The sequence below is a fragment of the Onychostruthus taczanowskii genome, unplaced genomic scaffold (genome assembly GCF_017590055.1).
Source record: "Onychostruthus taczanowskii isolate IOZ18803 unplaced genomic scaffold, ASM1759005v1 scaffold25, whole genome shotgun sequence".
Taxonomy (NCBI): Eukaryota; Metazoa; Chordata; class Aves; order Passeriformes; family Passeridae; genus Onychostruthus; species Onychostruthus taczanowskii.
This window is the reverse complement of record NW_024499796.1, coordinates 9,139,725-9,409,801: the sequence shown is the minus strand read 5'-3', so window position 1 is coordinate 9,409,801 and position 270,077 is coordinate 9,139,725. Positions and strand designations below refer to the sequence as shown.

At 47.0% G+C, this 270,077-nt stretch overlaps 6 protein-coding genes and 1 long non-coding RNA gene across 16 annotated transcripts in view; 4 read left to right on the top strand and 3 right to left on the bottom strand.

Moving 5' to 3' along the window:
* Positions 1–4,058: 4,058 nt before the first annotated feature.
* Positions 4,059–40,306, top strand: TTLL11 (tubulin tyrosine ligase like 11). The gene is given in 10 exon segments (XM_041406947.1): positions 4,059–4,360; positions 4,363–4,532; positions 9,781–9,877; positions 11,241–11,374; positions 16,396–16,971; positions 17,526–17,621; positions 18,140–18,258; positions 33,126–33,335; positions 35,348–35,454; positions 37,223–40,306. Coding segments are annotated over 10 exon segments (2,034 nt in total). The 5' UTR covers positions 4,059–4,143; the 3' UTR covers positions 37,531–40,306.
* Positions 40,307–47,413: 7,107 nt separating this feature from the next.
* On the bottom strand, positions 47,414–205,976 carry LOC121337134 (DAB2 interacting protein). Of its 9 annotated transcripts, none has more exons than XM_041407005.1 (16): positions 205,920–205,976; positions 157,768–157,871; positions 140,555–140,673; positions 84,103–84,256; positions 78,897–78,995; positions 76,187–76,741; positions 68,305–68,449; positions 66,025–66,169; positions 62,818–63,054; positions 61,150–61,351; positions 60,813–60,991; positions 58,399–59,272; positions 55,967–56,119; positions 52,937–53,139; positions 52,270–52,357; positions 47,414–50,723 (listed from the first exon to the last, which is right to left on the bottom strand). In XM_041407005.1, the coding sequence occupies exons 1-16, from the start codon at positions 205,957–205,959 to the stop codon at positions 50,556–50,558; spliced, it is 3,465 nt and encodes a 1,154-aa protein (XP_041262939.1). In that variant the 5' UTR covers positions 205,960–205,976; the 3' UTR covers positions 47,414–50,555. The 9 variants fall into 9 exon arrangements, with proteins under 9 accessions (XP_041262939.1, XP_041262941.1, XP_041262936.1 ...); XM_041407007.1 differs by lacking the exon at positions 205,920–205,976 and adding an exon at positions 198,742–199,097; XM_041407002.1 differs by lacking the exon at positions 205,920–205,976 and adding an exon at positions 172,767–173,196.
* Positions 112,197–115,630, top strand: LOC121337135. The gene is made up of 3 exons (XR_005952851.1): positions 112,197–113,090; positions 113,437–113,629; positions 114,514–115,630. It is a non-coding gene; the product is annotated as an uncharacterized LOC121337135 (long non-coding RNA).
* Positions 205,977–231,579: 25,603 nt separating the features above from the next.
* Positions 231,580–241,680, top strand: STOM (stomatin). 2 transcript variants are annotated; one of them, XM_041406443.1, is made up of 9 exons: positions 231,580–231,718; positions 234,891–234,994; positions 235,836–235,908; positions 236,805–236,887; positions 238,603–238,806; positions 239,299–239,433; positions 239,885–240,065; positions 240,960–241,085; positions 241,171–241,680. In XM_041406443.1, exons 1-8 carry the CDS (start codon positions 231,670–231,672, stop codon positions 241,082–241,084), a joined length of 954 nt encoding a protein of 317 aa, XP_041262377.1. In that variant the 5' UTR covers positions 231,580–231,669; the 3' UTR covers position 241,085; positions 241,171–241,680. The 2 variants fall into 2 exon arrangements, with proteins under 2 accessions (XP_041262377.1, XP_041262376.1); XM_041406442.1 differs by having other exon boundaries at positions 240,960–241,680.
* A 137-nt stretch (positions 241,681–241,817) lies between these two features.
* Positions 241,818–251,749, bottom strand: GSN (gelsolin). Its single transcript, XM_041406441.1, has 17 exons — positions 251,528–251,749; positions 250,211–250,412; positions 249,522–249,676; positions 248,529–248,690; positions 248,176–248,325; positions 247,839–247,928; positions 246,810–246,942; positions 246,496–246,584; positions 245,988–246,203; positions 245,277–245,410; positions 244,709–244,799; positions 244,343–244,513; positions 243,542–243,716; positions 243,148–243,272; positions 242,905–242,982; positions 242,425–242,485; positions 241,818–242,189 (listed from the first exon to the last, which is right to left on the bottom strand). Exons 1-17 carry the CDS (start codon positions 251,660–251,662, stop codon positions 242,020–242,022), a joined length of 2,337 nt encoding a protein of 778 aa, XP_041262375.1. The 5' UTR covers positions 251,663–251,749; the 3' UTR covers positions 241,818–242,019.
* A 16,745-nt stretch (positions 251,750–268,494) lies between these two features.
* The window catches only part of RAB14 (RAB14, member RAS oncogene family), a 14,338-nt gene continuing 12,755 nt past the window's right edge, over positions 268,495–270,077 (top strand). Inside the window, exon 1 of the mRNA XM_041406347.1 lies at positions 268,495–268,676. The gene's annotated coding sequence lies outside the window, so the exon portion shown is untranslated. The remainder of the gene's footprint in view (positions 268,677–270,077) is intronic.
* The window catches only part of CNTRL (centriolin), a 41,891-nt gene continuing 40,567 nt past the window's right edge, over positions 268,754–270,077 (bottom strand). The window contains exon 45 of the mRNA XM_041406342.1: positions 268,754–270,077. This exon is cut by the window's right edge and continues 3,615 nt beyond it. The gene's annotated coding sequence lies outside the window, so the exon portion shown is untranslated.

Here is a 270,077-nt window from a genome sequence, read left to right as displayed (position 1 = left end):
GAGATTTTGAATGACAAATAAGATGTGACATAGGAAGAGCAACCAGACAGACATCCAGTAAAGGCAGACAAAACTTCTTTTACAGGAGAGCACTTCCATATCACACACAAGAGCTGTGAGGTCTGTGCCTGCTTGCTGTCTTAGGAGATCTGGGTTTGTCGTGCCACTTTATCAACGTCATTAATATGTACTTGTGCTGGTGCGATTTTTAGAGCAAAGCCTCCAGTGCACTAACACACCAGGAGACTTCCTAGAAATGCTGCTGTGGGATGAAATGTGGGGGCAAGAACAGATAAACCAGCTGCTGTTGACTAAGTTGTGTGATGTTACTCCCTGATGCATTGGGGATTTCAGGAATACTGAGAAAACTCCTAAACAAAATCTTTGAGTCTCCTGAGCTGTCCCATGGAGGGAAATCAGAGATGGCATGTGGAACTCATGGTTTCAGCCCCCTCAGCAGAGCACTCAGAGTGTTCTACGTGTCCTCCACGAGCAGAGGGGCTGCTTGGTGAGATGGTTGCACCAGATTTGTGTTGCTCACAAGAAACAGAAGCTCGATGTCTCGGCGGTGCAGCTCCGCAGCACGGCCAGGCAATCTGCCCGTCAGGGCTGCAAGCCTCCTTCATGCATGGCCAGCTCCAAAGGCTGTGCAGCAGGACTTGGCAACAAAAAATGTCATCTACAATTATGCATATTTTCGTCATCTTCTATCATGCAAATCCCCCCACCCCAAATATGCAGCAAATGTTTTGTTTGCGTATGTAGGTCAACCACAAATCTGCTGTGGTCGAACATAAACATGGGCAGCACGGAGTGATGTATATGGATTTAAATCCAGGCTGAAGCATAAGCCCACCACGGACGTTTTCCAAGTGGGGTCAGTTTGCTAGATTTGTTTTCTTCTGACTTTTCATTTTATAGAGCATTGCTTTCTCATGGATTTGTGAAAGAACAACTGGCAGGAGATACCATCGTTGCAAGAGGAACTATTAACTTCAGACACAGATGGATAGTTCTTCATGAGTAACTTTTTTTTTTTTCTTTTAACAATAGCTTAAGGAATGTGTTCTTTTTCAAAAGGGTACGCTGAAGTATTTCTGCAAATTTGCATTTGGCGGGAGGCCAGTTTTATATGATATTTTAAAAAGATGGTATGTTCTTTTTGCAAATTACATGCTACTTTGTTTTTCTTATCTCGGCTGTCTTTAAAAAAGAAAAGTATAGAAAAAAAGTTACTGCCCTTATGATCCTACATAAAAGCTAAAAATGTTGATCCCAACTTGGAAACAAAAATGCTTACTAGAAGAAGGGAAATATATTAGTAGAGAAAAATGTTACTAAGAAAAATGATAACCTCATAAGCTTGACATGTTCACATGCCCAACTCATGGATTCCATGTGCCAAGGTTGGCAGCACAGCTCCCAGTGTGAGCTGTGGGATCAGCAGGGTGTCATGAGGGAAAACTGTTCAATTTGCTGCATCTGTAAAACTGCTTTATTCCTGGACTCCTCTTGGACCTGGCACTTACCTGTGCACACTCAGACATCAGGTAAGTGATGGTTTTGGGTAAATGAGAGTGAAGTTGTTAGTTTGAGAGATGAGTAAAATGCTGTACAATCAAACAGGATCCTTCCCCACTCCCATTAAATTAGGCCAGTACCTCTGCTGTCTTTGATATCCTGAATTTAATTAATGAGAGCATAGGGACATTACAGTTCTCCTGGATGGAATCCACATTCTTGTTCACTTATTATCAGAAGATAGTAACAATCTGTTCTTATCAACAGCTCCCTCTGAGCAAGGGTCTGAGGAAACAGCCTTGTGTTTAAGAGCACCTCATAACCAAATTTCCCCTCTCCTCACAGGGGACAGATGATCTCAAGTTTCTCATTTCTCTCCTGCTGCTGGACCCAGCTTGCTGTATTCAGCAGGAGTCTCCTTCTGCATTACCCTGTGCCTCAGTGCTGGCCAAGCCATGCTTTGCTCCCCACCTTGCTGAACCTGAATGCCACGTGCAGCCCGACCCCACTGCAGCCCAACTCTGTTTATCCCAACAGGAAATGAGGGTTTTATCCACACAGCACAGGCAAACCAGGTATGGGATCTATTATTACAGCTTCTCTGTAGAGGAACAACTAGTCTGTTATTAGCCTGTAAGAAATGTGGATATATGATAATTAGATATAAAAATATCTCCCCTTTGCACTTTGGTATTTCCCATGCTCCAATGTCTCTTAATGCTTTGGCCCATCTTAACTCTATCCCTGGCTTTCCTTCAGCACTGCTGACATTGGTGAGGATAAATTTCTGTGTTAAAAATATTCATCTGGGAGTCTGGCAGTAAAATAAGAGACAGGCAGAGTCAGGTCACCACTTTAAATCACACTCCACCACCTCTGAATTGCTTTTCTTACAACTGAATTTTTATGCCAAAGTTGAACACAAACAAAATATTAATTTTTCTTTCCGATTTGTACCTGCCCATGGAAGAGGTTTGGAATGAGATCATCTTGAAGGTCCCTCCCAGCCCAAACCTTTCTGTGATCTGGTGGTGAAGCCAAGGATGTGCCTTCAGTGATGGACATGGAAAAGACACCACCCAGACAGCTCATCCTGCCAACATCACCAACCCCTCTGAGCTCCTGCTGGAACATGGAAATGCTCCCAAGTTTTTAATTAAACACTGTCACAGCTATAAAAAAAGAATGTACATCTTTTAATAGTAACATGAGAGTACCCAAGAGTGAGCTACCTGACCTCAGCCCTCCTGGTCACTTCACATTGCAAGACATCACTCTATTTAATTAATTAATTAGTTTCTTCATTGCCTGCAAGGGTAAATGATGGAAGACTGGTGAGACACTGAAAAATAATCTTGACACGACCTTGTTATTTTATCTCGCAGCTAACTGGCGGTGCCAACTTTTTCTGCATTTATTTAAATTTTCCTGTAGTTTAAACAATTTCTGCTGATATCCCGTTTCAGCCCTGCTCCAGATCACGGCTCTGGTGACCGCTCCTTCACACAGAACCCTGATTATTGGTGTTTTTTCCCCGAATCCCGGCGCTCGGATTTCCCGGGGCGCAGCGCCACCGCCTGCCCGCACCCCGCGCTCCCCCGGTCCCACAGCCGGGGCTCTGCTCCAGCAGCGCTCCACTGACACCTTCTCCATTTCATCGCCTCATTGCTGCATCCCGAGGGATTCATGTAGAGTTCTGCAATTAGTAATTAATCAGAGAGTTCTGGAATGGTTTGGGTGGGAAGCGGCGTTAAAGATTACATAGTTCCAACCCCCTGCTCTAGGCAGGGAACCTTCCAGCTTGCTCAGGTTGATCACGGAGCTGCTGTTCAGGTTATTCATTTTGTCCATTATGTTATTCATAATGTCCGTTACTGACAGTGTAAAAGCCGTTTTCGTATTTCCCTTCTGTGCCTAAGCGAGCTCAAACTCCGCAGATGGGCTCCCTCAGCACCGATGCAGCTGAACCCGAACGGTCCATGGGAACATCCTTTGCGAGAGGCAGCGCTTTGTAAGGGCAGCCAGAGCCCCGTCTCACACGAGAACCTTTTGGGCGCACGGTAAGGGGTGGACCGAGCGCCGGGGCCACCGGGGCGGTTCGGTGGCGAAGGGCACGGCGGGCACCGCGCCCGCCCCACAGCCCGGCCTGAGGCGGCGCCTCGCCCGCTTCCAACATGGCGGCCCCGCCCGCCCCGGAGGCCATTTCGGACTGCGCGGGGCGGGGCCTGTGCCCGGTCCCAAAATGGCGGGGGCGGCGTCAGCGCCTCACGGCGGCGGGGCGGAGCCAGCGGGTCACCGGCCGCGCCGCTGCCATGGCAACGGGCGGGGAGCGGGGGCGGGATGGAACCGGCGGGGATGGAGCCGGCCGGGCTGGGGACAGGGACAGAGGGGATAGAACCGGCGGGGACAGGGACGGGGACAGAGGGGATACAACCGGCGGGGATGGGGACGGAGGCAATAGAGCCGGCTGGGCAGGAACCGGCCGGGCTGGGGACGGCGGGGACGGGGACAGAGGGGATACAACCGGCGGGGATGGGGACGGAGGCAATAGAGCCGGCTGGGCAGGAACCGGCCGGGCTGGGGACGGCGGGGACGGGGACAGAGGGGATAGAACGGGCGGGGATGGGGACAGAAGGAATAGAGCCGGCCGGGCTGGAACCGGCCGGGTTTGGGATAGCGGAAATGGAGCCGGCCGGGCTGGAACCGGTGGAGATGGAGGCGGCCCGGGAGGCGGAGGAGCCCCCGGGGTCCCCGGCCCTGCCCGCTGAGGCCCCGCGGGGCGGCCCGCCCGTCTCGGGGGAAGGGGCGCTGCCCGGCCGGGAACGGGAACGGGAACGGGAACGGGAACGGGCGCAGGAGAGGGGCCGGCGCGGGGCAGGGCCCGGCGGACCCCGGGCCGCCGCAGCGGGGTCGAGAGCGCCCGGCGGCCCGGGGTCACGGTGGACAGCTCCAAGGCCAAGACCTCCCTGGAGGCCCTGAAAATCAGCCTGCGGCAGCTCCGCTGGAAGGAGGTGAGCGCTCGCCGGCGGGACCCTGCGGGGCCGCGTCCCCATCCCTGCCCCTGCTCCGGCCTAGCGCCGGTCCTGCCCACACTCCGCTCCCTTGTCTCGGTCTGCCCCCGGCAAAGCCTTCCTCCATTCTCCTCCTCCTCCTCCCGTGCCTTCTGAGGGCCGCTGCAGCCGGGGGTGTCCCGGCTGTGCCCCCCGACCCTCGGGCTGTTTCTAACCAGACGCCGGGTCCGGAGCTGGTTTGATTCATGATCACCATTGCCACGGCCAGTTACGCAAGCCAGAACAGGGGTAATCGGGTATTGCTCTTCCGAGGTTAAACTGATCGGGGAAAGGGCAAGAAAGAAACCTGCTCCCACGGGGAGGCCTTTGACGTCTTGTGCAGATTTGCATTTCTTCCCTCCCACCTTCCCTCAGGGACCTGGGCCTGCCCGGGGCAGCCCTCGTGTGGGAGAGCGCGATGTGTGAATGCAGCGGTATTAAACCAGCTCATAACACACACATAACGGGCTTTAGCCTGCTAATTTACTTTATGTAGAGCAGCTATAGCTATTTTTTTTTTTCTCCTGCTGCTCGTGTGTTTTCTCATTGCTTTGTGAGGATTTCTGTGACTGCCAGGATGTGCTGGACTGGAATCAGGACAGAAGGGGAGCTGGCACAGAACTGATGCTTTGCAACTCCTTATTTAAATCCTGGAGAGATTATATCTTACTATAGATGGTAAATTGTTCTCCAACTGTAAAGATTTTCTTTACCTAATGGCTTTATAAATGGCTTTGTAGAAGTTGAGATGGCTTCTAAGAGCTTTGTGAGGAACGTGTGTAAGAAAAAGGGTATTTGTAATCCATTTGTGGGAGGGAAGTTGGAGGGAAAAGGAGGAATAACACCTGAGGATGAGCTGTTTCTCACGTGCAGAGCTAGGACAGAGCTGTTTGATCTCTGACCTGCACCTACTCCACTTTACAAAGCTGCCTTTGGGATTCCCACTTACAAGATGATATTTTTGTGCACCTGATGCCTGTTAAGCAAAATCTGTACAGACTTGGGGTAGGCAGTATATTCTGTGCTGTTCTTAATCTCAGAGTTAAATACTGCAAATTTATTTTCTGGAGGACTGAGTGGCAGTAAATGTTGTCTGTGTTTATTCATAATGTCCTGCATACCTAATCCTGCAAGGACATGTATCCTCCGTGTCAGGAAGAGTAGTGCTTTCTCCTTCTCTGACTTAATAAAATTCCGTTTCGGTATTTTTGTTATTTAAATCCAGTGGCAGGATTTCAAAACCGCTTTGCACCAGCGCCCCAGTTCTCAACTCCTGCTTGTACAGCAAAATAGTAACAACATACCATAGCCTGGAATTTTAACCTGCTACATTTACCTCTCTTAGCCCTCAGTGCACCTGTGGGGTGTCTGTCAGCGGCCTTGCTCCATGTTTTATGCAGTGACATGCACAGCAGGGGCACTTCACACTTCATTTCTTTGTTTTTAGGGTTAAGTTTTATGTTCTGAGGGCGGGGAGCCATTCCAGAGAGGGTTTTTGGATCACTAATATCAGTTAGCCTTGCAGATTGTGCTGGGAATGAGCCACACTTACTGGTAATTTTGTCTTTATAGTTTCCTGAGACTTCACTGTTTTGCATTTGTCTTACACTTGATAGCCTTTCCTACTAATTGACTTGTTTCACAAGCTCTTGTTCCTCTCATGAATCTCTGTGCTGCATTAATCAGCTTTTTCCTTCCTGCTTTGCATCTCCCAACAGCAATTGCTGCTGCCTTGACTTCATCTCTCTTTGTTCCCTGTCTCCCTCGATATCCTCTCTCCTCCATCTCTTTCTTGGGTCAATATTTTTCATTTAGTTTGTTGCTTCCTCCTCTGGCCACTTTGTCTCTTAATAAAGAAGGGGCCTAATACAGAATTTTGTGATGCTTGACTGCATCACAAAATCTGGGTGGCTGGTAACTCATTCCCTGTAAACAAGTCACTGTCACATATTGCTGTGTATCTTCAGCTTATAAATAGGTTAATAAAAGCTGGTCAAGATTTGAAGAGAAAAATTAACTAAATTGAGAAGATAAATCCAAGGAAAACTCTTTTTTCAAGCCACATGTAATTCTGAAAGCTCTCCCTTTCAGACGTTTAGAGAAATAGCAGTAAAATCCTTTTTCAGGCCACTGTGAGGGATGGCCAGAGCCTTGGAGCTGCTTGCACTGTTACAGCAGGACCAGCAGAGGGAACACGGGTGTTGCTTCCAGCGTCCATGAAAATAATGCAAAGTCCTGCAAATAGTACAGAAATGCATGTATTTTAAATACTGATGTGTCAGGGACTGCTATTCTACTGTTACCCCTTGTGTAATACTTTTGATCCTTTTCCCTCTCTACTTCTTTTACATTTTCCTATTCTTGCTCTTGATTAATTTCTGCTGTTTGCTGCTGGATGTGTTGGCTGGAATATTTTGTTGGGAGGAGACAGTATAATGTGCTTTTTCAAGTAGGCACCTTTTGATCCATAACTTTTTCTGTCTAATGTATAGCATTCTTACACTGTCACATATCCATTTTTAATTATTTTATTATTCATTAGTGAACTGACATACAGTAAATGTCATTATAAGATGCACAAAAAAGGGAAGAATGAACACTGGCAATATTGACATATTCTGTGGCGCTGATATGTGGGGAAGAGGTGAAGGAGTGCAAGACAGCAAACTGACCATTGAGATTCTATTCTCAGAAGCAAAAGACAGAAAAAAACCCCAATTTTTTTTTCAGCTGTAGGAATTTTGACTGAGTGAAACACTCAGGTTTGGTAGGGCAGTGTGGGTGGACCTTTCAGGAAACATTGCAGAGTTCCCCTGCGTGTGCCAGCTCTGTGCTAGGCTGGACCATCTGATGCAGCGTGTCACATTCTTCAAATGAACATGATATGCCAAATGAAATAATGGGCACAAATTGAGCTTGCATCTCGAGTTTATTCATCTCTTAATAAATTATTTCTTCAGCAAGCTTTCAATTACCAGGAAAATGGAAGAAGCAGATGTCCCAGGCATCAAATATCCCAGCGTCGAGCGTTTCATTTGTCTCGCTGTTCCGGAGCTGCGTAGGGAGAGTTTCAGGTTTTATGCTGGGAAAAGCTGAGTGGAAGACGAGTCATTTAACTTGTCATTAAACATGATGGAACAGACTGATGTGACCTGTGAGACAATTTAAATGATTGGCTTCTAATCCAAAGGTGGAAATGACCTGTCAGGCAGATTTGACTGTGATGGATTATTAATCATGTCAAAGCTGTGGAAACAACTCTATTCTCTTTATGGCTGCTTGTTTATTTTTTTCTGACAAATGTTGCCCAAATCTGACTAAAAAAGATTTAAAAGATTTTAAAAAAAGGATGGCTCCAGCCACCTTTCCGTTTCAGCCACTGTCCCACACCAGGCGTTGGGAATGTGGTGCAAAGGCCCCTCCCAGCACTGTAAGATTAATTAATATCTGCCTGGCACTGCCAGAGGCACCAAATAATCAAACTTGTTGGCTCCTCTCCAAACACCACCCTTATGTAAAGTGTAGCGCAGAGGTTACAGACTCCAGCCCAGCTCATTCAGGAGGTGAGTTTGATCCCATTGTTGGATAAGTCCAGATAATCTTGATTTCTGAGGAGCAGGGCCCTTGCTGTGCTGTCCCAAATTTCCAACAAGGGGGTGCAGTGCTTCCATCTTCCTGTCCAGAGCTGCTCACTCCTCATCTGTTGTGAAATTACTTCTGTGCAGTGTTTGTAGAGAGCTTTGATATCCTCTGTAGTTGAAAGGTGTTATATAAATGCAAATTTTGTTCCTTTCATTTCAATTTCTTTTAATAAATAAATAAATTGTTCAGGTTTTAGTGGGAAGGGCACTCTGAGACCGAATGCTGCATCTGTATTCTGGATATACCTGTGGAGAGAGGTTAAGGCCACTGATTGTCTTTCAGAGCCCAACAGAATTAATTTTCACTTGTACAAAACCAGATTTTGCAGGCTGAATAATAATGAAATAAGTGCAGAATCCACTGGCTCTTGTTAAATTGGGTTTCTCATCCCTGCAAGTAAGGAAGCAGAAAGGATGCATTGCTCAATTAGCATTTTAAATTAATTTTTCAAGGCTATTTACTGAGGAAACTGAAATTTTAATTAAAGTAGCAAATAAAGTAATACACTCAAAAGGTTTATGCAATTTTTTTTTCTGTCATGCTCAAAGAAAAATGATCCATTGCATAAAGAAATGTTTTAAAAAAAGAAAAATTACATATCAAGTAAAGAACAAGAAGTTTCTGCAAAATACTGTGGTTCTTCAATAAGTAAATGGCACTGGGTGATGAGGGTGGTAGATATTTAATGCAAATGTGTCCTAAAATGCTAAATATAGCAGATTTATTTGAAAAAGATGTAGCCTAGTAATAGAAGCTATTCCTGTGACTGTGTTCCATATGGTAGTTAAATGGCATCTTCATGGAGCTGCAGATAAAATGGGGTTTTTTGGATTGATAAATGGGGCCGTGTCAAAGAGAATAAGCGTGAAAAAGAGCACCTTCCTTACACAAAACTAATTGGGTTTTTTTATAAACCACTTCACTACTATTAGAAACTTGCTCTCAGTAATTGGCAGTGCTGCTTCTGAGCTCTTCAGACTGCTTCAAAAAGGTGATCTTTTGGATAATAGAAAACAAACTGCTGTTTTCCAATTTACAGTGAAGTCTTGCATGAATGGGTAGAGAACCTGGAACACTTAATATTGTTGAAATAATCACCTTAGTTCTTGACAGTGGGAAAATATATGCTCAACAAATGATTAATTGAATTGCAAGCTTTTATTTTAATTACAGGCTATTAGTACCAGAAAGGAATTAATACTGTAGAAATTAATACTTATAACTGGATATATATCAATGAATAATACACTTATTGCACTTAAATATCCTGATTTGAATATCCACTTTATAACTTGACTGTGGTTGATCAGAAGCTCAGGGGTTCTCAGTACAGCCATGCCTCAGTCATTGGGTTTGGATTTTAGAAACCTCTCTTGCTTTGTTCACTTTAAAGTCTTTGAGCTGATCCAAATATTCTCAGTTTTACAACCAGTATACAGAGCTTGCTTTCTTTTGACAGTCAGAAGACTGTTGTTGAGTGGTTTATGCTTAAGATGAGTGTTGAAACCAGACAGGAATGAGGAGGTATTCCCAGATTGCTCCAAGCTTTGTCCGCTCTCTTTGGCAGTTTCCGTTTGGCCGCCGCTTGCCGTGTGACATCTATTGGCACGGGGTGTCATTCCATGATAACAACATCTTCTCAGGGCAAGTCAACAAGTTTCCAGGTACTTCACTTCTCTTTCTATTTAAATAAAAGCTTTAAAAACAGGGTTGCTGGACCTAGTTCTGTGTTTTGGTGGCTTTTAATGTGAATTATCTGCCTAATCAGCTGATAGTATATTTGGCATATTACTGGGTTTGGTGAGGGGGTGAGGATATCACAGTGGGTGTCTTGAACAATTTCTGAACTGAAATTTGTTTTGGAGAGAAAGTGGTTTTGTTGAGAAGAATACTTCATACACGTGAAGTCAGGAAAAAGAAGAGTGTTAGGCTATAATTTAAGTGAAGTGTACAATTACTGACTGTTATCTGGCACTGATAACAGTTCTGTATCTTTGGATTTGGTTTTGATTCTAAGTGGAAAAAATCTGTTTTGTTTCATACTCTGGCTTATCTCAGAAGCTCAAAGCAGAATTCCTTAAATGGATTTTTTAATATTGAAGAGTTCATGTCAGTCCTCATCTTATGATGACTCTCCTATTTTTTTAAGCTCCTTTTTTTCTCATTTAATCCCTGTTGAGATCTCTCTAAATAAGAGCTAAGAGCTTAGGTATTGACTTATCTAAGCCCTTTACTTCAGATTTATGGCTGCTGTTAGTGTGCTGTGAGCACAAGAACCTCAGCTATTGAACTCCAGCTTTATTTACCCTGACTTCTCCTGCCTGAGGGAAGTTCCCACTCAGGTGTACGATGGTGTTGTTTTCTGATGGTTTAAATCAGTGTTAGGTGAATGTTACCTGTCTTTATTTTGGCTTCTGTCTGGTGAACAAGTGGCTGCACAGGAATCAAACCAGAGCCCTTCAGAACTAGACCTGATTTCCAGGAATGTTGTGCTAATTTGATGCAGGGTTTTCCATAAAAATATCTTTTTAGCCATGTTCCCAATGGACGTAAGACTTCAGCAAATGTTTGTTTGGCTGTTCACAAAATAACCTGTTCTTTGTGATGCAAATACTTAAATAACTGCAAAGTAAACCAAATTGGCTGATTACATTTAACTTACATTTGTACCTATTCCTGGAATGATAGGTTAGAAAAATAATTTTGGATTATGGCAAAGGGACTAGTAAGTATTTGACTAAAGATGTCTTATATTCTGAGCTATATTTTTGAGAAATTTTTTTTTCTAACATTGTACAGAAACACATGCAGTAGTAAATATGGCAGGACAATGGCACAATTATTGTGTCAGGTTTTAAATCTCAAAAGATGTTCAGCTTTACTGACAGCAATGACCAGAGCACCTTCCCAGCAGAGTGAGTAATGATACTCTGAAATGATTCATTTACTGTTAGGAGGAGGCTTCATTGTGGGGTTTTTGTACCTTTGTTCTCTTCCCAGGTTTTTGTAACTTTGTTCTCTTGCCAGGCATGACGGAGACGGTTCGGAAGATCACCCTGAGTCGGGCCATGAGGACCATGCGAGATCTGTTTCCTCTGGAATACAACTTCTACCCTCGATCCTGGATTCTGCCAGAAGAACTGCCTCTCTTTGTGGCTGAGGTACATAACTTTGACTCTCAGAATACTGTAACTTGTTGGATATTGTATCCATGTCATTCTGTAGTCTTCTATACCTGCCAGATTATTTAAAATCACACCTGGGGACCATGCATGACATCTTTTCCAGTTTGCCTGGGTTCATGTTAGCTTTGTTTGTTATGTTCTGGAATAAACTTCAAATCTCTTGCTCTGCTGTGCCAGGAGAGGTGTCTGGAAATTGAACCTGGTAGAAACATCAGCCCTTTCCCTGCATGTTCTGCTGGCTTAAGGAGGTTCCAGTACAGTGTGGGTTGTGTGGTGCTTCACCAGATTCATTGTCATTGAAATAATTTTAGTCCACTTGGCCTGTTGTAACCCAAACCCTTTGAAGAGCATTTTGCTTTGTTCATTGTTAAATACTCTCACATCATCTCATGTCAAACTGCTGTTTTGTTTAAATATTCAGAATGTAATAAAATGCCAGTATTTTTCAGGATTATATTTTTTTAGTGATGCTGTGTGTTGCTGTTTGGTTCGTTATTACAAATATTTTTAAATATTATATGTGTTTGTTTGACCCTGTCTGACCTGCCCAGGATGTTCTTGCATCCTACAGTGTGCTGTACTTGGAAATATGAGAGAAAAGAGGTCTGGGCTTTAATAGCCTCTTACACTGGGTGCAACTTTTTAGCTAACTACCATATCCATAATCCAACCAAATTAATTAACATATTTTAATAGCTACTCTTCAAGTGAGCTGGATCACTGCCATGGCACTGCTGTAAGACCAGCCTGTAAAAGGGGCATAAACGACCCCAGGTAGATGAGTACACAGACCTGGAGGCAGAGCGTGGGGAAGATGCTGGCTGGGATGAGCCAGCGAGGGGAGGTGTTGGACAGGGAGGGTGCACTGGGGCTGGGATGAGCCAGCGAGGGCAGGTGTTGGACAGGGAGGGTGCAGTGGGGCTGGGATGAGCCAGCGAGGGGAGGTGTTGGACAGGGAGGGTGCACTGGGGACAGGGATGAACCAGCGAGGGGAGGTGTTGGACAGGGAGGGTGCACTGGGGACAGGGATGAGCCTTTGGGAGCACGGCTGCAGGTGACACGCTCAGCTGTGAGCTGGCAGCAGGTGGCACTGCGAGTTAACGCTGCTCTGCTCTGCTCTGCTCCCTGCGCTGCAAACGCTGCCGCTCGTGTTCCAAGAGGAACAGATGTCCACTAACACACTCCTAGGAGTTTCCTTTGCATATGTTCTTCCATCTGTGTTGGAGAAAAGCATAGTTCTTGTTATCAAACATTATATTTTATGTTGTAAGAGTTTATGTTCTACTTAACACAAGTTTGGGATGTAACCCCTCCAGAATGAGAAAAAACACAACCCAAAACATTCCAAACCCCCCTGTGAACCATAAAAGGTTCAGAGCACTTTTCACTTGCAGTTGGGTGAGTTCTCAGCAGGAGTTCTCCAGTCTTTTCTGTTGTTTATTTGCTCATATGTGGTTTTGTTTGCTTTGCAACCCTCATGATGCCAAAACTGTCAGCTCTCTGAGCCTGCATTTCAGCTTGTTCACAACAATATGGGGAGAGCTTGGGTGGTTCCTGCATGTCAGACGTGTCCCTGGAGGAGCTGGAACACTCTGGAACATGTTAATTATCAAAAGTCAAATTGTATCAGTGCAGGTGTAGGTTAGACACCAGAAGATGGTTTGGTGCTGTTTGTAGTGTAGAATTCTGTTGCAAAGGGCTGGATGAGAAATGAACACCTGTGAGATTTTGGCTGTAACAGAAATGATTATTGAAAGAAGAAACTCCATGAGAATTTAAATCTTGCTGCCTCTCCTGATGCACTACAACATTTCAAAACAATTTATCTCTCAAATATCCTTGTTGTGCCTCATTTCTGTAGTCATGAGAGTGAACTTTTTCATACAGATCTATCCATAATGAAATCTAATGCTGTCAGCTCTCCCCTATACTTAGATTCAGGTAGAAAACACTGTGCTTTGAAAGCCAGTAATTGAGAAAACTGCACTGGAGTTGTGGTGGATGAGCTTTATACTAGAAATACCAACAAAAAGGTAGATCCCTTAGTGTCATTTGTATTGAATGAGATGGTGATAGGTGTTTTCATCAAGGGCTTAAAAGTTCATTTTACTAAATAAATATCTAGTTAGCTATTCTCAATACTCACCAATTTCTTATTTTCTAAAATGTTTTGTACTAACATGTCACTGGAACAAAAGATGGATTACAGATAAGCAGATCTCTCAGGTGTTGCAGTCATTGTTCCTTCACTAGCAGGGAAGAATCTGTTGGAATGGGTGTGCTAAGGACTTACTTCTAATATGAAATCCCAATTTCTGAAGAGTAACTAGCTGGGGATTCAAACCAGGACTGTGATTGTTCTCATACTTCCTCCTTTGTGTTGTCTGTGAGGATGATGAATAGGCCAGTATGATTAATTTTTAATAAGAATCTAATTTGGATGGTCTAATTTCCAGCACAGCATATTTTTGGTGGTTTAATCAAGTTTTCAGCTTTTGGATACCTCTTAGGCATAGGCATGAATATTCCAGTCTTTGTGCTGTCAGATCTTATAGCACATTATATGCATTTTTTCCAGAATATTATATTAATTCAGCCTGTGTTTCCTCATGAAAGCCAAACCTGCAGATTTTCACCAACTCTTCTCTTGTTGTTAACTGTAAATGGTTAACATGTTTTTAAAAGATAATTTCCTTCTGTCAAGCAAAGGACACAGAAATATCTCATTTCATATAAACTCATTTTCCTACATGACTGAATTTTCTAAGTCTGGACAAGCCCCCTCATAATGAGAATTTGAAAGCATATAGTTGAGGGGATTGTGGAGAATTTGAAGACGACTGTTGGGAATTTCCTTGAAGATCAAGAAACCATCTGTTTCTTCAAGACAGTAAATCTGCTGAAAAACAGACTGAGACTGACTCTGGATTACTATTCCCCCTTTCCCCACCAGCCTAGCCTAGCTTTATCTGCCATGTGTAGGTTTTGATGGACTAGAAAGCCTGAATAATATCCATGCCTTTTAGTCCATTTAAAAAATGGAATAGAATATGATGGAGAAAATAATTTGCTTTCTATTTTAAGAGAAGAGAGATCTCAGAGACCAGTGATTGTTAGAGTGAAATATTTTTAAAAGGCAGGTTCTTTTTCATCTTCAGCAATAGTCCCTGGAAAGCATCATCTCTTTTGGAAAGCATCATCTCTTTTGGAAAGCATCATCTCTTTTGGAAAGGTGCTGCTGGAGCAGAGCAGAAGCAGCCTGAGGGGTGAGCAGCAGATGTGGGACTGGGGAGCAGATTCTTCCTCCTGGTGCCACAGAGGTTCTTCACTGTTTTCTGCCCTTGGAGGGCACAACTGGCACTCGGTGTGTTCAGCAGGAGTCACAGAGGGTGTGTTTGGTCACGGAGGGTTCAGACTAACCAGGTGTCTCTGTGGTGCTGACTTTAACAACAGTGAACCAGAGAACTCCTCTGCTCTGCAGGGTAATGTCACATCAGGGGAAGATTATTCTATAGTGGTAAAAAGACTAGGACATAAATCCTGCTTTCCTTCTTTGCTCATCTACGCCTGCTGATCTACTTGGACCTATTTATCCACATGCCATTTATGTAAGCCTGACTTCCACTGAGGCGTTTTATCCCTCTGAGTGACCTATTTTGCAGAAGGATCTTTCACTGAGTCAGTGTGACACCTGTCCGTGAGAAAAATCCTGGTCTGGATAATGGATCTTGAATTTCTGCTGCAGCTGGTAGGAAGGCTTTTAGCAGTGTGACTCTGAGTGAAATAAATAACTGGGTGGGGTGGAGCCAGAAGTCCTTGAGGCCTTGGGAATGGCACTGCTGACAGAGCTGGGCCTCTCCTGGGGGTCAGCAGCCTGATGTTACAGCAGAGGTTGCTGCTCTCACAATGCTCTGACCATGCTCAGCCTTTTCCTGTGGGCTGATTTTTTCCTCTTTCGTTCTCCAGGGCTGATGGTGGCAACTGATTTGTTCTTTCTTTGTTAGTTTTTGTCCTCAGGCTTCTAAAAGTCAATCTCCAGTTGTTGCTGGTGAGCCCTAGGGTAAAACCAGATCTCTGTCTGGCTCAGCATGTGCCTGCCTGCAGGGAGAGGGAGAGCAGCTTCAGGTGGGACCCTGAAATGTGGGAGTGCAAGAAAGGAGTGGTCAGTGCTGGGACATCCCTCTGTTTTGGGAGGAAGAGGTTTGAGTGCTTTATTATCCTGAATCCCATGAGTAGCTGATAAACCTGCTAGCCTGCATCCTGAATTTCTTCAGCTGCTTTCTTTGTTAGGGCTCCCCTTTCTTTCTCAATTTCATTTCTGAATGAGGCACCCCCATCTGTGCAGTTCTGACTTTTGCTGTACAAGTAATAAATCAGAATTTATTTAGGTGGTGGGAAATATGCATGTAACATGAAAGCTCTGATATTCAGCAGATGTGTCAGTGACATAGTTATACCTGTGCTTGGTTCAGCATTCCCCAGTTTTATTAACACTGACTATCTGATGGTGGAAAAAGGTATTGTTAGTGACAAATTTTTACTTCAGTTTTCCATCTTCTGGTAGTATTTGCATTCATACCTCAATAAATAAGGCACCTTTCCTTAAGTTAGTGATTGTCAGTAGTTGTTCAAAATGCAGCATGAAAGTTTAACTTTGCAGTTTCATATACATTAGTGACTACTAAAATGGATCTCATGAGATATACCCCATTTCCTTCTGTAAATTGGAACAGAACATTAAAAAGAAATTCCTGACATTATTTATACAGTGGCTTGTTAAATAAAATTACTTTTTATCTGTATTAGTAATTCCCTACTTTTTTGTTTCTCCTTGTGCTTGTCAGCACTGTTCATCTTCTGCCTTTTTTGCATGGTGTTTACTACTCTGGTGATGTATTCCTGCTATTTTTATTTATTTTTGTTGACTGGCTTTCACAGGACCAGCCCTTCCTCCCTTCCCCAGTTAGTGCTTCTCACTGTCATGCTTTTCCTTCTAGGTTCGTATGATGAAAGACAGCAATCCATCCTGGAAGCCCACTTTTATTGTAAAGCCTGATGGAGGCTGCCAGGGGGATGGAATCTACCTCATCAAAGACCCAAGTGACATCAGGCTGACAGGGAGCATCCAGAGCCGGCCAGCTGTGGTGCAGGAGTACATCTGCAAACCTCTGCTCGTGGACAAACTGAAGTTTGATATTCGCCTCTATGTCCTGCTGAAATCCTTAGAGCCCTTAGAGATTTACATAGCCAAAGATGGACTTTCTAGATTTTGTACAGAGCCCTATCAAGAACCCACTCTCAAAAATTTGCACCAGGTTTTTATGCACTTAACCAACTATTCACTAAATATCCATAGTGGGAATTTCATCCATTCTGACAGTGCAAACACTGGCAGCAAGAGGACTTTTTCAAGCATTCTGTGCAGATTGTCTTCCAGAGGAGCTGATGTCAAAAAGCTCTGGTCAGATATAATTTCATTGGTGATTAAAACAATTATTGCACTGACACCAGAACTGAAAGTTTACTATCAGTCTGACATACCAGCAGGAAAACCTGGGCCAACTTGCTTCCAGGTAAGTTGGAATCTCTGCCAGGAATGCAGTTATTTTTATGCATAGATTAATTTTCTGGGTGTTTAATGCCTTTTCTGAAAGGTTTCTCTAGTTAGGGTGCTGCTCACTGATGGGAGCTCAGAGCTCCCACCCGAGTCAAACCTCAGTCTCCTGACCTGGGTTCCTGCCAGCCCTAAGCACATACAGAGAATTTTCAATGGGTGTAGTTTGTTGGTGACAGCTTTCACTCCAGATTCCATCTTCTACACGTTAGAAGTGAAGCTTTGCAGGTTCCTAACACCGTTTTGATCCTGGCAATTTGAAGACCCCCTTGCCACGGGTGCCACGATTCCATGGCAGATGCAGTGTTCAGGGATGGGGGTGGTGTGAAAGGAGCCATTGGAATGGGAGACAAGTGGCTTCTGGAGTTCTTCAGCGCTGTGGAGACTTTCTCAGTTACTTCTTTTCAGCCCCCCAAGTGTTTATTCCTCCTCAGTGTTGCCATATGGACAAACACTGCATTCTGTAGAACACCCTGAGTAGAACTGAAGTAACATATTGCTTGTTATGCACAGATTTTAGGGTTTGACATTCTCCTGATGAAAGACTTGAAGCCCGTGTTGCTGGAAGTAAATGCAAACCCCAGCATGAGAATAGAACATGAGCAAGAGGTAAGAGTTCTCAATGTGATATTGGAATGAAATTGCTTAGGTTGGGTTTTCTGGGCTTTTCTCCTTGTTTGAAAGATGAAAGCTGTCTGCTAATATGAAACCTCCAAGGTTCTCTGTAATTTTCTGCTTTGAAATCATTGCTAATCTTATACATAGGAAATATGACTTATTGGAATTGTGAAAGCTCTCCATCATCTCTGTCATAAATTCATTTATTCATCATCTCCTGCAGTCGTTAATTGTGTTTAGGGGATTGTTAATAATCTTTTTCATGTTTGTATACATAATATAAATGATAACATCAGCAACGATCTTTTTTATAATATTTCAGTTTGCTAGAGGAATTTGTTGTAGCATCATACTGAAAATGTGCAGGTATTTGTGCATCCTTGAAGAAGTATTTTGTAATCCATCATCGTGTATTTAAAATATAGATGAAGTGCATGAAGTTTGAGCAAATGTGGAATAAATCACCCTTAGTTCTGTAGTGAATGATTGTATCCCTCTGTGATGTAAAGCTTTCTCCTGGAGTATTTGAAAATGTCCCAAGCCCTGTTGATGAAAAAGTGAAAGTTGCTGTCATCAGAGACACTCTGCGGCTGATGGACCCTCAGAAAAAGAAGAGGAAAGATACTCAGTAAGTCTGCTGATTTTCCCTGATTTTCATCAGTACCTTGTAATAAACAGAAAAATGAGATTTTTTTTTCCCAGAGAAGGTCCACAAGCTGATAGTAAATCAGGACATACCAGCTTCCCTGGAATATTTTACTCTTAACTGGTGCAAACAGTTTAGTAACTCAGATTTATTTATTTATGCTGCTACTTGGGGTCTCTTTTTTTTATTCAAAACAGTAATGAGACATAAATTTGTGTATTAATTTGCTCAAAAGTCACAAATTACCCTGAATGAATTGCCCCATTGGAGCTGAAAAGTATGAATACTGTATTTAAAAATTGCTTCCTTAATCTGTGATAATAAACAGAGTTAAATCTATGATCTAGAAATGAGAAGAACTGCCTGCAGCAGCTTGCACAGGAATGCCTGTGGTGGGATCAGGCTGACAGAAATCATATCTTTTTTTTTGATGAAACACTTCATTCTAAGCAGTTTTGAAGACATGAAAGGGTGGTGGTTTTTTTCTCTTTTACTTTTTCCCTAGAAATTCTTGCTCATAGGTCTGCCTCCATGCTAAAGTACCCATTTTGCTCTTCTCTTGGCACTTAGTGGTAACCTGAAATGTTACTCACACTCTGTAATGATTTCAAGTGCAAATTTGCTGTCCTTTTGTAGACAGAGGCCCATGAACAAGACATGACTGATCATTCTAACAAGTTCTGTATTACTGCAATATTATTCTGAGATCAAACTCCTCCTTCAGAGGCAGAGCCACACAGAGAAGTTGCTGTGGTCAGAGTACAGAACGTTTTGCAAAGCAATTTATACTCTGTGTTGCCTGTACTTAACCTCTACCCTTAAAGATTACTTCAGTGCATGGAGCTGAAAAAGATAATTTTTTAACCTGTAATTATGTAACTAGTCGTGGTGGTTTTTCAGCTGAAGTTATGTCAGGCATTCATTAACTTCATATTAGATATGGAAAAAAGGCAAATGATAATTACAAATAAATTGCTAGAGGATGCCAGTGTGTGGGGAAGGCTCATTCAGCTGAGGATTCTTCTCTGATACATTTAGAGTGCTAAATAATTTCTAACAGGATTAGTTGGTGATGAGATAAACCACTGGCTCTTCACAGCAGGAATTCATCAGTGGTTCAGCTTTTCTTCCAGGGTAATCTGGTTAACAGAGCATCTTGGAGATGAATATTTGTGTGTGCACCACAAGTCAGCCTGCCCAGGGCAGTGCCCTGGGACCTGCTGGGGAGGATGTGCAGGAGCTCCTGTGGCAGCTGCCCATCCTTCCCCTGCCTCCAAGTGCTTTTTATTGAACTGGGGACAGTGTCTGGAACTTCTTGACCAAAACTTGGCCTATAGACAGAAAAAACAAATCTGAAAGAATTGCTGTTCTGACAGCTAACCAGCAGCAAGCCTCATAGACTCAAATTTGGATGCTAATTAAGTAAGGGGCATTAATCTCAGTAAGGTTTTAGCAATATATGTAACATAGAATTTGAGTACACAGGGGAAATACTGAGAAGTCTGAGCTGCATCTCAGGTAAATATTCTGCTGTGGAGAATTTGATTTCCTTCTAATTATCTCCCAGATTAAAATAAATGAGGCATCTAAATGAAAGTGAGTTTTAGAAGTCATCCTGAAGTACTTCATTATCAGGAAGGATTAATAGCTCAGAATTTTTTTGAGTTTAATTTTCCCTCATCTTCCTGGTGTTTTGATATTATTTTCCTCCTTTCTATCATGTGATGTATAATATTGGAAAAAAAAAGTTAAGCTGAATAAGATCAGTTTATCATTCCATACATATCTCTTAATTTTTCCATCACAACTCCAGTCTTTACATGCAGGGATTGCTAATAACTATCTTGGCACTGTCAGCAATTAGTGATTGAAAATCTGCATTGATACATGTTCAAATCAGAGTAATTAAATATACATAGTGGCTTTCCTTCCACAGCAGAAGTGGCCTTTTCCTAGTTTTAAGTCACTTACTGTGGAACTCAAGTTTTGCTCGTCATTAAGAAATGAAAACATTTAATAAAATCTCATGGCAGGTACTGAGGTTTGCTCTGTCTGTGTGGCAGTGCTGTCCTCATGGATTTTGAGGCTTGAGCAGATGATGGCAAACATCCAGGCCATTGACATGCTGGAGCTAACCCAGTGATTTGTGTGACTGAAACTTGTCTGAAGCTTGTGTAGTAATTATTAAACTTGCTCTGGATTCACTCCTTACAACAGAGGTGCTGTTCACAGCCTGCTGAAGGTGGGAGAAGGCTTCAGCTAAAGGAAATTTGCACAATTAAGTGAATGGTCTAATGACACCGAACAACATGTAAAGTAAATCAACATTACTTATGTAAACAGCAGTTTAATTAAGGTAATCACTGATGCAAATCATTGTGTATGTTGTGCCTCCAACAGAAAATCCATTTCTAAAGGCTTTGCAAACTTCTATTTTTCTGTGCCTAATTTGGAATCTTGATAGTAGTAAAACGGTTTTCGTTTCACTGTTTGTTTAATTATTAGCAATTTATTCTTCCTCAAATAGCATTAAATTGGAGGAGCAAAAAGGAGTCTCAGTCTCATGTAAATGCAGTGTGTTCTCCACTGGATGTCAGATGTTTGGAGGTATAAAGGCAAGCTGGCAGGATCATTGGAGCAGGAGTGCTCAGCATGGTGTAGGAAGAACATTTATATCATCCCAAAAGTGCTAATGACCCACTTTCCTGTCCTGTCAAAAATATTTATGTCCTGGTTTATTAGTGCTAATTAATCCAGCAATAAGGACTCCTTTGTATTTCGGTTGCTGTTGTTTACTCTGTGTCCTAGTGTGATCTCTTGCATTTCCATGCCTAGTTTCTCACATATTTCAAGACAGAAAAGAGCCATTTTATTCTTTTGATAAAGGAATCATAGCACTATGGCACGTGTGTCATTAGAAATATGAGTTGCTCATGGAATAAAATCTGCTTTTTCCCTGCTAGAGATGATGAAGATGCAGCCCCCTAAGTAATATAATGACTTTTATTCAGCTCTGAAATAGCCATTGACAGAAGAAAGAATTGAAACACTTTGGAAATGAAATGTAATTTAATCTGTGGCTGTTACAAAAACAATCCATTCCTTGTGCCCTCCAAATGGAATGCCTTTGGTTTATTACCTATCACACCCATTGCTAGTTTATCTTTTCTTGGGTGCTGTTCTCTGTACATGCCACTGCAGTGCTTTTTTCCATTTGAAACCAGCCTTGAAATTTATTTGTGATGTTCTGATTTTTTTTCCCCCTTTCTTTTTAAAAGATGTCAGGTACAATTCTCTTCTCTGGGTCCTGTGGCTCTAGCAAATGTCAAATATGATTAACTAATTTCCTGAGCAGGAAGAACCCCAATGTGGTTGCTCTCAAATTTTTGCAAGATCAGCATGCAAACATTGGCTAATGTCACTCTGTTCTGTGAGCACCCTGTAAATATTAATGTCTGTCAGACTGACTTTTTTATTTTATTCTTTTGGTGTTAGGAAGAAATTCAGTCAAAACAAGGTTTTGTAGAACTTGCTGCACAAAAGATCTTCCTCTTTTCTTGCACAAAACAGGGTGGTTCATTTTTTCCACTGTGTTGATTACACAACTTTAGCTCTTGAAATGATTCCTTTCCGTGATAGAGGAAAAAGTGAATAGTTTCTAGGAGAAGAATGGGATCTGTATTTAATGAAAACATGAATTAATTTCTGGTCATTCTTTTGTATGTTCCAAAGATATTTTCCAAATCCTAATGCTGTTTTTAATTTCTTGATGTTGAGGAGCAATTTTGTACTTTCTTAAGGAAAGTCAGGAAATCACCTGTTCAGATGTATTCCATTTATTTTCCAGATATTTTTCTTCAGTTTCATAACCTCCCCTGATGTTAGAGTCATGTTTAATGGAAAAATGAAAATACACCGTGCAGAGATGTCTCGAGAGTATGATTAGCCTAGATTTTGTTGGTGATAAAGTCATTCTTGCCATTTATTACTGTGTTTATCTCACTATCCGCATTGTAAGGTTATGATTGCGTGACAGGGGTGGTTGAAGAGGGTCAGAAACTCAGTGCACAGACATGTGGAGAGGCTGGATGGGGGATGCTGGTGCTGCAGCTATCACTGATCAGAAAATAATGACTGTTCTCCAGGCTGGCTGTAATGGATCTTCGTTTCCGCTGCTGTGAGCAACTGTATTATGTTCCTCAGGGATTCATTACTCAGGGTTGTCAGTGCCTTTTGCATTATATGGAGTGAGTTTAGTGCCTATCAAAATAAGCATGTAATAAACCCAGCTATGGAAATATCAGTGTTTGGGTTTCCATTTGCTAATTGACTTTATGGGCTGACTGCCAGAGCTTTTGGTTGATTCCTGCGTCCCTCTGCCTGCAAGTCTGCTCAGGTTTGCAGCTATTCAAATGCCTCTCAAGCACCACCTCTTCACTCCAAGCCTCCTTTCTGCCTGAGACTGTATAAACTCATATATGTGTGGCTTTCTTGAGATTGATCTTGCTCCTCTGGTTCATTTTGGAGACTGACACAATTCTTTTCTCCATCAGTCAAAATGACCCAGCGTTCATATTCAGGCTCATTCTGCCCAAGCCCTTTGGAAGCACATTGAATTAGCCCCTTTCTCTTTCCTACAGGGCTTTCTGGTTCAGTCCTTCATCAGGCAATCTGCCAGCTCCACTATCAATTCCTGTCTGTTACATTAGCCTGGGCAGCTTTTGATGAGTTAGACATGTGAGGGAGACTTTTAAATGTGATGTTTGTCAATGTTCCTTCAGTTCAGATTACTGAAATGTTAACTTGGTTTTTCTGTAGTTGAGAGTATTTATTTCTGCTGCTATTTCTCATCCTGCTCCAGAGGAACTTGCCTCAATGACTCCCTTCAGTTTTATGAAGCAGATGTTGTGGTATCTTGATCCTTGCTCTCTGTTCTTGCTTTTCCAATTATTTACCTGTTACATCGTTAAGAGCATTTAACCTTTCTCCTATTGATTAGGACAGGTCCTGTTGGAAATTCTATGAACTACAGTGTGAGATGTCCCTCCATAAAGGAAAGGATCTGGTAGTGCTTGACTGACAGAATAGACCTACATTGGTGTTAAGAGCCATTTACGTTGTGCTACAACAACAAAAAATACACTACTGGGTGCAGAACACTGGCAAATAATTTGAATGTGCTGTGGCAGGAGTCCCAGCACAGAAAAGATAATTAAATCTGATGATAGATCTTTTAATTTCTAAGTGGTTACAATCTGAAACATAATCTGAAATGTTTTATTTTACTAAAAAAGGGGTAATAATGGGTAATAATATTTCTTTAAAAATAGCTTAAACCCCATCCCTTGCATAGGTACAGATGAATTTATGAGTATTCCTATTTTAGCCTTCACCACTGCAAAAAGTGCTGTTATTCCCAGTCCAGTTTTGCAAGCAGGTCTGTGTTTGCTCACACACTGTATTCCAAGCACTCACATCTTGGCTGGACAGGCTGTACTTTAACTTGCACATAAAGAGTGAATTCAGTCTTATCCTGAATCTCTTGCAACGACCCCGTATTGAGGGACAGCTGGAAGTGCTTACAATGTACTCAGCAAGTGAGTGGATGACAGGCCCAGCTCATTTGGAAATTTTAATGGACAAGAACTGATATGGGCTGCAGGACTTGAAAAGGTTTCATTTTCAGCACTGTGGAATTAATTGGCCCAAGCCCGTGGTGTGCTTTAGCAGTAATTGGTGTGTGCAGTGCCCCTGGCTCTGGGGTGAGCCCAGCTCTGGGTCTGTGCTATCAAACTGGGACTGGAGACTACTTTGGCCAATTAGACTTGAATCACAGTGTTTTGAGATGCAGCTAATCTAATTAGTTTTTTATTGACATCTCTTTTCTTTCTTTTTTCTCTCTCATGAGCAGTAGAGGAAGGAATGGAGATAAACTAAGGAATGTGACCTGTCACAAGTGTCTCCATAAAACCTGAACTTTCCCAACATTTGAATGTATCAAAACATGTATTAGTAATTACATCTCTTAAATAGTCACACCATATTACATTTTAAGTTGATCATTTCTCTTAAATAGTCACACCATATTACATTTTAAGTAGATCATTAAGAAGGGTTTTTTTTTTTGCTTTTTCCTGTCTTACAATGATTCCTACATAAAAAGAAAGCCTTTGTGATAAAATACAGAGAAAAGGAAAACTATGTCACTTTTCTGGAGTTTTTGTAGCGCAGCCACAGGAGTTGCTGTCATCTCCACAGTTTGCCCAAAAAGAAGGGAGGTCAGGAGTGGAGGGATGCTGCTTCATCTCCTTCCACATGGCATCAAAGTGAACATGGAGGCAGCAGGTCTGAATACATCTTTGGATTCAGTAATTTGATTAGAGATTGTCAGTGAGTGCTGATGGTAGGAGAGCCTGGTTTCAGGCAGGTTGAGATGCAGTTTGTGTCCCTCAGCACTGTCCCAGCAGCTCTGGCTGGGGCTCAGCTCTGCTGTCAGAGCCTCCTTCCCAAAGTGCCACGTGGATCTTGGAGCTCCCCTGCTGTCTGCTCCTGCTTTGGCTGAATTCTAACAAAGTAAGCTGCTTTGTGTTGCTTTGCTTTGTTTTTTAAACCATGAAGTCAGCAGGACTTCAAAGCATCCCTGGGAGCTGTGTTGCATGCAGATGTTTGCTGTAGCTGGGCAGCTTCAGCTGGAACCAGTGAAAATTCAGGTTAAATATGGCCAGAAATGTGCTTGAGTTACATTGGATAGGATATAAAACAATAGCAATTCTGACCTTATTCATCAAACACTGATGTGTTTACTTAAGTGTTTGGTGGAGTCAGCCTTCTGCTGGAAGGGACCTTGGAGATCATCTTGTTCCACCCCTATAATTTCCTCTTTAATTTTCAATACAAGAAAGCTGTTGTAGTTTGAAGTTAAAACCACTTTTCCCCCCGTCTCTTAAAGCTAAAGGCAACATCTGTGTGTGCCTTCCCTGTCCAGGGGGGTTCACTGAATTTCTGTGTTCATACAGGGAAGGGCATTAATAGGTTTGTGTGCAAAGTGTTTTTTCCTGACACTTCAATATGTTAATCATTTGAGCTGAGTTTCTGCTATCAGCAAAATTATCTTCACCTCTAGGTAGCCTGTAGCTTGCTAACATAATCTAGTTTTTGGGTGGTATCTTACTGCAGGAGCAGTGATTCAGCTGCACTCTCGACTCTAGAGTTTTTTCCTGGCTTTTGTATATGCACAATTTCTATTACTAATCTTCAGTTAAATGCTTCTTGAATGAAATTTGATTTTCAGAATATTAGCTTAATTGCCTTGTCTAAAATGAAAGATATATGTGTATTTAATTTGACATTTTTTCCCTTTCACCTTCTTGAGTGTTTGTGCTGCACAGAAGCAACTCTGCCTTTAAATCAATTTTCCCAGTTGCTCTGTAATGTAAACTCCAATAACTTCTAATTTTCTGTAATCTCTCTTATACTGAATTGCTTCCCACCAGATAGTTTTCATAGCATAGGTGTACAGGTATATACCACAAACAGAAATTGTAGTTACACAGTGTGTATTTATGTCTGTATGTACAGCAGGGCTACATGTATATGGTATAAAAATGTCTTATTTCTTACCTTCTCCTTGACATCTTTCCAATCTCTGTCTTATGTGTAACTAAAACTACAACCAGCTGTGAGAGTTTTGTATTGAACATCTGGGATGTCCTGGTCTCCAGTTCCTCATGTGGCTCCTGAGTCGTGGCATGTACCTTGTGTTCTCTCAGGAACAGCACAACCCATGAACAAATTGATTTCAAAACATCAGATTTCATGCAGCCTGGAAGATGTTAGAACCAATTGATCAGCCAAGGGCAGGCTGAGGTGCATCAGGTCCTAGGAAAGGAACAAATCACTGCTTGGAGTGGGGCTCCTGGGCCCCATCACAGACTTGGAGTAGGTAACAGTGAATGGAATAATGAATGTGCACACACAGATTATATCCCTGAACACCACTGCAAAGTCCTTACATGCAGGTGCCTTGTAAGAATTAGAATTTAACATAACATGGATATAAATGACAGCTGAAATATCTTTTTTTCTTCGACAGTACTCTGATTTCTTGGGATGAAGTTGAAAATTTTGTCTTTTTCTGGCAAGGTGTTTACATTTCAAGTCTTTTTCTTCCTGTTATAATTATGTGATAAATGCAAGCATTTATTTTTGCTAACATTTGGTTTTAAATAGACATGGAATGAGAAATGAAGGAAAAATGGAGACTATTTCCCAGATTTTTTTTTGCAGGAGGTTTATTATTCTCATTAGCTTCAGGCTGTCAGAAAGTTACATGTCTCAGGCACTGCACATAATGAGGGAATATTGGATCATAAACATATTTGAGAACTGTTTGCTTATTGCCCTGTTCATACTCAAATAATGGTGAGGGAGTGCAAAGCAGGTTTTTAAGGCACAGCAATATTAAGTGCTTGGATTTTGTTTTGACTTAAGCAGAGGCATTGAGCAGAAAAATAACATTTTCCCTCTTACAGATATCCTTCAGGTGTCAGTTCTGCAGGATCCTACATCAATCACAAGCAGCTTAAGGCTTCCAAAACATAGTCACAGACAGATGTTGAGCCTGTCTGGGGATTAGAAATATCCTCTTCCATTAAGTATAAATTAACTTAATCACCAGGTATGAAAGATAAGCAGCATAAACATCATTCCCTGAAGCTTTCATTAAAATTAAAATTCTATTTAAAACTAGGCTTGTACTTTCTATGACTTGATCCCCCTTCAAAGAGATTATATCTGCTGTAAATTTTTACAGTGACAGAGTGACAGAAATTAATGTATTGGGGGCAGTGATGTTCTCTATAATTTAACTTCTGCTGCAAGTCATCTTTCAGCAAGAGAGATGATTGGCTTATTTTTAAGTAATAATTGGTCTCTAGTCTCTGAAACACTGAGAAAGCAATAAAACTGCCTAGCACCCAGTAGCCACAAAATGAAAGCATGAAATCACATGACTTAATAGCAGTGTAATCACCAGCAGTGTTATTTTGTGTATGAGAATTCACCTGCTTTAATAGGAGGATTAAGGCTGATAAAATGCAATTGCAGTGCTGCTTTCTGCTCCCTTGGATGACAGGGTAAAGCTTCTTTTCTGTCCCAGCATAAGCACAACTGCTTTCTAAGAATAATTTCCACATGGGAAGAAATATCCTGGGGTTTTATTTTTTTTTCTGTTCTAATGTAAGACACTTGGTGGTCTAATTTCAGTGTATTCCCAGGCTTTACAGCTGGTTTGCCTTTGCACTATCCTGCATTATTATTTTTCAGGCACATTTTTCTAAAGAAACAAAAGAAACTCTGGAGAAATAATGAGGCACATAAGTACCTTGAAAGCAAATAGTGAACACAAATAAATCTACTAGGAATAATAACAGCTACCTCCACAGAAAATAAAGTATTGGGGACTATATTTAATGATCTTTGTTCTGTAATAATTTTTGCTACAGTGGAACAAAGTCTTTGGATGCAGGATTTGCATTGCTTATCCATTATTTCATTACAGTAATGCCATATTTTCTGCTGCACTCATAGCTGACAGGTAATAACATAAGCATTCACTGCTTGTGTTACATTAAGAGTAATAAATCTGTAGTGAATACAGAATGATACCACCATTATTCTTAAGAGGAGAAAGTTGGAAGTAAAGAATCTCAATTAATAATTAGGAAATAACTGGGTTTTTTCCCAGCACCTGAGACTCCTCAGATGCATTTCTCCTTTAATTATTTAAACTATGAATTAGGGAGGGCTACAGAGATCAAACCACAGCTCTAGACTTCTCTGCATATGAAATGAAAATGTCAGTAATGTTCTCATCCCTGGCTTTGTGTCCCTGGTGTGGAGCAGAGCAGGATCCCTGCCAACTTTCTACATCTTGGAAACACTCATTAACACTGCGTGAAGGCAGCAAACTTTCCAGTCTTCTGTTTTCTGCCAAAAGCTATTTAATCTTTAATGAGAAGTGTTTATTTTTATAATAAATCCATCAGTCTGAAGAGGCAGTGAACCATCCTTCTCGGGAAGGGGGCTGATGGCTGTGGCAAACAAACAGCACTCCAGGGACAGAGCGGGGAGCTCAGAGCTGCTGGGATGGCTGCTGCCAGGCTGCAGGGCCTTGGCCTTCCCTTTTCCAACACTCTCATCAATTATTTTGGTTTTCTTAAGCCAGTGGCAAAGCTATGGAGTACATTTTACCCATGGATTCACCTAAAATGTGTTTGCAAACTCTCTGCAACAAGCAGCGTGCTCTGTGCCTTTCACCCTTCTAGGTGTCAGGCCTGGAAGCTGCAGGTGAAGTTTAAAATCTAAGAGAGGTGATTTACCCAATTTATTTATTTAACTGAGATACAGGTTTGTTTTTTTTTTCTCTCAGAGAGAGATGGAAATTCTGCTTTCAGCATTTTCTGCTTCCCAGAGACAGGACAGCTGCTGTGTTTTCAAAATGTGTTTGGTGTGATCAGAAGTTCGTTGTCTGCCAACACCGTGGTGATTAGCAATCCTTATGTTTGATTGATTCTGCTCTTTGAAATATGGACTCTTTACTGGGGTTGCTCTGCCTGCCTCAAAGCATTCTCAAAGCGTTGAATAAACTCTATGTAAGAGTATAATAATACTCATAATTTTTCCAGTATAATGTCAAAAATCTCTTACTCTGTGGGTTTAACATTCTTTTAATTCTTCTATCTTCGTGCAACTATATTATTATCTTGAAAGGTGGAAATTCTTGTGCTATTGATGTTTCTGTACTTTGCCAGAGGGTGAAGAGGAGATGAATATTCATTTTCTTCAAATGACACTCAGAGTAGCCAGAACAAAACAAAAACTGATTGCTCACACACATGCAGGCAAACCATGAAACTGCTTGCTATGACATCCTGGGAGTGCTGGAAGTGTGTTAATAAAATAATGGGATCAGTTCATAAGAGCAAATTCATGAATGGTTGATAATGCAGAGACAGTGCTCTGGCTTGGCCTTAGTTTCCAAAATGATTTATTTCTGTGAATGAGCACATGAATATATTTCCTTCCTACATGCTCCAGGTACAAACACTTACCTGTTCTTTGGGAGGTCCATATTCTGTGGTGATAAATGGGTGGATAGATAGATTTGTAATGCAAAATATTCTCTGCTTTTAACTATGTTAACATAGTCCTTGCTTGGAGAATAGAGGCTCAGCTGAGGGAATAATTATAGCTTCAGAATCCAGAACATAGTATTTTCTTTTATTAGGTAAGCAGTTGTAAGCTGATACTGAAATTGCTTAATTTATACTTCTAGCAATGCCCTAAATGTAAAATACATCAAGTAAGCATTCTTAGAAATATTAATATTGTGATTCTTACCCCATTTTACTCTGAATTTGACAGCTAAATTTTATATACAAGTGTACAAAATGCTGCAAATTTTGAAGCCTTTAATTAGTAGTTGCAAATTTGTTTGTCCCTTAGCAACTTGTATTTGCATAAAGATTAAGGCTGGTCAGAAAGAAAGGAATAAAACATAGATGGAGGAAATATTAATAAATTAGTAATCATATATAAAAGATAAGTAGTCTTAGATATAATTTCCATAAGCTTTATTAAAATTTAATTTTTTTTAAAGCTGCACCACAGTTGATCATTTCTAAAGTGTGATCTTTCATAAGCTGCAGAATTAGAGAAACTAATGTATTGAGGTCAGACATTAGTATGTAAATTGAAGCTTTGCTTTTTTTCTGTGTGGCAACAGAAGCATTACCTTATATTTGACCTTTCATTCATTTGCCTGACTCAGCTGTGTCAGTCAAAACAATTAATTCTAACGAGCAGCTTTAAAGCGTGGGGCTCAGCTCTCTTCTCCTCCCCTGGCCTGTTGGAAATCCCACGGGACAGGAGCAAATGGAGGAACCTGGGCAGGGTTCTGGGGCTCAGCTCTCTTCTCCTCCCCTGGCCTGTTGGAAATCCCACGGGACAGGAGCAAATGGAGGAACCTGGGCAGGGTTCTGGGGCTCAGCTCTCTTCTCCTCCCCTGGCCTGTTGGAAATCCCACGGGACAGGAGCAAATGGAGGAACCTGGGCAGGGTTCTGGGGCTCAGCTCTCTTCTCCTCCCCTGGCCTGTTGGAAATCCCACGGGACAGGAGCAAATGGAGGAACCTGGGCAGGGTTCTGGGGCTCAGCTCTCTTCTCCTCCCCTGGCCTGTTGGAAATCCCACGGGACAGGAGCAAATGGAGGAACCTGGGCAGGGTTTTCTGGAGCTGGGGAGCTCCTGGTCCCTTCCCCACTGCAGTGAGTCCATGAGGTTTGCTGTGCCTGCCCCTTCCCTGGAGAGTTCCAGGAGCAGCCTGGGACAGGGAGAGGTGTCCCTGCCCATGGATGGACCTGGATGGGCTTTGAGGTTCCTTCCAACTCCAACTGTTCCATGATTCTGTGAGATTTCCAAAATGAGTGCTTCTGTGTTTTCCAGCTGACTGCTGAGCTAAAGGTAGACAGGGAGATGAAAATCCCCCTCACATTTTGTGCTGGACTCAGAGCTGTATTTCTGCTCTTTGTAGCTCCTTCCTCCTGCACTCCTGACATCATCTCTCCTCTCTGATTGTGGTTTTTTTTCCCTTTCCTTCTGCTGTGCCCTGAGGAAGCTCTGACGCTGTTTTTGGCTGGGTGACCCCCGGGGAGTTCAGCCCCTCGCGGTGTGGCGCTGGCAGATGGCAGCCAGACGCCGGAGAGCACGAAATGGGGCACTGCAAGGGGTGCACTTTGTGTGAGTGCTGAGGAAAAACGAGCTGTGCACCCTTTTCCTTGGAAAATATGCAATCCCAGTAAAATTCTGTATTTATAGGCACTGCACTTGGCTGTATGGACCTACCCAGGTCGTTTGTCTTAATTAGTCACGTTGAGACCACACCGAGGTGGGGGCACACAGGTGTGTGAATAATACAGAAAATAAACTTTTATTGAGGTAGTGTCTGTGGTAGCATGGAGAATTGTACCCTGAATATAGGCAGTGTAAATCAGGGAAGGTAAGTGTGCAGAATAAGCAGGTTTGTGGATCAATTCATAGTGCAGACACAGGCAAGCCCTTGTGCAGGTTTGCTTTGGAAAGTGTGAGTTTTATTAGAAGTGCAAAATATGTCTTTCACTCTAATTCAAATTGTATGATCATATTAATTGGGCTCTAGTGTTTTAAAAAAGGCAAAGTAGGGAAATCTTGTCGGGGAAGCTAAAGAATGAAAACAAGTCATTAAACTTAATAAAAGTCCTAACCTGCAAAAGCAAACTAAGAAGTGTGTTCCCTTTTTTTTTCTTTTTTACTGAATAGCAGTACAACATTTGGCAATAAAGACTAGATTAAGTTTTCTTGTCCTGATTTAAATATTTTACAGACTTTCCCAATGTATAAGTGGAAAGGAATGAGACATGGTAGCATACAAAATACCACTGGTTTTAATTTTAAAATACTTTCCAATAAGAAATATGGATTTAAGAGCTCTCTCCAAACTTCAGTAAAAGTTTGAAATGGGATGCTGGTTCTGAGCTTTATGCATGACCTCAAAGACAGCTGTGGGCTTTTCTCTGTAGAAAGGAGAGGAAGCAGGAAATTCTAGGTGGTAGTTTAGAGCCTCTGCTTTATTGCAATCAAGAATATTTTTTCTTTGACCAAAATACAATTTTTTTTAATGCCCTAAACCCAACCAAAGATATTTTTGTAATTTGGCTGTGTCCATTCCCCCTCAGCCAGGGAGACAGAGTCTTCTGTGGCTCCCAGCAGTGATGCTGTGTCTGGTGTGGGTGTTCTCTCTGTGCCATTTCTCATTGCTGTGGAGGATGAAGGTTGAAAAATGAAGAGCTGAAAAAAACCTCCTTTAAAATACTTCATCAGAAATTCCAGGGCTGCTGTTCAGCAGGGAAGAGGTGTGTTTGGGGAGGAGCTGCAGGTTTGCAGAGGAGGAGATGCTGTTCCCAAGCCCTGTTTCAGGGAGCTGGGTGGATGGACAAGGCTCCAGCCACGCTCTGAGAGTGCTGGGCAGAATTCAGGGCTCTGAAGCTGATCCCTTTGATAGTCTCTTTAGTTTTGCTATAAAATGAAATGTCCTCAACTCTGCTTCTGCCTTTCAAAGCAAAGCTTTATATTTTTTTAACTAAAAACATTAATGGTGAATGAATAATGTACAATCCAAAACACTGTTGAATTTAGAATGACAAAGGGTTTGGGGCTTCCAGGCATCATTAAAATGAGAGTTGTGTTACAAACAGCACAACTCCTCTCTGCTGAGTACAAGGTTTCACATTTGGTCAAGGTCTGGTTCAACTGGCTGAAGATTTGAATTTTTAGATTAATAACCAGGCCTTTTAAGATTAAAAATAGAAACCTGTGTGCTTGTTGTTTGTTGGCTGTACATACTCTTGCTTTTTTGGCAGGTGTTCAACAGCAGTGACACCCCATCCCATCTTACATGAGAAAGAACAAAACTAATAACTAAACTTTACTTAACTAACGACAAAAATAACATTATTTTTCTAGTTTGCTATCTGCACCAAAGAGGAACATTATCAAAGCGCTACCTAAGGTTGTTATTCATTTTTAAAGGCTTTTTAGGCTTTTATAAAAACAGTGATCACATTTCTAGACATTCAACCTCTTGCAGCAACAGTCTTAGAAGGCCGGGTGCTTTGCAAACCGCAGTGCCACCCCAGCAGCAGCGGCTTGGTGTCCACGAGCACCCTGCTCTGTGGGAGATGCCCCCGTGGCAGGGGCTGGGTGGGATGAGCTCTGAGCTCCCTCCGAGCTGACCCCAGCGCGGTTGTGTGCTGCAGGTGCCAGGGAGCGAGCGAGGAGCCGCCGGACGCTGCCCCCAGCCCCGAGGCTGCGCTGCCCTCGCTGTGCCTCAAGCAGGTGTTCCCCAAGTACGCCAGGCACTTCAGCTACCTGCGCCTCGTGGACAGGGTGGCCGCCCTGTTCATCCGCTTCCTGGGGGTCAAAGGGACAACCAAGCTGGGCCCCACGGGATTCCGCACCTTCATCAGGTCAGTGCGTGAAGGCTGGCCCTGTTAGAGGCACAGCCTCAGCTTGCAGGCTTTGTGATCCTTCCAACGTGGAGCCAGCGCCCGTTCTGTTCTAAAATAGATTTTCATCAGTCCAGGCTCCTGAAATACCTGACCTACGAGTGTGTGTCTGGGAGGAAGCTGGGTCTTTATTTGACAGCGGATCAGTGATACTTTGGCAGATACAATTTGCCGTCTTCGTCAACATGTCACGTTCCCAGTAAATGGTAGAAATATCATTGTGAGGAAGTGACAGCTGAAATTGGGTCACTTGATGTGATTCTGTCGGCTGTGGGGACACTGCTGGCCGCCCCAGGCTGCAGGAAGGATTCCCAAATGCCAGCTCCTGATGCACCGTGCAGGGAGGATTTGCATTGTGAAATTGCACCTTGCAATGTCAAGGAACTCAATTTATTTTTTCACATACTTTTTCTTTAGGAGGGTTTTTTCATTGTTTTTATGGCTATATCTGTTCTAGTCATGGTACAAATACCTCATTTTCTGTCTTTCATTGACTATGACAAAAGAAATGAGCAGCAGCAGCAGATGTACTCTTAAAACACAGATCCTGTTTCTATGCAGATGCATTTAGCATTCAGGAATGAATATAAAACAACTTGGTTTATACAAATGATGATATATAGAAAATGTCTGAAGGCATCTGCTCTATCCACAGACCAGCACAGGATTGCATCCAGTTCTGTATTTTTTGTAGTTTTATCCATCCTTATTTTGGCACTTGTCGGAGGAATACAGAATAAATGCCAACATTTTCTTTTAAGAATATTCAGATAAATTGCCATAGCTCAATGAAATAGCATTTGCAGTTTCTTAATGCATGTTAAATTAAACTTTTTAATACTGGCAGATATTTTTGTTTATTTTCTCCCAGAGCATCTATGCCAGCTATAAGGCCCTTTTTTGAAGAGCTGTCATTGCTGTTCATTTCAGAAGGAAGGTCAGGTTTCTGTGTGTTGTATCACTTTTCAGGAAAAAAATGGTACACGAGTGGGATTTTTTGTGTGTGGGCAGGTGCTTGCAAAGACTGTCCACCCAAATTCTGCCTCATCAAAATCTGTTCTCCTTTTATGTTTTATTCATTCTAAAAAAGTGGCTAGAAGGGAAACTGACTATCTCTAGTCCTTGCTTGGATGCTGCCTGGGAGGTTTTGGGCTATCTAGGCAAGGCCTTACTTTATTTTAAGGGAGCTCTATTGAGGCTACACTAAAGAGTGAGATTTGCTTCAATTGTCTGAGTTTGGGGTGGGGTTTTTTTGGTTTTTTTTGTTTCTTTTCTGGCAAGAAATTTCGGCCAGCTCTTTGGCACGGGCAGTGGTGGCAGCCAGGCTGCCAGACATCTGGAAATCCTGGACACAGAGCTGTTCCCAGGGTTGGTCAGCACCACACTGCACACTCAGACACACACAGTCCCAGCTGCACACCCCGAGCTGCATCCAAAGCTGCATCCAGAGCTGCTCTCCAGGCAGGGCTCCATTCCACGAGGGGACATCCTGCCGGTGTTGAGGCATGGAGGAGCAAGGCTGTGCCTGAAAGCTTCCTCCAGCCCTTTCCAAACAGGATCAGTCAGACAAATAATAAGGAATTTCTCTGTGCAAACCCTGCCTCGTGCAGATAGTCTGTGCAGATTTGTGGTGGGTTTTGCAGTGTTCCAATTAATTCCATCTCTTACAGCCTCAGAGTACTGGCAATGTACTCTCCAGAGTACCTGGGAGAAAGCTCTGTGTTGTTACAGGTCCTATTTTTAATTGAAATATTCCGGGTTTGGGCCTGTTCCATTCAGATAGGAGCACTTAATGAATGCTGGTTTGTTTGCTCTCTGCTGTGTGTGTTTTATTAGACTGAGCACGTCACAGTGAGTCTGTACACATGACATGGGTAAACTCTTCTCCTGCAAGTTGCCCTTGCAGAATTTCTCCTAACTTGGGAGTTTGGATGTAACGAGAATCTCATCTTTATTTTGTTTCTTTTTAACAGAAACTGCAAACTGAGTAACAGCAATTTTTCAATGGCTGCTGTAGATATCCTATATATTGATATCACAAGGAGGTGGAACAGCATGGGCATTGACCACAAGGAATCAGGTAACCCAGGTTTGTATTCAAAAACTATTAAATCTGACTTTTGGGGTTATTTTTTTTCAATTTTAGTTGCTCAGGTACACCTCAAACATTGATAGAAATGGGAAGAAGCCATGTACAGCTGAGGCATGCATATACACAACCAATTCTCCTGGTTAGTGCTGTGGCAGTTACCCTTCAGGGTAGTATTACTTTAGGTATGTAAGGGTCACCTCAATTTCACAGCTATATAAAATCTGAGTATTTGCATTTAGCATTTCAGGGTGGGTATAAATCACTTACGTGGTTGGCTGGTAAGGCAAGCTGTCCAACTGTTTCTGTTGGCTTTATGTTTAGCCCACTCCAGCTGTAACCAAGACAAGCATGATTCTGTTGTTCTAGAACAGCTTCTAACTTTTTTCCTAATATGCTGCACATGAGTGTCACTTCTGGGGAGAAAGTGTGTGTGTTACCAGAGGTGCTTTCCCTGCCTGCAGCTCACCGTGACTGATAAAATAATTTACTGAGCTGGCAGCTGCTGCTTTCAGATAACTCAACAATTCCTTTGCAAGCTGTTCTACAGCCAAGATCGTAAACAACCCCAGCTGCAGCCTTGGTTGAGAGAAATTATACCTCAGAATGTAATTGTCATATTTTGAAAAGGTGCCTTTCCTACAACATCAATAAGCCAACACAGTTAAAAACCCCAAACCTTTCAATATCTCATCCTAAAATAATCTTCTTAAGTGTATGTTCAGACTGGGAGAGCTTGTGGCATTCTGCACAACCAATTGGGGTCTGGCTTCTTAATTAAGAATTTGAGTAGGTATTACATCAAGGTTTTAAATACAATAATTAGTGTTAATACTCATCTCCTCTTCCCCTTGGCTCTGGTAATGTGCTATTAGCGAGATGTGATCGAACAGCAGCTGAAGAGTCTCCCCTGCAGCATGGGGCTTCTGCAGGGGACTTCTGTGTGGGAAGGGGTAGAGCAGTTGCATTATAGCAGAGACATTTTTTGGCACTGCACACTTCAGCTGTTTGTTTTTCATTCAGTTGAAACAACTGTTGTGGAGTTGCTGGGTATGACTGAAAAAATGGCCTCTTCACCTTCAAAAGGGTTTGCACCTGGTACAGGCTGTGTAGGAGGGAAAAACAAACTCATATCTTGCTAAGGTGATACTTGGTAATGGGGTTACCTTCATAGTGCTACAGGCTGAAGTAACACACTGGTGTGAACTTTTGGGTCAGATCTGTCTCCAAAAGACTCCATTCAGCTGCCGACATAAGCTTGTTTTTCTCTCCAGCTGGATTGTTTTCCTTGATGCACAGTATGTTACTGTTGTCTCATTTGGTTTCAACTTAATAATTTTGGCAGCAAAAATCAAGGCTAATACTACATCAATGTAATGGTGTCATATCCTAAAATGGGTTCTTGCTGTACCACTTTGCCTCTGGATTGCAGGCTGAGGTCTGCAAAGCCAGAAGCTGTCACAGTGATAGAGAATGTCACCCATCTGTAACCCAGCCTGGGCTTACCCTGCCCTGAAACACCCAATGAGTGTGACACAAATAAACCTTGGCTTTTGCTCTTTGAAGGACAATTTCTTTGCTTTCTGAGCATTCCAGATTGCTGCCATTTAAATGAAAAGATGTGAACTAGCACAATTGTGCGTGTTCACACCCATCACACACACATTCGGCCCTGCTGCCACAACAAACAAGAGACAGCATTACCCCTAAGGAATGCAGGCTGCTAGAAATGCCTCCTGTGAGCACCTTTTCCTTGCAGGAATGTGTCTGCAAGCCTTCGTGGAAGCTTTCTTCTGCCTGGCCCAGAAGAAGTACAAGGCGCTGCCGCTGCACAAGCAGGTGCTGTCGCTGATCGAGCTCTGCGAGTGCCGCCTGGCTGCCCTGCACGGGAAGCGCCTGGTGTGGGGCTGCGGGCTCGCCGAGCCCCGCGGGGCCCTGCGGGCCACGGGGACCGCGCCCGGCCCCGGCTGCACCGGCCCTGCCCGGCCCCACGGCCACCAGGTGCTCAGACTGCAGAAACCATCGCAGCTGAGGGCGCTGATGTGCCGGGACAGAACGGGGAGTTAATCCCCAGCCAGGTACGGGTACTGCTGGAGGAGGGACTGGCGTTGGAATCCCTTCATTTCAGTGACAGCTGTTTATTTCAGCTGGATTTTTTATTTATGCTTTTCGAAAAGTCTACTGCAACTTCCCGTTTTCAAATAATGACTCTGGCAATGGCTATTTCTTCACCTCTTTGTGGGATTTACGTGCACATCCCGTGACAAACTGCATTCATGCTGGGTGTGTGAAAAGAAGAACCAAACCACAGGGGATGATAACCAGCATCATGGGATTGACTGAGGCACACTCGTGTCAAAGGAATTACATTGCTTTGTGTGCACAGGACGTGCCACAGCAACCAAGGAAGGAACTGCAGCCACAAATACCAGACTGGAGAACTGAAATCTGAAATTACACTTGTGGTCAGACTTCAGGCCTTGACTCTCTTCTTTCCATGGCTTGGACTGTAGGTGTTGGAATCAATACAGATTTGGTCAATATCTATGTACTTATTTTTTAAAGTCAGTCTTAAAGCACTGAAATAATATTTTGGCTTCTACTTCTTTATACATGTCTTTGCCATGACAAGTACTGTTAGTTTTTTAAAGAAGAACTAAAACTGTTTATCCTTTTGCTTCCACAGAACCAATAAGCTCACACTTATTCACAGAAAAGATTTACTTTCTTAAGTCGAATTTGGTGAATCAAGTGGTGGTTTTGTCTTCAGGGATTCAGCACTGCTTCTGCAGAAAGCTGTACAGTGTAAAGGCCTAAGAGGTCATCTAAATTCCAGTGGAACCAACCCTGTCACTGACTTTAGCCTAAACTAACCATATTCTAGGTTTGCTCATTTTTTGTCTTTTGCATGCTTGTTACCCTCTTGGGACCTGCAGTAACATCTAGAGCAGATCATCTTTGTGTCTTTGCTCATATTCTTCATTTTTCCCTTAAATTACAGTGTAACTCTGTACAAACTAGATCTAAGGATGTTGTGTCAAAACTGCTGGAGTTGTACAGAGTGGTTTTATTATCCAGGAAATGAACCATGACTTCCGTGATCACACACTTCTTGTGGACATGAGACTGGCTGGAAGGACAGGACTAACTTGGAACTTCAGGGGTGTGGAGTGAAATTCTTTGTGGTCTCCCATTTATTACAATAATGAATGGCTACATCTGAGCTTGATTTTCCTCCTTTGTTCTACTCTTTAATGTTAGTGACTTGGCTTATGTTTTAGTGTCCTCCATGCTATCAGAAGTGGCAAAGCTGTAAGATGGGCACTGAGCTTTGGGTTGGAGAACATTCCCTGAGCTCCATGTCAAAATGTTCCAGTGGCTGGTGCCCCTGAAACGTGCTGTGTCACTGAGGGGGAGTCCACCTGTTCCAAGTCAGGGACTAAATGCACGCATGGTGCATCAAGTGAGTTTCCACTTCAGGGAATGTTTGTAGAGTTTTTTTCATGATTTCAGTTTTAAGCAGCATGTGTTTTTCCCAAGTGGCAATAGCAGCATGGCAATGCAATGCAGGAGTCAGGCTGAGCCCACACAAAACTAGTCCCCAGCATGTGTTAATCTCAGATGTGGGCATCCCTTCTCCTTATCCTTTTCTGTAACACAAATAAAATAGTACTAGATGATCTTTTTTAGTTCAACGGCCAGACTTTGAAATTTTATGTATTGTACGTAAGAGGACAATTGTAGACTAACTAATGCCACTGCCCTCAGCCTTGTTCAAATGTCATAAAGATTATTGTAGTATGAAGATAAAATGCAGAACTCCAAAGTCTGGCACCTGTCAGAACAAATGAAGCTGAAAGGGTCATTTTTTTCACACTTTCATTGTAATATATTTGAAGACATTCACAGGTTGAAAAATGGTTACTTCTCCTTTTGTGACATCTGACATTTGTCTTGCGATTGGCAGTGTGTTACTGGAAAATAGCTTACAGTTCCTCTCATCTCATGATTGATGTCCTGTAAAGACAGAGTTACAGAGGAGTCAGATTTGAAATGCAACGACTGCGAATGCCTTTCCCTGCACCTTTGAAGTACTACGATGTGTGGCCTGAAATATCCCGGTTTTGCAATTGTATAACTTACCCTGATATCAGTGGAATAAATTAACTATTGTATATTGAACACTGATAAGATCTCTCTCTCTATGGGAGACCTTTATACTCTCTGGATCTAATAGAGGTTTTTATAGCTCATGCATCCACAGGCTGATGCTGCATGCTCTATTCATCTCCCACTTCAAATATGAAAGGTCCCTTGTAGAATAGTCAAAATATTCAATTATCTGCCTCTAGTAATCCACTGTTCATGTATTTATATAATTGGAAAATTGAATGCTATATTATTCTTGGGGAGGGGGGGGCGGGGGAATAAACCAGGAATGTACTTTAGAGATTTAATGGCAGTCACATTTCTCTTCCCTCCTGTCTAATTCAATTTCCTCTGAATATTATTTAGCATCCAATTGCATAGAGCCTTTAAGTTACCAGTCTGTGCCCATGCAAATGACCAGAGACACTTTATCCAGGATATGAATGCTAATGCACTGATAATCTGTTAATCCTGAGGTACCTCTTGAGCTAAAGAAACAATACAGGAAAGGCGTTGGATTTTTAACAGCACTTTTGTATATATTCTCTTCAGAGAATACCACAGCACTGCACTCATGGTTCTATTTATGACATAAATGATATGAATATTGTATACCAGTGAAATCTTTCTTGTTATCAGACACACCGGGTCTGGTATTCCTTTCTGAGTAGAAATCAGAATAAAACATCTAACAAAAATCTGAGGCGAGTCCAGAATTTTAACCCTTTTCCCTGCAGGCTTGTGTGCAGCCTGAATGTGCCCAGACTTGCTCAGTGATTCCTTGTTGCATTTGTGTTTTTTCTCTGCATCAGGCTGTTGCAGGTAAGGCACCAAAAACCTGCCCTGGGCTCTGGGCACTCCTTGTCCAGTCCCACACACGCCATCCCTGCGGAAAGTTCTGGAGCGCTGGACAGACCCCACAGCGATCCACCGGCCTGCCACACACCTGTGGCGCTTTCCAGTCCCACACACGCCATCCCTGCGGAAAGTTCTGGAGCGCTGGACAGACCCCACAGCGATCCTTAAAGCCTGCCGCGCACCTTAAAGGGAAGGGCAGGGCAGGTGCTGGCTCATTACTGAGTTTATGACCAGCTGGGAGACTCCAGCCCACCTGCACCCGGCTGGTGCCCTCAGCGCGGGCAGGGTGTCCTGGTTACGGGCTGAGCCCTCAGGGCCCTCAGGAGGGCTCGGCCGCCGCCCCGGGGACGGTGACGGCGTGTGGAGCCCCGGCCATGAGGAGGGATCTCTTCCCGCTCCGGACCGAGCCTGGCGGGGCAGGTACACCCTTCCTTGTCCTGGGTGTTCGGTCAGGCGGGGATTTGGGGTGACTGGGCCGTGTCTACTTTACGTGGGAATCCCCAGAGGCGGTGCTGGGCTTGTTGGAAAATGAGAGCAGGCCCGCCCCGCCCCGCCCTTCTGCAGGGAGGGGATGGCGTCCGGTGCCTGGGATGCCCTTCGGTTTCACGGAGCCGAACCGTGGGGCTACTCCTCGGTCAGATCCTCCCGATGGAGCCCCATGGGCATCCGGGAGAGCCCTGCCCAGGAAAATGTCCCCGGGAGGATCCCGGGCGCGGGCAGAGCCCGGCGTTTCCAGAACCTTCCTGGCGACAGAGCCGTGAGGGCGGGAAGGGGCCGTGAGGGAAGGGGCGGCCGGGGTCGCGGAGCCGCGCGGGTTTTTGGGGCACACCCGGGGTGAAGTGAGGCGTTTCCATAGCAATGTCCAGGGTTTCCCCTCATTGCGCCGGACTGAGCCCTGTCAGTGGCCCGTGGTGATGAGTGTCAAGGAGCTGGTACATGCTGCGCTTTGTGCTTTGTTCCACCTCCCGTCTCTGTCGTCGTGGAGGTTTACTGGAACCTTCGGTGTGGGGCACTCTCATCACACTCTGTGCACGGGTAAGGACACCTTCCTCTATCCCAGGTTTCTCCAAGCCCCGTCCAGCCTGGCCTTGGACATTTCCAGGGATTCAGGGGCAGCCACAGCTTCTCTGGGCACCCTATGGCAGAGCCTGCCCACCCTCCCAGGGAGGGATTTCCTCTGCTTTCTCAGAGGTCCTGCTGCCTCTGCAGACACCTGGCTGTGCCTCGCAGGGATCCTGCAGCTCCTTGTTGCCCACCTGAGCAAGAACTGCTCCAAGCAGAAGCTGAGCACTTGATTTTCTTAGGTGCTGACTCAGCTCATGGAGCTGCCCCTCCTTTGGCCACACTGACAGGCACTGCTGCCACACCTCAGCCTGAGAGAGCACGCTGGCTCTGTCCCTTTGCCCGCTGCTTTGTCCTGGCTGGATGAGAGATGGTGTTTGCTCCAAATTCCTGCTGAAATAGCAGTGAGGTGTCTACATCTGCCCAGCTACGCTCGACTTGTCTCGCTCTGCCCTCTGGTTGTTCCTCCATAAGGGGAAATTGATAAAGTATTTATTTTTCTCTGGCTGTTTCCATCTGTACTGCCTTGAGAGCATCCTCCGGCTCGCTTGGTTTGTTCAGCAGGATGAGGTCCCAAGCTCCCGCTATCCCTTCCCCAACCGCACGCAGCCCAGCTCGTGCTTTTCTCTCCGATTATTTCTGCCTTACTTACCTTCACTTCACCTTAAGCACACACACACACACAAAATCATCAGCACTACCCAGATAAATCCATCTGGTCTCTGTCTCAGCCTCATTTAACCTCCCATTGAAGTGATGGTATCACATGGTATTCAGCTGGAACCTATTACCTTGCATGCCCAAGCATATCACATTGAATTACCCTGGCCCACAGGCCTGCGGTGTTTGCTAATAGCTAATGGCTGCTTTTAACTTAGAGGTGATTTATTCGAGCGCGTTTCTGTTCGCAGTGCAGCGGGCGGGGTGTGGCAGTGTGTTAAGCAGCGCTCAGCGAGGGAGCGCGGGCGGGCTCAGCGGCACGGCTGAAGGCAGCCCGGCTCCGCACCTCCGCCTGCTGCTGGCGCTTCCCGGTATTCCCGTTCCTCACCGCTGTCCCAGATGCAGCAAGTGTCAGGGGGCGGGAGTGAGTGCTCCTGGCTGCGCGGGACGGCACAGTGCCTGCCTGTTGTCACCAACCTGAGTGCCAGGGGACATGTGGCACATCCGTGTGCTCAGGAGTGGCCCGGGAAGGGGGCAGTGTCCCTACATCATGTCCCCTGCCCTCTGCCTCAATTGCCTCTGTGGGAGAGGAATGGTTTTTTGCAGTTCTGATGGCAGAATTAAGTTCACTTGTGTCATTGCTGAATTTACTGCAGGTGTAGTGTGAAAGTGGTATGAAATTGCAGTAAAAGACAAAATTGAAAGCCTGTTGTGGTGATGTGATGCAATTTTCCCTCTTCCTTTGCCTCATCAGTGGAAATACAAAAGCCCTTCTGCAGGTCAGGTTCAGATACATTGGTGAACGAGCAGGAGGAAGGGAGAATGTGAGTGTTGGAGGCAAACCAGCTCCCTGATTTGTGGTTTGCTGAGTCTTGAGCCTCATGTTTGTTGTCCCATCAGCCCAGGTCCCCCAGCACCCAGCTCTCCTCACTCGGGGTGAGGAGGGACCGTGGCTTTCAGGGGGAAGAATAGTTAGTGACTGTAATAAATCAAAGTCAATCAACTTGGGAGCTGTGTTGTTCAGGCTTCACTGCTTGATGATGTAGCACAAAAATCAAATGGTTGAGGTTATTCAATTATGGCTCATACCACCAATGGGGAAATTTGATCATGTACGGGGCCTGCATCAATATCATTTATGTGTTGAGGGGCTGTGCTGGCTGTCAGGTTGGAAATGGCAGAAATCCTACACGTGTCCAAGTCCTTCTCTCTCTTCCTTTCACTTAATAACCAAGTAACATGATCCACTGTCTGTCAAAGATCAATAACAGCACAGGGCACATTGTGGCAAGCTGGGAAACATTTTTCCTGAGTGTCTCAGGACGCTGCTGAGGTGACGGTGGGGAAGGTGGTGCTGCCTGGCACAGGACACAAACCATCTCCATCCTGGCCTGGCTGTGGGCGGCACTGCCGGCCCTTTCTGCAGGATGTGGACGAGCGTGGGCAGCCAATAGACATGGATAAAATAAAGTTGTGAACAGCAGCAGGAGCTAAAATAGCAACATCAATAGCAGTTTCCAGATAATGATCTAATTAGCACAAACAACAAGTTTCCACTAATGACTCTTGTTCTTCCAGCTCCTTCCTTTCTGCTCTCCTGTTGTTATTGACTCTCCGGCAGGGAGCGGCTGCGCTCCTGTCTCTGGGGCCGAGGCTTTGGAGGTTTGTTTACTGCCTGGCTTTGAATTACTTCTCCAGAGGATGTTTGCTCAGGAGCCTGGGCTGCCTTGGCGTGGGATGGCTGCGTGCAGAAGGTGGTGGGGGCGGAAGGAAAATCAGCTGTTTGGCTTTTGGGAGGCCCTGGGAAAGTTGTGCTCCTACTGCATGTCCCTGTTGTAAAAATAAGGATGCTGACATTCACCCACTGCAATGGAGTGGGAGCTGACTGCTTGTGAAGGGCTTGGGAAACTGTGAGGGAAAGATGCTTGTCAGGAGCAGATTAGAGACTGTTATTGGAGGAGCCAACAAAGCTGTTCCTGTCCCTTCCCTCCTAGGTATGAGCCTCATCTCTGCACCTCCCTGCCTTCCTCCCACTGAAAAAACAAACAGGCTCTTCAGTGCTCTTCCAGCCGCAGCTTGGCAAGTGTTGGCTTAATGCTGTCACTTCCTCAGTGGCCACTGTTCTGGCTGCTGCTTCGTCCTCATTGTGATGGGTAGGATTCTTGCATTTTGAAGATGCCCAGTTCTGACATCTGCCAGTTGCTGCTGGGCTTTGTTGGGACAGTGGTGTGGGATCACGGCTGCACCCCCTCAGCCTTGCCTGAGGTGCTGCCTGGCACCAGGAGCAGCTCACGGGCCAGTGACTCTCACTTACTGAACTCAGAACAAACCCTGTACTTGTAAGGGTGCAATTACTGGAACATCATTATTGCTGATGAGTCTTGTGCTAAAATGACTCTCCAGATTAAAAACCTCAAGCAAACACATCTGCGCTCCCCAGCCTCCCAGCCCCGTATTCCCGTGGCTGTTCTGGCTGCTGATCTGCAATTCCGAGTCTCGCTCCTCCCAGCCCTGCCCGTCTGCCAGGGCCCGCTGGGAGCGGCTGCAGCCGGGCTGCGGAGCCGCAGATGCTGAGAGCCGTCAAGAGCACAGAGACGTTCTGGGTGTTTTCGGCTCAGAATTCAGCTCTGCTCTAATGAAGCCGAGCAGCCGCTAAGGAGGTTTTATTCAAGTCAAGGTGGTTTTGACTAATCCCTCCTTGCAGCGTTTTCAGAGGTGCTGTGTGTTTCCAGGGCTGCATTTTTCTCTCAGCCTTCAAAATCAACAGAGTTTAGGGGGATGGCAGAGCCCTGAGAGGATTTTGGCCTGGGTGGGTTTTGGCTTCCACTGGGCAGGGGTTGGTTCTTGACAGGAACAGGAGGAGCGTTGACCCGGCCCAGTGCCCAGCCCAGCTCCAGCACTGCTGAGCACAGGAATAGCCACAGGTGCTCTCCACATCCCGACTCATTTCAATGCAGCCAGCGTGTCTTCCACCTCTCCCGGAGGAGCTAATTATGATTATGTTAATGAGGCAGAGGTGCTGATGCAGCCCAGGGTTTTAATGACTTTCCACCAAGTTTTCTTTTACTGGAGGCAGAAAGGTGGTTTGTAAGGAGGACTGGTGTGGACAGGAGCAGGCCTGGCTGTCAGACCCCCCAAGCAAGCAAAGGGAAAGTGATGGAGCCAGGTCAGGGCTAAAATTCTACTGGGAGCAAATTTCAATGATCTCTCTGGGGAGGCAGATAAGACACGTTTGTGTGTGCATGTGACATGTGCCAGGATGCTCTAAAAGCTGGAAATGACTGAGTAGAGGTGCTGGAGCACTTATGTAAAATATCTAAATAAATCTTTAATATTTCTAATTGCAAATGTACATAAATTGCACAGCCACATCATTTCTTTGAACACCAACAACTTTCTCTGTACATTATTACATAGTTTAAAAGGAGCTGAAGGAGATTCAGCAAACACTTCCACTTTGCATTTTTGTTTTTTAAACATACTTACAAAAAAAGATTTGTTTTTCTTTATAAGAGGATATAAAACATAGCGACTGCTTATCAGGAACAAGTATCAGCCTAAGCAGATATACAGAGAGAGGTATATCTTAAGACACAGTGATGTATGATAAAGGAATATGTGAACATGGAGGCTGCACTCTGGGGTACTGGTAGCTGATGCAGAGCCACATGGCATTTACAGCAATGTCACAGCTCAGGTGATCTGTGAAAGTCAATGCTTGAATGTGACACCCTTTTCAGAAGCATGGCTGTTTCTGGATGTTGTGCAACGCCCTCAGCATTGGATTTGGTTTGGAAAGCCCACGAGCTGCGTGCTCTCATGCTGCTGTTGTCCTCCCGCTCCCCCACGGGGCAGAAGGAAAAGGCAGCAGTGTGTCCGTGTGGGGTCAGAGCAGGGCGGGTGCCACTGTCTGAGCAGGGACTGTCCCTTCCTGTGGCCACTGCAGGGAGCTCCTGGTGGCCATGAGGCCGTGGCTCTGCCCCACACCAGGTCCCAGTCCTGGCCAGCCTGGAGGCCTGGATTGCTTTGAACGCAAACCTTTGGGAGGAAGCGACCCCAGCAGTCACTGCAGGTGGGAAGGACGGAGCGTCCACCTAGGAACGGTGTCACAGGTGTTCCCTTTGGACTTTTGCTTTGTGCTGTCCAGGCAAAGCTGTGTGAAGGACAGGGCAGGGACCCTGGTGGAGCTGCTGGGCCCACTGGTCACAGGCTGCTCAGAAAGGCCTCACCCCAGGGCTGCTCCCCCTGCCCTGGGATTGCTGGGGGCAATGAGCCCCTCGGAGATCAGACCCCTGGGCCACAGCCTGTGCCTGCCCTGGCTGAACACATCAATGCATCTGCCATCTGTGACTGGAAATCCTCTCCTTGTCCATCACAGAACAGACCTCAGCACATTTTCTATTGCATCTGGGTGTAGACATTAGGAACAGGAAAAAGCTTATGAGCTATCTGAACTTTGGGAATGATTGATTCCTTGCTGATTGCTTTCCTAGGAGAGCCTGTGACACCTCACTGAGGTCCAGCAAGTCCCTTTGCCCTTTAGGAGTATTCATAGTAGCAGAACCTGTGTCCTGCAACCTTGCAGCAACCTCTGGGACTGGCTCCCAGACCAGAGGGTTCCACGTGTTCTCACAGTGCAATCAGTGCTTTACAGCTGCAAAAGCAGAAAACAAAACCAACCAGACTCAAATGACAATGCAAAGTGACACCAGACTCTTTGGATGGCGGCAGGATTTGCTTAAACTGGTGCAAAAGGGGCTGGTGACTACACTGTAGTATTAGTTGGCATGGGGAAGGACTGGGGTCCCTCCCATCTTTTGGCACTGAAGCCATAATCCCTGTCCAAAATGATGATACTTACAGTCTGCAGAGACCTTGGGACACTGGTCAGTCTCTCATCTCCCTTCACACAAAACCGCTCATTTTTTCAGGAGCGTTCACTACAGTTTAACAAAACCCCAAATCAAAACTCTAAAAACAGAATCTTTGAGGTGGGCCCACCACAAATCTGGATCCATGGCCTTGCTCCCTTCCCTCAGATCCCCGAGGGAGGAGGCTGGAATCAGAACATGGGTCTGGATGCGGATTTGGCAGCCCGAGCCCACCTCTCCAACACAGCAGTGAGATACAGCCAAATCCCGACCGAATAAGCAGCACCAGAAGTAAGTTACTATATACAACTGTTAGTGAGATAGATACGGTACAGTAAACACTGAGAACATTTACAAAAAAATATTAAGACTTGTATTAAGATAAAAATTGGAGTGTTTTTGCTTTGTTTACACTTTGACGAGTTTGCACTAGAACAGCCTCTTACTGTAGAAAGCGCAAGAACCAGGAAGGAAATGGAGCCGATCACAAAACCTTGGGGACAGTGGTGGTTTGCTCTGGTGCTGCAGCACCTCTCGGGATCCAGGTATTGCTGTGCCAGCCACCAGCTCCGAGGCCATGGCAGGGAACACGTGGGGCTCCTGCACTCACACACACACACGCACACACACAGAGAAATGTACAGCTTATAAATAACAGAAACACAAACTGAAGGAACAGAACTGAGCCTGGGCCTCAACACCTGCCCCCAAACCTTTTTAGGGGAGAGTCATGGTTAGGTCCAGTTGTTGACAGTTGCAGGAAAAGGAAACAGGGAAAAACAGGGGGGAATCTCTATGTAACGAGACTTCATCCTGATTTAAATTTCTTTTAGTACTGGCTCGGGAAACTAAGCATCAACTCCAGAAGGTGTTGGCACTGGAACTTTTAAGATTTTAATGACTGGCTGTGGAAGAATTTAAGCATTCCTGCTATTTCAGCAGAACAATGTGTTCAGTATTGCAAGTTTGAGGGTAACCAGGAGTTTGTGACAGATCAGGGTGGGGAGGGAGCAGTGCCTTGGCTTGTGGTTGAGGAGAAGATTAAGATGTACTGTGCTTAGCTTCAGCACTAAACAATTGGCTTGTGGGTGTTTCTTTTTCCAGCTCTTACGGAGAGCACTGACTGCATCCCAAAATTACTTCCATGTATGAATGGAAACGTCGCTGCTGGGGCGCCCGCCCCATGCCCTGTTAGCGTTTCCATTCCTCTATGTCACTTCTGTCTTGAAAAACTCCAGTCTCTCGCAACATAAATACTTAGAATTCAAAACAATCGGCTCTAAACAGGCATCTTAGGGCAAAAGCATTTAAAATAGTCTTTTTTGCAGGGTTCTTATGTATTTGATTCTGAGACAGTGGCAGGTGTAAATCTACGTACCCAACGGTTCACAGTACCCTGTATTTTCCTAACCTGTCTGGGTCTTTCTCCAGTTGTAACCTTGTCAGATTTGTGAGGTTCTTCAAAGCCATCTGTGCTAGTCTCCAAAATTCAAAGGTGACTGTACTTGCCATAAGTACTGAGTTATGACATTGCTCTGAGGAGCTCCGTTTGGGGTCTGCTGTGTGCTGCACCCCTCGGCAGGTGGTGGTGGGGTGTGGAGACCTCAGTGCAACACGTTCGCTCCTCCTGGGCTTGGCCCAGGGCTTCCAGGGACCAGAAAAACGTGTAGGAAAAAGAGCATCTTAAATTTTGCAAACGATTGCATGAGGAAGAATGCTGTTAAGGAGCTTTATGGCTGTGGGGCAGCACGGCAATGCAGAGCTTACTGGCAAAGTGTCCTGCTCAGGCAGCCTGGGAAGTGTGAGGCTGGAGACGGTACCTAAGCAGAGCAGAGCTCAGGGAACGTCCTAGTCCCTTGGGCTGTACATTTACACATGGCAGGAGGAGCTAGGACAGGCGTTGAGCAGTGTGTTAACCTTTAGAGGGAGCATAGGCAGATGTCCTGTACACTGTACACTGTCCGTATCTCAGAGAAACCTCTGGCTCTCGGTACGAGGGACCTGCTCTGAGAGTGGGACTTGCGAAGGGCTAACTGCAAGAACCACAAAGCCACAAACACACCGTGGCGGCAGGTCGGCGGCACAGCCCCCGTGAAGGGGCGCCCCTCCGCCGAGCACAACGGGTCTGTGCCGAAGCTGGGAAAGTCTAATCCTGGCTTATGCCTGCACAGTGCTCCTGACAAGGGGCCTTTCGGTGGTGGCTGCTGTTCTTGGTGGTTACTCCCTTATGACCATGTTTTACATTCTTCAAGCCGGTTAATTTCCATGCAGTGCTCATTCCCAATTTAAAGAGGACAGTATTCCAGAAAATGGGATCTTTTTTTTTCTAATGCATACTGTGAAAGAAAAGAAATACAATTACCGATCTTCATGGTTCTTCAGGGCTTTTTCTTGTTTCTTTGTCTGTTTTTCTCCCCAGAAATAGTAAAACTCTCAGCACAGAGCATTCCATCCCCACAATGAACCCTTGATCAAGCAGGAAGCTGCCACTCCACGTAGCCCCCTCGCTCCCCCTCTACCACAACAGGCACCAGCAAATCCAGCCCCTGTCCCTCAATCACAGCTCAGGGACCAAGCTCAGGCAACATTCACTTTATTCTGTGGCAGGAAGTGTGCGTGGGACAGTGCCTGGGGCTATTGCTTACAAAACTCTTCCCCTTTATTTGTGAGAGAGCAGAAGCTGTCCAGAGGAATCGAGTTGCCATTCACCAGGCGCCAGCTCCTCCCTCCACTCCTGTGCCAGAGCCTTGGCCTTGCTCTGTGCCCCTGGGCTGCCCAGGGACCCCCAGCAGCACCAATCCTGCCCCCCTGCCACCGGGGCTCCCCACACAGCACCCCTTTGGCCACCACACCACCCTGACCTTCCATCTGCACTGTGCTCCCTGGATGGGCGGAGTTAATTAAACACTAATTAGCTGCATAAATGCCCTGCGGATGCTGTAAAAGTCAGCGGCCTCACAAAAGCCCCCAGGAAGGATGCTGGGCTCTGCTGGGGTTCACTATGGGAGGGCTGTGCTCCGGGGGGAGTCACAGGAGGAGCCGGCCAGGCTTTGCTGCCGCCCCTCGGACGCTACATCCAGCAGCACACTTGAACTGGACTTACTGGGCCCCTGCCTGCTGCAGGCTCTGCCCAGCTCCCTTTATTTCGCTTACTGCAATGACAAGGACGTTACTCCTTGCTGGGAGGGGTGAGGCATATCCTTTGGGCAGTTTAGAAGGAAAAGGTTACTTTTGTTTAAACATTAAACACTGACTCAAATCCAACAGCGACAGCGATTCTCAAATATATGTTATTTCCTTATGCCACTCATCTCACACTCGACATTCCCGTCCCTCAAAGTGCTGGCAGGACATCTCCCAGCAGGGTCAGTCGGCGCCGTCCGCAGTAAGGAGCTGGTGCTCGGGGAGCAGCCGTTCTCTGAAGCCGCGGCTCACGCCTGCTGTGCACGGTCCCTCCGGCCAGGCCTCTCCTGCGGCAGCGCCCTCCGCGCGTTAACAATTACTGCTGTTTCTGAATTCTCCATTCTCTGTAATCTGCAATTTAGTTGGGTTTGTGGGGGAGATCCCATTACGTGTCTGCATGCTGTACCTCTCTTTCAGCTGAGTAAGGGCACTCATTAGCCGTGCGTTGGCAGCATCCAGGGAAGCGATGCGTTTCTCCTGCAAGCAAAGGGGTAGAGGGCACGGTCAGTGGAAAGGCACGAGCCCTGTCCCTCTGGGATGTCAGCCCAAGAAGGGACCCAGAGGCCTTTTGCACCAGGACGTTTCTCTTTGGCATGCCTACGTGAGGGGTTTTTAAGTACTACACAGCACTTTTTGAAAACTGCAGGGCTACAAATATCCCCTGCCTGTGCAATGTGAGCTACATTTATTTTAGGATCCTGATGAAAATGGAGGTAACACAGTTGCTCTAATTATTCAGTTATACACTATACTGTTTGTTCTAACTCAGCTGTTACAAAAGATGGTAGGGTTCAATTTCTAAACTGAAACTCTCCCAAGGTAGTTATTCCTGTCAGTATTTAATTAGTATAAATTAATAGTTTAAATGACTTGTAGCCTCCCAGGCTGTCTTTGATGGCAGCTCTCACCGATTACAGCATTGAAAGGATGGGAGCAAGAGCTTCCATGTTGCAGCCTGATTCTACCACTCCTGTTCTTTGTGACACTGAACAAGTGTCATCTTCCTGTGACTATCACGAGCAGAGGAACAGAACCAGCTCAGGGGCACAGCAGACACACAGCTGCTTGTGTGTAACTCTGAAAGTCCAGCAATGAACATGTCCAACACGTGTACAGCCTGAGGTGACCAAAAGAGAACAGCAGAGAGCATGCAGGGGCATGGTCAGAATCTCACATGTACCCCACGAGGTGCAAGGGACAGAAGAAGGTCCCAGAGCTGCTGGGAGGCTGCAGGTACCACCAATGACATTTTAGGGACACCCTGGGTCTGCTTGGCTCTGCTGGAGCATGGAACAGAACAGGATGGATGATTTAGCAGCTTTGAACAAATTCCTCCCCAGAAAATCTGGGGGTTTTTTTACAAAGTTACTATTGTCTCCTTTTTAATTAGCTGTACAGTGAATTAGTCCTGAGTAGTGATCAATAGGGTTGTTAAGTGTAAGGCCAGAATATCCTACCACTTCTAAGCTACAAGTTGTAGGGAGGCCTGGTTGGTGAGGACATGGTGGTCTCTGTTAGACAAACTAAAAGATTATGGGCTGTATTTTCATATTATCTTTTCCAGGCACAGTGTTTTGCATCTATCATGTGATGCCCCTCTTCCAGTGTAACTGACTGCAGCAACTGAGCTTCCCAATCCTGCAAATCACAACCTAAAGACTGCAAAAACATGTTGTCTTGGCTGTGGGCAGGCTGTGTGTTCCTTGTGCCCAGGTCCTGTTCTGACGATCCAGGCATTAGTGGCACATGAAGCACCAAGCAATGCTCCAGGGGATGTGATCCTTTCACTAAGCTGTGGGCACAATCCCTCCCCAGACTGCCACCCCACACCCTCTGAAGCACCAAGCAATGCTCCAGGGGATGTGATCCTTTCACTAAGCTGTGGGTGCCACCCCACACCCTCCGTGCCTCACTCCAAGGCTGACACAGCTGTGACAGTCACTGTGTCCTGCTGCAGCTGGGGACTGCGTGTTGGGCAAACCCACCCTGAAAACTGCAGCAGCCTTTGGCACGGGGCACTCACCTGTGCATCAATAATCTTCTGCTTGGAATCCACAGCAGCCTGCATTTCAGCGTGGTCCTTCTTTAACTCCTCCTCAACTGACATCAGTCTGGGAGCCGAGCACACAAGAAAAAATTACATTGGCTGGGCTCTGCTAAACCCAGGTATTACCCTCACACTCTGCCTCCTCCTACCCACAAACCAAGCTTTTTTTCTTGGCTCTTACTCTTCCCTGGAGCTCCTTCTAGCAGAGTGCCCCAAAGCTGAACTGACAGCACAGTGAAGGCTGACCCAGGGGTGAGGGCTGACTGAAAGCACTAAGTGGGCTTGGCTCATGTAAAGGTGAAACTGCTGCACTGAAACAGTCTTGGACAAATGTAAACCACTTTCCACTGGGTGGGAGAAAGGGATCTAGAGTTACAGGTAAGGGATGGTGATGAGATCCATAGCTATATGAACAGAACAAGCCTGCCAGACCCTCCAAGCTCTCCCCTCCTGAAGTTCTGCCCTTGTTAATCAGGAAAACATTAGGGTTTTCCTTGTCCCAGGTAACACTGAAGGGAAAACCCATATGTGAAACCTGCCTGCACCTCCAAGGAACCTTAATTCTCCTGGGAAGGGGTGAGCTCTAATGCCAGCCAGGCTGCCCTGCCTTACTGCCACCCCCAGCACTCCCATCTCCCTGTACCTGCTGATGATGCCCTTCATCTGGATCTCCTTATCCTCCTGCTGCCTGCGGAGCCGCTCCTCGCTCTCCTCCAGCCTGGCCTGGTACTCCAGCACCAGCTTCTGCGTGGTCTCCTCCTGGCATTTGAAGCGAGTCTCGTATTCCTCCAGCTTCTTGTTGGAGATGCGGAGCTTGTCCTGCAGCACCACCAGGTCCTGCTGGTACTGAGCGTGCAGGGACAGACACAGGAGGAGAAAACACACGTGGCACGTTACCTCGTAGGGTTTGCCCTTGCCAGGGTTTCCCCCAAACCCCTCACGCCCCTCTCCTCGTATCAGACTATAGCTGCAAACCCGTATCAGACAACCCCGCTCGCCGACACCTCCTCTTCCGTCTTCTCCGCGGCGCCAGGGGCGATGCCGGGTCCGCGGGGCGGGCAGGTCGCTGGCAGGTGCAGAGAGTGGGCTGTTAGCAGAGTCTGGCATTTCACAGGGGAAATGCAGGTTAGAGCAGGCCCATGGCAAAGGCAGCGGGCAGCTTCTCACACTGACGGCGCGGGGCTCGCACAGGCAGGGAGGCTGCAGCCCTGGGATTTGGGTTCATGCAGGAGCTCTTCGCTCTGCAGCAGTAAAGGGGGGCTTTGTGCAGGCTGGGTGCCAAGCACGAGGGGCAGTGACAAATGCAGGACACTGCTGTCTCAGCACCCTTCATCGAGCCAAAGGCACTGTGCTGGCTGAGCAGGGCACAGAGCACTCCTGCCTTTTGGGGCTCAGCACTTAACTCAGATCTCAAACCAGGGCTCAGTCCAAGAAGAGCTGCTGCATGAAGCCAAGACCCCACAGCTGTACTGTTCACTTGGGTGAAGCTATAAATTAGCAGCAGAATTACATAAAGCAATTTTAAAAATTAAGAGCTTTTGAACTCGGTAAAACTGGGTTCAACTATTGCGGCAGCACAGCGTTCAGTAAACTTGCTTTGCTAAAGGAAAATCCAGTGAGTGTGTGCACAAGGAAACTGCTTTAATTTCAAAAAATTATATTTGGACATAGTCTTTTAAAAAAGCATCTCAACTGGAGTAACTTGAGAATAATTAATATGCAGCTGATAATGTGGCAACCTGCTTTTAAAGTCAGACACAGGAAAAAGGTTTCCATCTGAGTCATGAAGGCTGTTAAAGCTACAAGTGTTATTAATGAACTGAGAGAAGTGCACTCTGTTGTGTCTCGACTTGGCCTTTCCCCTTTGGCCATCATACCGGGGTAGGCACTGCAATGAAGGGCTGGGTCATGTCCCAGGTCTGAGAGTCCTCCCGGACTTGTGACTCCAGGCCAGCTCTAGGGAGAGGGGAGGGCAGCCAGGCTGCTGCTGGGGACTGGCCAGCACTCCACTCAAAAATAACTGCAGCTCCCAAGGATTGAAAACTTAGGAAGCTGATTGTTTCCTGAACTGCAAAAGTACTGGAGCGAGGCGGTTTTCCTTTAGCAAAGCTCTTACTGCAGCACAGGAATGACACGGTTTGCACATGGAACCTGAAGCAATGAGGGAACAAAGCTGCACAGTAGCACTAAAGTCAGACAGCAGGGAGTTGCTTGAACAGCAAAGATTAAATACCTACCCTAGCCTTAAAATAGGAGCAGCGTAAGTGAGCTCAGAGGAGAGCAGGAGAGGCCTCAGAGCCCGAAGGAGTCGCTCCTGTCTCTAGAACACTTGTCTCATTCTCAGTTACCATTCAGGTCTTACAGTGATGGGGAGAGAGGTTATGCTAATGGTGATCTTCAATGTCAGTGACTGATGGGACAGCAGAGTAAGGAGGATGCTGCATGGCAATGAGACAGCCTGGGCTGGGCTCCCACTGGGCTTGGGGCAGGCACTGGGATGTTGCAGTGCCATCGGGGTTTGGAACCCCACCACTGCCTGCCCAGCACCCAGTCAGGATGGGCTGAACCCACAAAACTGCCCTGATCTTCCTGGGGCAGCTGGGAGCTGCTGCCTTGTACCTCCTGGCTCCTACAACACCTGCCCTCAGCATTTTCCTTGGGTTTAAGAGGTGACAGTCCCCAAATGACACAGCAGAGCAGAATGAGCACAGGAAGGCTATTGGAACAAAGCCAGAGACACGTCTGTGCTGGGAAACAGGGTGGGGGCTTAGGGAAGGATGATGTCTGCAGTGCTGGTGTGACAGAAGAGAAGCACATTGAGGAAACATCCCAAATGCTATTGATGCTCAAGTGCCACAATCCTGGCAGAGCCAAGCTGCTGAGAAAGAACCTTGCAGAAGCAGCAATCAGCAAAGATGGGATTTTCCCAGATTCTGACTGTTGGATCCTCATTTTTATCCTTCTTTTTCATCCTGACCAGGCCTACTTTGTCTCTTCTCAGCTTCTCCCACCCTAGACTTGCCCAGGAAGGAGGGGAAGGGAGCAGCCTCTGCTTCAGAGGGCCCAGGGGTGAGACTGAATACTCTGCACATGGCTTCCTGGTCAGGAAGATCCCTGACTGGCCAGGCCCTGATGTGTGCAACACTTCCATAAGCTTCTGGAAGTGCCACAAAGTCACCCCAGGCACCAGTGCAGTCTCTGAGACCAAAATTTGGACTTAATTTTTAGTTTAGTGAACAGCTTTCTGACAGGGAGGCTGCTTCCTGCTCCATGTCCCTGTTCCAAGGCATGAGGCTGCCTGTGCCTTACTCCACCTCTTAATCCCCTTTTTAAGCTTTCTTCCCTGCAGCTGGGTGAGTTTGAAAGGGGAGAGTAAGAGGCACTGGCTGGCTGCAGAGTTTGTTTCAGGGCAGCATCAACACTTGATTCCTGGCTCCTGTCTTTCTCACTTGCTTTCATCAGAAGGTGATTCCAGTCACTGAGTGTGTGAAAGCCTCCCAAACGTTCCCCACAAGTTCCCTGTGAGGCCAAGTAGGACAGGGAGAAACGTGGCCCTTCTCTCCTGGGCAGGGACCTGCACACAGCCCACCTTCTCCCCAGGGTGCTCAGGGAATGACATTCAAGGAAATCCTCTCTCTATTCAGAAACTTGTTTCAATCCAATCAGGTTTTACCTTTTCTGCTTGGCTGAGCTCGTCCTTATTCCTGAGCTTATCCCTGTGCTTGGAATCTGGGTCAATGCTTTCATCTTCTAAAAACTGCATGTTCATATTCAAAAGCCAAGCAGCAGTGCGGTCCAGGGCATTGGGGTTCACAGGAGAAGGGGCCTACAATGAAACAATGATACAACCATGACAAAAGAAAAACCTGTAACACAAATGATCATGAGGCTGGAGAGAGAGAGTTTCCTTCCATCAGACCCTCTCCCATGCTGCTCAGACAGCAACGAGCCAGGCTGAGCTACCAGAGCAGCTGGGGCTGGAGCAGGGACAACTCCTGTTCTGCAGCTGGACATTACTGCTCGAAGTCATGGCCCCGGTGTCTGAGCAGATCCTGTCACCTCACAAGGACACGACCTGTGAAGGTGCTGAGCTGCAGGTGAGCAGAGTGGCTGGATGTGTTTTTTTCATTTCATGAGCAGAGTTCTCTCAAGTCTTCATCTTGTTATGAGCCATCTTTGCTTCCATGGATTCCATAAAACAAGATCTGAAAACTGAAACTCTCCTTATGACCGAGCAGGTGCCTTCTTGGAGAACAAAAGTTTCTTTTCAGTTGAGGCTACACTAAGGATGCTGTAGAGATCTAAATGCTCAGTATCACTTACAAGCAGTGATGTTCCATGGCCAGTGAGCTACCATCACATCTGATGCCTTTCAGTCCTGGCCTGGGCAGGGACTGCCAGTGGCACTGCCTAAATATTTTCCAACCACATTACAAGGAAGTCACTCTTCAGCTATTTCCCCTCCATCCTGCCTGTTATAAGCTGCAGTAAACAGTGAGATGAACACATGGGATCTGCATGAGTTGGTCATTCAAGTTAATGACTTGGGAATTCAAGTTAACAAATTGGAAATGTCAGAAACTTTCTCCTTCATTCCAATCTCTGGATAGAGAAGCCCAGTCACTGTCAGGCAGCAGAACAGCAGGCTCTGTCAGAAGGAATGGGGACTGGTTTCATTTCCTCACTGGGGTCGGGGGCTTTCCCATGCCATCTTCCAGTCTGGTCTTCTACCTCCAAAATTTTGAATCAGAAGCATCAGACGGCTCATGAGCATCGCTCACTGGGGTCGGGGGCTTTCCCATGCCATCTTCCAGTCTGGTCTTCTACCTTCAGAATTTTGAATCAGAAGGATTACACTTGGCTCATGAGCATCACTGGCTACAAATCCTCATGCTGCCAACATGCAAATAAAACGTGCAGAGTGAGGGTGGGAGAGGCTTCTGAGACTTCAGGTCTGAAGAGAAACTTCGAGAGGACCACAGGTGTGGGTGGAGGAATCTTCTGCAAAGAGAACCTGGCCAGGGCTTTCCGATGGCCACCTGGAGAATCCTTGTCTTTCTGGAAGAAACCCTGCTGCATCCAGGCCTCTGCTCGTTGCACAGCTCTGTGCCCTCTGTCCCTAACGAGCATTGATTGTGTTACACAAAGGCTGCTGCACAGAGCTGCTAATCCAGCGCTTACGGATCGATACCGGAATCACGGAGCGGCCTCAGATGGGAGCATGAACAACCTCCTGTGAGCAACACTGACCAGGCTCCACAGCTGCACTGAGGGCTGGAGAAGGGCCTGAGGTAACTCAGGCTCTGGGTGCAGTGAGCTCTTGCTGCTTGTCCAGTTTCTGTGTTTGCTTTTCTTTACAATTCTCCTTTTAGGCACAGAGGTCTTACGGTGATAATGTTCTGTAGGGCTGGTTTTGAAATGTAGAGTGAATAAATGAGGACTACAAAAACCATTTGTCCATGCCAGGACATCCAGAGGGCCTTAGGCCTGTGACCTACTGCCTTCCATTTTACCTCCATGGACAGTGGAATGGAATTCTGTGCAGCCCAGCACGTGGTCTGGGACTGGGATCACTGCAGAGCTCTGCACAGCGGGAATGTCACTCCGGGCTCCTTCCTCCCCACTCCTACGGGAGGGCCTCACAGAGCAAACAGGAATGTCCAGGAATGCCACGGCCCCACTGGGACGGGAGCAGCAGCAGGGAGGCTCTTAGTTACAGGAGATCAGGGTCTGTTCCAAGCCTGGGAGATGGCACGGGGTTGGCTATGGCATGGGATGAGAGCCTGGGCATGGAGAGGCAAAGCAGTGACAAGATGGTAGCGCAGGACAGCGGCATGGCTGCCACTGCCCTCGAGCCTCTGCCACCTACCACCAGTGTGCCACGTGACAGACACCGGGAGTGGACGCTGCTCTGTGTTCCTGTCCCTGAGGGCCCCTGTCTCAGGCCAGAGGTGCCAGAGCCAAGGAACATCCCCACAGGCGATGCCACTATGGGGTTGGCACTGACGTGGCAGCTCAGAGCCACATGCCCTCCCATGGCAGCAATCTCCACGGGTAATCCCACCTGGCCCCTTCAGCGCCAGGGCCTGGACAGCCCGAACTCACCTGTTTGTGCATCGTGCGCTGCTTCATCTCGGGGCTGTCACCCTTGGAGGAGGAGGACTGCTGCCGGAGTCGCGCCCCGCTGCCGGGCCAGTCGGGCGATGAGGACATCATGCTGCCGCTGGAGGGTCGCTGGTACTGCACCGTGTTCAGCAGGGAGGGCGGCGTGCGGCCGCGGGTGACGGGCGGCGGCGGCGGGGGCGGCTGGTCGATGCGCCGCTGCGGCCCCGCGCTGTTCTGCCGCGGCATCGTGGGCTGGCCGCCCTTCTCGGTCAGCGACAGCTGCCGCCGGGCCAGCTCCCCCGGCCGGCGCGAGAAGTCCTCGCCGGCGGCGGGGCCGGCAAAGCCGTGCTTGTTGGCCGTCAGCTCCTCGCTGTTGCTGTGGGAGCTGAGCGAGCTGTGGCACTCGGAGCCGGAGTCGCCCAGGCCGCGGGGGGACAGCGGCAGCCCGGCGGCCATCTGGTACACGGGGTTCTGGAAGGACAGCGGCGCCAGCAGCTGGGGCCGGCCGGGCGCGCTCTCGCCGCTCGGCGTGGTGGGGGTCTGGCCCACCCGGCGCACGGTGGCCATGCCCGTCACGCTGTTCTGCTGAGTCCGTGTGGTCCATACGCCCTGCAACTGCCCCAGGGACGACTGACTGTCATTGAGCGAGTCAGCTGCGCCGGGCGCGTTGGCCCCGCTGTCCAAGAGCCGATTGTCCTGCAAGTCCACCATGGACAAACTCTTGCTGCCATTAGACATCTGCACGTCGGGCTCATTGGCCTCTGAGTAACTGGAGCTTCGGGCAGGCGAGGGCTGGGCCCCAGCAGACCTTGTGACAAAAAACAAGTCCTTGTTTTCAGGGGTTGGAGATGGTAACCGTGTGAAATCTATCAGACTGCGGGGAAGTCAGTGCGTAAGAAGAGGAAAGGAAAACAAAACAAAAAAGAAGAGTTGTGAATGCTGCACCAGAGCAGGAAAACGAAATCACTCAGAAATCAGGGTGGCGCAGCTGTGTGGGACAGGGATGGGGACAGGGACAGGACCCAGCCCTGGCAGGAGCAGGGACAGGGCTGGCTCAGCCAGGGACAGCGTGAGGAGTGGGGAGGGTGCTGTGGAGCCCTGGGCTGGCCTGAGAACGGGCAGGTGAGGGCAGGTGAGTGAGGGCAGCGTGTGCACACAGGGCACTGCTGTCACCAGGCTCAGGGACACACTCATGGTGGCCGCTCTGCTCTGGGTCAGTGCGTGTCACCCTTCCTGCTCCCAAAGGCTGTATCCATGCCAGTCCCGTGCCCCTGCTTTGTACCTGGGCAGCAAGCTCCTGTGGGCACACTGGCCAGGATTTGGACAGCACAGAACACCATAGGGCTGGGTCCACACCAGGCCTCCCAGGTCAGTGAGCACTCACACAGCAGAGCTTCAACCTGACAGCTGAAGGTTATCCCCCCACTCCTGCTGCAATGCACATTCATACAATATTGATTTCTTGGGGATAAGAAGAAAGAGCTTTGCAGTAGCTTCATGTGAATATTCTGCTGATCAAAGATGGTGCATTGTAAGCAAGTATTGGGAGGGAAGCATATTGTCAGAGATCCTCCACAGCACTGGATTTAAATAACTGCACCTCATGCTGGGAGGCACTAGAGATGAAAGCTCTGATTAGAGCAAGTCCAGTGCCATTGCTGCCTTTCATTCCTAATTAAACTGTTAAATATTATGCAGTTTCCACTTACAAACTATTTTACTAGCACAGTCTTTCTGTCTGTGTGGGCTCCATTTCATTTTCCACAAACAGAAACATTGGAGGTCTGCAAAAGCCTCATCCTCCCCATGAATGAAGCTCCTTACTTAATCAGGCTAAAAAGCAGATAGGTGACTGTGCCTGTGAATCACTGCTCAGCAGTGAAAACTCCCAGCATTACAAAAACTGGACAGAGTAGACTGAAATTCCTTGTGAGGTTTCCACAGCTTGGATAGTTCCAGAACTATCCAGGTTTGGATGTCAGTGCATTCAGCACACACCGTACTTCGTACAAAGATGGGCGAGGCCAATCCTGAACATCTCTCATAGCCCTTAACACCACCACCCATCACCTCGAGGTCAGCACGAGTCCTCAAAGGATGAACACTTTGCTTCTGCAGCCACATCTCAACACCTGAGCCCAGAACCACCAGGTTCCTCATTTCCCAGACCACATGCCCAGTTCTGGCTCTCAAGGGGCCCCGTTTGGAGCCATGGACTGGCACCACCACCCACTGCTCTCTCCAGAGTCAGAGCTGAACCACATCCAGCATCACTTCTGCAATGGGAGAGCCTGGTCAGTGCATCAGGCAACGCCACACTGCGCTGTCCTGCCTGTCCCCGCATGTCCCTGCCTGTCCCTGCATGGCTGCTCCGTGTGTCCCTGGTGCAAGGCCAGGCCCCGCTGGTCTCTTACCCAGATAAGTCATTCTCTATGACCATTTTCTGCAGCCCTGCAGAGATGCTGTTGCCAGCACTGGGCGTGGAGGCGGCGTGGTCGGCCGTGACCGACACCTGCACACAGGCCGGGTTACTGAGAGCGGCGTTGACGTCCCGCAGGATCCGGGGCAGAGGCCCCAGTTTGGTGGCAGTGCCCTGGGCAGAAAAGAGAGAAGAATTACCACCACCATCCTGTGCTTTTATATAGAGAACTGTGGGCTTTGCCACTTGCTGGAGAGTCTCTTCAGAGGATCACATGAACAACATTTTCTCATTTCCTGCCCCCAGAGCTGCCCCTGTCATCCCCTGGATACCTGCTCCAGCTGGGAAATGACTTCCCAGAGTAGTGAGTGCAATGTGGACAGTTCCCGGCCCAGGTCAATGTAGCCCTCAAAGCCAGCTGTGTTGGAGATGGTTTCGGGATTGGAAATCTCCAGAAGAAATCTCTGCATGTTAGTCCATTCATGTTCCAGGAACTGATTCATAAAGGACATGTATTCCTCTTTGCTGCCAAACCTGTTGAGAGAGCAACACAGGTTTCAGTTAAATCCAGGGAAAAAAACTGCAGTTCACAGAAAGGGCAGGTACAACACAGCTAAGAACCTTCTTCTGACATCTGAACCCTTCCAAGCCTTTGGGACCCCTGGGCTGTGAGCAGGCACCTGGGACACCTGCTGACCATGGAACCAAAATTAATCCCAGCCTGATCCAGCTCAGCCCTCATCAGTGCGGGATCTACACATCAGGAACAAAGGTGAAAGCAGGAGAAACAAAGGAGTTCTTGGTAACCCAGTGTCTCACTGCTGGGTCAGGACACAGCCTCCAGAAACAGGACCTGTCACTGGAAATCAAGATTCTGTCACAGCAATCACTCTCAGCTGACTGGAGCTCAGTGACAGATGGGGGCAGGAATCCTGCACTCTCCAGCAATGCCAGCACAACTGCTCTGGGATCACCCTGGAGAGCCACCCCTGCAGCTGGGCCAGCCCCACTGTCCCCTCAGGCTGCCTGCCACCTCCTTCTGCCCTCCAAGCTCATCACCCTCAGATTTTGTCTGATTTAGAGCACAAGAGGGAGGGCCTCGTGGTTGGACTGTCCTGGCAGCAGCTGGTGCTGTGCCAGCGGTTCCATGGGACAGGCTCGGCCCAGTGCCATGCACAGGACAGCCTGGCTTGATCACTGCAGCTTGACTAATGTCAGCTTAGTTAAAGAGCCTTTCCTGCAAAGTGCTGGAAATATGAAAACCCTTTAGTTAGGGATTGGTCAGGAATACAGAGAATTTCTGTCATCTAGTGTAACACACTTGTACATCTCCTGCCGGTGTCCGCGGGCGCGTCTGTGCGTTGCTGACTGTGAGTGTGAGCACTAAGCCAGTTTCCAGATCTAAGGAGCTTTAGATACAAACTGTCCATTCATGTTTCAGAAAGCTCATCATTTTGTTATCAGAGCTCAGGATAAGTAGCTCAGAGCTACAGCCAGTGGAAAGATTTTCAGAAATCTCTCGCTTTGTTTCCATCAAACCAATGGGCTTAGTTAGAAATTGAAGGTGTCTCTGTTCTGAGGCCTTCCCAGTTCAGTCAGCTGCATTTTAATAGCAGGGAAGGTCCCAGAGCTCAAAGGAGGGGTGGAACAGTTCCTGAGCCGAGCACATCGCTGCTGCTGATCAGGTTCTGGTCCTACATCTGCAGGACATCACAGGACAAAGTCCCCACTGCCACCCCGCTGCTTGTCCATGTGGTCAAAACAGCCTGTTTTCCTGCTCATAAAACACGTCCTGTTTTGGAAACTTGAATGATCTCCCTGACCTGACAGTGAGGGAACAAGTCCCAGAGAGATGTGGGGAAAAAGCCAACAGGAAGCAAACAGGCCCTTTCCAGCGAGGAAAGGAGTGGCCAGCGTGGGACTCTGTGCCGGCGCCGTGGCTCTGCCCACACACCCCGAGGTTCTGTCCCCTGCCCTGCCCTGCCCACAGCCTGGCTTACTTGGCGAAGTTGGCGAGGTTCTGGGTGACCTTGGCGATGAGGGTCAAAGTGCGCGCGGTGCGGTCATCGGGGTACTCCTGGAGCAGGCTGAACAGGGACGGGGACATGATGGCCGGGCACAGGAACCGCAGGAACAGGGACGCGCTGATCAGGCGCTCGCTGATGTCGGGGCGGCCCCGGTTGCTGCACTCCTGTCTCCACGAGGCAAAAACTTCTTTGAGCTCTCTTGGGAAGACGCTGAAATGACACAAGGACAGGCAGTGTCTGTCAGGGTGGGAGTGTCAGGAGTCTCAAACCACCTGGGGAAAAAGCAAAGCTGCTCTGTAAAGCTGTGAGAGAAGCAGCTTCTATTGGACCTTATGCTGGATGCCAAGACCCCAGAAAACTGGGAAGACTGGGATATGAAACAAACTGTGCACAGAAGCTCTTCAGCACTCAGTGGCTGTGCCATGGGGTACTCTGAGCTAGAGGAAGCTTAGCCAGCAAGGAGAGCATCTCCTGAAGAATCACCAGCAGCACTGGAATCTCTGGCACAGCTGGAGCTTGCAGGGGGAGCTGTGCAAACTGTAATACTCCTGTTCAAGCACCTGGATCAAATCCCACTGTGCCTAGTACAAACACAGAGCCCCAGTGGAGTTACTCCAGCCTTGTAGCTGCACAGAGCTCAGCCTGCCTTTCCCGGATGCCAGAATCCCCTGGGGGCCAGCAGACGCTCACTGCAGCAGCCCTTATCGCTGCAGAACTGCTGCCTGTTCCTGCTCAGCCCTCCCCAGCTCCCTGCTCCCACCTTATCCTGTTCCCAGCATGTGTTATTTATTCAGCTGGAGACTCCCACCCGGAAGCAGGCTGGCACTGGGCTGGCCACTGGTCCTGGTGTCCCTGGTGTCCCTGGCACACAGATCCCACTGCCCTGGCCAGGAACCACTCTGTCCTTGTGTCACACCCAGAGCTGCTCCCCAGCAGCAGGGGTAGCACAGCACCTGAGAGGGGTCAGGCTCCATTTCAGGCCATCTGACCTTCTGACACAGCGATGACACTCCATGGAGGTGCCTGGAAAATGCTGCCATCCCGTTCAGCTTCTGCTCTGTGCTGCCTTCACACTTTCACCCCATGAGCTTTATTACTCTGAGCTCTACAGATAACATTAGCCAACGTCTTTGGCTGGATAAATTCTCCTCTGTCTTTGGCTTGATCCACACAATTGGACAAAACCCTTTCACTTCATGGTATTTGCCCAGAAACAGGAGAATCCTTTAAGCAATTTGAGGCTTGAATGATCAGGACAGGTTGTGCAGTGACTGGAGCAAACCCCTGAAATGCAGCACCCGCACGTTCCCGTCACAGGCTGGAGCCCGTGGAAGCTGAATTGTGTCACAGCGGATGGAATTTGGATCATTGGCTTTATGTGACAAATGGGCCCATAATTCATTACACAACTTCCCAGTAACGAGCTTCCACATGCTGAAATTCTGCTTACACTGAAACTTTCCAGATGTCCAAATTATGTCATAATTATAACAATTTTTGGTTATTGTGAGCCTCTTTCCTCTCCCTGACTCTCTGCACGGATGAGCACACACACTCCAGTGCTCTATTTAAAGCAGGATCGTTGGTTGTTGGGATACCTTGGCCAATCCCAACACTCATCAGCCCAATTAATTCCCAAGAACCGCTGAGCTCAAAGGACTCAGGGGGAACCACTCAGAGCAGCAGCTCAGCTGCTCCAGCCTTCCTTGGAAAGGCAGGATGAGAGGAACAAACTTCTCGTGCATTCCTGACTTTCCCTGGGTCACTTTTCAAGTCTATTTTTAGAGTGACCTTTGAGTGCTACTTTGGGTATTTTTAGGAAGACATTAATTCAAACCATTATGATCCACTGCTGACTAGAAGTGGTGAATCCCTCCTGGGAGAGCAGGTAAACGCCATTCCTGAGTAGAGTTATTAATTGGCCAAGGATAAGGAATAAGATACCTGTAAAGAACCTGCCCTTTGTGTACCTGTGGCAGATAATGGCAGCCTGAGTAAGCCTCTTGCTCCTTGCTCTCCCCCTGAGCAGGATCAGTTCCCTTCCTGGCTTCCAGGAGGGCACATTCATTATCTTGGGAGATTATTTATAATAAGTTTTCTGACCTCAACACAGTAGCTAGGAGAGGAGAGAAAACAAGAAATCCTCATTATCAAAGACCTCCTTCCTCCAATATTATCGCTCGTTGATGCTTTGCAACAACAGTGTTGCTACAAATACATTAATAAAAAACTAAGCCCATATATTAAGCAGGAAGGCTGGAAATCCAGCAGTTAGACAAAAAAGCTCCTTCTCTCATGATAAGGACCAAAGACTCTGGGTATGCTAGCAAAAAGCAGAAAGAAAATATTTTTATTTCTCCAAGAGAGTCCCAAGACCATCTTTTTCCCCTTTGAGGTCACCTCTGCAGGCAGCAGCTGTCACAGACAGGGACTCTTGGCTCCTTGGCACAACAACCACCTCCTCAGCAGGATCCAGTGCCCCACAGCAGCCCTTTTGGGATATTCGGGCCTGTCCCAACCAGTTGCAAGAACCTTTACCCTGAGAACAAACAACTCGGAAATGCCTCCAGCTGCATACCAGGCCTTGGGCCAAGGAGGCAAAGGGCTCCCATCACCCAGCAACCGCCCAGGGCTGCGAGAGAGAGGGGTTCATCCAGAGGAATGTGGGATGCTGAGCCAAGCAGGGAGAACAGCATCCTCCTCCCAGCTCCAGCACTCTGCAACCAGAGAACATCTGCCCAAACAAAAGCTGCCTGTGCTGGGGCAGCTCCTCACAGGTGCCACAGCCCCTGCCTGCTGCAGGACTTCCGAGCTTTGCCGGATGCTCCTGGAGGTGCAGATCTGTCACTCCCACCCAGACTGACTTGTTCCATGGGTGGAAGACCCAGGACATGCATCTCCGCCTTTTATTCCAGAATTTCATACACATTTGGCATCAAGTACCTCTGAATCAATCACACTTGGTGTTCCTTGCCTCCACTGCCCTGTCCCTGTGCCCCAGTGACCCTGGCACCTCTGAAAACAAGGGTGCCAGAGAATCTGGGAGGGTGCCACATGCCCAGAGCAGATACTCCAAACTCTGGCAGCTCCCCCTCCACAGCTCCGCCAGAGCCACAGACCTCCCAGCTCCTGCAGACTCAGCTCTCCAGGAGGAGGCAGTGCCACTCCCGGGACACCCACCAGTAGGAGTTGATGATCTTGCAGAAGGCCAGCTCACAGCACATCTTCAGGTTGCCCTGATGTTCGGGGAGGTCCGAAGATGAACATTTGCTGGGATCCACCTCACAATTTTCATCTGATTCATAAAGTGCCTTGATGAACTCCCCTGTAAAACAGAGTTGGAGATGGGTTTGGAGACAGGTTTGGAGACATGAAGTGCAGCCTTCAAGCAGCTCTATTCCTAAGCCCCAGTGCCCGAGCAGCTCCCTGGCACCCCATCCCCCTGGGGGAAGATGAGAGGGACACAAGAGCACGTGGTGGCCCCTGGGGCAGCTCCCAGGCTCTCCATGTCTCCAAGAGGACCCAGGAGAGCCTGGCAGTTCCTTGGGAGCTCCTGACACACCCAGCACATTCCATCCTGCTCCCAGCTGCAGCGCTGTCCCTGTGGCTCTGGGATTTTGCATCAGGGCTGCACTGCCCAGCACCTCCCTGGCCCCCCTGCACCAGCTCAGAGATGCTCCCTCAGGCTAATCCAGGAGGAAGGATGCTGGCAGGCCCTGTAATTATTGGCAGCATGGCCTGCTACTGCAGCCTGTGCCCTGGTGCTGACAAACCACTGTGATTCACAGGAGAAATAGGTAATTAAAGGAAAGAACAATTTACTTGGCTTATTTTGAGCTGAACATGACATAAATGAAGTTAAAATATTTCCTTGAGTTTTCCTGTGCTCCTCTTTGCTGCCTGGCTGCTCCTCCTCACCCTTGCAGAGGCTCACACTGAGCTGCTCCACCAGCTTCTGCTTGTGCCACCTTTCACCCCAGGATAGCTGGGCACAGCCCCTGCACTCAGGGTTGGGGGGTCAGTCCTTCATCCCAGCAGTGACTGGGGAGATTGGGGACAGTGTGACAGGGATGAGGAGGCAGCATTTAGCTTGGGTGACATTCTGGGAGAACGGTTTGCTTTGGTTTTCTTCTAATTCCAGTTGGTTTGCTCCTAGCTCCCAACTGTCTTGGATTTTCCCATTCTGTTTTTTCCTCACTCCAATCTGCATTCCTTCCCTATTGCCAAAACAAATTTTAATTACACACTGGAGAGCCTCTCCAGTGTATTTTCAGCTCTGCCAGGGAGCTCTGGAGCTGCTCTGCTCGCCTGCAGGTGATGCCTGCTGTTCTTCCCTGGCCCCATCACCTGCTCCATGGTTCCAAGGAGAGTGCCATGCTGCCCTGGGGCACCTTGTGACATGCAGGTGATTCATCTCCCTGGGAAAAGGTCACTCAGAATCAAACCAGCACCCCACAGTGAGCAGGAAGCCCAGGCTCCTCCTGCACAGATGGAACAGGCCTGGCAGCACTGAGCCCCCAAAAGGGAATATTTCAAAGTTCTCTGATATTATTAATCTCCTGGCTTTTGAGAATTTTTATGAGTAATCTACTTACAGACTTGCCTTCAACCAGAAAGCATTACAAGACAGAAATAAAGTAATATTTCTTTTGCTATTCTTGTGGGTTCTCTGCCTGAATTTGCTCAATTATTTCCCTTTCCTCAAGGTTTTCATTATTATTATTATTATTATTCTCTTAATAAAGTATTTATGCTTCTCTGCTCCTTGCTAAAATTATACAAATCCACTAGCAGGAACCCAGCATACTGAAAAATTAACACCTCAATAGAAACTCTGCTCATCCTGCCCTGGGATGTGGATCCAATGGAAGCTCACAGAGCTTCCACAGCAGCCTCTCCCCATCCTCGTGCTGTGTTCCCTGCATGCAGCAATTCCTTCCTGACCTGCCCAGAAGCAGAAGCTTCTAATTATTTTCATTTGCATCAAGAGAAGTATTTTTGGAGCCATAAACAGAGGCAGCACTTGGGAAAAAAAAAAACACCAGGAGGGTTCCCAGTGCTGGATGCTCCGGGAGGCAGCGCATCACTGCGACGTGGGAGATCTCATCTGACTCGGGAGCGCTGCAGGACCTGGGCAGCGACTCTGGGGGGGCTGCAAGGGGGGAGATTCAATCAGCCAGCGCTGAGACAGGAGCCTGGCAGGCAGCAGAATGCCTTCAAACACCACTGCTTATCTCCTCTGAAAGCAGATGAAGGTGCCAGCTCTGCGGTCACCTTCACCTGGCAGCAGGGAGCTGCCCACTGCGGCCACGGCCGTGTCCAGGCTCGGACCTGCTGCCAGGGAAACCCTCCAGCAGGAAAATGCTGAGGGCTCTGATGGCCATCAGGGCTCAGGTGACATCCCCACCATGCAGCTTGCAGAACTTCTCTGGGCGAGAGCTGCCAACGCTCGGTACGTACCTAAGGCATCTTGTAAGTATTTCTGCCCCACCAGCTTCAGGTATTCTTCAATTGCTTTGGTGGCCAGTGTGTTCTCCCTGAAAATGAGATGCTCATTCTCACCACAGCGATCAACTTCAGACATCATCAGGTCAGTCAAGAAATCCTGGAAAGCAAAGCCCATGGTGGGTCACCACGCACTGACACCGGTTCCACAGAGCTGCAGCTCCCCAGACCCGAGAGGTCCCAAGGGACTGAAGAAATCCTGGAAAGCAAAGCCCATGGTGGGTCACCACGCACTGACACCGGTTCCACAGAGCTCCCCAGCCCAGAGAGGTCCCAAGGGACTGGAGGTGCTGCAGGTGATCCTGTGTGAACACACTGCCTCACCACCTGCCCAAACTTCCTCAGAGATGAGGAGAAATAAACCTCTGCAGAGCCTCCTCTTGCACCCCAACAAGGACTCACCCCAGACCCAGCTCCTCTCCATCGGTGCCGCTCTGTGGCTGCTCTCGTGTCAGCCTCACGTTCTGTGGGCAAAACCTTTTCTCCCCTGTTAAGCACGGCTGTGTTTGGTGTCCAGCTGCACTGGCTGCAAAGGGCCATGCTCCAATGTCATGAGTTGTGTCCAGTTAATGGCTGAGACACAAGCCTTAAACATGCACTGAGATACTCAAATTTCCCATTTCCTCCCTCTTCATGGAGACAAACAGCACTGACAGTGCCCATTTGGGCACATTCTTGGTCTGATGTGCACACAACCAAATCCATGGGATGTGGAATCCCTTGTGCTGCAGAGCAATGGAAGGGATGAGCAGGAGCAGGCCCTGACAGCTGCCCCTGCATCAGTCTGGTCTCAGCTGCAAATTGCAGAGGAAAACCAGAATTTTAGAGTGAGCTCCAGATCTGCTTCAGCCACAGCAGTCACTGAGCAGGGGTCAGGAGCTCCTGGGCACGCTGCTGATCCGTGTGCTGCAGCCAGGCCTGATCCAGGAGGAATGCCAGACACCTGCTAATGCTGATGCATGTTCTCTGCACTGCTAATGGGCAGAGCAGCTCTGCCTGGCTCCTCCTCGCTGCACCAGGTGCTGAGGTGTCACCACTCACCTGAGTGACAATGGAAAGAGGCCACTGGCACTGTACAAATCACCCACGTTAACCCTCTGACTGCCTCCCGTGTAGGAGAGAGAGAAATGGTGACACACACATTCATTCACCTCCACAAACAAGGGCACCTTAAACGCCTTTCCATTAAAACAACATCACCTGCTTAGTAATAACCTTCCCTAAGAAATTCTGCATTTCCCCTGAGGGTCACAGCCCATTCCTGGCAGGGGCAGCAGGAGCACCCCAGGGTGCCACACAGGGTCCCAGGTCCTGTCCCTGATGTCCCCAAGCACAGCAGAGCTGCCATGGTCCAGCCTGTTCCAACCCACACTGAGGAGAGGGGACATCAGGTCCTACTCCCTGCCAGTGGCTGGATGGGAGCTTTGCACCAGATGCAACTTGCTCTGTTTCATTTTTCACATGGACATCTCTGCACTGGAAGTTTAATCAAGGTTCAACAAACAGCTTTCCCTGAACCCAGGAGGCCCAGATAATTTAATGCACAGACCCTCCATCACTGTGCCCCTGTCCCAGGCAAAGGCAAACCCTGGGGCAGGCAGGTACATGTGTGTGTAAGAGCACATGAGGAGGGGAGGTGACCCACTGCTCCCACATTCCCACAACACTCTGGGACCAACACACTGCCTTGACCTTCCCCCAAGGCCCTCCAAAAAAGCCAGAGGAGGAGCTTTGGGCTAAAAAAAAAAAGCCATTTCCATTATTTCTTTAGCCAGAAGATGCCCTTCCTCAAATCCTGCTACGTCTGCAGCGCTCCGGCAGCTGCAGAGGCAAAAATCCCTCCTGGAAGCAGAGCACGTGCCTCCCTCTGCTATTTTCTCTCATTTTGCCCTTTTTATCAGCCAAGCTGGAATGAAACTTTAAACCCTGCTCAAATCCCGTTAGCTGCTATCTGGGTAACTCTATCACCTTTATCTTCCCGGGGCTCTCCCAGGGTACGTTTCAATTCCAAGCCACCGCTCAGGCTGACACAAGGTGCTGATTCTTAATTAGCAGCCGCTGACCTTGGCTTTACTTGATTCTCTTTCCTGTCACTTTCCCAACATACTAATTATCTCAGGAACACTGAGTTTTACAGCCTCTCTTAGCCAAGTGTTTGCTTTTCCCCCTCTTGTCAGCTGAGCACTGGCTGCTGAGTTCTGGAAACCCAGGGCCAAGTGGGAGCCAGAGTTAATGTGAATTTGGGTGACTTGGGCTGATCTACAGAATTCACTAGAATATAAAACGAGGCAAGATTCCATGGCAGGACTCAACACAAAGCCAGAGAAGATCCCCTGGAAAGCTCTGCTGCTGTTATTATTCCCTAGGGAGCATCTGCAGCTCAGCAGCTGGGAAAAGGAGCCCTTGTCTCTCAAGTGGAAAGGAAAGCTGCTAAAGTCCCAGAGAATTCCATTATGGCACAGCACCCAAAGCTGAGGAGTAACACTGCAGAATCTGGCCTCACAACTGAGCAGGGAAGGAGAGGGGAGCCAGGACACCCAGCAGCATCTCAAGGGTCAGGATTCTCCCTGTTCCTGCAGGTCTGGGTGCAGGACCCGGCCCTGGGATGTGTTGGGGGTCAGAATTCCCCCAGGCAGTGTCCTTGGGCGAGTTCCTCTGCAGGGACTGCTCTGGGCAGCTCCGTGAGCCCAGGGAAGGGCGCCTCAGCTGCGGGTCACTTCCCATGACATCCTGCCATCCCTGTCCCCCACACTGGCCAGACCTTCCCTTCCCTCCAGGGAAAAGCCACATCAGCTCTGGATCACACTTCTGCTATCTCTGCCCTAAGTACTCCAGCAGCCAGCACTCAGAAGACACAAATGGAATGCAAATACTTGTGGAATCCCTCCGGGGGCCTCACTCACCCACATACAAGGTCCTGAATAAAATGCAATAACTAAAGCCAATAAAACTCCCTGTTTCTGAGCAGCAGAGATCAGCAGGGGGTTGTTTTCAGTTAGGGCCCCTGGCAATGGAAGAAAATAAGATGCTTTATTTCATTACATCAGAGTCGAGAGGGGAAGGAAGAGGTCTACAGTCAAAATTAAGGGCTGTGGCAGTGTTCTTGAGGCTTGTTCCCATGTTTATTTTAAGGCTTTTTGCTTCAGACTGGACGGATCTGAACCTGTGCGACCCCAGTCGCTGCACATATGCTGATAAAGAAGAGCAATTCATAAATGAATAAATTCAGAGCATGACAGCACAAGGCTGCACTGGTCTCCACTTTGCACATAAACCAGCCTGTGCTATTCCAAGGCAGCTCCTCCCAATGCAGGCAGGAGCTGGCAGCCCCAGCCCCGAGGGGTTCCAAGTGCTGGTCCCTGTGCCTGGGGGTGGCAGTGCCTGGCCCTCCAGCTCCTGAGCCCCGGAGGCAGGAGGATGGAGCCAGCTGGGTGCCTGGCAGAGCTGTGGTGGGAGCAGGAACACTGCCAAGGGAGCTGACAAGAAACACAAGTCTTGTAGGACGTGTCCTGTCCAAACCCAGGAAGGATTCTGCACTTTGCCAGCCCAGGAAGGTCCTCCCAGCCCAGCCTCTCCGGGATGTGTCCAGAGCTGGAGCATGTGGAGTGCCAGGGAGCTGAGGACACCCACGGCCCTGCAGTCCCCGTGGTGTCACACACCCTCTGGGCTGGAGCTGATCATTCCTGGTATTGTAACTGACTGATGGGCAGATTGACTCTGAAATAATAAGGTTCTCCAAATCACAAGCCTGATTAATAGGATTGACTTAACCTTAAGAGGATTGAATTGATAAAGGTAATAAGATTATTGCTTATTTCGAAGACTAGCTCAGAGTCCAGCTGGGCCCTTATGCAAAGGTGAAAAACACCAGTGGTGGGTAGGGCTGTAGCACTCAGGTGCAGGAGCACTGGGACACCCCCACGGGGGACGGAACTGCGGCACAGGAGGCTGAGGAGAAGGGAAAGGAGAGCAGCAGAGGGGCAGCAGCTGGGTCCTGGGCAGATGCTGTGAAACCAAGGACCCCAGCCCCAAGTTCTCGACTCTTCCATCACACAGTTCCTCTGAGGATCTGCTCCAAACACTTCTCTGCCAGGGAACACAGCAATGTTCCCTCTTTTGAACCCTGGAACTCATCCCACGGCACTTTTGGCCTTTTCTAATTCTCCTTGGGAAAAGGTGGCGAATGGCAATGTGAGGGTTAACTCACAGCAATCCGTGTCCATCACCTTGCTCAGGGAAATATTCAAACCTGAGGGATACAACACTGCCACACCGAGTGACCTCTCATGTCCCTGCCTGAGCCCAGCAGTCACTTTTCAGCCCTGTGTGGAGCCTGCAGGTCCCAGAGCCCTGACCCAGCCCTGCCTCTGCCCCTGAACGTGGGGTTCCAGCAGATCCACACGGGGGGAGCAGCTACATCTGCTCACAGCACAAACAAACAGGGACACATGTTTATTCCTCACTCCATTCCCAACACCATAAATATTTATTTCCAGTGAGCAGCTGGTTAGTTAGAGCTTTGTCTAATGCTGGGTTTGATCTATCAGTGTTCTGGACAAGAGAAGTTTTTTGTATATTTATGGTCATGAACTGAGCTCTGGGAGCTCTAAGCAGCCCTGAAACAAATCTAAGCATGGGAAATATTCCGGAAGCATCAGAAGTCCTTTGGGAAGGATGCAGCCACCTACCCACAACCACATCACAGGGCCACACCAAGCCCTGTAAGGCAGGACTGAGCACTCCTGGTAACTCCAACCCTGGCACCAGAGCTGCTTTATGACTTTGTGTCTTTTGTCTGTGGGTTGCAAAACATGTGAAAACCATTGGGCATCTCCACATCCTTACAGGGAACAAACATTTCATCAGTGCTCTCACTAGGAAAGTGAAAACAGGTAACAAGGGAAAGACTGAGCTGAGAAGCCACATCTCTGATTCAACCACCAAAAATCCCTCTTCCAGCCTTTCCTGCCGTAAGAGACAGGGGACATCTCTGTGTGCCAGGAGCTGATGGATGTCTGTCAGATTTTCCAGTGGGCTGGGGCAGCTCCCTCCCTCCCTGAGTGCCTGCACTCAGAACCTTATCAGAACCCTCTTCCCCTCCCCTCCACCCACTGCCTTGGCAGCTGCTCAGGGCTTTCCAGGCGTGCCCCGTGCACACCAGCCCAGCGCTGCAGGGATGAAGCTCTTCCCTTTCCCACACAGACATCAAGGGAAGCACAGACTCCAGAGGGGACTCTACTTTCATGCTCCACTTTTCAACCTACTGTGATACAGCTACAGCCCAGGAAGAAGCAGAGATTTAGGGAAAAAATTAACCTACAGCCCTTGTTCCACCTGCAGCCGCAGGCGCCCTGCCCCCCTGGCAGGAGGGACTGTGGGTTTAGCAGCTCCAGGTGCCCACACCTGGCTGGCAGGGTAGGTGGGTACCGAGGTGTCCCTTGGTACGGGTGGCTGTGGGTAGGGATGGCCCTACCTCCCCAGGGACGCTGGCACCCGGCCGTGTCTGGCACGTGGCACCTCTCCTGCCCAGCCCCGGCCCCATCCCGGCCTCATCAAGGGATTACCCCGTATTTACAGCAAATCGCTGCAGGAAAACACGGCCCGAAACAGCCCAACAGCAATTAGCTGCTAACGAATCTTCCGAGATAATCTACTGGACACTTGTTTCACCGACCGTAATTGCTGCTTTAGCTCAGCTCCAGCGGCCAAGAGCCACAAAACGCCCTTCATCAGAGAAATCCATCCGTGGCTGCCGTGGCCACGGCCGCAGGGCAGGGGGGGATTTTGAAGGTTCGCTGGGAAGGCTCCTGGTGATGCACAAGGATGAGGAAGCCACCAGTCACCAGGGGACAGAGGCCTGGAGAAGGGGGGGTCCCTGCCCTGCTGTCCCTGCACTCAGGGGTCAGGGGCTGGGGAAGCCATGGGGAGCTCTCCTGAGGGGCACTGGGGTGCACCCATATCCCCCAAGCAGGGCTGAGGGGGTTCTTGCTTCTCTCATTCATTATTTTTCTACCTTTCTGCTGCTTTTCCCTCTCCCTGGCTTGTCCAGGCCAGGATGCAGCACCTGGTTCCCATGCTCCAATAAATCCTGTTGCTCTGACAGCTCCCCAAACCCTGCACTAATGCTGATGGCAGATGACAGGCAGCAAAAGCAGAAGCTCCATTTTAGGGGAAAAGTCATCAAGTCTGTTTACTGTTTGCTGTGTCCCCTGTGTAAAGCCTCTGGGATCTCAAGCACTGATGCAGACACATGTCTGGAAACACACTTGCTCCCTCTGGAGCCTCTCCAGTACTGAGAGGCAGAGGAAAAAGGCTGGAGCAGTGACAACCACTCTCAGCCATGCCCACACATGATCCATGGTGATTAAGACTGGGATGACACTTGAAGCCTTTTGCACCAGAACCGTGTAAACTGTGACAGGGTCTTCCATGGCAATGTTATTCCCACAAAGCTCTGGCATTATAGCTGCAGGAGCCACAGGAGGGGCAGCAGAGCTCCTGGTGCCAGCACGAGGCAGGGCTGTGCCCAGGAACCAGGGGCTGACAGCTCTGGAGCCCTGGAACAAGGAGTGAGCAGAGACACCAAGCACAGCTCTTGTGCAGCCACAGCGTTACTCCCCACGGGTCCTGCCCTGCACTCCCGGGATCAGGAGGCTTTAGCAGGGCTATTTTCTCTGCTGCTGCAGCAGCAGGCCCCCAGCTCCCAATCCTCTCAGGGAGCTTTGCCTGCCTTGAACTAGATCAGGAAGCCAAGGCACTTCTCCGTCCGACAGATGGTAACTAAACCTAATCCACGAGCCCGGCCACGGGCCCTGGCAGCTGCCAAGGAAGCAGAGCCTTGTGACTGCCCCTCAGGTGAGGAGCTCACGTTCCTCAGCACTGCAAAAGCTTTGGACATCTTGCCCTTCCCCAGCTCTCCCCTGCAGAGTGCAGGGAGACAGTCACAGAAAAACAGCGATGCTTTAACTCCTGCAGCCCTGACACGGGCACTGCCCGCTGTGGCTGTGCCAGGCCACCAGGGATGGAGGATGCTCTGCAGCAGGGCTCACTGCCTGCCCTGTGTGCTGGGAACCTCAGCAAGGAAGGGCAGTCTAGCTCTGCCTACCCTCCCTGCTCCCTCACGGATCACAACCAGGAGTAACTCCCCCTCTCTGCCTCCTCCTGGCCTGCAGAACTGGCAGGGCATTCCCAGCCAGGAAGGAGGCTCAAGGTGGTCCACAAAGGCTGAACTTCCACCATGTGCAAGTCAGTGGCATCAATCTCCAACGAGCACTGTCATGGGAGCACCCCTGAACCCCCTTCCAAAAGCAGCAGGACAGAGCCTGAAGACCAAGAGCTGATTCAGAGACATGCATGCCTGCAGGCACTTTGGTCTGGAATTCTGGAGAGGCTGCTCCCTCCTGTTCAGCTGCACTGTGCAGGGTGCTCAGCACAGAGGGAGCAGAGCATGGAACCCAGGAATACCCAGCACACACAGGCTGCACAGCTCAGGCCAGCACTGCTTACATTCCATCCTGGAAAACTGCCTTCTTGCTTACTTTCACAACTGTGCCTGTTTATACAGAAAGAGCCTGGCCCCTGAGCCTCCAGAAGGAGAGAAGTGAAGGAAAGTGGCTCAGTTGGTGTCTCGTGGTCCCACCAACCTCTCTGCTAATTAAGCAACTCGTGCTGTGTGTGCTACCAACTCATTTGCAATCAAAAGAAAAACAGAGCACATTAACAACGGCCCCAAGCCCAGCTGACGAGGTTCCCCAACCCAACCCCAGAGTCTGCTCTGACCATCTCTGGGGGGCACTACAGATGGCAGAGGGACACTACAGGTGGCAGGGGGTCCTACCTTGGCCTTGCCCGTGCTCTGCAGGATGTGCACCAGCGCCGACGCCATCTCCTCCTTGTTCTTCACGCTCAGCGAGGGCTCCAGCACCGAGCACAGCACCATGTAATTGTTGGTGATGTACTCAGCAAACTCCTTGTACATCTCCATGGGAAGGATGCTCATGCTCTGGTAGCGGGATTTGATGCGGATCATGGGCCCTGGGGACTTGCCCTTGCCAGGGTTGGGGCTCACCACTGGGTACCATTTCTCCACGAACTGCCGGCCCGTCACCGAGCTCACGGGGATGTTCACCTGCCCAATGAAGTTGGTCTTGTCCTTCTTCTTCTTCTTGTCAGTCTCTTTGTATAAGTGCACAGTAATGTTTTTGAGCGATGGGAGGTTATTAAATTCAAAGTGCTCCCCCCAAAAGACATTATCAGTTTTCAATTTACAGGTAGTTCGTGCATAAAGAACGTCATCTAGGCATAATTCACACAAGTACTTTTTCTTAGCTGGCAGGTCCTTGGCTTCAATAATCCATAACTTTAACATATTCTCTACCCTTCTGCTGTTGTCCTGAAAAAAAGATGCAAAGAAAGAAAGGTCAATAAAAAACCCCACAAAGCCAAGAACAACAAAACTGGAGATATGAATTAATTATTTCGGATGTGCTAAATGAGCGGAGGCTTAATTACACTTTATTTTAAGGAAATACTGGCTCTCAAGAATTTGCATAATAACACTACTTATGTTAATTTTCCAAAATATCATCGTGCTCTCCATGTCTGTTGGTGCCAATTAATATAAGGAACAAGGAAGATAAAACCCCTCCAAATCATAAATGTACCATTTCCCATTCCCTGCCAGGAGGGCCTCTGAAGAATCCAAAAGAACCTCACTGGTCCTGAATGGTCTGTGCAAAGCAGAAGCTGTTACAGCTATCTCACAGCCTCCTCTGTTTTCAGTAGAGCTGCTTTACAGCAGCACTGAGTTCATGATCTTTCCTGTAACACAGCAACACAAAGGGTCCTGAATGCACACCCAGGGATCATCACCTCATCCACGTGGGAATGCCACCACCAATGGCAGGGAAAAATCTGTTTGTAAAACCTCACCATATTTTAGGGCAGAAGTCCAGAGCACCCAAGTTAAACACTGAGAGGAATCACGGGAGAAGGTGTCCCATGGGAGAGTCATGACAATTCAGAGACAGAAATCTGCCTTGGGTATCTTTTAAACAATAACAGAGCCAAGAATACTGTGGGTCTTTCAGAGCTCCCTCGTGATGCTGACCTCATCCTGGAAGAACATCCACAGGGGATTTGCTGCAGGAGTCACTCCAAAGATAAAGCACTGGCAGCTGCACCACTGCTGGGATTCTGCAAACCCTGTTTTGTTTGGAAAGCCCTCACTGAAACAGCAGCCACGGCTTACTCTGCTCAGCCCAGGAGTCTGGGCAGGAACACTTCTGCTGGAAGTCCACAATGGGGTACTGTAGGTTCAGGAAGTACACACAGGAACTGCACAAGAACACTGAATTCCTGACAGAAATATCAAGCTGGATACTGAGAGTTTATTGTCTATGAACTCAAACAAAGATGGAAAGTCAGCCATCAGTTACTGCAGGTTTTGAGATGATGGAAACATTTCCAAATGGATTTCCACTCAACACTGTACCTTGAAACCATAGTGACACGTCCAGCCCCAGCTTGCACTCCCAGGAGTTCTCTCACGCTAAGTGTGACCACACAAACCTTACACAGCCCTCTCAGGTCAGGATCACCAGGAAAAGCCCTGGGAAAGTACTGGAGCAACCGAACTTCACTAAGGAACAGGCTGCCAGAGGCAGAAGGCCACCTCTCCCCTCCACTGCTCACACTCTGATACTACAGGAGACCTTTCATTCTGACATTTGGCACTGTGCTGGGAACAACAAAATCTGAGACTGAGGGCTCCTTCAGAACCCACCAGGCCTGGACTGAATTAGCGTGCACAGCCAGGAGCTCACAGGATCCCATCACTTGTGTCTTCTCTGACCAGCAGAAGACGACTTGGTTGAGCTCATCAGCTGTGGAATCCTGCATTAGTCCTGACCAATCTTTGCAGCCAACTCCAGCACAGCAGGGAAGAAGCAGCTGTACGTTTTATTTTAGGACGTACTTAGTCTTAGTGGGCCATAAAAATGGATATTGGGTGTCCCTGTGTTCTAGTGAAGAGAAGGATTTGTTCCTGTAAATCCCAGGAGATGACTTTGCACCTCGACTGGCTGGAGAAGGGAAAGCTACATTCCACTGTCACCTCTGAAAATGGAATCTGAGCTACTCCATCACTAAAGCAGACTCTGTGTCAGGAGCTGACACGTGAACTCTTCAGACTGCTCAGCCTTGTGACTTTGCTGGCAGCTACCTGACATCTGTCCCAAGGCTTTGGGAGGTGACAGTCCTATGGAAGTGGCAAGTACCATCAGTAAAAGCAGCACTGAAGATTCATCAGGTCTGATCAATTCTCAGCAAGAGCTGAAGCAGCATGTGCTGAGAAGAGAGGGGAAGGAATAACTGGCACTTTTCTGTAAATATAATTGTGGAAGAAAGCAATATGGAAAGAGGCTGACCCGGAGCTCCACTTACTCACTCCAATGACAACACATCCCCTGCTGCTCCCCTGCACTGGGCTATAAAATGTAATAACAAGGAGCTGAACCAGAGCAGAGGCAATTCCTCATGGGCACTACCTTGTTGGGGTGCACGGCACGCCGCAGGTTCTCCATCCATTTATCTCGCTCTGCAGCCGAACGACACGAGAAGCACTTACTTCCTGATGAAGTCGTCACCTACAGGAAAAGGAACAGGATTATGTCTTGACCAGCACACTGCAGAGTGTGGTTGGGAAGAGAGGGGGGATTAGGGAAGGTACCACTGGATTTTATTATTTTTTTTAAGTAAACAGCTTTACCCAAGCATGAAGCAACAGCCCCCAAGGCTGGTGAAAAAACAGGACAACTCTGTATGTCACAGAAATAATCATAGAAGCAAACTCCAATTACTTCTCCTCTTCCACACCAGAAAACACTAGATAATGGGCCCCATGCATGTGATGCTTTAAACCACCAAGTTCCACAACTGAGAGAGTGCAAATCCTCAGATGAACTAAAGATAAATTGGAACTCTGAGTGCTTACTTGGCATTCCTCCAGGCTCAGCCCGAAGCCTGCGACAGTAACAACCCATTCCTTGTTTCCAGCAGAACACTGGGCTTAAAAAGCCTGCTTTCCCACCTTCCCCCTTGGTGTCCTGTGGCTGCTGGAGCCCTTGCAGTGAAGATGATGGGGACAGGTCTGCACAGCCCACTCCTGGCCGTGGTACAGCTCGTGCCAGCTCATGGCCCAGCCAGGGCACTCAGAGCCCACAGCACCCATCCCCAGCTGGGGAGAACCAGGGGAGCTTCCCAACCTGGACACAGCTGGAAGTGCTGCTGAGCCCTCCTCTCACCTCTCATGCTTCCAGGTCAAGGGATTTTCTGCAGTATTTTTGTGACTTTCTCTGGCCATTGGGAGTTCATAGCCAGGGTTTAAGAAGCACACTCACAGCAGGGACATTTCCACTCATTGCCCCTTATTCCTCATCACATTCCTGCTGTCCCAAGGAAACTCAATCCTGCTGAGCCCAAGGAAGCACCACTGTCTGGCAGCCCAGAATGACAGGCACCAAATTTCCTTCCTATGCCCCCACATCAACCTTCCTGGGCATCTAAGCCAACAGCTCCCTGCACCTGCCCTCACACACAGATATTCCCCAAGTTGCCATCTCCTCCACTCCTCCTGACCACCAGGAACGTGGCTCCAGCTCTCTGCCCTTTGCATTTCTTTTGCCCAGCAATATTCACCATGTACAGCTCTGCTGGGAGGCTGAATGGACCTGGCTGGTACTTTAAATAACTCCCCTCTGAGCTTCATTTCCGCCAGTCTCAACCTGCAGAGTTATTTGTGAGTGCTTTATCATCTCCCAGTGTTTGTGTTTACACACTGTGCACTGGGTTATCAGCTTCTGGGAGACACAATCTCCTTTAATTTCATGTATCTCCCAGAAGCCCAACCTGTTCTTACAGCAGAGCTGGCACTTGCTAAGATTTGTCATTAGCAAACCTCAGTGATAAGCTGAACACATCCTTTCCTTTGAACACAGACCAGGGCAGGATGAGAAGAGGCCTGTTCTGTCTACACAAAAACGCAAAGAATCTTCCAACTCTTGATATTCCAGAGGCTTTCTCCTTCAGACAGACATTCTCCCAGTCCTTGCACACTTTTATACTCTGCCTGTAAAATACATTCTGCTGAGCACAAGCTCTCCTGTAGCTCCAAGAACAGACTCCATACTAGCAGGCACAGCACTGTGATCTTTCCAGCATCCTTTCATGCTCCAGAGTATTTCCAGCTTCTTCAAAATCTCCCATGACAAACCCCCCCTGCCTCATCTCCTCTCCACTGCTGCTGATGCTCCTGTTAACCTCCATCCCTGAGCCTTCCCACATGGAGTTCTGCTGGCACACAGGATTGTCACTGTGTTTTCTTGCCACACGCAAGTAAACACACGCATTATCATGGCCAAATTCCTTATTCAATTTTAAACCAATTATAAGTTAATCTTTTAAAACCTAAAAAACCTGTAACTGTCATACTGAAGTAAGAGAAGAAGAAAACATGCGTCAGGTATGAAGTATGTCTTGGTCTGATGGGAGCTGAAGATCACATCTACCACGTGTGACCAAAAATGCAATTTCCCCCAAATTTGCAATCAGATCCCAGCTTTGAGTTCTGACTTAAATATCATATGGCATTAATAAGCTTTATGAGATATTAATTAACTTTATAAAGAGAGTATTCTGATCTCATCAAGATCTTGGATATGTTAATGTACAGGACAAACTCCATTAATAAAACTCATTAATTCCTGAAATGTTACTTTTCCTATTAATTATCCCCAGTCCTTGGATGGACAATCTGTCCAGATAAAATCTTGTCTTTTTAAGACAATCCTAAGGTGGAGGCTGGCTTCACTTGCAGGCACGTGCATGGAGGAACAGGGGATGATAACTGAGCACTGGGGGTGTCACTCCATGTTCAGAGGATTTTCCAAGGCTCACCCAGGGCTCAGCTGCACCCCCGGCCCCGCAGCCGCTCCAGGCGTCCCAAGGGCCACGCGAGCCACGGCCAACGTTTGCACAGCTGGATCAAATTCAGTGCTGCTAAATTTAGCTCCCCTAAATTCTCCCTTGCTGAGGCAAGGCCAGGATGAGACAACAGGCTCAGCTGTATTGGAGCAACCACAGTTTGCCTTTCCCTCAGCTGTGTCCAGGGACTGCTCAGGCACGACTGTGCAAGGGGACAAGGTTTGGCTGCCAAGACCTAAGAGAGCCCCTCAGCCCTAATGGCCCCCAAAAACCAGGGCCAGGAATGGGCTCTGGGAGCCTGGGCTCCGAGCCTCTGGTACTGGCTGAGGTGCCCACTGTATATTTAGCACACGCAGCACGTGCAGTGGCACGGGATGATTTGCTGACTGAGGAGTCTTGCAAGGAGAAAGAAGATGATGCTGAGTAATTTGAAAAAAAAAAAAAATCAATGAAGGAAACAAGTAAATACCGACTGCCAAGTACTCAGCAAGTGAGAAAAAAGCAAATTTCACAAAACTAAGTAAGCAGAAAAAGCCAAAGGCAGCCTGTGGAAAAGCCCTGCCCTGGTGCTGACTGTGCTCCCTGGCAGAGCTGAGGGGAGCAGGGCCGAGCACGTCTTAATGCAGGGTGGTGGGGACAGAAGGGAGGAACAATTCCCTGCACCTTCATCCACCAGCTGCCTCCCAAGGAGCCACTTGGTTGTTTTCCACTGCAGATGGCTTTGGCACCTCTCGCTTTTGTCTCTGTCTGGGTGTGCTGCCAGTTCCTCTCCCAAGCCTCTCTCCTCCATCTGCAGCCGTGTCAGATCCTCCTGGCCTGCTCCCCGAGGCTGCTGGGGGCAGGAGCTGTGTCAGGTGAGCACCGATGGCCCCCGGCCAGCTGGGGATGGGAACAGCTCCCAGGCACTGTCCCTGCCCCGCCACCCCAGTGTGGCAGAAGGTGAAGGATTGAGCAAGGCTGGCACTGCCCAGCAGGAGCTTCACTTCCCAGCTGGAGACACCAGCCTGCCTGTTCCCAACTCATCTCCCGAGGGAACAGGTCCACAACAGCCTCAGGGGGCAGGGATGAGGCACCACCACCAACTGCAGCACCTTCCCCATCCACTGCACAGACAAGACCTCAGCTCCTGTGATCCTGGCAGGGCCTTCTCACCTGGCACTCCTTGGTCAGAGCTGCTTTTCCAGGACATGCCCTGAGCTCCTTGGGTCCCTCAGTGGTACCTGAGTGCTGTGGGCTGCAGTCAGTGCCTGGCCCCAGCTGGGATCCCAGGAGATCTGTAACCTCATTCCAGTGCTGACCTCACTCCCAGCTTCTGGAGGCTCTTGGGGGACACGAGACCAAGGCACTGACACAAAGTGCCATTTAGCTCTCACCTCGGTGCCTCCTGCTGGAGCTTGCTGGTGAGCAGCCACCAGTGACAAATCAATGTTCCTGTTGTTTCCTGGCATTCTTCCTCTCCTCTGCAGGGTTTGCAGAACAGCAATTAACACGTTCTTTTTTTACAGTGTGACTTCTCTTTATCCAACTCACTTAACCCCAAAATTTTCTTCCTCCTTCCAAGTGCACGGCTTGTATAACTTCCCTCTCACTCAACTTTCTACAAGTTCTGTTCATATCCCTTCCTCTCCTCTTGTGGGCTGAACAGAATTGGTAAACAACTCTTATATTATGGATGTCACATCTATTTTCCATCTAGCTTCATTTTATCTTTCTTGAGTGGAATGTAATAGAGGACACATAATTTACAAAACTGTTCCCCTCCTGACCCATTGCACTTGCTCAATTCCACAAAGAATGAACAGCAAGGCAAAATTTATACTTCAGCCAACTACAGAGTTTGTGTTTGAGGCTATATTTTTGTAAGACTGTTTTCACGTTACCCACTTATATTCTAAGAAATAGATCTTTTAACTCACTCATTTCAAAATGTGCTGATTTCAGTAAAGAAAAATATCTTTATCTTTCCAGTCTGACTCCTCTTGAACACTGACATGTGTTCTCATCCAGCACTGCCCATCCAAGGACAGCCTGCAGCCCCTACAGCACAATCCAAACACAGCTACACCATTTATCTGCTTCTCTGTGTCCAAGCACAAACAGGTGTTACCTGCTCTTGACAGAAACACAAATATCCACTGCCTTATTACTGTAAGAAAACCATTTCCCAGTTCTGTACCCAGCCACTGCCATAAGCAATAATACTTTGCCATCCACAATTCAGGACAAATGATTCCCAAGATATCCTGTACTGAATTACCCAGCTACAGCCTGGGTTGTACGTGCCCTACTCCCTCCTGCTAGCACAGACCTTACCACATGCCATAACAGATGTCAAAGTAATCTGAAATGCTCACAGATTTTTCTATTTACCCAAACAAGGGAAGCTTCAGTTTTCTAGACAAAGTCCTCCACACTCCCACTGACAGCAGCAGGCTGGCTCTGTGACCACATGTAATGTCTCTGGGAACACTGAGTAGGGATTAGCACTTCCCAATATCTGCATGAACATAAACTGTAGGGGCATAAACAAATTCATGCTCTGCTGATACACAGCCCTAAGCAGCGCAGCACCTGTGCCAGCAGCTCTGCTTTACAAGGAGCTCATTGCTCTGATTGTGTGGATATGATCCTCCTTGGAAAGATGGGAGCAATTTTCTGCCTATGAAATGGTCTCTGTGTAGCAATTCTGAGCAGCAATGTTTGGGAACAGCCAGGCCCCAGATGCCAGCCCACACCTGGCTCCCCAGGAACAGCCCTGGGATGGCTCCTTACCTCAAAGCAGTAGTCTTGTCCCAGGATGCTACTGTGGACTGGCTTGATGACCACTTCCTCCTCCATACTGAGATCCAGAGCCTCAACAGCACTACTGGGACTGAGCAGGGACTCGTGGGAGCGCGATTCTTTCAGCCTCGGCATTAGATGGGATCTGGAGGAAAAACGGCACGGTGTCAGAGGATGCTCTCCTTCCCAGAGAAACCTGTCAGCAACATCTGCTAGCAACAACTGCACAATATTCCTGGGAATGTTCTGGCATGAAATAACCAAGGGCCCTGAAGAGCAAGGCCTGCTACGCTGTCCCATTTGTAATTTCTACTCTAAAGGTTCCGTAGCAGGCAGTATGAGCAGTAAAACAATTTTCCCAACTCCGATGCAGTGAGGAGTCAATTCTTTACAGGTTTGCACAATGTGGGGTCTCTGAACTGAATCAAACTCTAAACAGCCACCACACCTGCTGAGGGAGACTTCCCAGGTGTGAGGTGCTCCTAAATGAGACTTCCCAGGTGTGGGGTGCTCCTAAACAAGGCTTCCCAGGTGTGGGGTGCAGCAGTGTGGGTGCATTGGAGGCCAGCTGGCCACAGCACCTGCTGCTGACTCAGCAGCACCACCCGGTCCACAGCACCTGGTGCTGAGCTCTGGTGCTGCCAGAAGCTCACCAGAACACTCACATCTGGATGTGCACTCTGTCACCAACAGCCCTTGGGCTCATGAGCTCTCTCTGATTGTCACACACACATCCCTGGGATGGGGAGAGTTGGAAAATAAGGCTGTGATAGCCCTATTGATTGATCTAAATGCTCTGGAGTCCCACTGGCAGCATTTAGCAGCGGGGAGCCCACAGACAGTGAGCAGAGCACCATTTTTGAGACAGCCAATACAATCAATGGTGCTGTAACTCTTAAAGCAAAACCAGAGAGCTCAAGGGGAAACAAAAAAAAAAAAAAAAAAGAAAGAAAGAAAAAGAAAGAGATAGTTAGGTACTCCCAGGGAAAACACAACAAACCCATGAAGTGGCAAGGGAAAAAATAACTTGAGTGCAAAGGGAGCAGCTGCCTTCTCTACAGCCTGCACCACGTCAGATGTTCCTAGGCCAGAGCTCTGATCCTGGTAACTCTGACCTTTAAAACCTCTGGCAAGCACTTTGGGGGCTCCCAAAGAGACCAAGTGTCCCTGTCTGCAAAGGGGTGTGGCACCTTCTCCAAAGGCACAGAAGGACAGCAAGAAGGGGAGTTTGTGATATTCTCAGCGTGTTCTTTCATGAGCCAAACAACAATGCTCCCAGTATACTCCCAGCTTGCTCTGATGTGTGTGTTGGGTTTTGTTGTTCTCCAGAATGAAGCTGACCAAAACAGAGAGAAATGTCAACAGTGCATGCAAAATTCATCGCTTCCAGTGAAGCACACACCAGGCTGGATCCAGAAAACAGCCCAAGGAGATTCTCAGATAAACGGCAGCAGCAGATGAACAGGTGCTTCTCTAGATTTGCCATTAAGATTCAGGCCATGCATGAAGCCCCAGGTGATAACAGAACTGCCTGTGGCTGGTTCCCTGCCTGAGCTGCTCCATGGACAGCTCTGAGCGCTGGGGCCACCTCCTCCCCAGGGCCACCCAGCCTGGGGACACGCTGCCAAGGGCTCCAGGACACCCGAGGTGCTCCCTGCACCTACCAGGCACCAGCCAGGACCAGCTGTGGTGACACCAGTAAAACATCTGCACAACAGCCACCAGCACAGGCTTTCTGAGGGGACACCCTGCAGCCCCCAGTGCTGAAAGCCCTGCTGGGGTTGGCACAGTTCTGTGCTGGATCAGAAGCCCTGAGCTCCCAGCAAGGCTCTCCATGCCATTAGCCATTCTCTCAGCTGCCCACTCACCCCACATCTCTGTGGCGAGTAAATTGATCTTTAGGAACCCAGCACTGCCATTTCCCAGTACTTTGTGGCAATTTTACACTATTTTCAGAGAAAAGGGTCCCTATCCTTTTCCTCTGAATGATACTGTAAATGAACTCTAATACAGGCACACAGATCAAGTTACCTCTGGATGCTGAGTGCAGAACTAATATCCAGCAGCTCAGGAAATGATAGTACAGACTTCTCACCCAGCCCAGATAAGCTCAGAATCAAGGCATTTCTGGTAAATCTTATTTCCATATTTTACAGATGAAATTAGAAAAGGTAAATAACCAAGCTGAGACTTGCATTCTTGCGTACATAAATATAAATACTGATAAAATAAACCACGACTCAGTACATCACTGAGTTGCATCGCCTCATGCTGGCCTAAGAATTTTTTGTAAAAAATTAAAACAAAACAAGTCTACTTTTCATTTAAAATTACTGCAGCTGGATGGCCCCGGGTGGGAGTGCAGATGTGCTATTTGAAGGATTACCAAGGGAGAGTTTCTCAGGACATACTACGCTCTCACCAGATTCAGCAAATGTGTGTTTATATCCCTCCACACTCTGCCGAATGCCTCTGGGGATCCTAAAATGAAGGGGACTTTTTCAGGGAGGATATTTGTCAGGCCCTTGCCTCAGCAGGATCTGCTCCCACGATGTCTCTCCCTCCCTCCTGGCCGCTCGGATCCAGCCCAGGTCAGCAGCAGGCACGTTTCTCACCAGATGCTGCTCTGTGCAGGGGGAGCGCTGCAGGTCTCAAACCAGCCCTAAAAACCCAGCATCTGCCTGTGTACCAAGGGCTAAGTGGGGAGATGTCATTAATTAGAGCTGTTGGAAATCTCAGCAGCAGGGATGAGGATCTCTCTGCCAGAGCAGCCCTGGCAGGGCAGCACGAGCAGAGCCCCCGTCCCAGGGCTCTGTCCCATCTCTGTTCCAGTGCCCTGCCTTCAAAGGGCACATGATCCTTTCACTTTAATCCTTGTCCCAGGGCAGAGAGCACTCGTGTCCCTCGGTGACATGGCACTGTGGCAGGAGCCCATTTGGTGGAAAACATTTGCCAGTCCCTGTTGCTGCTCCACAGACTTCCCCTCACACCAGCAGTATGAGAAAGGCCACAAGCTGCTCTCCTGAGCCTGAGAGCAGCACCCACAGTGACAGGGACACCTGAGTCCCTGCAGACCTGTGCTGGCCATCAGCCCCCCAAACAGGCAAACACACCTGGAACACCATCTGCTGACAGTGAGCACACACTTCCAAGATGACAGAGGTACTTTGCTCACATCCATCCCCCTACCCTCCCTGTGACGATGCTGCCTGTGGGGCTGTCTGATCTCTTGCTCCAGTAACTTGCTGTGTACTCCAGGTCCTGTCCTGGTTTACGTCAGCTGATCCAATTCCAATCCTACACCTTTGTTTTAATATGCTGGGAACGGCCAGCTGCCCAGAGCCATCTCACAACAGGAACCCTCTTTCCAAACAGCACATTCAGTTCTTTTTGCCAAGGGCCTTTTTAAAATCTCTTTTTACTTGCCTAAAGTTCAGTTGAAATGAAGGGGGAGGAAAAAAATCTCATAAAAGACCACATTAGTTCTAAAGAGAAATAACATTACTGCTACTGGCACTGACCTGGCGAGTCCTGCGGAGCAGCAGCCAGTCTCTGGTTATTAAAGAAAGAGCTCTGCTGCCCGAGAGCAATCAGAGAGGATTGTTGTGCTAAATAATAAAAGTCATAAAACATTACCACGTGAAGGGATGTATCCCCTCTGCCTGTGCCCTCCACAGCCACTTGACTGTCACCAAATCCAACCAGGACCACGCGGACTGCAGGGAAGACTTGCAAAACCAATGATGGAGAAGCAATCCATCCTCTCCTCACCCAACTCCAGGGCTGGGTTTTGAGCAATGGAGGCAGCAAACAGAGCTGCACGGAGGCAACTCTGTCAGTCCTCATTTCAGAGCCTCACCCGCCTGAAACCACCCGTGTGCTGCTCCTGTGGTTTTATGATGAAAACGTTCCTGATTATTTCTGAGAGAGAAACAAACAGAGAACCTGGTGGGTGGCTGCAAAGGGATGGAGCAGACACAAAACGTAACACTGAAACAAAGAGGGGGAAAATTGAAGAGTCTTTCTTAAATTTCCTACTGTTCTGCTCACAGAACATGAGCAGATTGGGGAATTCTGAAGGAAGTCCAGGCCCTAAGCTGAAGAAGCCCCATTGGCACCAGCTGCAGAGCTGGCAGCGTGCATACTTCCCCAGTGTCAGAAGGATTTGGTCTCCCAAATTACATTTGACTCTGTGACACTTCTCCTGGCCAGGAAAGATTTCCTGTGTGTAGCTTTTGAGGCTGACAGTTCTTTCCTGAGCCAGCTGGGGCAGGTTCTCTAGGGCAGCCCTGACCCCCTCCCCTGCCCTCGCCCGCTGCAGGGTCCTCCATGCCCAGGTGCAGCAGAACAGCCCAGCAGATCCACATGCAGCACAGACAGAATCTAAATCTGTCTCCAGCCCGGGGATTAGGGGTTTGTTATGACTGAGAACAAAGTGCACAACTCCAGTAAATTGATTTGCAGCATCAGATGGGAGAAGGATTGTCACAGATGGGAGTAAATCACCCAGCACGCTCTGCCAGCTCCGGCCGGGAGCTCTGCCCGGTGCCACTGCCCCTCCTGAGCCTCACTGCTGCCGGTTCACCCTGGGACTACACCCTGCAGGGCCCAGACTGCTCCCATTTGCTTCCCACTCTCCTCCACAGCAGCTCTCCCCAGGGCTCAGCAGTGCCTGTGTGACCCCCCTCCGCCAGGGCCAACTTCCCAGTGACCTCCCACCACTGCTGGGAGTTCTCATCCCTTCCTCCCCTGTGCCTCATCCTGCTTCAATGTAACAAATAAATATGAAAGCGATGTTGTGGGAATAACCACCACCAACAGCACACAAGAGAACTCGCAGGCTTCCAGAAGATGAAGAATGTTGTTTTTTTTTCCCGTAGAAGAGGACGTGGGGATGAAGTCTCAGCATGCAGCAGCACACCCTTCTCCATGTTCTGCTGCCCTGAACTTTCTCCCGCCGTTCCCCAAACCCCAGCTGCTGATCTCTGCCTGGGAAACTCTGCTCAGCAGACTCAGGATGGGAACCTGGCGTTACAGGTTGCCCTCACTAATGCAACACCTTCCCTGAGCAACACAAAGGACGTGTAATTAAACTTATTAATGCCTGCCCTTGTTTTCAGACTGTTCTCAGTTTCAACTGGCAGCAGGATTAATTACATGCAAAAGGACTCTGTCAGCTCATACCAGATTCCAAACGTTGTTTTTGCCAGAGCAAACCTGAAGGATGATTTTAACCTGTGACATTCACCTGAGCATGGGTATTTGTTTAACAACGGGCCACTCCAAAGTTTGTCAGGGGCAGCCTGCAAGCCCAGCACAGGACAACCAGCAAGGACACCGATGGCATTTGTGACGTGCAAGAAGAGAGGGCATTAGGGGGTAAAGGGCATCAGGAGCAGGATGCAAAAGGTGATCAGAAATATGCATTAATTTCAATCATCAAAAATGTTTTCAAGGAGCCCCTTTCCCATAAGCATAATGGCATCAACATGACACTTTCAACAGAAATGAACACATCAAAAAAATTCCTTTTATCACATCAGCCTAAACAGTGCCAGATCTGGGGACATCCGATGCAAACAGCACTGACAGAGCCACCACTCCAATCTGAAGCCCGAGTCACAGCACAGCCCTGGGAACAAGTTATTCCCGCAGCACCGGCCCTTGGAGCGAGCAGGGACCGTAGGGCCTCAACAAACACCGGGGACACGTCCATGGCAGCAGAAGCAAAACCGGGACGCAGGGACCGAGGCAGAGCCCCCTGCTCCCTGCCAGCACTCACGGGGTGCTCCCAGCTGCACCCCAGAATCACCACCATCCGCAGGGGGAGCAGGCTGGGGATAAAGGGTTTCATTTTTATCACCTAAATTTTGCGTAACATCAATCTGGAGGCGGAATCTGGACAAGGCGGCAAAGGCGAGGCAGGATGTGTCCTCCTGGACCAACCACACGGAAATGGAGCCGCAAGGCCCATCTGCACAGCGCGGCTGCCGAGCCCGGGCACGGATGATGAAACGCCGCCCAGGATGGAAACAAACCGCGACTGCACGGAACGAGGGACGGAGCGCGGCCGCCCATCCCCGGGCCGGGCCGGGAGCGGCTGTCAGCGCCGGTCCTTCCACCGCCCCGGCCCCCCCCGGAGCGCGGGCTCGCCTTGGGGGGCAGCGGGTGCGTTTCGCTCTCCGTCGCGGCCCGGAGTACCCCCGAGCCGCCCAGCAGCGTCCCGTGCCCCGCGGTCCCCGAGCCGCTCACCCCTCGTCTCATGCCGCCTCTCCCGCCCGTCGCCCTCATTCTGTTGTGATAAACCGGGGTACACGCAGCTCTCCGGGAGCCCGAGTCGTGCGGAGGCTGCCCCGGGCACCGCTGGCCCCGCCGCGTCCCCCGGCCCGGCACCGGGAGGGGAGGGACGGCGCCGCCCGCCCGCCTGTCCCTGCCCTCGGCCGCGCATCGCATTCCTTTCCCGTTTCGGAGAGCCGAGTCACTGACCTTTGCAGCAGTGCGATCCACAGCAGGGAGTAGCGCCTGCAGCAGCAGCCGGCGGCCCCTGCGTGAGCCATGGTCCGCACCCCGCACGGAGCGCGCCCGCATCGGCGCGGACTTCACCGGGGGGCTCCGGGCCGGGCTCCCCGGCCGGGTCCGGGGGCGCGGGGCTCAGGCCCGGGCGACCTCACGGAACGCGGGGCCCGGGGCAGCAGGTGAGCGGCAAAGATGTGAGGCAGCGGAGAGGAGACGGAAAGGCTGCGCGGCATGGTCCCACTGTCCCGACTGCCACCATCCTCAGCCAGCCCACGCCGACACGTTCCCAGAGCCAGACTGCTGCTGTCATCCTGGCGTATTCAAATGCCTCCATTACTCATCAAGAACAAAGTAGGACTATCTAGTAAATGAAAAACCACCACATGGCACTGTCCCCTGCCTCTTACTGATGGCTGCTTCCTCTTCCACTTTTCAAAGGCTACTGTCCACGTCTGCAACAAAGCACAAATCCAGCAGCTCATGCGAGGCAGCTCCGGATCAGCGGAGAAAGCCGACACCTGGGCTGCGAACGCTGGTCAGCTTTGGAGGGGCAAACACCAACAGCGATAAACATCCCCCAGGTGACAGGAATACTCGAGGTTCCCCCAGAGCACAGGAGAAGGAAGCAGGTCTCAGAGTGGGAGGTCACAGGAGCAAATCCTGCCCGAGGCAGCAGGCACAAGTCTCGCCTCCTCCAGGGACACACAAGCCGGATTCCCAGACAGACCATTCCTCCAGCCAGAGCCACCGGGAACGGAACCGACAAACCAGTCAAAATTCGCAGGTTCTCTGCCCAGTTCCAACACTAACTCTGCACAGCCACCCCTACACGTCTCCTCCTCAGCCAGAGAGGTGGCCATGACCCTCTCACTGCCAAAGCATCCAGAAAACGTGAAGCAGCATTATTACTGGGTTTGGCTAACAAGGAGCGCGGTCACCTAAGGCCAGTGGGGTCCCTTCTTCCTTCCAGAGCAAACTGGTCCCCAGCGTGTGCTGGGGACAATGGCACCAGCTCATCAGCCACGCTGGCAGCAGAACGCCCCAGTCTCTGCCTGTCCCTCCTTCCCTCCTTAGTGGAGGACATGCAGACCCCCATTCCCTTGAAGTCTGCAAACAGCGCTCTGGATTTAGCACATTTTGCCTCATTTTTGCCTCCCCCATTCCCCCCATCAGCAGTTTGAAGTTTTCTCACCCTTTGCTGGCAGATGCCATGCAGAGAGACAAGCTCGCTGTCCTTGATCTGCTTTTCAGGGCTTCTATAAAGTAGGGCACCAGCATCAACCCAGCGTCAGGTTTTTGATACATTGCTGGAGTAGCCAAAAATAATAACAGGCAGCTTCAGTCAATCTTCTCCTTCTCAAACCTGCAGCAGCAGCAGCACGGGGGTCCTTTGTGTGGCAGAGCAAAACGACAGTGCCTGCCAGGCTGTGATGCCAGTCAGCAATCCAGGGCCATTCCCGCCTGCCAGCCAGGCTGCCCCGAGTCCCACTCGTGGCTCCTCACACGGAGCTCTTGCCTTGTGGGGTCCCCTTCCCCAGAGCCATCCGTGTTTTGCTCTCCGTATTTCCTTCAGCAGCTTATCTCTGCGGCTGCTACGAAATGCTAAGGTCAAGTTACAGTTTTACCAAGCCTTTTATCTCCCTGGCAAGGCACGAAAACGCAGAACCTGAACTTTGGAACGAGCCTTCGCACCTGCACTGGGTGGAGAGCGGAGCAGACCCAAGGCAGTGGGAGAGGGAGAATTCAGGTTCTCCCTGCAGCCCAGCACTGGAACAGACTCTGTTGCACATTCAGACACTTTACTGGGACACTCTGGAAGGAAGTTCTGAACCCACCAAACCTGTGGCAGCTCCAGCTGACATAAGGACCCTGCACAGCTCTGCTACAGCTTCCACATGACAGCAAAGACCAGCAGGACCCAGTGAAAGAGCTCTGTCTGCTGGGAACTGCCCAGTTGAATTCCCCCTGTCCCAAACCTGAAATTCCAGATGGTTGGTCTGTGCAGGACTGGGAAGTGAGCCAGGCATCAGGGGATGAGGTAACGCTTGACCTTGTAGCTTGTGGGACTGTTGTGCTGCACATTGATTCTCCACACTCACCTCAGCAAATGACAACTGTGTTTTCCCAAAGTGACATGGGGAGTGTCACTGTGCCCCTGTCCCACTGATCACTCTGGGGTTGGGCTGGTGTCTTAAACACACAAACCTGTTGGGACACAGATCTGGAATGCACAGGCCATTCCTTGCCCTCTCCCTCTCTGTGGTCTCTGGACTGAACACCTGTGTGGCTCAGGAGATACAGAAAGAAACTAAAACTCTGCAGACCAGGGCCTTGGGGTCTGCTCTGTCCCTGTCCCCGTCCCCAGGGAGTGCCAGGCAGTGAGGAGCCACATTCCACTGACTCAGTGTTCAAACACTGCTGCAGGGAGCATTTACTGCCACCAAGAAGAACTTGCACATCGAAGGCTCAGCTCATTTTCTCCAAGCCAAGGTTTATCCAGCTTCCTTCCAGTGAGCTCGTAGCTCACTCCTCGTGTGCACAAGGTGTTGTTTCCCTGCAGCCAGCTGTTCCCTCTGTGCAGCAGGTGATACAGAGGTGCATGGCACAGCCAGAGCTGTGACTGCCCCTGCAGTGCTGGCACTGTCCCCAGGCACTGTGTGTGACCTCCACCCCACCCCTTCTCCACATTTACACCTCCTGTTCCTGACAGGATCCCAGCACCACCCACCCTGCTCTCTGCTCAACAAATTGTGAAAGGAAAGCCACTGTGCCCAGTCAGGGCAGCTAAAGAGTATTTTTCCATGGGTTATTAGAGGAAGTTTTCCATTCCCAGTTATTATTTGTATTATTTTTAGTCCCCTTTTCTTGGGTCACATTTTCTCCTCTGGTCCCAGCCAGGCCTGGCTGACTCTGTTTTCTTGGCTGGTCAGAGCTTTGCCTCCAGCCTTTCCACACTCCAGCCGTGTTTGCCTTTCAGAGCTATTAAACCCAGATATCTCTCACTTTTTATTGACTGTGAAGCCACTGCTTTGTGCTTTATGACCACGCTGTCTATCACTGGGAAACAAACAATTTCCTAAGAACCTCAAGGAGTCAGCAATGGAAGGGATTGTGATTACCCACATCTACTCCAAATTTACAGTTGAATTCAAATAGCCATTGATGTCATAAATGCACTTGTTTTCTAAAGTTTGAACAATCCCATATTCCAGCACAATTAACATGATGATACATGGGTTTGCACGGCTGTTACTGATTGCTGCTTCTCCCCCTGCTGCACTGACCCCCAAAGCTGAGCTGCAGTCATGGGGCAGAGTTGACTCAAGCACCCCTGAAAAATGGGGCACTGTTTCAATAGTGTTTATACTGAAAGAATATTTCACTCTGCCTCCATCCCCCTTTCACAGCACCCAGGCATCTGACTGGCCAATTTCTCTTTCTGCTTATAATTAGCTTCACTTTTCTGCTCTCCTGGATAAGCATTAGGCTTTCCTCTAGGAATGTAATCCCAATCCACAGGAAACCTGTCTTTATTGAGATGCCACTCGTCTTTTCTGCAGGTTTTATTTAAAACAGAACATTGTTATTAGCAGCAGATTTTTCTAAACCTTTTTGTGAGGTCCCATTCCTGCAAACATCCAATATCATTCCGTGTGATTAGTCTCGCTTCAGAGACACCACTTAACATTCAACCACAATTTGAGCCAAGGCATTTGCAGGAGTCAAGTTTTGAATTTCAAATCAAAACTACAGAGGGGTACCAGTGGCGAATGACTTTGAGCCTGACAAACACAAATAGGTGTTTTAGCATCTAAACTACATTTTCCTGTGATTTGTCCTTCTGTCTAACCATACTGGCCTGTATAATGGCTTCAGTTTAATAGGGAAGAGCTGACTTTGGAGGCTGAATGATGTTCAACAAAATGATGTTCTTAAAAAGCAATATCCAAAGAATGCAAAATTTATAATCAGAATAAAGTTGGGAAAATATTCTTTTGCTGAACTTCCTTTAAAGAAAAAAAGAAGAAAAGCTCAAAGCATTTTAAAGTTTGTTTGTGGTTTTTTAATCCATAGCTGGCACCAGGATATAAAGCTAATTTCTTCCAATTGCTATTTGCCTTTTAGCCAGATAGGTTTTAGTGTCTTCTAGGGATGGATATAAAGCATATCATTCTCATGGGAGCCTTCTTTTCAGATGGATGAGAGCTTCTTTTTCTATGGCCTTTTCTGGGAATGACCCCTTTGCTTCCCCCAGAGCAGAGTGAGGCACAGCTCTGCACCAAACCCAGGTCAGCCCCAGGACCTCGCTGGACCATCCTGACTCTCCTGGACCATTCCAGACTCCATGAGCAGGGATTAAACTTGGCAGTACTGGGGTGCACTGCATCACTTCTCCAGCTCATTTTTTTAAGTGCAAGTATCATTATTGCATTCTCCATGCAATGCCAAGGGCTGCTACTTCCAGAGCTGATGTAAAAATTGTTATTAAAACTTAGAAACTGTGAAAAACTCTTAAAGAAAGTCCAAATCCTGGCACTGCCCTAAATTAAATTACAGCCAGGAGCTGCCAGGGGTACCTGGATAAGCACAGAGCCAAGCGTGCATGCAGTCCTTATCCACAGCCCACACCTGCTGCTCCCTCCTGGAAGTTTCACTAATGAACACAGTGTACAGCCCAGAGGATTTCAGATAAGGGAAAGGTCAGGGTGAAGACTCAGGAGTGAAGAACAGATTGAGCGGGGTTCATAAATGAAAACCCCATTTTAAATCTAAAATTAATTTTTTCAATAAATTAGGGCAAGAGAGCTTACCTCCAGCTCAGACAATGCAGCTTTCCCTGGATATGGACCACTGGCAGCAGGAGGAAGCACGTGTGCTCAGGAATCAATGCTAATACCCTCAAAAATTAATCTCTGAAAACTGTTTCAATGGAATAGAAACGATTTCATATAAATCTCGGCATAGCAAGAGCTGACAGAATATCACAGTGATACCTGGAGTAGGTACAGACTGAAAAAAAACAGGTTTTGTCTTTTCTCACACAGGGTTGGTGTGGTTGCTCTGCCTTTGTGTGCCTCAGTTTCCCCACTGCAGACACAGGCAGGAGTCTGTGAGAGCTGCTGGGGTCTGCTAAGAGCCAACTGGGGTTGCCCAGGGTGGAGGTGGCTTCCCCAAGATGGAAACACTGCCCATCCCTGGGAGATGAGAGTCCTGGCTTGGCTTTGAGCACACAGCCAGCACTGCTCTCCCCAGGGAAGGGAGGCCACGGGAGCTGCACTCGGAATGTGTCTGGGAATGGCAGTGTCTGTGCTACCTGCAGGACCAAGGCAGCCACGGTGGCAACAAGCTTTGCAGATATAAATCAGCCCTCAGAAGAGCAGAGTCTCAGCCTGGCTGAATAATGCATTAATTAAAAGAAGACAATGAGCAGAGTGTCAGCTTTGCTGCTGACAATTCACCCGGGGAGCTGCAGCCCCCCCTTGGCTCCAGCTGAGCTTCCAGGGGCTCCTGTTGCTCCTGCCCCGAGCACCCAGCCCACAGCTTGGCACAAATCCTGGGAAAGGGACCCAGAGCCTGGCTGCCAGCAAAAGGAGAAGGAGCTGCAGAGCCATTCCTGTAAATGCCAGGCAGTCAGACCCAGTAAATCATCCTGGCCTGAAACACTTTTTATGTTTTTCATGTGGATGTGGAGAATCCTGAATGAGTTCTCCCCATGAATATCTCCACCCTCATCTTCTAAACAAGGGAGCCAGAGGGAGGCTTGACCTAAAGCTTCTCCCTGTGGAAGGGGATGGAGGCAGGAGCAGGGGCAGGTGAGCCCCAGTGAAGGAGCTGTACAGCAGAAGCAACTTTCTTTTCTAGCCAAGCTATTTTAAAACAATCTAGTTAGACAGATGCAAAGCACTGACACAGATGCACTGAAACTGGTTTGATCCTTGCCTGAACAGGATTAACTTGCCTCAGTTATTAACCAAATTAAACCCAGCTCATCATCATTGCAAAAATGACTTTATTTTACACTCACAGTTGTGCAGAATTTTTGTAGACAGAACCTGGATGGATTTTCCTTTGTGATGGGTGTTCAAGGTCACCAGAGAGCTCCCCAGAACCCAGCCCAGTCTCAGTTAACTCCCTGAGATAACCTGTGCCTGTCTCACCTGCAATTTTTGTCCATTCTTAATGTCTAAACCTACATTTTAGGCCATTAGCCTGTACTGATCACAGGAAAAGTTGAAACTACTCAGACACACTAAGAGCCTGAGTTGATGTAAAGTAGATTGAGTTAAAATAAAAAGAGTTGCACAGACACTTTCCTTTCTGTTGGGGCTCACTCCTGACTCCCAGTCCAGGCTCTGCCTTTTCCACTCACCACACCACTGGCATTGCTTTGCAGTTCCCAACTCTGCAGGGTAAAATCTGCAGGGCAGAGCCCAAAAATCCTTATTTTACTTTCTTCTGAGAAAACGCAAAATGTTAAAAATGTTTGGATCTGGTTTAGATTTTGTTCTTGTATTTAATTTCTCAAAACACCAATTTCCACAAATATTTTCTCTTCCTCTGACGGAATATAAAACTATCATCCAAGTGGGAAGAGCCAACAATCCCCTGTGCCCTGCTGCCCATCCGCTGAACTGCTGCTATGCCGCTGCACTAAACCACTTTTTCTCATCCTGACAGATGCTAAGCTTAGGTCAAATCCCTGGGAATACGCAGGGCCAGCGTATGTTCTCATAAACAAAACTGCAATCTGCTCCTGAGCTGATGAGGCTGCCCTGGATTTACACCGTGCCTGGAACCATGCACAGCTCCATGGTGAAAACTGCACAGAATATCCAGGTGCTGTGGCCAGCAAGGAAGGCAGAGAGGGGAGCAGGGGGTGCTGGCCTGGGTGGGCACAGCCCGGGAATGTCCCATCCCAGAGGCAGGGAGGAGTGTGGCTCACCTCCCTGCAGTGACAGGGGCTGCTCCTCCTGTCCCTGCCTGGCTCCAGGAGAGGGCCTGGCTGCCTTTATCTTCCATTCCAAACTGAAAGCACCGGGTGAGTTTCCAAAAAGAGCAACTGTGCTCTAAACACAGCGAAAAAGCAAAGTCCATCCTGGTCTGAGCAGCCCCAGCTGCTTCCTGCTCCATCACAAACAGCAGCCCTGAGCCTCTGATGTCACCATCCTGCACCAGCAGCATTAAAGCCTAAAATGGCTCCATAAATCAGCTGGAGCTGTTTGAAAAGGACATTCTGCGTGGCCCTGGATTGTACAGTCCTCTCCAGGACAGGACCCTCAGGCATGCCCTGATGTCCCTGTCACAGGGTGGGAGGCAGAGCAGGATTCACCTGGGAGGACACAGGCACAGCTGAACGCCAGGGATTCAGCTGAAGCTCTGAAACAATTTAGGTGAAAGGGGAGCTCATTTCAGCAAGAGCTGTGCCACCTCCCCAGCCAGGAGCCCAGCCAGGAGCTGTCACTGCCCCACAGAGACGTGTCCCTGCCCTGGGCTGTACCCCATGCAGAAGAGTGGGGTACCCACACTCTGCCCCAGCCAGAGGCCACGTGGGGCTGCCAGGGGGGAATGGCTCTGGGGACCTCACCCAGTGCCACTCCTGTGGTGCTCCCCAGAAGCAGCAGGTCTGCCCTCCCCTGCCCATTTGGTCTCAAGCCCTGAGGCACAAAGCTCCATTTCCTACTACCAGCCCGGTGTTCCTGCTCTGCCCTGCTGTGTTTGCAGCTCCCTGACTCCATCCCCCAGCCCAGGCCAAGGCTGCCAGCTCCAAACCCAGACACACACACAGAGCCACAGCCACACAGGGGACTGGCAGTGGGCTCCTGGAGCTGGGCACGTGCGCTGTGATTGATTCTGGAGCTGTGCCTGCCCTGCCAGGGCTGGCTGTCCCCAGGGAAGCACCAGCCTGTCAATTCCAGGGACAGAGCCAGCTCCTGGGAGTGACCCACACGGGCTGGGACCGAGCACTGCACAGCCTCCAGTCCTGTCTCACTCACAGGGCACAGTTCAGACTGCTGGGCTCACAGGTGGCACAGGGACAGGCCTGGCACAGGGCACGCTGCTGAGAGATTAAAACGACTGCCAAGTGAGAAAAATGTTCCATGATTTCTTCACTTCCTTGGACACTTGAAAAAAGCACAAGTGATGAGGATCTGGCTGGCTGATGCGAGGAAAAAGCAGGAATCTTCCCTGGGATGAAGGATGGGTTAAATGCTCTGTGCTCTCCAACCTACAGCTCTTGCAAAACCCAGATGCACCAGCAGCTGCCACACAGAATACAGAGAATTTGGGAAAAGCTGCCAAGTGCCTTGTCTGTTAAGTGCCTACAACACTCACATCCATGTTGCAAATGATGGGATAAAAACTTAAGATTTTTTGCTTATGGATATTTTTTTTCCTTAGCATTGTTTTTTTTTTTTTTTTAAAGCGATTAGAGCTGAAGGAATGTGTTAGCCCTGGGATAAAAACTTAAGATTTTTTGCTTATGGATATTTTTTTTCCTTAGCATTGTTTTTTTTTTTAAAGTGATTAGAGCTGAAGGAATGTGTTAGCCGAGTCCCTGGACAAAAATCAGTTTCAGTTCTGGGAGCTGCAAGGATGCAGCAAAGGAGTGAATATTATACCCAAATCTGAACATTGTGGCTTGGGAGAAGGCAATAAAAACCTCCCTGCATTAGGCTGATGTGCAATTCCTGAGTACAGTCTTGGCCTGCCTTTGACATGTGGCTTCCCTTATTCCATCCCTTAAACACTTTATTACTTTATACACTTTAGGAAACAAAACAACTTTTAAATTCCTTTGCCTGTAGAAGTGTGAAAACAACTCCTTCCTAAATGCAGTGAGATCCCAAGTGGAGCCAGGAAGCCACTTGAGTTGTGCACCATAAACACTTCCACAATGTGAATTAATAAGTCTCTCTGAGGAGCGGGAAGTGTGCCACATGCAGCATTTCTGAGTCCACAGCCCTTTTATCTAAGTTGTTTTTTCCTTTATCCTTGTCTCCCTCCATGACAGTTTGGAGATTTTTGGCATCCAAACTGCAGCCTGGCTTGTCAAGCTAAGCATCAACTGAGCCTTTATATGTACGTGAGAAATGAGAATAGAGACAAAAATAGTTATTAACTGTGCTTTTAGAATACTGAACAAGCAAAATGGCTGTGTGCCAGTAAAGGCAGGGTTTGGAGCAGTTCTGATCCACATCTGTTTGACAGCGGCCAGCACTGCCAGCTCCAGCAGAGCTGCTCCTGGGGCTGGATGGGAGATTGTCCTTCTGCACGGTTCTGTCACCTGAGGACGCCGTGTTGGGGCAGTGACCACATCAGCAGGTGGCAAGGGGCAAGTTTCACACTGCAGATTGGTGCTGCTGCACTGCCTGCACCGTGGCAGGACGGGAGGCTGCTCCTGGAGCACATCAGCGCTCCGGGCGCTGCGATGCTCCGTGCTGCAGACCAGTCATGGTACATGGGGACAGTGGGGAGAGTCCCCTCCCAATGCACCTTGTGACACTGGCAGGGGTCCTCTCAGAGCCCTCAGCATTCCAAGGAAGAGCCAAGCCCATCCCTTGGCTCTCAGAGGGCCGGAGTGCCCTGCAGGGTCCCTGCTTCCAGCACAGTGACGTTCCTTCCCTCAATCACATCCACACAAACTGTTTCTCAGAGATGATCCCAGCTTGCTGCAAACACGAAAACAAGTTTGGAAACACTGGGAACACTGGACTCCATTAAAAAGAAGTGATCCATGCCAAGGCTGAGAGAACAGGAATGTGACCCAGCGGGACAGCCTTGGCTTGCAAATGGCTCGTGGACAAAGCTCGCTCTCTCCCTTGCTTTTCACCACTGCCAAGCAATGCCTCGCTCCCTTTATTCTGGCAAGTGCCTTCACTAAAATGTACAAGAATTTCTCTCCATGGAGGGAATTTTAGAGGAGAAAATGGAAAACGGTGCTGGGTGACCAGCTGGAGTTCAGCAAGGTGCTGGAACAAAGTCCTGCAAGGCTGTTATGGATGGCAGAACACCCAGCCCAGGACTGCAGGATGCTGCAATACCTGTGCCACACTTGGAATGGAATTTTAATTATAAATAGAAACAATAGACATGGCCCAGATCCTCACTCACTGCCTGGTGTCCTCCCCACGCTTTGAAAAAAAGCCACTAAAATCAGAGAAGCTCAGCTCCCCATTACAAGACTGCTAAAAACTCCAGTTCCTTTAGCAATTACTATAAAATACTTTCAGGCAGTTTTTAAAGGCATTAGTGAGATAAAATGAAGAAAAGAAATACTGCTGTTAAAGCTATGTTAACCATTCCCCTTATCATCCAGCCACTTTATTTTAATGAGGTTTGTTTTACTTCTGCTATTTGCTTTGTCACACGGTGCAAGTCTCTGAGTATTTCTGGGTGAGATAAATGACTTTGGAGCAGGTGGGGCTGGCAGAGCTGTGGCCTGGTGGATGCCAGCCAGGCTGGGCACGCTGTTGTCACTCATGCCCTGTGTCACAGTGGGCAGGCAGAGCCTCTGCTTCCATCCCAGCACAGCTCTGAGGGATGAAGATCAGAGGGCTCGGAGAGAGCCGATGCCACGAGTGGGAACACAGCTACAGGAGCTTTATTTATGGTGATATTAAATATGCAACAATCATTCCCCAACATCAGAGTAATAAACATCACTGCTCCATCTGATCTGGAATCAGCAAGCATGCTTCTCACATTCACAGGGAGAGACAAAATGCTGAATTATTTATGCTTTGACTATGAACAAATATAGAGAAAATAAGTGAGTTCGGTACAATGCAGCAGAGCAGATTCAGGGCAGATTATTGTACATCTTTCAATCAAAACAGACTCTCTCATTACTCTAAACAATTGTTTCTCCTCCAAAAAAAGTGAGTTAAGGAAGTCTAATTAAGGGATACAGCAATTCCATAGGAAGGCAGGGCTGACTGACTTCCCAGCACGTGGGAAGATCCATTTGGTAGGAGCAAATGTATTCCCAGCTATGTTCTATGAACTCCTTCTAAACCAAAAGAATTCGATGTGGTCACCAAGTACCAAAGCAGCAAACACAAAACTGGGCCACTCTGCCTCATATTTGCACTTCTCATCATGAGCCATACTGTGCCAGGCTTCTGTGGGAAGCAGAGGAGCTCTCTGGACGTGGAGTGTGTGGCTGTGCTGAGCCTCAGCCCTGCCACAGACGGATTTTAAGTGTCCCTGGAAGCTCTGTCATTAAATGAATGAAAGGAGGATACTCCAGAGCTGCACAGACACCTTCCTACTTTCCATATAAATGCAGGATCAGTGTTACACCTTCCACTGCCCTGAGACCTGCAGCCAGAATTAGCTGATGTTTGCCATGCCCCGCTGACATTTCAAGCTTGGCAGGAATAAAAATCCACAGCGAAAGTGGTGCAACTGCAGGAGGAATGACAAGAATTCTGGGACAGGAATGCCCTCAGAGCCTGATTTTCAGCAGCCACATCAAGCCCTTTGCTACCCACATGTGTATGCATGTGATAGGGAAGGGGATGAGATGGGAAAGAGGGGATGAGAGTTGTCCTTCAATTTCTCAACAGTTTCTTAACTTAAATCCTTCATTCTGAGCATAAGTACTAAATCAGGCTCAAGGAAGGAAAAACTTAATTAATCAGAGGTAGCCAAGTTCAAAGTGCGCTTGGGGTCAGCTTTATTGCTCTCCTTCACTTTGGAGGTACAGGGTTTATGGATAATCCCTGTCTGCTGCAGAATGTGGTGCTGAGTATTATTTCCTGGCAGTAACTAAATTTGAAGGTGTCCTTTCCTTCCACTCATCTTTTTAAAGTTTAATATTGTCACTGAGATACAACTGAGGGCCATATATAGCACAAGGGTTTAAAATGCCATGCCCAGCCTGCTGACACCTGGTTCCAGCTCCACTCCCCTCACCAAGGCTTTTGATCCCAGTCAAACTGGGAATTACTGGAGATGAAAAAGGGCTGTGTGGTGCCCTGAGGTAACAGGCCAAGCAAGCCCTCTATTGTCTGCTTGCTGGGTACCTCCACATCCAGAGCTCTCTGCTCAGTCCAGGGAACTGTATCATCAGAAAAACCACTTGATTATCTCCATAACAAACACTTGATTTTCTCCATGCACGGAATCACTCCAGAATTTAACCAATACCAACAGCCATCCATTACCTGATTAAACACCAGCAGTGACAACACCATCAAAAGCAGAATCAGGTGTTTGTGGAGCACCCCCTTGGCAGAACCAGTCTGCAGAGCTGCCCACACACCCTGCACCAGCCCGTGGACTCGGGGGTCTGATCCTGCCCTGAACTGGGTGTTCCCTGCCCCCAGTGCTGGGAGTGAGCTGCCAGACATTTCCCTTGGTCTGGAACAGCCCCAGTTCCTGTGTGTGGGGCAGGGGGCACAGGGTTCTGTGCCCAGCAGCCCATTCCCCAGCCAGGGAAGGAGGATTCTCCCACAACACACTCAGAACTGGCTTTTTCCTTATTCCCAACCAGCTGGCAGCAGGCTGGGGGAGTTATTTTGTCAGAGCTGGACATGTTTGGTCATGGATCATCATGTTCACTCTGGACAGAGAGCCCTGCTCCATCAGCCCCAGCAGGAGCAGAGGGATGAAGGAGCTGCCTGGGCCCTGGCCAGCCTGGGCAGGTGCAGGGGCTCCCCAAGGGCTGCCTCAGTGCCCTGAGGGATCTGTGCCAGAGACCAGCAACTTCCAGGGAAGCATTTGTTGAGCCTGGGATGGGGAGTTCTACCCCATGCCTAAATAGTAAAGCCAGCATTTAGTTCCTTCATCTCCACACGAAGTATCTCATTTCAATTTAATTTCACAGTTGTAATGGATTTTTCAAAAATATTCAAGAACATATTTACTTTCCAACATCTTATTTCCTTTCACATTTGAAAAAACTTTCTATCTAATCCCTCAAGTCATCCTACAGTCTGAATAATTTCAGGTTTTTAATCAATAGCTGTCAGACTTGTCAAATTACTTTAGGGACCACAAAGCAATTTTTAAACATTCATAAACCCTCGTAGAACAGTTAAGTGCACTGAATTTTAAAAGAAAGAGGAACTGAATAACACTGATCAAATAGGATTATATTCTGGCAAATTATAAATTAGTTTTTTTATGAATTTTCTCACAGCTACTTATCTAGTGTCAGGCTTCTTCTACTGCAGGAAGAAGTGACTGTTCACCTCTAGAGAAAGAAACCTTTTCTCTCCTGTCTCCAAGCCTCCTTAGCAGGAACGGGGTGCAACGCCTTTTTTGTTGTCTTTTTTAAAAGCAACACCATTACCCAGCCAGCTCCCCAGGGGTTCTCTCCACCATCCTGCTGCCTGGGCCAGAGATGGCCAAGCTGCTGCTCCGAAGCTCTGCAAATGCATCTTGGCTCCTGGCATCCTTCCCAACACAGTCTTTGCTTCCCAGTGTGCTTCTGGCATGTGCATCTGTCTGACACGTCAGTCTAGAAATGAGGGTCGCCAAAAGTTCTCCATTTATTGGACATCTGTACCAAAGCACAGCTTGAACTTTTTATGGGGCTGATTTTGCACATTGCATTAAGGCAAACTCTGAGGTGACTGTGGGAGCCTGTGCTGCTGTTGCCTGTGCTGTGTTTGCTCTGGGAGGAGAGATCAGGAACATCTGAAGAAGTCAAACATGTTTCTCCAGAAATGACTTTACACACCACAGTCCCACGTCACCACTGCAGCGTCTTTCCCAAATTTGAGGGATGTGGCCTGAACAGGGAGGAAGAAAGGGAGCTTCATAGCTACATGAGAATGTTGGAAGTCCTCCAGGAAAAAGTGCAGCTCAGATCAAAGAGGAGCTGAAGGATGGTGAGAAGAAAGGAACGCCTGGCTGGCCACATGCAAACAAACAAGCCAGAACCCTCCATCCTCCTCCTTCCAGCTGAAGTGACTCCTCTGCAGCCTCAGAACCTCCCCAGACACAGCTGCCCTGCTCCTGTCCCCGTGGGAGGCTGTGTCCCCCGCTGGCAGCACCCCTGTTCAGTGGGAAGAGCTGGACACCAGGCTCAGAGCTGAGAGCTCTCTCTGTGGCACTGGATCCACCACGACAGCAGGGACATCCCTGTCCCTTGGCTGCTGAGCCCAGGATGGGCAGGACAGAGCTTTCCTGGGGAAGAGCTGGTGCCAGAAGGGATCGCTGCTCAGGCAGGGCTGAGGGAGCAGCACACAGGCAGGACATGGGGTGCTGAGTGCTGGGACTTGCACTCTCTGCTGCTGCTTCACGTCCAGTGTGGAGAGAGCCAAGAGCCAGGGCCCAGGCCCCTCTGGAATGCTTTACCTTTTCCTGTGCCTTGTTTCAGCACTGTTTGTCTCTCTGCCCTTTCCCAGTGCTCCTCACACAGATTTGTGGCTGGTCAGCTCTGTCAGCCCTGCTCCCACCCCCTGCATTAAACACACGCCCAGCTCCCTGCATCTGCTGGAGACGTCCTTTGCCAGAGATGTGCAATTTTGTCTGCAAAGCCCCTACATACCAAACAATGGCTCCTTTCAACCTCTACACTGGTTTCTGGTTTCCAGAAAGACTCTTGCTGTTGCCATCTCCATCAGCTCAGCACTGACAGCAGCAGGGGAGCCCCATCCTTCCGTGGTGCAGCTGCTGCCTCCTGCCCAGGCACAACTGCCCTGGAGCTGGAGATCAGCAAACACAGATTTTTGATATCCAGCTGACCTAGTTTTGACAGTGGTTCTGTGTCTAAAGCATTGCTCTGGGAGCTGAACCTGTCCCAGCTTTGGGAAGCCTCGTTCCTGGAGCCCAGGTGGCCAACATCTGCTCCAGCTGTTTCCTCAGCCTGCAGCCAGGCCTGGGGCTCAGTAACACCCAGGGCCCCGAGGAGCTGGGAAAGGGCACTGCAGGAACTGCTGGGGAGTTCAATCCAGCCAGAAATGTGCCATGTCTGGCTGATTCACAGTTGCTCTTTTTTGTAGTTCAAGTTGAAGACACAAACATTTTTTCTCAATGAGAAAATCTCGGCAAGTTCTGAGGTTTTTGAGGTTTGCTTTGCTTTTCTTAGCGAGGTGCTTAGTGGGTCTGTCAAGCTTGACATCACAGACATCAAAAATGTGATATTCTCATTCAGTTTTCTCTATATTTAGCTTGTTTTCCTGTATTTAGCTGATTGCTGTTTGCCCAGTGAAGCAGAAACCCAAACCTCAGAGCACTGTGATCAACAATTTGATCTCAAGACCTAAAAAACCAGTAAATAATAATAAACCTAAATAAACAGGAGCAGGACATTGAGCAGATGAGTTCAGTAAATGATGGAGCAAACTTCTTCTTTCAACTGAAATGATTAATCCCCCTGAATTACACTTGATAAGGATTCAAGCATGTCATTACTTTGCATTAGTAATAATAAAAATAATAAAATCCAAGTACCTTTTGTTGTGAGATACCCTGATCAGGGATTTGTTATTTCATTAATTTCAGGGCTATTTCATTAAATGTAAAAATTAAACTGAAGACAAGAGGCTGTGATTTGTGGGGGGAAAAGTAACTGGGGAAAAAGAGGCATTTACAGGATCTAAAAAGAGATAAACACCCTAAAAAGAAGCACTGAAGAACAAATTGTCATGTTCAGAGAGAGAAACCTGCCTGGAACCTCCCAGGACAAAAAACTGAGACAAGCCAACTGAATAAAATACCACCAGACAAGGGGGGAAAGCTCCAGAATTTGAGTAAGAAAGTTGAAACAATTACTCCAAACATGAATGTTAAGTTGTGGTCAGTGTCCTCAATCTGGTTCCCCATCCTCTGGGTGCATTCCCTTCCCCAGAGGGCAATCCAGAGGCAGCAGGGAGGGGAGGCAGGGCTGGCCTTGCCACCACACTGGTGTCCCTGTTCCCCCACCACTCCTGGGTCTGCCTTCCTGCAGCTCCTGCAGAATGTTTGTTTTCCAACAGCTCGTCCTGATCTGTGTTTGTGAAGAGTTTCAAACTCCATCAGTGCCTCAGGGAGCTGTGCCTTGGTCTGCATGGACTGGAGCTGGGAAAGGCTCAGGAACTGGCTGGAATGGTTCAGATCCTGCATGTGGAGGGGTGGGAGCTGATCCAAGGTGGGTGGGAAGAGAAAAATGATCAAACAGAAAAGCTTGGATCTCTCTGAATACATCGGGTTTCTCTTAAGCCAGGCTGTATCTTCTCTTTCCAGAACATCTCCCTCACACCTGCCAATGCGTTTTTTAACTTTTTAAACAGTTGGTGCCGCTTCCAAAATGTGTCTGCAACACTTCCAAAACTGATAGTTTCCCTAATAAGAAAAATAAATCCCTTCCTGACTGAATGCTGTCACGAATAACCCTTCAGTGTCGTGCTGGCCTCCTGTTATCCCCAAGAGCCACTCGGTGTGTACCTGCCGGCTCGAGGTGCCTCTCGGAGCCCAGCTGTGGGACTGGCACTACAGGGATCCCACCCAGCTGGGCTGCTGTGGGCGCTGGTGCTGATGGACAGAAACACCCCCTGCTTTCAGACCCCTGAGTGCTTTCACAGCTGAGTAACTCAGGCACCAGCCAGGCCGCAGCTGCGTCGGGAGAGAAAAGGGAAAACGCCGCGCGCCCCCGAAAGTCTCGTGCCTGTCATGGTCTGTGACAGGATGCTCTGAACTGAGATCAGCTGCCAACACACACAAATTAATACCCGTTTTTAAACTCCACTGAAGTGCTCAGCGCTGCAGGAAGATTTCTAGGCAGAAAAGGGGAGGAAATGTCACGTGAAGGGGTAAACCATGAGGACAGTCCTGCTGAGGAGAGCATTCCAGCACGGCCTGCGAGTGGGACTGGGACAGGGCTTGGAACTCCAACACCACCGGAGTTATCCTGTGTTACACCTCATTCCTCTCATCAAAACAACAAACCTGGTTTAGGAATACAGTTCCATAGAAATACCAGCAGATCTGGCCTTAATACACAGGTTTCTAATTAACACCAACTTTAGTGTCTTGTGTGAGCCAAGAGGTCTCTGGGGTCCTTGATCAGGGAATAATTCTGGCCTGGATTGATGCAGCTGTGCACAGGGGGCTCAGGGCTCCAAGACTTTGGTTCCAAAGCACTTTTAGGGAATCTTCCCATGGCACAGAGGGCACTCACAGGGCTCCTAGTGATCCATGAGGCTGCCAGGACAGGGTAGGGACTAAAGCATCTTTTCCAACCAGCTCCTGACAAAGCAGGAGGAAGAAAGAGATATGGAAAATACCCTGAGGTTGTAAGATTTTTTTTTTTTTAAAGTTCCATTGAGAAATTATTCCTGGGATTTGATTTGTTGCCATTCCCATTGGCATCTCTGGGAAATTTTCTTTTTATAAATAAAATATATTTTAAAGTTAAATGTCTTGCTTCTAGGTTTTCTGGTGCAACCCAGTGAAGAACACTGCCTAATAGCTTTGTAGAAAATAAAGCCCAATTATCTAATAGGCCTTGGATCTGTGCTGCAATTGTAGCAACGGGATGGGCGCCCCAAGCAACAGGAACTGTGCAAATACAGAAAGTGAGCAAAGCCACAGAGATTCACCATTTCAAACAAAAACTGCTGCAGTCATCCAGTCACTCAGCTCTGCAGCTGTGGGATGGAATATGGTCTGGAGCTGCTGCCTGCTAGAGAGCCCAAAATTAGACAATTCAGAGTGGTTTGGGTTGGAAGGGACATTAAAGCTCAATCAATTCCACCCCCTGCCATGGGCAGGGACACCTTCCACTATCCCAGGGTGCTCCAACCTGGCCTTGGACACTTCCAGAGATCCAGGGGCAGTCACAGCTGCTCTGGGCATCCTGTGCCAGGGCCTGCCCACCCTCACAGGGAGAAATTTCTGCTGTGTTTCTGCTTTCACTTTGAGCCAATTACTCCTTATCCTGTGACTACACTCCCTGATAGAGAGCCACTCTTTGATGCTAGGAGGACTTATACAAGAGTAATTAGAAAATATTATCTATATGTGTTAGATGCTGCTGTTCCAAGAGCATTTTCCTGTGTGCTGCTGGGAGGCCTGGCTGGCTTTGTGGCCTTTGGCAAGATTCTTCTCTGTCCTTTCACTCCTGTTCCCTGCTCAGCATCCCAGAATAAGCTCCAACACGGGATCCTGCCTCAGCAGGAAGGCAATCTTGTTAACAGAGGGAGAACACAGTTCCTGACCCTTGAAGAGCCCTGAAACTTTGGATTTATTCTTCTTGCTGATGTTGGTTGCTTAGCTACAAATATTCTCAATGCTCATAAAGGCCTCTCTCCATTAGTCCTCACCGCAAGGTTTTAAGTCCAGCCACAGTTTATTTTTCTTGAAACCTAGGTGATGAAATTTCTCCATCTGAGCTGGAGAATGCCCTGTTCCCTGTGCAGAGCCTGACAACTGCTGTTAGCACGAGCAGGAGCAGAGGAGATGTCACCCTCCAGCACCTAAGATGGGCAACAGAGCCTGGCTCTGATGCAAGAGCACGCTTAAAAAAGGAAACAGAAAGGGAAGAAACAAGTAAGAGCCAAGACTGATGAACCAAACAGCCTGCAGCTCAACCAGAGCTGCTGGCAGCTCATCCTGTGGAGCTCTTCTGAGGCAATGCCTTGAAACGTGATGGGTCTGCTCAGCATCTGCTCCCAGCAGCCCGAGGCTCCCAGCTAAACCAGCCGTGGGCAAACCAGGCTGGATGGGATCAGCTGGTACAGGTCTGGCACAACATCCCCAACACATGATGCTGTCCCCACAGAGCTCCCTCTCCCCAGCCCCTGACGTGTGTCCCTCACTGCCTGAGGAGCATGTGGCTGTCACCAACAGCTCTCCCAGTGCTGGAAGGTGGGAGCATTCCTTAACCTGAGGAGCACCAGCTCCATCCCACCCTGCACTGCCTCTGAGGGACAGGAAAAGGCCATCAACAGGTGACGTGAGTCACTGGGAAATGATGGTCTGGTCTCAGGCAGGGAGAAATAAAATTACTGTGGAAACAATCACCTCGAAGAGCTGCCCGGTGGAGAACAAAGGAAGTTGGTCTGGGTAGGAACCTGGGGACAATGGTGGCACCAGCTGTGGGGACAGGGCAGGCAACAGAACTCAAAAGTGGGCTTTTTCCTGCCGGCTGAAATTAGAGAACAATGAGCAAAACCTCTGTGGTAGGAAAGGGAAGCAGCTCAGCAGGAACACACAGCTCTGGCACCCAAGTGCTTCCAGCAGGCCAGCAGCACCCAGCTCCTCCCAGCCCAAACTGGAATTCTGTAATCCCAAAATTACTGGATAGGAAGGAACAGACAAGCACACAGAACTGTGAGTGCTGTCACATTCTGATGACTAAAAGCTGGAACACTTGAACAGTGAAAAGCACCTTCTGGGCTCACAGTGCCTCATGTTTGGTGAGCAGGTAACAGAGGAACACACTGGGAGTCAAGGGTCTCTTTATCAAACTAATTTTTTTTTAACAAACAACCTTGCAATGATGCCAAGAGAGAGCAGAAAGCTCCCAGTCAGCACTGCTCTGCAATCAGCGATTAATTTGTTGCCCGATGCTTTGCTTGCTGCCCATGACAGAGCTCATAAATCCTCATTTTTATTGATGTCCTGGCCGAGGGGGCAAGCTGGAAAGGGCTGGCTTGTGCTGCAGGTGTCCTGGGCAATCACCTTGCAGGATATGACAAACTGCTTAGAGGCTTTTGTGAAGCCTTTTAATCATTTTACCAGTCTAATTCTTGTTTTTATTGTCTTTGCTGTAAATCCATGGCAGCAGCTCAATTTGCATCCTGCTCTTTCCGGGAAATGGAGCGTGAGACCATCCCACAGCAGCAGGGCAGAGGCTGTCACCTCTCAGTGCCACAGCCCCAGCACAACACAGAGCATCTCCAGTGCCACCAGCAAGGTCCCAGTCAGGCCCAGTGGAACTGGGGCCATTCTCCCCTCCCCATTCCTGGATGCTGGTGTTACCACAGTGGAGGGGATGACATGAAGAAAAATCGTGCCTGTTTAAAAAAGGACAGAAATTTCCTATATGGTGAAGAGGTGGAAGAAGGAACCAGTGCTGGGGGAAGGGAGACTCTATTGGAAAAAGTTTTCAGCCATCAATGTCTACTGGACAAGTGTGTAGAAGTATTGAAGTCTGGGTTTTAACAAGTCTTAAAATCTGGGTCTCCAGCACCTAAAATTGCGACTGAACAGAGCAGTGCCTTTACATGTTGGTATCCCAGGTGATACAACTCCAAGTTCTGTGAATGTCTCCTCTCAACACAAGTGACAATTGTATCTTATTAAATCTGTCATCAAATTGCAGGTCTCTGAAACGGTGCAAGTCAAAGAGAAGCAAAGCAGGGGGGTGTTTCTGTACAATACCCAGTGGAGCTGAGGGAGCCTTTTACATAAGAAAGGTGTTATTTCTGCCACTTTGAGCAGAAGGAAACTCAGGGAATTACTGAGTGCTTTCTCATCCCACTCACGATCTTCCCAGCTCCCCCAGTGCACTCCAGGACAGCCTGGTGTGGGCTGGGGCAGCACCAGGCACGGGGCTGTGGCTCAGGGAGTCACTGGAGGGAACAGAGGCTCTCCTGGGGAACTGGGGCTCCCCTTTGTCTCCCATCTCCCTGTGCCAATATTGGCACTCCAAGGCCACAGGAGGCGGCTCAGCCTCACCAGAGGCTCTGTTATCTTGCCAAGCCCCACAGCAGCTCTCTTCTCCCGAGCTCCAGTCCTGCCCAGGGACACTTCCCACTAATTGCTGTGCAGTGGGAAGGAGGGTGGTGCCAGGAGGTGCAAACAGCCTGCAAGGTCACACGTGCTGCTGGCTGGGCCTCTCCAAAGATCATCCAGACCCAGCCCTGCTCCATCAGTGCTGCTCAGAAGACCTGAAGTCATGGCTGGGAACCAAGAGGAAGCAAGGAGAGTCCTATCAGCTTACCTCTGAGCATTAACACAACCATTAATTACCACTTGCTCGTCAAGCTACAGCTTAATGAGGACCAATAGAGATGGGGCCATGACCTTTTCTCCCTCCTGCACACTCCTTTCCTTACACCCATGCTCTGAGCCATGATCCCTGGTCCTGCCTGGGGTAGATGCTCAGCATCACTGCTGGGACAACTCTTCAGCTGTGACCAGCTCACAAATCTGAATGAGGCTTAAAGCAAGCATTCCCTGCTGTCATTCTATTTAGGTGTTCCTAGTGCAGGTATCACAGAATCCCAGAACAGTTTGGGTTTGAAGGGCCCTTAAAGTTCATGTTGTTCCAAACCCTTGTCAGAGGCAGGGAACCTTTCACTAGACCAGGCTGCTCATATTATTATAAATATGCTTTGTTTTTAAGCTTTGCTGGGATTATTATTTGCTGCATTTATTGGCCAGTGCATGGCTATGAGGGCTAAGAGGGATTCCACTGCTGTTTAAGGTACTGCAAGTGACACTGGCCACCCTGCAACTTTTGGGAAAAAGGAGATGGGAGGGAAGAAATGTGTCTGAAGCCTAATGAGGACACAAGCACTTGCCAGATTTTAATTTCAAATTCTTTCTTTTCAACCATATCCTTTTCCGCTGGGCTCTGCAAAGAGCAGAGTTGGACAATCGTACAGGAAACTGGGAGAGACTAACAATGGAGGAGGAGTGGAGAGGGGAGTGGAACCAGCCTGTCTCCTTGTACTCAAAATGAAACATGATAAAGAAACAAACTGCATAAAGGATGACTAACAAAGACAGCTTTAAAAATCATTCCAGGGTTAGTCTTCTCAGGTTGACAGCAGGAAAGGACATTCGGTTTCACACATTACGTCAGTTTTAGTCCATCTCCCTTTCAAGTTCTCTGTCTGCTCTTACCACAGATCCAGCCACCCACACCCTCTGAGACCGCCTGCAGAACCCCAGGCACGGCCACTTCTTTACAGTCACACAGATCTTTTACAACGGCTTTGGAAAACCTCTGCATTCTGCCTGGCCCCTCTGCTCCCCATGGATGGGAGGGAATTGCTTGCCCAGTGTCCGTGGACAATCCACCGAATGAGCAAACCCTTCCCACAAACCCTGTCACCAGCTGATTCCTGCACGCTCCTCTCTCCCGCGATGCCGGAGGGAGCGCCGGAGGTTCCTTGGCGGCTGATGGAATACCGAGGTTGGCTCCAGGCGCAGCTGCCCCGACCCCCACGGGCTGATTCCACAGGAAACAGCGCAAACATCTGCACCGCCGAACTGCCTGACAGACCTCGGCAGAGCTCTGCTCCGGCACTCCAGCCTTTGGAAATCCAGCACACTGCAAGCTGCCGTAGCCCCAGCAATCCCCACCAGCTGAAACAACGGGCTGGAAAGTCTGTTTTCTCCATATCTGCTCCCTGTCCCTTTTGAAAATGCAGTATATCAATTCAAACGATTGTAAAGGTCCAGCTTTTCCAGTGTGGATCATCCAGTTCCAGAGCAAGCTCCCAAAGGCGCAGGGAACACTGTCATTGCAGTGCCATTGCACTTGGGCAGATCCTGGTGAACCACCGAAGAGAAAGGTAAGCGGAAAACTACCAGGCACTTACCCAAGCCTCCACGGGACAGGGAAATAAGATCAGGACAGAAGAAAAAGTTCAGGACAGAAAAGCAGTGCTGAGGTCCCCAGGAAAGTCAGCTGCTCCGGGAGCAGAGCGAGTCCATCCCCCGGCTCCCTCCCTCGGCCGGCTCTGCCCGGTTTGGATCCAGCTGCTCTGGAACCGCTCGCAGACTCCGGGACTGAGAGACTTCCTCTGCAGCTGATAGCGGGGTTATGAAAGTAAACTGACTATTGCCCTTTGTGAGAGGAGGAGGGGGCTGGGAAGCTCAGCCCCTTCCCTTCCTTTGTAATTCAAACCCCTCCTCGAGGCTCAGTGTTTTGGAGGAGAGGCATCTGCTCCAGCCCCGTCCCGCTGCCGAGGAGCTCACACCGGCCCTGGAGGGGAGCCAGGCTCGCAGACTGCGCTCGGAGTTTACATGACAAAGCAGCTCATTCCTAATTAAACTTCATCCAGCACTTTTCTGTCTCATACATAATTAGCGCAGAACAACAAACACAGAGGTAAGAAGGGAGAGTTTGAGCGCGGGCTGCTCTGTCTGCACCTCTGATTAATTTTAAGATTTCCTCTTTATTTATGTAGTAACTATCTCCCATCACTTCCAAAACATTCCGTATCCACCATCCCTGTTGGGCGCACTTGGCCTGACACCACTGCTAAAGACTGGGCAGGGCTGGGAGGAGGGATGGGAGGATGGATTCAGCAGTGCACATTCCTGAGCCCTCCCTGACACGGCGCTGCTCCCGAAGCCTGTCAGTGCTTCCATAGGCAACTGCACCAGGATGGGGCAGCTCTGATCTTTATTATCTTTATTACTCCCTGAAAGCAGTTAATCTTTAAAGCTCAGACTATAACTGCTGTCATCTTAGCTCGCAGCCTCCTTCTGTTGGTATTTACAAGTTACATTTTAAATTGTAAAGAAGTCCAGGCACACGGGAGTTTGTCCACAAACCAGACAGACGGGAGTTAAAGCACATTCTCTTCAAATCTGCCTGAAATCTAAACTTTTATTATTAGTCATCCCCAGTGTGATAATAAACTCTAGTCCATGACAGCAACATATGGATCTCATCTCCACTGTAGTCCAATATTACAATAATCCATAGTGACCTGCTAAACAGGCTCAATCCAACAGATTTTACTTCACCCTGTCAATGAGAAAGTTCTGGTATATGACAGAAATAAAAGAAAAAATCTGGAATATTTTGTTTCATTTCCCACAACGCCCTAGGACTCCCAAATATGTGTGTCTGTATTGTTCTAAGACACAAGGAGCTTGTTTTTCTTCTAATTACACTGGTTTGAAGTAATTATTCTCATGTATTCTCCATGTACATGAGCATATCAAAATAGGAATTGACCCAGTATCAAATATTCCCTGTTTCAGGAATTATTCCAGCTGCTTGTAACACTGAAGGTCCATGAGAGCCTGGGAGAATGTATCCACATGCAGGCTTATCTCTTCATTTCAGACCATTCATCATCCCTTGCCTGGAAGCAACAGTTAATTTCCAACAACTCAGTGTCAAGATGGCAGTTTAAATCCTCTTGAGGATTGCCCCAGGAGAAGATTTTGTCCCAGTTCTTTTGCAGCCACTGTAGAGTCAGCCTCTTTTGATGTCACTCAGTTTTAGAGTGTGATTGAAATAAAGAAAGAGTGAAGATCTGCTGGTGACCATCCCAACCCAAGGAAGGATCAAATCTCCAGAGCCTTCTCTTGGGATTTCAATAGGGACAGAAATTAAGAGTCAGAATGGTTTGGGGTGGAAGGGACCTTAAAGATCACCCATCTCCCTCCCTCCTGCCATGCTCAGGGACACCTCCCACTACCCAGAAAGGAAAAATACATCCTGCCAGAAAATGCTGCATGTCATGGAGAGGATTTCCTAGGGTTACCATTTTCTCTGGATATAGATTAGCACAACTCTTGCATGAAGTAGGAGATACTTCCAACTTAGAGTGGGGGAGAAGGACCTGAGCCAACACCAACACACTGGACCTTTCTGAAAAGGCCACATCCCAAACAGACCTGTCCCCCACACCTCCCAAACAGCAACCCTGATAAAATCCCCAGGAAGAACCCGCAGAGCAGAGTCCTGACATCCCCTTCTCCCCTTTTCTCTTACATTTATTTGGATTCAGCTTTATCTCTTTAAGGACTCTCTCAGCACATTTTACTGGTGTCAGTGCCCCTTTTACCAAGGACAATCTGCATGGAACATTTTGGAAAGCAATGATTTAAGAAGCTGCAGGCAGCATGGCAGAGTGGCTGACGAGCCATCTCTGGAAATCAGAAGGTGTCTAAAGAGGGTGTTTACAAGCAGAACGCTGCTAAAAGTCTGCCTTGGTTGCAGATAACAAGGCTGAGACAATGACAGATTTCCTTCCCCTGGCAGCCAAGAGCAGCTCCCCGTGATTGCCTCGCCGTGTTTATCCAGGATGCTGGGAGAGAGCAGGCACCAAATATGCAATTAATTGGCAGTTTGCAAGAGCATATTGCCTAAAGATAAACAGAGTGGGTGATCGTGTCGTATGGAAAACGGCTGAGTGCTGCAGATGTAGTGTTGACCCAGTTAAAAAAAAAAGAAGTTTTTTTTTGTTCTCTCGGAAAATAAATGTACTGAAATGAATACTTTCTTTCTTTTTGCGTGGTCCCTCCGGCTTTTGAATATTTTGTGTACGTAAACCATTCCAGGTTCTTTCCTAATCTGGAAGTACATAGTAAATTATGAATTAGCTGAAAAGTTTTCCTGCTGACATCAGAGGAGCAGGAGGGACACTGTGACACTGAGTTAATGGCCTTCACTCTTCACAGAGGGGGTTTTGTGAGCAGGACAAGACACGACTGGATCTAAGTGGGAATCAGGTGATGTGGAAAGGAACAGAACTGCCCAGGTCAGTGGATGTGGAGATCAGGTCCAGAGAGAGGAATGGTTTTTCCCAGAATCACGGAATCACAGAATGGTTTGGGGTGGAAGGGACACCTCCCACTGTCCCAAGCCCTGTCCAACCTGGCCATGGACACTTCCAAGGCTGGGGCAGCCACAGCTTCAGGGAGGATCTGGACCAGGATCAGGGGCCTGGCAAATGGAGAGTGCTGTGAGTGGGAGCGACAGGCTCCGGTTTCCAAATACAGATATTTCAGACAAAAAGGCACAAAGATGACATGAAACCCAGAGTCAGGGAAGGAAGAAGATACAGGAGAAGACTGAATGCTACTGAGGAGCTCAGGATAGGATACACACTGTGGAAAATACTCTGAGGCTGGAAAGGGAAGAGGAAAGGCAACCTGAAGGTGATGCTGCTCAAGCTGGGAAGAGACAGAAGAAGGGATATCTGTGACACCATCAGGGCAGCAGAACAAAAGCTGTGGATCAAGTGCAAGGCACAAATGCTAAAGAGAGAAGCTCTCACTTTCAGGAGATGTAATTCATTGGGAGGAAAGTCCTGATGTAGAATTTCAGACTGAATGTTCTGCAGTCCCATGCAGCAGTAGCAGGCAATGAAAATCAGTGCCCTCACAGGACAAAAGGACACTCTCCCCTCTCCTTTTTTATATTCAGTGCTATAAAACTCAAACCCAAAGCACATGACAGATCTCTCACTTCATTTTACTGCAACCACACTGACCTTACCAGCACTGGTCAGATCCAACAGGAAAACAAGTCACAACCTGGCAACTTCTTTGCAGGAATAAAGCACCGAGATTGTATCTGGCCTGACCAACGTGATGACACCAAAAATGCCTTTAGAGGAATTCCTGATCCCATGGGGAGATTGCTCCAGCAGGCTTGGACTTGTTGTGTTGCTGGATCCTCTCACTGTGCCCTGGGCCCAGGCTCTGAACAGAGTGGATGGGGTGCACTGCACATTCCACAGGTGAGGACCTTCCTCCTTCCACACTGAGGTGATTCCAGGTGAACTCTTCATGCAGGACTCAGTCCAGATTTCCTTTGCATTCCCCCAAAGGCCAGGCCTCAAGAAGGAACTGGAACACCAACACAGGAGCTTGGTGTTTCAGAAGCATGGCAAAAATTCAGCAGCTTTTTTAAAAATCTTTTGCTTTTAGATCAAAGTTTCTGTATTTGGGTACCTAAAATTAGCTAGCAAAATAAGTGACATTTTATTCAGAGATGCAAAATTTCCATTGATTTTAATGGATTCAGCATCCCAGAAAACTAGGCCACTTATTTATGTACCTACATAAGCATTTGAATCCCTAACTTGAAGGAGCCAAGTTTGTAAATGATGACCTTATGTTTTAAAAATCATGAGACAACTCTGCATGCATCAGTCTGTTATTCCCTTTATTTTGTCAGCAAGGCTCATTCAGAGGTAGATTTAAGCTGTAAAATGTGCCTTTAAAGTTTCCTGCAATAAGGTCTCCTCTATTTAGCAAAACACTTAGGCACAGCTTAATGTCTTCCTGAAGAGAAGCACTTGAGTGAATCAAGGCTAACAGCTTCCTCACAGTCCTCTTTGAGATGAGGAACGAATCTCTGTCTCCCCACAGAAAATTGCTGATCCTGATGGGAATGGCTCAGCAGCCTTGAAGACTCTTTCTGCCTCATCACTTCACCTAGGAACAGGCTAACATTGCACAGCACTTGGGTCTACACAGCACAGCAAAGTAACCACACTGAAAAAACACTCCACGGGTGCTCCAGGCCAGGCTGATGGGACTTGGAGCAACGTGGGACAGTGGAAGGTGACCCTGCCCAGGCAGGGGCTGGGACTGGGTGAGCTTTAAGGTTCCTTCCAACCCAGAGCATTCTGTGGCTCCAGGATTCTGCAGGGATGTGAGTTTTGGGCAGGGCCGGGGTGGAGGGAGGGAAAGGGCAGCAAGAAGCAGCCAAACCCCAAGCAGGAGGTGTCCCTGGGGAGGGCAGGTGTAAAGCAGTGAGGCACCATCCCTTTCCTGATGCAAAACCTCAACCTGTTCCTTACCTTGTAACTCCTCTCTGGTAATCCTGTGCCCCTCAACAAACTGCCACGTGGCTGCTTAAGGAAAGAGCTGTATAATTTATCTCTGATTGTTTCAAACACTTGGCAGGAAACAATAGATAAAAACTGACAGGACCTTCACAGTTAACAATGCAACCTAATGAAGTGAAATACTGCTCAGAGAAATATTGTGACAGGTATCCATGGATTCAAATAAAGGAAAAGATGTGGTGGGGTAGATTGGGCTCTGCAGTCCTTCAGCCCTGACTGTGAAGAGGAGTCACCAGATCTTCCTTCCCTCTGCCTCATTGTGTCAGGCTGGTTTGGTTACACAGCACTGAATGCAAGTTTGTGAAAGCACAGAAGGTAAAGAATTTCCCAGAGAGGAGCTAAAACGAGCTGAGCTCCATTCTGCCACATTTTAACATTCCTGCAGCTGTTTCCAGCAGGAGTTCACCACTGGAATGACACGGTCCATGGGAGAGAAGCAACGGGGGAAAACCCTGAACTTGGGCAAACACAGGAGCAGGAGTGAGCTGCCAGCAGAAGCATTTTGTGAGCACCACGGGGACAGTGCTGCAGGAGCTGGGCACAGGGGCTCCAGCCCAGCTCACTCCTGAAGGCTCTGGCAGGACGTGGAACCTCTGGAGGAAGAGTTACTGGCACTGCACACAGCCACAGGCTCTTTCTATTTGCCTTTATCTTACAAATTGCAGCTCAGAGCCTGAATTATTCAGAGCAGACTCCAGTGACAGTTCCTTGGAGCAGGGGGGACACAGGCACAGATGGTGGCTGCAGTTTTCCCCTGCGCAGGCGTGTCCGACCCCCAGGGGCTTTGGCTGGACAATTAGCACAATTTGTTAAGCAGGCAGGAGGCAGCGAGGTGGAGCACACGGTGGGGGTGGAACCAGCCCCTCTCCTCGTGCTGTCCTCACAACAGAGGATGCTGAGATGAGCTGCACCCCTGCCCTGGCAGGGGACAGACCCCAGGATGTACTGGGCTGGTTATTTGTGGTGTCACCCACTGGCTGAGCTAAAATGGCATTAGATACTCCAAGGTTTAATGACCAAAAGCACTGTCAGGGAGCTGTTCCCTGTTGTGATCTTCTTGTAGGCAAGGTACAATTGTCTCAGTGTGCTGTGAGGAGGCTCTGTGCACAGAGCAGGATCAATAACTTGATGATAAATCTATCTATATCTATATCTACACACTGCTGACTGTGACACAGACCTGGTCACCCCTCACAACAATGTTTCTGGCTGCTTGGTCCCCCTCCATGCTGCCAGCCTCCTTCTGCCTTGGCCACAATGGAGAGAGACATTAGGCTGCAGCCTTCCCAAAAAATCACAGGCAAACAGAGCATCTGGACTTTGAGGCAAGTTAAACACTGGGAACTAATTTGGTTTCCATGGTGAAGGGCTGTGAAGTTTCACTTACCCTAGGAAGAATGGGAGGTTTCCATTTGCTGGCCTCAGGTAAAAGTACAAAGAAAATTACATCTGGATTGGAGTGGAGACAACTGACTGGGAGAAAACTAAGGAGAAAATGAAGGGGGAAATGGTGCAGCTCCAGCAGCACTGCCTGTGTAACACCAGTGTCATGTACCCTGGCCAAATTTTTGTTATTACCTGTCCAACTCTTTTACACAACTCAATAAAGGACACCCTGACCTACAGTGGGAATGTGCTCCAGCAGCTCTGAGGAAACAAACAGGCAAATCCCTGGCAAGGCAGGAGAAGGGAATTGTGATGTGTGGAGGCACTGGAGCCCACGCAGGGCTCAGAGCCCAGGGTGACCCCTCTGTCCCAGGGGCAGATCCTCTGCCCCCATGGCCACAGTCCCTCTGCACATGGTGAGTTTATCTGCTCTGGACAAACCTAGAGAGGGAACATTTCAAAAAGCATCTGGTCTGCTCTCAGCAGTCCCTCCCAGCACCAGGATGCAGCATTCCCCAATAATTTAAGCTAAAGCTGTTCAAGGGAATGTGAGACGTGCCAGGCTCTGTATTTCTAATGGAAGCTGACACTGCCAGCACTGGAAATCAGATGGGAAGAAGCCCTCAGACAAGGAGACTGATTAAAAAACATAACTGACAATGGCAAATAGCTTAAAGGATTTAAAACCCCCAAAATTAAATCCATCCTCAACCCAAAAATAAAACACACAGAAAATCTTTACTTTTATGCAAGTCAAAGTTAATTTAAAGGCAAGGCAATACTCTAAAGGTCACATGGATCCTTCACGTATCCACACACCTGATAGTCAAGGCTCTGTTTTCGAACTGCACTTGAAATTAATTTAAAATTTACTGATGATTCTGAACTCATTAAACTAGAACTTCACAGGAGAAGGCAAATAGGGGCAACTGGATCAGATCAAACATCATTTTCTGGGTGGCAAGAGGGAAGAATCCTCCTGCCTGGAGCACTGAAAAGATGCCAGGAAGTCTTTGGAGGAGCTTCCCCTCTGCCCTGTCCCGAGGGACCTGCACCCAGCACCAAAGGCTCTGCAGGTGTGTCTCCACTGCCAGCTCCAGCCCCCACTGCCTCACAATTCCCTGCATGGCACAAATATTCCCACCAGGAATGGCACCAGTTTTGTCTTTCAGCGTGTTGCTCTCTCTGGGTTAAGCAGAACTTATGTTCCATTCACAGAAGAAAGTCACTCTCTGTGTGAGAAAACACACAGCAGGCTCGAGTGTGACACTGCTGTTACCACACCCCAGCAAAGATGAAAGAAACAATAATAATAGTAACCAAAAGTTTAAAAACATCTCTATGCATATTTCACTGTGACAGAGATTTGCATGTTCATCTCCAAAACTGGGTGAAAAGAGTCTTAAAATACTGTTTTTGCTATTTTAACTGTAAATACAGGAAGCTTTTTCTGTCTCTACCTACTCAATGACACCATTTCGAGACTTTTTTTTCTACATTTTTGCTACACAGAAAGGGGAAAAATAGAATTAAGGGAAGAAAGAAAGTCCTGTCTTTTAACTAGTGAAAACTCAAAGCAGTCAAAGTTATATAATAATCCTATGAAAGTGGGGGAACTTATTAGCATGGAGTGAATCAGAGGAGGTTCTGGAAAAGCTGCACAGGGGAAGTGCCCCTGAGCTGTGGCTGGAGCCAAGGACAGCACTGAGGAGGGAATCTCTCTCAGCCATCGTGTTTGAAGGCTGCAAACAACCTGGATGTTCAGTTTGGTGACTCACAGCTTGTGGCAGCCCATGAAGACCTTTGTGTGATTAATCTCTCAGATACAGCCCCAAAATTCAAGTTTCAAAGGCCCCTGGCTGCAGCTCTGTTGGGTCCCTGGGGAATGAACGCCCCAAAGCTGCCCCTCCTGCAGCTGCCTGGTGTCACCAGGGGAATGTCCCTCACCAGGAGCAGCAGGGCTGTTTAAGGCAGGAGCTGGGCAGCTGGGAGGGATCAGGGCTCTGGAGCTCCTGCACTCATTCCCTCCCCTGTCCCCAGGCTGAGCGCGGAGTTCGCTGCAGCCACCACGACACAATCCACCAGTGCCGCGTCCTCCGGATGTCATTAATAAACACTAAATGAAACCACTCGCAAAGAGGGAGGAAAAAATCTATCTCTGATGTTTTGGAGCACACTGAGAGGCCAATAGCAGCTGCAGGCCCGAAAGGAAAATTCTGAGGGGCTCTGGGGAGCAGCAGCTTTGCAGTGTCACACACACACAGGTTTGCTGGCACTCCTGCTTCACTAACATGCCTTGTTTCACTGGGATGAGGGTGGAACAAATCTGCTTCCCACCAGCTTTCCCATGTTTGGGCTGTGGGAAGTATTATTTCTTAGAGGATGAGGCAGTTTATTGGCCAGGGATACTTCCAGTGCATTTATTTTGTTGTTGTTTTGAATTTGGATTAGAGGCATCTCCTTCCTCCCCACAATTGCTGGCAGCATGCTGTAAAGATATGATTAATTAAAGTGTGACTATGAATCCACTCAGAGGCTTAGAGTTTTCCTCCTCTTAAGACTAAATAGAGAAAGGGCCACTTTACAAAGTTCAGACCTTGAAGCAGATTTCAAAGTACACTCAGTTTAGCTCAGCAGTTTAGCTCAGCACAACGAGGAGGTTCAACCTTCAATATTTAAAAGCTATGAGCCCTTAGAGAGAAGAGACTTCTGCTTCTGGTCCAATCCCAAACACAGAAATAAATAAATAAGAGATAAATAACCAAGCCCTGCTCAGAAAGGACTCCAGCAGCACGGCAGAAATACCCTGCTCACCTGGGGGAGTCCTCTTTAGCCTATGTGACATTTTTACCTTTGTAAGCAGCTCAGCCACGGAACACACACAGTCCTGAGGTTGCAGATTAAAACAACAGTTCTGGCTCTTGCTCTGCAAGAAGCCACTGGAAATCCTGGAAGACCTTCAAAACTGAGCAGTGTAGTACTTGAAAAGGAGACACAGCTTGACTAAATTGAAAAATCTGAATTTCCTAACATGGACTTAAAAGGTGCTACTGAATCTTTAATGACTGCAAGACAGAGCTGGCACAATCTGAGCAGGGCTCAAGGTCTTCTTTTGAAGAAGTCAAACTTAAAAAAATGTAAAATAAGAAAGATGTCTGCTACATTCTAAGGTCACAAAGGGTCCCATGAAGCTCTGCATCTCTCCCAACTCTGACTTCCTAAATGACAGTCACTTGTGAATCCCGAGCACCCACTTCAACCCAGCATAATTAGCTGGGGAAGGAAAACACACCAGCCTGAAAGAGTCCTTCTCTAACAAGAGGTTGTGAGGGGCAGTGTGCTGCAGAAACAGATGGAAAATGGGGCTATTTATTTATTTCAAGAGCACAGAATTCCTATTCATTAAATGTTACTTTTAAGCTGTTTGGCACCCAGTTTTCTGACTGACGGATGGCTCGGAGGGACGGATCGAGAGTGGGAAGCACAGGTTTTGTTGCTCACTGGTATCCATGGGGTCATTCCCAGCCCACTTTTCCAAGCTCTCACACTAATTTCCCACCACCAGTATTATCTTCAACCCCCACAATCAGATTCTCTGCATCACTAATTCTGTTTTAGACAAGAACTCTGGCTCTTCTGTTTCAGACAAGACAAGGCTACAGCGAAGCACCTAAACAGACGAGCTGTTAGGCACAGCTGTAAATTTAGATGGTGCAAGACCAAAAATATAAATTTAAAATTAAATATTGAAAGTGTAGGTGAGGGCAAAAAAATAGATAAACTCTTTGAAAGAATAGCCATTATTACAGATTATAAATCTGCATGCTAATTTATGTGGTTACTATTGACATTTTCTTTCTAATTCAGCTTTTAGCCCTTTTCTTGCATGCAGATAAATTCTAGTTAAGAGCATTGTGATGTGCAGAAGGCTTAATCCAACAGAAACCCCCTAATATGCAATTTAAGGATCTCAGGTTCATTAATAGTCCTAGGAGCAGCTTGTTTAACAGATTATTTCATGGGGCTGATTCCATCTGAGACACTGGGGACAGGAATTGCCTTCCCACAGCCACCCTTTGGAATGCCCAGGCTCCTGTGGGGATGGAGCTCCTTTCAAGGGCATTCTCCTCCCTCAGTCCATTTACTGGACAGGTAAAAACTGCAGAATCCTGGAGAGGTCTGTTTCCCAGAAATCCCAGCATGATCTGTCCTCTCTGCAGGCATTTTGATAAGAAAATGAAATGAATACCCAAACACTCTGCTTCTCATCAACCATTGATTCACCTACTGGCACTTTCAGTAATAAATTAGATCAATGTAATTATTGTGTGCGCACACAGATGTCAAATCACAATCACTATGATCAGATCAGCTGGGTGTTTCCAAGAAAAACAGTATTTATCCATATTTGATAGAGGAGAGAAGGTTCATCTGCCCATCCAGAACTCGAAAGAGACAAGCTTCCCAATGAGGTTTTGACACTGTGTTTCACAAACTAAATCCTGAAAATAATTCACTCTGGGAAACAAATGCATTATTTTTCTATCCAACCACTTCTTCTTCAATACATCCAACTATTAGAAAGGCCAAAAATCCCCCAAACTCTGTAGCTGTCAATGTCCTGGAGCAGGTCAATATTTTGTGGGCACAATGCCCGCCTTTGGTGTTGACAGGCAGCAGCTGAGCTGGCACAGAGACCCCAAAGGAAAGCACCAAGACCCCCAGAGAACAAACCCTGTCCCCACAACAGGCCCCCAGACATCCTCCCCCTGCTCCCCCATGAACCTCCCTGCTCTCAGATCTGCACTGGGATCCTCTGGAGCCACTGGGAAGCAGAAGAGACCTGTTGGGTGCTTGGCTCCTCCAGCACATCCTCCAGGCAGGGCCAGGGCTGGGCAGCTTTCCCTGCTTCTCCAGGCAGCTCCAACTGGCCCGTGGGGGCAGGCAGGTGAATTCCCAGCGCCTGGATGCTGCATCTCCCCACCTTGTCTCCTGTTTACCTGTCAATTATCCACCTGGAATTCTTTCACCTCCCCCTGCTGACACCTCGGATGTACACGGTTACGAACTGCGCGCTCTGTTATCTGTCAGCGACCCAGATAAGAGCCCTGCCTGTGCTCCACGCTCCTGCAGCAGCTCAGGAGCTCATCCTTGCCCAGCCAGAGCTGCTCCCCAAGCTCTGACTGCGATGTGCCAGGGCTGTGCTCAGATCACACATCAGGGCCTCGTCAGACGCCGTCCCGAGGAGCAGCCACCAGGGCCCGAGCCTCCTTTGCTGCCTCCAATTTAGCTTGTTAACCATTCCCAAAAATGAGTATATTTTAATTACTGTTTTCTGAGAATTGGGATTATTTTCCTTCTAAATATATTCGTCTGATTATCTCCAGGATGAAATTCATTTGGTTAATTACCATCTTTTTAATTTGTTTAAGACTGTGTTTCAGTTTCCTGTGCTGTAACACCTCCCTGCCAGCTCTGCCTGCATTTATTCAGTCAGACAGATTCCTATCTCAGAGAAAAACAGAAGGTTTCCATAAAAAACATGCAGTGCCCCAAGCCCTGCAGCAGGCTGTGATCCCACCTGAAATCCAGGGGAAGGAGGAGCAGAATTCAAACGTGGGACCCTCTCAGCCTCCAGTTCCACTTCCAATCCATGCACTCAGTCCAAGCCCTCCTGGCAGACACCCCCTCATGTAACATCTCATTTATCAGCCAAACCACAGCAGTTTGTACCTGGATTATTCTACTGTCATCTTATTACTACCCCAAAACAGCAAAAGACAAATTCCAATTTCATTACCAAGACCTTGATTCCAGTCACTGATGCATTTACTGGAAGAACCCAAATGTAATTTTATTTCCAGTTTCCTAGACTGTCCCAATAATAAAAAATAAAATCTTCCATGGGTAATGCAAACGAGACCAATGGAGACATCAGGAGAAATTTCAGACATTCTTAAGCCAGTAGAAAGCCCACCCAAAGGGAAAGGTCATGGCACCTAGTTAAATTATATACATGGGCTTGAACAGCAGGAGAAACAGGAGAGCATCCAAAAGCTTGGGAAAAGATGTTTACATGGAGAACAGTGACTGTCCCAGCTGGGGGGACATGGACCTCCCTCTCCCCATGACCTCAGCCATGAGGCTGATTCCCTCCTCAGTTTGCAGGGATTTTGCACAGCAGCTCAGGAGGCTCTCCCAGGGCTGCCTGGAGTCCCAGGGCTGCCCCAGCCTCAGCTGCACCCACGTTTCTTTTCCATGCCAACATATTTCCATCTTACTCAGAAAGCTGTTTGTCCCTTAATAGGGCACATTTTCCAACCAGCTTTGTTGTTCTGCAAATTATGGGCTTTAAAGAATTAATGGTGGAATATAAATCAATTTAGTTCACTGAGAGAGTGTTTTATGTGGTAGAGGTTTTCAAAGAAAAGTAATTAGTTGATTTGGCATTTTAATCTTCAGAAAAATAAAGAAGCTATTTTTCTCCTAAGAGGATGTGCTTGAACACATAAACATATGCTGCATTTTCTGAAACTATATTAAGAAATATTATTTATTGGTTAGATGTGGCTGATAACTATTTCTATTGTCTCAGGAAGATTCTTTGTGATAAAGATTTCACTACAGGGACTGCATTTCACTTTCCAAAATGCCTGACCAGAGGCTTTAAAAAAACAAAAAGCCAGAGAGGTCCAGTTTGCTTCTCTCCCAGGTATGTCCCTTTCCTAGGGATGTTCTCTCCAGGTGACCCCTCCTCTGTTTTGTGGAGATTCCACGGCCACAGGGCTGACCTCTCTCCCAGCAGCTCATCCCTCCCAGCTGTACCAGGCACTGTCCATCTGGCCACGTCCATAAGCAGCAGACAGGCACCAGGGATGCTCAAATCCTGCTCTGGTGTGTGTGTGAGGAGCAGCTCAGGCAGAGCTGGGCTGATGGAGAGCAGCAGCCCCCTCCCGGGGACTATTGCATAAGAAGCCTCTGCTTTGCAGTTTGTTCTCTGCCTGGCTGCAGCCCGAGTGTCTGAAGCCAAAGGGCTGGTTTTGTTTTGTGCTTTGTGAGAGAATAAGCCTGTCCCACTGGTGAGTGTCATTTGCCCTCTCAATGTCTGTGCCACACAAAAAACGGACTCCACCTTCCTCCCTTTGCTGAATTTCCCACATTAACACCCTGGGTGTGTTCAGCAGATCCAAAGCAAAGCCAGCCAGCCACGCATCTGAGTTTGCTTTCCCCCTGCTCCCCCAGAACAACTCATTTAACAGCAGCACAGCAATTAGAAAATCGATATTCCATTCAGACATGACTGTTTTGGCTGCAGCATCGCTTAAGGAACTTCTCTGGCAGCCTCATCTTTGCCTGGACAAAGGATAAGGCAGGAAGGACATTCCGGTGTTGGGAGATCTGATTGATTTAAGATGATTTCTCTTAAAGCCCACACGGTATTTGCAGACTGCTTCAGGTACAGGCAGTGTGGAGATGACATTCTCCTAATAAGCAGCCCTGTGCCAGGAGTGTGCGTATAAATACAGCTGCAGAGAAATGCAAGCTTGCTTTCTTGTTTAATATCACACCACCCACCTGAATAAAACAGAACCTGACACATGTCATAAGGAATTACTGGAAGAATGCAAGGCCCTTAGGCACCAGAGCCCCATTTGTATTCCAGTCGTATTAACCAAAAATAAAATAAATAAGTAACAATCACATATTTGCCATGAAAGGATTTTCCAGCCATTCAAGCACTTACTATGATGCTGCTACACATTCCCGTGCTGGAAGTGCAAGGGCAGCAAAGGGGAGGGAAAGACACACAAAGCAAAGAGCAGAAATCACAATGGAGAAATTAGTGAGATTTGCTGCTTTGGAGTTCATGCTGGAAGGCTCAGCCCAGCCCAGCCCAGCCCAGCCTGCTCCAGCCCCGCTGTCTTCCCCAAATTCTATAATTAGTATCAGTGATTATTCCAGCAGGATTCAGAACCCTGCCCATCTGCAGAGTGCAGGGTTGGAGCAGCCTGCTTTGTTTTCATGTTATTTAAAATAAGAACCATAATTGCCAATTGTTGTGGTGGAAAACCACTCCCTTATGGAGACAGGCACGATGGAAAGCACTGCGTGGGCTCCACCTTTCCGAGCGCTAGGGAGAGTGGGAAAGCAAAAATTCCCCAAACTCTGAGCAAACCCACCCACCTTCCCCAGAAAAGTGAAAATCAGATATATGGTTACTAAATTAAGGAGCAGGAACTCCTTCTGCAGGGAACACGAGTGCTGAAAGCCGTCCAACACAGGCTCCATCCCACATAGCAGTGCCTGGTTTGTTTGCCTGTGTGTGCTGTTGTGTAAGCCATAATTATGCAATCTCACAGTTTAGCACTGAGGACATTCCCAGCTTGTTCCAGCTCGGTAGCAGCAGCTCATGGCCATAAATGAAAAAGCCAGACTTTTCCCACAAATTTATTGACATGGAATAATGTGACCTCTTGTAGCACGGAAAAGGGCAAAGATGAGCTCTGGGAAAAGGGGGCACTGCTGGCCAAAATTACCAGCAGTGAACTTCCAGTTAATGCAAAATGAAGCCAGCCATGGCAGGGACATGTGGAACCTTTAAACTGGTTCTGATGAGGTTTCCATAAATTGGATGCCCTGACACAGCAAAGTGGGAGATCTGTGACCTCAGGAGCAGCACAACAAACAGAGAGACACTGCACTGAGAGAAAGCATTTCCCAGTTCACTTTCTGATGGAAATAAAATCCCTGGACAAAACAGCCCATCCTCAGTCATCACCACAAACTGCTGCACTGGATGACTTTTTTTGGGTCATTAGTCACCCAAGTAATTTTTCAACAAAAAATGAAGATTTCTCAGTTGACTTTTTCAGGCAAAATGAGTCTGATTTTGGAGATTCACAAATAGTTGTAAATAATGGTCAGATGCCAGGAACAGCTGTAATCAGTGTTTCAAACTATTTCATCTCCAGAGGTATCCAATGGGTTTTGAAAATCTCTTTATGTTAACAAAATTTTAGAGCTGAACACAGTTAGGAGGAGTCACTTCCTCCAATGTATTGTACTGACACCCAAGTGTTGTTCTTTACGTCCCAAACACCAGGAGCAAAATTCAAATTGAATCCTGTGCTCTTTATGCACTGACATTTATGGAAAGAAAAAGGAAAGGAAAGAAAGAGGAAGGAAAGTGTCCACAGCAGCACTCAGGGCTGAGTGATGCCTTGTCAGCTCATCAGGAATGGGACAGTGGTTTCACACCTCAGAGGAGATCCAAGTGCCAAGATGCAGGTGACAGAGCACAGGAGCTCTGGAGCTCTGACACTGCTCCAGCCTGGGCTCACTGCAGCTCTGAGAATGCCCAAGTAGGGTAAAGGGCTGGGAGACATCAGGGGCTGTGGAATTATCACAGAATCCCAGACTGGGTTGTGTTGGGAGGGACCTGAAAGCCATGGCAGGGACACCTTCCTCTATCCCAGCCCTGTCCAGCCTGGCCTTGGACACTTCCAGGGATCCAGGGGCACCCTGTGCTGGGGTGTCCCCACCCTTACAGGGAAGGATTCCCTCTCAATATCCCATCTATCCCTGTGCTCTGTCAGCCATTCCCCCTTGTTCTGTCACTTGTAAAAATCCCTCTCTTAAATGTTTAAGGGAACTTGATATTTCCAAAACCTTCAGACTTACAATTGGACTGGTGGAATTATTTAGGTCAAGTCATGCTTTGCATGTTAATTTGAAAAAATAATCAAATCTAACGTGAGTTTCAGAACAGCAATGCCAGGACAGCCAGCCCAGGAAATTATTGATGAGCTTTCAGAGAGGACTGAAGCAATTAAGAGTCACTTCTGGTTGCCTGAAAGCAGCTTGGAGACCTGAGTCCAGCTGTGGGGCAGAGAAAGGAAATCCCTGAGCTCTCCTTCAGGGCCACATTCACACACAGGATGTTTTTTTCCCATTTCTAGAAATTGTTATTGGAAAATGTCACTATTCATTGCAGGGGTTCCCAGGATGCAGCAGCTCTCATTACACCTAAGCCCTCTCAGCACAAAGTAGCCACAGATAACCTGGATGTCTTTGCTGCAGCTGCCGTTCCAGAGGCTGCACTCCCATTCCGTGGGGGGATTCCCATCATTATTGGCTCTGGTATTTTATATCTCATTCCTCTGTGCAATGCTGACTCCAGATCCCTTCATCTGAACAAAAGGATGTGTTCCTCTGACACCACGAGCAGGGATGGAGTCTCAGGGATGGAAAGGGAAAAGCAGGAGCTCATGACGTGCCTGGGCTGAGGGCATGGAGCCCTGGAGCCTCTGGCTCTGGGGGAGCCCTGGAGCCTCTGTCCCAAAGGAAGCCCTGGAGCCTGTGTCCCCATGGGAGCCCTGGAGCCTGTGTCCCCCTGGGAGCCCTGGAGCTGTGTCCTCCTGGGAGCCCTGGAGCTGTGTCCCCCTGGGAGCCCTGGAGCTGTGTCCCAAAGGAAACCCTGGAGCCTGTGTCCCTGCTGCTCACAGACAGCCTGTGTCCCAAAGGAAGCCCTGGAGCCTGTGTCCCCCTGGGAGCCCTGGAGCTGTGTCCCTGCTGCTCACAGATGCCCAGAGCAGACTTGCCAGTGCTTTCAAGGTGTAGAAAAGATGTTTCTTCCAACAACATAATACTGTACATGAGCAAACACACTGAGCAGGGAATGACTCAAAGTGATAAAAACCATGGAGAACAATTCAAGTGGAGTGTCTTTAGCTGGAAAAGACAAGGAGACACAAATAACACATGGTAGAACCAGGAATGAATTGCCTGTTTCTATTTACTGTCTTTTCTAAAATGGCCAATGAATAGATAAGAAAGATGAAAGATAACAGACTTTATTAGATTAAAAACTCTCAGTGCTATAAATTATGTATCAGACAGTGCCTGTCTGTGGCACTCATTGATAGGAGATGTAATTGAGACCAAAAACTTCACACCACTCAAACAGGATTATTGTTATTTTTTGAGACAATGGAACTTTTTCTGCCATTCAGAAGAGAGAACAAAGCTCCCAAGGCAGGGAATAGCAGGGAGCTGGCCCTGGCTCATTGGCCACCCCTTGGACAGGTTGGAGTCCCTGTGTTCCTCCCTCCCTGCTGTCAGTGTGTACCTGAGGGTGTGTGGAGGCTCTGCTTTGTGTGAGAGGTTGGGACTGCGATTAATAAAGTCAGGGAGAGCCTCAACATGAGTGACTTTATCTAACAAGGGTGAGACACCCTGAACAGAGAGAGAGCTTCAGATATAAAGGCATCAAGGCAAACTTCTCTCAAGTGTGTGTCAGAGCAGGTACAAGAGGGCCACGATAATGAAAAAAAAGACAAATAATTCTCTGCCCTTTTCTTGCAGGCTTCACTCAAGGACTGGAATTGCTCTATGAATACATATCACAGAGCTGCCAACAGACTTGGGAGGCAGCAGTGTTATACAAAGATCATAAGCCACGCTTAAGAGATGAGAGTTAAAAAAGAATCCAATGCTGCAGTCAGCTGATGATTTTTCCTATCTTATATCTTCTGTTAGAACATGTTTAAACAGAATCAAAATTATTACCTGCTCTGTAGGGCTCAAATGCCCGTGTAAATGAAGCTGGGAGTAACTAGTTAGAGGAAGAAGGATTGAGGAGATTAATGTGATCTACACTCACTTCCCTAGATGGCTCAGAGAGCTTATAACAGAATTGGGATGCTGGAAAGCAATTAAAAGAACTAACTTAAATAAATCTCTAGTGCTGAAGGTTTGCCAGCATATACCTCTAAATTCTCCTCTGATGCAACCAGGCCCCTTCCTCCAGGGATGTTCTAACAAGCTCTCAGACATCAGGATAATTATTGCAAAGTGTGACCCAGACTGTGGTTACTGGTATAATCAAAAAACCCCTGGAGGTTTCTAAATTAGACACAGTCTCCCTGGTGGAGCAGAGCTCCCAACTCTTGGTAACTGCTGTAATGACTAAACTTCCAATGACACTGTCTGCGAGTGGGACAGCCCTGGTGGGCTGGGGGTGACCTGGGGGCTGCTCACCCTCATGGGTTTCCCTCCTCCCAGAGAGGGTTCCTGGCAAGTGGCAAGGGGAGACGAGAGATAAGGGCTCACAGAACCACAGAATGTCCTGAGCTGGAAGGGACCCACAAGGATCATCCAGTCCAAACCGTGGCCCTGCACAGGCACCCCAACAACCCCACCCTGTGTGTCAGAGCAGTGTCCAAACACTCCTGGAGCTCTGGCAGCCTCGGGGCTGTGCCCATCCCCTGGGGGGTCCTGTTCAGTGCCCCACCACCCTCTGGGGGAAGAACTTTTCCTGAAATCCAGTCTGAATCTTCCCTGGCAGAGCTTTGTGCCGTTCCCTCAGGATCAAGAGACAGTATCTAAATGCAGTTATTGTGAGGGTAGGATATGGCTGGTGAAGTCCCTGCTCCAGCAGACCAGGCACTGCTGTTCCCTCACACCATTTTCCAAGCAAAACATGTTTCCCTGATATTTCAACTTCTCAAAGAGAGTATTTGATCCCTTGGGGAAGCTTAAGGACTGCAGTGGATTTGCTGGTTTCTGGTGCACAGGGAACTTCCACTGCTGGGATGTAAATCCTTGCTTGGTGCTAACACACAATTCCAATTTAAGCAAACAGGGAGCAGGGGAAGAAATGAAACACTAATTGCAATCCAAATTGCTCCATCTTCCATCCACCCCCTGCCAACCCTGCTCCCTAATCCATAAGGTTTGAGTGATGATCAGTGAATAATTAATTCGGGGGAGCTGGAGAGTTTCCTGCAGAGCCTCTGTGGATGAATATCCTGTTCAGGGATGGCACCTCGGGGTGCCCAGTGCCCTGCAAGGCACCCCCTGCACATGGCCCTGTGCCACTCACTGATTACAGCTCGCTGGACAAGCCCTCTTCACCCACACAGCCACAAACAGCTCCTGGGGAAGGGCAGGAGATGCCACAATCCAGGGAAATCAGGGACACTGCCCTGTCATGAGAGAAACCATTCACATCCTGATGGCACTTGGCCTTGCTTGGTGCCCAAGGGGATTATGCCCAGGCAGAGGATAAACACCAGACTCCAAGATGAGCAACAACAGCCCTGGGCCTTTCATTCCAATCCTCAGAGCCAGGCACTGGTAAAAACTCTGCTCTCACCAAAAGAATGTAACATATAAATCCTTCTCTCCCTCTCTCTCTCTCTCTCTCCCCCTGGATTCCCATCATCTAAAGTGCTACTATATAGCAACAAACACATCCCTAATGGAACAAATCTCCCCACACAGCCAGGACAGCAAAATATTAATAATTCAAGGTACATAGAGCTGAGTTATGGAAATCATTTGGGATCTGCTGCAGGCCTGCTCTGCACAGGGATTCCTGCAGAGAGGCAGCACTGGGGGCTGGGATGGGCAGGAATCCCCCCTGGGCTGGGGGGGCAGCTTAATCCCAGAGACATCTGTAAACGTGAGCAAAGGGATGATGGAAAAGCTCTGGCTTTCTTATTCCTACTGCATTTCCATCCTTTGGAATGAGGGAATGCTGCCCTCCTGCACATTATCAATCACACACAAGGCATGCCACAGCCCTTTCTCATATAATTACTTATATAACACACGTGGATTAAAGCTAAATTCATATTTCTGGCTTTAGTTCAAATCAATTCAGTATTTTTAAACAAATTACATTTTAATTCCAGCTAAAATGCATTGGTTTAATTCAATTAAAATCAGTTTTTGCTTTTTTTTTTTATCACACCAGACTGAATTGTGTGGAAGAGAGCCTAAGTGAGACATTCTGTAGTTGTACTGAAGATTTAAATTGTAAACACTGCCAACCAGATAAGCATCATAATATCACTATCATAAAATACCCATAGGTGAACAAACTACTTGAAATCTCACTAATAACCATTTCAGAGGCACTACAGCCTAAGGTTTTATTAAAGAACATGGTAAGGAGGAAGCATATTTTTTCCTTAATCTGGTTTTTGCTCTGAGCTGATGGATGAACTTGACAGAGTTATTTGGTATTCACAAGTCCTGAGCATCATTACAGGCAGTGCTCTGTACAAGTCAGAGCCAGCAGTGAGCTCCAGCTGCTGCCTCCAGCTACAATCAGTGGATTTTAGGGCTTGAGCACTGCAATAAGAGCTGGGATAACAAGGAACACACGTCACACATCGGCTTCTCCAGCTCTGAACAAAGGCTTGGAACCCTTCCCCACCTCACTTCCATGCTCACTTGCAACTCTTTATCCCTCACACAGATTTTCCAATTGAGGTCTTGCAAGGTTTCAATAACGAACAGAGCGGAAGTTGGTTTGAAAAGTTTTTTTTAAACATTCCTTCCTTGCTTCCAAGAGAGAAAACCATTTATTACTAAAACTAATTGCCACTAGAAATGACAGAGTAGAGGACAGCAAAGTGTGAGCCAACATGCAATGGATCTCTCCTAGGAGATGGGAAATTCCATGGAAGATGGAAACTGGAGGCAGATGCCAACTGGACATCCCTCCCCCAGGCCCACACAGCACGAGGGGCAGAAACTGAGAATACAGTTACATCCCATCAAACACAGCTGCACATGCCAGAAACAGGGAAAGTCCCTGCTCTGCCACCTTCCCACTTCTCTGCAGCTACTGGAGCTGGTTCAGTGCCCCAGCCAAACAGAAAATCACCCCTTAAATAATCATTTCCCACTGAATCCACTTGCTGCCCTTCCCAAGATCATGAGATGGGAAGAGGAACATGTGGGGAGGGGAGAGCAGGACTGCTCCTCTCGGTGTACCAGTGATGGTTTCATCAGGAGCAGTTTTCACTGTGTGCCAGAATCACAGAATGCCAGACTGGTTTGGGTTGGAAGGGACTCTAAAGCTCATCTCATTTCATGCCCTTCCACAGACCAGGTTACTCAGGGCTGGGGGAGGTGTCCCTGCCCACAGCAGGGGGATGTTTCAGCCTGAGATAGAAGTATCTCAGTATCTGTTGTAAACAGATGATAATTAGAAAAGCAGAGAAGAGTCTAGAAGGAACAGAAAGCATCCTCTGGTAGAAAAGCTGCAGTGATGGCATTTTCTTTCTCTTTTTTTCCTTTGAGGTTATTGACATGAAGAGTAATGCTAATGTAATTGCACTGAAATTCATGCACATGAAAACCTCACCGGGGCAAAGTCAGAATAAATGGTCTGTTTGGAAACAAAAATGATGCAATGGAGTAGCAGTATCTGTCTTCCACCTGAAGAGTATCACGACACCACGGGCCACAGCTCAGCGGAGCTGTCACCCGGGCTCAGCCTGTGCTCGAGGGACACGAGCAGAGCTCTGTGCTTGTACCCCTGAGGTGTGCACTGCTGCAGCAGCACATCCCAGCTGCCAGGCAGTGGCCACACGGGTCAATAATGTGTATTCAGGCTGGGAGAGCAGCAAAATGAAAGCAAGCATCCTTGTATCCATTAATCAACCTGATCCTCAGCCGCGCTTGTAATGCCTGGCGATTGTCGGCGTTTCCCAAACATCCCTCATGTGCTAACCATCTGCAGCTGGAATACAATGCTTTGATTACAAACGTCAAAAAGATAGAGCAGAAAATTAACTTCTCCTTATTTAGTAGGTTTGTAGAAATGTGGCTTCACGCTACACTAATTCAGTGCCCTCGGTATGAAAACTCCCCATTACGATGTCTCGTCAAATTAGAGCCGACGATCCAACGATGTCATCTCTCTCCTCACACAACGCTCTATTTTGTAATTAAGCAGGACAGGGAAACAATGGCCTTGCGTATAGAGAAAAGGTCAGGGATGCAAAACATATTTTTGCAAGCTAATTGTAAGATGCATGAAGCCAATTATCCCAGCAGTGCTGCATATGCCGGAGCAGGAAGGATTTTCTAATTTTGCTCCGTGACTCCGAGTCGAGTCAACGCGCCGGCTGCACCCCGTGGGGCAGGGCTGTCAGGAAGCAGCGAGTGCAGAACGGGGAAAAAGGCTGTGAAAATTCTGCCATGATTCTATGAAAATCATTCCAGCCTCTTGGCCTTTCCCCTGATGTTTATTATGACTTGAGGAATTAGCAGGAGCTAATACAGGCTTTACTGAAAGCTTTAGTATGACCCTCCGTTCAATTAGGAAGTTGGTTTGGATGCGTAGGATAAAGGAAAGTGTTTCTGTATCCTTTGAGAATGGGGAATGCATCTACCTCAGGCAGCCTCTGATACATGTTCACAGGTATCTGCAAAAGTCAAATTAACAGGAGGAACAGTTGGGACCTTGCTGCTGCCTTGGGAGAAGCTGAAAGGCCCCACATTGCTTTCAATCCATCTCTGTTCCTCTGGGAGTTATTATGATTCTTTCCATGCCTTCCAGAAAAGTCCTTTCAAAATGCCCTCTTTCCATTAACAACATTCTCCTTTTTAAAGTGTCTAAACTTCCCGATACCATGAGAAGAAGATGAGGAACATCACATCAGTTTATGGAGAGAAATGGTAATTTCTTCCTGCATCTCTCCTTCAAAGCAGCTCTCTCTGATTTTACTCCAGCCTCTTAACATAGCCACTAATTAGAGATCAGTAATTAACTTTCTGGTTCAAGAAATATTTTGCAAAGGAACCCCATTAAAAGGCTGATTTGCTTATTTCAGGACAAAGCAGCCTTGGTATAAATGCAGGTACTGCATGAGGCCAGGCTGAATTCTGAGACTCTCCTTGAATCTTGATTTCTCTGCTGAAATCTGTTCCCTGATGTGGGAGAAGTGGGGACAGGCACCACCCCTGGCATGAATGACATGGAGTGTCACACAAGGGACTGCTGCATGTGCCTGGCTGTGCAAGATGTTTTATTCTGCATTTCAGTCACTGCTGATGGGGCTGGATGGCTCCCCTACACACACTGCACAGTGTTTCCTCAAGATCTTCATTACAATCAAAACCAGAGCCTGGCTGTCTGTAGTGAGGTGTCAGTGCCACCCTCCTGGGGTTCCCTCTGGTGTAGGTTTCCCTACTCAGCCAGCTTCCCTGGATAATACCATTTAAGCAGGAGCCAGAAGAGGCAGCAGCTCTCCAGCACTTGCTCACACAGATCTGAAAGCCCTCCGTGGTTCTGGGGTCTGCCAGTGTCCTACTTCTGCAGCATGAGTCATTCCTCTTTCCAATTCCAGAGGAAATAGAGCAACTTCATCCTTCACCAAGCAGCACTCACCAGATTCTCAGCAAACTTAACCAATTTCACCATGCCTAAAAATATTTGGCATATCAGGTTTGTTGGGAATAAATAAATGAGATCTCCAAGAACTCCCAAACTAAGTTTGCTGCAGGAGCAGCATCATTTCCTGGTGCACCAAAACAAGCTCTGTGCACATGGAAAGCTCCTACAACAGACAGCATGGGCACCAGAGTAGAAACTAAATGTGTTGCAGTACAACTTGTATAATTCCTCTTCCCTCTGGGGGTTAGAAGCCAAAATTTTGGATGGGCTAAAGACAAAAATGAATTTAAAGAGGAAGTCTCAGTAGTGCAAGTTGCTGTTGTTATTAATGCAGGGCTGTACCCCTTCCAAGGCTGAGGCTCACTTAACAATCAACCATATGCTCAGGCTTTTGTAGTGCCAATAAAAGCTTAAATAGAATGTTATCTCCTGGAATTATAAAAAACCAAAAACCTTGCAAAATAATCAGGAAATGTTGGTACTCCAGAGTCCCGTAGCATTAAATGGATTCTAGGTGCAGTGAGGAAAGGTGTCTCCAGCAATGATCAGAATTGAGGAAAGGTGTCTCCAGCAATGATCAGTTCAGGGATTCCATCAGAACACAGAGCTACCCAGAGTACCCATTTTTCACCAAATCAAGACAATCTGAAGGCACCTGTCCACACAGTGTTACTGTGGCCCTGCCCTCTCAGTGCTGGTGTAAAATCACCTTTGCCACTACCAGAAAATCATCAGCAATACATCCCCACCAATAATTACCAACTGCAGCAGAACAACCTTCTCTCCCTTCTCTGGCTCTATGCCCTGTGCTCCATGGCCAACCCAGAAATTTTCTCCATCACAAATTTTGTAGGAGAAATGTGGGTCCAATTAAGAAAAATCCATCTGCCAAATGCTTGATTTGTGGCTGATTCCAGAGGCCACTACAAAGCCAAGCATTCAGTGCTCTACGATAAAAACTTAGTGAGCTGCTGTAATAAATCAGGAGGCAGGAGACATTGTTAGCAAAAAGCCACTTCTTGGAACCTTTTTTAGCTCTAACAAGCAATATAACCAGCCAGCAAATTGAAAGAACAATCATTCCACAATCCTCCTTTATATCTCATATTTACATACTCTGATTGTACCATATTAATGCACCTCTCATACAGAAGGTGAGTTACACTTGCTGTGATTTTGCTTCTTTTACTATCAGTAATTGTATTACTGTTACTGTAACAGGAAAAAAACCAGTACACACAAGACTGGCAAAATTTGGCCAAATCCATCCCTGTGAACCCCACAGTAATTCAGTGAAGTGTATTTGTTTACATTCTCTGCCCCACACACAAACCACATCCGTGTTACTATCTGCCTGAACATGCATGTGCACAGTTCATGTATTTAAAAAATTCATCTGCAGGATAAACAGGACATGCAAGGAAGGGGGGAAAAAAGGAACTAAGAGGCAGCAAGAGTCCCAATTTAGATACAAAGAAGCCATGTAACAGAAGCATTTACCATCTACTCCAGCTCAATATTTCAACCTGGAGTGTTTTGACTGAATTTACTGCACTATTCATTTTGCTGTGGCATTCCCACAAGAACTGGCCCACGCTCCAGAGCAGAGCACTGTTACAATGGTGACTTCCACGAGCAGAGGAGTGGCTCCTGAACAATCAGCTTCGATACAAGATGGAGTCAAGAATCAAATATTTAAGAGGTGAATATTCCAATACCAAATGCTTCTCTGGAACAGTTCTTGGATTACAAGCAAGAAAAGCACAGCAGCAAATGCATGAGAATGATCTGAGAGACCTGAGCTCTTTCATATACATTGTGCACATACAATGGGATGGGAATGTTCAGAAAGATAAAATTATCTTCTGTAACCAAAGCCTCGCTGCATGACTGAGAGGCCCAGCTGCTGCTTTGCTTTCACCTCTCTGAGAGCAACAGTCCCTAAGGCCAAGCTCTCCTGCAGAGGACTCCTGCTCACCTGACAGATGTGACACTGCCATGGCAGCAAGGGACGAAGAGCCTGCTGTCAAAAACCTCTGAGTCCCAGTGTCCTGCAGCTCAGGGATGACTGCATCATAGAGGAAATGCATTTTTGAGAGATGCCTGCCTAACAGAAGGTCTGGTCTCGGGTATCATGAAGGCATAATTCATTTTCAGTTTCTCATACTCATATAAGCAAATCCTTGGTTATTCGAGGCTGCCGAGTGCCACTTCTCCTCTAATCCACCCTTCAAGCTCTACACTGCAAATGCACTACAGGATTCCCCGAGCCTCTTTAAGGAGAACTTGCAGTACATCTGGGTGTGGGAAGCCCAGCCAGCTCCCGGGCTGCTGTGCTGGGAGGGCAGGGAAATGACAAGGCTTAATTTGGGAAAATGACTCTGGCTGCAGGGCCGGCCAGAACAGTTAATTCCCATGTCCTATCCTGCCAAGTCACAAACGAAACAAAAGTCATGCAGGTAGAAGGGAAACCTTGCCTAATGTGCCTGTTCTTGGAGCAATCAGCAGCACCGGTGGCACATTCCCGGCCAGCCGGCTCCGCTCGCTTCCCTCTGGAACACAGTGCCCTACTTCGAACGTTTGGGAAAACTGCAGCACAGGAATCAAACCAACTCTGTCTGCCCAGCTAGTAATCCCTGAAATCTTACTCGGCACTAACCAGCACAGTCATTTCACTTGCAGAATCCAGAAGAAAAAAGCTTAGGAGGCTGCAGTAGGTCAGGTAAGGAAAAATCCAGATTGACAATTGTTGTTTGTGAGCTTCAAAAGCTCATGCCCCCTCCAATGAATAAGTACAGCTAAAACAAAGTAAGCTGTCATTGCTTTTCAAAGTGAAGCATTTACTCAATGGGTTCTCAAGTACCATCCTGGTGTATTAAACTGCTCTGCTCCGAACTGGTTACATCAGGTCCAGCCTGGAGGAATTTTCAGACACACTTTTCCTAGCACTTCAATATTTCTGTCACTCCCCAAAATGATTTGTGTAAGGTGGAAAGATCTACCTTTTGGAAGCAAACCACTGGTTTGTGGTTGGTAAAGGAATCTGTCTTCCCCAACCATGACCTTGATCTGCATGTGAATTTACACATGAATTTACCTTGAACGGTGCCTGTCTCACGCTCATGCTAACAATCTACACAGACATAAATACACACAAATCCACTAAAGAGCTGTTCTACTTTCTAACCAGCTGAAGAATCTCAAAGATCGCATTTCTCTTCTATTTTACTTGCAATTTGCTCCAATACTGGCCATCCCACGTGAAATGCTTTATCAGATCCATCTGCACATTTCCTGCAACACATCCCTCCTGGGCTGAGCTCCTGTCATGGCTCGGGCAGAAGCAGCAGCTCCGGCCACACGCCGGCTCCATCTCCGTGTAATGACGGCAGACAAGGCGGGATGGACACGGACGTGTGTGAGGGGGAGACGGGGATTTGGGGAGATTATGGTTGTTATTGTTCCACGGCATTGTTCCTACCGTGTGTAACCCAGTTGTGATCGGTGCAGTCCAGTGCGGGAGCATCCCTCCCTCCCTCCCTCACCTGCATCAGTCGGCTCTGGCTGCTGCATCTCTCTGCTATTTATATGCCGGTGCCTCAATTTAGGATTTATTGGGGAAGAGAAAGAGCATTCAGGCTTCTCCGCACCTGGAATTTAACCTGAAAAGGGAGGGCTTGCACCGTACCCACAACAACAAATTAAAACTACCCCTCTCTTGCAATTAACCAAGTCTGCTTCTATCAGAGATGCAGCCCTTGCTCTGAATAAGATAAGCAAGATCTTAACAAGAACTGGAAAAATCAATATCCTCCTCTCTCCCCACACCCTCCGCGAAGCGTCCCCTTACCTTTCATGGTCCACACTCCTGAAGCCAGGTAAAATGTGCCGGAAGCTGCTGTTCCTATCGAGCTTCGGTTGGCTCTTTGTCCTTTTGATGGAGCCTTTAAGCCGACGGCTGAGGAACCCCTGTGGGGTGAGACAAGAATACTAAATTACAAGGCAGAGGGGAGCGGGCAGCGGCAGCGGAGCCGCCCGGGCACAGCGTCCTCGGCAGCTCCCGCATGAGCGGCGCTGGCAGCGCCCGGCGTCAGCCAACATCTGCTCCCGGCGCTCCCGGCCGCGGCTGCGGCGCGCCAGACTCCCCGAAGCCTCCGTTGCCCTGGCAACCATCAGCTCCCATAAAAATCCCGTCTGAAAGACGAGACTGGCACATGGCGGCTCTGACGGGAGCAGGGGATGGCCGCGGCTCCGGCCGCCCCAGCGCAGACGCCACCCACGCCGGGCACACGGGCACGGCAGCTCCGTTTTACCTGCTCGGAACCGCCCGGATCCCGCACAGCCGGGCTCAGCTGCTTCGGCTCCATGGATGGAGCTCCATAAAGCCCGTCCTGACACCGCCTGTGGGCTCGGGGTACAGGCACCACCTTCGGGAAGAGACCCCGGCTCGTTCCTTCCCCGCCGAGCCTCCTCCCTCACGGAACATAAGTCACGGCTCCCGGAGAGCTCCACAGCAGAGCCAGCACCGAACGTTTTCATAGCAAAGCTTCTAATGTGTTATTTGCTTATTGTTAGGAGTTAATGTTCTACATAATCTGAACATTACATTTAATCTCTCCGCTAAATAAGGCAATAAAAGCATAATACTACTGTGCTGGCCAGCATCTGCAGTGTGTGAGAACGGGGCGAGAGGGTCAAGCACTTTGGCCAGGAAAAGTGGGGGGCATTTTAAAGAGAAACCAGGATTTTGGGGCAAAGCATGATGGCGTGTTCCTTCTATGGACCATCACACTAAAGAAACAGATAGCTCCACATGAACAGCTCAGCAATCCCTGCAGAACTGAGGTTCTGCACATATCGCTTCCCTTCCCCAGCCCCAGGAAAGGGTGGAAAATATCCACGGATCAAGCCCAGATTCTGACACGTGTGAGAGTACCAGAGCAGCATCCCAGCCATGCCCACAGCACACCCTCTGCTCCAGGCAGGAGCCTCAGGAGTTTCTCCACTCAGCATACAGGAATGGATCCTTAGCAGCTCACTTTTACAAATGAATATCTTTAATACGTCTTGCAGGGCGATAATCACAGTCCAACTTCCATGGAGCCTGTCATTTGCTCGTGCCATTTAAACACTCCTTCCCCACCTCGGATATTCACGCTCACATTATGTCTTTCTCAAGCTGCAAAATCTCCCTGGGCACTCTGTGTGGCTCTTATTATGGAAGTGACTTCCCTGTTCGTAAGTGCACCAAGAATTTCAAACATCTAGATAACCAAAGGTGTTTCACATTTATCAAGTGCCACTTTACTTACAAACGAGCTATGTAACATGCATCTGTGTGGACTGAATATTTCTCTGGGAGCTATTTGCATGACTCAAAATAGCAGGAGGTATAAACACAGGCCATCACATTGTACACTCTGTCATGCTGCACAAAGCCAACGTGGGAGATAACAAAGGCCTTTTCAAAAGGGTTCTGTCCCTGAGAAATACCTTTAGAGAATTTTATAGTACAGAGAAACATGGCTGTGAAAAGCAAATTTGAGGATTTGCATTATCTAAAGCATTGTTAAGATATTTCCCTCAGTCCTCAGACCTTAGCCAGCCTCCTACTCATGGTATCACTGTGGTATCAGCCCCACACTCATGGTATCACTGTGCTATCAGCCCCACACTCACCTATCAACTCCCCATGCTCTTGTTCCTCTGACTGGACCAGGCCCTGGCTGCCTGCTGTGGACCCTGGCCAGTATTAGCAGTGAAGGGAAAATCCAAAGTACACGACTGGCCAAGCAGCTGATATTGCCCTAAACTCTTCTGGTGAGAAGGTTCTGGCCCAGGAATGAGAGATTGGAGTTCCTTAACCACTGCCAGCCCACCCACAAATATGTCCTCATTTTATCAAGCCCCTTCTTCAATCCAGGAATAGCTTTGAGCTCTGGACAGGGCATTGATAAAGAAAAACCCAAATGTCTTCTACAACCAGCGGTGACATTTTTCTTCCTCAGTTGTGTATTCCACATCTCCACAACTGTTCCGTGATTCATGCAGGATTTGGAAATTAGAATTTAGGGCTGTAGCAGGACATTGCTTTTCTTCTGTTTGCCATTGTTTTTACATTTGTTGCCACCAGAAGGAGATCACACAGAGCCATTTTCCATTTTCATTGCCAGCTTCCTTGGGAGAATGAGATGTCAGAGATTTTAATGCTGATAAATTATGCTGCTAGAGTGATACTTTGCACCTCCACAGTGCACACCAGAGATCAGAAAAGCCTAATGTGTGAATTAATACCTTCTGTAATTTTTAGGTGGGGTAAGAAAAAAAGAGAGAAGTTTGTCTGTGAAAATACAAGAAAGAGATTCTGACCTGGGGTGTGACCGTCGAGCTTTCCTAGTGAGATCATAAGGACATGATCCATTTCTTCTTCATTTATGACTTTAAACAACATTTGATTCTGATCTCCAGACAAACAAGGCTAATCCCACCCTCTGAGCATTGCCTGTTCCTCTAGCTGAGCTGCATTCTTGGCACTTCCAGCAATTAAAGTGCTGCCCTTTGCATGCATGTTCTTTATACACTTTAAAGTTTATACTGAGAGCTGTCTAGGGCAGAATTGTGTCTTCCTGTGTGTGGGCAGCATTCACCACCAGTAAAAATATCGTAGCAAAGATTAAACTAGTAACTGAGAAAGGTTTCATTCAGAAGTTAATAGTCTCTATGAAATGATAAAAAATAGAAATCTGCAGAGCCCAAGAATCCCTTCAGCTAGAATAAACCTTGAAATATCTATTACAATGGGAGCAGAGGTACCAGCTATATAAATTCATCCCTGCACAGCCTAAGGTCTGAGCAAGAGGAGATCTTTTAGGCTCTTTAGAGACAATCATTGTGGTCCAGAGTACAGCCCCATGCAATCCCTGAAAGCCCACAGAGCAATGTGGCACAGAACTCATCAAGCCTGGCAAGAAAAAGGTGTGAACCATGGAATCACAGAGTGGTTTGGCTTGGGAGGACCTCCAACAGCACCCAGTGCCACCCCTGCCACGGCAGGGACACCTCCCACTACCCCAGGGTGCTCCAAGCCCCGTCCTGGGGGTGTCCCAAGCCAGGCCTGGGACACTCCCAGGGATCCAGGGCAGCCACAGCTTCTCTGGGAACACACAGAGCTCCCAGCGAGCACTGATTTCACTTTTCAAGGGCAAGGGCGTTGCTTTTCTTGCTTTGTTTCTGCTGTTTTGCCTCTGACATCTCCAAGCCCGGAGTACAATCGCTCTAATCACAAGAGCTGACTGAAGTCATAATAAGACACAAAAAAGGAAGGCAGAAGAAAACAAAACAAATCCTTTTGAGGAACGGCTTAATCACAACCACAGCAACTTCAGCTAAAACAGGATGGCACCATTCAAAACAGCACAATTAAATCTGCTGTGATTTGAGCTCTTTTCTTACATATTTCACAAACCCAAAATCCAATGCCATCATCTCACTGCAGACTGAGAAAGGTGGGACTCTCATTTACATTTTTCTTCCTTATAAAATTTGACCTTTTCAATTACTCTAGAACCTGGAAATAATCCTATATTCTATTATAATGTTTGAATATTTTTGGTATTATAATACTTTTAAAGCATATGTGCAAACCCATCAGCACCATATGCCTTTAAGATGCAGGAACTGTAGAATTCCACACGCCCTGGGGCAACACGAAAAAAAAATTAGAAAGGAGAGAGAAAAAGGGAGGGGGACAAAACTGAGCAGAGTGTTAATGACAGCAAAATCTGGAGCTCCTGTTTTATTAAACATAAAGTAATGATGCAAGTCTTGTGTCTGGAGCTGACTCCCACACCAATAATGTTCACTCACAGAGAACCCATAGGATAAAGTTATAAAGGTAAAAATTCAGCACCATGGAAACACAATAGAGATGAAATTTTAAAAATGATACATCAATAAATCAGGCTGGATGCCTCACGAGCAGCTTTCTTTGGAGGAGTCCTGGCAGCTCCCCGTGCTCTCTAAGCCAGGAAAACAGGGAGAGGCTGGGGCAGAGTGAGGGTCTGGCCTGGGCTCTGGGGGGGCACTGGGGGGGCACTGGGATGCTCAGACAGGAGCACAGACACAGACCTGGCTTCTCTTACCCCAAACCCACAGAGAACAACCCCTACAAAGGCAGATCACAGGAACTACTGAACAGATGGGGTTATTTTTCTAGTTTTTCCACATCTTTTTGTTTTAGTTCAAGCAAATCTCAACTCTGGGGAACATGAGAGGACATTAGGATTTTTTTCACTACTCATCATAAGGAAACTGCTATAAATAAGTGTTTGCTGTGAGTACAAGTGTGCAGTGCAGCCTTTCACCCCAGGTCTCCATGTGTCCTGCTATGTCAGGGATAAGGTATAAAACTGGGAGTAAAACTTTACTACCAGACCCATCCTTATTCTGAGCTTTACAATTTTTATTTTTTAAATTAAATTGAATTTAATTCTGGAATTAGTTTGGGTGTTTTTCTCTTCCTGCACAGCACATGGAAATACCCTCTTATTGAGGCTCCACTGAATGGATAATTAATATTTGTATTTGTGAAACAAGTAGAGCTGTGCCAACACTAAGCATCCTTTTATAGCCATAAATGTTCCAAACAAGTGAGTTTACCCATTTCTACAATTACCAATGTTAGTCCCAGCTTGCAAAATAAAAGAGAAACGTTTTTTTGGGGAACATCTGATACCATTTGTTACAAGCTAAGGACATCTATGTGCACAATTTTACCCTTCTCTCTGTTAGAACAGGACTGCATTGAGCTACCCCAGGAATGCAGAGCCCAAAAGAGCCCTGAGGGTGAGTTTAGGCACCATTTGTGTCTCTGGGAAGCCCAAGAATAGAAATAATCCCCTGAGTGGTCCCTGGCACTGAAGCAGGGCAGGAAGAGAATTTCTGTACAGCACTGACCTTTATGGATCAAATATTTTTCATTTGTTCAGTGTTAGAGGCACAGGGCTGGAAGTGTCTGTAGCCCCTCAAACACTTCATATATCATTTATTTCTGCCAGCTATTTTTGATTTGAACTTTGGCATTGTAAGTTGCTTTGCCATCCTGCAGCTCTGCTGCTGCCAGGTGTGATGGAGGGCTATGTGCAGGTGATTGAGCACATGGCCCCTGTGGAATTCCCTTCCCAAAAAGTGCATTTCCAGGATACACGAGGCCTGCATGGGGCTGGTTTGAACTTGGGCACATGGGAGGCAAGAGAGTGTCAAGCCTGAGGCTGAAGACACCCCCAAACTTATGAGAAACCTGCAGAAACCTCAGGAAATGACACTTTTGCAAGTTTAACAACTAACACCTCCACATCCTGTTTACATGGCAAACCCCAGCTTGCTCTGAAGATCTGCCCAATGCAATCCCAGGGAAAGGGAGAAGGAGAGAAACAGCCTCCCAAAGTCTGTGGAGCAGGAGAGATGTGAACTTCAAGGGAAAACCAAGAGAGTTTATCCTCTCTGGACCTAGAAGTGCACCCACACATTAAGGTGTGTTCTCCTGAATCCATGACTCTTTATGTGGGTGCAGAGTTCCTCAATCTCTTTCTTCATTTAATTTGATGACTCTCAGGACTGTTCCCAGTCACACTGTGAGCCCTAAAGGCAGAAGCAGATCAGAGAATCATGGAATTGTTAAGGTTGGAAAATACCTTTAACATCATCAATTCCAGCTATCAACCCAGGAGCACCACCCTGGTCACCACTGAACCACAGGTGCCACATCCACTTCCAGGGATGGTGACTCCCCCACTCCCCTGGGCAGCTGTTCCAGCACTGGACAATCCTTTCCATGAAAAAAAATTCCCAGTATCTCCTCTAAACTTCCCCTGATATCTCATTAGGAACAAGGAACCACCACCCTAAAACCTTATTCTAAAGGGGTAAGGAAAGCCCCTCTGAGACAGAAGTGTCTTGGAATTAGGCTAAATCCCAAAGGAATGACAAAATAGCTGCAAATCCATTGCATGGCCAGAGGTAACTAGCAACAAAAACTCCAATCCTGCTGCTCCACACTCTGTGGTCAGACCCATGCTCTTGTTAGAGGATAGACATGGGGATCCAGCACTCAGGATCATGAGAGGAGCTGTCTGGGAGCCAGGCCATGGAGCAGCCCCAGAATGTGAGAAGCAGCTCATGTTGTAAACGCTGCTTAGCAACACTGCCCTGCCATGGCCAGAGATGAATCAGATCTGCAGTGTCATTGCAAACACACAGCTCAGCACAGCTGAAAAATCAGATGAAGATGCACTGATGTCCCCCAGGTCACCCAGGGGACAGTGTGGGTCTGGCCAGGTCAGGAAAGCTGGAATTACATCAAATGAGAGGCACTGGGGGTTAATTATGAATGTGGCAAATCTCACACATGTGAGTATCAGCAAATCACAGAGAAGCAGCAGTAACAGAACACATTAACACACAAAACCTCATCTCTTTCCCACCTCTGGCCAATAAAGGATTGCTGCTTGAACTCCATTTTCATAAAGATTTTACCTATCTTGTTGAAACTGCCTTGGTCATGGAGTCTTCTCCCACTGCCCTGGACAGAGAATTCCATGGACTGGCAGCTCTCAGTTCTGGACATTCTCCCTGATATTTTCAGCTAACTGCTTCTTTGCGGAATTTCACTCTCTTCCTCTTCTCTTCTGGGAAGATTTCCTTCCCAGCCTTTGGTAAAGTAAGAGAAACCTTGGGAAGTCTGGGTCTGGATTCTCCAATTAGCACTGATGACTTCCATGGAACATGGACAGGGAACAGGTGGGACATTAATAAAGGATGAAGGAATTCAAGTGTCAGGAAGAACCCAGATGACAACCACACTTCAACAGTTGTTGTTATTCAGGGATAACTTGGTTCTTCAATTTGGGTTCTTTTGTTCTCCTATTAAAACAAACCCACACTGCTCTGGATTATTTGCTCCCAGTTCTGTAATTATCAAACTGTCAACATTTCACATCCCAACAAGACAGATAAATATTCCTTGGGAAGGAAGGAGAAGGGTAATTGAGCAATCAGGGATGAAAGATGCAGAAACAGAGACACAGGGAGAATGCAAGTAACCTTGAAGAGCAAACCCAGTGATCCACCTAAAGACAGCAGAACTGGGGACAGCCTGACGCGGGGACACCAGGCCAGGATGGCACCTGCAGGAGGATTTCAAGGGAAGGAACAGTTTCCATGTTTAACAGGCACAACGGAGTCCCCAGCCCAGAGGAAAGTCTGCTGTATCCAAACTCAGAAACATCCTGCTCCAGGTCCCTTGGGGTTCTGCCAAGGGCTAAGGAGCCCAGGAGCTCTCAAGAGCTGCACTTTGGAGCAGTTTCTGTGGGGCAGCATTCAGCTCCAGCGGGTCACCGGGCTCACTGCAATTACACCAGGCACAAAACCTGGCTAGGAATAGTTGGCATCAACCATTGTGCTCTTCTACTTCAGGAAAAAGGTACTTTTTCCTATAAAGGAGATTAATTTAATTCTTTCCAATCTCAGAAATGAGAATATGCCTTTTAAAAGCCAGTCCCCAGGCAGATCCATGCTTCAACAAGCTTACTGTCCAAGGAGGGGGGGACGGGGGCAGGCTGGTGGAGGTGGCAGAGCAGGTAGGAGATGCTGTCAGAATGCAGGGTTTGGCAGGCACAGAGGGAGGGTGTGAAGGCACAGCTGCCCAAGTGATTTGCTACACTGACTATGCCCAGATAAGCTGCAAAGCCAGGATTACTGCTCAAGGGCTCATTCCTACACCAGCCCTCCAATCCTGGTAAAACAGGTATCAGAGCTCACCAGGATGAGCAACAAACACACAGGGGAGAGGGGCAAACCATTTCCATAAATCTCTTTACATTACTGCTCCCTTTTAAAGTCCACTTTTGGGTATGATACAGAGTAAACTGCTTGATGAGTGGGTTTTATCCCTGTTTTCCCTACTTTGATGTATGGTCTTGGAGCAGCACACATGTCCTGCTGTGTCAGGCATCTCCCTGCTCACTTCCCCCTGAAACCTCTGGGCCAGAGCAAATCCTGGAAGGGAGAACCCCATTTTCCACAGTATTGATGGCCAGCTCTGAGTCTGCAGGAAGGTGCCAACACCAAGCTGCCTCACTTTCACTGACAAACCTTGTGTGCTTTTAGTAACACATTTTCTACAAAACCAGCTGCCAAGCCAATAAATTTTAAAAAGCAGTTGGTAGATGATGTGTTTAGAGTAAAAAAAAATATTATTATCTTTTGAATGTAGGGATTCATTGTGTAATTTTGTAGTAAAAGTTACTCATTCAAATATGAAGCTCATGTTCCAGGCAGATGCTCTTGGCTTCAAAGACTTTCCCCACATTTCTGCAGCTTAAATTGGAACATTTGTATTCAGCAATAATTACAGCTGCAATCAAACAAAAATGCTCACTTTTGTGAAGGTGTGGGGAATACCAACTGGAATTCAGATGATACATCAGCCCTGCATTTCCCCTATCTACCTCCCTAGACAACTCACTTCCCAGACACTGTGCAAATACTGAAGATGAAGTTCATTTATCCTCATCTCAGAATTTATGAAAATGACTATTTCAGTTTGATTCACCTCCTACTTATAGCTTTGGAAAAAGGGAGAAAAATTACAATGGAAGGATAAATATAACAGACATATGATATTTCCAGGAGTACCAGCCTGGCTTTCATGCTTTCTCCATCCTTCAGAACACACAGATCAGAGAGCTTTTTGATTAAGAAAGCTCAGAGAGAAATGAAAACCAAGGCAAGACTACTCCCTGCTCTTTTTCTCCACCTTTACTCCTTTTCTTTCCCTCCTCAGCTCGTACTTTGTGTCTGATTTTGGGCTGAGGTGCTGAGGAAGGTGATGTGAAGCAGCACAATTGGCAATTCTCTTAAAACACTCACATTGAAAGATACAAACCAAAAAGAATATCCTTCAGGAACTGGAGGCAAAAATTAAGTTCACTGCTGGTTTATCCCTCAAAATAATAAGACAGACATTGCAAGTGACAGATCCTATTTTTGGGTCTTAGCAGTCACTATTTCTTGCCTAATTATTAGCAGTGGATTTACTATCTTTAAAGCAGAATTTTGCCACCCCGCAGGAGATTTCAATTCTATCAGGCAGATTTAAGTGTCATTCACTTCTTCCTTCACCATTTTTGACTTGATTGCTAATTATCAAGGAAGGCTTTGTTCCTGGAGGCCCCGAGGGCAGGGCCAGCCGTGTCCCTCAGTCACAGCCAGTGCCACACCAGCTGGGACACTCCCTTGTTTCTCAGGAAGGGAGATGAAGGTCTCCTCCTCCACCCCCTAAGAACAGCAAAAAAAAAAAAATTTCTTTTTTGTCTCTGAATGTTCTCTGGCCAGGAGCAACCTGTACCCATCACTCCTCCCCTTTTCCATGGGACTCCTTGGGAAATGTAAAGTAAATTTCCGTACTCAGTCCAGGCTGTGCCACCATGGGAATGCCATGGAGATGACCTTGTGAGAGGCAGGAATGAAGGGAGGGACAAGGGCAGGGACAGGGACAGGGACAGGTTACACTGCTCAGGTGAATCCCATTCTGCAGAGCCGTGTAGGGAACTGCACGGAGCCATCCAGGAAATAAAGACATGATTAGTTCTGGAGCTAATTTCCTTGGTGCTTTGAAAAATGTTGCAGGGAAGATATGATCCACTGTAATTATGGAGGAAGATAAAGACAAGAAAATTTCTGGCAGAGTGCCAGGCCTGGGAACACCTGAACACCTCAGGAGAAGCAGCAGAGCTTCCCCACTCTCTCTCAAATTATCCTTGATGCCTGAGCCATGAATATCACTGGGAAAAAGAGAGTGGGGAGGACAAACACAGCCTATTGCTTATCAGAGTGCCGTGCTCAGGAAAAGTGACAGCACGGAGGAGAAAGGGAATCTTGTTTCCATGGCAACTAAAGTTTGAAAAAAGTATCTAGAAATCAATGTCATCTTCCCATGTGCGCTCCACCCAGAGCCAGGAATGAAAGTTCTGCAGCGGCAGTGTCCTGGGTCCCTGCAGTCACCAGGAGAGCACAGAAGCAGACCTGCTGTGCTGAGCAGCTGCACTGGCTTTGGAACAACAGTGTCACCACCTGGAGAAACTGAGGTTTGGAGGGGAAGAAGAAACCTCCAAAACAACTTCCAAACAATGCAGTCAAAGGCCATGAGCTCCTCCGTGTCTGTTAAAGCTCAGCCACCTCCACGGGTGACAACACAGACAAGATCACTGCCAGCAGGGATGGGGCATCTCTCCCATGATTTCATTATTACCAAAGTCCACAGGTGCCATGTGAACCATCTGCAGTGAAAAAACAAGGAATTATGGCTCAAAATATATTCTGGCAATTAAGGAGAAGTGTCTAGTCTAAACTAGGGGAAAAAAATCTGTTTCAGAAACAAAACTTGGTAGAAATGTATTGAAAACTGTTCAGGGTGATTGTGGCAATGACACAGATTTCTATGAACTCCAGTGCAATGAATTCAGCATTTAAGCAAATACTGAATATCTCTGAGCTAAAGCAGTACAAATCCCCAAGAGAAGAAGTTCAGAGATGAAGGTCCTGATGCAATGGGCACTCGTCCAGTCTCCAGGAGATTCAGATAATGCCTTCCACTCTTTGACTTGTTTTCTGAAAGCACAATGTCAGTGCTATTGAAAGAGGGAGAATGGAATGTGTTTATTATCCTACCTTTCATATCTGCAGGACAATTCTTTATCTGTGACCCAGAAACAAATTAAAGGGACACTGTCATGTTGGATATTCTAATGGCCCTCTTTTCTCTGTGCTACCAGCAATGTGAGAGCTTTCAGTGCCCAGAGGTTTAAACAAATTGAAGCTTTTGTTTGTTTACCTTCTGCCTCTCATTCATTCCACAGAAATGAAACCAGTCAGGTCCATTTGCCTCCCTACAGCCTATCAATTAGTCCAGGCTGTTTGCACTTGGGCTTCCTGGGAAGAGACTGAAACAATATCAAATGTTTTCCTGTAGTAGCTTTGAAATGAACATTTCTGTTCGAATCATCCTTTGGAGATGGAAGTCTCTAAAGAATGGATGTGGATCCAAGTATGCTGCTGAAAAATCCAGGGAGAATCTGAGATTGTTTCTCTGTCTTTGTGGGAGGAATTCAAACAAAAATACACCAGAGCACACGAGTGCATATTGAATTGTTAAATTACCACAAAAAATGCCAAACAAACATGTTTTGGAGACTAAAGGTCAGTCACCTGGCTGGTTTAAACCACTTTCCCCATTTATAGTGATGCCTTGAGTTGTTTTGTTTCTTATGAGATGACCAGCAGCAGTACTACACAGCCCTGTTTCATACAGATTTTGAATGATGGGGAAAGTGGTATCATCCTCCCAGGCCTTAGTTTCCCATTTATTTTGAGGCATTATGGTAAATTGCAACCCTCCAGTGCCTGCAAGCCTGAATTCATTCAGATTGGCAGAACACTTTAACAGCTCCAGATGAAAGGTGCTACAGAAGTGCCAAGTACTATCACCGTAATTATCATTCAATATACACTGATCAAAAGAATGAAATGTGAATTAGCATTTCCTATTAGCCCTACTTACTGCCTAAATGTTAAATATTCCTCCCATGGGCTCTCTCCATGAAAACACAGAGGAGCTGTTGGTATTTCTCATCTGGCTACACCACTGCTTCCCCAGGAGTGGAGGAATGGAGGGATCTGAGGAGAGTCATGAAATCAGGAGAACAACACAAAAAACTTGCTGAGGCTTTCTGGGGAGAGGGAGTTTGGAGCTGCTTTGTCACCCTCACTCCTTCCCTTGCTCCTGGCAAAAGGAATCTGTCCCACTCCAAGGATTTTCTGCTGTTCACCCTGGGACCCTGAGCCCTGCCTGGAGTCATGGGTTTCACACAGCCCAGAGGGATCAGTCCAGTGTCCTCAGAGGCTGAGAAAGTGTAAACATCTGGAGTAGCTGAACAAAATCAATGGAATTGTGCCAATCTGGACCCTCTGCAGAGCCAGGCAGCTTCCTGAAACATTTGTTTTCCCCTTTCCCACTCAGTATTTGACTTTTATCTTCCCCAGAAGCACAAATTTCCTTGTTTATCCACTGCCCAAGCTTCACACAGGGAGCAACAACGTGAGCTCCTGCCCCAGCCCACAACACATCTCCTCAGTGGTGCTGGGGCACAGAAATCGGGTGATTTGTGGCATTTCCCTCTCAGTGGAAGCTGCAGGTTTCCCCAGGGCACTGTGAGGATCCTCACAAGCCTCCTCAGGATGCAGCAGCACCAGGTCATGTCCCACCCCCTGCTCACTGCCCACAGCAGAGCCAGCCCTGCCCCAGGAACCCTCTGCTGTCCAACCACCCTGGTGTGACAGAATCAAAAGCAGGCCAGAACCCCACAGAACCTACAACAGGATCACTCATATTTCTGTAGAGAAATGGCCTCAGTGTGTGAATTAAGCTGTTGATGAGCCCCTATGCTCTTCTTTTCTCTAAAACTGTCCTTTAGACAGCTGCAGGCTCTGACAAAGAGACCTCCCTGGAACACACTCAGTTCAAAAAGGGAAAAAATCCATACCCTGCCTTGCTGAGCCCCTTTCAGTGAAGCAGGTCATAGCACCATGTCTTTTATCCTGTCATTCTTGTCTCCTGCTTGATGCACATCATAAATCCTCAGTGGTTTGGACTGCAGCTCTGTGCTGAAATCTGACAGTCCCTCCTATCTCTAACCATGCTGCCTTCCAGTGCTCCCCAACTGGAAATTCCAGGTTTACTTAAAAAAAAAAAATTCAAGAATTAAAAATATCTTTACAGTCAGGTTCACTTTCCAATCCCTGTGCTATGGAGCATTGAATAGGGAAAAAGATTCCCTTTTTCAAAAGGAAATTTCTTCTTTGTACCTGAACTAGAATTTATCTCATAAAGGACAAGCAAAAATTAAAGATCAAAAATACAGATTCATGCTAAGAAGATGACTTAGAAAAATAAGGCAGAGGGCTCTAACTCAAATAACAAGCAATTAGGAATTTGACTACATGAGGTGCTGGCAGAGACAGTAAGAAAGTCAAGGCATTTCTGCCCTAGGAACAAGGACTTGGGAGTTCAGGAACCCACTTACTCATTTTCACATTACAGCATCAATTTGGAGAATATTTAATTCTCTTGAAACTGAGGAGGATTTCAGAGAGGTAATTAGGAATAGCTTAGCTAGTGGTTAACACCAGGATTGGGAATTAGAAATGAAGAAATTCAGCTCAGGATGTATTTTTGGGCTTTGGAGAATGATCAAATTTAAGTCAGCTACCCTCCCTCACTTTTCCCAGCTGGAAAATGAGGGTGGTAGGAGCAAAGCACCTCTGTGGAAAGCCTGGAAATCCATCCACCAAGGATGCTCAGGGTGCAAGGTGTGGGTGCTGGGGTACCTGACAAACCCCTCTGAGGGCCAGTGAGCCCTCCTGATTTCTGCCAAGCAGAACCAGGGAGACTGGAAACAAAGGCTGAGAACGACCTCATTTTTCTTCCAATCCCTAAAATGCTCACAACCCCAAAGCTTCCAAGCATGTCCTGTTGCAGAAGTGGTGTCTGAACTGACAGATACATTCTCCAAGTAATTTCCCTATTTCTTGCTGCTACTAGCACTGGTTACCCAAAGTCAGTTGCAGCTGACAGTTTAATGATAATGGCTTTATGTTTATATATCATCTGTGATAATGTTCCTATTCTCCTTAAATTCAATCCCTGCAAAAGGGGCACTTTAATGTATGCAGCCACAGACCAAAATGACAGTAATTTTCCTTTGAGCTGCAATGGTTTAGTAAACAATTACATTTCAATTAAAGAGGGGTGATCATGATGAGGGAAGTGCCATTCCACTCCCCACATAATACAGGAGCATAAATTCTCCAAAGAATCTCTGAAATCATTATAATATATATTACATGACTGCTTTTCAAAAAAAAAAAAAACAAAAACATATTATGCACAGGCAAAAACATGGGGAAAAAAAATCCTTCAATATCTTGTCCACATCAGCTTGAACTGGGATCCCATTATTTAGGATTATGTTCAGTGAGGAGGAATGGCAGAAGGGCTCATCACTTTATCTCTCCAGGAGTTTCCATTTACTGCCATTAGTATTTAATACTTCATTTATCAAGGATTAAAACCAGGATAGATGGAGGAATGCTGTAAGAGTAGCTTATGATGGATCACTGCAAATTCAGCTGTGTACCAAGCCCAGCCAGGCAGGAAAACTGCAGGAAAACAAGTTCATGTTACAAGGAGAAGAAAAACTGTGTTTTGGTGTGGTTTTGGGGGATTTTTGAGGCCAATGTGGCTTCAACCAGAAGAAGCACTGAAGGGTTTTTGGTGCTCCTGGAAAGCAAATTATTAATGCTAGAATTGAGGATGAAAGGGCTGGAGGAAGAAATCCTAAATTCTGTCCAGTAAAAGACAGAATGCAGATGCTTCCTCAAGTTTTTTGGCAATTTAGACTTTGCTTGGCCTGGGATATTTTCCCAGAAAATGAAGTAAATCGGGCTCTAACAGAAGGAGTCAATAGATGGCAGTGCTTGATGGGATGGGAGTGAGTCCTGCCCAGGGAGCCTCAGCAAATCCTCCCCTGCAGCACTTCCCTGCAAGGTGGGCACAGCGAGGGGTTTCACTGGCACTCAGCAGACTTGCCCAGCTTCTGGCCCCTGAGTTTGACAAAATACCCCACAAACTTCGGGTTTAACCCATCCCACACCTCAGGTTCTTGGGATTCAGTGCAGAGAGGCAAAATGCTTCCCTGCATTCTCCTAAAAGCAAGGCGTAACCACGGCCATGGAGAAGGGACACGTTGGTGTCCCCAGCCCTGCAGCATCAGCAGCTGCTGCCCACTGCAAGTGGAGACTGAAATCTGAACACCTGGCTCTGAGAGCAGCCTCAGGACAAGGGACCTCAGCTCAGGTCCAGCCTCACTGGGGTTGGAGCCTCGAGTTTCTCATTCTGCATCAGCTCATACAGAGCTCTGAGAGCACGGAAGTGAAGGGAGGGATTTACATGGAAAATAATTCTTGTACAGCATGAGATAACCAGGACTAGAGGAGATTTTTCCAAGTTTAAGAAGCTTCACAAAAAATTTCTTTCAGGAGAAGGGGTAAGAATAGGACTTGATTTTCAAGGTTTATATTCTATAATTCAAAAACTACCAGGAGCTCTTGTTTTCAAAAACCACAATGCCCAATTATCTGTAACCTGCCTGGCAGAATTCTGTATGGGAAGGGAAGTTCCCAAATTTCCACCCTAGTTTGCTCCAGTTTTGAAAAGAAATAAAGCATCTGGGAATGCAACACTGCCAAAATAGCTGAATCCAATGGCTCCTGAGCTTCCCAGGCCCTTGGAGACTCAACAGCAGAAGGATGGAGATGTCAGGGAAGAACAATCAGCTGTAAAATATGAAAAGCTTACAATTTCCAAACCTACAACAGCAGGCTCAAAAGTAATAATGCCATTACCACTAAACTAAGGCACTAATTACTATTCCCAGTGGCTGGAGTGGACTGACTGCTAATGTTCCTCTGGTTAATGAAGGAAGGTGAGGGAGAATATATTTCTAAAGTCAGACATCTGCTGAAGGCTGGGCAGCAGCACCAACTGTACCTAATGAAGCCATTCATATTAATGCAGTGACACTCGGAGGGGGCGCAGGGGAGAAATGAGATGAGGCTGGGTTTGAACTCAGAGAAGACAAATGTCATGTATCACCCATGTGATGGCTGCCCTTATTTAATCCACACTGAGTAACAGAGCTGCTTAAAGCAAGGAACTGCATCCCACATCAGCTGTTCCACCACCAGCTGCTCAAAGTTGGAATAGCTTCTCTAAAAACCCAAAAAGCAGGATATATGCCATTGGAAAGGAATAAACAGCTTTTTCTTTTCTTTGACTACAGGGACATTAAGAAAAATATTCCCAAATCCTCTGCCCTGTGAAGAACCCAGATCTTCCCATCATGTTGTGCTGTTTTCACCAACCAGCAGTAGTGTTTAGGGTTCAAGGATATTCATTCACTGAGATCAATAAGTTCTAATGGCTGGAAGAGCAATTTCTAGAACTAAAATAAACTACTTGTCCAAACTGCTAATCGTGACTCATTCACCAATGCAAATGTTCTCAGGTGAACTGGGTGTGCTCATATTATTTTTTTTCAGATTGCACCATTGTCTTTGCTTTGAAATTCTGGTTCTGCCTCCCTGACTTTAGTAAGCAGCAGCTGAGTCTGTAAAGAAGGTGTGGCCTGCAGAGAAAACCTGCATGGAGCAAACCTGCTGCAAGACCATTTGTGTCTTCTCTGAATAAAAACAGCTGTGTGTGCTGAGAGCCAGCGCAGACACCTGATGTGAGCAGGAGTGGGGAGGAGACTCTGTGCTCATGCTCCTCACACTGTGCTGACACCGGGCAGTGCCAGCCAGGCCTCAGCACTGACAGATCCCATTCCTGGGGTCCCTCTTCCTGCCTGTCAGTGGACACAGCACTGCCCTTCCCAACCACTGTTAGTCATGGCACAGAACAACCAGCGACACCTCAAAGCACAGGGATTGAAGCCATGGAAAAAGTGGATGGCTCCTCCAGGCTCCTGCTGGGGCAGGATCCCAGGCTCTGGGCAATCCCAGCTTGGCAGGTGTCCTGTGAGTTAATGACAGGTTCCACCAGAGGAGATTTGCTCTCTGTAGGAGTGTGAGCACACACTGTACAGCTGCAGACAGGTAAATGCACCCAGGAATACACTGCACCAGGACTCACCAAGGAAACCTCTCCAGGAAAGTCTCCCAAGTGAAGCTCCAGACTCCACTCAAACCCTACTGCTCCACCAGGACACATCTGCCAGCTGCTTGCTGCTGACAGTGTCTAACAGCACCCCATTTCCCTACACACAAGTGAGCAGCCAGTTTCACACGCAGCACTCCTTCTCCCAGGGTGAGCAGGTTCCTTTCCCCTCTGGCATCCCCCCAGGCCACTCCTTAGGATCCCACAGCTCTGCTGAGAGGGGAGACACTGACCGTGACCCGGAAGGGCGTGGTGGCCGCGGGCTCCATGGCGGGGTTCTTCTCCGAGATGCCGCTGGGCATGCTGCGCCTCTGCCCGCAGCGCTCCGGGGGGGACTCTGGGGGACAGAACACAAGGGACAGTTACAAACCCAGCAGCACAGGGACACCCAGCAGGGCCAGCAGGCCGTGCACAGTGTGCTGTCTCCCTCTGAGATGTTCTCGTCAATGAGGCAGCGTGACCACCCCACGGATTCCACTCGCATTTCCCGGAGCTGCTTGGAAGAACGTTCCATCAGCAAGACTTTAGCCTTCAACAATTAGCATTTTTATACAACTGTAAGCTTCAGATAATGCCTGGCAGGTTGGCATTATCATTATTTCCAGTCGGCAGATGAGTAAACAGAAACTGCATTGAGATGAGTGAGAATTATATGCAAAGTACAGATCCGTGCACTCATGGATTTGATCCTCCTTGGGGAAATGGCTAATGGGGTCAGAGGCACAGGATGCTTAAGTTACCTCTCTAATTCCTCTAACAATTTGCTCTGGAACCAGGAAAAAATCATTAAATCTTGATTTTGATAAAGTATAAAATGAGGGTAGGAATACTTACCTCCTTCCCCATTGGCAAGGAAGGGAGGGGGCTGAAAAGGCAAAATTAACAACTATGCTCAACACTGAGGAGATTTAGAAAGATGTTAGGACAGGTCAGCTACAGCATTGTAAGGTGATGTTTCCTCAGTTCACAAACCCTCTTTAAAAGCACCATGGAACTCAGAGAAACAGATTTAGCTCCAAGCTGCCATTCAGTGATGCTTGGACCTTGTAACAAGCTTCCCTTCCCAAAACCATTCCAGAGTCCTCCTTAGCCAAGCGTTTCCATGGACATTGTCTCCTCAGCGAGGTTCTGCCGTGCCAAAGCCTGACTGTAAGAAACAACTAACACCAGCGATTCCACCCAACAATTCCTCATATGTCTCAAACCATTCCAAAAGAACAGATTGAGATTCCAGCCATAGACAGGGTGAGGTGCTGGCTCAGTGACATCTTCCTTGGTTGTCATGTAACCTGTGTGAAACTCAGCCAGCCCAAAGCAGCAGTTCAACTTCCAGCCGAGCCTTCAAATGTCTGGGGCAACTTCTCTGCAGAAAACTGCACTTTGAATCTCAAGCAGTAAAATCCTCTCAGAAGATTCAGGCTCCCACCCCATTCCTTTGAACCTTCTTTTGGTTTTGGACTGTCATAAAGAAACTACTTGATTTCAGCATTTTGAAAGTGAGCTCGAGATGACAACTGAAGAAGCTGCTTTGCATTTTCTTAATGACCGGAAAAATGAACCTTGTTTAAAGCATTTCTCACACACCTGGCTGGAAAACAGGAACGGTGGCATTATGTGAAAGGCAGCTACAAGAAATTACTTTTCCCATGTTCTCCCCAGCCCCACGCACTGCTCAGCACTGAGGGAAAGCACCTCTATAGGGGTAACAGCCCCCCACCTTAGCTTCTTACTTCATCATTAAAATATACCCCAAGAAGAACCAGCAAGCACACCACTGTGACCCAAGACCGAACACAGAGCTGGCTTAGCACCTAAACCCTCCTATAATTATTAAACTTACAGTTCATTAAATATTTGGAGTCAAATCTCCATTTTAGCTTTGTTTAAGCACTGTGGGTTTCACTGCAGGAGAGACATGTTACAAAACCCTCTGTAAGAAACCAGAAATAACCAGGAGGAGGGGTGGGTGTGGGTGTTGGAGGGGATGTGGGGGGAGCTGTTTGTTTTAAAGGTTAATAAAAATAGCTTACAGGTAAATTAGTAACTCCAGGAATGTACAGCATTTACTTGGTGAGCAGTATGAATATATAAAGGTTTAAGTGCCCTTTTTACTTCTTCAGGACTGGAGGCACCATCTCAGGCCGGGTCACTCTGCCCAGGGCCTGGCATCAGCCACGCTGCCATGGCAAGCCCAGGGCCATGGAAAAGGGCACTGTGAGCCAATAATAAAAACTACACAGTCACTACAGGCTGAGAAAGAAATGTCTTCATTTGCAGCAGAAGACATTTGGGTTAGGCACTGGAAATAGTCCCACCTTGCCATGGACAGTTACACTGGGAATGCTGGCACAGAGAGGGAGAGCTCTCCCTGCCCAGCGAGGTTCAGGGACACTGGGCTGCCTTTCCTCTCCTCTCCTGGGGCAGACAGACAGCACACACCTCCTGAAACTCATTCCAGCCTCATTTGCTGGGATTTCTGTCAAATTTGCCCACTTGTGCAGAAAATAAGCAAGCTTCAAGGGATCAGATTCAGTGTTTGATTTTGGCCTTTTCCTCCCAACCTCTCCTGAACTTCCATCTCTGTCTGGACAGACATGGTGGCAGTTCCATGTCACCTCTCAATGGCACAGAGGGCCCAGAGCTCATCCACTTTATACAACACAGGAGAGAGAGAAATAAACAACAGGGCCTCCTGCTTTTCCAAATATTTACAGAAGGCTGCAGTGTTTTGGGTCTCCCCCTGTGCAGAATAAGATCTTCAAAGAGAAACTTCCTTGAAATTATCAAGCCCCTGAAAGCTCTCCCAGTTTATCCCCACACAGCTGGGCCAACACGTTGTTGGCTGTGGAAGGCACCAGGAGGTTTTTAAGTTGAACATATCCCACTGCCAAGAGGACACACAGCACTGCAAACACTGCACATTAATTTAGGACCTCGGGCTTATGAGTATTTCTGAAACTCTTTCTGTACAGTAATAAACACATTTGGTTTGTTAACTTATTCGAGGCACTGGAACTGACAGAATAATTAATCCTCACTCCACTCTTCCATGCCTGTTTTTCATGCTGTAGAATCGTTATGGAGCAGCACAGCAATCTCCCCAGGGCTCCAGGGCAGCAGCAGAACAGGCTGAGAGCAGCTCCTGGCACCCAAACTCTTGTTTAACCCACCCAACATCACTGCCTCCTTTGACGCCACTTCTCAGACACTGCTCCAAGCAGGTTGTTACGTGTAACAAACACACAAACAAGTGTTACTACTGTTTACTTTTCACTTAGCAAGTGAGGTGTTCCATTTGCATCCCCTGCTCCTGTGAATCCCAGATAGTCCAAGAGATCATCAGGATTACACTCTCATTATGGAGAACAAAATACATGAACTCCTGTTTATTCATCTCTCTTCACACTCCCCCCCCCCCCCCCCCCCCACAATTCCAGGGATCAGCCAGTGGAAGAGACAGCGTGAACAAAAGCAAAGCGAGGCTGCTGGATGGAATAAAAACAAGCAGGCACTTCCCAGCAAGTTGATTTCCTGATAAGAACCTGCTCCAGCTCCAGACAAGAAAGGGAGGTCCAACCTGAGTGCTGGGAGAGAAGTCAGCGAGGAGAGATCGTCTCCCTGAACTCACCAGAAGGAAGCCGTGCTGGTGAGCAGCGCACATGCCATGGCACTGGGAAGGAGCCGGGAAGGAGGGAAGGAGAGGTGATGACTTCATCAGAGGCAGCGAGAAAGGGAAGAATGCCCGGAATGCCAGAGCAGGCAGCAGCACCGGGACACGGGGCAGGAGGAGCGCAGGTTCCTGCTCCCGCCGCGGGATGTGCCGATGGAAAGGAGACTTTGGAGCACAACAGAACTTCACCAGAAGGAAACTACGAGCTCTCCAGAGCCAAGAGGCGGTGGGAAAGGTGCGGCAGGCAGCCCTGGGGATGTCAGGCTGCTCCGCCCGCTCCTGCCCCACCGGGCACTGCCCGGCACCGCCGCTGCCCCAGCGCCTGCCAGGGTGGAGTTTCTGTGAAACCGGAGCGAACAGGAATTACCGGTCTCCTGCTCGTACAATTACAGGCCGCGAATTAATTTTATTGCTTAATGAATTTAGGTGTTATTCCTCTAATTTCTGCATTATCTAATAAGTCCTTGTTACAAGGCCGAGAGAGGAGAGGAGGAGGCACGGTGACAGTGATTTGACGTGGCTCATGGTAGCATTTATGAATTAAGAACAATCCCTGGAGAACAGGGATCTGTAATGTCAGCGTGATTCCACATACTCAGGAGAGGCTGCAGAAAAATCTACATTTCAGACAGCTTTGGGTGGCCACAGGAGCCCAGGAGAAAAGACAGATCTTTAGTCTGAATCCAAATGGGGATTTAGAAGGGAGTAGAGGCACTTTTAAAAAGCGGAATAGACAGCGACAGAAAATAATAAACACTGAGCTGAGCCAACTTTCCTCTTCACAAGGCATGAAGAACTTTGAGTGGGAAGCAGAGGTGCCAAAATGTCTGATTTCCAGTGCCAAAGAGGCTGTGAGAGGTTATGAAAGCCCTTCCTGCTCCCATCAGAATGCAGCTGCAGGGCCACCTTTGTGGTTCAGCTACCTGCAGAAGTATTTATTGGAATGTATCACCCAGAGCCCTGCTGACCCACAGTGAATTCCAGCTGATCCCTTACAGCAATGTCACAACCATACAAAATTAATTAAAAGCCAAACCTTTATTAGGCAGCAAAATAGACTTTTAAATGAAAATGGTCACGAGGCAGAAGTTGAGGGCAGGTGCTGGTGCCCTCTGAACAAGCAGACTCCTCTGAAAGCAAAGCTAATGAACACAGAGAGGGCGTTCTCCAGGCTAAGGGAAGCTGTGGCACCCTGCTTCTTATCTTAGAATAAAATTATTTCTTTTTACATCTTAGAATCTCTGGCTTAAACATTCATAAACTTCCATAAAGCCCAGCAATCCCCCTGGCTGTACCCACAACTCTTCCACATCAGAATCACTGATTTACTCCCCAGTCATTTCATGCTCCAAGCAGAAATAGTTTCACATTTTCTCATGCTCTCATGACCTTTCCAGACAATTAAGGACACTGTCTAGAGAACTACAGCTTGTAAAAACCCCTCTCCCTTATCTAACTGTTTACATACAGAACAAAAAAATAAATTGGGATCATTACTTGCCTTCTGGGCTACACTCTGGCACCAAATACTTTGAATTAAACAACTAAGTCTATGCCTACAGTTAATTCTCCCCACGGCAATGACACCAAACTGATCCAGCTTCTTACCAGTGCCTTTGTTTCCCCCACAGGTGACTTCAGTGGTACAAAAGCACCACATTCAGTGTGTCTCTGATGACTGTGCCCCTGCCTAAAAGCAGCAAATTGCACCTGAAGCACCACTTAGAGCCACACAAATCTCTGCAGCTCCAAGAATGGTGGCTGGGACGGTTGTGTGAACTGAAGAGCCTTGGTAGAAGTGGCTGGAATACAGAAAACAAATCCCAGAAAACATCAGAACACACTGATGGTTTCACATCAGTGAAAACTGCTCCCCTCAGCTAAAATCTGTTACCATCTTCTCTCAAAGTGGGACTAAGAACTCTTGAAAGAAGAGCTTTTTCTTTGTTAAATAATGATTTGGAGTGACACTGACCTTTGCCACAGCACGCTGTGCACTTTAATGGATCTCCCCTCATCTCTGTGTCAGGTTCCTGGATATCATGGATTTAATATTCCTCATCCTGCTCCTGAGCCAGTGCTATTAATGGCTCTTGTATCTAGTACTGAAAAAAGCCCTGCTATTTTTCTGAGTACTTGATATGTATCTATTCCTCTATTTTCTCTATTACCCAGTAAGAGAACTCTTCTCCCAGCAGCTGCCACGGTGCTTTTTGATGAAAAAAAAGACTCTTCTCTTGACTTTCTGCGGGCTCTGGCTGCCTGCTGCCTCATCCCCTTCTCTGCAGGAGAGCTCGGGTGGGATTTCCATGCCCCAGGGCCGGGATGAGCCCCTGCAGCAGCGGGATGTGTGTGACAGGTGCCTCACTAGATGGAGCTGGTGGCCCTTGGCTGCCCAAGCGCTCCAGCCCCGGCCCAGCTGCAGCTGGGAATTCTCCAGCTGTGCTTCGGCTGCTGGGTCACCTGATGGTCAGTGCAGTTAAGAGAGCTTTCCCTTCGCTTTCCCTGCGCTTTCCCTGCGCTTTCCCTGAGCTTTGCCAGCACTTTCCCTGCTCTGGAGCCACCCCAGCACAGCCGGGCACTCTGACAGGCACCCAGGGCAAGTCCTGCCCCCCAGAAATCCAGGTGGAACACATCCTTTACCTGAGGAGACAGATTAAACCTATTTGTCGAGGGAAAATCCCTCTGCGAGGGCAAAAGGGAAAGAAGAGAACGGCACTAATGAGAAGGGAAAGCTGAGGTAATTCTCACTGTGAGAGAGCTGAAAATACAGCAGCTTCTGAGTGCTACAAGCCTGGAGACCAGAACAGATCAGTGTGCACCAGGCACAGCTGCAGGTCCCCAGACCTGGTGCCAGGGACAGAATATTCTAAATATTAGAATATAATATTATAATATAATAACTTTCTAAAGATAAACAGTAAATCATGCTGATTGAGCAGCCTGTAGTACAAACTCCATTTTACTGTCTGGTATTTTTTAACTAGATATGTGTATATATATCTGGTATTTTTATTCTTTCATTATTAGTCTCTAAAATAAAATATGTATGATATTTATCTTCCTCTGCTATGATATCCACAGAACAAATTCCTCCTCTGCTAACGGCATATCATTAGGAGCCTTTTCTCCAGGGTGAAATTGAAATCAAGCTCAGACTTAAAAAATACATCAGAAAAAGCTGAAATTCCATCCTGGTTGGGGGCCAGATTGTGGTGACTGCCAATACCCTGGTTAAAGTGGAAAGGATGATAAAGTGAAGTGGAACACCAGCATCCTCCCATGTGATGATAAAGACAAGCAACACGGAGTGTGGAGAACAAGGAGTCAGCTCTGGGGAGATTTAAATTAGGCTCATCCATCACGCTGAACCTTCCTGCAAAGATTCTGCTCTGGCACCACGAGCTTTCTTGCAGCACTTCATCCACAGAGGCAATCTGAGGGCAAGGAGAAACTTCCATACTCTGCAATTCCTGTCCCTGTCTCTGCAGGTGTCACCTGGGCACACCAGGACAGGGCTGGCTCTGTCCCCTGCCTCTGAGGGTTGGTTGGGGACTTCCCCCAGGAGTGACCTGGACAGCTCAGCAGGCCAGAACAGCTCCCTTCACATGAAGCACCCTCAGGAGAAATGGAAACTTCACACAGTTAATTCCCAGGCCATTTTTCCAGCCGTGCACGGTGGCTGCTGGAACAGGTCTGTACTGGTGAAATGCAAATTAAATAAATAAATACTTAATTTATAAGCATGATTCATCAGAGGTTTCATCTTCTACAGCAAAGAAACAGATGTTCTATTGATGGCACTTCATTAGAGAGATAAATGGGGTCACACACGTATCTCTGTTCCCATCCATCTGCATAATAGACCAAACATTAAGATTTGAATTTCACGTGGTGCATGTGGCTTTCAGAGCAGCCTCAGAGAGTCTCAATGTCCAGAGCCTGCTCACCCACCTCAGCTTGTCTCAACAGCCAAGGAACTTTAACTCTGCTCAGAAAAGCAGGAGGTTGGGATTTAACACTGGCCATTCAGGAGACAGTTTCACTGCAAACGCAGAAGAAAACTGGATTTTAAGTAATGGATGGCAGTGATTTTTGGTACCCCCCAAAATACAGTATCTGTCACGAGGAAGCAACTGAAAGCAGCAGTGACAGCAAAGTCTGGAACCACTGCTCTTCTCCCAGTTCAAGGCAGGGAGGCTTAGGATCAGGGACAGGGCTAGGGATAGCTGAGAGGGATTTTCCAAACATTAATGCAGCAAACAGAAACAAGTCTCCTGCACTTCAACAGGCATTAACAGAAGACAATGCCTATAAAATGAGTGGTATTCTTTCCACAGATGTGCCTTTGCTGTGTGTGGATGTGAGTGTGTGCACAGCTGTGTCAGGCACAGCAGCTCTGCACACCTGGGCAATGCCCCCCGTGCCCAAAGCACTGCTGAGAACCCATCCCTGCTCACTGCTGCTCCCCATCCATCTCTGCTCTGCCTGCTCAGACTCTCTTAGCAATTGTTTCACTATTAGAAGTTCTGGAATGTAAATCCTAATTTATTGTGACTGATCCTTTTATTTCCTCTGGGGGTGGGTGGGTATTTCTGCTCCTCTCCCACAAACCTGCTCTGCAAACACTCGCAGGTGGCAGCTGCACACTCACTCTGCAGTTTTCAAGCAAACAACACCAGTGCCAAGGAGAGACAAGAAACATTAAAAACCAGTCGTGTTTTCACTTCCCAACCTATTTTTGAAACAGGAGGGAGCAGGAGAATGTTCTTACCTACACCAACACTGACATTTGCATTTTCCATCCTAAAAAATATGCCGGATCTGTGTTGGAATTTCTCCCTCCAGAACTGCCCTGCAGTCACTCTGAGGAGCAAATGGGCACTTGAACAGCAACACTGCAACCCTGCAGAACAATCCAGCAATTTAGTGACCAACATCCACCCTCCTGGGGAGGTTAATGCACCCCACCCCACTCTCTGAAATTTTATTTTGGTGTTCACCCGACTTTTAGCTGATCCTAGAAGCAGAGTTATGTAAATGAACACCAAATGTTCTCACTTCAAACACACCAGCCCCATCAAAATGTGTTCCTGTCTAAGGGTATAAAGGTAATAATTGGTAACCTTTGACTGCTAAAAATGTAAAGGGAAAATATCTTTCATTTAAAACTTGCTCGTTTGGTTACCATGGACACTGCTTAATCATGAAGGATGACTATTACTTGTTCCTATAGAAACCAAGAAGCTTAAGAAGCATCCTGTAATTTAACTCCAGATGCCAAATTTTACACCAGTCCCCCTATTAGCACATTTGGGTACTTCAGAACAAGCCCAGGCTTGATCTCTGACTCTAAAAGAAAATCAGTGATGCAGAAATGCTGTAAGAAACCAAAAATATGAACATGTAAGGTACAAAAGAAACTTGCACTTCACATAAATCGGTTCCTTCAAAAGGAAACATGAAGTGCTCAGCATCTGAGGATTCCTCTTTCAGTGCAAATGTTAACGAAGCAAAGCTTTGGTTGTCTTTATTCCTGTCAGTGTTCTCCAAGACAATTGCAGGGCATGTTTTTCCTCCAATTGAATGCTTCAATGCTCAACTTAAGATGAACTTCTGGAGCAGTGTGAGAGCCTGGGATTCCTAATGAGCCTCTGGGAGCTGCTCGTGGTCCCAGCCTGGCTCTCCAAGCCAGACCTACAATAAAAACATGCCCCTCATGCAAGGAAAAATCCAATGGGCAGCACAAACCTGCAAAATTCAGGCCATGTGTTGCTCTAACAAGTCTTTTTAGAGTTTATGCTTATTAGTAAAACCACAACACTTGTCTGGCATTGCTCATCACCTCAAAGCTTTACCTTCAGCACCAAAGAAACATTAGTCAGAATCTCTCTTTTGTGTAGGTCTGAGGGCAAAAAGCTTCCAGAAATTACCTGTGGCTGACACTGCTCCTTGACCCTCACCAGCTCTAGATGGGGAATGGTTCACAGTTCTCAAAAAGCCATCCATTTTTCCATCCTCTGATTCCCAAAGGGACCTGAGGGAACTCAGTGTAAAAGCCTGAGCCTGAGGCTGCACAAAGCAGTGACAGGAGTCGGGAGTTCTGTGCACCTTCTTTCACAAGCACATACACAAACACACAAACAATTAGTGACTGACTCTCAAACATTCTCTGGAGTGCTGCAAAGGGAAGCAAACGACCCTCAGTAGTGTCTGAGTGAAAAAAGCAAAACTGATAAAGCCCAAATGAGAACATTCCCTGACCCTGCTCGTTCCCATCTCTACTGAGAGCAGAGTGAATTAAAGGATTAGAGAGTGCCTTCAGTGCAATAACTTAGGGGATTAGTGGCACACTAGAAGACCTTCAAGGGAAATACAGGTTTAAAAGCTTTAAAAGGCAGCTCTGTGTCTAAATTGTTTGGACTGCCACAGCTGTAAGGAGACAAACTTACTCTAATACATGAGTGATCATGAAAAGTCTGCTGAAACCCCTCGAAGTGTGTTTTTGGAAGCAATTCTAGTTTGGACTCAGACCAGGGTTTTTAACCTCTTTCTCATTTAGTACCCACAGCTTGTAGATAAAAACTCATTCTGCATTACTCGAGAGCAAATCTGCTACTTAATTCCTTTCAGAGCAGTCAACCCCTCTCAGGAACACAGCCAGGGGAAAAGGATGGGACTACCAGGAGGAGAGGGCTGGAAACAGAGATAAAGGAAGAGATGAGCAAAAAGCGACAGTGCTCCTCAGAGATTCCCACTGGGGTTTCCCAGGGGAACTTTTACAACTTGATTCGTTTTTGATCTCGCAGGAATTCCTCACAGGGAACACTCACTGAGTGTGGATGTTCCTGCATTTCTGGAGGAGGTGGGGCAGGTCAGGGTTTGCTGCAGGAGCAAAGGGAGTCGAGGCACTGCTGCCTCCCTTCCTGCTGAAGGGCCAGTCCAGTAAATTTGCCTGCAATAAATTCACTCTAAATTTTTGCTTATTAAAGGGATTCTGAGATTTAAGCATTGTTTAATATCAAAACAATTCCAGAATTCCTCCATCACACACCACTTCCCAAGTCATTAAATTTAGTCTCGATTTTTACTAGACAATGAAGCATTGAACAAACACAGCAAAGTCTCAGCTGGAGCACTGGTGCTAAAAATAGCACAGCTGCCAGTGAATATTTCCTATAAACAGCACAGCTTTAAACATTTTGCATATCTTTTCTATGGGCATCTGTCAGCCATGCTGTTAAAATTTCAATGAAAGACTGCAAGACTTCTGTGGTGAAACAGAAAATGCCATAAAAGAGACTTGAAAAACAAAGCAATGATCATTAAAAAGTGCAAAGCAGGAAGGTCCCCTTTTCCTGGCATTTAAAAGACACCACCCTTGGAAAAAAAAAAAAAAAAACAAAACAACCCAAGCCTATTGCTAATATTTATTACTGGGCTCCTCACTTGCCTGCTCCCAGCCCTTAAATGAAAAACAAAGCCCTGCAGAGGTGGAAAGGGAGAAATTCCACCTGGCATTCCTTGTCCAATACCACTTTTTGTTAGCGTGCTGCAGAACAGATTTTCAGCTAGGAAAGATTAGTGAGAGGTGAGTGCAATTTCAGTTGGCTTTAAATATAATAAAACCTCCTTAGTTGTTATGTCACTCTGGGACATGCTGGGACAATTTTCCAGTCACTGCTTCCCTTGTCCCAGGCGAGTGCCCCAACCTCCAAGGTATTGATTATTTGGGTATAAGCTGATCTCCCATTTATCACTTAAAAGGTTTTGATTTCATCAAACGGAGAGACAAAGACTAAATTCCAGCTGTTTTCAACAGATGTGCATCTGAATAGCCTGTGCTGAGAAAAAAACCCAGCCTGACCCTGGCCTCCCAGCTCAGTGTTCAATGCACTGAAATTCTGGGTTTTGCTGAAGATCAGTCAGTTTTCTCTTCACAGCAGCCATCAAAGGAAAGGAAGAAGAAAGTCTGTTTAATAAAAATCCTTTTCATAAAACACCTTGAAAAGCATCTGTGATAAACAGAACACAGAGCAAGGCATTTATGTTTGAGGCTGACAGAGGCAGAAGGATCAGGAACACTAAACCTTCAAGATCAGGAACTCCGGTGTTCTCAGATTCTCAGGGCTTTGATGCCAGCTGATTTCCTGCTGAGTTTTACACAAGAAAGCCCTGAAGCCAAAGCTGCATTTGGCTCAGAGATGGGACTGGGAATGGAGCACCGTGAGCGTTTCTGTCAGCAAAGGGAATTTTCAGAACACTTCCCACTGACCCCCATTCCTTCATTGTGTCCATGAGTAAGGAGAAGCAGGGAGGGATCCTGAAGAAAGCCACGGACCCAAGTGCAGCCACAAGCAGGTGCTGCTGTCACTGAAAATTCTCCTTCTCCCCTCTCTGCCTCCCAAGTACCTTCCACTACATCAGATGGGTCATCTGGGAGTAATTATAATTACTGCCATGATTCCTCCCACAGTCCCACACATCTCTGAGCTGAACAGATGCTCCAGGGGTTCTGCAGGTAGATTTTTTTATCTAGCTAATGTTTACCTGCAGCATGTGCTGACTCTCTGTGGAGAGCAGAGCTGGGGGTCTCAGGCACTGTCCTCCTTCCAGCAGAGATTTCCAGTGCAGTGAAGCCTGTCTGCTTTACCCACTCCCAAACAGGCTGGAGTGTGCTGGAGGCAGGACCTCATCAGCCTCCTCAGAGCAGCCTTCCCCTCCTGCTTGGCTTTGCCCTCCCCACCAGTGCCACTGGCCAGACATTCCAGCCTGGGCCTCCCAAAGGGGCACAGTGACAAACACACTGACATGTGATGGATGTGTTCAAGGCACCAGGGCTGACCAGAGAGCTCCAGAACAGAGGGTGCCATCACATGAACCATTGAACAAGCTGCTGTCTCTGCCAACAGCTCCAAGTCCTGGACATTTTTCTGCACACTGAAGCAGGCTGGCTCCATCTGGAGTCCCAACACAAAGCTCCCCCCTCCCTCCCTCAGATCCTTGCACAGAAAATGCAAACTCTGCTCACTTTGCCCAGCTGGAAGCACCACAGCAGCTCTTTCCTGAGGGAGTGGCTCTCTCTGTGCCTCAGGAAGCAAAACCCATTTCCCAAACTGGGTCTCAGCCCTCCCAGAGCTGTGCAACCCCAGCCTGACTTTTCCTGCTGTTCCTGGGGCAGGATGGGATCTGTCCCTCCATCCCCACCAAGGGCTGGCAGCAGCAGCAGTGTCAGGTGTGGGTGGTGGCATTGCCACTGGGGGGAGAGTGGGCTGTGGCAGTAGATAAATACATGTTTTCAAACACGACTTTTGTGTGCTCAGAGCCTGATGGACAGAAAGCCGGGGGGCTGGAAGAGGGCTCTGACTCACAGCAAAGGCAGCACCTCAGATTCCTGGTGCTCCAGCCTCAGCTCCAGCCCAGGCATTCATCATCTGGGATGGATGGAGCCCAGGGAATGGTCCCACACAGGGACAGGGATCCTGTGCCAGCAGAGATCTCCTCCTCCCCAGTAAATGTGTAAGGATTGCCTGACCCCCAGCAGGCTCCCTGTCCAAAAGCATCTGCTGAAGTGACATCCCCTGGAAAAGATCAACTTGCAGGTATCACAGCCCCTCCAGCAGAGCCACAGGCTCACCTGAGCCCTGGGGGGATCTTGGCAAAGGGTCCAGAGACTGCAGAGTGCAAAAACTGCCAAGAGGATGTCTGGGACACACACGTGGCAAAGCAGACACTGCCAATTCCTGTGAAGTAACTTCAATCTGCCTGAATTTATGGTAACCTCCCCCCAAGGATCCCCTGATCTCTGAGAATCCCAGAAATTCCACTGTGGATCAGCCTTTGGGGAGGGGGCCTCAGCTCCCTCCTTCCTCCAGACTTGCAGGGTTTGAATTCAACATTACATCAACCCCAATATCCAGAACCTCCTTCTGATTTCTGCATTTTCCACAGCCCCCAGACCCCTACAGTTCATCAAAACTGTTAAGGAAAGTATTCCTGCTGCATTATTCCAGCACTTCCAATCACCCTGCCCAGCCTGGACAAGCCCCCTCTGACCTGCTGTGTGGCCTGGCTGTGTGACACCACCACTGCACAACAAAAACAGATCAAAAATAAAGAGAAAATTCTCATCCAGCTTTGCAAATCCCTTTCAGATGTACAGATAAGAGGAGATCAGCCACTGGTGAGAGGCAAGGATCCCACAGACAACACAAAATACTCCAGGAGAGATCAACAGCAACAAGATTTCAGCTGGTTCAAATCCAATTTCTTACAAACTTTCGGGCTGATTCCCATTTCCATCAAATCTGCCTGGATATTCCTTGTGTTCCTGAAAAATGATGCCATTAAGTTCACTTTGGGTTACCTAAATGAAACTGAACACATTTAGTTTGTCACAGTAACTGAAATGACAGTAAAATATTTTGGTTTTGCACAGCACACAAATAAAGAGGGAAAGGGAACTGGGACATGTTTGGGAGTTTACAAACACTCCTCCCTGACAGGCAAAACAACAAAAAAAATCATGCAAAGAAAACCACTGTCTGAAGGAAAAACTGAAGCTCAGGGACTGATTTAGCTTCCTATTGTTTTCTCAGCAATGATTCAAAATCCTTAAAATCGTCCTGAGTGCCAGGAAAAGAGGAAAGAGGACATTGCACTGAGCTAAATCTTGCACTGCAAGAGTAAAGTTTAAAATCTGCTTCATAAATCAGAATTAACTCCATTGAGACAAGTCCAAGCCTGGATTTGCACAGACACCTGATGTAAAGCTGCAGTTGTGCTTTTTATTCACACAATAACAAGAAAAAGGGAAATCTTTTCAGTTAATGGCTCTGATTAGGCTCACAGCATGATAAATACACGAGGACTGCCAGACTGCAGGGCAAACACAACCCTCTCCCCTCCTTTCTGAAAAAATTCAATAGGAAAACACTCACATACTCCCACTTTTTGGCTGCTTTAACGACAGGGAAAAGAACCAATAAACAGTTATTTCACAGTAGAAGAAAGAGAAAGGCAGAACAGCTTGTTTTAAAAATGCAACTGGGTCAGTTGCTGCCTCCAGTAGAAGGAATGGGCTGCCTGTGCCCTACAGAAACATCCCTCAGTGGACCTCCCTCCTGCTGATGAGGACAAATAAGGCCTTTTAGAACAGGATTTTTAAAAGTGCAAAGTGATTTGGGGCTTCAAGTCCCACAGGTTTCTGCAATGCCTCAGGAGCACAATCTTCAGGCTCTTTGGAAAATCCTACCCCTAAACTGCTCTCAGCTTTGTCATCTCAACCCCCTGGTGACACTCGGCTCGAGAAGAACAAGAAGTTCCAGCCATACACCTCTGCAGAGACACCACCTCCAAAGCACGGCTCTCCAAAGCTCTGCAAGCATCACTGAGGCCTCCAAACACCTCGGGGAAGCAGCATCTCGTTCCCTCCATGGCACAAACCGCAGAGTTAGCTGCAAAGCCGGGCTTAGCGGCAGCACACGGGGCTCAGAGCAGCCAGGCTGGCCCCAGTCCCTCGCACACTGACCTGGTGCAGAGCCCCTCCTCATCCTCACCTACCTAGGGCAGCGGGCTGAGCGCGGCAAGGAAAGAGCTCGCAATTACCCCGGCTAAGCCTGTTCCGGCTGCGGGATCTGCTTCGCTGTCTCTGCAGTCGCGACCTCCGGAGCAGTCGGTAGTAGTAGGACGGTCTCCCAGAACTTTTCCTGCTGTTCATGGACATTTTTTGGGTCTATTTTACACACGCGCGCGCATGCAGGCACAGGTTCGCTCTCCCCTCTGGTGCAGGAGCAAAAGAGTTCCCAGCGTTTTAATGAACTGGAGGGTGGTTCTTTGGAGGGGAAAGGGAGAGGGGGGAAGAGGAACTCTTCACTTGACACATTTAAAAGGAAAAACAACAAGAAGAAAACGTAAAAGAGAGAGAGAGAGGGGGAAAAAGGCAGGCGGCACCGGAGTGCATGTCTCAGCCGAGGGAGGACTCCAAGCGAGCAAGATAAACTGTGCTAACAACTCCTGCCCCCAAAAAGATAAGGCTGCTGGAGTAGGAATAGGAAGCCAGAGTTGGCCTGGGCTCCTGAAACGTGAAGCATAGGCTGGAGGAAATCCTGGACTGGATCCTGTCCGCAGACAGCAGCATCTGATCAAAGTGTCCTGGAAGGATTCGCAGCTGCCCCGGCTCCGGCCGCTCCGCCCGCCCCGAGCAGCGGCCCCGAGCGCTCATCTGCTGCAGGAGGGATCGGGAAAGCTGCGCCGGGAAAGGGGGTAATGATTTCCTAGCCATGGGACACATGTTAATAATCATCATGGAGCAAAAGCCCCGGAAAATAAAGTGAAATTTGAGAGGGGAAAACTTTAATTAGAAGTTGAATGAACAGAGCTCCAGACTCCCCTGGAGGCCCATTTCCTTTCAACATTCAAACTGAGTTATAGCACATCCCACAAATTAGAGAAAGGCCCTATTTACCATTTGGGTCCTGATGGCAGCAAAGATTCTGCCTCCGGCTCATATTGCTCCATAAAATTACATTTCAATGGGCAGAATTAACACTTTAAGCCATGGAAGAAAATACAATATATATATAACAGATAGAAGATTTCACTCCACCTTTACTGTTTCAAAAGGTCAGAAGTGAATTGTCCAGAATCCTGCACCTAAGCTCCTTCCTTTGATGGCACAAAAATGACTCTGAAGGAAGTGACAGAAAACATTTCAGAGACCCAGAATGGTGGCCAAGAACTGAATGCGTGGCTGCTGCTTCTCCCAGGCTGGCAGGTAACAGAGAAACCTCATCCGAGTGGGATGAGCTGCAAAACAACATCTGCACAATAACTCTGTGTTGTGTCCTCAGTTGTCGTTTTTCCCAGACTTTTGTGCAAATTTATCTTTGTGGTGTCTTATGACCAGACACGGCTTGGCAGTGGATGAGCCCCGTTCCCCCGGAGCAGGAGCTTCAGCAGGAGCTGGAAAGCTTCCCTGGATTATCCTGTCTTGTAGCTCCAGTAACAAGAGGCAGAAACTGTTCCAATTCAGCAGCTGCACCGGGACAGGATCCTTTCCCCAGCACCAACCATCCTCCCCGATTTTAGGGTTTCACACATTTCCACAGCCATGGAAAACACCAGAATTCTACACAAGCACGGCTTGTGTAGAATAGAATTCTAGAAGAGAATTCTACACAATTCTATTCCCACCGAGAAGTAAACCCGCGCTGTGTGCCAGCCGAGAAAGGCCCTTCCAGGAGGAAACCCAAGGCTCGCTCTTCCCTGAAGTCCATGCCTGGTTTTGAGGCCACACGTGAGGAATTCGGCGCCAGCTTTCAGGCAGTGCAGGAATGAGCACTCGGGAGGGCAGCGACAAGTTCAGGTCAAGGAGGCAGATCCCAGCTGGACAGCGGGGGCTCCCTGGCCCGGGAGGGGGACATGGCTCCAGCAGCACCGCACCCCGCAGCACCACGGAAAAGCCTTCACTGCTCATCTGCCCTCCTCCTCCTCTCAGCCAGAATCAGCTTCTTTTTCATATTTGGGTACATGAAAAAATAAAAATACAGGGACTAAGTGTTTTCCAGATGAGCAGAGACTCGTCCTGTGCAGCTGATTCAATTCTCAAAAGGAGGTGAGAACATCCAGAACACAGTGATGGGAAAGGCTGAAAATACTGAGGTTTGGTTAAAGATTTGCTGCAGACGAGAACCCAAATATTCATGTGTCTCTCTGCAATTCTGTGTCATAATAACTGGGATGAAAGCTCTGAAGAGAGTCTTTCACAATTATGCTTTTATCACTAGAAATATCTTTAAAACGGCCTATCCAATTTACTTTTGTCATTCCCAATGGGGAAAAAAAAAAAGGCACTGATGGAAATGAAAGTTTAAAGAAAACCGTTTTAAAAGCTCACCCAAATTTAGATGATCTGAAAGGGGAAGGTTTGATTTTGGAGCCAGGTGACTCACGCTCAGAGCTCTGGGGATGCGGCAGAGGCGGCTGCTGGGGATCTCCTCAAGCTCTGAGGGAATGCGAGGTGGGAACGCTCGGGGATTTTTATTTTTAATCAGACAGGTACCTTCAGAAACACTCACACAGGTGACCATGAAGCAGGAGAGGTTAATGAGGAACTATAAACTATATATATGACAAGAGAAAGCAGCCCTGTATAAAAGCATAAATAAATGGTTGGGAGTTGTGTTCCAGTTTCGCCAGCTTGGCTCTGTCTTTCTCAGTTAACATTTTTAAAGGATTTAACTTCAGATGCTACAGAGCAGCAGGCAAGAAAATGAACAACCCACCTGGGGGGGGATGTGACTGGGCTGGACCTTTCCAATTAATCCAACACTGCTTTGTTTTCTTCTTTCTCTACTACTTTTTTCTCTTTTTGAAAGCCACACCCTGCCACAAATGTTCTGTGTACAGCAGAATCTGCCACTCACAAATGGGGGATTATGAACTGCTCAGGAGGAAAGCTGACAGCATTAAATCTCTGTCTCTAAAATAACACATCCCAGGCTGGCTGCTCCCTCCAAAAGGCAGCTGGATGAGCTCAGTCACAGAGTTCTGCTGGATCTTTCAGGAAAGAGCAATTGGAGATATATGTAGCAGTGATTTTTGGGGTGTTAACTCCTCCTGCCCAGCGCTGAACACAAACCTAACCCATGGAATGAAATATAATTACATGCCAAACTTAAAAATACCCAGTCTGAGGCACTGCTGGGCTTAGGCAGAGAACTCAGCACCCAGGGCTGATCTGGGTGTCACCCACTGCTGTCACCTTGTCCTTAAACCTTCTTAAATCCAGAGCCCTCAGAATTTATAGCAAGGAACTTGAATTCCTTATTTTGGAGGTGAAAGTTTCTGTGCTCTGTCAGTGGGGTCCAGTCATCCCCAAAACCCTGATCTGGACAGGTCTGAGGATGCCCTGACTTGTTCACACACAGAATTCATGGCTCTGAGTCCAGACTGCCTCTGAGACAGCAACAGCAGCCTCAGGGATTTCATTTCAGTTTCCCAGACTTCTTTCATAAAGAAGTGAACTGCAGTTTTCAAAATTTAAACTTAACAAACAACAAAAAAAACCACCAAAACTTTAACTAACCAAACAACAACAAGTTTTGGCTTGGCTGGCAGAGAGGAGTGGTGGGTATCAGCTTAATTTCTAATTTGCATTAGGCCAATGAACTGCAACCCCAATTTCCCTGTCACATGCAACCCCTCTGTCCCTGAAGAACAGTCATATTCCTCCTAAAGTCGGAGGGAAAAGGAGGAAGGGAAAATCTGTACAAAATATCTCCTATACAACCCAAGAGAAACAGTGTTTCTGTCATCTGTCAGTGCCCCCAGACACTCTCGGTGTCTGAGTTTGCTCAGAGCCCATTCCAGACTCCAGCCCAGAGCACTCTGGAAGATTTCCAGGGATACATCAGCTCACAAGCAGAGCAGGGAGGAAGGTAATTTCCTTTGTGTGAGGATAACTTAACTTCCAATTCAGTTGTACCCACAAAAAAAATCTTAAGTGACTTATTTGTTTGAAGACTTATAAAAGAAAGTTTCATACACACAATTAAAGTAAACTAGTTTTGTTTAGCATTTTAATGGCACATGATGATTATTTTAAGAGCACACATAGGCAAAGTAGTTCACTTACCACCTGAAATAGAATGCAGCAGCTTCTTGAGAGCCTTGCAAAAACAAAATGGTTTATAGACTGGGGATCAAAGTAAGAATGAGCATTTACTTTAAATTTAGGCAGAGAATTCACTGCTCTTCATTTACTGAATGTGTCATAGCTACCACAACACTGTGGATTACTCTTGCTGAGTATGTGGGGATGAAATCCAAATGTAAATGAAAAGCAGTCGCTACACACATTATAGATATTTAATGATATTAATGAGCAGAAAAAGCAGTGCCATATGAAACAGCAAGAGGAAGAATGTACATGTGAATAATGAAATATTAAATAGGTGTTCAGGTGGTCTCCTGGAAGTTAAACCAGGACACGAATTCTTTCAGCACCACTGCTCCCTCCATGCAGACTGTGCCTGTTGTTTACTCTCATCATGGTCATTATACACTACATACATGTGAATAATGAAATATTAAATAGGTGTTCAGGTGGTCTCCTGGAAGTTAAACCAGGACACGAATTCTTTCAGCACCACTGCTCCCTCCGTGCAGACCTGTTGTTTACTCTCATTATGGTCATTATACACTACGGCAGGGCCAGGGATGCAAAGGAGGATCAATGTCCCATTGTCTGGGGAGCTGCATCACCACCAATTAAGAGCTGACTCCTCTGCATGGCACTCCTGAGCTAAGGAAGAGCAGAGTATTGCACACCCTGCAATAATGAAGCTCCCAAGCCCATTCCATGAGTGGAGAAGTGAAGCTCTGAGTGCTTTGCTCAGCATCACGTGCTGGGGCAGAGTCAGACAGAACCCTGCACCCTTATCCTTGCCCAAAGAGTAAACGGAGCTTCCCCACTCCTGAGACAACTCCCTCAGGATGAAGAAGTATTAAACATAATGATCTTTTCTTCCTACATCATCTTTTGTCCACCAGAGCACAGACACTTCTGCATATTTGCTTCTGCAAATACTTGCTCAGTTGAATGTACTTAAAACACATAAACTCAGGTAAAAAGAAAAAATCCAAGGAATGTGACCAATATTAAGTGGGGAAGTCAGTTATTTGCTTCTAATAAATAATGTCCTGACTTTCTTTAAGAAAGAGCCATAATGTATTTTTTTAAATGTGAATCAAAGAATTTCTCAGATATCACTATCTGAAAAGGAAGGGAAACGACACCTCCAACTCCCAACGAGCTGAGTTTTGGATCACATTTAAATTTCTGCAGCTCCTTGGTGGTGGGAATTCCCAAGAGGCTGGCTCCAAAGAGGCCAACCTGTTACCCCAGTGCTGTGTGTGACACGGGGGCAGCAGAGGGAAGGGTCTGTGGGCCAGGCAGGGCACGGGGGGCCAGGAGAGCCGGCGTGTCTGAGAACCCCGGAGACATTTCCTGCACCCACCGTGAACTCCGGGAACGGGGGAGAAGCACCGAGCCTGACTCAGAGCACGGCACATTTCCTGCCCACTTCCCAGCAGAACAATGGAGCTAAAGAACATCAGCTTCTCCCATCAGCTGGGGGAGACCACAACAAAATCACTTCGCTTGCTCTGCTGACACACAGCACCCCACTCAGGTACACTGGTTTATGACCTGACTGCTAATGATGCTAATAAAATTCACAAAGTCAAAATCCATCTAAGGACTTGTGCTAAATTTCCACAGACCTAACGAAGCAATTAAACACATGGAGTCCAATGCAATGGGAGAAGAAACTTCTACCAGAAGCAAACATCCTGTGCCTCAGAGCAGCCTGCTCCTTTCAACAGGAGGAAAAACCCAGGAGTGTGAAGTCTCCACTGTACAGCAAAAATTCCCAACTAAAAAGAAAAATCTTGTACAAATCCCTAAATCAAACAAAGCCCCTCAGACGTAACTGGGAGCTGCACAACACTTCCCAGCACTGCGTCTTCCACGCTGAGCTGCTGGCAGGAAATATTTGTTTAAGCAGGACTAGTCTTCCCAAATATCCCTCATTACTAAAATAAAATGTTAGCAGTGATTCATGGAGTGATTAACAGAGTAACTTCAACTCTGGGTTTCCCAGGATCCCCCCTTTCCTTCTCCAAGACAAAACTGGGGCAGTTCTGTGCTGTGATCCTGGAGGGGCTCGAAAGCAACCTCAAAATCTCACCTGGTCTGACCTTCAGTGGGAAGGGAGCCCAGACAATGATCTTTACTTTCCCATCTGCACAGTTAAATAAACAAAACCCACATCACCTCTAGGTTAGGAATCTAATTATTAGATGTAATAACAAATTACTGTAATAAACTACAAAATCCTCATTGACCCTGAACAAAATATTCATATAACAAAAGAAATTAACTCCTAAAAAATATTTTTACTTTGTATTTCAACAGTAAACTTGCTGTTGCGTTGCTGCAGGGAAGGAGTTGATAAAAGTCTGGCATCACTGCCTTTCTGTGCCAGATTTATGGGTTATTATTAGCAGAAGGCTCAGCTATCTATCCTGAGTTCTGTTACAGTGGCTTTCCAATGTGGCGTGCTAAAAGGTCAGAGAAGAAACCATGAACCTTTCAGAAAGCTCCTGCAGGGCATCACTCTCCTTGCCTGCGTGGAAGCTGAGGCTGTTCTGACCCAGGTGGGGAGAAGAGAAGCTTTTCCAGGTGCTGCAGAGCCCAGGAACTCCTGTGCACACAGAGAACTCCTCCAGTGTCAGGAGTGCCCTGGGCTGCAGGGATGAGCCCCCTTTCCTTCCCTTCCCTTCCCTTCCCTTCCCTTCCCTTCCCTTCCCTTCCCTTCCCCTCCCCTCCCGATGCCATCTGGACACCTGAGGCTCCCCCTCAGCAAGAATCAGCTCTTGGGGTGTTTAATCTCATGGCAACATCCACTGACAGCAGCATCTCTGCTGGCAAGTGAAATGAAAGATTAACTTGATTACACATGCTATGTAAAACTTATTTCCTGATTAATTAATAGATTAGGCACTTCCAATTCATGTTTAAATGCCTGATAATGATCTCACGCTCATATAACAAATCACTGATTTATATACACACAATCTAAACTTCATTTTTCATGTGACAGATTATTTTCTTCCTTTCCTTGCCACATAATTTGCAAACTCCACTGCAAATATAGTTGCTCGTTTCACTTGCTTTTTGGCATCAGATGACTCATCCAAGGAATATTTTGGCAAGAATGATCTTTAGCCATCTTCCTTATCAGGCTGACATGACAGAGTAGCACAGAAAACATCCTCTGTTTTAAAAGAATTCCCTGTTAAAAAGTTGAAAAATGAAAATGTAGCTATTGTTTTTAAAGAGGGCTTTACAAAAGTGACTGGAAATCCTGCAATCAGTTTTTAAATACCATTGTGAGGGTGGTTTATTTAAATTTACGTTTTTCCTTCTGGCACAACAACACAGGGCTGCCCTGAGAGATGTTATTGTCCAAGAGCAGCTGATTGCAAAATGTGGAGAGCCTCCTTCAAACAACAGAAATATGAAAAACACTCCAAGAGCAAAGCATGGGCTGGATGTTTTGAAGTGTGGAAGCTCAGGATGACAGAGTAGCACAGAAAACATCCTCTGTTTTAAAAGAATTCCCTGTTAAAAAGTTGAAAAATGAAAATGTAGCTATTGTTTTTAAAGAGGGCTTTACAAAAGTGACTGGAAATCCTGCAATCAGTTTTTAAATACCATTGTGAGGGTGGTTTATTTAAATTTACGTTTTTCCTTCTGGCACAACAACACAGGGCTGCCCTGAGAGATGTTATTGTCCAAGAGCAGCTGATTGCAAAATGTGGAGAGCCTCCTTCAAACAACAGAAATATGAAAAACACTCCAAGAGCAAAGCATGGGCTGGGATGTTTTGAAGTGTTGAAGCACCAACACCTCCAGTGCCTGAGCTCTCGTGAGCCAGGATCCAGCACTGGGAATTCTCACCCTGCTGGGTCCTCACCAGCCCTGAACAGGGAACTGGCTGATGATCTCATAAAGGATGCTCCAAATAAAAATAACAGAAAATATCTAGCAAGGCACATAGTGACCAATAATGCTCCTCTATTGCAGCATCAGCTCAAATTGGTTTTTTCTGCTTCTCTTCCTACTTTTTTTGTACAGATTTTCCACTCACAAGTGTATGGAGTCTGTATGTTCCCATTCCACTAACACCCCTGTTATATTTTTAGAGAGAAAAAGCTACTAAAAACCACTCTTCCTACTGAATTTAGATCCTTTATTCTTCTAATATACTAATTTTTCCTGGATTAACAAGTCTAACATGACATCCACATGGCAGCAGCCTTGGACGAGCTGGCTTGCAGGGTCTGTACAATTCATTGATCAAAACTCCACACTGATGCAAAGAAGCAAAGTTTGTCTGTTTGGTGTTTTATCTAGGACAGCTGGGTGGCCTCAAAGTGATTTTGGGAGGAGACACAAAGAGCAGCTTCTTATTGCTACAGCTCATGCTTGGTGATGAATGGCATTGCAGGAATCATCCTCCCATGTCCTTTTTCTCCACCCTAAAACAGAGCTTGGTTCCTGACCCTCCAAACAGGGACATCTGAGGTGAACTCTGTGAAAAGAGAACACCATCAGGCAGGGCAGAGCACTCCCAGCGCTGGGGATGGGGCATCACATGCACCGTGCACACATTCCTTGGGTTTTCACCAGGGAAGAAAATGCAAACACCTGCTGGAACTCCGAATGCAGCATTTCAAAACAAATGCTATAAAGAACGAGGAGTTCAGTGGCACTTTGATACAGAACACCAGTGAGTGTGCAGCCCCTAAACAATGCACAGGTATCCCTACATTGATCTGGATCTATTTCTAGAGCTATTTATCTCAGGGCAGCAACGGCTCCTCTGCACTGCACAGCTCCCACCAGGATGCAGCCTCACAGCTCAAACTACACAGTCAGTCTTTGCTAATCTTGGCCTAACTCAAAACTCTACTTATCTTTTCCTTTCTAAATCATCCCCAGGACAAGACTAGAATCTCTTTTGAAATGTAAAGGTTCTGTAATAAAATTTAGAAGGCACATATGGTACAAATATCAAGCGTGAACATCTCTTCCCATCTTGTACGTTTCAAAGCCTGTGCAAACAGCACTTTTCCCTGGTTTTGATCATGCAGCCAAAATGAGTCATCTGTGAACAATTATGGCTCTGGCAGGGGCCTGACTGTTGGAGAATGAAAGGAAACACTTTATTATTGAAATGATCAGTATGCCAAGCTGAGAGGCGACTGCAGAGAATGTTAAGAGTCCTTTATGCTCCTTCAGCCAGCAAAATTGAAAGCAGAGGATGCAGCACTCCCCTCTCGGACACCTGGGAACACCCGAGTTGAGAATGGGCAATGCAAAGCACGAGGAAGTGAGAGCTGTGGAGATGAGCAAGGGAATGCATGGCAGGAAAAGAAACACAACCTTAAAGCAGGAGGCCTGGCTTAAAAAAGTGTTGGTTATTCCTGGCTTAGTTCTCCCAGGGGAGTTGTGAACGTATTAAAGGAACACACAGTCAGAGGCCTCTGTGCTGAAATCTGAAACTATTAAAGGACATTTGTTGAGAGTTTGGGACTGGCTGAGTTTAGCAGGCTCTTCTGAAAGGGGATGAATGGAATTCCCCTCGAGGAGAAAAAATAGCAACCAAACAATTTAGTAGGAACACGGATCTCCCTATGTGCAGCCATTTCAGCAGTGATGCTGCTGTGTCTGGGTTTGCTGCCAGCAGGGACTAGGTAGGATCCCCTGGAATTCCAAGGGGAACTGGGGAACTAAGCTGCTTGCTGAAAGCTTGGCAGGGCCAGGGAGTTGGGCAGGATATTGGTTTGATGGACTTGGCAAATGAGACAAGCAGGAGATGATTTTAAAACTGGACTATGAACAAGCAGTGTATGAGCGAGTAATTCCTGTTCTCTTTTCCAGGAGCAGCTTGCAGAGGGAGGGGGAACGCTGTGGTGATCACCACCCAGAGCCTACAGACTATTTAAAGACCATGAGGGTTGACAGGATGACAAGGGAGAGTCATGTACACAGAACTGCTAATGGAAGGTGTAGGGGAGAGATCAGGGAACAATCTGGGAAAAACACATTTTGCACTCTGAAATTCAGGTCCAACTCCCAACAGAAGAGATGCTGGAAGAATTTGAGATCAATACTCTGACAGCAGGACCTCTCAGTCTGAACACCAGCTGACAAATACTTCTTGCTGTTTCTGAAACCCTGAGGTTTGACAGCCTTTGGAACAGATTATCCCTCCATCACCAGGTTTGGGCAGCACGGATCCAAAAGGAAGTGCCCTGGCAGGCCTGGAGCCCAGGCTGGGCTCACAGGCTTTACAGCACATGCAGGCTCACCAGTACCAGGGGATTCGTGCTGGCCAGGCTAAAAGGGAACCTCCCTGTGATCCTGAGCAGGGCAGGGAATCTTTACAGGTGTGGTATTTGTCTTTGCAGGAATCAACCTTGGAAAAGGTCAGATTCTGACTTCTTCAGTCTCACAGAGACCAGGAGCCCCACACTTGCTGTGTCAGGGCAAACACAAGAGACTGCAGATTCCTGTTACTGAGGGGGTTTTGGAGGGTCCTGTTTAGCCCTTTGTACAGAGGCACTTTTGCTCCTAACAGAGCTCATCAAGGCAGGGCTGCAAACTTCCTCCAGATCTCCTCTAAACAAGACAGCCTGGCAAGCAGGGACACACCTGAGGTGGTAAAACACTTAGCAGCAATGCTGAAAACAGACACCAGGAATTGGAATTTCCCAAAATGCTCATTCTTTGCAATTCCAGGAAGTAGCCCATGGTTCCCTTCACACAGTAAGTGGCAATCCTACATGGAAGGTGTCTTGTTTCAGTCAGGAGCAGGCTGGAATGTCATCTTGGCATGATTGGAGTGCTCTTTTTGTTTGGGTCATGTCACTCATAAACTTCCTTCCATAACACACTAAGCTGGGTATAAATCCACATAATACAGGGTATTGTGGAGCCTTTCCCAGCTGCGGCCAGGCTGTGCTTTGCACACATGCATTGTACACCTCTCTGCAATTTGGTTTGACTTTTCTGAGCATTCCTAGGTCACAAACAACCCCTCAGTGTCCATCACTGCGCTGACTATTGCAACAGAAATGAGATAATTTCAATTTAAACCATATAAAACAGAGACAGTGTCAGTGGTCTCAGAAAAACATTTGTTAAACACACTTGGAGGAACCCAGGAGAAGGGAGGGAGCTTTTCCAGCTGAAAATGCCAGAAACGCCAGTGCTGTGTCAGCACATTAAAGCCTGAGGAAAACTGCTCTGTTCTGTTCTGTAAATCCAGCTGCTCACAGGGAATTCCTTCTCAAGGCAGCACCCGGGAAGTGCCCAAGGTGCCAACTCTGCTGTGGCCAGCTCTGGCTCTGAGGCTCCCTCATTTCAGCACTGGCCTGGGCTGTTCCATGGCACGGCTGTACCCAGACAGGGCTTTCACCAGCATGGCTGTCACCAGCAGGGCTGTCCCCCAGCAGGGCTGTCCCCCAGCAGGGCTGTCCCCAGGCAGGGCTGTCGCCAGCAGGGCTGTCCCCCAGCAGGGCTGTCCCCAGGCAGGGCTGTCGCCAGCAGGGCTGTCACCAGCAGGGCTGTACCCCGGCAGGGCTGTCCCCCAGCAGGGCTGTACCCCGGCTGGGCTGTACCCAGGCAGGGCTGTACCCCGGCAGGGCTGTACCCCGGCAGGGCTGTACCCCGGCTGGGCTGTACCACGGCAGGGCTGTACCCCGGCAGGGCTGTACCCCGGCAGGGCTGTACCCCGGCTGGGCTGTCCCCAGGCAGGGCTGTCCCTGCTGGGCTGTACCCCGGCTGGGCTGTCCCCAGGCAGGGCTATCACCAGGCAGGGCTGTCCCCGGCAGGGCTGTCCCCCAGGCAGGGCTGTCCCCCAGGCTGGGCTGTCCCCAAGCAGGGCTGTCCCCGGCAGGGCTGTCCCCCAGGCAGGGCTGTCCCCAGGCAGGGCTGTACCCCGGCAGGGCTGTCCTGGCTGGGCTGTACCCCGGCAGGGCTGTCCCCAGGCAGGGCTGTCCCCAGGCAGGGCTGTCCCCAGGCAGGGCTGTACCCCGGCAGGCCTGTCCCGGCTGGGCTGTCCCTGTCCCGGAGCAGGGCATCGCGGCTCCGCTCGCACGGCTCTGCTGCCGCCCGCCGGCCGGAGGACGCCGGCTCCGCCTGGGATCGCTGCCACATCCCCGGGACGGGGTTAGCGCTCCCTCCCACGAGCGGGCTTCCTCTTAGAAATCCCTTTCTACGGGGATTAGGAAACATGTTCCCTGTTTTTTTCCCTGCCCAAATGCTAAAGAACATGAAAAAGAATAACATCCCTTTTAGTGAAGTTTGTCACTCTAAGCTTCATTACTTCCAGCCTAAAAAACCCCAACAGAATGCACATCCTTGTGTTTGAAATAATAATTAAATAAAGAATAGTCCAGGTGAGACCATGACAAGTCAGCTGAGGAGTAAAGTCAGTGGCAATGCAGCAGAGTTAAACATGTGTAGGTTTTATTTCCAAATAAAACACACACTGAGGAACAGTTCCTAACTCGTGGTGCTGTATCCCAGGTAAGTTCACCCAGATTTCACATACAAAGAGGTCAAGTGGGTTTTTTTGGACTCGCACTGCATTTTCTATTTTGTTCATGAAAAAGGAATCAAGTATATAAGAAGCTGACCAGTCTGAGGGCAAATTAGCAAAACTCTTACACCTTAATTCCAAGAATATGACTGAAGGAAATCTGAACTGCCCAGGTTTCATTGCTTCCATCTGTAGCAGCACACAGGCCTGGGTACGCTCCCAAGCTTTCACCCAAATCACTTCCTGGCCATCACAAAGGTTTTACAGCCCTGCCTGGGAGCCTGCCCAGCTTTCCCAACCTGCTTTTTTCCATGTCATACTAAAAAGCATATGTGGATTTAATAATTACTAATCCAATGACTGCATTACTTTACTGCGTACAACTGAGCTAAACGTGCCAGCATCAAATGATCCCAGAGCCCTGGACAAAAGTGCACGCCTGGAATAGGCCTCTGCTTTCAGAAACACGTGGGATGCAGCCAACAACCACCACGGAACACAGCCTGTGCCCAGGGCAGAGCTCTGACCAGGAATGTGACTCCAGGTGGGAGCTGAGGATCAGAGAGCTGAGGTATGGTGTCCAGCCAGTCTGAGGCACAGCAGCACTTGGAACAGACTTTTTTTTCTTTATGAAAAGGGGTCAGAGAAGCATTGAAGAATGGGAGTTATCGCTGCAGTGCACACCCACACCTTGGTTTGGACACAAGAAGAATCAAGGACCTGCCTGGTGATTTGTGACCATCAGAAGAAGCAGCTTCCCTCCCTCTCGAGCCCACTGTGACATGACAGCCATCCCCAGTGAATTTCCCCCTCTCCCATGGACGAGGCCCCAAGCTGAAGCACACAGAGGATTTTGGTACAGCTGCCTCATCCCAAGCAATGCTGTCACTGCTGCTCCCTGTGCAGTGCTCTGACCCACGGGCCCAGCTTTGCTCTCCAAGTGCCCAGAGCACCTCCAGCCTGTGGGAGGATGACGAAGAACATCCCACCAGGAGCACAGGAGAGGAGGTGGAGGAAGCTCCTGGCTATCTGCCAAGCCTCGCCACTCTGCTTTTTCATTTTTAGTTTCTGCTCTTTGCTGCAAAGTTTCTACTTATGCTCCCGTTTCCATGGCAACTGCATTTCTTGCCTTTCTTCTCTAGCATTAAATTTTTTATTTGATTTCCCTTCTTCCCAAGACATGACTCTCTTTTCCTTTCGTAAAAAGGAATTAAGTGTTGTCTTCTCTTTGGTTGTTGATATTTTTAAAGGAGGTAGGAGACACTTTCACTCAGCCACAGAATCTGTCTAGAACAGCAGCAGAGATTTAATCTCCCAAGGAAGAATGTCAGGGGATTCCCTTGCAGAAAAGCCATCTACTGTAATTATCTTAACAAGGTTATGACATGTAAGAGTTCCAGGTACTGTGGAACCCAACATTTTTAAAAATTGCATGCTCATTTGAGACCAGACCTGGCCATCTTTTCTCTACAACTAAACATTTTAATTTCTTTTTAAAGCATTACTTGTGACTCTTGAGCAGTCTCAGGAGAACAGTTTAATACTGGAAATGCACTAGAAATGAGGTCTTCAGTTGCAGACTGTAGGAGAATTCTAACTTTTCACTGACAATTTTCTCACCTGGCTGGGAGAGAGATGTTGGAGTGAAGCTGAAGGACCCCTCTTTCCCCTGCCATGGTCAATCACCCACAGCAGTGCCCTCACACCCTCACACAAAGCACACAGAGACAAAACCCTCACAACTCACGGAGCTTAAGCTAATTAATTTGTCTTGCACTTGTCATGTTGGGACTGAATCAATCTGACAACCTGAATTCATTTGAGAAGGAAAAAATTTGTCAGAATAGCAAAACTGGATTAGATCTACCAATTTGGTTTTTCCAAGTTTTAGCTTTACCATAAACACAATTTGCATGCTGCAAAGCCCTGAAATAATACAGGTTTTCGTGTCAGTTCACTATGAAAGAGTCTCTCCACATCTAAATTCTCCAGCACATTCAGGCCATAAACTGACCCTCCTGTACAGCTGTAGATTACCAGGTTTCCAGTCTTTATCTCTGCCTGGTGGGATTTCACAGTAAATTCTTTCAGGACTGAATAAACAAAAGCAGCAAAACCACAGCATTTGGCTCATAAGGCAATACAGACAAATCTGTCCATGGGTGCTATCTTGTTTGCAGCACATGTGCACAGATTTACATGTAGGATTGAGGCTTAGTGCTCTGTTTGTTTATATTTTCATTATTCTGTACCCCAAGCATAAGGTAAATGGTATAAAGACTGAACTTGGAACAACTTTAAGAGTGAGCTGATCTTCTCAAATAATTTTATGAATCCAATTTTGCAGTTTTTAAAGATTCTTACTACTCAGAAGAAATAAGGGAAATGGGTCAGAAGTGAGGAGCCCAGTCTACCATACTTGGTTCATGTCTCTCTCCTGCTCTTGAATTCCCTCCTCCAAGGAATATCTAGGTCAGGAATTCACAGGATCTTATAGAAATCTGGCAACGTTCAGTGTGCCTGCCAGCCAAGCTATTTGAATTGTCAGATATTAAATATGTGTGCTAGGATCTGTACTGTAAAATCCCATTACAACTTACACTGTACATGAACTCCCCATGGATTGCCTTCACTGCAGGCCAGGTCCCCCACTTCGAGTCAGGGTCAGGAGGAAAGTTTCAGACATCTGAGCACGGCCTCCCTGCTTTCTTCCCTCGGAGCTCCCAGGATTAGGGATTCAAAGAGCTGCTTTAGCCGTAGTCCCCTAAATCGCAGCCATAATGCGGCTTTTATGTGGCCATGGACAGGCTGCGTGTCTGCACTGTTTCAATTCCCAGAGTGGGGATTGATTCAGGCAGACAGCAGCTTACTCAGCTCTCTCAGCTGCTGTGCTGAGGCGAGAACATCCAGCAGCCCCCTGCTCATCCTGGCTTGATTTAATGATTTGCTGGCCAGACTACAGAGAGCGGCTCAGGAACTCCTACCCAGCGTGCCGTGATTTGTGGGTTGCTCTTGCTCATCTGTAATTGCAACGAGAAATGCTCATCAATCATTGCAGCTCTCCAGCAGAACGTTGGGAGATACAGCAGTGGAGAGCTTTCAACCTGGCCTATCTTTTCGAAAACATTCTAATCCTGCAAATAAAGATCTGGAAGCTGTCCCGGTGCCAGGACGAGAGCAGCTCCTTCCTGATCCCAAGGGGCACAACCATCCCTCAGTGAGAAGAAGCAATATTCCTCCTCTGAGAGCAGGGACAAGAGGAGGCTGGGAATACAATCTGCTAATCTTCATTGCTGCACTCACCAACACCAAACTCTCAAGTCACAAAATCAAAACTTTTTTTTTCCAGCTCTCTTGGAGCCCCTTAAGGCACTGGAAGGGGCTCTAAGATCTTCCTGGAGCCTTTTGTCCAGGCTGAAGAGCCCCAACTCTGTCAGCCTGCCTCCAGAGCAGAGGTTCATCCTTCAGCATTGTCCAGAATGTGAGTGCCCCTCTCACATTCCCTGTGCCTGAGCTACCTGAGCACCATTGCAAATGTTTCCCCTCCTCTGTGAAGCTGAAAATCATCATCACTTAGTCCCCAGTGAGACAAGAGAATCCCCTTGGTAAACCCAAGACTCAGTGGGGATTCCTGGGAGGCTGCACTCCAGATCTCTACAATCCTCATCACCCTCGTTATTGCTCAGTCAGATTTGAAAACTTTTTCCAGCAGCCCTGTGAGCAACACACCTTCCCAAAAATGTCCAGATTCGAACCGCTCACATTCATTTCCTGCAGTCGAACAGAACACAATCTTAACACGATTTATTGAAACAATTAAAATTCAGAAAACAAGCTTCTCTGTGCTCCATAAAGCACAGCAAATTTATTTGCTGCAGTCAGTAAAAGTCTGCTGCCTAAAGCTGTGCAGTAACTCAGCAGGGCCTGGCCAGGGACTGCGGGACCCTCAAAGCTGGCTTGGGATAATCAATTAGAGCTGGGTCTGCACCAGGGCTGCTGCAGGGAGCCCACAGCTCCCAGGCCCTTCCACACCTGGAGAAGCAGAAAAAAGGTTCAGGAAAGAAAAGCCTTGGAGGGTCTGTGTTCAGCTGCCATGCCTACCAGTCCTACCAGTAATTGTGACAAGTTTTGAAGCTGTACATTTATACTATCTAGTATTCCAAGTTCCCTTAACCAAAGACAAAATAGAATGGATTTTTCATCCACCAAATTAAAAAAAAAAACTCCCTAATTTGGAATTATTGGAATCATTACAAACGTGTAAGAAGGCTGCAAGCATTTGGATACACCACACTCAAGCCCCAGTACATACATTTATGCAATGAAATCACCTAATTTGAAACAGATCACCAAAAAGCCAGCTTGCATTTAGCTTGCCTCAAAGAAGAGATGTCACGCTAGAGATTTTCCCAGTTACTTATAAAATAATCAGTTCTTTAAAGTTATCTGGTTTGAGAGGCAATTATTAAATGAATTTAGAATATAATTGCTCTGAACAATGATGAACTTGTATTATACCCTGAGTAAGCACTACAGGCAGGTGATAAATTGCAAAAGTAATGCTACATCAGTTTAACTTCCTGCCGAGTCACCCTGAACTGCTCCAGCCTTGCACAAAATAGCCCCTGCTTTCATTACTAATAAAACACAGAATTAATTACTCAAAATAAAAGAGGTCTTGAAAGTGTGCCCAGACACTGAACCATGCTGGCTTTTGCATTCTTTTTCCCTTTCTTTTTTCTCCTATAAATGAACCTCAAACCCATTCCTAGTTATTTCTTCAAAGCCAGCTGCACCACACGAGGTTTTGTTCCTGGTCTCTTCCATTCCCAAGTGGATGCTCAGGACCTGCACACACATCAGACACTCCAGTCACCATACTCCTCTCAAAATACTTCAACTGATGGCTGACTGCACCATAAATTTCATTTTTCTGACTGGATTATGATAAAAAATAGCTCAGTTTGGAAATCCGCTCAAGCAGTGGAAATATTTTAGACCGGGATCCAAATCTTTCAAATGTCTAGTGCTGGACTGGAATTCTCCAGGGACTTCCAGGCAATTCTGCTCCAGTTTAAACAAGAAGAATTCCTGGCTTGTTATTATTAACAGCTGGAAATCTTTATTTCCCTACTCTCCTGTAAGAAGGATTCCAGCTTCTCCCAGAATCTCACCATTATAGAACATGAAGGTTTAGAGCTGTGCCCGTTTTCATCTCAGCAGTTCTCCAGGAATTTGCTTAAAGATGAAACATCACCCAAAGTTTCCAGGAGATTGTAGCTCCTGTCCCCTTTGTGTCACACCCCCCAGTGCTGACACGAGGCTCTGGCAGTGGGTGACCTGCATCCTCGTCCTCCCTCAAAGCGACCTTGTCACAAACAGCACCAGGAAAAAGCCATAAAACTTCTTTAGAGAAACACAAACACAAGGTTCCCACCAATTCCTAACCAGAGCATTTAAAAGCTCTTGGGCACCCATCCAGCCCTTCTGGCAGCTCTGTGTTCATGGACGAAGAGAACGTGGGAGAAAGAATCCAACCAGCAAAAGGAGCCTGAGCAGCCAAACAGCTGCACAGGGACCCCAGCAGTGCTCTGCAGGCTCACAGCACCAGGAAAAAGCCATAAAACTTCTTTAGAGAAACACAAACACAAGGTTCCCACCAATTCCTAACCAGAGCATTTAAAAGCTCTTGGGCACCCATCCAGCCCTTCTGGCAGCTCTGTGTTCATGGACGAAGAGAACGTGGGAGAAAGAATCCAACCAGCAAAAGGAGCCTGAGTAGCCAAACAGCTGCACAGGGACCCCAGTATGGCTCTGCAGGCTCATTTTGCAGCCCAGCAGTCTCTGCATGTTCATTCTGTAGCCCAGCAGTCTCTGCAGGGCTCATTTTGCAGTTCATTCTGTAGCCCAGCACAGGCTCTGCATGTTCATTCTGTAGCCCAGGACAGGCTCTGCAGGCTCAGGCTCTTTCTGCAGCCCAGCACAGGCTGGGGTCTCACTGTCTGTGGCAATGTCCCTGCCCAGCCTTGGGCACCTCCTCTCACCTGGCTGACCCTGAGCTCCAGTTTTGCCTGAAGAGACAAAACTCTTCCTTCCCAGAGAGCCCAGCTGGGGCTGGACCCTCCAAAGGAGAGGCCTTGGAGGTTTTCTGATTGTCAGAGACAGAGTGGAAGGTACTTCATGGGCTCCAGGGCTCCCCTGCAACACCTCCTGGTGTAAGAACATCCTTTCAAAGTCACTTTTCCAGTTCTCTGAGGCAAAAAGTGACACATAACGAAGGCAGGATTTAGAGCGTGGGCTGAATCTCATGTGAGAAGATTCTGACTGCAGAGGTAAAGTATTGGCTAAATTTTATAATGATGGAGTTAATTTTGTTGCTAAGAAAAGCAAAGGCACGATGAGGACTGGCTCCAGAGATTACACAGTGTGTGGTCTCTGCACTTGAAGAGCTCTGCACAGCACTGATTCATGTTACATCAATTACTTTAACAAAGTTAGATTCAGAATAATATTTATAAAGCTGAGATCCACAGACATTTTTGCAATCACCTGGGTACAATCACCTTATTCACAAAACTGACTATAAATTATGCTAATCAGTGAAACACTCAGAAGATGAAGAGAGGTTTCTTGTGTAATTTTAAATGGATTCCTATTTAAAAAAATTTGGAATATATAAAATTACAGAGTTTCAGTGTGCATTTCTATTTGAATCTCAGATATCAGCAATATAAAGGTTAAAGCACTATGATCAGGACATTTAAAATACATCATTTTTATTTTTATTGTGGGACCCCTTCTATGTCTCCACAATGATTGAATATAATACTGGAAGGCTTTGGTGGACACAGATGTCATCTTAAACACCAATCCTGACCACTCCAGTGAAGCCTAAATGAAATGGTAATTTTGCTCTCAAGACAGTCCTACCTCTGACTCAGTCCCTCTGTTGTATTTTATCATTATCTTAATAATAGACCCTTTCCTTTGTGGTTTTGAGAACATAAAATTAAACAACACAGTGAGATACAGCTTTCTCTTCATGTCCTTTGGGGAGGTAGTTTTAAAAAATATTAAACTTTAGCCTACCTCTAATGTATATTTCAACTAATGGCAAATTCCTGTGCATTATTCAGGTGAGACTGCACCTGCTGAGCAGTTGGTACTCCTTGAAGGTCATCAGCAGTAGAATGACCTTCATAAAGTGTGTGGTTCTTCTGTAAGCCCTGGGATGTCACAGCAGAGGGGCTGACACTCCCAAGGGAGGGTCCTGCCAGGACCAGGAGTGTTCCCTGGTCATGGAGAGCTGCCAGGTGCCTCCTGCAGAGCTGCACCTCCACCTGTCCAACAACACAGGACCTTCTGTGGCTCCTGAGCAGCCAAGGAAGTCGGGAAAGCACAGCCTGGGAGGTCACTGCCTGTGAGTGATTCCCATCTTTCAGCTCAGGCACAAGAGAGGTAACACTGCACATGGTTTTAAACAAATCCCAGGATTTGAGGTGAAGCACAGGAAATCCTGTATTAGGTGTGACATCTGGCAGCCCTTCCTTAGGGCTGGATGCTGGGAAGTGAGGAGGATAAATGGCTCCCTAAAGCCAGGACTGGGCTGTGGGCACAGGCTGCCCTGTTAGCTGGGCCACTGCCCTTCTCCAGGATCAAAGGGAAGTATCCCAGGCCTGCATCCCAGGCCTGTATCCATGCTGCCTGCCTGGTTCACAGAGCACAGCTTCTCCACACTTTTTGCCCAGGTTTCTCTTTACTCAAGCCAGATTTTTCCCCTTCCCCTACTCTGCTCTCTTGTTACTGCTCACAGCTCATCACCAGGCTCAGACACAGGTGACTCTTCACCTGACTTTGTTTGATGGTGTCTCAAGTTCAGATTCCATGGAATTAAAATCCCCAAAAAGAGGTTACAACTTACAGAAGTTATAACTCAAACAAATTGGTCCTTTTGTAGGACTCACACCCTTTGCAGCCCACTCCTGATCCCTGCACTGCAGCCCTAAGGGCTGAAACTATTAAGGAATGTCCTTGTGTGTGGATTCTTCCTCCTTTCCATGAGGTTATTTGCAGCCACATTAAACAGTGCTGCTACTTGGGACACAAAATCCATTAAGAGGAGTGATGTGCTAAAATTAACTACGTATTTGTTTTCTCCTCAGTTTCTATAGAACACGAGGAGAGATGCAGATGGTTAACAGCACTGAGATTATAGTGATAGCTGTAAAATTTGATGACTGTTATCAAAAGCATCGTATGGCTTATGAGAGCAAGTAGCAATTAAAAAAAAAAAATAAAAAAAACCCTTCCAAGCTTACCCTGGACAGGGAACAGGAATAGCAAAGGGGGTTTAAAGCCAGTTTCATACTAAAGGATTTATTAAAAATAAGAAGATTACTACTTCAAACCTTGGCAGACACAGGTTATCTTGAGCAGTTTGGATGTGAATGAAATAGAGGTGCTGTGTAAGAGCCTAAATCACTGACAAAGGGAGATTTAAATCTGGGGTGGGAATTTTACAGCTCAGGAAAGCAAGGCAGGGATCAGCTGCACAGATCTGAGACAAAGGCCAAGCAACTGCTCCAGGATCTCCAACTGGCACTCCAGACACAGCACTCTTTCTCCATGGCTAGAAAAATGCTGTACTGCACCTTGTCACAGGCAGGGAGATGGCTGACAAAATAAGCTGGATCACTCAGTTCCTCCACTTTCAAGCAGAACAAGACTTTGTTCCACCTCTCTGGATGAAATATTAATCCAGCCTGTAAGAGAACGATACCCACAGCCTTCCATCAGAGACCTCTCTGTTCAGACTCCTCTGTGGAGAATTACCTTTGCTCTTTCCCCAGCTGCAAAAGCTCTTGTATTCCTGTTTCCCCCTCCCTCTTCTGAGCTGCCATGACTGGAACTCCAGACTTTCCGAAGTTACAATGATTTATTGAAACCAGTTCTACTCAGTGAGAGCTCTGGCAAGCAGAAGCTGTGCTAATGCACCCAGCAATCCACAGAGCAAGACAAAATCTCCCAAGAACATTTTCAAGTGGTAAAAGAAGAAACAACAAGGGAAGGGTTGGAAGTTTTCAATGTTCCCTGAAACATGGAAGACCATGAACAGAGAAATGAGTATATTTTCTTTTAAGGTGTATATCTGCCCATTCACTGGAGGAAAATCAGGGATTGACTGGTTAGAAATCAGGACAGACAAAAGGACAGGACACACTGTTCCTTGGCTTGGCCTCCAGAGAACACATCCAAAGCATCTGTAAGAGCCATCTCTTAACCCCTGAACATTACAGTGCTCTCAAAATATCCATGTTACATCTACTGGGACAAGTTTTTTACAGTAGGAGAAAGTTTTTTACAATCCATTGGGGAGTATGTTTCTCTGTGTTGGTTTTTAATTTATATTTAATCTCTATCCAACACCAAAATATGTACATATATAATTAGCTTAAAATATTCAAGAACATTTCTTGATGAGGCTTCCATTTGCAAGGAAAATGATGGCAAGAACCAGAACTGAGCTGATTCACTGACAAAGCACCAATATTTTCAAAACAGAGCTTAAAAAAAATCCACCAAGCTGCTCTTAGATGGCTCAAATGCCTGAGACCAAAAAGTCAGGCAGCACTTTCTAAAGGAGCATAAAACAACAGCAATCTCAAAAGGTCTTTTGGACCTTTATGACCAAAAATACTGAAATAAGACACCAATTCTCAAACCTTGACTTTACTTCCAGTCCTTCCACACTGTCCTTAAGCCATTTAATTTCACCTCTGTTACACAGGGCTGCAGAAGGAGCCCTCATCCCAACTGACATTATTCTTTGCCTTCAGTTCTCTGCTCCTAAATTAAAAATTACAATCTCGGAACAAGGGAGCAGGAAATCAGGGTCTGAGCATTCAAAAGCCCCTTAGAAAATTGCCATAAAGCTCTGGCTACACTTTTCCAAGACTAAATTCCCAAGATTTATTGGAGTATCTGCTCCAGTCCTTCTGTACCATTCCAGAATGACATTCTGGGTCAGGGATCTAAGGACAGGCCACCCCAGGGCAGGCTGTCGGCACTTTCCCGTGACAAAAGAGGAGATGTGGACTGAAATTCCTTGAGAGAAAGAAGAAGGACTTCCCAAATTCCCATGAGGAAATTCTAAAACAACCCTCCTTTTGCTGATTTTCACTTCCACAGCTGCTCTGCAAAATGGTTTCACATAGCCTGAACCAGAAACCAGGAACTCTCTGGTCTCCTGTGCTCGCCACTGGATTGTCCCAGTTTTTCTGAAGTCCTTCTCTCCCCACCAATGATCCTCTTCAGTTAAAAAGCTGGGTTCTGTGCTTCATCTAACCTACATGGAGGAAAAATACCAATTTTTTATCTTGATTTTGTTATCTTGATTTTTTAATTGTTGATAGTCTACTGGCAAGCACCAGGAGCGATGACATCATAACAGAAGGCGGCATCTATTCCAAGGAGCTCAGAGCCAGCAAAAATACTCCCAAGATCACAAAAATAGTTCCTATTACATTTTATTCCTTGGCAAAGGACTGTTAGATTATATAAAAGGCAAGGCTAGCACACATACAGGCAGAGAACTTCATGGTAATGGTAGAGCCTCATCGCTCTGGGTCTGCAAACTGGAAACCTCAATTCTAGGTAGGTCAGACTTATCTTAAGCTGAAGTTCACTAGAAATGTCCTGATTTAGACTCCAGGCACTGAGTATGGCAGAAGGAGCTGCATTCTTTGTGAATTAAGTGAGACTGAACTCCCAGAGAAAGTCTGGCAACCAAGTCAGACAAGAGAGTTGTGGTGGAGGAGAAGAGGAAAGGAATCCGTGTGGATTTCTGAAATTAGGCTGTAAATATACAATGATGTTGCATTGCCAGAGTTCCCACTTTAGCAAAATAAAGTGCTTTCTAGGAGTGAAAATGAGAATTCTTCATATTCAAGGAAACAAAAATCCTGGTCTGCTGAAAAACCTGTGCTGAGGTTTTCCAGACTCCAAAAGACATGCCAGGTGGATTGCGCTCTCCACAGCAAAATGACAAATGTCCTCCAGCAATTTATAATTGGGAAGAAGAGCAAAGAAAGGGAAATGGGCAAGGAGGAAGACTGTGGAGCAAGAAGAATGACAAAGGACTAATGGGGAACACAGGAGATGCTGTGCCAGTACAATACCATGAGAAAAACTCCCTGTGTGTGACCATGGACAAGGCTCTTCTAACTCAGCTCCCCTTCAGAAGAAGAGGATAAAAGCAGCACATTTAAGCTGGCATGAAGTTATCTGGATTAGAGAGGGAAAAACACTGGAGCATTGCAGTGCTGATGATGAGAGCAGCACATCAGCCACAGACAGGCAAACAAAAAGTGCTTTGCAGCTACACAGGACACCATTAAAAGGAAATATTGACCAGTGCTAAGTCGTGGAAGGGTTTGGGGGGTTTGGGAGGGATCCAGCAGGAACCCTCTGCAGAAGGGTTATAACCAGGAAACTCTACCCTTGCAAAAATATTTATCACAGTCAGGCCAGTGAACCAAGGATCTGCTGTTGGATGAAGTATGAAAAGCAAAACATAAACACATTTTCCAACCAGCTGGTGTTTGATCTGAGCATGCATATGGACATCCCATGGAACTACAGAGCTCTGATTCCACATCCCATATTCTATTGGTCACCCCTGCCAGTGGCTGAGAGACCTTCTGGAGCCAGGTCTGGAATGGAAGAGATCCCCTGGAGCTCAGCAGTCAGGATTTCATTCCTCATTACAATCATCACCCAGTGGCCCAATGACAGGCTGGGAAATCTGTGACTGACAACATAATTCCAGCAAAACAGACCTAAGTGAGCATTTATTGCTGTTGTTGTTGTTATAATTATCAGTGAATGAGAAACAGCTTTTCTGTCCCCCAAAATGAGATATTACTGGAAAACCCCACTTGGACTGGTGCACACAAGAGCTTTCAAAGGTTTCTGAGCATCCATAAAATGAGTGGCACACGTGGCACTGTGAGACCTTAACCCACACATCCCATGTCCCCAGCAAGCACTGTGCCCTCCAGCTGATGGACTGTCCTGGTGCTGCAGCTTGGTGTGATCCAGGCATTCATTCACAGACTCATGGAATACCCTGAGCTGGAAGGGACCCACAAGGATCATCAAAGCCCAACTCCAAATTCCTTCTGTGACTTGCCACAGTTTTCCTAATTACAGCAAAGTAAGTTTTTTCTTCATTAAAGGAGCTGCTTTTGATGATCTGGCAGTGGGCCAGGAAAATGACTAAGTGAAAAGATGCCTCACTGTCAGTGCAACAGCTCCTTGCTGTACTCTGGAACATTTGCTCCACAGCCTGGGTGTAAGAAGCACAGTAGGAGCAAAACCTTCTCCTGTTTATCTGAACTAGATTGGATATGAAAAGTTTAGGTCAGATCAAGCATCAGTTACATAAATCTACTGTTCCCTAATTACAGGTACTGAACATTTGCCTTGCAGTACATATCAGTATACAACTCACACACTTGCTGCACAGTTACCATTAACACACCAACACAAAAAAAGCTAAAAATCAGGTATTTGTCAAAAATAAATTACAATGAGTCTTCAGCAAAGTCTTAGAACTATTTTTGGCAGACTTCCCCCTTGAACAGACCACAGTAAAATGAATAATGTGGCTGGAAGGAGAGACAGGATTTTACAAACCATTAACATTTCTTGCCCTCCCTTTGCTAACTTTGCTTTGTGTCGTTAGAAGAGTCTGATCGGAAGACGACCTGCAGAAAAAGAATTCATACTCATATTTTAGAGGTCACATGCAAGAGTTCAGGATGTGCTAACAGGGAGAGAGTGGCAGCCCCAGGCTGTGGTGTCAGCTCTGCCGTCCCGAGGTGAAGGAACGGCCCCAGTTCTCTCAGCAGGTCATTAGCGGGCAGGATTTAACAGGCTCACAAACTACATCTTGTCCTCTGCAAGAGGAAATACAGACTGCTGAAAACTAACTGTGCTTGGTCTGAGATAACAGAAAAAGAGATTCCATAAACAGGAAAATGAGACCTGAGAGTTCTCTGCATAAAGACGCAAACCCAAAAAAGAGCTGCTGCTCTGAATTACAATTACACTCACAATGCAGAAAGTTTGGGTTAAGACTTATTGTAAAACAATTGCTACACAAAAGAGAAAGAGACAATCATTGTTCCAACTCTGCTCATTAAAGAAATTCAGAGACAAACCCCAGTCTTTGATCCCAGGCATTGCTAGAAGGCAACTGTACACTGCAAATGATTCACATTCATTCCCAAAAAAACAACCCCCCACCCTGCAAGCAGAAAGTCATTACCGAAATTCCAAAGTCTTTCCCTGCTTACCTTTTTACAAGCAGGTCAAATTTTTGGAAGTAGTTTCTCAAAGCAACTCAGACATTCCACGTTAACTCTCGTGCTGCAATGAACAGCTGCAGAACTCCCTGATTTACTTCCCGGCTTGGTGTGCATGCTGAACCCCAGAAGAAATCCCACACAGAGCAAAAAAATAAAGGAAAAACACCTCCGAAACCCACAGGAGAAGCAACTCAGCCCTCGGGCAAAGCACAAAAAAAGTTCCACAGGGAAGCAGAAAGGAAATCCAGTGACAAGTAAAAGTTTGGGTAAGAAAGAGGGAAGGCAGGCGTGCTCCCCTTGCCTGGAGTCCTGGCTGAAGGTGCCTCTCCAGCAGAATCCACGGAGGCTCCGGCTCCTCGGAGCAGATGGTATTCACACATTATTCCCGAACAGCAGCATTCCCCAGTCCAATCAGGAGGCAGCACTCAAAAGCCAAGTGCTTCCCAGACTCTGTTACAGTTTTCAATAGCTATAGCACAAGATGAATGACTCAGAAAATGAATAAGCAGGGAAAATAAAACCTGCCTCTCTCCTCGGCAGAGGCACGGGCAGGCGGGTCAGCAGCCCTCAGTGTGCTCAGCACTGGGCTCAACTTCAATGCACCTGCTTTTTTCCTAAATCCTAAATGCTGATTACTTTTTCTGTGCCTTGAATCTGTGTGATCAGCTTCATCTCGGGTTAAAAGTCACAATAGTTAAACCCTCTTTTTTTTTTTTCAATTTTAAAAACAACAATCACTTGTAAGAGTCAAAACAAAGGATGAACTGTGTGTGTGCTCTTGCAGACAACTCAGACAAACCCCTCCTGCCATCTCCTGATGAATACATCAACATATATTTCTAAGATTAAGGCCTGACTGTACAGACCCTGCTGCAAATGGCATGAAATAGATTAATACATCCTCTGGTTTTGCCTGAAGTTTACCAGGAAACTTTAAATGACAATAAAACAAATATCTCTAAGAATATATAAAATAAAAATGACTACCAACTTTCAGGGAAAGTAAAACCATTATCCAAAAACTGGCCAACCTGAACTGGAAACTACTTCCAACTGCTCTGTGCAGCTTCCAAGCCATCCCATCCAGAGGGCACTTCTAAATACAACTCCTCAGCTCAGTGCCTGTTTTTTCTGACAGCTGCAACCCAATAATAAAGGATGATCTGCTGAACAAAGCCAGTTACTCATGGAAACGGGCACAGCACCCAGGCTCTCCCTGGAATACCGTGGTGCGCTCCTGAGCTTTCCACAACACGCTGGAACTCTCTGTGTAGCAGAAGTGATTGTGAGGAGGTTGTGCTGTGCTTGGTGCTCCTGGCCCAGCTCTGCTGCAGCACAGACTCTGCTTTTATTGCTGCTGCTCAGGGCTGAACCCGGCAAAGCTGGACACAGGCTGCAGTCGGGCAAGTGGGATCACTTACGCCACTGAAACTATTTGGGGTGAGAAACATTCCCCCAGGTCCCCCCGGACATTTTTAGATCTTTGTCTCTGGTTGTAAATTGATCCTTTGCATTCCTGTCTGACACATGGACTGTGAAAAACTCTTCAGGGATATTCTCCCTGCCAGGAGAAAGGCTCTAACAGCACTTCTGCAAACACAAGGCCAGTCAGAGAGACAATAAAATTTTGTGAACTCTGGACTAACTTTTACTATTATTATTTTGCCTTGTTTTGATTTTTCTTCATTCTGGACCAAAGAAGAGAATGCTATTTGCATTTTACTTTCCTATTTTCAAAACACCAAGTATCAGGGTTCCTCCCTAGGACTCAGAGCAGGACCCACATCCAGAGGCATCGTTTTGCTCCATCAGCCAGGCCCTGCCCACCCAACGCTAAGCAAACAAACCCACACAAGCAGCTCCAGCACAAAGAACAAGGGTTCGTGTTATAACATCTGCCACAGCTGCCCACCAACCTCCAGCTGCAGCTAGAGAAGTGTTTAAAGGTGTAAAACAAAACTAGAGGCATATCTAGATCTGCTAGGAAAACAAACATTTTCTGAAGCCTCATTTTGGCAGGTATTTTCTGATCCCTGCACTAAGCTCCATAGCAGCCAAAATCATTTTGACAACTGACTCACTGAGCAAGGCATATGCTGGGCCTCTGAGCCTCTACCAGCAGGAGGAATGCTCTGCAATTACAGCTTTTCCATGTGCTGCCTCCTTGGAGATGCTCGGAGAGCATCTAAATCCAAACACGATCCCCATAATGCTCCAAGTGCTGGGATAACCCTGTGTATGCCCTGAGGAACCTCCTGGGCAAACAACCCATTTGGATGTCATAAAGAACACTGGCTCAGGGTAAGCAGCTCTTTATTCTGTATATCCATCCCTGGGTGGATTTGTTAGCCAGGGATGGGAGGCATCAGCACCCTTCCATCTCTCTGGGAAGAAGAGGAGGCTCCTGGCCAACAGCTGAGTTTCATCCATGGCATCCCAACAATCCTTGGCTGAAGGGCTCAGAAACCCCACTGGGTCAAAATGTGGGGCTCTGATCTCATTAAGAAGGGACACTTCCTTCTGGGCTCCTCCAGCTCCTTTCAGCTGCTACCAGAGTCTCATTAATTTGAAAGCTTCTCGCCTATAAACACCTTGATGCATCAAATGTATGCTTGGAACTGCTCCTCATCTCTGCTCCCAGGAAATCCCTTGCCTGTGCACTCTTCCATCCCATCCAGTTATGCAGAATTCACCTTCCAGCTATGGCTGATGTAGAAAGTTCTGAGGCAGACTGGCAGTGCTGTGTGGAAGAGATGGATCTGGGAGGATCCCTCACAACACTCTGGAGTTCCTCTCTTTTAGCAGGAATATAAAGAGACCTTGAATATTCTTGACCATGAAAAGATGCTTTTCTTTAATTCCAAAGAAGCAAGAGATGACTGTGACTGTTTCCAGCACCTCCGAGTGTGGATGGTTACATTCCATTCGTTGCATGTCCCTTCAGGATTCCATCTGGATGGCTCTCCCTTGTTGAATGCCCATCATCCAGTGGGATGCTCATTTATTGACTGCTCTGCCCCCTTTGACTTATTTCAGCAGGGATTGAGAGGAAGCCACTGCATGCAATGGCTGTTCCCAACTCAATTTCCAGCCTGGAAATTGCAGAATGCATCTACAAATCATTATGCAGTAACCTGCTGAATCCTTGATCTCCCATTCCTCTGGAGCCTTCCCACTCAACTCTGCCACCACACATAACCGACAAAAAATTCTGTGTTCCCAGCCCTTGCTTCTGCTTTCCTCGCTACCAGGTGTGATTTTTAATGCATGCCAAGGTGTCATTGAGGCCAGGATGTCATTACTGCCCTCGAACAGTGCCTGAAGAATCTCAATTACCAACAGCAGACAAAGTTCAAGCCTGGCTGCCATCCAAGTAATTCACCTGGTTCAATGTGTACGTCAGAGACTGAAAAAAATATGCTGTAATTATTGTGTTATTAAAGCACAATGGTTTAATTTTATTTCTTTGTGGCACAAAATCTGCATCTGTGATTCACACCTACTGTGTAGGGAATATAATTCCACTAAAACCAGCAGTTGGGACCTGGTCTGCAAGGTTGTTCAAAAAATCTAATAAAAATCTTGTGCTCTTTAAGGATTAACAACCGAATCGCAAAGAAATACTGTCAGGACACAGAAAAGAATAAACTCAGAGGTGGTTCCAGTGCTGACAGGAGCTGTACAAACTGAGATCTGAGCAATTAGAAGACACAAAGAATACATAATTCATAGATATTTTGTACTCAAGAGTTTGCACACAAATAAAACATCTTATAAATCTTCAGCAGCTTGCGGAAAGCTGCTGAGCTGTCTTTTATTCGTGGAGCAGCAAGTGGCTATAGTACAAAAGGGAAATCCAGAGCTCTGATATGTCATCCCTCCAAAATGGGTAATTTAGGGTTATGGTTTCGGAATCAGCACATTCTTCAGCAAGTTTCTTCCAAGATTTTTTTTTTTTTTTGTGAAAAGAAGTAAATCCATGCCACTACATTAAAAAGAACACTTCAAAAAGTCAGAGCTGTGAGCTACCATAAAATGACAATAATCCTTGTCTACACGCCTGCATTCCAGAGAATGGAAAGAAAATAATGGGTGGGGGAGAAGGAGAAAACAACATGGGGGTTGCTTTAATGATTTTTAAAATCCATATGAGAACCTGTAAGTTTCTGTGAGCCTTTATCCCATGCAGAGGAGAAAAGTTACAGAGCTCCCTGCACAAATCTCCAAATGAAGAGCAGCCTGTCAGGCTGTGTTCAAGGCAGTCAAGCACTGCAGCTCCCTGGAGAATCACAGAGAAAAATCCAGTAACCACTGCACCCACAGGTGATGCAAAACCCACAGGTTTTATTCCAGGGGCTGTTACATCAAGGCAACCAACACAGCTTAAATCTCATTTCAGGCCCCCACATAAATGAGTGGTGATTCCCTGCTCCAGCTACAAGCAATAATAAATCTGTGAGGCATCTCCATGAAAAGTTGGCAACTGAATTTGATTAGGAAAAAAACCCCCTGTGCTAAGAAATGAGACACAGCTTCCCAGTCTTGAATATTCCACCACCGTCCTGTGAGCTGAATTCACGCACGTCAGTAAGCAAATGGAAGGACTGCAGGAGGCAAAAAAAGCAACTCTCAAGTACATTATTGCCACAAATTCTTCAGAACAGCTTTTTCTGTCATTAATCATCTCTTGATTGTGCTGGCAATAAGCAACACAGAAGGAACCGAGGCTGATTTTTAAGGTAGATGGTTCACCCACAGGTAGAGAAAATATTAAAGAATGGACTTCATTTGGCTGGCAGAAAAGGGGATTTGATTTGGCATACTTGATGGTAAAAAGGCACTTTTACAGCAAGCACGGGAGTTTTAAGTCATGGTCACTCCCCAGGGCATTAAGACTTGTCACATGAGCAGCCCACTTGGATAAACACAGCAGTTCCCAGCATGTCCAGAGCTGCTGGATATCCAAGGGACCCAGGAGCTGCTTCCAGAACAAGGGAACGTTCTCAAGGGACAAATCTTCCTCAACAGCACTCTGCTGGCTGATTTCTGAGAACTTTCTGTTCACTCAATTCATGCAAAATAATGCCTGGGATCTCAGAGGAGCAGCTGAGTCCCTCAGTCCTGCAGCTCCAGCAGCAGCACGGGCAAGGAATTGACCTTCTGATCAATAAATGGCTCAACCCATTTGTTTACAATGAGATAGTTTAAATCAAAGTAGTTTAAACAAACTGAAAGGAAGATGGGGATTTACATAGTTAGGAAGGGGAAGCAATGAAGTTTTTTCCCAGATCCTTGGTACCAGCAGTGCTTCCTCATCTCTCATTTCCCAGCGTATGAACCTTCCCAGTGTTTGCCAACTTATTCAAATATTTTGTAAGAAAACAAAGTTTCTACACAATGTGACAGAATATACTTCAGATGTGTCAAAGTAGTTTAAACAAACTGAAAGGAAGATGGGGATTTACATAGTTAGGAAGGGGAAGCAATGAAGTTTTTTCCCAGATCCTTGGTACCAGCAGTGCTTCCTCATCTCTCATTTCCCAGCGTATGAACCTTCCCAGTGTTTGCCAACTTATTCAAATATTTTGTAAGAAAACAAAGTTTCTACACAATGTGACAGAATATACTTTGGATGTAAGAAAATAATGAGAACTCATGTATCTTAAATTATGTATTCTAAATTCAGTGAGGAATTTCACATATTAGAGAAAATAAAGTTAAACTTGTATTTCCCTCAGAACCCAGGCACTCTCTATGACTCCTAAAGGCCATAAGAACACCTGCTTACAGAACCCAGGCACTCTCTATGACTCCTAAAGGCCAGATTCTAATGCTGGGATGGGCAAGAACACCTGCTTGCATGTTTGTTAATATCAGCTCAACTATGCATGCACATCTCTGAAAACCCTAAAACTTCCTGCTGTACAGAAAATGAGTTTTAATTCTGTGTCTCAGTGGTCTAAGAGGAGGTATGAGACATGAGAGGTAGATGCTGTTTCTTCTAGAGAGGAGTTAATATATCTACGTATGAAATAGAATAGCAAATAGAAATAAGAAGTGTGAGACTCCTCTCTTAATATTTTCATGCAAATACCATCATTTGAAACACCACTGAAATCTGTCCTTAATTATTTTAAATTCTATTTCAGCAGGGCACAGAGCCCCAAGTAAAGCAGTGCTGCCCACTTCTATGTGCCCAGTCAACTGTTCACATAGTTTAAATGTTACTTCATTCCCTTAACCACATTCTTTCCACACAGTTTTAGGTCTCTGTGATATTAACACTGCAGTTGTGTCAGACTTGAAGCTCTGTTTATCAGCAGAGAATATGCTGTGGGAAATCCATAACTACTTCCTGAACAATATTTATGTAGGAAGTGGAATATTTAGTGGATTTCAAGCTGTATTCAGAATATACCAGATGCATATTCAACAGCTGAGAATCAATTTATTCCAAAAATCACCATCTGAAATTGTTTTCATAAACATGAATACTTTGTTGTCCTCAATGCAGCCAATTCTCTCCACTAACAGAGAAATGAGACTTGCAAACAACTTTTCCCCTCAATTTATGCTTTTTTGTGTGCTTTCCAATAGACTGGATAGCAGAACATCAGCATGTGGAATGCTATAAATCCATGGAATAGCTGCATTTTTAACCATGGACTTTAATTCCAGGGTGAATTTATGTGGTCCTTGGCTAAATATATCCTCCTAAGTAAATTACTCATGCATCTGCCTGTAGGAAAGCTTTCTGCAGATAAAGAATCTGTTCCCAAATGCTTCATCTGACAGCACATACGGCACAAAGTTCCATTCTTTTCTCAGTGGCAAAAAGCCCCCCAAGCTGAATAAGGTGGAATGCACAGGTCCCTGTTCCCTCTGCACAGACTGCTCAGGAGACAGGTTGATTCTGCTTGCTTCCTGCTCCTTCCAGTAGAATAAATATCTCAATGTATCAGTCTACTACATGTTTGTCTCCAGAGCCTGTAAACAGAGGGATTTCTAAGCTCTTGTGAAGCACATTCCCACATTCATTTCCACTTATCCATGCAGAAGACAGTACAAACACATGCCTACCCCTGTGCCTTTAGCAGGATGGGTAACTCAGACACTCTCATTATCCTTTTTTTTTCTCCCTCTCTTCTATGTTTCCTACTTCTTACCATTGGAGTTGTCCTGGTCCAAAGGATTATCTGGTTCCATTACTTCAAATAAAAGCATCCAACATGCAGTTCTCCATGCAGCAGAGGCATAAAAACACAGCAGTTGCCTAAGCTGATTCACCTGATTTATGAATTAGTGCAGCATCCATAAGAGGCTGTGTTTCTTCTTTTGTATTACATCTGGCTCCTTTTCCAACTCGATGGCTGGGTATTACAGCATGCAGGCCTTTTTCCAGCATCCTCTTAATGCATTATATTTAAAGTAGCAGCAACCTTTTTCTCCCATCCCCCAGACTAAGTTACAGCAGTAACTAGGCTGAGCTGGCAGCAAGCGCAGCTCATTCAGAACAGGACCTGCAAGCGTTCTCCGAGTCGTGGTGCTGCATTAAGAGGATGATTGATACAATAAAAAGTAAGTGGGCTTTGACACAGCACGGGATGCACTGCACAAAATCCCACCAAAAGCAGGCAGAGGTCCTGAGGCTTTGGGGAATGCCTGGCTGAAACCAAAAGTCTGCACCCCCTCACGCACAAACACAAATTATGTCCTGTTCCCTCCTCCTCTCCCTCCCCGCTCCAATCTTTTATAACCCTGGATCTCCTCCAGCAATAGTCTGTTCCTCCACTCAGTTTATAATAAACTCTGCCATTCCCCCGTGTCCCTCGGGCTGGCATGGAGAGGAAGGAGGCTGTTTGCAGAATGAATAGCCCAGCCCGTGCCTGACTGGGAGGCAGCTCTGGGGCTCTGCCGGGCACTCGGAACTTGCTGCAGCAGCAGCCTTTGGCTGGGGACCTTGTCCTGCATTTCCCTGCTCTGCCAAGCCAGGGCTGCTGCTAGGCTGGCGTTGGAAAAGCTCCTGCAAAGGAGCTGAAGGACGAGCCCCAGCTTGGCTGGACTCGGATGGTAAATGACACCAGAGTCCCTCACAGAGCCCGTATCAGCTGACAGCCAGATCGCAGCACTGCAAGTCAGGTCACCTTCACTCTGCTCCTTGGTCTGCCACTACCTCCTCGAGACCTCTCGTAATTCACAACTGCTCCCTGTGCCTCAATCTTCTGTGACAGTGACATTGAAATATATCTCAGCTCACAGGAAAGGAGCTGAAACCTCCCAGCTTTACATGCTTTGAACTCCTTGGATAAATGATACAGTACAAGGGCTGAGGAAGAAGACTCCACCATCTGGCTGAGAAATAAAAATTTCATTTTCTCTGAAGACAAGTCCACAAAATAACAGAAAAATCTATCAAAGTGCAACTCTAAACCGAGCTGTGCCTCCGAAAGCTAAATTCATATTGCTGTTACAACAATCCTGAAATAATCCTTCAAATCTACCTTTCAGGATAAATTTTACCTTGAACTCACAATTCAAACTCTTTCCTCTACACTCCAGCTAAGGCATTAAGACATACCTCGTTTCAAAAGAATATTTTTCACAGAACCCAAGGCAAGAATGGCTCTAAGCACCGAGAGCAGCCTGAGCGCATTTTGGGGCCGCCGTGGCTGGTGCCAGAGCACTGAGGCGGGCAGGGGCTGCTGTTTCGGGCCCGGGGTATCGCTCCTGCCCCAGCAGCTCCCCCTTCCCAGAGCCGGGGAAGCGGCTCTGGAGCTCCCCGCTGCCGCCGGGGGCTCCGGGCTGTGGGCGGACAAATGAATGGCTGGCTGAAGGCAGCAAAACACGGAGCTCTGCCTGGAGGAATGAACAGCAGCCTGACAGGATTCTGCGGTAATTGCGCCTTGCAAACCCATTTTAGCACTGTTCCTGAGGGCTAGGCCGTATTAATAGAAGAAAGACTCATTTCCATCTATTTGTTTTAAGTATTGCACAGTCTATAGCCTGTTAAATACTGAGATCTCTGCCCTGGGGGAAATTACAGTGCTGCAAACCCTCTATTCTCCCCCCTCGCACCCTACGCTCCCGATGTTCTTTACAACTTCAATACTTCTCCCACTCGCTGACAAAACAAAAAAACCTCCCTCTTTCCACCTTCCCCACAAAAACACCTACTCGGGACTGCAGGCACACGGCACAGCCTGTCAGCAGTGCTCCACCTGCTCTGGGTCATGTCCACGGGCCAGGAGCCGTGCCTGATGGAAAAAGGTGTCCTAACTTCTGACTGACACGTTGCATCCCTCCGGGCTGTCAAAAATGGGTATGGAAGGGATTTGGAGACCTTTTGGGGGTGAGGAGGCCTGAGCAGGTATCATCTGCCTGTTCTGTACCCCAGGATGTGGGGATGTACAAACACAGCCTGTGACTCACTGACTCCTCGATCACAAGGGAATAAAAATGCCTGGAGAATCAGGACTGTCAACATAAAGGAGCCCATAGCTCTGCAAGGTACCTCTGAGTCAAGACAAATTATATACAGAGAAACAATTTGTATTCTGCCATGAAACAGATGCTGCATATACATAATAGAGATAATTTAGAGCCAGAAAAGAATAAACACCTGTGAAGTCTTTCCTTGTGGAGAGTCAGAAATAATCCAGGAATACCACAGAACAGCTAAAATCATGAAATCAAGACAGGAAAGTGAAAAGCAATAGTTGTTTAGACCTCAATGATTTTTTGTGACAACCAATTTGATTTTAATGACATCCAAATGATTTGATAATCTCTAGCTAGAGACCTAGTAAAAATTAATTCTTAATGTGTAAGTCAGAATGATGTCAATATTTTGGCTAAGACTCTTCACAATTCCTAACAATTGAGCAATTGTCATACCTTCTTTGTCTGAGCTCAGCTCATGCAGCGAGGCAAAGGAGCTCATGCCATGATTGTGAAAAACAAGGGACAGTTGGAAGACCAGGGCTTTGATCACTCGGGATTTTAATTGCTCAGGCACTGAAAGGAAAACTGCAGAAGTGAAGAGGGAAATGATTTTCAGACAAATGGCTGGATGGTCAGAGGCTGTGCTAGACCAAATCCTAGGAAATGAGCCAAGCACACTGAACTAATGAGCGTGGCAAGAGAAGTCCAGCGAGCATGTTCTCTGCAATACCCATGAGGTTAAGTGGAACACAAAATGGAGAGTTTTGGAAAGCTGACTCTTCAAGGAAGGAATTTAGAAATTGTTGGATGGAAATGGAAATTAAACGTCTTCTGTTACTGTCTAATCAGAGCATCTCTGCATTCCCCTCAGTAGCTGCTTTGGAGACAAAAAGAACTTCTATCTAATTGCCTAATGGCTGCACGATGTTTGCTTCAGCATCTTTTATGTCCCAGGCTCCAGTCGTGCTCAATATGTCAGACTACACTGGAGGAACTGGGAGCTGCTACTTCCTAACTCCTATGTCTTTTCCTAACAGATGGAATCATCACTCACATTGGCATTTATTTTATACCATAACATGGAATTGTAAACAAGAAAGATGACCCCCGCTTCTGGTTTGCTGTAAAGCTTGGGGCAAATCACCTCACATCTCTTTTATCAGCCAACAGATCAGCACTGAATCTTTATCATGAAGTAATTGTTTATTTCCAGATTAAGCAATAGTCTAAGTTTGCAGTGTAATGTGGTGATATAACTGGTCTTGAATTTGTTTCAGGGGAAAGGGTTTCCTTTGTAGGTCTGTTTGGACCAGGTTTTCCCACTTCATGTATAGTGGCAATAGAACACAGCCAGCAGAGTCTATAAAAAGCCTGTTTTCTGTTCTACCAGGTGCCTAAAGATCTCCAGAAAAAGTAGGTAGAAATATTGTATACACAAGTGCAGCCAAGAGACATTGTGAGAACAACACTCCATTCTTCAAAATAATATTCCATTCATCCAGAAGACAACTCATCATCCTCAGCAGTGTCCCACTATGGGAGAAACCCAAGCTGGACTTGTTGATCTTAAAGGCACCCTCAATGACTCCAGGATTCTGTGACTCTCCGAGGAGCCATGAGAACCCCTGAGGCTGGCTCTGCAGGAAGGAGTGAGGGCAGCTCCAGCTGCTTTTCCCTGGAGCAGAGCGGAGGCTCCTGGGAGCGGAGCGAAGGCCCAGCGTGGTGCCCCAGCTGCTGCCACCACCCAGCCCCTCCCGGAACACAAATTCCCATGTAGGAGGGAGCAGTCAATGCCTGAGGGTTGAAAAGCCAGCGAGGCACAGACCTGCTTAACAAAACCCTTTGCCAAGGTTACCGGGGGTGTTGTCAAAGCCTCCTCTTTTGTGAGGGCTGAATAACAATTCATACCCAGTAACCAGCTTCAGTTTCTTTGGCTTTACCTGGCACATTTTCAAAGTCACTGCTCATGGCTGGGGCTGTTTCCATTGAGATGCAGCTTATCTTGCCCTGGACAGCAAGTGCAGGGATCATCCGACTCCAGGAGCTCATGCCAAAGCCCTTTTGTGCTGCTTTGCTGCTTGAGCTGAACTACAGCTCTTAGAAATGTGCTTGAATATGTCACAGGAACAAATGGAAATGATGCAGCCTTGGTTACTTCATACTGGGGGAGAAGAATTTCATTTAGAGAAGTTAAATATTACTGGGATCTTCAGGAGGCCCCAGTTGCAGAGCAGCCCCAGCTATGAAGATTCTATCTGTGCAAATGCTCCTGCTATTAAGTCAGCAGGCTTTTATCTTAATTTTCAGAAGAAGGTGATGCTCTAATCACACATCTGAGGTGGTAACTTTTCATCCAGAACTCAGCAAAGCTCCACCACAGAGAAAAACCATGTGCAAAAAAAAAAAGTGTAATGATTAAATGGAGTGTGAAAAGCTGCAAGATCGGTGTTGGAGAAAGAGGCAATGTGAAAGACATTCCCCAGGACATCAGTCCAAGGACTGGCTCCTGTCACACCTTCCCTCAGTGCTCTCTGTGCTGTGAACCATTAGGAGTTTGGTGTGTCAGCATGGTCTCTCCTGGAAGAGCAGTTCTGTGTCTGGTACCTGCCCAAAACACGGCCCTTCCTGAACCCCCTCTGCCTTCAGAAGCCATTTGCTGAACAGACTGAGCCTTTTATCTCTATTTAAATCTCTGCCACAAACTACTAAATCTTGTAATCATTAACAAACAAAATTCTAGAGAAAAGAAAACAACAAAATGCTTCAGAGTTACAGACTCCATAGTAATTATAGAAAATACAAGTACTGCTATGAAAGGAGCACACATTAAATATTCTACTGTGAAAAATGCCAACAATCAAATCCAGTCAATTTTAAAGACCTCAAAAATTGATAATAACATCAGGACATTATTTCAGGGTCACTAGAACATAACATCACCTCCTGCTACTGTAAACTGTACACTGAGGAAAGTGTCTTTGGGCTTCTTTAGTAAAACCCTACTGGCAGTTTAATGGTGGAAAATAAAACTAAACTGACTCCTGGGCAGAAATAACAAAAGGTCTGCAACACCCAGAGTTCTGTGCCCAATTTACCGAGCTGTCTGCTGAGATTCCATCTGAGCTGACTCTACAGATTCCTCACTATGTTCCTGCAGTTGTCTCCTAGAAACAGGAACAAGAAGCATTTGCTGTTTTCTCAGCTCTTTTGAAAAACTCTGCAAAGCTTTGCTCACGTTCCGGATGCCCTGGGATCAGTGTTTGGATACTTAACCAGGATCCTGAGGATATCCAAACATTGGGTCAGTAGCTTACAAATGTAGACTACATTGAAATTTACTCATCCTTCCTTCTTGCACCAAGTTAAATTCATAATGACTGGAGCTCTGAGGGGATCTTACTGCACAGCAACATGGGGGAAATCTCATGCAGACTCTTGAAACATGGGCAGAAATTCCACCTGATGTTTCTGTGAAGGTTCAGGCTAAAAGAAATAAAATCCAAGTAAACTACTAAATCCTCAATAATGCCTGCACGAAAAGTAGCCCTGGTGTAGCATTTATAAATCTTTTTGCATATTGAATATCATCTTTTCTTCCCTCTTCCAGGTATGGCCAGTGTCATACTCTGTGTAAATGAGGGAAAAAACTGACACCCAGATGCTCTGAAATTTTGATGTCCACAGAGCAGTAGATTATTCCCATAGATCCATAGTTACAGTATAGAAATGCTGGACTCCTTTCCATTTCCAAGTTCTCTCCAGAAATACATGGAACTTAGTAAGAAGAAAAAATTTCAGATAGTGTTCAGGCACGTGAACAAAGCTGCTGCATTAAAACGCAGTGTGAGCCCTCAAAGGCTGTCAGTCTGTCTGCTCTGAGCCTGCTTCTTCTCTGCCTTCATTTATTGCTTCCTGTCTTTCCCTCCTTCTTTCCCTTTCAGTTTAGAGATTCAGCCAATTGTTGTCCTTCCAGATCAAGCAGCCCCTTCATTTCACTGGCTTTTTGAGGCTAAATTACTCCGTATGGGTTCCTGCGTTATGTGAAGCTCCCATAGCAAAATGCAAAGGTTTTGAGCTAACTTTTGTTTGTTGCTGTCACTTAGAAAGTGAAACCCAGGATAAATGATGGCTTATTCTTTCTTAGGGTTTCTAATCTGTTTCTGGTTCAAAAAAAAAAAGCTTATAATGTCACTTTTTGGGATATTACTGTCAGTCTTCCTTTTTCTTGTCCAGTAACTTCTGGTTTCACATTCACTTTTCAATATTCTGCCTTGCTTTAGGCAGAATAAAAGTATGAGAACACAGTCTCTGTTCTTACTCAATTAGCTCTGCCTGAGCCAAGCCCTCAGAAACAGATCGAAATACCTGACAGAGAAACCAGTTTTAATCCAGTTTCCATAGAATTGTTGAGATATTGGTGTGGGTGTAAAGTACTTCCAGCAAATCTCATTTCAGACTTGGGTAGAAAATGCAAAACTTCACTGAAATCAACAGGAAGAGGAATCATAAGGTGAAAAGACAGAAAATAAATGCTCATCTTGGCATCCTTGGGAGGTTCAGACCTGCTATTCATTATGCTGATGAACAAAAAATCCTGACTAATCTATCATCGACCCTGCACTTCCTTTTCTGACTCCTATGATACTTCTCCAGTTAGTCCAGGTGAGGCTTATCCTTTGTCTTTCCTACAGAGTATTTTGGGGATCTAAAACAGTTGTTGAGGAATCCCAGCCTCTTGATTCATCCTTCCACCACAGATCAGCCCTCAGGTGAGGGATGCTTCACCCATTTACCTTGAAATACTTCTTAGCTCAGCACAGGTGAAGGTCAAACCGAATTAACATTTACTTACAGCATTTTAGGCAATACAGCTACAAAGACAAGAAACTAAAGAAAACCCTTTTAGCCTACTTAAACCCAAATTAAATCTACAAGTTCCTCTTTCTGTGTATGTGGGTGATTGATACAGTTGGATTTCCACATCGAGGCATTCTGTCTCTGCTTACTTTACCCACTCATTCTAGCCCCCCTTTCCTGGTGGAACATGCTGGGTTTTATAACTGATCTTCCTGTATGTCTCATCTCCTCTAGAAACTCCAGTAAGGTGCTTCAGCTTTCTCATCTTTTCATTAACTCATTTTCTGTATCAAGTCTGACTTGCTGCAGTGTTTAACTGTTTTAGACTCAGCTGCTGATGCTGTTTGTTCAGACGTGTGTGTCCACCTCTCCCTAGGCAATATTAGCATCCCCAGACTCTCCAAACTCCCAGCTTTGTTCTAACTGAAATTATTAGAATGGTTGGAAGAATTAAAAGTACTTTTATTTTCTCCTCCTTTTTGGCAGCCTACTTTTATCTGATTTAGCTGTGTCCTCATTTGCCTTCTTATTCTGACAAGGAGATACAACAAATTTCTATAATCAGTTCCCATCACTTGATAGAATAATTTTAGTGTCAGATGAAACTGGCTTTGCCTGATGCTCAGAAATGCCTTTCAGGCTGCACAGACTATGAGATCCCCTCTTGGGCTTCTCTTCTGCTGCAGGTTTTTATCATCAGCACTAAATCCTTCCCGTGTCCAATTCTGCAGCCACAAGGGGCACGTCAGTAAAACACATCTGTCCCAGGATCCTATAAAGCCCTCCTCAGACACTGGAGCTGGGCTTTCAAAGCTCTCTGAGTTCCTGTACCAAGCACCAAATTAATTTCCCTTTCTTCATCAATTCTTCATTCTCTCGTGATGTCTTGGCAACATTTTGTTCCTGTTCAACATTCATCATTAGCTTCTCTTTTTCTTTCACTTCCTTTTATATTCCTTTCCCTCCCATCTGCTAATTTAAAAGGAAATTGTCTGGTATTCAGCATTATCAGCCAATCTGTTTACTGTGCTCTTGTTCCAGTGAAGACCATTTCTCACACACTGAGCTGCTCTGCCTCACCCCCTACCACTGTTATTATCCTCAAAGCCTGTATTTTCTTCCAAATGCCACCTGGAGAGCTAAGTACCCTCCAGAGGTATACAGCTCCCCAAAATTCAGTCTCTCTTTTTAGAATTAGGACATGGAAACAAAGATCCATGTGGAAGAAGTGAGTTTCCCAGACACAGGCCTTGCCTGGGAGGGTCCCAGGCAGTCCCAGCACAGCGGGCACCCACAGAAAGGAGAGGTCCTGGCACCATTCTGGCTGTTGGAGGAGCAGCATTCCCACCCACACATCCCACACCCAGGCAGGGGAAACCACCTCCATGGGGATCAAGCTTTTCCTTGTGAAACAGATTCTCATAGTCCCAAATCGTTCCCTCCCACCACATCAGCCCAGCTGCTCCCAGCAGTTCCTCCTGGAAGCACCTAAATCATTTCTGTTCCACATCACTGGTTTTGCTGATCCTGCCTTGCTCAATATTGCACAGTTTGTGATTTCATTACTGACAATAACTCTGATTTTGACCTCATGCTTCAAGCCTTTAAGATAAAAGATGAATAATACAAAGTCTCCTTTGATCCCTATCACAGTGGCTAATGCTGAGAGTAAAATGTTGAAACAGTCCTTGATAGCAATGACATGAGAGTTTTGCTTACCCAGGGCCAGCAAGTGGAACTGTGCTAATGGCTGCTGAAAGCCAGTGGGAAAAAACTCACAGGAAAGGCTTCATTAAACCTCCAAAAGCCACAATTCTCCTCTCAGTATTTCAGTATTTCTACTGAAATACTTTAGAGAGACCCCTTCAAAGGAGGTTCACACTGGGAGTGATAGTCCCATTGAATTATTTAAAATATCAATATAAACAAAAATATGCATCTATTTCTCTAGAGATGAGATCAGCTGGCAGAAATGATCTCCACTGTGAAATGCCAGATGTGAATTTACAAAGTGATCAGATCTTTTCAAGTTCATCATTAACTTGGCTTTAAATAGAGGAGGTTGGAATACACGACAGAAGTGAGATTCCACCTTATCAAATACTGTATTTCAGGTAGATGTTATGAAATGTCTGCGTTGATCTGAACAGAGATTTGACATCTCTCTGCCCTCAAGCTTGTCCATTCTGAGTGAGGTGTTCCAGCACATCTGTAATTTTAAGCAGGTAAGCAAACAAACCTGCTTCAAAGTCAAAGCATTTTATTTAACTGGTGCTTTGATAAAAGCAAATCATGACAAAGTCAGTGAAATCCACACAACCTCAAAATAGCTAAGACCACCTTCTCTGGGGGAAATTAGGAAAAAAAATACATATAACTCTTTTTTAAAAATCCACAAAAATGTCTAACTTTTGTATGATTTTGTTACTAATTATACAAATCTTTATGTGCTGAAATGAGTGGATTCTTGTGTAACAGAAAAGTAGATCAGAATAATTTTACTGAATATTGGAGCTTGACTCCTTACCAACTGCAGAAGGTATCATGCTGCTGTATTGTATGTTGCTTAGCAATATAATGTGAGAAGCAGCACCACAGTCCTTGACAGCACCATTGTCCACTGAAATGCTTGTGAAATATTACCTGGGTTATATAAAGGTAGCACACAGTCACAGAAAATAGCATGAAGTTTCCAAAAGCACAAAGAAGGCCGGAAAGAAAAGGCATTGCTATTCCAATGGCAAAAAGGCCTCCCTGGATGATCTTTCACCATCTGAATACAGGCAGCATAAATTAAATATGGAGAAATCATATCTGTGAAGTGTCCCTGCAGCTGTGCTTAGCAATGATAGGCTGCAGAGCAACTCCTCCCTCCCAGTGGAACAGCTGAGGCCACGAGGTGCCAGTGCCTCTGCATTACTGCCCCAGAGGCCTGCTGCTCGCTGCTCCTTGTCCTGCTTTGGAGGAAAAGTCTTATGCCCTCACTCAGGCTGAGCAGAATATGGGCAAAGGAGAAGCAGCAAGCCAAGATGGATTTGTTCTACAAATAAAAAAGATGACATGATAGGGCCTTATCAGTTAGATAAATGTGAATATTCATCTCTGGAGGCCTCCCAGCACCCCAGGGTCCCAGGCACACCCCCGTGTTTGCTTTCACTCCGTGCCTGTAGCTGGGCTCTGTGTAGCTCTGAACTGCCACATGACTGCGCTGGAGTGGCAGTGCCATGAATAACTCCAAGGGTAATGGATTGCTCCGAGCTGCTGCAGTAGGAGGTCACAAACCCAAACCACACACAGAACTGTGTCACCAGCAGACTGAACCTGAACTCAGGACCTTGCAGTTCACAGCACAATCACTGGATTCACCAAGTGCTGTCAGCTGAGCAAGCATCAGGCTCATATTCTTACTTGGTCATACAGAACTAACCTCACATTATGATGGTTCATAAAGACACAGGAGCGTATCTGCATCTTAGTGAAAAAATACTGAATGGACATGACAGATCCTAGGGGCCTTTCCAAGGAACAATTCAATATTCCCTTTTATAGTATTTGGCACACCACAGAGTTTATTCAGCTTGAATTAACTAATGGATTTGAGCATTCTCTTTAACAAAGAGAAAAGATGTTGAGTTGCACTGACTGCAGAGTTACAGAATGCTTCAGACAAATCTCACAAAATCTGTGCTGGCTTTTCTCTAAAATCACAGGAACTTATGCCTTATGTTTTAAAATGAGGATTTATAAAATGCATTTAGAACATTTATTTTTGTTGATAGATATATTACAAATAAACATGGGAAGTTATTTGCCTTTATAAAAAAAGTGAGGATGGGCAAAGTAAAAGATGCTGTGCTGTTGAATGAAGAAGAAAGAAAAGAAGAGAAGCAAAGGTTTCAGGTGGGACAATCCCTTCCAACATGCACACAAACCCCACTGCATGAACACAGAGGAGATGTAGAGGATTTAGAACAGGATCCAATTCCTTCCCACAGAGCAGAACCTCATACTAACACAAGAGTAGCAACAGTGAGACTTAACCTGTAATAAACCTCAGTCATTTTCACCCAAGAGAAGTATGATTTTGATCTCAAGATCAAGATGACACTCAAAGGAGTATCATTTGCACTTGATATGTAAGACCCATTCTCCTAAATCAACATGAAGTGAGTAGTTTAAGCAGGAAGGGCACTTAAGCTGAAAGCAATTATGTTTGTCTCCATATAAAACCAGAAGTTGTTTGTTACAGATATCTTCCTGAGCTCACAGCTACTCCTTGCAGCAAACTGTGCAGCCTGCTCAGGTGTTAAGGACACAAGTCCCCCTTCATGATGCAGGAGCTCCAGAGAGGAACTAGAGAAAGGCCCTTAGAAAGAGCTGTTCCCCATATGTGTCCACAAAGGCAGCATTTTCTCCCAGGAAAAGAATGCAGGAGAACTTATACAGGTCCCAGCTAATCACTGGGTGGTGTTCCCAAAACTTTGACAATTTGAATAGGGACTACAGAACAATGTATGGGTCATCAGAAATATTGTATTTTCATGACAGCCTTTCTTCGGCCTTTGAATCATTTCATACTTCTATGAATTCCTTAATTTGGTTCCTTAACTTAGCTTTTTTTAAAACTTCTGCCACATATTCTTGGTGTTTTAGCCTTGGTTTCCTTTCATCCAATCTGAAATGAAGATCTATTCTGTGCCTCTAATGGATTTTCTGGTTAAACATAAGTGAATGTATCATTCAGCCAGAAGGTTTTTCATAAGAGTGCAGCCTTACAATAGATTAAAAGCAGTTAGCTTTTACCAATACAGGCCCCTTTTCAGACCTGGTGCTTCAGAGAAGATCTGTAGAGACAGACTTCTGCTTTTATTCCTTATTTTCATCCTGAGGAGAGGTTTAACAAATTCACTTAAACTGAAGTTGCTCTAGGTTTTTTTACTTTAATTTGCAGCTGAGAACCAGCGAAGGTGGCTGGCACGATACAACCGCGCTCTGTCTCACTCGCTGCACAAATAATTTTAGCAGGAGAATAAATAACAGCCCTGTTTTCATAGTCAATTGCTCAGAATAACTTTCAAAGTCTGCCCTTACGTTTCTGACCTTCCTGAGCACGCTAGAAGCTCCCAGAAGTGGGGAACAGCTTCAGTTAAAGGGTGAAGAGCAAACCCATTCCTGGCTTCCTCACAGCTGAGCCTTTCAGTATCAATCAGCATCATTTCCTTGGCTTGTCAGTTCAAGGCCACAGACCCATCAGATATTGATCCCTGTGTCTCCCTCTGACTGTGCTAAGCCTTGGGACTGATTCCCTCTGGCCAGAGGGTGGAAAACACACCTGACCAACAGCTGGGGGCTGCATCTGCCTCCAGGCTGAAAGTTCAGCAGGGCCCACGCTGGGTGAGGGTCCTCAGCCCTGCACGCCCCAGAGGCCTTTGCTCTCACGCTGTGCTCCCTACAAGTGGCTGCAGGGCAAGCCTGGGATGACAGAATGGCACCCACGTGTGCCCCAAAGGCTCCTGGGCTGCACAGCAGGAAGAGCCATCACCTGTACTGCACAGATGACCAAGGACAAGTACAGCTCAGTGACGACAGCCCACCTAGACACAAGGAGACACAAGGAAACAGCTCTTCCTACAAAACCCCACAGCTGAAGTAGAGCAATGATGGAACAACTCTGCCGGCCTAGCCTGGGATCTGGGGCAATGGATATGGGTGCATCAAGCCCTTTTAAGTGGGATTATCTGAAGAAAGCAGTTTGGGCACCAGTGCTCTTCCCGCATTTTAGTGCCGCCTTTGTTCCCCCATAGCAAAGTCTGAAACTCCCTCTTGTGGGGGATTCGGGAGGATCCCTTCTGGAACAGAAGCACCACAACGAGAAATTAATCGCATTTAAATCTTCATTTCCCCCCATACTCTGTCCCCTGACCATTCCGAAACGGGTTGATCTCAATACCAGAAAAGACAGAGCTTTGAGGAACCTGATTTGACCTCGGAGCTGACCCTGTCTGAAGAGGAAGCAGGAAAATGAAGCAGGGAAGCACATTAGGAACTTCCTAGTACTCTATTTCATTAGTTCCAAACATAGTTGACATCGTGTGTAAGAGATTTTAAGCAAATTACTTCAGGAAACACGGAAATGTACTTCACTGTCCCAATTCCCAAGAGGAAGAGAGGCTAAGGGTGAAACAAAACAAACAAATATACAGGATCAGGCTGAAGTATCTCTAGAGCGTCTTCTCTTTGTTCCCCAAAGGAAGCACAAACTGCAGCCCCAGGTACTGCTAAATTACCATTTTGATTCACTACAGCCTAATTCTAAAAATACCAACATAGTTCTGGGCATCAATATTTACAAACCAGATAAACAATACATCTACACAACGCTTTACATCCACAAGTCTCAAAGCACTTTGCAAACTCAGAGGAGTACTACAGATCCTCAGAGGTTACAACTGTTTGCTGAGAGTTATGAGCTCAGGCAAGTGTCTGGATCTTGGGCTTTGTTGTGGAGCTCAAATCATCCCATGAAAGTTCAGCTCAGTCACCTTGGGCTCAACATAATGAACATTTTATGAGATGGCAGAGATGGAGACAGAAGATACAAAGGCAAAATAGAATTTACCACTCAGGAAATGTTCCCATTCAAAACCTGTATATAAGAATAAGCTCAAGAAATAAAAAAAAGAGTATATGAATAATTTCTTACAACGAAGCTTTACAACATCATGAACAAGGTATCAAGGCCATGGCAGTCCAAATGCTATCCCAGCACAGCCGTTCCCCTTCGTTGCTTGTATTTTTAACTGAAGTCAACTGCTTGTCCTTGAATTTATTTTTAACAAGCAGCAGTCATTTCAGCTGAGGGTACAGGGCACTGGGAGTGCACACTTACATATTCAGCGTGAGTGACTGAACGAAGAAGACATCCAAATCCTTCCAGATTGTATCCCATTCATAAATTAAATACAGACCTCATCCTCTGAAGTTATGTAATACAAACTGGGATGGTAATTATGTTGAGTGTTTCCCCTGGCAGAGCCAGGTTTTGCAGTTTCCTCACCTTGCTCTACTCTGCAGTTTCCAGTGCCCTGACCTCCTGTTCTACTGCATTCCCACTGACAAACCTTCCACAGCACCCGAGTCACCCAGTCCTGCTCCAGTGCAAATGTTCTGCACTTCCATTCTTGCATCCTACTCCTAAAACCATCTGTTTGTCCTTTCAACCACGTCAGGTACTGCCTTGGCTTCCCACCATTGATGCATTTTATCATTCCCCAAAGGAACAGCTTATTTGTCCTACTGTTTAGGGGTTTCTCCCTTTTACTTCCAATATCCAACAGAAGATCACTGCCTCTTTCAGTTTGTACAATTATTGGAACACTGATTTTAATATGAGTATTTGAATTCATTAAATTTCTTCAATGGAATGTCTCTCCACATTTTCCGTAATGTAAAGACTGGAAGGTTTCCCCCTAACAGAGTTCTGATAATCCCAAACATTTGTGGGTATTTACAGAGGCTGCAGATGTCCCCTGTTCTTCAAACTCTAGGCTAGGGCTGGTTCTAGGGAAAAAGCTGTGAAGGAAGGCATGTTGTGGCAGTTTTGTGTTCCCCCTGGGATGCCCTTTGCAGCTGCAGTGCCTGGAGCCCTGGGCTTTGTGGTTTTCAAAACCCTAAGCCTAGGCCTAACCCTAACCCCTAACCCTAACCCTAACCCTATCCCTTGTAAGTGCACACTTAAATTACACCAGAACCTTTAGAGAGCTTTTACACTGACATAGATCTTATTTCTATTCTTTTTTAATTGCAAGCAAGAAAATAATTTCTCATTACCAAAAAGTTATGATTACACCCAGGAGCAACAGAAATAGGAAGAAACCTCCATAATGATAAATTCTATTTAAAATCAACATGGAAATCCAGAGATGGGGAGTGTTATGCACAGGGCAAATTCTTTGCTCAGCAGAGCCAAAATCTTTTTTACTGCAGAGGTTGTTACACTATAATAGAGAACATTTGGCTTGAAGCTGATTGAAAAGGTGGGTTTACAATTTGGTATTAAAGGACAGTCTGTGACTGGAGAACACAATGAGTAAGACAGCTCCTTATATGAAATGCTACTTGTCAAGCTTGACATTTTATGTCTCTATTTATATCAGTCTCAAGGAGATGGAGTTTGCTGGCAGTAAATCCCAGCCATTAAAGCAGGATAGAACCTGCTGGAAAAGTTTGTGGCTCAGTTTAATTGGGCTGTATTTATCATTAGCACTATAGTTTTTAACATCTGACCTACTGACATTATTTTTCTCCTTCAAGCCTTTGTACCTCCTCTAGTGCCATAAAGTCTTGTAAAGGTTTTTTTGTTCTTGTAAATTAAGAGGGGGAAAAAAATGAAACATTCAGTCATGCCCATAGCTACCTAGGCCTAGGTAGAATTTTTAATCTGTGCATAACAGTAATAGTTTCTCATTTTTATGTTTCCCTGAAATCACAGTAGAAGCAAATGCTAAGCCTAATGTCCCCACCAGCAGTGAGGCTCATTAGGTACAAGTTGCACCATTTCACTAGGAAAAAGAATACATTTCTCTGTGATTTATGAAAGCCAAAACTCAGCCAAGTGCTCAGGTCTCTCCCCAGTTGTGTTACGGCTCAAAAAATTTGCAAAGGGACATTTGAAATACATTTCAAAACAATTTGTCTGAGTGTACATCTTGTTTACAAGAACAAACTATTGAAGCCGAGCAATAAAACTTGGAGAAATGCATTTTATAGTGGAAACACTGGCACGACTTTAATTACTTCAGTGTAACTGGCATCTCTGTGGACAGACTGTTCAGCACTTCCATTGTATTTTAAATCTACATGAAAAGGTCAAAGGACAAATCCATACAGCAAAAAATAGAAACATAAATCCCTTCCAAATGCGAGATGACTTCAGCTAAGAAAGTTTGCAAGCCATTAAGACACAGTCCTGTGGATGAAAGGAGAGGCAAGCCGTGGGATTTCCCCCATTGTCCGTGTTGATTCCAGTCTAACCAGAGTCACAGAGAGCTCTACAACAACTTAATAAGGAACGAGACCTCAAGTCTATCACAAATTGAGCAAAAATAGTAGCTCAGGAAATCGATTGCAGACTTTGAAAGAAATGCATCTTCAGCTGCTGTGTGAGGAGAGACATTGACACCATTGCCCACTCCCTGGAGACAGCAGCAAAACAGAACAGAACCAGGTGGAGTATCAGTAAGAACCAAACAATCAGCAAATGAATGGACTTGTGCTGGGAGCACGGGGCACTGAGAGGGTCATACACCACATCCACCACACTGTTAATTACAGCACCATTCCTGGAGGTAGAAGCACATTAAAGTAAAAATGCAGCATGGTGTAATAACAGACTGTCGGTCTGAGAATTCAGCAGCACTTTGAAGATTTAATGCACTCTGTGAGCTGCAGTGGAGCAGTTCCACTGACGCTGGGGCACACTGCAGCAGCTGCTTAGCCAGAGGAACCATCCCCGCAGTACCATCCCCCATGCCAGGGATGTGAGGCACAGATGAGCTGGAGGGCTCCAGAGGGCTCTCCTGCTCCTCCCAGGCACATCCATTTCCTGGATCTCCATCACCTCAGGCTCTGAGCCTCACTCACAGCAGCACCATGGGCACACCTGACACACAGCAGGGAAATTCACTGGGCCCAGGGAAACTCTTCATGAGCAGAACCCACACAAGGCAAAGGCAAAGAGATGTCACAGGATCTTATGGAGCAGAGGATGTCAGGGATTGTTTTAGTCTACATTTGGAATGTTTTAACCTCTGTATTGACAGCCAATAAACTCTTACTGTTATTGAAATTACAGCACAATTCCCTGCTGGATTGGGGTGTTCTTAGAGATTTCTTCCTAACACCAGGCTCTGTCCAATGTTTGGAAACTGATTTGAGTTAAATGCAAGGAAAGAGATTTTATACAAAAAACACACACACTTTTCAGGGATATCCACATTATTTATACACGAAATAATTGCTTCTAATTCATCTAGTTCAACCAAGATAGCACTGAAGTCAGATTATGTTTCATGTATACACCAAACTTCTTTCATGTTGTAAATAAAAATGGCATCTTATTACTTTAAGAAAAATAATTAACAGTAGTAATCCTAAAGAAGGCTTTCTACTAACTAAGTTTCAGAAAATAGCAAAAATCAGCCCAGTGGGGAGTCATAAAGCAATATATCTGTCACAGAAGATTTTAAAGAATCTATATAGCTTTGAGGGGCTCCCTCGAGCTACTTTAGCTCTGACTAACAAGAACATATGCACCCAATATGAAATTGTCCTGCTGAAGCAGTAGAAATAAAAATAAAATATTTCTTTCACAAAGCACACCAGAAACTGTTCTATGATCAGATAATCAGCTGCACAACAAACACTGCATAGAGACAAGCAATAAAAGTCACTGACTAAAGAGTGTCTTGACAGCTCTAAAGAAAGCTTGAGTAAAAGCTTCTACAAGCAGAGCTTTATTAGAGAGATTTACTAAATATAGCAATATCCTCTTAAAAAGTTTATCATCATATCTTGTAATTTAAACATAGTCATCAAATTTATCAAACCTTCTAACCAAACAGATCTTGTCAACCAAGGGAGAAAGTGAGTCAGAGGCCATAATGGTTTAATCATTTCTGTTTTCTTTTCAAATAATGTTACTGCTGGCCCTGGGGGACAAACAGTTTGTTGTAACTCCCCTGTTCTACTGCAGAATATTGCACATGATATATTTGGAATGACTGTAGCAACTTCAGCTCAGCCAGGACTTGTAGTTAACCATATTGATAGTGTGGACATAATTCCCAAAATACACAGAGTAAACACGGAAGAGTTGGATGCTAAGGAAGTGTCCTTTTGTCACAAGACAGGGAGTCTGAGCTGCTCAGAATGAAGCATGGGTGTTAAGATCAGTGATTCTGTTGACTACAGTCTTGCCAGCAATCTGTAGAACGTGTCTGAAATCTGTGTGAATTCCTCTGCAGCCACCTGCAGAATGGGCAGAATAAAGTTGACCTCTCTGGGATTGGAGATTTCACTTGGAGCAGCAACTGCTGGTCTCTGCAAGCACATCAAATCAAGGAAGGGAAAAAAAAATCTCTTCTAGCTTGGCATGGTGATAATTAATCCTTTTCAAACCCTCTGCCAGCAATTTACCTTTCCAGAACCCTGCACTGCTATCCCAAATTCTGGGGAGAATGCAGCCAGAAGTGAAAGCAGAGTGGAATTATGAAGGCCAGAAATGCACCATACTCATGGATTCATTTTTATCTCTTCAACTGGGAACACGTCATTGGGATAATTTCAGTCATTTGGTTTGAACAGCCTCACACAGACAAAGCCAGTCATTATTTTACATTGTTCAGCTGCTGGCACCAGCCTGTTTCTGTTTGGTTTTCTACAATGGAAACAGTAAATTTTTCTCCCATTAAACCACTCTCACTATCTTTAAAATTATCTAAAACCCTTATTAATTTCTCCTTTTATTTTGTGCTAGAGCTCCAAACACCTGGTGTACTCCACTTGATCTATTTAAAGGAACAAATCAAACGAGCCAAAGCAGAAGCATTTCATTCCAGTATCAAACGCTTGTGTCAGAATAAAAAATCCTGAACTTTAGGGTTGCCTGGTAGCTGCTGTTGGAAACAGTGCTCTTTACATTATATTCCACATTTTACTTGTGCAACAGTATTTCCCCAAAGGAAAGTAGCAGCAAACATGGGAAATAGTTCAACAAAAGATGAAGACCCAAATGAAGAGGAAAGAAACTGCAGGTAGTTCTGAGTTTTATGAGAAGGTGGGAAGAAATAAAATTCCTTACATTTGAAATAAATTTCTGCTCTTTTCCATATTACTCTTCCATTTAAAGCATCAATTCAGGAGTGAATCTATACTTGTTGTAAAAGAGTCTAAGTAGTTCCTGAACTAATTAGAGTAAAAATGAGTAAAAATGCATGAGTTATTTCATTTGCTCTAACAGTCAGTATTAGAAGACAAAGATGATGTCTCAGCCTCAACCAATTCTAAACATAAGCACATGCTATGTTGCTAATGAAGTCACTTGCATGGCCATGGAATTGTGAGGGAATGAACCACAGCCAGCACAAGGTGCCACTGACTTTTGAACTCAAACTTGATTAAGCGAGAATCAGACTCTGCTGTGAACTACTGAAAGATCTGGTAGAAAGTGAGGATGAATGAATGGTGCATAATGAATTCTAAGGCTGTGAACTGGTCTGTGGTGATCAAGAAGTGAAATCAAGTGAATAAAAGCATGGACAGAAAGAGCACAAGGGCTCTGTGAATCACAGCTTTCACCTCTGACCAGCACGTTCCACTTCTGATATGAATGAATTGCAGAGCCTTGGCCTCAGCACAGCCCAGGCTCAGGGTTTGTGCAAAGGCTGCTGCAGCACCACGAGGGACAGGACAAGGGGAACGGCTTCCCATGGACACAGGGCAGGGTTGGATGGGATAGGGGAGGAAATTCTTCCCTGTCAGGGGGGGGAGGCCCTGGCCCAGATGCCCCTGGATCCCTGGGAGTGTCCAAGGCCAGGCTGGGTAGGGCTTGGAGGCACCTGGTCCAGTCCATTGGTGGACTTTAAGTTCCCTTCCAACCCAAACCATTCTGGAATTCCACAACAATCAGAGAAACCAAGAGGCCACTGGCAGAGCTGTGGGGACTCTGGGACTGGAGGGATGTGGCTCAGCAGGACAGAGTGGACATTTACCAGCAGAGAATAAGGAAGTCACAGATGTGCTAAGTCAGGACTGGAAATGCCCGGAGGTGTGCACAGGAAATGCCCACATCCTATGACCAACTTTAAGCAAGAAGTTAATGCTCAAATACTCAGTAAAAACAATCCAACATTTCAGCAACAGCAGCTGAATGGAAACTTATACCAGTACTTCGAGTGCTGAGCTGCAGCTTCTCTCCAGCAATCTGTCCTAAAAATCTCATCATTAAAGGCAGTGATTAAGACAGAAATGTCACCTTTCATTTATACAGCAGTTTTCATCCTGAAGCACTTCATTAACTATCTTTCCAAAGATCACTTTGCAACACTGATTCTGCTGTATTTCTACCCAATCACAAAAAAGAGGCAGATTGTACCCTTTTTAGAATCCATCAGATAAAACCTTAAACTGGAGTTTCCATAGAAACACATCATGGGGCTCTCGCTTTCTCTATCAAACCTGTTTTTAAACTTTCAGCTTTACTTAATGCTAGATTTTCAAAAACGCCAATTAGCTCTTTCATTTCATGTAACAGTTGGACTCGAGGATCTTGAAGGTTTTTTCCAACCTAAATGATTCTATGATTCTATAAAAAGACAAGGGAAGAACAACAGCTGCCATGGACAGGGGAACAACAGGGAAAATTGTGGGGTTTGGTCATCCAGTAAAATCTCTGAGTGCCAGTCAAATCCCATTTGGAGATTAAGGAGACTTAAAATCTCCTGTCAAAGGTTGTTACAGAAATCTCAGCCCCACAGGAACCCTGAAAATGGGAAAAATAATGTCATGCAAATGATGAACACGGGACTGGGTCATTTCAGGAATATTCTGGCACAAATATATGACTCACCAGAGTCTACTGCCACTGACCCCCAGCTCAGAGCCAATTTTGTTGTCAGTAAAAGTGAAAACAAATGTTTGTCTTCATTTTCTTAACATTTCCTTTAGTTCTTTTTCTGCATCCAGTACAGTTTAATCACTGCTGCCAGAAGTGTATTTGCAATAAAATACGTTTTTATTACAAAGTCCCCAGAGCTTTGTTACTTTTATCATCAGATTTAGGCTGTATTGTTTGTCCAGAACTGCTTTCAGTGTCTCATACAGTTATTCTGGTTTAAAATACAGAGCTATTAAATACACAGGGTGAAATGTACAGCCCTTCAGTATCTTGTTTTTACAGTAACATAATCTCTTATTCTGCAACAAAATCTTTCAAGCATGCCGGTGTTCTGGAATGCAGCTCTGCTCCTTAATTCCAGGGATGGAGCAGTTACAAGTGCTAACCCCCCCTAGGCTATCTGAGTGTGAGACAAACTTGTAATTTCAGTGACTTATGCAGGAGGATTCCTTCGGAGCCTGGGTTTCTGGAGCAGCAAAGTGACATTCCACTGCTGCTTTGAGGCACCTTGATGACTTTGACTTGCTCTAGCACGTTTGCTTGGTTTGTGTGTGTTACCTCAGGCTTTCTCTGTTTTGTCAGACACAAATTTTCTCTTTTGCCAAACCTACAGAAGTAAAGAAATCATTATATTGAAAAATCAAAAAGAGCTTTGGCTGCCCAGATGGATCCTGGGTAAGCCCAGCAATGACAAGTAAAGGCTCTGTGCACACGGCCGGCATAGGAAATAGGAGGAAGCTTTCTCCTTAGAGAAACTGACTGGAGAGCTCTGGGAAATTTGGAAATTTACAGCTGCTACATCCCCTTCTGTTCTTTTTTCCTCCCCCAAACTGGCTGGAGGAGCTCTTAGACTGCTGGAAGTCTTGAAAACTCAGTCTTCTGCCTTGCTGAACGGTAAGAAACACTTCAGAAAACAAAAATGATCTCCAAAATATTCTCTGCCAGTAAATACCATGAGTAAGGACAGTTTAATTTGACTTTGATTTGTATTTGTGGACCTGAATGTCCCTTAACAGGATGCATAGGAGAATTCAAAGGAGTTAGTTGTGTACAATTTCCTAGATTTCTAAAATACTTGTAGTACTCACAGATAGTTTGGCAGATTTGGCAGTTTGACCAGATTTTCCTGATGTTAGTAATAATGAAAGTATCCTAAGTCAGGAAGAAGATATTATTTTGCACAATGATTTGTTTCACAGCTCAGCACCCCACGGGGGAGGCAGATTGCTGTGACCCCTGCTTTCTGCTGCTAAATCCATGTACAGCAGCCCCAAACCTCGGGATTCCCTCAGGAGCAGCTTTGCTCTGAATGATCTCTCATTTGTATTCTCTAAGTGTAAACAACATAAATATAATGAACCTCCCAGACTCAAAGCTATTTTAAACTATGAAACTTTTAATGTGGGAGAAATTACTGTTTAAAGAAACCTGATTTTAGGACATTCCTATTTTGGGATTATCATCCAACATATATGTACTCTATTTCCACTGAAAACAAATAGTCCCATGATATAAAAATAGGCAACTAAATGAAATGCAGGCTCTTATAGCGTGGGAAATGTTTGTGGAACTTGCAATTCTGGGTTTGATTACTTTTAGATGTTTTAGGGGAAAATGATTCAAAGCAGCACTTTTAACATTAAAGCCAAAATATATGGAGAACAGACCTACTGGAAATGTATAAGGGAAGTGAAAAAGCTCTCCAGAGAATTAAAAATTAAAAACAATATTTAAACACATAGGTACAGGAACCCAGTAGATGTCCTGACATACTTAAATGCACCCTTCAAAACTCGGAATGGCAAACAGCACTGGAAAACAACTGTAAGAGTTGCTGAAAATGTAAACTGGGAAAAGCACACCAAAATAAGGGACACCAGCACACCTCACTACCAGACTGCCACAGCTAATCCCTGTGGGAAGCTCACAGCACACAGCACTTCATGTGTTTAGAAGAGCATGAGTAAAATTGAGGTTTCACATAAAATTTAGTGTCATAAGCCAGCTCCAAATATAAACCTGAAACAGAATATTCTACATCCAGCTACTTTTTAAGGTAAGAATCAACAACAGTTTCGGGAATAGCCTTTGGTATTATTCCATAATCCTTGGGGACTACAATTTATTTAACTGTGTTTAAGAAAACCACAGAGGTGACAAAAATTCATGCACTCAATACGAGCCTGAAGCAGAGGCTGTGCTCAGTGCCCTGCTGACATCTAACGGCAGCTTGGTACACTACAGAAAAATCCCACAGCGAAAGCACATCTGGTGAGGAAATATCCCGAGGGAGGAGTACTGCCTTCGGTGTCTCTGATACACCTCAACACACCTGATTTGTGTCTGGTGAGGACTCTAATTAACTCCTCACGGACACACTGGAATTCAAGGGATGGTTAAATAAATCAGACTTTGCTACAGAGCACTACAAGGAGTTCCTGCTGCCAGAACTCTCACCTTTGAAATGACGCTGACTTATGGAAATAATAAAGTCAAAATCCAATGAAATGTTCCTCTTCATAAGACTGAGAGATTAATAAATCAATTTGCAAGTCCACTCTTTTCTTCTAGGCAGACAGAAATCAAGTTCTTAATTTTCTTTAGTTATTGAATCGAAAATTAGGAGAGAAGATATTCCCATGTTATTATTTAGCAAAGAAGGAGAGGAGAGGGAAAGGGAAGAAAGAGGGGAAGGGTCTGCTGCTGGTCAGTGTCCTAGAAATGCCCGTGGAAGAGCACCCCGATGGCAGCAGATGGCAGCAACGCCCCACAGGACAGCAGTGTCCCTGCCCGCCCCACCCAGGGGCTTGTCCAACTTCCCTGGCAAACAGCCCAAGAATAAAATTAATGGCATGCAGGCCCATCTAAAATTAGAGAGGAGCTTCCTCTCCTTCAAGCAAAAAGCCAACATAAATTTTTACTTCACTACACAGCGTGCTGCTGAGGTATTGCTGAATCAGGATTCCCAGCTTATGGAGGAGAAAGGTCTTAATTGTTTATTTTTTACTTTACAGTGGGGAAATGAATAGGTGCTTCCTCTTCCTTGCTGAAACAAGGTAAACCCATGCTGTACATCTCTTACTGAGCAATTTGTGTAAGTTTTCAAAGCACCTATAGAATCATAGAACCATTATCTTACTAAGCTCAGACTTTTCTAGTGGCAAATTTGCTGTGAAGGACAGGGGCTCCTCACAGCTCATCTGCTCTTCCCACAGAGCCTGTCCCTCCCATTTCCAGCACATCCTTCTTTCCTTATCGATGCTGGTGCACTCTAAACCAGCCTATTCGCCAGGGGATCCTAAGGTCAACCAGCCCATGGAATCTCACGGATTCTCATTCAATTACAGCATTGTGATATTTACAACCCATGGTCAAATATCACATTGCATTGTAAGTTTCTTCGTGGCATTTGCCGGCTGCGTGCAGGTGACAACTTGAGCACAGAATGATTATTTATCAGCTCTCATTTAGCTAACAGGTTCTCCCTTCCTTTCACCCGTGTGAAAAATTAGCCCCATGTGTTACGTACAGAGCATGGGTAAACTCACAAAGTTGTAGACAATAGGACAAAAAGGTTGTGGAGTTACTAATGTGAGAACAGCAGGTGTCAGCACTGGTAAATGTATTAATAGCAAACATATGAGTAAAGATAATGGAGAGAAGGACTTTCAAAAGGTCACTCGGGGCTCTCGAGACAGATTTAGTCTTTAGTTTCATGTACTGCTCATCTGGATCAGACTGAAATCAGCTGGCACAAGTGTGGCAGGAGGAGCTCACAGCAGCAGTAGGAAGTGTTCAAGACTGTACATTTGGCATTCAGCTCCACTCCTACCTCTGCCTCAACCAACTGTGCTACCAAACCAAAACCTTTGCTCCTCTGGAACGTAATGGACAGCAAGATTCAGGCTGTCCATTTAGGATCTTCCAAGGAAGAGTTTAACACAGAATAACATCAATGCTGAAAAGAAATCTGTTTTAGTAGTCTAATACCATTTTTGTTCATGGACTGCAATGTGTTTTTCAAAGAAGAAGCAATTGCATTCTCTCAGTACTCAGTGTAATGTGATAGATGCACGTTTGCACGTGCCCACTAATTACCAATATCCCATAGAGAAATAAAGGTTAAAGAATAGCCAGGAATTACTTATGGACTTCATAACTCACACTAATATTGAATTCAACTTTGGAACTCTTGTCAAATTTAACAATCTGGTATGAAATACCTGTGTGTGTATGATGTACTTTTGCACAGACTTTGTCTCTGTGGGGGGACCTTGGAAAGCAGCAGAAATCGTTAATGTGGCCTCTTCCAAAAGGGATGAAAGATCCCAACTCTCCACGTGAGAGAGCTTGGGGATGGGGTAAAAAAGCAATAAAACCCCACAGAACACCGAACGACACACACGGCCGGGGCAGCTGGAACTTTCCTCGCTGCTCCCCTCAGGACGGGATGCGCGGGGCTCACTCACCTCAGGCGATGGCTGCCCGCCGCGCCGGTCGCTCACTCCGTGCCTTCCCCTCCTGTCCTCCCTGCCTTGCCTTCCCTGCCCTGCCTGCAGCCCTGGGCCGCCCTCCAGCCGCTTCCCCTCCGCTGCCCCGGGCCGGGCGCGGCGGGCAGGGGTCGCTCCATGGTCCTTCCATGGTCCCTCCATGGTCCCTCCACGGCCGCTCCATGGCCGCTCCCTCACGCCCTCAGCGGTGGTGGCTCCCCCTGGCGGCGGGGGCGGGAGCGCGCGGCAGCACCCGGAGCGCGCGGACGGGGCGGGGCGGGGCGGGCGCGCGGGGGCTGCGCTGAGGCGGCGCTGAGGGAGCCGCGACGGGGCGGCTCTGACGGCGGTGACGGCGGTGGCGGCGGCGGTGGCGGCGGCGGCGGGACAGCGCAGAGGCGGCTCGGAGGGGACGCGGGACTGACTCCGAGGCGGCTCTGAGGGCACTCGGGAACCATGGCAGACCACGAAGCGGGGTACCCGGCCAAGAGCCGGCGGCCTCCAGGTAACGGACGCAGCGGGAGCGGGCAGGGGCTGTCCCCAAACGGCCCCGCAGCGGCCGCTCCTCGCGGGGCGTCTTCGTGTCTCTCTCTCTCTCTCCTCTTTTTTTTGTTTCGGTTTTAATTATTGCTTCATTTAGTCACGGAGGAAAGTTTGAGGATGCTTTACTGAAGTTAAGCCCGCGAGAGGAACGAGGAGCGGTTGTGCTCCGCTTCCCGGGCAGCCTCCGTTTCCCTGAGCCCGGCTGCACAGGGGTCACCGGCGGCACCGGAGCGACCCCAGCCCCGGCTGAGGCGGCTGCTGAGTCCGCTGACCCGGCTAACAGGGCAGGCTGAGCCCCCAGCCCCGGCTAATGGGGATGCTGAGCCCCCAGCCTCGGATAACGGGGACTGCTGAGCCCCGGTTAACGGGAGATGCTGAGCTCCCAGCACCGGTTAACGGGGGGATGCTGAGCCCCCAGCCTCGGATAACGGGGACTGCTGAGCCCCGGTTAACGGGAGATGCTGAGCTCTCAGCACCAGTTAACGGGGGATGCTGACCCCCCCAGCCCCGTCTAACTGGGGATGTTGAGCCCCCAGCACCAGCTAACGGGGTATGCTGAGCCCCCAGCACCGGCTAACGGGGGGATGCTGAGCTCTCAGCACCGGTTAACGGGGGATGCTGACCCCCCCAGCCCCGTCTAACTGGGGGTGTTGAGCCCCCAGCACCGGCTGACGGGGGCTGGCCCCGCTGCCCCTTCGGGTACCGTGGCCGCAGGTGGTGATTCCCGGCCGGTTCTCACACCGCCCTCGGGAATGTGTCGGAGCATCACCACGAGCTGCCCCGGTGGCGTAAGTCCGGTGGGTTTCTGTGGTGCGTGGGTTCCTTTCCTGTGCAGTAACTCGGATCAGTAAGGGGAAAACTACGGAAATGAAGACAAGCAGAGTCAACAGAAGTAATCTCTGCGATGCTGCACCAGTAAACAAGAGCTAGGAGAACTTAGGGGTTGTTTTTTGACACTACTGTGGCTTTTTACTGCAGCCAAACCCTGTCTAGGTGTGACTGGACGAAGCGGTAGATGTTCTCAGATGGGGCAATGAGTTGTACTGAATTTTTACTTCTTGGTATCGTTAATGATGTGGGTTTTGGCCTTCCAGGTAGGAGGTGTGTGATGTGGGTCAGGACATTTTGGAGATGATGCACTGAGATAGCACAACTGGCAGTTTCACTGGAAGCTGGAATGTTTTCCTGTTACTTCCATTATTCAGAAGCAGGAAACGGAAAAATCCTGATTTATTTTATGCTTTTCTCGTTTGCAACCAGAGAAGGAAATGTATTTATAAGAAAGCTTTGTGCACGAAGCCTTTGGCTGGGTAATTTGAGTTGTTGTATAAATAACTGTGGATCTCCTTGGGCCTGGTGCCCAATGGCACATCCTGGCTCTGGTATCTTTGGGGAGGATCAGCATTCCATGTGTAACTATGTTAGTTATTAATACCTCGCCATGGTCACGTCGGTGCCAATCTGGTCTGTGCAAGCCTTTCCTGAACACACTGCTGAGGTGGTTTCTCCTGCAGCTCTCATGTGATCACAATAAAATATGGAGTCAGTGGCATTAGACGTAGTTTTGGTTATTGGATGTCGAAATTTTGGGTATTTCCCATGTGAAATGATCTGTGAAGCATCTGTGAAGACACGTAATTCACTTTGGAGTTGGCATTTTGTTTTCAGTCGGGGTACATTTTTGCTGTTTGACAGTGGTGTGCTTGTTTGGATTGTAGACACTTTGCAGAAGGAAATAAATCACAAATTAACCATGTGCCACACCTCAAGCTGTAACGAGACCTTTCCCCTTCCATCTTAGCCTCCAGCACTAAGTGTGTATTATAAATTCTTAATACAGTTTGATGGTCCAAGTGATAATTTCTTGCTAAAGTAATGACAACTGTTCCAGTCAGCCTTAAAGGCACTGAAGGCTGATTCAATTAAGTTGTTTTTTTTTTATTTTTTTAATAGTCTTTCTCCGTGTGGTTTATTTCCTAAAGAGGTTGCTCAAGAATATTTGCAGAGAATATTCCAGTGGCAGGTTTGGGGATACTGTCAGCCAGCACTTAGTGCAGGGTCAAGCCTTTGTTTTCAGCCTGTGGGGTGGGCAGGGATGGGGATCACCTCCAGGAGCTGCAGAACTAGCTCATCCCACAAATGCCAGGCATGTTTCTTATGTCTCATAGAGTTTTCCACAAGACAGCATCTCTCTCCCTTCTTGTATTGTAAAAAACAACACATTGGTGCTAAATAAAGCATCCTCTTTGCTCAGTCTTGAAATTTGGCATCATTTGAGGTGACTTTTACATGAACTTCCGAATCTCCAGAGTAGGAAGGTGATGTTTGTGAGTGCTGGGTGTCACCCTGGGACATCCCTGCTTGGCAGCAGGCTCCTGGCAGCCCCTTAGGAGTCTTAGCTGGCAGGATAAGAAACTTCCTGTAGCTCTGGGAATGCCTCCCAGGCCACAGTTTGTCATGGCTTTAGCTGGGTAGTTTTTGAAACCACCAGCTCGTTATTTGATCCCAGAGTTACCTTCAGCTGGTGTCTTCCATTGACAGAGGAATAAAGCGTGAGGAGTTTCTGGCCAAGGAATTCTTTATGGAGACTTTATTTCACGTCCAGCTAATCTTGTACCTCATCTTATCCAACTTCCCAGATCCAACGGGTCTGAGAATTGTGGTTTCCTTCGATCTGCACCCGTTGCAGCTGGAACAGAACCCACGTTGCAGCGATGCTGTCCCAGAGCTGGCAGCCTGGGGGGTATCTGTGTGCTACTCCTTACATGAGGTCCCTCTGACTTGTCAGAAAACAAAGGAACACGATTTCCACTGCTGCCTGTGAGTCACTCTGCTAGAAGAACTTGGGGGAGAGAAAGGCATTTGGGAATTGAAACTTCAATGTGGTACACTTCTGCATAAATGCTACTTGGACAGCATTCTGCCCTCAGCTGTCTTGCACAACTTAGAGACCAATGAAAATCAAAGCAGAAGTTGGCTTTTAATTTGATTTCTGATCTAAACCTAATGCATTTGACCAGAGGAGTAGTGCTAACAGTGACTTATTTCAAGGAACATTCAATATAAATATCCAATTTAGGCACTTTAATAGGCACTTTTGGTTTAAAAAAGTGACAATTTCTGCTCTTTTGTAGATGATGAGGATTCTGGCCTCGGTGTGTGTGGATGGATCCTGGTGATCACCTCGCTTCTTTTCACTGTTCTTACATTTCCTATATCACTATGGATGTGCATAAAGGTAAAATCGTTCACTGCTAAATTGGATTAAAACTTCCAGCAATGCAGAGTGGTTATTACTGTTTTCATTGGATTTATTGAGAAAATAAACACAAATTAATCTAATTCTGTTCTTTCTTGAGCTATAGCAGACCCCAGCACTGCATTCATCTTTAAACCAAAAATAAAAGTGGTATTACAATATTTGGTCAAAATAATTCCTGCATTGCTGTCTTCACTACATCTGCCCAACTGTCATTAGTAAATAAGTTCATTTGAAGGATCAGAATAATTGCAAGAACCCATAACTACTCTTAAAGAACTGATATTTTATATTTTTTAAGATCTCTCTCTATATATCACTCATCGAAATATGAAGTATGTAAATAGAAATCTGTAATTATGTACATAGATGTGGCTGCATGTGACATATTTGAAGACACAGTGTTGTCTGTGATCACTCTGAGCTTGATGTTTGCAGTTTCCAGACAGGAGGAGTTATTTCCTCCTGGCTTGGCTGATGTGGCATCTGAATTGGAGCTGGAAAAATCCCTGCTGGGTCACAAATGCTGCACTTTGTTGTGTTGTTGCCAGGATATTCCTGATGGCTGCTGCTGGTGCCTGAACCTGCCCAGGTGCCATCCTGTTGAGAGTCTGAGGAATATTTCCTGTGGAGTATTGTCCTGACTTTTTCCTTTTGCTCTTTGCTTTTTGACAATAAAGTTTTAGCTAAAATTCTCCCAAGCAGCCAGTAGAGAAATGTGTATTAAACCTGAGACTCAAGACTGTCCTAGGCTGGTGTGTTCATAATTTGGAATCCATCTTCTGGAAACCTGTGCATGACATCCAACCATCTGTTCCAGATTATCAAGGAGTACGAGCGAGCCATCATCTTCCGACTTGGGCGCATCCTAAAAGGGGGAGCAAAGGGACCAGGTATGTCCTGGACAGCAATTTGTGCCAATTAGTCATCAGCAAAACAATAATGCTTTAGAGACATTGTAGGAAAGTGGCAAATGGATTTCTCAAGAATTCTGTAACTTCCAGTAAGAGGATGTGTTACAACAGGAATTTATGAGCCTCGTGGGTCTCTTCCAGCTCATAAAGTTCTGATTTGTACTCTGGATTGAGAAGACAGCAAACTTAATTCCACCCAGCTCTCCTTTGTTAATGTATGATCTGCAGGCAGAATCAAAATGTAAAGGGAGGAATAATGGCATCAAATGGGTTCTTTGAAAAAAGAAGTTTGATGTACCAGTTAAACCCAATGAGTCTGAAAGCCTTGATATCCTTCAAAAGTAACAGAAGCCACTAGAGTATTTGATAGTTTTGAACAAAGTTGTATATTGGAAACTGAGATCTGGAAGAATGTTATTTTCAGCTGTTGCTCCTGCTGCTCAAAGTGACAGAAAGGGGCAATGGCTTCTTCCTTCATTTTCACCCAGGCTTTGCAATGTTCCACATTGCTGGAAAGCTGAAGAATCTCAGTGAGCCACCCGAACAGAAGGCAGGAGATTGATGCTTGCCAGAATTAGGCCCCACAAATAACTCTGTGGGGAACATTTTGAAAAGTAGTTAATAGTTTTGGGACTGTTTTATTTCCAAATGTTAAAAATCTCTAAGTAAGTGATACCCAGATAATTGAAGTTTCTCAGCATGCATTTTTGAAAATCTTACCTTGGTTTGGAAGCCACTAACAAGTGTTGTGCTGCTGAGCTCCTCACAAAGAGCTGCACAGCCACAACAGTTGGATTTCACCTTATTGCAGTAACAAGTTCTGTCTGCTCTAATGACCTATTTTCACATCTTCTTGAATGGATTTTTTGGCACAGGTTTGTTTTTTGTCCTGCCTTGCACAGACAGCTTCATCAAAGTTGATATGAGAACCATCTCTTTTGATATCCCTCCTCAGGAGGTGAGTTTGCATTTGCCTTTGCATCTACTAAAGTCCTTGCAGAATTTTGTGCACTTTGCTTTTCTGTATCCCCTCTCAGTATTGGGTAATGCACAGTTTGAATACAGATTGCTTGTGCAGGTGCAATGTATTGTGAAGAATACATCTATCCCTTAGAAATGTCATCCAGTAAGGGAAGAGCACTGAAAGAAAACAGATGATGCTCTGAGGACCAAATGAGATAATTGAATACTGCCTGAGAGCTGGAATGGGAGGGGTTTGGAATGAAGACTGCTGGGCTTCATACAACTTTCCCTAATTGCTTCTGTGAAATCTGGAAGGTTTCCAGGCGCAGCAGGGATCTGTCCTGTGCCAATTTATCTACGTTTATAAACTGGCTCAAGTGATGGGATGAAATTGGAACATACATCAAATGCTGTTCATAGCAACTGGGGGAATGAGTGGTCAGCTCCCCTCACTGGGTTTGTGTGCACGTGGCTCCTGTGCCCTGCCCTGCACAGGAACATGGGGAAGGTGCTGCTGCTCATGGCAGGTCCTAAAGAACAAAAAAATTACTTTGATTTCTGGTCTGATTTTCCTTGGACATCCTAACTTTGTAGCAGAATGTCTCCAGAGCATTAAGCCAGCTGAACTCAGTGCTGCCAACCTGATGGATAACAAAAGAATAAACCCCAACCATCCCTCTAAAAATAAGCTAGTGAACAATTGTATCCTGATGGTTATAACTGTATCACTCATGTATCAGGTGCATTTTGAGACACAGAGATGCTCCGTGCAACCTGTGTGGTGCATCTGTTTCCTATCAGATCTGCTCATGGGTTTGTTGCTCATGGTTAGTTGTAGATTGAGACAAATGGCAGCTGTCCTGGTACACTCTAAAGGGTAATTGGGAGAAACCTAATCACTGGCAGGCAGAATGTGCTTGCAGCTGCTGATGTACCATTAGTGAGGCCATCAGTAATCCAGTTTTTCTTTTGACTTGATTAAATTACGCTTATGGATTTAGGTTTGTTTGTGTTCCTTACATAGAGGCAGAAATCAATTTTTATTTGTTCAACATGATTTCTGTGCATGCCACTCATTCTTTAGCTTTTGTGTTATGAAAAGCCTGCTAAAAGAGGTAGTTTGGGAAGAGACAGGGCAGGTAAATCTTGAAGGGAATTGTGTGCCATGGAAGGAGGTTCTCGGTTCTCTGAGCTCCCCTGTGCAGTGCCACCCTCCTGCCCCAGGAGGCTGCAGTTCTGCAGCACAGTCCCCACGGCCCTGCTGACAGGCTGCCTCACACAGCCCTGGGGAAACCTCACTGAAAGGCAGCACGGGGGACCTGCCTGGGTGTGATTCCTTGCCAGAATCACTGGTTGAGTCTTCTCAGATGATGAATTTCAGAGTAAATAATTTCTGCCTTTTCTCTTTTTCCTGTTTCTGACATGACTTGCAGATCCATCTGTGAATTCGAGGAAGTGGGTTAAAAATAACATTAGGGCAAAGTGAATGGAATGTGCTTTTCACAGAGAAGTTTCTAATCCCATATTTAGTCTCAGCTTTGCAGAGCTGTACTGGGGGGTTTGTGAACACTGGGGCACGTTCACATGCAGCATGTGTATAAGGATCAAGACAGTGGGAAACCAGGACTTGGTGTAGTAAAACAAGTATGTGATTGTCCTAATAATTAACCTTGTATTTATGGAATATTCTGTACTTTCCCTGCTTTTCAGATCCTGACCAAAGACTCGGTGACAGTTAACGTGGATGGAGTGGTTTATTACAGGGTGCAGAATGCCACCCTGGCCGTGGCAAACATCACCAACGCCGACTCAGCCACCCGGCTCCTGGCACAGACCACCCTGAGGAACGTCCTGGGCACCAAAAGCCTCTCTGAGATCCTCTCTGACCGTGAGGAAATTGCCCACAGCATGCAGGTATGAGTATCTTGAAGCAATCCATCAAACAGCAGGTAAAGCAGCAGCCCCATGGATAACTTAAAGGTGGGGATTTATTTTATCTCTAAGTGATCAGTTGTGATTTGGAGCTGTAGGCAAAGCCCTGACAAGATCTCTTGGGAGGGCACTCTGTAAAATAAGAATGAGGCACTAAAGCACTAAGGGCCAGTGGGAGGCTAGCACATGGGAATGAGGGATACAGGAGAGGATGGCTTCCCTGGATCCTTGTGTCAGTCCTTCATGTGGAAGGATTCTGTGCCACAGAATTCCTTCAATACATTAATCAAGCTCTGGGGGTTTTTGTTACTTTAAAACAGTTGTGCTCTTATATCTGTCAAATCATACAAATACTAAAGCCCTGAAGGTGTGAGAATTTGAAGAGAATTAAGTTGGTTTATTGGTCGTTCTTCAAATTTAGGCATTAGTTTGAGGCAGGTGTGTGGCTTCACTTATCTGTCCTGCCTTCTGTAGATTACACTTGATGAGGCAACAGACGATTGGGGCATTAAGGTGGAACGTGTGGAGATCAAGGATGTGAAGTTACCTGTCCAGCTGCAGAGAGCCATGGCTGCAGAAGCAGAGGCTGCCCGGGAGGCGAGAGCCAAGGTAATGACATCAGCCCGGGGGCTGGATTTAGTTTTTCCCAAGTAAGAAATACACCATTCCCTCTCAAGCCCTTGTAGATACAAAAAAGTACAGCTTGAGGGAGAAAGTATTTTCAGCTATCTGTGGGGAGTGCCTCTGGTTTTGAGAGGCAGTGCTGGAAGAAGCACAAAAGCTTTTGAAGATAGAATAAATACTTACATTGCATTCTCAAGACCTGATGGCAGCTTTTGTCATCCTGCATTCTGGATGGGAGGATACCAGGCACCGGGGCCTGGAGACCAAACAGGAGCAGCTGGTGCCTGATGAAAGCACGTGCCCAGGGCAGGTCACTTAGCAGGGTGCTGGGCAGGGGTACCTGCCTGGGGCTGAGATCAGCCTGTGGATTCCCTGTTCCTCCTGTTTTGAGTTCAGTTTGAGGATTGAGTTCAGTCTGAGCCGTTTGCCTCCCCAGGTGATCGCGGCCGAGGGCGAGATGAACGCGTCCAGGGCCCTGAAGGAGGCGTCCATGGTGATCACGGAGTCTCCTGCTGCTCTCCAGCTCCGGTACCTGCAGACCCTGACCACCATCGCTGCCGAGAAGAATTCCACCATCGTCTTCCCCCTGCCCATAAACATCCTGCAGGGCCTCCTAGGTGTGACGGAGTAGGGAGGCTGGGAGGGGCGAGCTCGGGGTCAGCCCATGTTTGCAGCACTGAATTCCCTGTCTATTGTAGCTTGTGGCAGTGTTAGCAAAGTGGGTTTGCTGAGGAACCTTTTTGTTTTACTGAGTGTGTTATAGAACTTGTATGTAATGTTTGTGAATGTGGACAATCGCAATATTTGGAAGTTGAAAGCCTCTCAGAAGGAGTACAAGCAGGTTGTGATCTTAAATAAGCTTTATCCATATTGTCCTGGATGGAACACCTCTAATCCAAAATCTCCTTTTCAAATAGAATACAAAACCAGTTGTGGTAGAGGTGATCCAACATTTGGAATTATTCCTTCTACAAAATGGGTCTGTAGCCCTGCAAGGGAAGTGGAATAGTGTCCTGGGGGGCTCCTGAAAATCAGGCTCCTGTTCTCTAAACCAGTCCCCATTGATGAGAAACAGTTGTTAGTGAAACTTTCTGTCTTGCTGCCACGCAGGAATGGCACAAACATGCCGTAGTTCTGGATACAACGTGCTTGTGGTCGCTGATGGGCTGCTGTTGTTATGAGGCTGTGTCTGCATAGAGTTGCACTGCTTTAAAGCACTGAAAAAGGCTCTGCATCTGTTTCTCCTAAAAATATTTTTTAAAAACCAAAGTGCTGCATTTTATCCAGATCTACAAACTTATTTCTCTAGGAAATGCCATGTCTGTAACTAGCAGCAGGGAGGAGTGGTGTTTAACAGAAGGTGCTGCACTGGTGCTTTACCTGTTGGTGCTGCTCTGTGCAGACCTGGAGTGGTTGTTGTGTCAATAAGGGCTTACATTTCATCCTCAAAGCAGCTGGGCCTCAGCTCACATAACCCAAGCTGTTAAACTTCCTGTTTTGTACCCCTGTAGAACGGATTAATAAGAGAAGAAGTGAAGTCAGCGTAGGGAAGACTCTTCAGGCTGCCACCAGCACTGAGTCTGACATCTTTAAAATCTGGGACGAGGCAATGGAACTGAAATGCCAGGATCACTGATGTAAGTGCCCTTCTCCCACTGGCCAGCATAACTCCATAAGCAGTTTCTTATGCCCTTTCTGCTCCAATCAGCTCTGTATTTACAGGTGTTTTAGGCCTGGGTACCTGTGCCTCGACACACTGTGCCTTTGTCACTGGCAGGAGATGCCCAAGTGCTGTTGTTTTTCTGCCTGTCTGCTGGGCAGGTTTTCCTCTGCATCACCAAAGCAATATACTTTGTGTTTGTCAAGGTGGCAGCTGAAGTAAGCTGAGCCTAACTTCTGTCTGGGAGCGGGAGAAACAGTTAACAAAGCTGGAGTAATTAGCATTGCTGTGCTCAGGCACTTGGAGTGGGAAGCAGAGCAACAGCACAGCTCCAGGTTAATCCTTGGGGAAGATGAGTCACCCTGTAACTCCCGCTGCTGCTGCAGGTGCCACCCCTGTGAATCCCTGTTGATTCCACAAGATGCTTTTTTGCTCTCATCCTGAATTAAAAAAATGCTGTTTACTAATGAGTGAGTTTCTGAAAGAGTAAAATACTATTTATCAGGGTCTCAAACACATACAATTCTGAAGAGGGGAAAGCAAAGCAGTCCCAAACTTCACAAAATAATTTCTGTAACGTTTCACTAAAAAGTCCATGTGCAAAAGATGGCTTAAAGAAGGTTTTGGTTTCTAAGGTGTTTTCAAACATGGGATCTACAGCTGCTCTTTAATGTTTTCTTCTTCATAACAAACCCCACCATTTCTGTTCTTCCCATATTTCATACAAGCTTTATTGTATTAAATATAATCAAAGCAAGGAGTAGGGTCAATGACTGGTCACGATTGTTTTCGGAAATTATTGCACAGCTAATTGGCTATTAACATCATTCCCTCGTTAACATACATCCTGCAGGAGGAAGGAGCTCTTGAAGGCGTTGAAGGCACTGAACTTGCTCTGTTTCAAACACTGCTCACACATCCACATCTGCCATTGCTCTCTGCAGGGGATCCACAGCCCAGTAGTCATCGTCCCAGCCCAGGAACCAGCCGGAGAAGGTGGGGGGCTCGAAGCCCTGTTTGACGATGGTCACCGGGGTCCTCTTGTCCCGCGTGGAGGGGTCTGTGTCAATGTAGCGCTTGGCTGGGGACACAGGGAGGGATCTCACTGAGCACCAGGCCTGCAGAGCAGCAGCTCAGCTGGGGCCAAATGGCTGCCAGAGAGGCAGCTTCCCATCGGCCATTTGAACAAAAATACCCACTGAAAGTTTGTACCCCATGGTTTTATCTATGCCTGTCAGAATATGAATTGCCTGAGTCATGATCACACAGTGGGAAAATGAGAAAGGGATAGTTCAGAGAGGAAAATGTGACATTACCAGACTTCAGTGCCTCAGTCTTTTCTTCTTCTTGGGCATCTTTCCCAATCCATACGAAGACCTAAAGATAAAAATATTAATTAATTCAGCAACAATCATACTCTTTATGAAGGGATAATTTAGATGAAGCCTCAGTGAACAGAGTGTGACACAAACCAGAAAATCCTCATGTTGGTGTGCCTGGGTCATTGACCAACATGACCAAGGCTCTATTGGTCAATAATGGGAAGTTTTTTCCCCTGCATTTTGTTTACGTGAGTTGTAGACTCTTGAACAAATTCTACACTAGCTTAATATCAAGGGAAAGTAGCAGATGTTTGAACATTTTTCTATAAAACATCAGCTCTGAGTTGCCTTGTGGCTGATGTGTGCTGAATCTGTAATACAACAGCACCTCTGGCTATTGTGGTTCAGGTCTCAATCTAGAGCCAATCTGTGCCTCTTCTTTGCTCCTCTTGTCCCCCTCTAAATGTGACATACCTGATCCCATGTGTCCAGGAGCATCACATCATCTGTGGCAAGGTCATCCTGAGTCAGATCTCCAGGAACTTCTTCAATCTGAAAAACAGGGTTAAGATGAGCACAGGCTTCATTTACTTAATCTGTACAGGACAGACCACACGAAGAAAGACCAGGTGTAAGCTGGTGGGGGGCTCAGAGCAGCTGGGCCTGATCTCACAGCCCTGTCAGGTGGAGGATGAGTGAATCCCCCCAGACACTCACGGTGAAGCGGCCGCTCTTGTTGGAGCAGGCGAAGAGACGCGGGGGGTGAGTGTCCATCTTCTTGTCCTTGAGGCGGGGCGAGGTGCGGTACGGAGCTTTGCCACCCAAGGCTGCCCAGAAATTGTCTGGAGAACAAAGAGAGACTGATACTTCTGTTCATGGAACCCACACCAGGGTTATGGTTTGGGCAGGACTTGAAGCATTCTTCCGGGTCAGAAAGGCCCAATGGCCTGCAGACATACATGAGAGTGCTGTTAAACAATGAAAATACCCTGGAGAAGCCCTTCTTGCCCATGTCCACATCTTGTTCTGGGAGACAAAATGCCCATGAAATAAGTGCTGAGGATGTGCAGCTACACAGAAATGATCACAGACTCCACTGTGACCCCCTCACCTGGCTCTTTGCCCTCAGCAACCTGTACTGGGCGAGCTCCCAGTATCTTCAGCAGCTCCTGTGCTCCTGATTTCTCAGCGTTGCTGGCTCCTTGGCCAACCCACAGGTAGGCAGCAGAGGGAGTTTTCAGGACAAAGGCATCATTGGAGTTCAGCTGACTGGCTGTAGGATCCAGCTGAAAAGAAGGAACACTGCAGGTGTCAGATGTAACCATCCTCTACAGGGAGCCTGTTATTTCAAAATCAAACCTACAGTTGAATAAACTGCAAACAAGATTTTCCATATGAGCATGTAAAGCTGTCAGATGTGTTGTATATTCCCTGTATCCAAGTGATGAGTTAGATTTTCCACATGGGAAGAGTAAATAACTGTTTCAGTGTGTGATTACAGGTACACAGGACCTGTAGCAGGAATGCCTGGCTGTCATTGTGCCAGTCCTGGTGGTTATGGCAGGAGATTTAGGAGCTCACTGGGGAGCCCATGGCAGAGCAGTCCCCGTTGCCAACACTGATCAATCATTAACACCAACTCCTCTGTGTCAACAAGGACAGGCCTCTTGAAGCTGGAAATTTGGGGAGTTCCTGCAGCCACAAACCACTGCCCTCTCCTCAGCAGGATTTACTCTCCCCTTTGTTGTTGCACAGAGGTGTTGTGTGCGTTTTCTCTCAGAGCAGTGGGACCCTGAACACGTGTCTGTCCTGGCCCAAGTTCCTCTTCCACGGAGGGAACTGAACTCTTCAGTGGATCACGTTCCCACCAGGGGCTGTGCACACAGCACCGAGGCTGACCCCCCCCACGTACCTCCACTGCTCTGGTGGCTCCGGAGCTGCTGGAGCGGACCTGGAAGAGCCGCGTTGCCGCAGGTGCAGTCTGGCCTCCTTCCCTCGAGGTTCCACCCTTGTAAACAATCAAGGGCTTTCCACCAAACATGCTCATCAGGTGAGGGGGCTCTTTCCCTTGCACTACTCGTTTCTGAAGAAAAAGAAACTTGCTGTCAGTTTTGAGGAGTGCGAGACTAACCAGAAATGGCTTTTACAACCCTCTGTCGAGCTGGAATATTCACAGAACTCCCAGCTGGGCCAGGTGTTTAGTATACATGTATATATATGTGTGTATATATATTCTTTATTCCCCAGTGTTGGGTTGGTTTCTGCTGGGTCTCTTTACCTGCACGGGGCTGCCTCCCAGCTCCTCATCCAGCTGTACTGTGAGGAATGCAGAGGTTGCAATCTCATCCTGCGTGGAGTCGGCGCCCTGCCTGGAGAACAAGGCCAAATCCCAGCTTTATTCTCAGCCTTTCCCCCCACACACACACCTTACAGAGATCAAGAGGAGGTAAGGAAACCCTTTGTTACTGAATCTCTGCAGCACTTCCTTCAACACAAAGGAGAAATTCCTTATCCTCTATTGTAGCACAGTGAGCACAGGGGGAGATAAGAACCTTTCCTAGGTAAGCAGCACTTTCCTAGAAAAGCAGAGCTTGGTCCAAAGAAGGGAGTAATAACCAGTGGGGCAGAAATGGGAAAAAAAAATAGCTCACACAGTAATTCCCTCCATTGTTCCACTTCAAATGAAACATCCCAGACCTCTGGTATTTTGTTTGCAAGTGAAAGTTATCTAGGGTGAAACTTTATCCCCTAAAGATCCTCTGAAAGTGGGAACCAGCAGTGATCGATTTTCCGGGTGGACTCGCAGCCCCAGCGTTTCCTGACTTGCCCCAGGGTAAGTCCCGTACCAGGTGTAAATGATCTGTCCCCGCTTCCCGTCGTGCTGGTAATCGTACAGGATGATGTAGCTGTCCCCGCCGTAGAACTGCCCGTACGTGGCGGGGTCCACGGGCACCTTCTCGGAGCCTTCTATTCTCCAGATCTGGCGGGAGAGGAGCAGAGGCGCTGCAGAGCGAGCCCACGGCCGGCCCGCGCTATCCCCGAATTCCGCACCCCGGAGCCGGCGGTGCTGCCGCGCCCTCTGCCGGGACCTGACGGGACAATTCCCATCCGCTCCAGGGGCTGCTCCCGAACGGAGCTCTGAGGCTTTTCGGGGCGTTTTTAAACAGTCAAACCTCGGCCAGGACCGCTGTGGGCTTCTGGACAGCCCCCACCCGTTCAAGCCCAACTCCACCCCTGCTTCTATGCTCGGAGTCATGAACCCCGGTGCTCCAAGACGTTCATACATGCGATGGCAACAGGGAGAATTATCAGCAGGAGGAGGAATAAATCCGTGTCCACAGTGCTGGGAAATCGTGGAGTCAGAATCAACCCCACTTTTCTGCAGGGCTTTCAAGACCCTGCTGCTATTTCTGGTGTCAGAAATTCCCCCAGTAGTTACAAGACCTCAGTGTTGAAGGCTCTCTGGCCTCCTTTTGTCTTGCTGTTCTTGCAGCAATGCCATCAAGTAGCAAAGAAAAGTCTGGAAAGCTTCCCAGAGGGATTGTGCCACCACTGACCTGTTTCTTGCCAGAGCCATCATCCTCCATGCCGTGCTGGGCAGCCATGGCCTTGGAGCTATGCAGGGTGGCGGCATCGAAAGGGACCTGCTCAATCTTGGCAACGTGGCCAGAAACGTGAGGCTGCCCCAGCCCTTCTGTCTGGTCCCTGTCCCGCCAGTTCTTGAAGAATTGTTTGAACAAAGGTGTCTCACCACTCTCAGGGAGGACTTGGATCTGAAAGGAATGAGCCTTTAGAACCGTCTCCCTAAGAACAGCAGGTTTATCTGCTCTTCTTCACTCTTAAAAGAGGTCATGGAAAAGGTAAAAGAGTATCTGAGAGGAAGAACCTTTAACTACCAGCTGTGCTGGGGTAAATGCTGCTTTAGCCCAGGAGCAGCACTGCAGAATCTCCCAGAACAGAGCAGATCTCCCACAACAGGAGCCACTCAACAGGGACACGCGCCCTGAGCCATCCGTGCTCCGCAGTCCCTGCCCATGTGGCAGAAAAGCTGCCACAGGTCCTTACCTGGGTGTGTTTGGGATAACCCATCTTGTCAATGAACTCTGAGGCTGTTTTCAGCGCTGCCTTCTTCTCTTCAGAGTTGGCACCTTTGCCTTTAATGAAAATAGAGAGAAAGTGGGTCAGGATTTTTTACCCAGAGAAGAAACCGTCCCGGGTACCTTCTGCCAAAGTAGAAGGGCCCAGCCTTCCAGATAAATGATGCCAAATAACAAATGACCATTGTTCAATCTCTTTCATGCCTGTTGTGATGGCTGAGAGAGAACAACTGCTTTTCTATTTATGATATTAATTCTTTTCTCCCTGGTTGTCTCAGATACCTTTCCAAACAAAGATCTTTCCATCTGTGCCGTGGTCCAGGATGAAGCAGTCATCTGTACTCAGGGCTGCCTGGGAGAAGGGGTTCTCATCTGCCACCAGGGACACTGCCATGTTCCCAGCCCCATTGGAGACCTGTGACAACACAGCACAGAGCTCACATAAGCACCCTCTGCTCCCTGCTGCTCCGTGGCCATAGCTCAGGACTCAGGGAGGGGAAGGGAAATCCATTTAAATGCACTGGCTGCTGCAGGCACTATTGTTTTCAAACAGGATACCTCTGACACAGCAACAGTATGGCAAAAACATAACACTTAGTCTGAAGATTTCAACTATTTCTAGCAAAGCACATACTGCTGGGACCAAGGAGAGATTGGTCCAAAATGGGGAATATCCTCAGTGCAAAGGAAATATCTTCTAAACCAAACCAACTGCACACAGGGACTGAAGGGTAACTGGAACAGCCTCCTGCATCAAGTGGGGTTAAAAATCTGAGTTCCTCTACTGACTGATGTATAAAGTGCCACATAACAAACCGTCTTAGCAGATATTCACCCCATGGATAGCAGAGGCTTGGAGAAGATTCCTCCCAAAAAGTCTTGGACACTCTTCTCCACTCACACAGCTGATGGCAAATGACACCTTCCAAGTCATGGCTTCATCTGGGTGTTAGAAAGGGGCAGGTCCTGCTTCTCAGGCTCACTGTTTCTAGTTCTTTCCTGTCACTTTCCTAACACAATGCCTGACAGCAGAGGAAAACTTCCTTTTCCCCTTATTTGTTTCACACTCCACCTTTCTCTCAAAAATTCCTGCAAGTCCCAGCTGTCTCACTATAGTCATAAGTGGTGACAAACCAACAGAAAGTACATGGACATGCAGTGCAAGCAACCAAGGTTCATACATAAAACTTGTTAAGAAGCAGAGTGAGGCAGGACTCAGAACAGCTCAGCTCTTCTCTGCTATTGCACTTCCATCCAATTCCACAACGATCACTCCACTCTCCCCAGAGTTATGTCAGGGCTCCTCATTACCTTGTAGAGCTTAGCCAGCTTCCTGTTGGCTGTGTCAGTTTTGGTCTCATCAGAAGCTCCTGCTGGCAAACTGGGCTTTGGTCCCAGAACCTGTGAGGGAGAGAAAAATCATTACCAGCCAGTCCAAGAGGATCTTCTTTCCCAGGTGCTCCAGTCAAGAGAATGAGTGGGAGAGAATTCCAGATCAGTCACATAAATTCCCTCAGACGTCCCAGCAGAGCAGAGGACCAGCTCTGCACTGAGCTGTGCGTTTATACCACACACACCACCCACCCCACCTTTCTTGCACACATCCCACTTGCCACTCCAGCAGGGACAAAGGGACAGAGGGAATAACCTGGAGCATTTCCTCGCGCTCGGATCCCTCCTCTGACACGTAGACCTTGGCGCGCCCGTTGCGCTCGTTGTCCCGGATCCCCTTGGCCAGCACCGTGGCCTTCAGCCGCTCCTGGCGGTTGCTCTTGGAGCCACACCATTGGAAGATGTTCTGGGGAAGGAGAAAGTCGTGTCAGAGCAGGACAGCACCTCCCTAGGTGAGACAGGACTCAGCTGAACTGAACAATGTCAGTGTTTCGGGATGCTCAGCACTGAGATGGCTTCAGCAGAGTGGGGGAAAATAAAACTTGTGTGAAGGTCAGACACCTCCTGCCCCTTGAATTCTGCCACACCTGCCTTTGATGTGATACTCACACTGCCCAGGTCCAGGATGAAACAGTCCCCTGTGTTGAAGCTGTCCCAGCTCACAGGGACCTCCGTGGCCCGGACTGTCCTCCTGCCTTTGACCTGCAGCAGCCTCTGCACAGTGACCTCGTTGGGAACCACGTGCCTGAAGCCAGAAGCCACGCCACCAGCCTGGGGGGGAAACACAGGAGCAAGGATTCACACCAGGACTGGGGGAAGAGTGTATTCCCATGTGTATAACACGTCCTGCCTACCAGAAATTATCCCAAGCTCAGGATTCACTTTCTCTGCTGATAGACACTGGGAATTATTTATCAATGCAGGCAACAGAACCCATGTCAGTTACCCTCAAAAAAAGCACAACCGACTTTAAATGAACGAAAGTAACAACCAGTCAGTGGGAAATAAACAAAACAGAAAGATCAGGAAAGTCTCAGACATGAGGAAATGTGAGCACTTTGCAAGCATGTGACCTGCTATCACTTTCCTTGTGCCTTTGGATTCCTAACAGACACAACTGCTTGACTGCATGTTTTCACTTCTATCCCACTTTATTGTGATGGCAGGGAGGAGTAACTCCCACTACTGTTCATCTCCTTTACCAAAACATTGCACATGCTGGGAGGGTGGGCTAAGCACAGAGACTGCAAGGTCAAACTGTTATGCAAGTGGGGAGAAATCAAATCTCCTGGGTAGGCATTTTCCATTAACTTTGCTGCTTCTTAAATTCATTCCAGGTGCCTTGGGACTGTTCTTTCCTCTGCCTCTTGAAGAAAAACAAAACCTCGATTCCTAAAACTTTCTGGGGCTTTCCTTGTGTATTATTAATTCAGCCAAATTTTTCCCACTGGGATCTGCCGTTCTCCACCCTGTTCAGTTCCAACTCATTGAAAACATCTGGCTGAGAATGGGTTTTGAGCAACTGGAAAAAGGGCAATTCTCACTCTCCTGGGAACTGGGCAGGATGCCATTTCTTGCAGACTCGAGTCAGTTGTCACCCACCTTGTATTTGATGCCAGATTTGAAGTAGCCCAGGAAGGTGGGGGACTCGTGGCCCTGCACCTCACGGTGCTGCACAGCCTTCCCCTGCAGGTGCTCATCCATCTGCACAGTGAAGATGGCAGCAGCCCCACGCTCATCCTGAGAGCTTTCATCACCTGAAACATGAAGAGAGACACTGGGAGGGGATGCAGGGTCTGCCTCTGCATTCAGCTGTGCAAACAGAGGAGGAGAAAGCAGATTTAACTGTGATATTGTCAAAGAGCCTGGGGTTTGCAGGCTGTGGGAAAGCCTTGGCATGGTACTCTGTGACATGGACAGCAGAGGGCACTTAGGAGAGGGAAAAATCCCACTCCCTGATCAGCAGGAACACACCTGACCTCCCTCCTTTCAGGCAGAAGGGATTTCAGCCAGACTTTTCACCCGAGATCTTGTCTTCCCTGTGAACCTCTGCAGAACTTACCTGTCCCATTGCCCAGGAAAAGCTGGGTTTAGGATCAGAGGTGGCTGTACTCTCTCTTGCACAGACCACACAAATATTTGACATGAGTAGAGCTATTTACCCCCAGAACTGCACTCTCACCGTGCTGCTCCTCCTTTCCTTGGGTAACATTTCCTGGCCATGGCTGGAGCAGAGAGGCTCAGGGGTCACTCTGGGCTCCCAGCTCTGCAGGGACACTCCCAGCACTCACCCAACCAGAAGTGCAGGTCGTACTGGAGGTTCCCGCTGCGCTGCTTGATGGTGTTCAGCACCAGGTAGGAATCCCCAGTGAAGAAGTCTCCATACAGGTTTTTTGGCACTGGGACCAAATCAAATTTCTCGACCCTCCAGATCTGAAGGCCGGGTTCCTTCCCAGCCTTCAAAAACTCGGCGTGTTCCACCATGCTGACAGGCTGGGGGTGAGACAGAGGGTGCTGTTCAGTGGGCAGGACACAAGGAAGTCTCTACATTAAATTGCTTCTCATCTCCTCACTTGTTGTGCCAGGCAAAAAGTGGAAAGTTTCCTTTTTTCTTGTGCACTGAGTTTTGAAGGGGGAAAAAAAATGTGTGTGGAAAGAATCTCTCTCCATTGATCACTGTTAATTTTCACTCCCAATCGCCTCTAATTCCTGGTTCATCACTGCCTTATCCTCTTCTAGACTCTACTGTCTCTCTCTCTCTCTCTCTCTCTCTCTGGATTTTAATCTCTGTATTTTTCTTACTAATTTATAACTTTTTAGTGAAGCTGGTCATTCCAGGCTGTGGGAAAGAAACCCCTTTTACCTCCACATGTTGTACACCCTGCATAAACATGATTTACAGGTTTTCTAAAACCAAATGGAAAATGCTATGAATATCATTGAATATTTAGGCAATTAACAGGCTTCTTAAAGCTTTTCTGTTCTGACCTGTTACTTAACTGCTCCCTTGTAGGAATTACATTAATTTACACAACATCCTGTCCTAAGGACACTGCAATTTTGGTTTAATATGTTTATTGCCATCCTTATGCAATATATCAACACAGTGCAATATCCTTTTTTTTTTTTTAATAAACAAAATGAACACTTTCTTATAAAAGAATTCACTTTGGTAATTCTGAAAGGAAATAAAACATTTCTGGTGTATTGGCAATGAAGTCTGTCCATCGATCACATCACACCTTTGAGAGCTATCAGGTAACAGGGAAGAAAACATTACAATATTACATTAGAAGCATTCAGTTCTTTGAAAAAGAAGATGGATCACAGCAGCTGATGGACAAAAGTAAAATATGCTCAGTTTTCAAGGCAGAAATAAAGAATGTTACAAGCTAGAAAGCAAAATGATAAGTTAGGTATCAAAGTCATTCCTAAGCTGAAATCAGATATCAAAGATGGAAAAGAATGAACTTTATCATCATGATTCCAATCTGCCTGAATCCTACCAAATTCCCTCTAAAAACTGACTGAGAGTTAAAGGAGAGGGTCTCCTGGAAGTAGCTGGAACCAGAAGTTTTCAGTGTTTCATTGTGATGCTCCTCACTTACCACAGCTGAAAGCACAAGAGCTGCTGTAACAACATATCCAAGCCCTGCCACAGACATGGAGCTGACACAGTTCAGCTTCAGAGCCATTGTGCAGAAAATGGTGAGGAAAAGATAATTGAAGACCTTCCCGCCCATTTCTAGGAGTAAATGGGCTTCTCCCTTCTCCTGCAGAGCTGTGGGAGTCCCAGCTCCCTGCTCCTCTGGCTGCTGGGGAAGATGAGGGGCAGAAGCCAATCTTTTATCGGGACAAACACACCCACCCCCTCGGCAGCCCAGGGGCGTAACGCGTTTGTGCAAACAATCCCTCTGGAATCCCAGAGCCTCCCCCAGCCTGTCCCGGAGCCCAGCAGGCGCTCACTCCGCACAATGTGCGATCCATTACCCACAGCAGCCAGGCTCACACGGGCCAAGCGTCCCCTCACAGGCAGAAATTCAGAGACATCAGCAACAGAGGCAACACTTTGTCAGCTGAGAGCTGGAAAAGTTGATGAGACGCAGAGAACAGCACGGCGGCTCCAGCTGGCAGTGGATGCAGGGAAAGAGATTTGGGGAAGACAAGGATTCAAGGGAGCAGCCTGAGGATGGGGGGAATGCACCCTCTGCTCCCTGCACTGTCAGAGCAGCAGAGCTCAGGCCGTGCTCTGCGCCTCAGTGAGCCCCCACACTGCACTGTCAGTAACAACCCGGGAGGGTTTGGGGATGCCCTGATGGATTTCAGCTCCCAGAGCACAACAGAGCATTCAGAGTCTGGTAGGTGACAGAACAAAAGCTCATTCAGCAATTCAATAATTTCACAACCAAGTATCTCTGAGGGTGTAGCAACAGCCTGTGACAGGAACACAAGAAACCTCAAACCTACTCAGCCCAAAGGAATTACAACAGGGCTGATTGTGCACCCCAACAATCTGCCACCAGTAAAGAGATTATTCTTCCAACTATCTCACACTGCAGCAAGTTCATCTGTCTCATTTCCCAAGTGTTTGCTCAGAGTGAACTGAGCAGGAACCTTTCCCTGTGGCCCTCAGGAATGGAGCAGCCACACAATGTGCAGTTGAGCTGCTGGGCACTTTTGCTCTCAACACACCCAGGGGAGAACTCCTGACAGGCTGAGCTTCCCATGGTCAGAATTTCTCAAAAGATTCTTAAATAAGGGGCCAACCCATAAAACTCCACAACAAAATTTCCACGAAGGAAGGAGGAGACCCTGCTTTGTGCCCTCTCCACTCTCCATGAGGGTATTTTCTTTCCCTCTCTCCTGAGAACACTCTGCTGCTCTCTTGTCCAAGCTGCATTTTAATTTGAAATGTCACCTTGGCAATGTACCTTTGAAAATTTCACTGGAAAGTCTCAAACTGAAACAGACAATAAAAACAATGTGCTAGTCCTGCTGGTATTTCTGATCTCTGTGAAGGAAGTTCAGAGTGTCAGAGGTCTAAGTCTCAGTGAAAAACATGTTGGAACCTTGACTCTAAAGAAGGCAGCTGTGAAAGGCTTTGGCAGCTGCAGCAAACCCAAACCAAAATGACTGGGTTGCATAACATTAGAAAGAGAGGGGTCCTTTCCAAATGGAAAAATACTCTGGCCTTTTTATTACTAAATTAAATACCTGTATAGTCCCACACCTGGGTAAACCTCACAGACTGAAGGCACAAAGACCCAGGATAATCTTCTTTGTTAACATCCCACTGTAGGATAATGTAATCCTGATGCATGTAGACACAATATTTTTGAAAAGCATTTATTTAGTCTTCTAATTAATTTGGCATTTTGTAAGTCCAAGCTTACATTGCCAATGAGCTGCAACATATAAATACAGGCAAAAAAATTGAAAGAGGGCTACAGTACATAAATTGTATATTATAGTGCTCTTTCATAAAAATAATTAATCTGAGCCATTCCTGGAGGGAATAGGTGTAAATCTACCCCAGCAGCTGGTTTGGGTTATCACTGCTGGCAGCAAGTGCTGCATTGTTAAATCAAGCCCCAGAAATGTTTGCTCTGGACATTGTTCTGAGGGCACTTGCCAGCTCAGATTGCCAGGGCCCTACTGAAAAGGGTGTCCTGATGGAGACATGGAAAACAGGCACTTTTCAAGCTGCTGTTAATAAAAGTGTCCAGCTTGGTCCCAGAAAGGGTGCTATGCACAGCCAATGTCTTATGCAAAGGAAAGTTGTTTAAGGAAAACAAGGAAAGGGCTTGGAATACAGGATTTCAGTGCAGATGGATCAGCTAAATGACACTTGGCTGCATAGTGATGAAAACAAGAACTTGGGAAAACTAGTCCAATGATTTGAGCAACCACTGGAAGACAACAAGTTCATTATGGTCTCCAGATGTGCAGTCACACCAGCAGGACAGGCCAGCCCACGAATGCCCTGGGATGGAGTCTGGCCTGCAGGAACAATCCCAGGGATTTGCTCCCGAGCACCCAACAGGAAAGGCGACCACTGATCAAAGTGTGTGTCTGGCCCACAGACCAAAGGCAGCCTGGAGCTGCTGCTCCAGGAAGTGTGGAATGATCTCCCTGAGGCTGGAAGCTGTTTGCTTCAGGGGAAGGCCAGGAAAGGCAGAGAGGCCCCAGTCCTGAGCTCAGCAATCCCAACCCCGCCGTGCATCCTCCAGCGCCGTGCTGGGCAATCCCTGCATGCTGCTGCAGCTCCCAGCACCTCCGACCCAGACCCAGCTCCTGCCTCTCCTGGTATCCAACCCCAACCACCTCTCCTATTTCCACCCTGCAGCTTGTAACAAACAGCTCTCTTGGCCTCCCTCCCTAAATTCTTCATTTCTGCTCTGCCCACTCATCCCTGTGGCCGTGCCTCCCTCTCATGTGTCAGTCACCTCTGCCCTCCCAGACTGACACCAGCAGCACTTTGGCTGTTTGTCTTCACTCTCCTCGGAATTTCTGCCAAGGAGCTGCCCAGCTCTGCACTGCCCAGCACAGCCATACTGAGAGGAATGTCCTGTTCCCTTCAGGAAAAACCTGTGGACACTGGGCCTGGAATCTCTTACTCTGCCTCATCACACTGCAAAACCCCTTACAGGGAATAATTAATGTTATTATCCTCCACATCAAATACACTCTCACATCTTCACACCTACCACCATCTAAAGCTTAATGATGTCACTAAAGTAACTTTCTACAAGATAATATCATCCAATACTCACAGCAGGGAAAGAAAGAAAAAAATATATTTATTTCATTATGTAGTAACTGGCCACTAACAAGAGAAAAATGAGCACAACGATTTTTTGAGGCCTGGTTAATTCGTAATAATTTGTGGCAATTCACACCTGAATATACCCACAAATACAGCCAGGACTTACCTGCACAGGGCTGCTCAGGAAAGCTTGGCTGAATTAAATGAGACAGAAACAAGGGTAGCCCACATCCCCATGTGGTTGTGCTCATTTGCAGCTCCGGCGTCGACTCGTGATGGGTTCAGATAATTTGTCTAAATCTGCTGCATAAACAAAACCCACACAGGAAGGGCTGCAGCCAACACAACACTTCACCACAGAGCATCCAAACCACCTGCTGCTCACTGCTGGATCAATTCCTGCCTTTCTACATGGCTGTATTTTTGATTTTAATGGATGGCACTTGCAGAACAACAAAATAAGTTGCAAATGCAGATTGAGTTTCTTAAATATGAGGAGAACAGTAAATCTGAGTAGAGTCTGTACCCACACTACAGTCATGCTGCAAAAATGCCCCTCATGCACCAATCCTTATTGTACCTTGGGGGCACACATTTGCATTTCCACCCAACTAAGTCTCTCTTTCCTTTTTGTCAAACATTGCCTGGAGAATATGAACTGCTCCAAATAAACAATACCTGTCCTCAAAAAAGAAAGCCTCCCTTATCTCACAGCATTCCAGGCTGCCTATACCAAGTGCCAGGAGAGGTAAATTACTGCTGTATTTCTGCTGCAACAACAGGAAAACCCTAAATCCTTGTTTTGCAAGAGGCAAAGGGGTATAATCCTCCTGGCATGATCACTTTGAGGAAATCTACAGGTTGTGCTTGCCACAGTAACAGCCCAGAGCAAGGGCGGCATTCCCCAGGTCGATAACAGCGATGCTGAAGAGATCACAAACAAAAACCCAATAAAGTTATTTGCTTGCTTCAGGTTCAGCCCTTTGTGCACTTTGAACACAATCTACACTGTCTGTCATGTAGCCATTTCTTTATCCTCTGGTCTGCTGCTGCCCCATAAAAACTCTGATGAATTTACAAAGCTTGTGAGAGTGAACAGCACAGGACCACTTGAGTTCTGGCAATCCAAAACTCAGGACATGATGCTGCTGAACACAGAGAAAGTTCAGCACAGGATCCACAGTGATGACAGCACACCCTGAAAATGGAAATATCTGCTTATTCATTCAGCTTTCCTGCCAAACCAGTATAGAATATCAATAATTCCTCAGTAAACCATTGAAAATAACTCTGGCAGGACTACAGCTTTGTTACCAAGGGGACAGGCATTGAAAAAATATCTAAAGTAATGGATTAGCTCAGTTTTCAGCCTCCAGACAGCCCTAAACTCACATATACACAAATCTAAACCCAACCCCTTTCCTTCCATCCCTTGAAGAAGCCAATAAACAAAGGTTATTTGGGATAAGAAGAAATTGGCACGGGAGAGCCTCCTCCTCCCCAGCCATGGTGACTCCATAAACTATTTCAGCTCCCTGTAAGAGGAGCAGCACAGTTAATGGCATTCCCTGCAGCTACATCTTAACAGAAAAACCACAAATCCAAAAAAATTCCAGCTGAGCTGCCTAACTCAGATCAAGAGTCCAGGACATGAAGTCCAGCATTAGCTGTGCAACTGGCAAGTAGGTTTTTTGCATTTGTTAAATTAAGATTCCTACTAAACCACTTGAGCAAGTTAGAAGGCCCAGAAGATTTGAGTATTGTTCACTTTTCCAGCTGTTTGTTTGCACTATGAGTCACATCAGCTCTATTCTGGGCTCTGTACCTTTTGAATACAACCCACTTAGTAAACAGAGCTTCCAGCCCGATGCACCCAGGCAGAAAACTCCAACAAAATCTGAGTTTCCTCTCGGTTGCAGTGATGTAAACTGGGGAGAACATTACTTCCACAGGAGAAAGCTTTGGAGATTAGACAGGTCTGCCATCTGAAACACACCCAGGGAAATTTGCTGATACAATCAGCTGGTTCAGAGCCCTGCCTTGAGCATAAGTGAGAGCTGAATCATGCACTTAAACACACACAGCACAGGGAAGGCTGGATCAGTGGAAACCACCAACCACTTTCATTCACTGGGGAGCAAAAATAAATCCTGAATTATGCTCCAACACAAATCATTGTTCAGTGCTGAAAAAATATTTAAGGAGTGTTTATGTAACACATAAGACATAAACCAGCACATTAAAATATGACTACCTCCCCAAATAATGTCCCAGAGAGAGAGCTGCTGGTGACAGCCAGAACACATTGAGGAAGGCAGTGAAGACATGCCTGTGGTCAGCTGCAGGGAAATGACACAGATGTTCTTCCTCCAGTCTCCAGGTCCTGCCTGTTCAGGGGAAATCATCTGCAACTTTATGCAAACTCTTCTTCCCCAGAGAACAAGCTGATACATTCCTCTGCAGCACAGAAGTCGTTCAATCTGTGATCCACCACCCAAAAGCAACACGTTATTGCCAGAGAAAGGCTGGAAAGCAGGAGATGGCCTCCAACAAGTCCAAAAGGGAGGCACGGAGCGTGGCCTTGCACCCCTCGTGCAGGATCAGGCCCGGGCAACGAGCTGAAAGGAGTCACTGCCACACGTGGGACAAGGGCAGCAGAGCTACAGGCAGGTGTCAGGGTTGAGTATAAGTGAGTAAAAGGCACATAAATGAATTTTGCTGAGGCCACAGTGACAGGGCACAGCAGGTCTGGTGTCACCACGGGGCCAGTGGGAGTCCATCAGTTCCTGCCTTCCACATCAGCTCAACACAGAATTCAACTTTCCACATCAAAGGCCTGCACAAGACATGGAGCAACTCAAGATTAACAAAAAAAAAATCTTACTTAATACACATTAAAAATCAAGGTGCTCCTTCAAGATCAGCCAAGCAGCAGAATGTGAGGCTGAGGGTTCCAGGTTCCTGTGCTCATCTGCTGGCAGGGAACAGTCACAGACCTGTGACTGAAAGCTTCCTCCAGCCCTGTCCCAGCACACACTCATCTCCACCACCCTCCTCCTCAGGGAGAGACAGGACTCCCCCATTTCCCCACTTCCCATGAAGCAGCTTCCTTCACAAACACCAGCTTCCAAGTGGGAAAGCAGATATCAGAGTTCTCTCCATTTTGTCCCAGCTCTCCTGACACAGACAGGTGTGGCCAGGGCGTTAATGACTGCGGCTGAACATTCAGAGCTTCTCACGGAGGAGTTCCCAGCTCCAGAGCACCCAACACAAGGCACGGGAGCAGCACAGCCAGGAATGCCCGGAGCTCCCATCCCGCCGGGCACAGCCACAAGAGGGCAATGCTGGAAACACACAGCCAAAACCATCCCTTCCTCCCGGGAGCTGTGATCAACAGCACAGGGTTTTGTTTTGTTTTATTTCATTTCAAGCAGGATTCGGGCTCTGGTGTGGGGAACCACAAGGATTGAATCTGATCTGTCAGAGCAGACAGCCCAAAAGAAGGGAAAGTCCTCACGGTGTCAGTGCTCACTGCAGCAGCCTCCATCCATCTTGAGAGATCCCAGGATGATTCATTTCCTCCAGTGTTTTAAAGATGCTGTTTTGAATTGTAGCTGTACTTTTACTGCATGTGGAAACACTGAGTAAATAACATATGTCTAAACTTTGGGTTTGGACAGTGTCCCATTGCCTGACTGCCCTAATACAGACAAACTGTTGTTTCTCCCACTCCAGTTGTGCTGGGACCTCAGCTGAGATCGGTTCCAGCTCTCCAGGTTCTCAGTGGGAGGTGAATGAGGAACAAAAAAAAAAAAAAAAGAAAAGGAAAGACCAAAACCACAGTCTATAGTCAGAAGAGAACACTTTGAAACAGGCAAAAGGAAAAAATATGTAAATCTTCAGAGTGGATACCATCCAGACACCATCACATCCCAAATATTGACCACAAAAAGCTGACAACCTGGAATATCCTGACTGAGAATGCAGCTGCTCACCAAGCCCCAGAGCTGGGGAAACTGAACGAAGTAAAATAAAGGTCGTTCTGCAGGGGGCAGTGTGACATCCCCAGAACACCAAATCAGCCACTCCCGTGCCAGCAGCACCACCAGGCTCCCTGAGGGCCCGGATCCAGCGTGGCCATTCCAAGCTGGCATTTCCAGACAGCCCAGCACTGCAAAGCACCCCGGAGCTCTGCTTAACTCCACTCATGTCAGAGCTCTGTTTAACCTTGCAAATGCAAGGATAAGCAGAGATAAATACCTGGGTGTCCTGCTGAGACAGGCTGCTACTGCCTTTCCTGACTTCTCTGAGCACACTTTCCTTCCCTGGGCAGGGGTGAAGTACTGGGCTGATATTTAATGGAGCTGTCCGCCCAGATTTCATCTCTGCTGGGATTTCTCAGTGCCACAGTGCCCTGGCACAGCCCTGGAGCAGCAGGGGGCACACAGCGATGGACAGAGCCTGCCGTGCTGGGCAGGGGAAGCATTCCCGGCATTTCCCTGCTGCTGAGCAGGACAGCTGGATCCGGAGGGCAGGAACACCCTGCCGCAGGGCAAACAGAGGCACCCGGCAGTGTCTGACAGCTGGTAAGAGGCCCGATGAATGTGCTCTGGCCATTGGTGCTATCAGGGTGTAGGACACAGTGTAAATACTGAAAATCTGCCACCGCCTGTGCCTTGCTGGGGAGCAGGGATGAGGCAGAGGCAAAGCCCGGTGCACACACAGTGCTCGGACACTCCCACCACCGGGACATTTACCTTCCTCCTCCTCGCTGAAATACCTGAACGAAGTCAGAAATCCCTGATCCAGACACTTCCCCACTGCCTAAGTCACAAGGACAGAGCCGAGCGAGAGTGCCTGAGCACTTTTCCATTCTCATCTCTGTGCAAACATCTGCTGCAGACAGTGCTGAGCCAGCGGCCGCTCTGCCGTGCCCCGGGGCTGCTCCGGCTGCATTCCCTTCTCCCACTGCTTTGTGCAGCCTCCTGCAGAAAAACACTTCCCCAACTGCCCAGCCTTCAGCTCAAGAGCTGTGCGCTATCCCCACCTAGGGAGCTTGTGCCTGGCACAGGGAAAATAGTTCCAGCATGGCTCAGAGCTCCAGCAAGTTTAGTGCTTTTATGGGAAAAGAATTAATCATCCAGAGCATTTCTTTCTGATTCCCTTAGGCTTCTTAGTGTCTGAAGTGATTAATTAATGATTAAGGGACTGAATAGACACACACTTGAACTAATGCTGTGAGGAGCAGAACAAATAAAGTGATAGAGGTACACAAAGAGCTGCACAAAAGCTTCACAAAAAAAACAACTTGAGGTTTTCTTCCTAATGCAAAACCCCAGTGACCTCTGAGAGCCACTGCACAAGACATCCTTTGAGTCTTGAGTTAAAAAAGATCCAAAAGAGATTAGAAGTAAACATATGAAATATCAATACATACAATTTTCTTTTCAGCTGAAATTGCTAGAAGGGATATCAAATACCTGGTCCAGAGAACCAGACAATCATAACCAACAGAAATAATACACAGCTTGTTACAGACAAATTGTCCATATCAGAATCTTCTGCCTTTTCAGGAAAAAAAATTTGATAATAATCAAGCAGAGGCAGAGACACGCTCAGAACTTGATTATTCACATGACAATTCCCGAGTGCTGTGGAAGGGAACAGAAAACAAGAGCAGCTGCTTCTCTCTAGGCAGGAGTCATTGTACCCAATCGACTTCATATCTGTGTTTAACCATGTTCTGCTTTACTGCAACCAAGCTGCAAAACTTGATCAGCTCAGCTTGAAGAACAAAAAAAAAAAAAGTTTCTTTAGATCTCTAGATTCCAAAGTAAAACAAGCAAATAGTTGTTTTGTGAAGCTGCACATTTCTGTCCAAAATCCTCTTTCCCATGCATGCCACTCAGCAGCAACACCAATGTCTGGGGCTGGATTAAAATGGAAAGCTTGTGTTTGTAAGTGAGCTGAAAGCAGATATAAATCCTGAGCACTAAATACGTCACAGGGCTATTTTAAAAATAGTTTGGTTCCCACCGGAATTCTGTAAAACACCCAAGCTACAGCAAAAAGTTATTTTATCTGAATATGGGATGGGGGAAAGCAGTGGCCCAGTGTGGGTCAGCAGCTGAACCTGCTGCTCCTTGTCCCTGAGGAAGGTCCCGACCCCTTCCCTGGCACAGAGGCTCAGTGACACTGCTGCCCACACCAGCAATGCTGGATGTGGCTGCAGCACTCCCAAAATTACATAAATCATTACAAAAACAGCCCTGCACTGGAACACATCAGGCAGCCTTTTAGGCAGAGCTGGCAGCAATCCCCCCTGGTGACATTATCAGAGCCATGAACCTGGATTGCAGAGTGCTCCCATCGCTGCTTTGCTGATGAAAGGAATAAATTCACAACGGGCTGGATTTGTGCCTGTAAAATCCAAGTTAAACTAGCAGCAGCAGCAGTAGCATTTCTGCCCTGTCACCCTTTGGACATTCAGAAGCAGCCAAAGATTGATGGCTGGTTCAATTTCCCCACTGTTTTCCCCACAGCACTGGAATTCCACCCAGCCAGAGAAAGCCTCCGCTCTGCCAAGAGCTGGAGTCATTCCTCTGGGGACACTGCAGGTACTCATCTCTCACTAAAACTCAGCTGAACTCTCAAAGTACCACTGGGAAATCTCTCCCTGTCTTTAAACACGTAACATTCCAGGCGCTCACCATCCAGCCATGTCACTAACGAGGTGTCACTAAAATTCCCACCCTGTCTTCATGCTGAATTCCAGTGAAGCCCAGGAGCTGGACTCCCCAGCACTCAGCAAGCCTGGTGATGGCACAGATGGACACTGACAGCCCGGGCTGGTGCCAGGCCAGTTCCCATTATCCACTCTGAGATGGACAGAGCTCAGCCAGAGCCTGGAACCACGGCCAGCCCGGCACTGAGGTGGGCAGGGAGGCAGTGATGCCAGCAGCACCCATCCCACAGAGCAGATGTTACACGGGGCTGACTTCTGCTTCTCTCTGCTCCTGCACAGGCTAAGCTTCCATCTCCCACCTCTCCGTGGTAGAAACTATGGAATAAACTGTCTTGTGGCCAAGAGAAAGCAGTTGCAATAACCTGTGAGAGACCCATTCCTCAGTACTCAGGTTTCACTTCATTTTTCCAGATGGATGGTATAAGGTTCTCTGTAAAACAGTTTGAGAAACCCAAAGGAGGAGAGGCATTTAAGGAACCCCCACCCCCTCTGACTCAAGAGCAGGACACCCTGAGCTGAGCCATGCTCTACTCCTACACAGGAAATAAAGGAATTTTTTTTTTTTTTGCCGATAAACTTGCATCATGCAGAGTTGGTAGTGGAAAATGGAAATTGTAATGATCAGTAAGAAAAATCAGAGACTTAGGGGGAAACAATGCTAGTATCATCCTTGTTAGCAAAGTCGGATTTTTTACATCCAAGAGCAAATAACATTCAAAGCAGTTTTATTCCAAGAGGGATCTACTTACTAATGAGGCCTCCTTGAAACAAGTCATCCCCATAACTTTTTTTTTAAACACTCTTCCTAGGAAACATTTTAAATATGTTTTCAGTGTCTACATTTTTTGAATTTCTATTCAAACAGAGCTTTCAAACATTCTTCCCCCAGGCAAGGAACAAAACAAACAAGCCCCCGCTGTTCCCATCACCACTCGCACTGCTTTCGCCGGCGTTCACAGGCGCACCGGGCTTGGGGGGCTCCTCCGCCCCCCGGCCCGGCGGGACGGGAACTGCTCCTGGGCGGCAGCGCTCCCGCGGAGCCCGGCACAGCCTCGCAGATGCCGCAGGAAAGGCCCCGGGACGGGACCGGGGACAGGACCCGGGACCGCGGCCCCCTCCCTCCGTCCCTCCGCGCCCCCGCTCCCTCCGCCCGGCCGCGCGGCGAGGAGCCGGGGAAAGCCCCGGCAGCCGCTCCCGGCCCTACCTGGTGCTGGCACTCGCGGGCACAGGCAGCTGCGGGGCCGGGCAGGGCCGGGCAGGGCCGGGCAGCCCCAGGGGCGGGCCCGGAGCTCCCCCGCCTCCGCCCGCCTCCCTGGGCGCGGCTGCGGCACCGCGGGGACACGGGCACCGGGACACGGGCACCGGGACACGGGCACCGGGACACGGCACCGGGACACGGGCACCGGGACCCGGGCACCGGGACACGGCACCGGGACACGGACACGGCTCTTGTGGGCCGGGCACGGTTTGCCTGGCACGGGTGCCCCGCAGCGGTGAGGCCAGGCTCGGCGCTGGTACCGCCCGTGCCCCCCGGGCCCCGCGTGTTCCTGGAATCCCTGCACGGCCAGGCTGCTCCTGCCCTTCGGCTGCCACATCTTCCCACCTCTTCAGTTCCAGATAATGTTTTAATGCCTTGTTACATGAGTTCCATTGCTTGTTTTGTAATTCTCATGCAGTTACTGGTATGTGCACACCAAGCACACGTACAGGGGGGCTGTGGTAGAGTCTCCTGTGGATGACAGTCATTAATCAAACATCACTCCAGGATAAAGTGTGGGATGGCCCAATAACCCATCCCCTGTTATGAGCTGTCAGTGTCCATGCTCTCCCCCTGGAGGCCAGTGACCTCTTCCTTCCCGTCCCCTATTTATAGTCACCCTGTCCCTGCAGCCAGTGCTCCAGGCAGTGTGGATGCACAGATAAATGTGTACAGATGTCTTCTCGGCCCTGAGCCACGCAGAACCCAGCTCTGATGCTCACCACTGTCCCTCAGAACATCTCCCTCACCACAGTGAGTGCCCCTGGGCACTGGGTGAGTAGAGATCTGGGGAACAAACTGAGATGACACAGGGGACAAGTTGTAATTCTGGTTAGATAACCCATTTAAACTCCTGAGAAGTTTGGTGTAACAATAAATTACTTGAACACTGTTAAGTACACACACGAAGACGTGGTCCTCACGGCTCATGTGCTTGGGAATATCACACAGAGCACACTCATCCCTCCCGTGGTTGTTGTGTTGAAGTTGGAGAAAGGAACTCGATCCTTCAGAGCAATTTACCAGGAAGCATTTTCTGTGAAACATTGTATGTAATAACAGATCTGAGAGCGAGTCAGACACCTCCAACGGCACTCACAAACAACAGAAACTTCTAACTTCTTTCACTTTTTATGGAGTTTTTCCTCGACACTACCAGTGAGTTGTGGTGAATCTAAGACAGTCAGGCAGGCCACAGACAGCTGTTGTTTTTCTTTTGCTCTCTCCATCATGTAATCAGAGAACTGTCTTGTGCTCTTGAGAGGAGCACTGTACCGAGACAGTGCCACCCTGCAGTGGGTTCTCACAAAAAAGGTTTCTATGCCACCAACAATGCCTCCACTTGCTGCTGGAATTGTGTGGAACAAAGACATGGTTATTGATAAAGCCACTGGTGGGTATTTCTCCTCTGTCATGCCTGTAACTGAAGAAGTTTTTTGTTATGCTTTTGTGTATGAGAACATTATTAACCAGAATATTTTAGGTGGGCTAAGAACCATCTGCCATTTTGATTCTGAAGTCTGGGAGAACTGTGCATAACCAAGGCAGGAGCAAACCTTTCATTAATCCTTTACAAAGAGGCACTGACACTGCACAACAACACAGATCCTGTTCCCATAACTCATCTACTTGATGTTCTGCATCATGTTCATATCCTATCATGCATTTGTAACATCATTACACAGCTAAACCAAAAATTCTTCATCTGTCCATCAAATATGATTAATGCAAAATTACTTTTACCACTGTGTTCAATTAGTTTAAGTACTGTTAAACTGTAATGTTTCCATGGAAATTTTAGGTCCCCTTTCCCACTATTCAGCTGGAAATGCAGCCACACTTGTCCTGTTGAGGGTAGAAAGGTGACCTTGGCATGCTGAGCCATTTGAGGGAGTTTCTTTCCAAGAAGCAACCTCTCAGTACAGAGAGTGAGGTGTGGAACCACAGAGGTTCAGAGCAGAACCAAGAGAGTCTTGATGTCAGGAACTGCTGTGACTGATGAGGAGAGCAGAAAGGTTTTCAGGGAGCCTTGTGCTGTGGCACTGCAGAGTCCTTCAGCAGGGAAACACCTTGAGGTGGGGCACAAACCCCTACAGGCTGTTGCTGCCAGCTCCAGAGGTTGCTGTCTGTCCAGAAGCAGCTCTGTGCGGATCAAACCTTGCCTTGTGCAAGATGATTGACTCACAAAGTCTTTCAGCATGTCAGGATCTGGTCTCTGGGCATGTTGTCATATCAGCCAGGAAACCACAGCACTTGCATGCCTTTGAAAAGCAGATGCTGGTATTTTGCAGGCGTTTCTATTGCTACAATTTGGGTTTGTGCTAAAATATAAGCTACTTGCTAAGGACACATTGAAGTATGAATGCTTGAGGATTATGATCAAGGCATCGAGGTTGAAAGGTGAACTCCAAGTCAAATCAACTGAAGTCAGTAAAGCTCAGATTTATCTTCAGTCAGGATAAAAGGAGCCATGGTGAGAACTGACCCATCAAGTGGGCTCACTGCTGTATGTATTTGAAAGTATTCCTCAATATTAATGCTTCAGTTCCTGTGGAAAGGAGTACACTTCCATTGCCACAAAATACTGACAGAGAATCCAGCTGAGCTGCATCTACTGACACCAGAATTACCATTGGCCAAATGTTCTTCTATCATTATTCAGTTTAATTTGAAGCTTTGAGGTTGTAGAAGTGCCAGTGGGCTTGGGCTGCCTATTTTACATGAGACGAAGGAACTAAAAAAGATAAAGAGGGAAGTAAAAAAACCCCTTGACCACAGGAACATTTCTACAGACACCACAAAACTGAAATGGTAAGAGATGAAAGGAGAACTGGGCAACTCAAAAATAAAAGATCAATTAGTCATCTGTGACCAATCCAGTGTTACGTGATCAACTCCCACAGAAGTGTATTTCAAAGTAGTTCCTGAAAAATCCTGTGTTTCTCCCTTCTGTCTCTGCCTAGAGAAACTTGAGCAAAGCCAGAAGATGAAGGAAGCTGGGGTTCAGGGGAAGAAGACAGAGAGACAAACCTGACTTTAGCTACCTTTTACTGTCTGTTTGTGGCCTGACAGTTTAAATTCTGACAGTCTGTCCTGCTTACTGCTGTCCTCAGGGAAAACAAACTGTTGCAGATAAAAAATTCCATTCAATCCCATGCTCTTCATGAATGCCCATATGTAATTTAATCATATTTAGATTTATTTTCTTACAAGGATGCATTCTAAAGAAGGAAGAAGATCCTACAGATCACTCTATGTAATTTATTTGCAAAGAAGAAAATCCTCAAACCTTCTACCAACTGCATTAACTCAGTCTTTACTTTTCCTGGGGTTTGTGGTACAGAAATAAACCCAAGACTCACGTGAGCAGAACATTTGGATGCCATTCCCTCTTGACAGAGGCCTCAGAAAGAGACACGTGGAAAAGGCTTTTCAAGAGTGGACTGACCCAGCAGAAATCCACAGGGAAGGGTGGGACCACGGAGGAGGATTCCATCCCTGGCAATTTGGTATTGTTACCAATTTAGTGGGTTTTAATTACTGTTGTTAGGTTCTGTCCAGATGTTCACAATGAATGGGCTGAAGTCAGCCTTTTCTCAATAACTGTTGTTGAAAAACTGCTGCAGCTTTCAAGCACTCACAAGAATAAAGAACCAAAGAAATGCAGATGCTGTTACTCCATCCTTCTCGCTCATGTCTTTTGTTAACTTTAAACTTTGTAGGAATATTTGAGCAGGGCATATAAAATTATTCAAAAGCAGGAGTTTTGAAGCAAATCTGTACTGCCCTTTACATCACCTCAGAAAGGAAGGCAGTTTTACATAAAATATATTTGGGAATTTCAGTTCAAAAGCTGAATCTTACTCACATTTAGGTAAAGGCTTTTAATTTTGTTGCAGGTAAGAAATAAAATTAATTCTACCCCAAACTTCTTCTCATTTCTGTTCACAATTAAAATTCCCCACGAGCCAGACTCCAGATTAAAGTGACCTGAGCCCAGCACAGTGATTTTCCGAGCTGTTGAGTAATCCTGAGATGTCTCCATGGGCACTGCAGGGGGAAGTGCCACCCTGTGAGGGTGACTGGAGAGCTGCAGCGGGGTGAGCAAACCCACGGGGAGCCCGAGGAGCCTGTGCCTGCCTGGGGGAAAGGGCAGCTTGCATTCCCCCTGGAAAAGAGCTGCAGCTTGCAATTCCCCATGGAAAAGGAGCTGCTGCTTGCAATTCCCCCTGGAAAAGGAGCTGCAGCTTGCAATTCCTCATGGAAAAGGAGCTGCAGCTTGCAATTCCCCATGGAAAAGGAGCTGCAGCTCCAATCAGCCACTCCCACCCTCGGCAGGCTGCGCACCCAGTGCCCTTCCCATGGATAACAGCAATAATTACCTGTCACCAATTCCATGGTGTGAAAACAGGGAAGCTCACCCTGCCTGCCTAACTCTGCCAACACTGAACCACAGCTGGAGAAGTCCTGGATGCATTTTTGTGTGTGATACTTGAACAATTCTGAATTTAAAAACCTCTCATTACAGCGTCTGTGTTAATAGAATAATATCTGGGGCAGTACCAGGGAAGTGTATTTTTTTCAAGTCAGTAAGCCAGACTGCAACTGTGTCACAACAGTCAGGTCATTTTCCGTTTAAAGACTCCCTCTTGTGGAAATCATTCAGACTTGCTTGTTTTGACCTATTTTCCTAGTAAAAGTCACTCCATATAAGGTTTTGCAAAACTTGAAAAGGATTCTGTTGCACAGTGTTGTCTGTTTTGAAGTTGGAACTCTGACAGGAGTCCTACATCTGTACTACATTGCCAGCAGATTATGTATTTTTCTATTGAATCTTTGCTTTTTTATTGCTCAGAGATTTATTTATTTATCATGTAGATAAAGGGGAAAATAATTCTAATTGTTTTTCATCAGTGCTTTTCACTGTCTGAGGTTTCTGCCCAGGTAACAGGGAGTTTTATCTACCATGCAGCTTCTCCTGGGAGAGGCTGAGTAATAATTAGGGGGTGGCTGATTCATGGAAAGCAGAGGATTCCCTGGATGTTGCTCAACTAAGGAAATGGAATTAGTAATGTCACAGTAATGGAGATGGAAAATGCCCATTCTGGAAAATACTTCCACAGAAATGTTACGGCAGTGGGGAAGCTGCAACTTGAATCTTGGACACTGACACACAGCAGAATCTGATGCTTTCCATAACGCGTGGGACTGAAATAAAATCCTTACAGGGGAAATTTATTCATACACTTTTACATCTCCTGAACCACCGATTTATTTTTTGAATCCCGTGAGCTCTGAGATTTGGGCAGTATGTTGTGGGTTTAGCTCTTTAGCATCGCATGCCACAGGTGTTTAAAAAGCCGATTTAAAATATTCAAAGGCCAAATGAGCACCTTCGAGCATTTCACGGGACACGGCCAAGCACCGGACGATGACCCTGGAGACAGACCGGGCTCTGGAGCCCCTCAGAGGCGCCGGACGCTGCTACGGCCCCGTACCTGCTCCCGTTCGCACCATTTCCCGGCGAGCTGGGGCTTCCGGGCGGGTCACTGTTGGCTTCCGTGCCATATTCCACGAGAACAGCGCGGAAATCCGGGATTTTCCAGGAGAACAGCGCGGAAATCCGGCATTTTCCGCGGTGCCGGAGGCCGCGCTCCGCCCTGAGGCGCCGCCGCTCCGCCTGAGGGGGCGCGGCCGCGCTCCGCCCTGAGGGATGGGCGTGGCCTCGCCGGGCAGCGGCCGCCGTGATTGGCTGCGCCGCGGCGCCCTCGCGCCCACTCTTTGTGCGGCCCCGGCGCCCGTCGAGAGTGGGAGGGGAAACCCCGTGCGAGGGGCGCCGCCATCTTGGCTGCGGGGGTGATGGGGGCGCAGCGGAGCCGCGTCTGAGGCAGCGGAGCGAGCCCGGACCGAGCCGAGCCACACAGCCCGCGGGGCACCGGGCACCGCCCGCACAGCCGCGCTGCACAGCTCCCTGAGCCCCGAGCACAGGTACGGCGGGCCGGCAGCGCCCCCCGCCCGGCCGGGCCTGCAGCGCCAGGCCCCGCGCCGGGGCTCCGCCGGGCGCTCGGTGCCGGTGCCGCCCCGAGCCGCGGAGCTGTGCCCGCAGAGCGCCGTGCGGCCCCGAGGGCGCTGCGGGAGGGCCCCGGGGCCGGCAGGGAGGGGAAGGGGCGGCCGGGCCGAGCGGGGTGAGGCTGCGGGCAGAACTAGGCCGCTTTGCTCTGTGTCACCGCCGCCTCCCGCTGCTCCCTGCGCTGCACGGCCGGCAACGCCACCGGCGAGCGCCCGGCCACAGGCGATATTTTTATATGTGTGTTTCTATATCTCCCCCTTACGAGCTGTTGCGGTTGCACGTAGGGTGTGTGTGTGTATGTTGTGCCGTATATGTGGCCGATGTGCAGCGTTATCTCTACTTTTTGTTATATTGGCCTGTGCCGTCATGAACTTTGACAGAAAAATAACTTTGAAGGTTGAGGGAAAAGCCACTTCCTATTTGAGAAAGCAGCGAAAGTATTCTAGACTGGGTTTTTTGTCAAGGCTTATTTAGACTAAACAGTGAAATTCTTTTCTTTCTCTGAATTGTTTATTGCCTGTTTGCAGCACACTAAGCGTCTGCAACATCTCTTGGTAGCTTTGTCTTGGATTGGAGTTGTGCTGAATTTTCCTTGCACTAAAGGAGGTTGCTGGCTGTGGCTTTTGCTTTGAGATGGGGTAGATCTGTTTTGGGATGTTTTTCAGAGGTGACAGAGCCCTTTAGTGAACAGGATTTACTCAGGTTGGCTGCATCCTAAACCCTATCAAACCCCAAGCCACCACATCTTTTACAGATGTTATCCTGTGGAATGGATTGCCTGGGATTGATTCCCGTCATGGTTTGGACTGAGGGGCCCTCCTGCTTGGGTACTACTTGCTAATGGGAAGAAAAAACCTTGGGGAATTTAATTACTAAATGTCACAATTTAATATGGTTTATAAAGGAATTTGCTAGCTTCCTGTAGGGATTTGAAAATGTCGTAAGTCTGAGTGGAAGGAAGAAGTTCCTCTTTTCCATTTTATGAGTAACAAAAAACATGAGGAGGTCTTATGAAGGACAGCAGTTTGGAAACAAACCTGTTCTACTGGAGGTACTGGGATGTGAAATGTAAATAATGCTTTAAAATTACCTGCTCACTCCTGGGCATCGAATGAAACCTGCTTAGATTGATTCTCATCTTGCTGAATCTTCCTAAACAGGAGGTAGATCTTAGTTAATATTTACCTAAAACGTCTGTGACTTGTGTTTTCCTAGGTGGGGGCTCCAGAGTGTTCTGATTTGTTGGAATGACAGAAAACTCTGCTGGTTTTGTATGTTCTGTCCCAAACTTAGCTGATATGTCTGGATCTTGGTTCTCC

Bases quoted from the DNA above. Each gene is read 5' to 3' on its own strand.
- LOC121337134 (XM_041407002.1), bottom strand. From the start codon at position 172,929: ATGTCCATGAACAGCAGGAAAAGTTCTGGGAGACCGTCCTACTACTAC. The intron at 60,992-61,149 runs GTATCCAGGGGA...TTTTCTGCCCAG, and splicing joins TCATTTCCCAGCTGGAGCAG to GGCACTGCCACCAAACTGGG. The intron at 52,358-52,936 runs GTACAGGGAGAT...CTCGGCTCCCAG, and splicing joins ATGAAGGGCATCATCAGCAG to ACTGATGTCAGTTGAGGAGG.
- STOM (XM_041406443.1), top strand. From the start codon at position 231,670: ATGGCAGACCACGAAGCGGGGTACCCGGCCAAGAGCCGGCGGCCTCCA. The intron at 231,719-234,890 runs GTAACGGACGCA...GCTCTTTTGTAG, and splicing joins CAAGAGCCGGCGGCCTCCAG to ATGATGAGGATTCTGGCCTC. The intron at 235,909-236,804 runs GTATGTCCTGGA...TTTTTGGCACAG, and splicing joins AGGGGGAGCAAAGGGACCAG to GTTTGTTTTTTGTCCTGCCT.
- GSN (XM_041406441.1), bottom strand. From the start codon at position 251,662: ATGGGCGGGAAGGTCTTCAATTATCTTTTCCTCACCATTTTCTGCACA. The intron at 250,413-251,527 runs GTAAGTGAGGAG...TCTCACCCCCAG, and splicing joins CTCTTGTGCTTTCAGCTGTG to CCTGTCAGCATGGTGGAACA. The intron at 248,691-249,521 runs GTGGGTGACAAC...TTTCCCCCCCAG, and splicing joins AATCTGGCATCAAATACAAG to GCTGGTGGCGTGGCTTCTGG.